Source organism: Colossoma macropomum, unplaced genomic scaffold (assembly GCF_904425465.1).
Source record: "Colossoma macropomum unplaced genomic scaffold, Colossoma_macropomum, whole genome shotgun sequence".
Classification (NCBI taxonomy): domain Eukaryota; kingdom Metazoa; phylum Chordata; class Actinopteri; order Characiformes; family Serrasalmidae; genus Colossoma; species Colossoma macropomum.
This window is the reverse complement of record NW_023494799.1, coordinates 39552262-39840619: the sequence shown is the minus strand read 5'-3', so window position 1 is coordinate 39840619 and position 288358 is coordinate 39552262. Positions and strand designations below refer to the sequence as shown.

Here is a 288358-nt window from a genome sequence, read left to right as displayed (position 1 = left end):
CTCTCTCTCTCTCTTACCATGGGTGCTAATTATGTCATAATCACAGCATGCAAAGCTAGGCAATCGCTCGCACGGAGCATTGGTTTCATACACATACAATAAAATCCTGCCTAAGAAACCTGCCTTAGGCCACTGGACGTGGTCTTGTAAATGCTTCTCTTCCATGAAGCGAAACTTTATAAACTCTCTCTTCCTTTGCCTGTGAGAGACAGGTGAGCATGCGTCTCCTACCACAGTGGCACACTTAGAGAACATGACACAAACAATCAATACGACGCCAGACCAGTCAAGTCCAGGCTTATCGTCTCAAATCCAATTCTTTATTCGTTTGTCTGCAGTACAGCTGGCATATTCCACCTGACATTATTACCAGATGTCTTGTGTTTTGTCTTTGGCAGCAGAGCAGAATGAGTGTCTACAGGCTCAATTACGGTAATGATGTGAGCTGATTGAAAGGGGCTGATTCCCGCAGACAATGGCAGGACATCTGCCTGAGCTTCCCATTAACCTCTACAGCGGCCGGCCGGCCGGCCTGCTGACAAATTTGAGCCTGGATTGCCATGGACACGCCGTTTACGATGGGAGTACACTGTTGGTCCTTAGCCACAGAGGAGGTTCACGTTAGCTAGAGGGAGCTTTAATGTAAAATGTTGATATTAATTTACTGCTAGATTTATTTGCCATGTCTCCTACATGTCTTGTTTACAAACAAAACACATTTCCTCGTACCACAAGTGTTTCAGGTACAATCAGGCTTTAATGTTGGCGATTCAACTCATTTAAAGTATATTTATGATATATATTATACTGTTTGGTATAACAAAGTCTCAGATCTCTCCCTCATTCTCTGCTGCTCGTACTTGTATTTGTGGAAGCGCTTCCGCTCCGTGCATACATTCCTGATATTATAACCGTGGCTTGTCATACATGAAGAACCTTGCCAGAAGCTTTGCGCCAGATGACTGCTTGTAATCCCTCATACATCTGTACTGCTCGCCTCCAGACACTGGGGCCCTCCAAATTGGTTGTTCTTAGAGGATGTCAGGTCATTTGCACGTTTTTTTTTTCCATTCTATGGCTTTTTTAAAGATGCTGTGGACTCTATATGAAGACTGGCAGTTAACAGAATCAAACATAACTGGATCGGTTGGTGTAAAGTTTGCAGCAACTAAGGTGGACAAATTTGTTAGTAGTAACTAGTTCAGTTCAAACTTTAAATGTGTCATCTTGTTATTGACCTCTTAATTGAAAATCTTCAGAGCGTTAAGTATATGATGGCCAGCAGAAAGGTCTGCTCAGCCACAGTGTCCCTTATCAGCCCTGTTTCTGTACCATGAACTTACCAAGGCCTCATCACATTGAGGCGTCAATCCACCTAATTGATCGAATCTATTTAATTATAGCCGGTGACCCCAAAAGGAGCAAGGACTGCAGCTTCATTCATTTGTGCTGTGCACTCATTTGAAAGATTAGCCCACAACATCACGCAGAGTGTGAGGGAAGGAAAAAAAAAGAAGGGCGCTAAGGAGGGGGACTGGAAAGCAAATCATCTTCTCTTGCTATGCTTTTTTTTCCTCCCCAAAGATACATTGGTCTGCCGTGAAGATGTGATAATTGCGCTGTAATGCTTTAAAACGATTGCTCGAGTGCGCGGAAACTGTTCTCTCTCTTTTTTTCGCCTCCTCTCTAAACCTTAAATACATCAAAAGGGTACCACGTTGATTTGATTTTTTGATAGCTGCAAAAATGGAACTTGAAATGGGGGCCTACATAGAAATCGGATCCTATCTCTATAATGGAAAGTACATGGTCTGACAGTTTCAAATGCAAAAAAAACCTAACTGTACATATTCGCAAGAGATAAGGTCTTTAAAGAGGAAGAGGGTGGAAAGGATGAGGATGGCAGACTGTGCACCAAGTATTAATGGCAAATGTTTTTTTCTCTTCTTCTTCTTTCTCTTTTTTTGTGTGCGAGAGATGTTTGGCAAGGCGAAAGCTCTCTCTTAAAAGAAAAAAAAAAAATGCATCTCCTGGTAGAATATGAATCATGGGCCGGATAGCAGGATATGCGTTTTCGCGACACGGAATGACACAGGAAGGTCAGCAGCACTTGTATCTGTTAAATGGATTGGATTAAGTGGGAGCTGCCTCTTCGGCTAGCGTCTCCTTTAATAATGTTGCTTTTTTGTTCTTCGCGAGGCGGAGACGGCTGGGTAGGGGAGGTGCTGTTGGACGACTAGCGTTTTCACGTGCTACAAAGTGTGGTGTGACAGGTGCACTCTTCTGCGAGGAGCTCCAGAAACAAAAGACTGTCTCTCGGTATCAGAGAAACAACACTATGTTGCCTTTTATATAATGATTTCTTCTGTCACCGTTTGTAGTTTTAGAATGTGCTGAAAATATATGGCTGTTTTTTTTTTTTTTTTTTTGTTGTTTCCAAAGCCGTATTTCCACAAGTTGTTTTGGAAGACAAATGTCGGGTTTCAAAGAGCCGCAGCAGCGAGATGATTAGCTGCATGGGAATCCGGCTCACCCAACGTTGACTTTGCAGGTTCTGAAAGCTCCACGCGCGAGCAGCTGAACGACAGAAGAGAGAGAGAGAGACAGAGAGAGAGACAGAGAGAGTGCAAGACTTGAATCTAGGTTAGCAAGAGACACATCAACGAGGCTTAGCATTCGTCTTGTTCCCCACAAACCTGAATTTGTCCAGGTAATTAAAGAGCAGGAGCACTCCAAGGTTACTTTTCCCAGGAATGTTGCGTCTATCCAGAAAGGGTTAAGCTCTGTATAGCTAACTTTGTGTAGAACACAAACGCATTGTTAAAGGGTGAGTGGATAGTATGTGCAGGAGGGTTGGGGGGGGGCATAAACCAATTACGCATGGTTCTCCTGAGGTGAGAACGACCTTTGTGTATAATTAGTTCTCTTATTTAAAGCAAAGATTTTGAATAGAATAACTAATTAGCTGTCATAAAAGGCAAATTAAAGATTTTTGTGCCATCCTTGGGGGAATTGAAAGGAGCCTGATTCCCTAGCTCACTCGCTTACACACACACACACACACACACACACACGCACACACACACATACACACACACGCACACACACTTTTTTTTCTTCTTTCTCACAGGCTGGCTCTCTCTCCCCTCATTAAGACTGTTTTTAGTTCTGTAGAAGGCTGACAGGAGAGCACTGTTGGCGTACCTGCAGAGCGCTCATCTAACAAGCCATGAAATGCAGGTAGAAAGAGACCGCCCTCAGCTAGCGTGGCTTCAATTTGAAGGCTTTTTAGCTTCATTTACACCGAACATTGGTATTTATAGTGAGTTTTGTGATCCTAATGCAACGGCTTCAAGGGGCCCGTTTTGGTGGAGGTGGGGGGATGGTGGTGGGGAGTGAGGTGTGGGAGCTGGAGGGGAAGGCACAGAACTAATTGATGGCTCCCATCAGCAGCGCTGGACCAATTAGCTTCTCCTTTCCCCTCTTCTGATAAAGGAACAGGATGGCTGAATACCACCTCGTATTCACATTCAAGCCATAAATTTAACTAACAAGCCCTTTCTATTCTCTCTCTCCCCCTCTCTCTCTCTCTCTCTCTCTCTCTCTCTCTCTCTCTTCTCCCCCTTCGTTTTTACAGGGGACCATGCTAATTATATTACATTCATAGCACCGCTGATGTGTGGATAGTTCAGAGTTACCGAACAAATCTGGATCCAATAAAAGCTCGGCAAGTGCGCGTGTTGAAAGTGAGGGTAGGAAAGAGAGAACGAGAGATTGAACGAGAAGGAGTTGAGTGTGTTTGTGAGTAAAATCTGCTTTGATATTCAGAAGAACAAAGTACAGCGTGTGAAGGTGCTTTGAGGTATTTTACGCTGCTGGTAAAGAGGTGAAAAGAGAGAGAGGGAGAGAGAGAGGGAGAGAGAGATGCCCACAGAAGAACTGCTGGGGAAACTATTGGGTAATGGAGTGCATGCCCACTGGCACACATTTGTTGATCATGTACAGTAGTGCCATTATAGTACATTAAAGGCAGAGAATGGCATAGCAGCCACTGCCTGTGAACCCAGCCATCCGTACAGGCACTCAGCTGTCACTGCCTCAGATACATCAACGAACTGATAATGCATTATTCAAATATTACAAAACCCCGCATTAGATCGTCAACAGTGGGAAAAAAGACCCTGTGTAAAGTCAGTTAAACATAACGTATTTCTTTGTCCACATACATTTCATATAAATTAGCATGTGGCTGAAAGCACTGATCAACATGTTTTATTTTCTCCCCCTCCTCATCTCTACGATGCGATTTAATTGTCTAATAGCTAATGTTTAAATCAAAAGCATAGTGTCCCCAGATGGGCCTGGGCCTGTTAATGGCCTGATGGTCGGAGGGCCGGTGACAGGGCTTTGGGCCGGGGCGGGGTGCTGCTTTTTCAGTCGAGTGGGGAGGGAAGGGGGGGAGAAGCGCGTGGGGCTTTTTGAGAGGAATGTGTTTTGAAAGCAGCGAGAGAGAGTGGCCAGCTTTGCCACGCATTCTATTAGCCGGATCAATAGCTCAGTGTGGGAGAGAGTGTCTTAAGAGCTGTTGTCTACGCTTTCAGCCGGACCGGACCTGTTAGCGCTGGCAGAGGGGTGCCGGGTGCCGCCGTTGGCCCGAGGGCGGCTTTTAGTCGCCACTCAAATGTCATGCGGCAGATAGACTATTAGCGTTTAGTGCAGTTATTAAATGGACTTTATTTGTTCTTTAGATGGCTAAAAGGCGCTCTTCAGGGCCGGAGTAGGGGGGCAGGCACGTGACAACAAGGCAATTTAGCAGGTTTGGTTTACTCTGCTGGACGCAACATAGAGGCAAGCACAGATAGCTGTAGAAGGAGTAAAGTGAGTGTGTGTGTGTGTGGATGTGTGTATGTGTGCGCAGTCAAGCACTTAGGCCGTGACGTATCTCACTTGGGGCTGAATGCAACCGTCTTGTGGTCAACAGCGCTTTAAAAGGTTAATGTTAATCCATACCAAACACAGCCCACGAGGAGCTTTTAGCATGGCCGGCAGCTCGCTCGCTGCAGAAGCTATTAAAATAGCCCGGTGACTAACCTAACACGCCACACAAATGCCTCAGTGAGCCATTGAAATGGAGATTGTTCTAAAGTGTCCCAACACGGGGGCTGCATTTGAACGGTGTGTGTGTGCGTGTATGTGTTGTGCCGGAGTTAACATCTGTTCTCCGCAAGAGGGGACAGCGAAGGGTGAATGTAGTCCAAAGTGACCCGTGTGCGTATCTGAGCGTGCGCGCAAGGGCCCTAATGCATATGAAACAGGAGCGGTCGCGGCCTCGGCATCAGGCCCGGAGCTCCGGAGGCACCCGCGCCTCCTTATCAAAAAAAAAAAGAAAAAAGTGCAGAACATGAAAAGTCACCGGCGTTACCTGGGCAGTAAATCATGCAGTTTGCTCCGTTTTGTCTCCTTATCGCTACAGGTGTGCCGATGCTCTCCGTCCAGCCCAAAGGGAAACAGAAGGGGTGCGCCGGCTGCAACCGCAAGATTAAAGACCGCTACTTGCTCAAGGCGCTGGACAAATACTGGCACGAGGACTGCCTGAAATGCGCGTGCTGCGACTGCCGCCTGGGGGAGGTGGGCTCCACCCTCTACACCAAAGCCAATCTCATCCTCTGTCGCAGGGACTACCTGAGGTAAGAGAGTGTTTCGGAGACACTGAGGGGGAAAAAAAGAGAGAGAAAAAGGAAAAAAGTAGTGCTACACCAGAAAGGGCTTGTTACACCTCAGGCTGCGTGACATTCAGAAAAATACATAGCTCATCTGACAAGCTAAACACTCGCCAGATTTTTTTTTCTTTTTTTATCTAGGTCCTCTTGCTCCTTTCCTCTCTCCTCTTGTGTTATCGTCTAGTCCGCTCCATTTGGACTGAGGAAGTTGCTCTGTCTCTGAGGCTGTGGTGGAGGATCAAGCGTTCTGCTCCTTTTCGAGCACAGTGTACTGACTCCTGTAGGAGTCGCGCCAATTAAGCTGCGATTCGTGAAAGTGAGCAGAGACGGCTGCGGGTGGTGTCACATAGAGATTGTTTAGGTTTAGCTAGTTAACGTTGCGCATGTTTACATGAATGTGATGCCGTGCTCTCTTACTTGAGGTCAGGAGAGGCTCAGTGAGAAAGACAAAGTGTCTTAAATCCCTCAGTATGTAGGAAAACTAGAGTAAAACCTTGTCGCGGTTAACAAAGCGGTCCTAACATTTTTACAAAAGCTGTATGTTTCTGTTTTGTTTGAACTAAAAAGACAAAAACATTTATTTTTGGTTACTGAGGTTAAAGTTTAGGCTAAGAACATTTTTAAACATATAGATAAAGTGTTCATGGAGCCATATCATGAAAAACTAAATTTTCCTCGGTTTTATAGAACAAAATAGTTCGATGCTGTACGTAAACATTGTTAAAGTTTCACTCCACAGTCCATGCAGACCTTACATGGGATATAAGCTACAAAAACAGCCGTTTTTTTTCTGATATCATGAAAAAGCAACACATTCACATATATCGTCCTATTCAGCTTAGCAGTTTAGTCCTGTCTATTCATGCTGAAGTGTTTTCAGACTGCTTTTTGAAAGAGGCACAATACAGGGCAGTCAGGTAAACCACAGGTTTACATATGTCTTAAGGGCAGAGTGACAAAAACATCCTGTTTATTGGATAAAGAGAGGTTGAAAATTGATTATGTAACAGTGAACTAGGACTGTTTTTGGTACATAAAACCACATAAACATAAGCTGTCATAACAATAGTGTGTATAACTTTATAGGAGAAGGAAAAAACATTCTTGTTTTTAGTAACAAGATGTAACAACTGAAGTAAATTTGTCAGGAAATGTTCACACATTTTAAAAAACGTATACAAAATAAAAACAACACAAATTATGTTTTCATATGATGATATAATACATATTTCATGTGCATAGAGCCCACATCTTGACATATAAGTATAAAACACACGTGTGTGTGTGTGTGTGCGTGCACACTGTAAGCTCACCCCAGGCAGCATGGTGTCAAACCTCTGGGTCTTAGACTCTGCTTTGCCTCCTGCTTCCGAGCCATCTGCTTGCTAAATTAAACATGATTATTTCCTGGGCGTTAAGTCCTAGTCCCCAGGGGTCTCCCAACCAGATCCAGCCATTTATCCCCCAAGCTGCTGCTCCCGGGGGAGCCCACTGCTGGGGCCCTATCCTGCATGCTGGGGCCTTAGCTCGGGTGAGGTTGCTGGAGGCCCCCTCTCCGCTATCACTATCCATCACTCCCCACTCCCCTTTTAATGCTGTTAAGATGCAGTGAAAGGAGACCTGACCCGGACCCCCAGAAGGGCCAGCTGGGGCAGATGAGGTAATGATTAGCGCAAAGCAGAATGATTAAAGATACAGTGCCTTGTATGACACAATTAAACACTGAGTCCACCCTGCACTTTAGGAGATTAATGGGGAGATGTAGAGAGGAAGTGGTTAGCCTGGACACATTATAGCGAGAATAACATGGGTGACATGATTGCTCCAAAAGCCGTGACACACTGAACCCAATGTGAATGAATACAATTTTTAAAAAATGGACAGAATGTCTTCAAGTAATAAAGACTTTATTTGCTCTTCACAAAAAGTGCCCACGCCAACGTGGGTTACATCCCATCCCCAAGGAGCACAAAGAGCTGGGGTCAACGTTGCCTTCTGCCCACTGACATTTCACATTTTGGCCGCTAAAAATGCAGAGCCACTGGCCCAAGCGGCCACCTCTTGGGGCAGTGAGTGTGTTTCCCCCTTTAAACAAATACCAGATCAATTAAATTTTTACACGTTCACAAATATCCGCCACAAAACCGACCACTAAAAAAAACACTTAAAAAAGTTCAGAAATAAACATTGGAAGAAAGAATTTGTGAGGCTGGAGTGATTTTGAGAAGGATGTGCTGTTCTGTTGTGCATGTCGTCAGTTTTCACTACAGACAGATGGTAGAAGTTCATTCTTTACTGGAAGTAACTTGTTTGGTAAACACAATATTCAAGGGGTGGCTGCAGCTTTCAACATGAGCACTGTTACAGCACAATGATCTCCAAGAACAAAGCTGCTTAGTCGGTTGATCAAAGCCTGATGAGTATGAAGGCTGGTCAGCAGGACTGAGTGATAATCTTCAGCCTGCCTAACTATATTGTGAAAAAGCAGGAGGTCCTTCAGTGGTTTAACTGGTATAAATGGAAAATACTGTTTTTTGGTGCTGAAACAGGCTCGTTTACTCTAAATACAATGTATATAAGATAAACATTTTCTTTTATTATGGCCAAAGGATTCATAGCCCGAGTGACCAGTGTAGAGTTTGTATCTGTCTGTCTAGTAGTAGCCAGCTGAGATTTTTCTTCTGGTTTTGTAGTAAATCCACATATAAGTGAAGATAGATAACGTAGATATGAATCATGCTAATGTTAGTCATTTACCTGTGTGCCTGAGTCAGAGTTGTTTCAGTCGCATTTTAAATGAAATGATAAACGCAGCAGGTCCTCCACCACCTCCTGCTGTCCAGTCCGTTGCTGAAGTAGTCCACTTTGTTTCCGAGGCATAAAGGAATGATTGGCCTTTTGGGGTTAGCATTAGGCTAACATGAACACCAGAGTGATTCTGTTTCCTCTCTTACTGCCTGTGACGCTGCCTGAATCGTCCAGCTGCCAATGCAACGGTCAGGGCTTTATGTGATAAACAATCCATGGACAATCCATACTCACAGGATGAATAACTGTAATATTTTCCAAATTCAGGCCATGTCTGGCGAGTGTTTGGGATGAGACAAGTGACTCAAGAAATTCAACGAAGCTGGCTTCTTGTACGAATTTCCCGATCCACCTTAAATGGAGCGGCAGCTGAATTCAGATGCAAGAACATTACTGCTGCTTTATTTAAGGTGGGATGGAGAAGTTAAACAAAAAGACAACTTCAGTGAAACAACATTTAGCACCATTTTTGCCAGGCCTGCTCGCGCAGTTGTCCACTGTTTTGCACAATAAAAATATTTCAGATTTACTTTGGTTGTTAAAAATGTATCTAATATATACAGGAACAGTCAGAGATTTAAATTATAGCGTGAAACAGATTTTGTCTGTGTCAAATACTTGAAAGAGAGAGTTTTATTCCCTCATTCAGGAGATGAAACGTGATAATTTGCAGTTTATTCCGTTGCATATCCTCAGATAATCCCCAAAATCCAGTTGCTTTTAGCGATGTTAGCCCCACACATCAGGACAAACCAATGCTTTTGTCAAAAGGTAGGGGCACTAGGACACAGTTGATCAGCCATCTTGTTTGTTGCTCTGTCAACAACACAGACAACAAACATTGGTTTTGATGATTCAGAAGCGTGCATCTGAAAAATCATGGTTGGTGTGCATCAGTGCTTGAGTAAATGCATTGACACACAGATAAATAGCACAAAGGTTTAAATGCGCTGCAGTTTAACTGTCTAGAAAGTGAATTGAAAGAAAGATAAGGGAAGAAACCAGGATGAAAAGAAGGGAAAGCAGAAAAAAAAGGAAAGAACGGTGAAGACAGAGAAGTGGGAAGCAGAGAGAGAATGAGATGGGCCCTGTGCGTGAGTCCTGATGGTCTAATGAAATCTAGCCCACTCATCTGCTCAGCCTGAGACAAATGTGTGCCACTTAATGGCTGGCCATGCTGGAGATGAATTCCATTATGGAACAAATTAAAAACTTTGCCACTCGGCGCTGGAAAAGAGGCAGCTTTGGAACTCAAGGTTTTAAAAAGTAGGTGAGGGAGACTCCACGCAGGCGGCCCCCTCAACACACACATACACACACAGAATCTGTCTGCTCACCTTCTGTAATGAAGTTGAATCCTTACCCAGAATTAGCCTCCCATACAGAGAGGCAGTTCATTAAAGACAGGCGGGTGGATCAAACACACTTGCTTTATTTTCGGCTGGGTTTTTTTGGAGCCCTGCCATGCGCACATTAATTATGAGCACAGCTCTGTCTGCATTTGTCCTTCAGGAGCACTGTAGAGCCATAATGAACGCTCTCCCTTCCCATCTCACACACACACACTCACACACTCCCCACCACCATGCGAACCACTCTGACGCCTGCCTGCGTCTACAGCCCAACTCGCAACTTTGCCACTACGCTTGACATTCACTTCACTCAGGCCGGAAATGCTGGTTCTGTTAAACGAATTGGCAGCAGTCATTCATTAGCATGCAGCACAATAGAATAATGAGCTGATTCATTCTATAGCTGCGGTGGAGTATCTGGTGACTTCACCAAAGCAGTGTGATAAAGCTCCCCTGGGTTTTGCTGCCTGAGACCCTTTCAGCTCTTTAACCATCACAACTATAAAGAGGAACATATCAGTCATCTGCTAATCAAAGAGGGGTGTTTTTTAATTGAAGTTTAAAAGTATTTTTTCAGGACAATCGAATACTGGCCCTCATCCTAATGAGGTATCATTAAAGGGCAGAGACCTCTCTGGGAAATATTTGAGAGAATGTGAAGGACTGAGCTTATCAAGTACTTCTGATCAAAGTCCCGTGAGCAGTAAAATCAAATCATTTTGTTTGAGAAGCATGCAAGAGGGCCGTTTTCATTTTTCCCCCATGTAAAGTGAATAGTACTAAAATCTAATTGGCCTTCAGATTCAAAGTTGTAAAATGCTCGGTATACATCCATATGACCGCATACATCAGTTAAATTCTGTATTATTATGCAGAGTTATTAAAAGCCATTGGGCTGTTTGTGGAATAATCATTGACCATTATCTATTATCTATCTTGGCAAGCATAGATTGACTACATTGCTCAGTGGAATAATTGTTTGTTGTGATTATTAGTGATAAATTATTTCATTTGCTGTTCTGCCATCACTTCCAGCATATTGCTTTGACGTATTTGTGTTTGGTATTAACTCGCTTTGAGGATAAACTCACTGTGTCTGAACACACAATTCCTCTTTTCCTCTGCTGTTTACGTTTACAGAACCTGACCAGTTCTACACCTACAGTAGTCAATGTAGAAGCATGAGCAGAAAACATGAAAACCTGGAACGCAATCGCAACGAAACATTAAAGGCCCAGGAGGCTGATACCAGCTTCAGAGGAGTTTGAAGCTCCTCAAAAATCTCTGTTCAAACAGCTCACGAGCAACACCTGTCTCCAAAGAGCCTCTGAAAATCACACCAACACTGATTAGCGGGACAATGAGCGAAGGCCTTCAGCTTTAATAGCAGGGGGTTTAGCTGAACACAAACAAGATTAGTCCGAATCTATTTTCCTCCCACCCCTCACTGTGAGAGGATTCTTCTTCTTTGAGTGGATTCTGCATGCAAATCAGATCTGAGCCTTTATTTTCATTGGCTATGCTTTAAGACCATTGAAGAGCTGACCACTTGTTGGCTATGTAAGAGTCTATAAATTCAACATTAATCATTATCTTTTTAAACAGACATTCGGTTTCGTCTCTGAATAAACAAGCGCTAAATAAGGCCACGGTGATGAGACATTGTTTAGTCAGCTCACAGCAAGTGTGGAGAAATATAGTGAGCTTAAAAAAATGTTTGACCCCATAAAAAGTCCTTCAGCGCAATGACTTAAAATGGCCTCACTGATAAAATGGTCGGTTTCACTTTATCTTAAGTTATACTGCCTCGGATTTCAAGCCATTGTATTTCACAGTTTGCAGGTGACCTTCCAAATGAGTGTCTGTAACCCACTAATCCACTTAAATTAACCGCTACAGTCGTGAGCTTGGCCATCACTGAGCCATAAAACCACAATTACAAATGCTGTATTTTTTTTCTGACTGCAGTTGTCGTTTTAGAGCATCTTGCTTATTTACATCTAGATCTGAACACTGAATTTCACACAAAAACAAAACTTTTCTACCTACTTTGCCCCTATTTGTAACTAAAAAGCATGACTTTTATTGAGATGGTTACGCCAGTCAGAAAGATGACATGTTAGTCATATGTTTAGCTGCTTGCTCTGGCAGTAGGTCCCCCGTCGCATGAGCTCGTCCTTTCTCAAACATAGTTTTCCACACAGGTACCTTAATCTGGTCTGCTACTGTCTCTGTGGATGCTTCTTTAGAATTACGCACAGTCCTGCCTTAATGTCCCTGTGGAAGCAGAGACAGTGAGCACAACACCTTGACTACAGTAGCACAGCAGTGCACAGTGCTATTCTGTCTAGTATTAAAGCAAATGCAATAGCTTTGCTTTTACAAAACTGTCCCAAAGCAGATTTACAGAAATCCAGGTCCAGAACTTTAACAAGCAAGTCAGCAGTGACAGCATCAGGAAAATTTCCTAAAAGGATAAGGAAGAAGTCAAGTCACGTCAAAGTTTATTTATATAGCACTTTTTACAAAAGGTGTTGTCACAAAGCAGCTTTACAGAAAAATCCGGGTCCGAGCCCCCATGAGCGTCGCCAGTGGAGACAGTGGCAAGGAAAAACTCCCTAAGAGCAAGAGGAAGAAACACTGAGAGGAACCAAGACTCAAAAGGGGAACCCATCCTCCTCTGGACCACACCGGATACCAAACAGTGTTAGTATAAAATATTAGAATGAAAAACGAGGAAAAACAGGTGGAGCAGTTGAGAGGAAGTCTCAGAACTATTGATGGCACCTATTCAGTTGTATTTATTCCAACTCAGATATCAGAGGCAAAAACGAACCAATTCTTCTGTAACATATCTGGCCTGAAATACTACATAATTGCTTGTAGAGCAACACAATGAAAACTGAAGTAAGTCAGGTGATAACAGTGGCCACATGTTAACATAAGAACTGCGAGTAGCTGCTTAATTACTATACTAGAAATTAAATAAATTGATGTATGGTTTTACATCATCATACAGTGCTACAGTTTAAAATAGCTTATTTTAAAGCTTAGTAGTTTTTAAAGAAAAGGAATAAACCAAAAAAGTCAGTGTCAAAAAAGAAAAAATGCCGCCAGTGTCACCTTCACTCAAAAGGCGAACCCCATCCTCCACCGAGCATCACTGGGCAGCAGCTTTATATTTCTCATAGCAGCCTTGCTGTGTTGTACGTCAGTGTCACACCTTTTCAGTGTGAAAAGAGAACTTCTGTGGTACAACTTTTGTGTGGAGGAAAACACAAACAGTGCTTTGTGCTTTCAAGGCTCCGAAATAAGATTTGGATACTGGCTGTGCCAAAGCAAGGCTATAACACCTAACTGAAAGAGACAAGTACGGAACATGGATAAAACATTTTAGATTCTGGGCTGAATCCGTGTTTGTGTCCCTTACAAAAGTAGACTGAACTAAACCGAACCAGAAATGTGAATGTTTGGGCAAGAAATCAACAAGCACAGCGGCGCACCTACAAAGCAGCAATAAATTTCGCAGCTTTGCAAAGATCGTGCTTATAAACGACGCTTTGTGACATGGTACCTCATTGGAACTGCATGGCCACCTCGGAGTGTCAGAGGCCTACACAAACACACTTTACTGGAACGGTAACCCAGTCTAACAAAGCCTCTTTTTAACACCTCGCCTATCTCTTCTAACAGCATGCTCTCTCGCTCACTCACTGACTCTCCCTCTCCTACTGTAAAGGCCGCGCTCCGCTGGGGCTTGCCGCTCTAATTAAAAGCAGGGTCTGCTGGATAGATGCTGTCTGTGACAAGGGGAGGGGGGGGGAGGCAGGCAGCAGAGAGAAACTAATATGGGAGTGCCGGAGCAACTTTCGTTCGGCTTTTCCCCTTCTCCGCATCCGAGCCCGCAACTTCGGAGGGGTGTTTAACATACCGTCAGAGCAGCAAACTCTCGTCCTCCCGTTTCCTACACCCCCCACTACCCCGCTTCCTTCTTTTTTGCATTGCATCGCAGGGTTGGCGGAATATGTAAGTCTATCTGTGCTTCTGGATCTCCAAATTAAACACGGGGACAGGGGCTTGGAAAATGAAAATGTAAATCTGGCAGAGTGGAGGCACGTTGGAAGAGAGAGAGAGATCTGCCTTTTCTGTTCTGTTTGTGACCTTGATCGTTTCTGCCTCCCATCTAATAAGCTTAAACAAACAGCGGAGAAATTTGAGTTGTCTCTTTCTGTGCACCATCGAACATCTAGTTACCGCTCCAAGGTTACGTTCTCCACCCCCCACAAGCCCGCTTCCCCATTTTGGAGCAAGTGAATGGAGATGTGGGGGAGAAAAACACGGATGGAGGCAGCGTGGAGGCAGTGTTCCTGCAGCAGGAATCGTTTGAACTTTGCCTATATTATAGAATTTGGCCTCTTGTGTAAAATCCGGCTGGCTTTGGTTGGAGCAAGTTCTCCCTCGTTGTTCTGGATTTAAGGACAGGGTTGGAGGGGGGGGGGGCTTTAAACAGTTCAATTGCTTGCCTCAGACCTGTTTTCATTGCTTTTGCAATGTGCTAGGCGCAAAAAAGTCTTTGAAGAAGGGGATTAAAACCATGTGATCGTTTTAATTAGATCATTAGCCAGGAATTAACATCTAGGTTTGTACCCTCATTAACAAAAAAATATCAAGCGTGTGCCAAGTCAGATTTGGGGGTTGCATGAGATGTTTGGAGATTTTTGGGTTTATTTTGTTGTGGTGATGTTGTTTTTTTGTGTGTATTTTTTTTTTACCCCTTTCGCACTTTGTTTGGTCCTTTCCTCGTCCGTCTTGGAGTGACTGCTCTGTTACATCAATGCTAAAGGAAGGCAGAAGTGTGTAAATCCACTCTGTGTTCTCTCTCTCTCTTTTTCTTACAGGCTCTTTGGTACGACGGGGAACTGTGCAGCCTGCAGTAAACTGATCCCTGCCTTTGAAATGGTGATGAGGGCCAGAGATAATGTTTACCATTTGGACTGTTTTGCCTGTCAGCTTTGTAACCAGAGGTAAGCAGTGAAAGAGATCACTCCTAAGTTTGCGAGATTGCCTTTCTTACAAATCTGTAGACGCTGAAGAAAAAGCTATTAGCTCAAACAGAAGCCCCCCCCCATACAGACACACACATGCAGGCACATGCATACCCACATACAATACATCCTAATCACTTGCCGCTTTCACACTACTCTTATAGATCTTCATCATTCTCAGTCACTGCCTAATTGATCGCTCTGTCATTACACACTAGTTTGTATTAAATCAGACATTCTGTATTAATGACTTTTTTGACCATGTGTGATGTATGTTTTTGGTCCTGTCTGTGACCAGAAGTAGGATTATCTGCTTGAGAGGAGCAAAATTAGCTAGCGCATCCAAGGTGATGCTCTTGCCAGACCAATACCAATACCAAGCCTGATCAAACCACAGGCGCCTTATAGAAGGCGGTCGGACCGAAAGCCCCCTGACGCAAAACGCATCCAGGCATCTTACAGCTATGAGCCTCGGCAGAATGAAGTTTTTCGAGGATCATCCCTTCGAACATTCCTGAGGTGCACAGGAGTGTGACAGTGCTTTAGATGCTGCAGACTGTGACCTCCTACTAAACACTGCCTTTATAGGGTTATTCCTAAAGCCCTGGACGCATGCACACAGCGGACGCAGCATACTAAACATAACAAGCCAGGGAAGAAGGCTGAGCTTTAGCATGTTTTCAAATCTTGAGAAGGCTGACTGATTTTAGTTGATCCTATCCCTGCTGTACCCACAGATGCCTCTTTTGTAGGAACTTTCAGGACAAGCTTTACAGAACATCGGCAAAAATCACATCCAACGTAATGAATGTAGGTCGGTGTTTAGATATGCTATAAAGCATTACTGGACTACGTTGCTGTAGCTAATCAAATCCAAGCAGGTTGGATATGACAAGGAATTTGCCGCTAACTATCGTTAGCCTGGTATTATCACCAAGAAACTCCATCCAGTCAATCCCAACAATGTGACCCTTCATACCCATAGGAAAGAAAAATAAAAATAGAGATCTTTATATGTCTATACGTTGTCTCTTGAGTCTCCTTCTGCTCCAAAATTTCTCCTGATGTTATTTCTCCTAAGGAATTTTGGGAGAATCACCTTCTTCAGAGCCATAAAAGAGCACTTTTAAGCAATAAAAACTTCGTCGCATGAAGACGGGCATTTAATTGATAACACAATTACTGTATTTTGACTGTAAGTGCACTATAGTATTTAATTAGGTTGAAGTAAATCTTTCCCAAACACCTCCAAACTCGCCGTTGTAACAAAAGAATGCATTTGTGGGCAGAACATGGACAGGTCAATTCGCAGCCCACAGGTACCTACTTTCACTTGACTGTCAGGTCTCAGACCTATGCCAGTCCATAGCACATGATAGGATTTAACGCAGCACTCAAAGCATTATAAGCATGAGTTACAGAAGCATCGATGGAGCCCGACTTGGGAGCCACCCGCGAGATAAACACAGAGCCACCCTTTGGGTAAAGCACCTGGTGTGAGTGAGCATTTGCTGACGGCAGCGCCCCAGCTCCAGGGCGTCAGGCTGGCACGGCGAGCGCAGCTCCCTCCTGCCACGCTGTGCCACACTCCTGGTGCCTCTGCCAGCCCAGCACATTAGTGTGTCACTGATTGATAAGCGCCGATGCCACAGGCCTGGCTCTTATCACGAACCCCTGCCACTGTCTGTTCAGCCTTCACACGCTTTCATATGCAAACACGTCAATGGGAAAAATGCAGTCCACGCATGGAGGGTTTTAGCTTTTTAATTGCCATAAAATTTGGAGACGAAAAAAAAAAGTTTAGAGGGACATTTTATACGTTGGCACGGAGCCACGCTGTGGAAAAAATAAAAAATAAACGCACCCAGTGGCATGGTTTCCTTGGAAACCGGCATGGTGCTTTTGCCAGTCAAAGAGAGGAAATGGTGGCATTACTTTCATTGGGTGCCAGTCCTGTCGTTGGCACTTTTTGTTTTGAAAATGCTGGGGTTTTTTTTTGTTTTTCTGCTTTCATTTGAAGCTGCACCTTCATGCCCACATCACAGGAGGACTTTGAATCGACCGCTGAAACAATAGCATTCCTGATGCAAGCAGCCCCGCAGAGCCAGACAGTTCACAGCTAAGGCGGAATGTGTCCAGCGCAGTGAGTCAGGAGTGAATAGGAACTGCTAGTGCCTGTAGAAAAAGCCACATTGCTCAGTGAGCCCTGCAAGAGTGGCTTCGCGAGAACTCTCTGCATAAAAATGTCAGAAGCAATCCTAAAGTCGTAATGCTGTTTTCTTGCCGCGTTTGGTTAACTGCTGTGCTGGTTTTTTTGTGCTGGCTTGCAGGTTTTGCGTGGGCGACAAGTTTTTCCTAAAGAACAACATGATTCTGTGTCAGATGGACTATGAGGAGGGCCAGCTCAACGGGAGCTTTGAGACGCAGGTTCAATAGCCGGGCCCGGCGGAGGCAGCAGCAGCCCTCGACCCACACACACGCACTTCCACACACTCCGACGCACACATACACGCGCATTTACACTCACGCACACGCACGATGGATGTTCTGCTGCGACCAGAGAGAGGAGCGTCAGTCTGCTTGCCTGCAATACTTTTTACAGTAAAAGCCCTGTTGGTCCCTAAGGACTCTGTTGTAAATGTACTACTTTTTGGCCCTTCCCACCCCTTCCCAACACTGAGCAGTTACAAGTTTCAATGTACAGTTGTGCCTGCTTTAGCTGAGCACTGTATTGCCTGTATGTTTTTTGTGATGTTTGTTTCAAGTTTACTTTTATTTTTATTTTCTTTTATTCCTCTCTCCTCCCTTTTGGGTGGTACTATGGCTCCTTGGAGGGTACTGTACAGTCTGTTTTTTCTGTATATATAAACTGGAACATTTATTTTATGAAATTGTAATGCAATTTTATTACTAGTGTGAATTAAAAACAAAAGATTCTTAAATGTTCATACTTGAGTTTGTTTTGGTTTTCTGCGCCCAGAGCCGAACGTTTACTCCAAGAGGCTGGGCCATGTGTCCGCATTTGTAATTATGGATCTCTCTTAAAAATGCCAAAAAGGCTGTGAAAGCATTTATGGGGTGGGTGGTGGGAGACAGCATTTTTAAAACAAAAACAGAATAAAAAAGCAGATTTCGAGTGCGGATGGGGGAAGGCGTGCTTTGAGATTAATTAAATAAGGTTTTATTTGGAATAAAGTAATGACTTTAAATCTCCAACTGTTGTTGTGGTAATAAGAGCAGCAGGTGCCACGAATGAAACGCAGTCTGGGCTTTCAGATGAGGCCGGAGCGCTGCTTTTGGTGAGTCACACATCATTCTAATTGCCATCTGATTATGAGCGTGATTTGGCTCGGAAATAAGCATGCCTGCGCATTAGAGATTTGATTCGAATCAAATCTCTGTATGCTTGAGTTTATTTAAGCCGCTGATGAATTTGCGACCACCATCTGCCTTTATGCAGCCAATAAGAATATAACTAGCATGTCAAGAATTGATAAATGACTGCTGGCAACAACACGATGAAGGACTAACGTCAAACAAAAGATGGGGTTTTTTTTTAGATTCGAACATAGTCCCACAGTCATTTTATTTATCTAAACACATGCCTCTTTACGGGCCCCTTTGAAAGCTGCTTTGACTGTTCCAGGGGGTAAAACGTTTCAAAGAACGTGCAGTTCTACTTTTGGCACAAGCGCAATGGTTTGAAATAACCGCTCTGTTTTAAAGTTCTGCTTGTGGAGTAAAAAGCATTTCCATATGGGAATTAAAAGAGTTAAACCTGTCTCTTCCAAAGCAGTGCCGTCTGAATAGCTTTCATGTACAAAGGAAGTGCAATTAAAGGATTGCGACTGAGGTGACACAATCTTTTGTCACATTACTTTTGATTTTCATCTGTTGGTGGTAATTCTTGTTTCTATGCGCCGGGAGCCACAGGAGAGCTGCTTTGCCAAGGCTCTGCCATTTAAAGCAATTAGTTTCATTCATTGTGAGGGAGGAATGGGGAGCGAATCAGTTGGGGTCTTTGAGCATATTGAAATTTCATTTACAGATGTCCAATACTTAGTTAACGAACACAATATAAAGCAAACTCCTCTCCATAGTTTTTGCTAAATGGAGGCTTTTCATGCTATTCATGGAGGAAACTTTTACCAGTCTCCCAAAGAGCTTTCAAAGCTACTTCAGACTTAAAAGGACATCGAGTAATTAGAAAGAACAAACACCAACTTCAAGCCGAAATGCTTTTTTTTTTTTTCTTTCCTTCCTTGAAAAAAGCCGCTCTTAAAGTTAGAGCTGAAAATGAAAGACAATCTGTTCGTTTTCTACTTTAGGTCCGCATTTATAGTTCCATTCAAAAGTTATTGTCGTCCAACTGCCACTGCTCTCTGTATCTGTGGTGTTTTGCCAGGAGCTGTCTAGGTGAAGTGACATCACATGGGGAAGTGCTGTCACACATTTAGCACAGATGGACCACTGCCCTGATTCACTAAAGTGAATGGTATGTGTGTGTATGTGTGCACAAGTGTTTGTTCATAGCTAACAATGTCCTCGTTTCATAGGAAAGCCAGAGAAAACCAATGCTAGGCCCCACTAATTCATCCTGACTCTGTTAAATTGCTTTTTTTACAACATGTACATGTTTTATTTTTTTAAAACTGAATTGCAAAAGCGTTTCTTTTTGGTTGCTGAGATTGGAAAATGATTATATTCAGTACTGTGCAGAAGTCAGAGACTGTTCATTTATTTCATTTCCAGTCAAAACGACCATTAAGTACAAGTTATTCATTATTCGGCATCAGGGGAAAAAGCAGAAAGCAGATTTAACAGAAAATTATACAGAGGCTTCAACAACTAAACGTAATATCAGTTTTTTCAGGGTTTAGTGTGTCCATCCTTTGCATTTATTACAGCTTCCATCCTTAACGGAAGACTTGTTTCTCCACTTCTCCAAAGTTCAGTCTTAGAAGTCGCATTTTCTTCTGGTCACAATCCAAGTGATCCCAAACACATTCAGTGATGTTGAGATCTGGACCCTGGGGTCAGTCCATTGTCCTGAGGACACCAGCAGATTCTTTGATTTTCAAATTTTCTTCTGTTTTGTCTATTTTCTTTTCTCAGTAACGGCTTATTGACAGATAAACGTCCTTTCAGACCCATAATGTTGATGCACAGAAACAGCTGTGCATTTATTTAGATCTGAAACAAGAGTACAGCTTGATTTTCTCCTTTCTATCAAAGATGACAGCTTTAAGTTCTGTTTGTCCTATAGTGACTGTTTGATGGCCTACTAGGTCTTGCTCGGTTATTAGAAATCCACTCTTTTTATATTTTAATATAATTTTTTAACTCCAGCTTCTTAGACTCCTGTTTTAAACTTATTAACCTCCTTTATGCAAATTATTTTCTATCTAATCTTCCCAGAAATATCTCCTAAAATTTGTACTCAAGGGCTGTTTTGAGTTGACGTTAAATAAATGAAGGGTGGTTGCTGACTTACTTTAGCACTTCATGCTAGTGTTCAAAAATTCGGAATCCCAACTAAAAAGTTTGGAATCACTGTTTTCAATCATATAAAAGCAACTTGTTGATGATACATACACAAAATGATTTTATTATGATGCAACTTAGTAACATGACAGGTTTAATTACTGATTAGTAGGATACTGTAAACAGTGAAGAAATTGTAGATGCTTCCAGAATGACGATCAGGGGTCGTATTACAGAAACCTCTTAAGTCCGAAATCTTATCAGTTTAGTCACCATGACGACTTCAGTACGGACTGAATTCAGGACAGTAGCTATTCCAGAATAACAGTTCCTACCTTCATAATCTCATCATTAACTCCAGATAAGAAAACAGCATCACACAAACATCCTAACTAGACTAAACCTCCATAAACTTAAAAACCTCCATAAGCATAAACTGAAAAGTCCAGCTGCTTCTTATTCACAATTGCCAGATCGACCAATAGAAATGGGCCTCTGGGCTTCATCCACCAACTGTTCTTAAAAGAACACGTCATGAATCTGACGTAGACTTTTTCTTAGGACCTGTCTCAAGAACTAATTTTATAAACAATTTAGGAAGACATGCTGAACGAGGCCCACTGTTGGTGTGTTTCCCCACTTAACACTTGCAGCTCTTGTAATTTGATAACTTCACTCTATCAGAATGAAATTTCAACATAAAAACAATATTCAGCCCGACTGTACACTACTATTCAAAAGTTTGGAATCACCTGCCATATTAATAATTGTTGTTGTTTGTATTTATTCAATAATTACTTATAAAGTGTACATGATAAGTGGTCAGTAGTCAGTTGCTAGGTAACAGACATGACAGCTGACTGTCATCTTCCATCACATAGGTTAAGATTTCCTAACTTGAGATAAGATGCTGTTAGATTGAGAATAAGATTCCTCAAATAGGATCAGATTTGCTTCTGTAATACGAATTTGTGAAAAATCTTATCTTGACCCGTCAGATCTTTAGACAAAAAGAAGGAACGTTTCTGTAATACGGCCCCAGAGCTGTAGATTAGGGGTGTAACGATACACTCGGCACACGATTCGATTTGGGATACTGGCTTCACGATTAAAATAATGACTGTAATCATGTTGTTGTACAATTTACTAACAACACTAGATGTGGGAGGCAGGAGGAGAACCGGTGTGAGGTGCTTTAAATGGCATAATTATGATGCACTGTCAAACTCCACAGTGCACCTTGTCACAGTTTTGCATTGCGATAACACCATGCAGTGTTACAGCCCTACTGAAGCTGATTCCATAATGACTGAGAACACTGTAGAACATTGAGGATGACCTGTTAAACGCCTCATATTCGAAAAGAGGCGATCAAATCTCGATGCAGATAACTAATATCAAAAAATGACTACATAGATAATTACAGTATGTTATGTATTATTTACTAACCTCTTGTTCCCAACAACCTTGAAATACTGAATAAAACATCTTGAAATATCTTCTGGTGTCCAGCTTAAAGTATTTCAATGTACACTGTATAAGTAATCATTGAATAAATACAAAAAACAACAATTATTAACATGGCGATATTATGGTGATTCCAAACTTTTGAATAGTAGTGTACAGTCGGGCTGAATATTGTTTTTGTATTGAAATTTCATTTTGATAGAGTGAAGTTCTCAAATTGCAAGAGCTGCAAACAAGTGTTAAGTGGGGAAACACACCAACAGTGGGCCTCGTTCAGCATGTCTTCCTAAATCTTTTATAAAACTTGTTCTTGAGACAGGTCCTAAGAAAAAGTCTACGTCAGATTCATGACATCTTAAGAACGGTTGGTGGATGAAGCCCAGAGGCCCATTTCTATTGGTCCATCTTGAATAAAAAGCAGCTGGACTTTCCAGTTTATGCGAAGAAGTACAAAACACCAAAAATAAAGGTTTTGTCGTGACAGTGACGACATCTAGTTACTGGATATTAACATATACTTAAAGATGGACCTACATGAAACATATGACCCCACATCCTGACAAGCTGTGTGTGGTGTGTGTTTGCATCCCCCCGCTCTCTTCATAAAACATAACCTTTCAGAGGCCACGCTGAGCTCTCAGAAAATACAAAAAAAAGAACTTTTCATACACACACACTAAACCGAGCACCGCCAATCAACACAAACTAAAGGCCTGGGCCTCTAATTGCAGCAATCAACGCAATGCTAATAAAAGTGTTGATTTTCACAGGTGCACATACTGAGCACTGAGTGCGACTGGAACAGGCTCTGAGGGTGGTAGGCTAAAGGAGCCGAGCAAACTGCAAATCACCATAAAACTTTTAATGTCCTTCCACACCTGCATCAGCCAGGCCCTTACAGGCGCACATGGCCAACACATGGAAGCTGACCTTTTGCTTTTCAGCACAGTTCACACACACACACACACACGTGCACACCCACACACGCCTTCTAATTTCCCCCCTAAAATTATAAGGAGCGCACCCGCACTGCGGGGCGAGGTGTGACATTCTGCGAGCGCTTTCCAGCAGAGAAGCGGACCGGCGACATCATTTGCTAACAAATAAATCAAGTGTACAATATGCATTAATTAGAAATTCATTAAAAATTCAGACTCACCAGCAGGTGTGCAAATAAAGGATTAGCGAGACAGCAATTACACTACATAAGAGTACATTTTAATTGCAGCTCCTGGATTGATTTACACAGGGAGACAATCAGGCTCTGTGCAAGACAGCTGATTGCTCATTTTCTGGAAAAATAATGAGGAAAAGACCTCACCAGGCAACACACACAATCACACTTCCCAGCTGCAGCCCTGCCTCATGCTCACACACACACGCGTACACGTACGCCACACTGTGACTGTGGCTCCATGTACAGCACCTAAGGGTGACATTAAAGTGCCCAAACCTGCAGTTACGGCTTTCCAGTCATGTGTTTTTTCTTCAGGTACCCTGGAGTCTAATGAACTCATGTGCCTTATATTATACTGTTAGATGGTACAGTCCAGCACTGTTGTAATGAATGCTGGCATAAGAAAACTCCCTCACACAAACCCATGAAGGCTTATTGAATGAACACTTCAGGCTTGATTCGCCTAACCTTGAAAAAATACTCTGGCATTTCTGTCCCTTTAACGTCTGTAGAAAACGGCTGATGGACAGCAAATTTGACGTTTCCCTTTACTTAGAAAGGACAGAAAGACCCATTGACTCCAAAGTAGAAGTCAGTTGATTGCAGCTCAGTAAAGTCACTTATTTCTGTATAAGAAAACACGACACATGGCCTGAAAACCATTTATGAAAGAGCTGCTTAATTCAGCCGCCCAGTGGCTTCTTTTCATGTTTCACGTGATGAGTTTCTCTGTATTTAGACTACAGGCTTCTAATAAACGTAAGTTTCAGGGTTTTTTTTTTTTGAGTATAGGAAAATGTTTTGAAATTATTACTTGTGGTGATCAGATGCAGCAAATCATCACTGTTCTAACAAAACCATGGATCTCCAGTGTAGTAACTTTAATGTTTCATGTAAATTTATGTAACAAAATTTTATCCCAAGTCACTCTGGACCATTTGCATTTGGCTAATTCATCACAGATTGTTCACACAACATTAACAGCTGCTTAAATGACGTAGAAAACAAAAACAGGGAAAAATCTACGTTTTTGATACGGCAGTGATGAAACAGGGATTAGTTTGAAAAATGCTGAGAGTATTAAAGTATTCCTTTGATTCTTCATTCTGACAGTTAGAGAAATATGACACTTTTCCTTCGCCACTTATCTTGCCCGCAATGTCAGACGTATGAGAATTTTGGTCCAACACTAATACAAAATGGTACTTTCAGTTTTTGGCAGAAGATTTTATCTGAAAAAAAAACAGATTTAATAGGCCTACAACAAAGTGTCAAGATCTAAGACTTTTATTTTACAAATAATTTTAGTAGTTATAGTGCCTTTTATTTTCCTGCTGTTTGAGCAGCAGATCAGCAGTGAAAATGTCGGCCATGTAGGGAATCTTTCAGTGACATCAGGAAAGCGATTTATAATCTCCGTTCATGCCAGCTATAAAGAGGGGGTACAAGACGTTCTCCACTACAGGTTTGATACCGGTTGACAACACGACATCCAGCTTGATACTCAGCATACAGCAAAAAAGGAGTCCTCCTTCACACCAGCACCATCTGTAGCCTGATGAAAACATTTCAAACAGTGCTAAAGTACAAGGTATAACTAAAAGAATAGGACTGTTACATTATTAATTACAGTTAGAATAAGGTTTATGTAAGAATTTTAATTTCAGTACCGCAGCAACAGTTAGGCCACACGTGGACATGCAGGCCATCAGGTCAAATGTAGCCTTAGTTACAACAGTTAGTGCAAAACTGACAAAGACTACATTACGGCAAAGGAAGTATAGGCAGTATAACCCCATTTGGATATAATACAAACACAATCTCATAAGATCTTTTGGCTAACAAGACATAATAGGGTGATTTGATTTGGACGCCAGCTTTAGGCAAAGTCATCAAAATAAGAAGGTGAAACGCACGTTCAAAGGGACGTACGCTAAGTGATCTTCGCCGGCTTCCATTTGCTTGAAAGCAGGCCGACCTGAGCAAAACGGTCCGTGTTCCACCGCTCCTAAGAGGCAGGCTGCAGGAGAGCTGAAAGAAATGTCTGCGGAAGCATAAACTTGCCCTAACAGCGTTTTGCTCATTCTGTGATCTCATTCTTAAATTAAACCAATTTGCCTAGAAATTGGTTTTAAGGTCTACACAGAGTGTTCTGTGCATTAGCCCCCACCACCACACACACTTATACTTTCATAGTCACATCCCTCCTTGCTGCCCCACCACCACCACCACACCCCCACCCCCTCCCTCTTCCCTCACTGCAAATCATGTTTGACTTTGAAGTGCTAATTTTGGAAGTTTAGCCAATTTTTATTTGCTGCTTTGAAATGTATCCTCTAAGCTGCTGCACCAGCAATGAAATATACAGAGCCTCTACAATGAGGGATAAGTGGCCAAAATGAGAAGCGCCTGCTTCTCTCCCTCCACATTATATAACTGTGAATAATCTGCACATTGCACTTTTCCTATGGCGTTTGCTGGCTCAATTTATTTTTTCGCTAACATTATGCAGGGCTCCCCCCTCCTTCTCGTTTTCCCAATCTGTCTGCCTTTCAAGCTCGGTGGGCACTATTTAGAATGCTGATGACAAACAAAAATGGGTTTTTACAAGGGGAACTACCCCCACCTCCAAAAAAACTTTGTCTTTTCAAAGCAAGAAGGGAAAAAATAGGCTACATGTAGTCAATTCACAGAGACAATGCAGCAAATTGTCAATCCCGTTGGACAAAGATCCTGCTCCAGCAGACGTCTCGAACCAAAATCCAATAATGAAATGCTTATGAATGGCGGGGCCCTATCAGTAGACCCACTAGACAAACAATGCAATGAAATTATCGTTTTTGTATTCCCGGCAAATGAGCTCAACAGAATAATATGATACAGCTGTAATTGGGAGACAATTTGTCTCAAAGACGGGAGTTGGGACCTTTGTGCTGCGGGGGGCAGGAGACAGGTGAGGCCTATTTATTTGCGGACACCGAGGTGTGCGCGTTTTCCAATGGGGGAAACATCAGTAGCATTGTGGCTAGAAAATGTCATTATTGCAATCAGCCTTGGGTTGAAGAGGACCTCGGAGCAGAACAATGAGGATAGGCCGCCGTAATGGAGAGGAGCCTTGAAATCTACCTCATATAGAGTTCTAATGAATGCAGGGATGACCTCAATCAAAAACCCTCTCTTTTATCCTTTCCCAGCAGAAGATGACACAATTATATGTTAAAATAAGTTGATCAGACTGGCTCTTCACAAAAGCCCCAACACACACACACACACAAATCCCCAACGTGCACAAACCAATAATAATGATACAGCAGGCAAAAAGCCTAGAGAAAAAAAAAAGATTTGGAATTTACCACCCCCCACCCCAGCCCCCCTCTATGATCCCAAACACACCCCCCCCCAGCCCCATCCCTGCTTTTGCCATGGCCCTGGACTTGGCAATAAATTGCTTTGGTAATCAGCTTTTTGAAAAGCTTATTTACTGCTTGTTCTCTGTTTATTGTGCTCCTCCGAATGAAATATAAAATTGGATTTCATTAGATGTGCAATTTTCTCTTCTCTCGTAAAGAAAAGGGAAAAGAGAGAGAGAGAGAGAGAGAGAGAAAATCACCTTGTTGGCTATAGAGAGTGGATTCAGGGTGCAGTGTATATATTACCGTTGATTGAGTTTCTCTCTGGGCTGATGCAGTTCCTCTCCCGCTCTAACTACTGATAGAATCCTGAGTGCAATGTGAGCCATTGCTCTGAAAGCGAGGCCTCAGCGAGACATTACATCCACTCATCCAATAATACACTCCCCGTGTAGCCGGCAAATGACTGTGTCGCAACGGTGACGTCAAACATGCTAGCTGTTCTTAAGAGGTAGTTAGAGGAGCCTAAACCCATTCTCAAGTGAAAGTATTGTTGAAATGACGGCTCAAGCGGAAGTAAAACTCGAGTACGAGTAAAAAGTGTCAGAGTGTCAAAAAACTACTCAAGAGTTGACTTTGGAGCTGCAGTGGAACGTCTTAGTACATCCAGTTCCTATCATGATAGGAACTCGAGTTTATAAGGTGTTGTTCTTCTTCTTTTGGCCTAAGATAAAATGCTTAAGCTTGAAAGTGAAGCATCTGAGCAACAGCAGGTCTAGATCTTTAACCAACAGAATGGAATCAAATGAATTCTTTAAAATCCCAGGCTTATTACACAGTTAGGCTTATTATACAGTAACTACAGGTACTTCGGTATAAACTGGCTGAGCTATTCTTAGGTTATAGGAGTGTGTAATAAAACTTTGGGCCTGCTAGTGGGCCCTGGCCATTTAGGGGTTAAACCCAAAAAGAAACCAGGAACTCAATGAAAGGCTGAAGTGGAACTGAGTAAAATGTAGTGTCTTCAAGTAAACTTCAAAATCATCATATAAGTAGTGTAAGTAGAGAAAGAGTACAAGGAAAGGTATTATTAATTGAAAATACTAGTTGAAGTACAAATAAAATTTCCATATGTTCTGTATGTCCATTCTCTGAGGTTCCCTGAGCGCATATCTTAGGACATTTTTGAATAGCTGAAACAATTTTTCTAAAAATTGAGTTTTTAATTTTAATTTATTCAGTTATATCTACACTAAAATGCAAAGAAATGTGTCAAGACCTAAAATATAATGGTTTTTACTGGCGGTTTTGGCCTGAGTCCAGATTTAAACCCTATAGAAAATATTTGGTCTCATATTAAATACAAACTAGCCTGACTATGTTTTTTGACTTTTTGATGCCATCAGTGCTGAGTGGAAAAATATTGACTTTTTACACGTTTACCCACAAGACTGTTAACATTTAAAGAAATCAAATGGAAAAACTATCCTATACAGAGTTACTATAACTCTCTGTTTTATGATTTGTTGTTATGTCATTAAAAGCTTATTGTTTTGCCATTTTGGGCTCGGCCCATTTTTTGCACGGGAGAGTATTATATGGGCATATGAGACTCCATTTTTAACAAAATTACAGAAAATCCAAATTTGATTCTGAATTAAAGTATAAATTACACACAAGCACACACATTTTCTAAGCCGCTTATCCTCCTGGGCCACAGGGGGTGCTGGAGCCTATCCTTTTGGGCGGGAGAGCAGGAATCACCTTGGACAGGTGTCCAGTCCATCACAGAGCAGAGTATGAATTACCTATAATAAATTATCTACAATTAAAACATTCCAATGGATACTGTTAGATGTTCATCCAAGGTATAACTATACAAAACAAGTCCTGTGTCTTTTTTTCCTTATGATACTAAAGCTGTTGGTCATGAATGGGTTAAGTACATGTAACTGAGTAGCACCCACCTCTGCTGTTCTTGGACTAGGCATCACATTGGTTCTTCAATGATGGGCGACAGCAAATTTCCACAAATCTGACTGCTGACCTGCTCATTCGCAGCCCAGGCCAAACGTTCCTGATCGCACTGACACCAAACCTTCTGAGTAACTTTGCCCCCCCCAGCCCTGCTAAAGTCTTTGTTGGTATCCCAGGGGTCTCTCTGGGCTGTTATGAAGATCGCAGCAGCACATAATTGTGTACTTGTTCTCACTGATTGAGCGCGAGCTTTGATGCAACATTCATTTAACCGCAGTCGCACTTCGCTAATGCACAAACAGTGTACTCAATCACTGCTGGCCTCCACCAGCTCCTCTCCCCCCATCCCGGGGGTCTTCAGTTTGCTGATGTTTTGGTCAAGATGCACACCTATTAAAAGAAGTAGCTGCAAACTGGCTTCAAACATACATTTGGAGGCCTCCAGGAAGATGCCACTTCATGGAAATAGGCTTTTGAGGATGTCGTCATTTAGTCGTCTGAAACGTGCCTCAATATGGACTCTCTATGATAAATGATTGCCCTATCGCATCACAGGTCCAAAATTTTGCGTTTTGTCCCATGTTTATTTTTCTCCCAAGCCTCACTAAGTACTGGGAATCATGGCCACTAGTTGGACAAAATCCAAATGCTGCTCTATACCATGGTGAGTCATGACGATCACAGCTAGGCCTTCAGTTTCAGCCATAAATGCCAAAACTCAGTCTGAGAGCAAAGAAAACTCTTCTGCAATAATGCTAATTTCTGCACTTCATGTAATATCAACACTAAGCTAATGAATTTTTTGTCCAACAATAAACACGGACATTTGAAGCTTGTAAAAGGCATTCCGTGTGTTATTTGAAGTGTGTAACAGACATGAAGGCCCAGTCCCATTTCACCCCTCACCCCTACCACTCAGCCCTAGCCCCTCTATTTTGTGCGTTCACGTCTAGGGGTAGGGTGTCCTGGTTCTTGTTGAGATAGAGGGGGAGGGTGAAGTGTTGGGGCTACATGACCCTCCAAACAGAGGTTTTTCAGAGACTCCAAACAGAGTGATATGAGGAAAAAAGAAAAACTGGCAAGATGGAGAACAAGAGACCAAAGAAACACACAAATGTGAGAATTTTCTCTGTTAAAAAATTACAATAACCATTATATTATCTTAGTTTAATGTCATTTCAGTGTATTATGGTCATTTTCTTTGTAACACGCATTAAAAAATTGCTAATAGCATGCTAATGTTTTCGGTAGCTAGCTAGCTAATTTTCCTGTTCCACCTTAAATGGTCCAGCAGTTCTGACGCCTGAAGCGCCAGAATGTAACTGCTGCATCATTTAATTAAGGTGGAACGGGAAAATTCAAACAAGAATCTGGTGAATTTCTGACTTCAGCTTCATATCACTGAAGAATCAGTGGTGGGTGATAATAAATAATTGCCCCCCTCTTTGAAGATCATATGATGCCCTAAATGTAACTAAAGCCCAGCAGTGAGGAGCTGAACTTTACCCTCCTCTGCTGTCACTGCAGACTGGCAGGGTCGCCTACAGAGCAGCGCTGGTAGCTGTTAATGAAGTGATGCTCTTTTTATTTGAGGGTCCCATTTCAGAGGGAAGATTCCAACCACTACCCTGTAACTCAGTTCCAAGGGGTTAGAGTGATACTCGAAAACAAGGGGTAGGGGTGAAAAGAAGAAATGGGACTGGGCCTTAGATTAATTTAACCTTTCTGCAGTGACTCTTTCAGTAAAAAGCCCTGCCATAGAGCTGCTGGCGCTGTTTTCCATTCCTAACAACTGACTGAAATCCAGTGATGAGGCTACAGCTCATATTTGAAATCAGGGACATATCTAGGACTTCCAGGAGGCCCCTAGTGATGCTTTGTTCTCAAAAAAATAGTCCCCCACCCATTGGAAATCAAAACATAATTGGTTAATTTCATGGTCATTTCCTAATTAGGTGGGAGTTAATCAGATGCATTAGGCCTTCTGTCCTCTATCCATGGCAGAGGCAGTTTGATCGTATGTACTTAGGCACCTCGGAGAAAGAAATTTAGATTGGACAATTTTCCATTCGAGATTGGTGAGGCTGCCTGACTTATGGCATCAATACAGTGTTGACTAACACTGAAACTGCATGTAGCATATACATGTAGCACTATGACTATTTCAGCTATTTGAAGGGGAATTCGACTCATTTCATATGTATTAATATGTAAATAAACACATACAGAGTAGTTTGATATGAAATGGGCCATTATAGCAAAATTTGCTGTGTCAGAGTTGTTCACAGTGGTGATGACAGGAACCAGACACCCATGTTTAATGCCTTTAAAAGTTACCTCACAGAAAGTTATTGCATGAATTAGTTACAAATATGTTGACATTGCTTTAAAGTAGTTTTGCTAGCAATGTATTTTTTAAAACATAACAATTTTTTTCAGATTTACCACTACTTTAACATTATTATCTAAAAACCCATTACATATAAAACTCAAAGGAGACGCATGCAGGTTCACTGGTCACTTTGTTTAGCAGAAAAGGTGGTAATTGAGTTGTAGCCACCAAAACACATGATATGTTTCTCCACAATGCACCATTTCACACCAAACCACTATGAATGTCTTTGTATAATGACTGAATTATGCAGAAATGTTAAAAATTTGATTGGATTAGATTAGGTTAGATTAGATTAGATTAGATTAGATTAGATTCAACTTTATTGCCATTGTGCAGAGTACAGGTACAGAGCCAATGAAATGCAGTGAGCATCTAACCAGAAGTACAAAATACAGTATTATTTACATATAAAGTGCAAAAGGAGCGTAGAGTGGGAAAAAAGTATAGATATGCAAGTATAAATACAGGGAGATTCACTCGAAAGAGGCCCCAAATATTCTGTAATAACTCTCTCTAGGACGAAGCAATCTGAACGAAACAATGTGCAATGTGTTCCTCAGTATATGGAGCTTCGAACAAGCCGGGAGGCCCCTGTGCCGGAGCGATGAGGGAGGCGCCGGACAACCCCCCCTACCTCTTCATGTGTCTGGCAGAAAACAGAGACCACTACCAGCATCACATGTAATGCAATCGATTACACATACGTCAAGGTGTGTAGTGCATTCTTTTGGTTCAGATTGCCTTGTCCTAACGGGAGTTACAACAGAATAATCGGGGCCTCTTTCGAGTGAACCTCCCTGTATAAAATACATATATACAGAGTGAGTAGAGAGCGTACAATGAGGTAGTATGTCCTGTGAGAGGAGCGTATGTAAAGGATAAGTAGGCAGAGTAAACTTGTACTGTAACTGTCAGTGCAAATATGAATAGTGCAGTAATAGACTGTGCAAAAATGAATAGTGCAATAATACTAGGAAAACATAAAATACAATAACAGTGCAGTGAGTGCAGTGATGCAGTTAAAGTGGCAGTGTGGAGTTCAGCAGAGTCACAGCCTCAGGGAAGAAGCTCTTCCTGAGCCTGCTGGTGCGGGAGCGGAGGCTCCTGTAACGCCTGCCAAATGGGAGGAGGGTAAAAAGTCCATGGTTAGGATGAGAAACATCCCAGGCAGCGCTTATGGAAGATGTTCTCAACGGATGGCAACTGGGCACCTGTGATGTGTTGGGCAGTTTTCACCACCCGCTGGAGCGCTTTGTGGTCAGATGCGGAGCAGTTGCCGAACCACGCTGAGATGCAGTTTGTGAGGATGCTCTCAATGGTACAGCGGTAAAAGTCCACCTGTATCCCCAGACACAGGTGAGCTTTCTTGAAGCTTTGTATGAAGTAAAGATGCTGTTGCACCTTTTTGACCATGATTGAGGAGTTTAGGGACCAGGTGAGATCATCAGAGATGTGGATACCAAGGAACCTCTTAGTACCACTGATGTAGATGGGGGAGTGTGTCTGGTTCCTACCCCTCCTAAAGTCCACTATCCTAAATCTGTGGGTTTCCACTTTAACAGTCTTGTATGTGTGTAGGATTGCTTTGCATACTCACTGTGTAAATAAATACATAATATGTAAACAACATTTGAATAGAATACAACAAAAGGAACAAGTTTCAACTTTAAGGGTTTAATATAGGCCTATTGCACATTATACCGCAATCGGAATCTGGAGCATCACAGCATGGAATTTTGTCCATATCGTGCAATCAAAGTACAGATTTAGAACATGCTGCATATTATCAGAGCTTCAAAGCCTGACTGCATGATTAGTTGACAAATGGAAACATTTGCTGGCTGTAAAATAGAACTGCATTATAAGTAGCAGAAGCACAACTGAACATGCACAGTCTCATGGTTCCACATGCAGTCATCCTTTTTAGAACAGCACCATCTGCAGGGTGTACGCAGCCTCCGGGCTCAACCGGAGTGGGGAAAGAGCGAGAGAGAGGAGAGGAAGTGCGATCTGGAGGCTGCTGGAGACGCACGAGGAGGATCAGCTCCATTTCTACTCCACATGTGTCCTTTCCAGAGCAGGAACGCAAGCACCTCAGAAACGCAATGGCCTCTGTAAATCTACTTTATTGAGTTCTGGGACAAGGAAAGGAAAAAATGAGGGATGTCAAGAAGCATGGCCCATCATGTGTGGACAGAGAGTGCATGGGGGGGTGGAGTGTGTGTTCATGTATGCATGTGTCTGAATGTATATGCAAATGATTGAAAACCTTATAACTACATTTTTTGCTTGTTTTTGTTTTTTTTTTTACATTATGTTTTACTTGTTACATTCATGCATACTAAAGATAAGATTTTTTTTCTTCTATAAAGCTACGATTTTGGAGATACAGAGGTTTCTGTATGACGGAGATGATATGTACGTGAATATGAATGCATGTCAGTGTATGCAAGCCCAGGCAAATGTGTACACTGTGCATGCATATGTAAAGTCCTCAGCAAAGTTAAATATGCATAAATATGTCATTCCTCCGTAAATGTAAGTGTACAATTTCTATTTATTTGCCTAATTTATCAATACACAAAAATAAAATGTGCCACAACTTTTGCACAGGCCACATTTTGTGTTTATTTTTTTTCCAAAATGATAAAATTCAGCATAAAAACAGTACATGTGCGTTAAAATGTGCAGAAGTGTGTCTCTGTAACGGATTTATTTAGAAAATAAAAAAGGTCATTTGACCAGGGGCGCCCAGACTTTGCATGCAACTAATGAGGTGAACTTTGAGTGGAGGTGTGTATTCATTTTTATGTATATGTGCTACGTGTATTTTACATATCTTTGCTGTCACAAGAAAACCTTGTAACTTCTTCCCTTTTGCATTTTTACACTGTTTCTAACACCAGCTGCCTTCTGCTATACCACCCAACATTTATTTATGTTCCAGTCAAAACAGCTGTTAAATAAGACTTCGTCTATTTTCAGGAGGTATTTCTGTGATTACATTGCATAAAGAAAAAGAAAGTAAAAAAACAGGAGTTTCCAAGAATTGGAATTTAAAAAGATAAAGAAAACACAGGATTAATAAAAAACACACAGGGCCTAGTAAACCACCAAAGCTGCCACCATCAGATAAAGAGTGCTTATAGCTTTCATCTTTAAGACAGAAGAAAATCCAGCTCTGTTCTTGCTTCAAATCTGAAAACATCCACAGGTGTTTCCATCCTTCCACTGTGAGAAGACGACTCAGCGCTATTGGCCTGAAAGGATGTGTAGCTGTCAAGAAGAACCTCACTGAGAAAAGGAAACAGACAAAGAAATAAAAAACATTTACAATCAAATAAATAAGCTGCCAGTGTTCTCAGAACAAGGTACTGACCACCCCAGAGTCCAGACCTCAGCACCACTGAATGTGTTTGGGATCACTTGGATCATGAAAAGCAGAAAATGCAATCAACTTCTAAGACTGAACTTTGGTGTTATGGAAAAATATCCCTGCATTTAAAAAGAAAAACTGAAAGAAAGTCTACAAATTAAAAATATGTATATATTTACTAAGACTTCTTACTTATACTACGTCTTTTTTATAAAGAGTAACTTTGAACATAATTGACTGAAACCTAAATTAAGGGTGGTCTCTGACTTTTGCACAGTACTGCTTAACATATGCTAAGAACGTTTTTCTGGTTTATGTACATCATCACAACATACAAGGTTTCCTCATGGCAGTGACTGCATACTGTACATGTGCACTCTGTATATGTGGGTTTATGTGGGTTTATGTGCTTTGTGTACGATCTGTGTGTACACGTGTGCGAGGCCAACCAAAGGCTGACAAGGCCACCCTCAGTGTGGCGTAGGGGCCCACCATCTCGGTGTCGCAGGCCCACACAGCTGTTCTTTTTACAACGTGCTTCCGTCTCTCGCACCCAGCCCGGGCCCCCTTCCCACATTCATTCCCTCTGTCTTTATAATCCTTTAAACACACTTCGCCACTTTCCTGGAAATTTAATTACCTTTACAAGGTGACAAAACTTTCCAAAGTTGTTTGATTACCTGCGCTGCAGTATGTTGCAATATCCTGGCCAGCTAGGCCTCACTCCGAGACCAGCAGCCATGCTGACAGATCAAGGATCCCATTGCACTGCTTGGTAACTACAGCATCCTACTGTCCACATGTAATGGTCATGGGTTTAGACTGATGGGCAAAAGAACACATATGCTCTTAAAAATAAAGGTTCCAGAACGGCACTTGGCTTGGACGTAGGGTTCTAGAAAAAATACTTTAACTGTTATAGCACCTATACACTCTGTGGAAGTTCTATGGGTTCTTCATATTCATACATACATACATCATCTAAACCGCTTATCTTCTGGGTCGCGGTGGGGTGCTGGAGCCTATCCCAGCTGTCATTGGGCGGAAGGCAGGATACACCCTGGACAGGTCGCCAGTCCGTCGCAGGGCAGACAGACAGACATACACAATCACACACACACACCTAGGGGCAATTCAGCACGTCCAATCAGCCTGACTGCATGTCTTTGGACCGTGGGAGGAAACCGGAGCAACCGGAGGAAACCCACGCAGACACGGGGAGAACAGGCAAACTCCACAATTCCCGGCCTGGTCGCCCGGCCGGGAATCAAACCCAGGCCATTCTTGCTGTGAGGCGACAGCGCTACCCACTGTGCCACCGTGCCGCCCTTCTTCATATTCATATCTCATTTTTAAAAAAAAATACTGTTTTTTGTGCCGTCTGGCCAAAAACTAGAGTTTAAAATGTTGTTTGTAGTTATGTAATATTCTGTAGTGCAGCCACATCGGTTTGACAGAGTGTAGTGATTCATCACTACAATACCCAGCATGCATGCTATAGGCTACAAATACGACTATTAGCATTATTGTAACTCCTACACAGGTTATAAAACAATTTTTCTAATGAAAACAGCGATTTTATCTTTATTCAGCACAAAATGGACACTTAACCTAACCCTAACCCTAACCTTTCCAGTGTAATAGTGATTTAATAGTGATTTAAAGACAGTTTCTACAGTTAAACGGATGCAATAAGATGTTCAGCTTCCTTGCTGAATATTTTTCGCATCAGCTAACAAAAAAATCCTCACCAATCAGTTGTAGCTTTGCAAAAGTTCTGCCCAACAATAACATACAACATCGGGGGGCAGGTGAGCAAACCTGTTTACAACAAATGAAGCTAAAGAACCATCTAATAAAAGGTTCTTTAGGGAACCACAGTAGTGGCATCACTTCAAAGACCCCTTTTCGGAACCTTTACTTTTCAGACTGTACAGAGAACTTGGTAGGTTTGTGACTTTTGAAGGACAGTTCTGGTAGCACAGCATCAGACTTTACTCAGCCTACACAGCATGCATGTGTCTAATAATGCCTCAAACATGTACTTCACTGCAGTTAGTGTTTTTGCTTAGCAAGCTGGCGTCCGCTAACATTGGGAAACATTGCCAGCAAGTAGGCCCCATTCATTTCTGAAGCACCCTCAGTGGTCTTGTTCTGGAACCGGCTCTGCCACCCAGGGAGGTCAAAGCTTGGTACATCTGGGTGGGACGTCTTCAAGGTCACAGGCCAAAACCTGCTAAAACTTTACAGCCCAACTAGAGGAATAAATGTGCCCCAATATGGCTTCACTTATCTCCTGAGCCAAGACGCCGACTCTCTTTCGTGCTCGTCTCATTATCGGGAAATGTGTAAAGAGCAAAAGCAGGTCAGTATAAACTGTTTGGAACATCTTTAGGGGAGCTGACATTCCTCAAGTCCTAATTTGCCATGTTGTTTTTCCTTCTTTCTCCACAGAAATGTAGCTCCTCAAAAAAGCTCGACAAACCTGCGACGCCAGAACTCTGCTGACAGGCGCCTTCGCATTGATGTTCTTGCCATCAGTAAAATTTAAAGGCTAATTATGAAATAATTTCACTTTGAAGCAGAGCGGGCCTTTCATTTCTGAGCTGAAAGACACACTCGTAATCTTGTATTTTATGTCCCTCAGGTACAGGACTTAGAGGCCTAAAACGAAACCCGAGCCATAGACCAAGAGTTAGCATCAGCAGAGTTATTCAGTGAGAGCAGAGTCGGTTGGGAAGCTGTCAGTCAGAGGGGAGGAGGGGAGGTTCAAAGGCTATGCAGTGCTGCAACTTTTACAATACCGTTTACGAAGCAGTAACTGTGCCTGGCACTTTTAGTGAAATGAAAGCCCCCCTTTCTTTTTTGGGGGGGGTAAGTGCTTGTTTATTTATTTATTTTTCCGGGGGTAGCAGAACTCAGGTACATTGAAATCCAAATTAGATCTCGGTAGCATTGACACACTTTCCTCGAGCAGGTAGCCGGGTGCTTCATATATGATTAATTAATTGAGGCAGGCTGCCATCTGTGTTTTAACTGATTAAATAGCACACAAAGTAGGATGCACCTTTTGATGTGAACCTTTGGGGAACGCGCTTGCCGGCTTTGTATTTCTACCTTGATTAAGCACAATACTCCGGCACTCCCTCCCCTACCCTCCCACACCACCCCCCAAGCCCCTCCAGTTCAAAGTCTCTTTAATTTGTGGGGAGAGGACACAAAGGCATTAGAGGTGCTTTATAATCCTGCCCATCTCCAACTGGCCTGCTGGATTCTTCTTATAAGTGAATGTTTCACACAGGCCCGGGCTCATTCGCTAGCTCGCTCGTTCGCTCGTTCCTTCGCCGGCCGCCGTTTTTTGCCGCCGGAGCCCTCCCCGCGCCGCCGGATAAAAAATTGATTCCAGTAAATTCTCACCTGAGATCCATCACGGTGAAAGGCTTTTAAAGGTCACACATGTAATAAGTTCCGATGGTCTCAGTCACTCAGATAATGGGCCTTTAGTCCACCCCGCAATGCTGCTATATAGAAATAATGGAGTAATCTGTGGACCATTCAATTCAATAGTGCCGGAGCACCACTGCCAGTCAGGCAGGCCTCTGTGTTGAGGAGAGAGCATGTTCTAATGTAAGAGAAGCTAGTCTTTCCTCTAGTCTCCATCTTTACCATGCAGCCCTGAGTCACTGACATTTCCAAAGGCTTCACACAGGGCCCAGTAAGCCTCGGCACTCCAACAGCGCGAGAGAGAGAAATTAAGAAGAGGGCAAAAAAAAAGAAATGCTAATGATGAGCTCTCTGATAATTGTCCTCACTAGCAAATTAATTAGCTGTTCAATAGGCGCCCAGTATGGTCACAAACCACGTTCATAATCAAACGGAAATTGTATGGTGATTGCTTTAAAATGGAATCATTGTGCGATGATATATTCCATTTTATGTTAATTATGAGAAATAAGCTCCCCATTTTTCGCCGAGGGTCCGTAATTGAAATGTTAGGCCCTAAATCCCTGTGTACGGCGATGTTGCGCCTCAAATCCGTCCCTCTATCGCCGTTGCGAGGCAAATGAAAGCCCAGTGAATGCGCTGAGCCTCCAAATGGCATTTGAATAATGTTTTCATAATTCAGTCCGATCTGACACAAGCCATGTGTTCTTTAAGGCAGAATCTCCACAACAATTTCCAGCGATCGCATTTCAGAGATAGCGGCCGAGCGCGGACAAGCCTCGGCCCCTCAAATTTATGGAATTTAATACTGCGCGATGAAAACATTGGAGATGTATAATTTATGTTACATTCCACAGGCGTCCATTCCGGCTTCTATTATTAACTTATGAAAATGGCCAGAACACTGCGGCCAACCCGAGCCAGGAATGAGCAGGGGCGAGTCAGACGTTTGGCAAGGCCTTCCACCGCTAGCCTTGAAAATTAGCAAAGGGAGAGTTCCGCTAAATGCTAGCCAACCAACAGAGACAACCACCATGAGCACTGGCTTATTTTTCCCTCTTTTCATGCTTCAGCCTAAAACTTTGACCTCACTTTGAGCACAGACCTCAGCACATCCAGGCCCGACCACAACAGATGTCTTTAAAAAGAAAAAACACAGTAACTCAATCTGTATAATGGGAGAAAACCACAAAAATGTCTCCATCCTCGTTCTCCCTGACTGCGAGAGAGCCTCAACTGAATTGCCATTACGGCTTTTGATGCTCACCCCCTTCCGCCGTAGTGTGTTTCTGTGTTTTGCCGTGCATATTATACGACGTTTAAAAGGAAAAGGGTGTATATTTACCAGACGGGCCTCACCGCGTGGGTTGCGAGAAGCGATTGGAGTGGCAGACAAAAGAGGGAAGCGCATTGTAATTGATTGTTACTAAAGATTACCTTTCCACGAGAAACGTCTGGTGATTGCCAAATCACGTTTGACTGCTGGAGGTGCCGCGCGCAAGAAAGTGTCGCTTTCAGCATCACACGTCCCTGCTGACACGCAGCTCGCCAAACAATTACTGCACTTTTGTTGCTTTGTCTCTAAACCCCTGCTAGCCTAGCTAGGGCTTCACTTCTCCCTCTTTGTGAGCGCAAGCTAAAAACGCACCTCTCCTCCGAGCTGAGGCAATTACGGCTGCATCTATTGACACCTCCTTCATGGGATCTCGCATCGCTAGCAGATGCATCGCTTCTCTTCTCCCTCCCTAAGAACTATGACAAACTGTCAAGAAGCGAGCAGCTTGCTACATGGAAATGAAGCAATTAAAATAATGCCACATTATGGTACCCGCTGAAGACTGGCATCTGTTGTTGAGCTTAGATCCCCCGCAATCAGTCACTTAAAACACGCGCAGTGTTGATTAGCTCAGGTGAGTCATGCTAAATTGTGGTCACTTGGCACCGTGAGACCAGGCAGGGTTGAGTCAGTGTAGAGATGACCTAAAAAATCCACCAAAATGCGCGAAAGCTGATCAGAAGACATTTAATTTAAAGTTATTAACCTTTTTTTTTCCCTTACATTGGTTAGCTTGGTCTGAATTTGGTTTCAAGTCAACCTGAAATTTAAAAAAGACCTTTTTTCACCAGTCAAAAATGACACAACTCTTATTTTTCCATAATATTTGTTTGAAGTGTCACTTTTATAAAACATTTTAATTATATCACTGTGCACTGGCAGGGAAAATAATGCTACACTATGTAGTTTTTGGGGATTTGGAGACCTCTCTGGTGGAAATGTGCAACTCCATTTAATGTGCAGAATCCAATGAATTTAGGGTGGAGTTTAGGTTTGCTGCATAATGTTGAGTTTCCAGTATAAAATGCTATGCTGGACTATGTTGTTGTAGCACTATTCAGGTTGGAAACAACGAGTTTGCCCCCATGCTAACAGCAGGCCGAATACAAGCCAAAAAAAATGCACCCAGTCTGTGACCTTTCACACATTTAAAAATAAATATAGTTTGAAATTTGAAACAGAGTGAAAATCATGTCTTATCAGTGCTCCAAACAGAGCTGTATGCTACAATTTCTCATTAGTTTAAATGGAATTTTTTACAAACATTAGCCAAGCTTGTCCAACTTTTAATTGTAGTTTGTATGTGTACAGATTTCCAAACAGAGACCACCAAAGTTGTCATTCTGTAGTCGGCATCTTGCCCATATTAGGAACTCTGGGTCTAAGCAGCGTTTTCAGCCTGTAGTAAATAAAAATGCTCCAAACCTAATACCTTTTGTCTTGTGTACTATTTACCTCTGATTGTCACTTGATCATCATTACAAGGTTGTTAATCAGTGAAAATACACATATAATGCTATACACATGCTACAAGTAAGCTAACGTTCCTGCACACTGAAATAAAGTTGTATGAAAGTTAGTGTACTAATAAACTACCAACACCAGCTACTCGGTCTGTAAATTTAACTACCACGTTTGTGAAAGTTTGCTGGTTTGCGTGGGATACTTTGATGAGGATGCCAGTCCTATGATGTCGGTCCAGCGCGCAGCTGTGTTAGCTTTCACGTAGCAGTAGTTTTGTTTCCACTACTTGTAATTCAAAGGATTCAACAACATCTAGAGGAAAAATAACTAAAATAGCTTTGGAACCTTTAAGTTTACCACGTAATGCGACAGCAGCAATTTTTGGAAACGCATCTAGGAAACCATCGTAGACTCTGCGTTCCTAATACGCTGATTCGCTAACTACAGAATGACGATACGACTTCAGACGTCTATTTCAAGATATCGTTTTGCTCACAGAGCTGAGAGAACTGAAGACCTAACAAGCGTTAAGCACCTCAGGAATTCTCTAACTGCCCAAAACAGCCTGACGGGCAAGAAGTCGAAATGGACAAAACCAAAATTGCTTCGAAACCCCGTAACCTCACAGAAAATTCATTTGTGTGGTGCGCTGCAATGTAGCTGATGCATTGCGGGCTTCTCTCTGGAGGAGATGTATTAACCCACAGGGCCGGGTGCTGAAAGTTTCCAACCTTTTTTTGGTGACAGGTTTTATAAGCCTAATGCAGTTTGTGATGTATAGCATAATAACCCACTCCATGACTGTAGGGCCTTGCTCTTAATATCGGGTGGCTTGTGTATCAGGCAAAATTATTGTAATGAGACCCAATTTCCATACAACAGCGAAATGAGTTCATTATTCTAAGCTATATTGGTGGAGTAACCAAAGGAAATTGATGCTTTTATTTGGGAGGAATTGGATTCTGGACATAAATAGAATTAAGTAAAGTTGCAGATAGTAAAAATGCAATAATAATTATATTGCAGTTATCAAAAGGTTATCACCAGCTCTCGCCTGACGATCCTTCGGGTCATTTGTCAGGCAGTGGTGGGCTTGTCTGAGCTTTGCTGATTATGCGACTAGTAGGACCGACTGTACCATGTCTAAACTGATCGATGAGGATTACCACACATTACACACACTGTATAAATGAGTTCCAGTGAAGAATACATAGAATAGAAGTTATTGACACGTCTAAATGATGTTTTTTTATCAAAATAGTTGATAGTTTAGCAAAACATTGCAACATATTTGACCTGTAAAGGGATGTTCTGTTATTTTTCAACATGTCTGCATAATTCACCGGTTGAGATGTAAACAAAGTCATTCAGAGTGTTTAATATAAAAATGTTTTGTTGTAGAGAAATGTACCGACAGTGGTGGTGATAGGAACCAGGGGTCGTGATGTGTACATCATAAACATAGCCGTTTTATTTACTATTCACTGTGATGGACTGGCGACCTGTCCAGGGTGTTTCCTGCCCAGTGAGTGCTGGGATAGGTTCCATGGGGATATGCAGGTTGGATGATGAATGAATGAATGAATATGTACTATTCAAAACAAACAGTGAACCTACATGTGTCTTCTGAGTTTCTATATGTAATATTTATGATGGTAAAACAGTGGAAAATCTGAAAAATACGTTTTCTTTGCTTTGCTTGACGACATCCTGCATGTATCTCTGCACTATGAATGGAGTATAACTATCGTAAATCAATGTCTCAGGCGTCAGGCAGAGAATTTATAACCATTTCATGTAATAACTACCTGTGAGGGAGCTTTTAGAGGCATTAAATGTTTCGGATGTCTGGTTCCTATCACAATCACTGTGGACAATTCTGACTCTAAGTTTCTGAAGAACAGTGCATTTCACATCAGCCCACTCTGAATGACTTTGTTTACACCATAACCATTTAATTATGCAGAAATTTTGAAAAATATGTGCATTTTTCCTTTAAGCAATATGATCAGGTTACCTGTTCCTGATGAAGTTGCAGTGCATCTTGTGACATATTTACAGGCAACTTCATCAGGAACCTGTAACCTGATCATAGTGCTTATAATAACTGTAATACTTCCACTCTAACACAAGTGGGATGTGGCAGATCTCACGGCGAGCTGCCTGTATCGCTAGTGTTTATCACTGCCGTTCCTAATTGCGTTTATCCCTTTCAAGGTAACCTTTATAACCACCTCCCCCGCCTGGTAGTCACAGCACTATTCAAACTGCCCATTGAGAGTTCTGCTTCAGTGTATCCTCTTCATCAGGTGATTATACTATCTATCAGCTGCAGCTGTCACTACTCATTTAAAGCCTCTGCCAGACCCTCCAAGTGATGCAGCCAACTGTAACCCTGCTGATTGCTGTTTTGTAATCCAACACCTCGGCCCGTTTAACGTCTTCCACGCCGAAAACCGCAGACCTTTACGTGTGAAAAATTCGCAGGGCTCGACTCTTGTCGATGAAGGCGAGATGGAGACAAAAAAATCCTAATTACGAACACATTGCAATTAAAAAAAGAAGAAGAAGAAAGAAAAATGAAACCCAACACATCGCTTTTGTTGTTGTGGGAGAGAGAAACACAAGGAGGAGAGGAGTAGAAGAAGAAGAAGAAGGGGGAGGAAAAAGAAAAAAAAAAGCACAGGCCAAATTCTTTTCCTTGTTGCCAAGGCACGCTCGGGATGCTGGCAGCTACAAAGATTCAATTATACAAAGTGCAAAAAATAATTAGAAAAAATAATAGCACTTGAGAAAAAAAAATAATAGTCCCCTCCAGAAATTGCATAGAACAATAAATCTGTTAATTAGCTCATTAATATTCAATTGGGGTCAGTGGACTTAATGGAACCTTTTTCATGGGCCAAGGAAATGTTTAACACCCGTTTTTTCCTCCGCCGACTCCGATTATCAACTATGCGCAGGCGAGCCTTATCAGCGCTCCAGATGGCGGAGAACAATGCCGCGCCATTATCGCCCTGCCGCAGCGTGGGTGCCTTGTAACCGGTGTGTGCCTGAGACAGTGAAGTATAGATACTGAGGCATTTAGTGTAATTGATATGTGGTATATATCGTATTGTTTAGGCCCTGTTTGTTTGCTCCGCCGGTATCCGAGGCGAGGAAGGAGAAGCAGAGATTGATTCTCGGCGCTGCCGTTTCGGGGGGCTCTCTCTCCACAGGTCACAGATAACTTGTCGGTGCTTGGGCCCCTTGACGTTGCCACAAAAAAAAATACTCTTTTGGCCCAGAGAGTGCGGGTGAGAGGGTTTCATTTGCGTAGATACAAGGGTCTGCTGACTGCAGCCTGTGCTGCTTAGCGACTCAGATTGATGTTTTATTCAACAAGTGCGGTGGGGAGCGTTGTCCAGGCGCAGACGGAGCTCCTTGGCTCTGGCTAACTGCTATGAAGGCCATTAGGAAAGAGCTGAGAGTCTTGCTTCCCTTCACCCAATCAAACTCCATACGGACAGTAAAAGGTCACTGGAAATATAATAATGGAGGCTCTTTGATACGGGGTAGGAGACTGATTTGGAGGGTGAAAGAGAAATATTGTCACTCCTGTGGCTTCCACCACTGATGAGCGGTGTGAAGGTGACAGGTATGCCAGCTAGCCAGGAGCACAGCTGGACTGGTCAGTAATGCACTGTAATGGGTTCACTTGAATAAAGGTGTGCTAGCAGCAGGACAACAGTAATAGGTAGTCCTGACAGGAGCTGTAGAACTATGCAATAATGTAGTTCATTTGAACTGCATGCACACTAGTAGTACTTGAAAGGTTCTATGTTCTATATTTTTTTTCTAGTACATTGATGATCACATGGGTTTACGTACCAAAATAGACATAATTCGTTTTTTACATGAACATTCTCTTTTAGAATTAAACAGGTTTTGTTGATGTGCTTTTAAAGGGGAATTCCACACAGTTTTCAAATTTTCTGTAAAATTCAGTGGTTGAGATGTAATCAGTCATTCAGAGTGGTTTGATGTGAAACGTTTCATTGAAGAGAAACTTACTGACTCAGATTTCTTTGCAGTGTTGGTGATAGGAGTTCGCAACGTCTACAACACAAATATTTCCGTTTTTTTCATTATCTAAATCCACCTTCTGGGTTTTTATTTGTAATGTTGATGATGGTAAAATAGTGTTAAATCTGAAAAAAATAAATGTTTTCCTTGTGGACAGTTTGGCCTTACAGTACCCTGCATGTATCTCTCCACCATATATGGCTTTTAAAAAATTGGTTTTAGGACAAAAATGTCTCAGCCATCAGCATTAGGCTCTTCAGATATCTGGTTCCCATCACCACCAATGTGAACAATTCGGACTCAGTAAGTTTCTCTAGAATGGAGCACTTCACACCACACCACCCTGACTGACTTTGCTTACATCCTAACTTAAATTTCGAAAAGTCGGTGGAGTTACCCTTTATAACTGATAAATGTATAAAAGTAAATTACATCTGTTCTTATTGTCTGCCCTCCTCCCTCCATGAACTACAACCGCCCTGCAATGGACTGGCAACCTGTCCAGGGTGTATCCTGCCTTCCACCCAATCACAGCTGGGATAGGCTCCAGCACCCCAGCGTGACCCAGAAGGATAAGCGGTTTAGATGATGTATGTATGAACTACAACCCCAATTCCAAAATGTTTTAATGTAAATAAAATGTAAATATAAACAGAATGCATTGATTTGTAAATCTCATAGACCCATATTTTACAATAGAACATAGAACACATATCAGATATTGAAAGTGAGACATTTTACCCTTGATGGCAGCAACTCATCTCAAAAAAGTTGGGACAGGGGCAACAAAAGGCTGGAAAGTAAGTGGTACCAATAAAAAACAGCTGGAGGAGCAATTTGTGACTAATTCACATGACTGAGTACAAAAAGAGCATTTTTGAGAGGCGGAGTCTAACAGAAGCAAAGATAGTCAGAGAGGTTCACCAATCAGCAAAAAACTGCATCTAAAATTGTGGAACATTTTTACATTTATAAAAATTACATTTATTTATATTTTACACAACATCCCAACTTTTTGGAATTGGGGTTGTAGTAAAAAAAATGCATTGTTTGAAGTCTGAGACAATGTTTTAATTATGAGGTAAGATTTTGGCTAAAAATGTATTTTTTTACACACATTCAGGGCAGAGAGGTAAATGCATGGCGTTATAAGGCAAAACAGTCCCCCAATTTTTTCTTTCTTTTTATTTATAACTATTTTACGATTATCACCATTACATATAAAAGTCAGAAGACGTGGAGGATCACTGGTCATTTAGGATAATAAATAAAATGACTAGATTTGCATTGTAGATGTCACGACCCCTAGTTCTTATCATCACCACTGTAAACAAATCTGAGCTGGTACGTTTCTCTACAATGCACCGCCTCACATCAAACCACTCTAAAGGTCTTTGTTTAGATGTCAATGATTGAATTATGCAATCATTTTGAAAAATAAATGTGGAATTCTCATTTAACAGTGTCGACTGTATTCTATCATTAAATATCTTCAAGCTGTGCTACAATATGTAATGACATCAGTGGTGCTCCTTTACGGGTTAACCCTTTAAATGGCCAGAGCCTAAAGGTTTACTACACACTTCTGTAACTTAAGAATAGCTCAGCCATGTAGTACTGAAGTCCCTGTAGTTACTGAATAATAAGCCTTAGTATGTCCTAAAACTCACCGCAACCCAGAAGGATAAGCGGTTTAGATGATGGATGGATGGATGGATGTCCTAAAACTGGGATTTTAAGGGCTTATGTTCGAGTAAACATCACTCTAAAGAAGCCTTTTTGTCTTAATTTCTTTAAAACAGTGCCTAATCAGTGAGTTCCCTGTAATAAAAATGAACAAACTACATAATCATGTTTTAACTTGTTAATATGCTCGTGGGTATATTTTAGTTTTTCCATCTGAATTTGCATGCCCAAATCATAAGGCAGATTATTCAGTAACTGCATGAAATAAATGTTTTTGGGGTGTTTTTTGTAAAAGTTCCCCTCAAATTAACAGAAAATGTGTTTTATGATACACATATTGCTATATGCTTACAATTTACTACTAAAAGCCAAAAATCTTAGATGCTCTTTGTATTTTTTTATAAAAATTATTTTTACAGTGCAGATCACTGAAGAGACGCCATCTTAATTCCAGTTTGTAGCTCAGATTTGTGGAAAAATGGGTCGACTTTCAGTAGAAAGAAATTAGTGAGTTCAGCTTCTTTTATTATAAGGGTAATTTTTATTTTTATTATAAGGGTAACAATACCTTATACTAACAATGTTTTGCTATCCAGCATCAACCAGAGGAGGATGGGTTCCCCTTCTGAGTCTTGGTTCCTCTCAAGGTTTCTTCCTCCTGCTCTTAGGGAGTTTCTCCTTGCCACTGTCGCCACTGGCGACGCTCATGGGGGCTCAGACCTGATTTTCTTTCGTTCTTTAATGCTGATTTTTCTGTAAAGCTGCTTTGTGACAACACCTGTTGTAAAAAGCGCTATATAAATAAACTTTGACTTGGGTTTAAAATTACATTACTCATCTATTTGACTGGAAAGAAGACAGTTACAGCTCTCATACGACCCCCACCTTTTGAATGAAGCTTACGAAATATGAAAGTTTTGAGGTAAAGAACATGACGAAGTGCGTTTTGGAACCACCGGTGGTTCCAAGGAGTTAAAACAGGCCTTCATAACACATCCTAAATGACGCTGCCCATAGATACATTTTCACATACGATTCCTCTTACGAGGGACACGGGGAGAGTGTGTTAGCTGACCTTGCTCTCACTGTGTATTTCATCAGCGTAGCTCATATAAGCATTTCATTTTCGGCGCACTCGCTCCTCATTGAGTGAAGAAGTCTCCCTGTCAGGGTAAGGCAAGTCATTTTTATGATGTGATCTCCAACTTAAGAGTAAAAAAGAGAACGAGGGAAAAAAGACTCAATCATGGAATCTTCAGTCACACCACAAGAAACTGGGGGCAGATAACCGATCTTTGATGAAGCTCCGCTCTGTGTCACTGAGGTGCTATGAACTCGTGGGGACCTTGACTCCTCTCACACTTATTAAGCTGCTCAGAGATTTGCAGCACTTGAAGAAACACAGCGCTGAGCTCTTGTGGGAATATATTGATAGAGACATGTCGAATGTGGGCAGAAGTGCTACGGAACTATGAAAAAAAATGGCTCTGAAATGATCAGACATGACTCTGCAGGAAAGGAAACAGAGGTAAGAGACGGAGATGTAGATCAATGCCCTGGCCCGGGCGCATCTGTGTGCATATCTGTGTTCTCTGCTCGGTTCTGTCTGCTGAGAACTTTATTATGTGCAGGCCCACTCAAAGGCCCATGATTATCTCAATGGCCCTTATTCATCAAAGTTACGTAGAAGCAAGCGCAGATTCGAGCGAACGGTGCTTCTCCAGGACTGATTCAAGAAACTGTTGTACAACATCGAAACAAGTGGTGATTCGAGCACAGTTGATGAATTTATTTCAGCTGAGTGGAGGCAAGCACACCCCCAGTAGTCTATTATTTACATATACTTTACTAATAACCCACCCACATTTACCCGTATATACATAAGAAAAACATTTTCATTCATGACAATGTGAGAAAACATTCAGAGGGCTCATGTGTAACTGGTTGTTCTCCATGAAGAAATCTGCCCAGTCAATGTTCTTCAGTGGTCAGGACCCCCATGGACCCTCACAGAGCAGGTACTATTTGGGTGGTGGATCATTCTCAGCACTGCAGTAACACTGACGTGGTGGTGGTGTGTTAGTGTGTGTTGTGCTGGTCTGAGTGGATCAGACACAGCAGTGCTGCTGGAGTTTTTAAACACCTCAGTGTCACTGCTGGACTGAGAATAGTCCACTGACCAAAAATATCCAGCCAACAGCATCCTGTGACCAATGATGAAGGACTAGAGGATGACCAACACAAACTGCGCAGCAGCAGATGAGCTATCGTTTCTGACTTTACATCTACAAGGTGGACTGACAAGGTAGGAGTGTCTAATAGAGTGGACAGTGAGTGGACACAGGGTTTAAAAACTCCAGCAGCACTGCTGTGTCTGATCCACTCGCACCAGCACAACACACACTAACACACCACCACCACGTCAGTGTTACTGCAGTGCTGAGAATGATCCACCACCCAAATAGTACCTGCTCTGTGAGGGTCCATGGGGGTCCTGACCACTGAAGAACAGGGTAAAAGGGGGCTAACAAAGTATCAGAGAAACAGATGGACTACAGTCTGTAACTGTAGAACTACAAAGTGCACCTATATAGTAAGTGGAGCTGATAAAATGGACAATGAGCGTAGAAACAAGGAGGTGGTCAGAATGTTATGACTGATCGGTCATCCAAAGTAGAAAGTTGAAAACCAGATAACCAAAACAGGACAAAAGGGAACAGCCAAAGAACACTCAGTAAACACATGGGTGATGACAGTAAGCCCAGCCTTATATACTAAACTAAATGATGATGTGATGTGGAACAGGTGTGAGTGCAAATCAAAAGGCAGGAGAAGAGGCATGCTGATAGGTGGATCGGTGAGAGTCTGTAGTCAGGTGAGTGTTTGATGTCATGTGAGAGTCCATGGTCATGTGATGCAGCAAGGAGTTCTGTGAATTGGAGTCCTGGGCGGCGCCGTTAGCAGAAATAACGACCAGGCCGGAGGGAGGCGTGACACACTGCTCAAATGAAAAACTATATAATTATAAATGTCCAAGTCACATTCACAAATGACATTTAGCAATATTCAAAGTGAATTACATACACTTTACTGCAGCTCCTGTGTTCACTACTTTCTATTTTTTCTTTCTGATATTATTGATTATTTTGATAAAGATTTTGACTATATATATATATATATATATATATATATATATATATATATATATGAATATAACAGCAAGCGATGTTCAGAATTATCTTCAAAGAGATGAAGTCGATGAACTGCAAATCTGTTGGTGAAATCTGCATATGCATTTTACAGATATGATTACATGCCACTGAATAAGGGCCACAGCTTTACACCTTACAGACGTATTTAGACGTAAAACTAGCTTATGACATGTTATTTGTTGTGTTATGCAGTATTCTGTAGCACAGCATTGCATCCCTCTGCCTTTGTTTGACAGAATTGACATCAAAGCTAAGATAGATAGCCAGGTCACTATGTCGTTAACTTCAGGTTTTAGCTGGTTGTCCTCCTCAACTCTCCATTGTAATCATGATTTGAAAATACTAATCACAGTTATACAGCGCAATAAGATATTCAGCTTTCTAGCAATAATGTTAGCTGTCTGGCTTCCTTCTACATTCACCAGCTACCAAAAAGAAACATTTCAAACAGCCCCACCCCTAAAAACGCACCCCAAAGCTAGTTTTTCAGAAATTTCTTCCACGCTCAAGATATATCATCAGAAAGAAGTTTTCTTAGTCTTTACACAGTAAAATCTCACTTTAGACACAGCTGCAGCACCACTGTAGGAGGTGAGTAGGGATGTTTACAACAGCTGCAGCGATGATTACAATGATTATGATTTTTCATTTTGGTCAGAGCATCTCTTTAAATAGTGGAGTCACATGTTTTGTCCAGCCATGATGGATGTGTGTATACATGGTTTCACACAAGATAGTCCCTGGTATAATGTTTTAGATTTCATTCATCAATGCCTTCCTAAGTTTGTTCTTAAATGTGTTTTTGAAAAAGGTCCTAAGAAAAATTCATGACGTGCTCTTAAAGCGCAGAACCGTTCACACCTTTGTGCTCTTGAGTGTGTCTAGATTCTGTTCTTACCTAAGAACAAATCCCACATAAGAGAACACTGGTGAGTCAGAGTCTTCATAAAAACTGTGAAAGAAGTTGAAGAAATCTCTTCTTAAGGATGATTGGTGAATGATTGTGAGGCCCAGTGTTTTAAGGTAGTACAGTAGAATGTGTTTTGTAATTACTTTCATGGCAGAAAAGTAAATACAGGGTGTTTAAAGGCAAAATAGGCTATTCTATTATCACTATTACATATAAAACTCAGAAGACACATGTAGGATCACTGGTCATTTTGCATAGTAAATACTGACTATTTGTATTGCAGATAACATGACCTCTTTGTTCCCATCACCACCACTGTAAAGAAGACTGAGCTGGTACATTTCTATACAATGAACCATTTCACATCAAACCACTCTGAATGATTTTGTTTGACTTCAATGTTTGAATTACTCAGTTGTGGAAAAATGGTGCAATCAAAATACAGATGGTCATACCCATTTCAATTTAAGTTTTTGTTGGAAACAAAAGGGTTAAATTCTTGAAACACTCAAGAGAAAATTATCCAATCAGAATTTTTTTCTCCAGCCAAGCGAGCTGAACTGAAGGCCTAACATGTCAGATAAACAACCAGCATAGTTCATAACTGACAGTGGAATCAACCAAATATGTTCTGATTTCCAATGAATGGAACCAACTCTGGGAGAAAAACGTCACTCTAGGCCTTCTGGAAGTCCTGCAGACATCACTGACTGCGATTATGATCGGCAGTCTGACCAATGCGCTTCAGTCAGTTGTTAGAAATGAAAAACAGCAGCAGCAGCAGCAGCTTTATGCCAGGATTACTGAACAGCAATGAGGTAAAATATAAGTTAATATGTCTGTTAGCTTCATAAAATATGAAACATGTCTTACAAACTGTCAAATGTCTGCCTTTAATATAGAACGTCCAAAAAATATTCAGGTAAATCGCTGTTAGCTTGGTGTTAGCATCCTAACAGAGGATCATAGAGATGCTAGCAGAAATTAGCATCATCCCTGAGGTGTATTTTTCCTCATTCTTGACCAGGTTTTGACATTTATTGCCTGAACTGAAGGCCTATCTTTAATAATCAGAGCTCATCACTGTCTCCTCAGTCTTCTAGTACAGATAAAGATGAAGAGAAATCAGTGATCTCTCCAACAGACACCTGCATGTCACCAATGACACTGACATGTGCACCACGTTAGTGTCCATTCTCACTGCGCCTTCACTTCCTTAATTTCCAAACATCCATATCAACCAATTAAGCTGAAGTCCTGCAGAACTGAAGAGAACTGCATCCTAAAGAGTTGGTGTACTTATTTATAACAGTAGACACCAGTCCAGATAGTCTAAAGGAGGACTGAACTGCAATAATATATCAGCTGCAGGAATGTAGTGCCTTTGGTGTTTCATATCTATATAAAGGAAAAAATAACTTGATTTAACATAATCAAATATACCTAGCGGTAGCTAGCTGTGGCTTTTTCCAGTAAATTAACACCAAGAAATAAGAGCTAATTAAGATAATTTCACAGTTTTCGTCCTCCAACCACAGCAGGCCAGCCTCACTGCTCTCAAATTATACATATTATGTAGTTCACATATTAGAAAAGTAATCTAACACCCTGTTAAATATACACCATATGTTCTCACAACATGTATGAGAATGAAACATCAGCTGATTAAAGGGAGAAATATTCAGCTGTGTTATAGTCAAAGTTGTCAGGCCAAGTAAATCGACCTTATTTTGCATCTCATAGACGTCTGATGTGGATCATTCAGAGGAGATACTGATGATCCAGAGCAATGGATGGATTATCAGTTATATCAAGTATCAGGTATGCAAGAATGGTGTTTTTGAGATTATAGATTCATAAAGCTTGTAAAAGTTAAGCTTTGAAAACTTATTTTTTGGCTGCATTTGCTTCGACAGTGTAATCACACATTCAGATCTCTCTGAGTAATAAATTAATCTACATCTATAGAAGAGCTGGTCGACCCCAAAACTGCCCCCATCAGATAAACAGCACTTAAAGCTTTCATCTCTGAGAGAGAGGAGAAAATCAAGCTGCATCAGATCTGAAAACATCCACAGGTGTTTCTGTCCATCCTTCCAGGTGATCACATGTGAAGTGTCTAAAAAACCTGTTTGCAAGTGAACATGTGACATGAAAATGTGGTACATGTGACACCATGAAATTAAAAAGTTAAAAAATGAATCACACATGCAAAATAGACTGAACAATGCCCAGAGTCCAGACCTCAACATCACTGAATGTGTTTGGGATTATTTGGATAGTGAGAAGCAGAAAATGCAACCAACTTCTAAGACTGAACTTTGTGGAAAAATATTCCTGCATATTTCTTTGAAAAACTGAAAGCAAGTCTTCCCAAAATGAATGGAAGCTGCAATAAAAGTAAAGGTTGAACAAATTAAATACAGAAAAATTTGATATTATGTTTAGTTGTTGAGGCTTCCGCATAATGTTTACTGTAATGTCATATCATACTATATTTATCATATATATATATATATATATATATATATATATATATTACAGGAGAAGATAAAACCTAAGTCAATGCAACCAGACTTTTTCCCAGTCAATATCTATATATATATAGATAGATAGATAGATAGATAGATAGATAGATAGATAGATATTCTGCTTTTTTTCCTGACACTAAAAAATGAATAACTTACATTTTTTGGCTGTTTTGACTGGAAATTAAATAAATGAATGATGGTCTCTGACTTTCGCACAGTACTGAACTGCAAACTTCCCTAATTACATTGTATGTTCAATCTGGTGGAATGACCATAAACTTGAATTTTGATAAACGTAAACATTCACAATTCATTCAATCAGTAATGTGAAGTATTTTACACCAACACTGACTTTAAGAGTTAAAAATAAAAAAAATATCAGGACTGAGTGAAAACATTGTGAAGGAAAAACAAGTCTATACACAAAAATGATGGAATATCTTTCCATCCAGAGAGATAACCTGCAGATTTTCGACCTTAGAGAAGAGAGGTCCTCTCCAAAGCTCTTATTTACCATCAATCCGAAAGAAAAAAAAAACAGATATGGATAAATAAGCAAGCGCTCGATATGTCTCCCCCCTGAGATTACCGTTGTCCTGCCGTGCAGATAAACAGTTTTCTCTGTAAGATTAAGCATGACACTCATTTTCTATTAAATCTGCCATCTTCTTTTATATCCTCTGAAAAAAATCTCCAAAATAAATATCAATCTTAAGAGGGAATGTCTTCCCACCTCGGGAAAAAAAAGAAAAGCTGAAACATGAAAGCAACAAAGACTCTGCCTTTTTTCTCTGCTTGAAGTAAAGACTTTATGGATTTTTTGCCAAGATAAAAGCGGCAGCATTTTGTTCTAAACATGCCTGTTTATTGACACCATTCGGTGTGCGAGGGGAGATTATTTCAAACTGCATTATCTTTTTTAGTCGCTTGTAAAAATTCAATTTTACCCCGCTTTATCGGGACAGGGAATATCTGTAACTGTTGCATGGAAGGTGAGGGACTTAGCGGAGATTTCCGTTCACCCTCTTGCCCAGGCAGCTTAGTGAAATGAAATAAGAAAACAACAACGGGGAGCCGCTTGGCACGGCAGTGACCAGTGAAGTTGGTGCCACTGTGAGTGTAATTGAAATGGCCTGCAATGGCTTTATAAATGAGATATGGTAGAAATAGGTCTATCCTGACCGCACAATGTGTTTATTTTTCTGTTAGCGACTGGAGAACAACAGATATTTATACAGCAGGTTCACACCAGGGAGGGAAGCCTGCAGATTCATGGCAGGACCTACACATAGAAGAAAAAGCTTCAGGTAGAAACGTTTTGGGGTTCGTCAGCTCTGTCCCTGTAACAGAAAGAAAAGAAGCATCAAGAAACATCAGGGGCAACATTGCGATAAATTCTAGCACACACCTGATATATACACTGATCAGGCATAACATTCTGACCACCTCCTTGTTTCTACGCTCATTGTCCATTTTATCAGCTCCACTTACTATATAGGTGCACTTTGTAGTTCTACAGTTACAGACTGTAGTCCATCTGTTTCTCTGCTACTTTGTTAGCCCCCTTTTACCCTGTTTTTCAGTGGTCAGGACCCCCATGGACCCTCACAGAGCAGGTACTATTTGGGTGGTGGATCATTCTCAGTGCTGCAGTAACACTGATGTGGTGGTGGTGTGTTAGTGTGTGTTGTGCTGGTACGAGTGGATCAGACACAGCAGTGCTGCTGGAGTTTTTAAACACCTCAGTGTCGCTGCTGGACTGAGAATAGTCCACCAAACAAAAATATCCAGCCAACAGCGTCCTGTGACCACTGATGAAGGACTAGAGGATGACCAACAAAAACAGCAGCAGATGAGCTATCGTCTCTGACTTTACATCTACAAGGTGGACTGACAAGGTAGGAGTGTCTAATAGAGTGGACAGTGAGTGGACACAGTGTTTAAAAACTCCACGAGGGTCCTGACCACTGAAGAACAGGGTAAAAGGGGGCTAACAAAGTATGCAGAGAAACAGATGGACTACAGTCTGTAACTGTAGAACTACAAAGTGCACCTATATAGTAAGTGGAGCTGATAAAATGGACAATGAGCGTAGAAACAAGGAGGTGGTCAGAATGTTATGCCTGATCGGTGTATATATAGTATAGCATATTCTCTTAAAAACAAAGGTGCCAGAGAGGGTTATATTGCCATAGAGGAACCACTTCTGGTTCAGTAAAGACCACATAATGTAAAGGTTCTACATCCATTAAAGGTTTTTCATAGAATTGTGTGTACCTTTAGATCCGTTATTTTGAAGAGTATGCATGCAGTTTAAATATATATAGTTCCACAACTGTTCTGGAGGGACGTAAGAATATATATGATTATTTTCCTACTGCTAACACACCTTTATTCAAGCCATCTGTGCAGAACAATGCCAAACCCATTACAGTGCATCACTGACTAATTCCGCTGTGCTCACTGGCTCCTGAAACCTTTGCATTAAAGAACATATAGTGTCCTGGAAAGGCTACATATACATAGAATACAAGAATCTTAATAATCCAAAGAAAGAGATCTGAACCAAGGGTGTAGCTACGGGTGGGCCTCTGTGGGCCTCGGCCTTCCAGATTTGTTCTACCCAATCAAATGAGTACAGGATATTTATTGAGCTACATTTTTTAAATAATGAAATTTGATTTGTTTTCTGTGAGTGCTGTCACTGTAGAACGGCCAATCAAAATCATTATGCTTTCTGCCAAGCTCCACTTACTTTCTTAGCCCTCCAATTACTGATTAGCAACTGTTGCTATCCACCGTCGCTATACGTGTTGCCTCAAGCCGTCTGTTCGGTATATGTGCCAGTGTTTGAAGCTCTAGCTGTGGTCAACAGTGAGGAGGGAAGTCAGCTGGGGGACTCAGGAAAGTGCCATTCTATGCCGGAGTTGTACAGTACAGTCGTTTTCTACACATTTATGAAGCTAAAAACAAATTTAAAAAACACTGTCAGTTTTCTGAGCACTTACAGTGCTCCTTTACTGCAAAAGCTGACAAGCGCTGCGTCAAAATGTCAAAGCAGTTGCCTACATCAATGCATCAAGTCGTCATAGGTAAGATGTAAACAGTGTTCATGCCTGCTGTGACAGTATGCTTTAGCCTACAATGATTTGGTTTAGGTTTATAAGTTTGCTGGGTTGCTTTCCTCGTACATCTCAGATGGCTGTTTTTTTAAGTGAAAATGCTTCTATTTATGTTCTTTTCTAATTTAATGCAATTTTTTGTCATTGCAAATAATACTGCCAGCTTTCCAGTTTGTGTAAAATGTAGATTCTTTGAAATTTTGGATTTTTAGTATTTGGTATTACCCCCTAGAAGTGCATATTCTTGAATATATCTAAATTCATTTGTACATTATATATATATATATTTAACAGTTTATAATTCTGAAAAAAAAATGTAAAAATTTTGTAAACATTTGTTGTTTGTTTTCAGGTTTAAATGACAAATATCCCAGATTTCCAATGTGGTCTCAGACTTTTGGGACCCTACTGCATTTTGTTTCCCATTTTTAAATTCCTGACCTCAACCATGTGTGCATTACTGCCAGTGTGGGTTTCCTCATGTTCAAGGTTATATATAAAATATATATATATAAAAAAAAGCTTCCTAAATGCTAATAGCACCCCCTTGTGTTAAATCTCAGTGATATATATATATATATATATATTATATATATATATATATATATATATATGTGTGTGTGTGTGTAATATATATGCGTGTGTTTGTGTGTGTGTCTGTATATTATTTATATAAATATATATGTATGTATGTGTGTGTGTGTGTGTGTGTGTGTGTGTGTGTGTGTGTGTGTGTGTGGTGTGTACTAGCTACTTTTATAGCACCATTGCTACATGCTCAAAAAATGTACGTGCAGTCCTGATATGTGAATTTTAGGAGGAAAAACTAAAATATTAAATGTTGAACATGGTTCATTTAAAGCTTTACTAGTGTTGTGACAAAGTCAAACTGCGAATGCGATTGTAGGTGTTTGTTGTAATTCAGTACCTCAGTAGTTAGATCTACAGACGGAGCGTATTGAGTAAACCGATCCTAACACAGACACGGCTCTGGAGGAGGCTGCGGAGTGGAGCTCAGCATTAAGAGGTCTAGAGTGGTGTTCTCAGTTACTCTCTCTTTGTCCTAGCTCACTTTCACCTCTGTCTGACTGCTGAGCTGCTATCCAATCAATCCCATTGCTCTCTAACCCTCCAAAACACACTCGCGCGCTCTCTCTCTCACATACACACGAGCCCCCGACACACAAGGGCAGGCTGAAGAGCTGTGGGCGAAAGAGAGGGGACCCCCTCCTGCTGAGTGCAATTGGGATTTGAGAAAGTTAAACACTTCTCAAGCACAAATTCCAGCCTGGGCAGCAGAGAGGGGATTCTGCTCGTCCTCGGAGCCCACTCTGGCCATCAGGAGGTCAGCTCCATCATCGGTGTTCCTCCCCAACACACACACACACACACACACACACCTACACATGCCTTCCCGCTGGTGTGGAGAGGCTGAGCTCTCTCATTTAGCCTCAAACGCTGCTGTCAACACTTTTGCAGCCGCCCTTGACTCTCGCGAGGCTCCTGGAGAAGACAAGGTTGAGGAGGAGGACAAAAGCTTCAAAGTGAAAAGGTGGATATCAGAAGAATGCCCTGTGATGAATGGGTTGAGCGGGAATACACAGAGATTTCACGTCACTCTTTCCACTTTTCTCCGTCCAGAGAGGCGAGGGCATTGAGTTTTTCTTTGATTCCCACCAGCATAAAGAATGGACACGACAATTAAATGATTAGCCCACAGTGTCTCGTCACACGATTCCAACACATCAGAAAAGAGAGAAGCGTAAGAGGACAGAGGGAAGGGTGGACACAGCTTCTGTGAACTTTTGAATAGCGCTCTGCAAAATACAATCAATATAGGGATTGGGAGAAAAAAAAAGAGGGTTAAACTCTCTCTCGCTAAAGGTCAGGCAGACATCCGCTTGCTTTTTGCCTCCCAGCCCAAAAGGCTGTCAGGATGAAGAGCTGTCGTCGTCCAGTCTCAGCTTTGATGTGTAAAGTGGACAGAAGATGTGGAAAATGGCACTAAAAATTCAAAAACGCTCCATGGAAAGAAAGAAAAAAAGAGACACTTGAAAATGGTGCCGCGGGTATTCCGCGGGATCCGCTAGCCGTCACTCTTGTATATTCCTGTCATTTCAGGGCTTAACGTCATCGTCAACGCTAAAACCTCTAAACATGATTATACCGCACGTCCAAACCTGTTAAGATACCCTGACGCAGTCTTTCAGTTCCTATCACATCCTCGCGACACCCTCCACCGAAGAGGGGGCACAGGGCCCGATATCCAGGATCCGCTGAATGGTCCATGCGGAGGTTTAAGGGCAAAAGCCGACAGGCCCTTAACGCCTAACGTAATCTAACTAAAGCCATTATTCAGCCTGTCACAACCTCTGCTCTTCACCTACGCTCCATTCATTCGGAGGGTGTACAGTGCTTAAACTGTCGCCCCATATTGAATGACACAGTTAAAGAATCCAGCTTAGTCTGTTAGACAGCACACAACTGCAACATGCTTTGGGTCCACTAGGGGCATTCTACCATTTTCAAATACTTAATACGAACACATGTCAACGTACAAACCACAAACCATTGAAGAAAGAAGAGCACATCTCCATGTATTCTACAGGAGTTGTGTTGATGATCTTCGTCATTTCAGTTCTTCAAAAGATGTAAACGACCTGCCCGTGTTCTGCTCACCAATGTGCTCTTTTACAGTAAATGTTACGAGGTTTGAAACAGAGGTCAGTCAGCCTGTAGTCGAAATTGACCTTTTGGTACCTTGTTAGTTCATGTACTTAATTTAAGCACAATTTGTCTTATCAGCAGTCTTATGTAAGCTTAACTAATGCCATAAAAGTAAACATCTTAACATGTTCACACGAACTATAAGTTCTTTAAACTTTTGCTAGTAGTGCAGATTAATCTTTATTTAGAGTCATTATATGATTTAAAATCAGCCTGTAATCAAAATGGTCCTTTTTGCCATGTTAGTTCATGTACTTGGTCACATTAGGCATATTAGGCATATTTCTCCCTGGTTTTTGTTTGACGCCCCTTAACGCTTTCTGTACGATTGACTGTAGACGAGGATCTGGGTCTGACTGCATGTTCATTTCAATCACATCCCAATGGATAAAATGTCCAGCCCACCATAACTTCCTGTTGGAATACTGTTTCACGGAAATATGTGGATTTCTGATTCACATTGACTTGAAAATGCCATGTTAACAAACTGGGACTATGTTGTTGCAGCTAAATGAAACTACTCAGGTTGGAGATGACAACAACAAATTTGCCAGCAGTCTAATATGAACTAAATTACATGACAGAAAAAATTACAGTAGTGCTGTCGAAGTTAACGTGCTAACAACATGTTGCTGTTAACACATGTTCCTAGTTGTTTTTTAAACCATTGCTAGTAGTGCAGGCTGAAAGCCCAGCTTCTTGTGTGCTGCTATGACAGAATCTGTGATTGTAACCCTCTCGTTAAAATATGGCTTTTAAGTGACTTTGAAACAAAGGCAGTGTTTGCAGCAGATCTATGTATAAATCAACGAGCAATGTCCCAAACGTCCTAAAATCCCTACCTTTTCAAACACATTCATATTAAGTAATGAATAACAAACTGGAAATTTTTGGGTGGAGCATGGAAAGCTCAAATACATCCACTTTAAAAAACTGCAAGAAGCCAAATGTGGGCCTCCAGTGGGACTTCAATTCCTTATTCTCATTATTATATAACATACACACTACATTCATAGATGTCACTGAATAATCAATGAACAAAAAGCCTTGAGTTAAAAGGTTAAAAATCTCTCTAACACAGACACACAGTAAGATTTTTGGTAGCAGATAATGAAGTGAACGCTGCAAAACGTTCTCAGTCAGAAATAGGCGGCAGAGGTTAGGCAGACTAAAATACACTCATTGTCTCTGAACATCAAGCGCTCCTTGATCCAGCTTTTCTGCCATATCGCAGTTGGCCCAGAAAGACACTGTCGACACAAACCTGCGCTACAGCGAAGTGTAGAACCTGCCAGGGAGGGGGTGGTATCAGCCAAACAAAGAGAAGCGTGTTTACAAGTGCAAAAACAAGCACATTACATTCAAACAATGGCACATCGGCTTCAATCCCCCCCTCTCAACCTTCACTCCCACCCCCCCGCTCTCATCCCTCAGGGGGCTCCAAGACCTTCCTTCATGTTCAAAGATTATCAGTTAATCCAAAATGTGCAGGAGAGGCAGAGGCAGAGAGAGAGAGGCAGAGAGAGAGAGAGCGGACGAGGGAGCCAGCATCCGAGGGGGTGTCAGAGCTTTTTATTTGTTTGTTGGCTTTCATATTAATCCATTGGAACACCACACCATTTTTCTTCTCCTCTCCCTCGTGCTCTTTTTTAAGGTGGGGTGGTTGCATGTGTAAATGTTTCAGAACCATTAAATGGGAGATGAAATTTTCAATGGATAGCATGCGCAAGTATTAATTGTAAAGGCCATTATTTGGTGTCCATGAGGCTGAATCAGCTTAGCCACTCCATTCCCCCATTTGCATACAAAATGCTTTATTTTGGCAATCAATGAAAGTGCTCCACTGTACGTGAGGCTTATCACATGCTTGCAGGGAATGGATTCCTTCGCCATCTCGTTAAATTCTGTTGATGCAGAACAATTTGAAACATGGCACAGGCTGCAATGACATTTAAAGATGCCTCGGCTTAATTATATTTCGCAAACATTTGGGTTGTTTGTCCTCGGGGATAAAGTGCCTCCACTACAAAGTTAACTTGTTAATAATTCAGAGAAGAAGCACACTCTCTCTCTCTCTCTCTCTCTCTCTCTCTCTTTCACTCCCCCTCTGTGTGTCTCTCGCTCTCTCTTTGTGGAGCACTAATCATTATCTCCTATTAGAGCAGGTTGAGGGCGTTCAAGGTGCCGGCTGTACACCAGGGAAAGCCTCTGCTGTGGCTGGCCCCTCTTCTCTCTGAGTCCAGTTCAAATGGAGGGCTCTGATGGCAGGGGTCCCATCAACGGCAGGACAACACAGAGGAAAAAGTGTCCTTCCTTCCTCCAGTGTGCAATTTAACCAGACCTTGTCCGCTCCTAACCTTCCAAAGCAGTCAGATGTTTCACAACTTATTAGGCACTTCGCCACCGCTTGAAAAGATCTGCTCTCTTCTCTGAAGACAAACACAGCGCTCTGCAATGTGACAACATATTCTATAAAAAAGGTATTAAAAACATAATGCGTTGAATTTACTTCCACTTAAAGGATTACATGAGGATTATTTTGTCTTTCAGTTTGCTTACTTTCAGCAGTTAGTGTGTTGTTGTTTTATTTATGTAAAAATGATGTACACAAACACTCGACCAGAGTCCTCTCTGAGTGGAGTTTCATGTTCTCCCCGTGTCTGCGTCGGTTTCCTCCGGGTGCCCCGGTTTCCTCCCACAGTCCAAACACATGCAGTCAGTCCAATTGAACATGCTAAATTGCCCCTAGGTGTGAATGTTTATTTGAATGTATGTGACTGTCTGTCTGCCCTGCAATGGACTGGTGACCTGTCCAGGGTGTATCCTGCCTTCCTCCCAATGACCGCTGGGATAGGCTCCAGCTTCTCCCGTGACCCAGAAGGATAAGTGGCTTAGAAAATGTGTGTGTAGTTACTATATGCATTTCCAGCTGTTCAATTTTAAGTCTGTTTTGCGTTTTTGTTTCATACTTTGCATGGCCAGCTCAAGCTGGTTAACCCCTTAAATGACCAGGGCCCGCTGGTGAGCCCAAAGTTTTATTACACCCTTCTATAAACTAAGAATAGCTCAGCAAGTTACTGAATAATAAGCCTTAGTATGTAATAAGCCTGGAATTTTAAGAGGTTACACTGGTTAAACTGATAGACTAGCTGAGCTGGTTAATCAACACAGTATATGTATTTGCTTGAGTTTGAAGGCCAAGCTGACCAGCTTAACCAGTCGACCACCATAGGGTGTGTTTTCATCTAGTCCAGCTTGATGACCAGCTGGTTAGCACCAGCAAAGTCCATCTGAAACCAGTCTTGGATGGATTTTTCAGTGGGGTGAATAATGATCTGAAGCAAAGCAAAGTCCTTTTGGCCAAAACAGCACTGTGGTTTGCGCTTGTACGGTGTGGTGTGCGCTGCATGCTAGACAGAACTCCTGATATCCATGTTGTTTGTTCTGAGACCTCCTTCTGACTGTGACTGGTTCTAATAATTGCATCATTTATTCTGGGACCTTTTCTATGGGGTGGCCAGGTTAGACTCTGCAATGTTATTGGGGTGGCTAACTGCTAGGAGGGAAACAAGGTGTGCGGTAACACTGTGAGGGAATGATATTCAGCAGGGTAACTGGTTAATCTACTGTAGCATACAGGAACTTCTACTCAGCACTGGATTCAGGGCCGATCTAATCTAGCCTGCATCATTAAAACGTAAAATGTTACTATTATAAATATTTACCTCTTCTTACAATCCTACTTCATATAATGTGATTGGTCCCAATCACTGTATTATTCATTCTGATACCTCCCCCCGACTGTGATTGGTCCTGATCACTGCATAGTTTGTTCTGAGACCTCTCCCTGATTGTGATTGGTCCACCGCAGTAAGCAGGCTTCTAGTGGTGCTGAGTTTACAAGGTATATTTACAAGGCCCGATTTATATATACTGCCAGCTTTATTCTGGAGTAAGATTTGATTCAAGAAAACTGAACACGTTTCACACCGAGTGGGATGTGGAGCCTTTCCTGCACAATCACCTCTCATTCATTGAGTGTTTTCCTCAAATTAATTAATTAATTTCAACACTGAAAACAGCTAACTGTCCCACTAGTTCATGTTGTTGCAGGTGAATGGCTAGACTTGTATTTCCTCCCCATCTACAGCAAGAAAAAAGTCATAATCAAATTGTAATCATAATCATATTGAAAAAATGTTGAATTGCATTAATAATTTTATCAGAAATGACTCGAACCATTTATCACTGATATTTAAATTAAACTAAATGGCTGATTCTGATAATCGTTTTATCATAAACTCTTCAAACATGTATCACTCATATTGAAATAATATTCATAATAATAAACATTAAATCAAAAATACACTAAATGTGTCTATTTTGATAAAATATTTGATTTTGATAATTATGTTTATCATTTTATTGTGCAGACGTATGCAGTTCTTTTTTACTGAACAGCGCAGTTAAGTGATTAAGGAAGCCATCCAAAAAGTATTCTTATTAAAAAATCCATATAATAAGATATGAGATGAAACATATGTACAGCAGGAAGAAATCCAGAGCACGCCTGGAGTACACTGGAACAAGTAAAGCCAAACAAGGCCAAACAAACAGAGTGCTGATATATACAGTATGGCAGATGAGTCAAAAAGCAGCGTTTGATGTATGTAAATACATATCCTGCGTGTCCCAGTGAACCATCTCGCCCACTGCCGCACCCTTGATGTACGCCATAAACTTTTAAAGCTAGCGAAATTAACACGTCTTCTCCAATTCATCAATACTCTGTAACATCAAACGGCAGGCGCACTGGGGGAGCGCTTTTATCTCAAAAAGCCATGGACGCTGCATCCATAGCTAAGTGACTTCCGCTCACTACTTTTATTTACATTACACATTAAATTTGCTGCTGCCTTCAGTTGCCGAAGGCCTTCACCATCGAGTAATCACACACACACGCAGCAGTGCACACGAACACACACTCGGCTTAGCGGCTCGGGCAACTCTTAGGAAAACGCCTGGCAGAGACTGTCAAACAAATCCATTTGGCTTGGGCCTAATTTGTTCATGGTGGCAGAGGATTCTTTTAAATGCACACACTGAAGTGAACAGTGAGATAAGTATCTCTATTTAAGACTCTGAAAAGACATACTGCACTGATTCTATAAGCTGAGTTTATGATGAAACCCTTTGATTTCTCTATGCAGCAGCTTTATAACTACATGAGACAAACACAAGACTTCTCCATTTAACCCGACCTTTGGTTCGTTTCTTGTAACCAGATGAGCCATTGTTGACAGTGCTGCACCAAAGTCTCTGTTCTCAGCAAATAAAATGAATAAAAGTATAACAGAATAAATTTCTTATTTACACTGTAAATTCAAACATTTAGGTTCTGAAAAAAACAAACTAAACTTTAACTCCAATTTAATTGTAGCACATTCCCACCTGCTAGTTAGGTCTCTCCCTATTACACGATGCTACAAAGCTAGGAGGCTAAGGGCTAGCACATGCGAGCGTCATTTTAAATTGCCACTAACACAAAATCTTTGGGCACCTCAATATGCTTGAAGGAGACTTGTAACTGCTAATTCGGTTACCTGGAATACCATAGTAACCACCTAGCAACACCCTAGCAACCACCTGGGAAACCAATGCAACCACCTAGCAACATCTTAGCAACTACTGGAAAAACAATAGCAACCACCAAGCAATACCTTAGCACCCACCTGGAATACAACAGCAACCTCTTTGCAACAATCTAGCAACCATTAGAGACACAACAGCAACCAGACAGCAGCCCCCCAGCAACCACCTAGTAACAGCATAGAAATCACCTGGGATACAATAGCAACACTTTAGCAGCCACTTAATAACCACCTTGAAACACACTAGCAACCACCTGGAATGCCATAGCAACCACCTGGCAACACCCTAGCAGCCACCTGGGTATTCCTCAAGCTCATTTTAAGCTGTCTCAGTTTTTGTTGGCTGTGGGAAGAATCCATTTAGAGTCAGACACGTTTGTTATATACCCAACTGGCCTGAAACACAATGGGAGGCAAAAGATCCGAGTCTTTGCCCCTCACACTCGATTTTCTCTCTAACTGTGAACTCCATCCGCCAAAATCTGCAGACTGCAGCCAGCCAGCACAGACTCAGCCAGATTGAGACTAAAACTCATGTAGCGCAGCCCCAGCTTTAGGAAACTGCAGCATTAGGCGTCTTGCCCAAGGACTCTTAACAGTAGGAGGCGAGGATTCCAACCACAGTCTGCCTTATGAAAGGAAGGCACTCCTACGCTATACCGACTCCCAGCCTCAGGTGTCTCTGGCATTGCTGGGGATCAAACTCTTAATCTCTCTTGAGTACCTCAGTTACATGAAAGCAGGTATTCAAAAGCAAAGTCAAACAAACACCAGTGTTAATTAAGACAACTCATTTTCAAAAAGAGTCATGTAGAGTTTAGGTTTTAAACACTGCTGTTTACATTGGGATTTTGTGGTCTATGAGTCCAAGTGATGAACACTAGCTAGTCACATTGATTTTAGACCCAGCCACTGAATATTCTATCAACCTGAAGAAAAGGGCCAGTGCTTATTTTGCTCAGCAGAAGATCACAGACAGAACTGTAGGTGCGGCTCTGTATATGAGAACCATTCAGTACCCTGAAGAACTAATGTTTGGATATTCACTGCTTACACCATTTATCGAAGCTGAAGCAGTCATTACTGTACTATGTTTATAGCTTCTAGTTGAGGATCAGCTTTGTAGTTTGAAGTCCCGCAAAAAGTAGCTAAGAAAGCACATTGACTCCAGGTCCCGCATTCATACGTCTCAGAGTAAGAACACTGATCTAAAATCAATTCTCATGCAGTTTTAGACAGGAGTGCCCAGCCCAGGTCCTGGAGATCTCCGACCCGGGAGAGTTCATATCCAACACACCAGGCTCTGATATTCAGATGCCTCTGAAGGTCTTAATTACCTGGATCAAGTGTTTTTGACTGGTTGGGAGCGAAACTCGGCGAGGTTGTAGATCTCCAGGACCAGGATTGGGCAACGGTATAAGCTCATCACAGGTCAGCACTCTTAATCTGAGAAGTTTAATAGATCTATCAATCTAGTAATTAGCACTTTTGTGTTTCCGTAAGTTCATCTTACTCTATGTTGTATAGATGTCTAGTGTATGTGTTCTTCTTTATACTCTTTTGGTTGTATATTTTAATTTCTAACCTAACAGTGACACTGCTGTGCTGAGAATGGGCCACCACCCAAATAATACTGGGTCAGGGTTGGGTTTTTTCTTGAAATTGCTGCGTATAAGTATTATTTATGTGAAATATGGAATTATATACACACACTTTAAGAGAGCGCTTCAGAAGCCAGGTCTCACCATGTGGTTTGTATGTGAAAAACGGAGAACAGACTGTAACAGGAGGGCATGTGAACATTAAAAAATATACATTTTTACACATAGAAAAGAAAAGGGACAGAAAAAAAGCATATTTTGTATTATAGGATAAAAAAAGTAAAAAAAAATGTTGCCATATAGCAAAACCATGAGGTAGGTGTCAAAAATATTTAATCACAATACTTTTCATGATATACAATATGTATGACTACATCACTGTTGTCGGAAGAAAACCTCGTATCTCCATTTTTGTCGTTTTTCAGTTTTTGACATAGTTTGAAAATGCCTGTTACCCTTTATATTGTGTGCAAATTTCATGAAGAATAGACTAAACAGCCCAAAATGACTTGGAAAAAAGTCTGGCTCCATTAACTTACATTAAAAGTAAAGTTTTTCCTTCTCCTGTAAAGTTACCATTTTGGAGATAAGAGGTTAGAGATAAGAGGTTTTGTTCTGACAACAGCGAAATGTTTTCTGAGTTTTGCAACAGTTGGAATAGATGAACTGCACCAGCAAATAAGCAGCATACATATAACATACAACAGTCTTAAAGGAAAAAAACAGAAACAGCGTTTAAATCTAAAGGATAAAGAGAGGTTGGAAAATGACTACGTAAAAAAGGACTACGATCATTTCTGATACACAATCCCATACAAACATAAGTGGAAAAAATTAAATCCAAGAAAATGTAGTATATGGATAATTCAGACTTTGCAAAACTGGATGAAAAATCAAACAACTCGTGAAAATGTTTGTAAAATCGTTTGGACATCATTTTTTTCACAACTATTATTGTCAGGAGTCTTTTAACTTCATATCTGCCTAGATTTTCTCCCTTAATTAATTCAAATATATCATTTAGATAGTAGAAAATAATTGATTTAGTGATCAGCAGGTAGGCGTGGTTGGTGCCATAAGAAGTAAAATCAGTGAAACTAGTTTACTGAACAATGTGAGTAAAACTTATAAACATACTTGGGTTAAATTCTGTTGCCACAGAAGCACATTACTGCATAAGCTAGAGTGAACCTTACACGTCACATATTCAAACAGCCAAATCTTTGCTAACAAAAACATTGGTTGGCTCGTGGTGTGGCCGCTAACAGCATTTATTCTTCATAGCTGCTACCTAAAGTTTCTCGGCAGTTTAAATTGAGCTCAGCCTTTATGTTCTTCAGCTTTAAGCTGGAGTAATGTGGCTCAGTGCACCAGATTCTATGGCTACGTTACAAATTCAGGTTACAAACTCACAAATGGGGTCTAATGTTTCACGTCATGTAGACATTAGAAAAGAAGATGGTGAAGGCATAAACACAGGACATCCTAAGTTCAATTTAGTTTTTTTTATGGGAGGTCTGGGAGCCCCCAACCCCAACCCCCTCATTTCATCACTGGGGTTTATGTAATTACTATACGCTGATTATTGTTTGCAGACTCAGAGGTCAACATTTGTCATTTTCATGATACATGAAGTTGTTCAGTGTTCTAGAAGTACTGATGATAAAATACAATAAACTCAGAAAAGCATATTGTGATGTAAAAGATCCTGATAATGATCACATCATCATACTGCTCACATACTGAATTTCAAAACTAGTTAGCTGGGAGATTTAAAGAATCAGCACACAGGCCAGTTTTGGGTTAACACAAGGTGCACAGGCAGCTGCTCATACGTGCATATCATAGTGTTTACCTTCAGCGTTTGTATGGATGTGTGTGTGTGTGTGTGTGTGTGTGTGTGTCCAGCATTTCACCCACGCGCAACTAAACCTGCAATTTCACTGCACATCTCACACTGTGCTGCAGCCCCATGCTACAGCGCCACCTTAAATAATGTAATTTCTCCCCCGCTGGCCCAGATCAAAGCCCCTATCTGCTGAACTCAAGCGCCTCCTCCACCTTCACGGTGAGCCCCCTGCCACTTCCCACACAAACACACACACACACACACACACACACACATACACACACACACTCCAAAACAAAGATGCAGCTCCACAGTCCAGCAACTCTATATGTCAAACAAAGCCAATCAATTGCTGGTCCTCAGAGTGCAGACACAATCGGCCGTGGCTTACCTTTGAAACGATAGGTCAGGTGGATGTAATTACCTCTCCGGGACGCTAACCGAATTTACGCACCCCGTTTAAAGCTGTGACACTCATGTGGCGTCTGTCATTAAGCGTCGCTGACCGAGCCCGTGTGATGTCGAATGCCCTGTGTCTAAGACACACCACATGCCCCCGGCCATGAAAACAGCAATCTACATGCAAACGCGATTTTCAAGCCATCTGCTTATTTGACTTCTTTTTACAGTTTCTTTTCACAATTTACATTCAAATTCAAAAAGGGCAACTTTGCTGGGTGAGAAATATGAATTCTATGAAGGCAGCGAGGAGTGCACTTTACACTCTGATTGGAGACGAGGATCGGGCCCACATGGCCTGTCCGAAGTTTGCAGACATCTTGCCTTCTTCTGAAAGTGTCAATTTTCTTGCTGTTACTTCTCAATTGATCTATTCATGCCCCGCCCACAAATGCATTGTTTCATAGCAACTGCCGTGAAGTTGAACAAGCTTTATAGAACACTGGCAAAAATTCAGTTCAACCAAATGAAATGAGATGTTACATAATGCAGAGTTTCCAGTTTAAAATGCTTGACAGGGTGAGGATCTCCAGTCCAGTAACTGCACCAATTAAATGCACCGTTACAACTTTCTCTCCTCTGATACCAATACCTGATCTGTCAATACCAAGTACTGAAACGGATTCTAACTCTATATATATAAAATAAAAGTCTGAGACCACTAGTGAAAATGTGTTTTGCTTTTTTTTAATTAAATGCAAAGTTTTTCATTACAAATGATGTCAACAATGTAATTTGAGTGAAAAATCAAGTCTTTGAAATTTTACCATGAACTTGAAGTTGAAATGCCCCCTTTTTGCTTTAATGACAGCATTCACAGGTTCGTGCACAAGTCTCTGATGAGTAGATCGTATCCACCTGAGCGCCGTCTAAACCCATATTTCAATAGTAGAGACCTTCAGTGGAGGAGAAGCTGATATTTTTGCACAAAGGCTTTAAATTGGTCAATGTCACAAATGAAAGAGTTGAATAGTGACCTAGAAAAAAAAACTAATTTTGAATGTGGTCTCAGGCTTTTGGGTCCTGCTGTGTGTGTGTGTGTACATATAAATATGTATATATATATATGAAAAAAAGTACTGTGATTTAATTCTACTCAAAAAAGTACCATACAGGGAAAAATGTACTCAAATACAGTAATGAGAGTAAATACAATTCATCACTTTCGCCCACTGGCTACAACTGGCTGTTTGTCTACATGTGATGTTGCTTCTGTTGAGCGTAGCCTTAAACTATAGCCTATAAATGTGTTTGTTAGCTAACAGTTAGCCTATATAGTTAAACTCATGACAAAAAAATTGAAAGCTATAAGCTGCTGACTTTATGTTGATTGTTGTTGAAACTTTTCACATGAACTTTAAGCTGGCCGCACTCAGGCCATCATCTTGGGCTCATAATATGTGTTAAAAGTAAGTAAATAGACTACATTACATTACTGCCACATCTGTTATGTTAGGCTGTTTTTCATTCAATAAAGCCTAAAGCCTTGTTTATATATAACACAGTACTGTGTTGGATGTTTTTATGGGTCATGTCTGTGGTTTCAGGTTCATTGGGTAACAACTAATCACGGACTAACCATAGCAGGTTATCAGTCAAAAGAATGTGCCGAAATTCGCATCCCTAGTGAGGGGGCCCCTTTACATAAATCAATCTTCTGGCAAAGGCCAATATCACAATAACAATCAAGGAGCGCCGTATCGTGCAGCCATAGTTTAAGGGGTTCATATGTGAAATTACTGCAAACTTACATACATCCTAGTTTGTATTAAAACATTCTAAAATGCCAGCTGTCCCCAAACTTTTGTCAATAGCGCAGACTCTTGCATGATTGATGTGGTTTGGAGATGGGACACGTCTGGCCGTGGCCCAGGCTGCTCCTGCACCTGCATGGCTGATCTGATTACTGTTTTACACACTGCTCTCCAATCTTAATCACACTCCACATCTGCTGCCCCACTCCACCACACGATACATCATCATCATCATCAACGCTCCAGCACTGTCCAGCCGTTTCCCTCTCACACACACACACACACACACACACAGACACACACACACACACACACACACCCCACTCATAGCCTTGCACTCTGATAATTCCAGGCCACTACCTGCTGCTCATAAAGTCTTCTGCTGTTCCTCCAAGTAGTTCCTCTAAAGTGCTTGGAAGCTGCAGTGCTGATTAGTCTCAGGCCACCTAGAAACATCATACTTACAGTTATTTATCTGGACAGGTTTATAATTCCTCAGGAAAAAACACACCAACATCAGAATAAACACAAAAACATACTCAGACAATACATTATGGTTTTATGTCTGTCAGTGTGGCAGGGCTAGACCACCAATTTTTCAAATGTTGTGATGTAAACAAAGTCATTTAGTGTGTTTTGATCTGAAATGGTTTAATGTACAGAAGCTTACAGACTCTGATTCTCTTTACAGTGGTGGTGACAGGAACCAGGGGTCACAGTATCTCTAACGTAAATGTAGCCATTTTATTTACTATCCAAAACCACCAGTGAACCTACACATCTTCTAAATGTTTCATATATAATGTTGAAAATGGTGAAAAAGTGTTCAATCAGAAAAAAATGCTTTCTTTTGGGGACTATTTTGCCATAGAACACCCTGCATGTACCCTATCCACCATCAATGGATTAATTTAATATGTTTAAGGTCAAAACTTCAGGCATCTAGTAATGAATTTGTAACAATTTTGTGTAATAGCTTTCTGTGATCTTTAAAGGCTTTGAACTTTTCAGATGTCTGGCTCCCTTCACCACCACTGTAAACAATTCTTACTCTTTATGTTTTTCAAAAACTGAGCATTTCACTTCAAAACATACTTTTCAATGGATGGACCACATTACAACCACTCAAAGGTGGTTCTTCTATAGCATCCCTCCAAAGAATCCTCTATGGCACCTATGGAAAGTATTTTAAAGCCATAACATGACCATGGACAGTACCAGCAGTTTGGCCAGTCGATCAAAGTGTGGCTCATGTCCTTCTCTTGCTCTGTGTTAATAACCCAGAGTGGAACGGGCGGCCGCTGCGGCGGCGAAGTCTCAAGGCCTGTCCCACACCGTCTCTCCCGCTGCTGGTGTTCCATTATTCCGATACTCCTCCCTCCGTACCGCCATCTCTCCTGTTACAAATGTAAAGGACAAGGATTTGTAACAGTATGTCCTTCAGCGCGCTCAAAGCCAGCTTCATCCCCCCATCAATACCAAGTAAAAATTAAACCCTACTCGATATATAAGAGTGAGCATTGATTTAATATTTGCACCCCGCCACTGAAAGGAGCCTTTGCTCCTGCACTCGACTCGCAATTTGGAAATAAATTGACTGATTTAGACAGAGGCAGAGGAGAGTGAAGGAGGGGGTGATAGAGAAAGAGAGAGAGAGAGAGAGAGAGAGAGAGAAAGAAAAGGGGGCCTGATGTAAACCTGCTCCAGCACCACTGAGTAAGGTGACATTGCACAACAAATCACTCGCATGAATATAGAGAAAGCAAACGATTGCTATTTCTGAAAGCAATTTTGTTTGCCGAAGGTGTGTTGATTGCCATGTATGTGAATCCATTGCTGGCGGAGACACGGAGGGGCGCCAACATTTCATAAGAGTCAATGCCATATTTTGCCGTTAGCATAACAATAAGAGGACCTAGACTGTCATAAAAGAAAGTAACAAAAAAAACCACTATTTTTTGGAGGTTGTATGTCTGTACAGTGCCTGATGGAGCAGAAAGGGCCTGACTTTTGCTGCAGTGAGTCCACTGTGTTTTAATAGAGCTTAATGAAGAATAATTAAGTAATTAAAGCATTGATAAGAGACAGGCTCTGTAAACAGATAAGGGCCGAACTGAAATAGCAGCACGGTTCTACTGCAGACCGCTCACACGCCGACACTGAGATAGATAGATAAACAATACAGAAATAAGACATTTCATAATAGGTTTTAATAAGTGCAAGATTAGTGGTCATTAAAGCGCTTTAGGAACCAATGAGTTGTCAGTCAGCATTTGAAGACAGCTGACCAAGTCCAGCCATAACATGGATTTTTATGTATTTAAACAGGTTCAATAGAAAGTGCTTTTAATCATGTTCTCTTTTCTTTTTTTACATTTTTCAGTTGCTGAATTGTGTAATAGAATTACATCTATATTATTTACTCTCACTCTTGGTGTCTGTAATATAGCACCATTCAAACAATATGAACCTCACAGTGAGAAAACAATGAGAAATTCATTTTTTTGGAAGTTTGATATTATAGATGATATGTAAATATAATATATTTCAATTTCCTTCAATTCTGCTGTTCGCTCTTCTATTAAATTTGCGACCTCTGACACTCTCTTTTCATGAATCACCTTTATTTGATGAACATATTTTTGTGTAAGTTGGAAAGTTGTCTAGATCTGAGTTAATTTTTAATTAATTTGCATTAATTTGCCACACTTTTCAGTGACTGCTACAACTAGTCCCTCAGTCTGTTACAACTAACATTACCTATGTTGTAACATCTGCACTCCAGCCGCTTCTGGCTGAACCTTTCATAAATGGTACATGCTGTAAACAATGTAAACAAGTTTACATTCTCTTTTGTCGCAGAGATGTGTCGGTAGTTTGTATAAAAATGTTATTCATGTTGTTCGAGTACTGTACAAATTGCTTAGCAAAAAAACCAAAATGAGCTTGTTGACATCTTGCATTGAAATGTGTTTTGCATCAGGATCATATCTGGATAAACTCCGCCCAGATTCTGTTTACACTTTTCACTAAAATGCGTCCCCGGTGTGGCCAGATGAGGTCTGATTTAACTTTCCCCGCATAAGAAACACATCAACACGTACGTAGTTTCTGTTTTTTTCCTTGTTATGATACGAGTTGACAAGCTTGGCTTGGACATGTTCAAGGCCCAAGAAAGCAAGAAATCTCTTGGTTTGGGGAACTCCAGCTTCACGGATTCCCCATCTGTTGTTTCCTTGTTTATTCTTTCACCTACTAGTCAGCACTCAGCAAACACCCTTCCGCTCACATTATTGTGAAATCAAATGTGAAATAAATTTATTGTGAAATTAAATATGGAAATCAGAAACACATTCTGTTTACATTTGTGTTAAATGTGGTCAAGATCCATCTCTGACCATCTCCAACAGTGGTTTGAGTGATCTGATCGTAATGTGATCATAATCTATCCCGGGCGTGTTTACACCTGACTTTTCATGCAATCAGCTGAAACCGGATCGTCAAAAACGCAGGTTGATGCAGGGTGTAAACAGGCCTAATGTGTTGCACCTCACTTTCCTCTGCCTGAAGCTCAAAGGGCTCTGGGTATTGTACAAGTTTTGACCGCTGCCTTCAGGAAAGGAGCAGCTGGTCCATTTTTTGTTTTGAAGTAAGTCCTCAGTGTTTTAAATCTGATGCAGGCAGCTACAGGAAGCTAGTGAAGGAAACTCAGCAGCAAAGAGACGGGCGAATTGAGGAAGACTGGATCTGCTGCATTCTGGATCAGCTGCAAAGGCCTGATAGCCAACATAAGAAGATCAGCTTGTATTAGTCAAGCCTTAAGATGACAAGAGACTGAACAAGCACCTGGGAGGCCTCCCAGTAGAGCAGTGGTCACCAACTCTCCTCCTGGAGATCAACTTCCCAGCAGAGTTTAGCTCCAACCTGTATCCAATAAGCTGCCCTGCCTCTTACCTAACACTAATACATCTGATCCAGCCAATCAGGGACTTGGTAAGAGGTTGAATTGCTGGAGCTGATGTGGCAAATTGTGGTTGGAACCAAGCTCTGCAGGAAGGTAGATCTCTGGGACCAGGGTGGGAGATATCAGATGCTGAAGAGGGTTGGGTTAGGTCTGTATCATTAGCAGAGAACAGTAACTGGTCATCCGCAATTACACCAAAGCTTTGTGCCTCTTAAGATGACCAAAAAAATGATCAAGGACATATCAAAAGAGATCAAGCAAGATCACAGCATGACTTGTTGTTCCAGGTATATATAGCAGCTCGGTCTTGCTGGGATTCGGTTTAAGGTGGTCTTCTGCCATCCATGATGAGATGTCAACCAGATATGATGACAAACCTGAGTGCCAGAAGGTGGGAAGGAAAGGATTAGCTGAGTGTCATCAGCATTGCAGTGGTGATAGAGACCAAGAGAGGACATTACATCCTCAAGAGAGTGAGTGTAAAGAGAGAAGAGAAATGGACCGAACACGGAGCCTTGTGGGACACCCACAATCACACTCCATAGCATCTCAAAATTAAGCCACATTACCGACACACAATACACACAAACACACAGACCTGCTGCATCTAGGCCAGGGGAGCAGTTTACTTTCCCAATCAGCAGGCTAGTTTCCATATGACAACGTTAAACCCTTTTTCCATATGGCCGTGAAGCATACATGTGGTCAACGTCAAAATGTAATACTTCCCTGCTGGATTTTCCTGTCTTCTACACACACAATGTGCTATTTTCGCCATTCCCCATTAGCAAGGTTTATTTTTTAAGCAAAGACATGATGTGTGCTTATAAGTTTCCATGAGAACCAAGAAGAGCTTATTTTAACAACGCTGCAATTACCCCGAATATGGAAATAGCAGTTCAACCAATTCACAGTCGAGCTGGCTAGAATAATAGGAAAATAAAACCTGAAATTGGGGTAGGGGTGACAGTTATAAAATTATATTTTCTCATCTTCAAAGCAGAAGAGAGAAAGAAACTTGAGGGCCTGAATAAAAATAAATGAAATCCTTAATACCCCCATATTTGAAAGTGCTTAAGAACTTCCACTTTGAAAAATGAGTGTGATGCCAAAAAAAAAGAAGAAAAGCAAACTATCACTAGCTGCAGTGTGACACATCTGTAGGTCTAGTATAATCTCCACTAAAATGATGCTGGTCTGGCCTGATAATCAATCCATAAGCCATTTCTCTGGTGAGGGTGCTCAAACGCAGAGTTGTTTCCAAGGATTAAGAGATTATAATTGGGTACATGGCCAATACAGTGTTTGGTGCCAGTGTTTTCTGCATTATTTTAACACACAGACTGCAGAGGGTGATGTGTGCGGCTGGGTTAACGTGTAATTGCAGACCTCAATGGAATTTAGCCATTTATGTCGTACATTTTAAAAATGCAAACAGTCAGGGAGGGAACGGCACTTCTTTTTTTAACTGCTCTTATTTTCAAAGCGCAAACAAAATGAGCTAATCTTAAAGCCAAAATGAAAAGCAGCAGCAGTACACAGTAGCCTGACTGCATTTCACAGAGAACTTTATGGAGCTCATTTTATTCTGCATTCGGATGCCCATGGGCAACTATTCATATTGGGAACGGCGTATTGTCAGGAATTAATCAGGGGGGCTTCATTTTTTATAACCCCATATACTGTATGTGCCTGTATGGATGACTTTGTGTATGTGTTTCCTTTCCAGGCAGGTGTGTTATAGTGTGTGTTATTGTGTTAGTAATACTGTGTCAGTGATTTGACAATCAGTGTCAGATTTCTGAACAGAACCGTCATGAACGTCTCTTATATATTTACCTCTTACAGCCATTATTGAACAGAATGTTTCAGCTTTGCATTACAGTTGTGGAGGAGAATGAAAGCAGGAGTACAGTGGGCTGCATATAAGCAGGTTCATCATGGGCCTTGAGCTTGATGATTACTCGAGTGCTGCAATATCAATGACAACACTGCCATCTCCTGGACAAAGAGTGTCTCTCCAGCTATTAATACCACTACAGCAGCAGCAACAACAACAACAACAACAACAACAACAACATAGTGGTAGTAATAATTTAGAAAATAGGGATAGATAGATAGATAGATAGATAGATAGATAGATAGATAGATAGATAGATAGATAGATAGATAGATAGATAGACAGACAGACTGTGTACTTACTCTGTACTTAAATATCAGTTATTTGATGGTAACTACAAATATTGTGTTGCCTTAAGGACAGGTTTGGAAATTATAAACTATTATTATTATTATTATTATTATTATTATTTATAACAATATTATTACTGTTACTAAGATGAAGATCATCCACAACAACAACAACAACAACAACAACAATAATAATAATAACAATAACTTTAAATCTTTGCATAAAAATCAGCAGCGCTAGTAGCGGCTGATGGATTACAGTGTAGGTCATTTCCGGCTGTAAAATGCCAGGATGAGGAGCTGTTCCGCTGTGTGTGTGTGTGTGGGGTGTACACTGCTGTGAGTGAGTGAGCGAGAGAGAGACTCAATCTCCACACTCACTCCATCGCCTCATGCTTTACAGAAATGTCGGTTTCAACCTTTCAGAAGATCACTTTCATCTCCTGCCTCGTCCTCTGCGTCTCTCTATTTCTACCCAAAATATTTCTGTCTAGAGGGAAGAAAGATGTCGTTCAGTCAGAGGGTAAGAAAAACTGCAGCAGCTCCCCCCTCAGATTCCCTCTCAGTGAAGTCAGTCCTCTCCACTCCTCGCCTCGCCTCCTTCCTCTCCCTGCAGCAGTGACAGTCCCTGTGCGTCCTGTGTGTTCCTGTTGTGCTGCTTCGTGATGTAAACTGAAACTCCTTCATTGTCCCACTTTCAAAATAAAGGTGTGTGAAGTTAATCAGCTGCCTGTTTATCACTCATGTCAGTTCTGTGATACAGACTGCGTAACATAGTCTATTTATATTATTCATTATTTTACACTTTATTTATTAAGACTAGGATATTATTTACAATGAACATATTATTCACATTAATATTTCTGTCTTCATTTTGCAATAAAACGTAAGATTAAGTAACTATTCAGAACCCACAGTTCCTGTTGACCTGTAATAAAAGAAGTAGTGGGCAGATTTTACCCCGGCCTACATATCAGAGTAAAGGATGCATTGTGAAAGAGCTTACATAACGTCTATGCAATTTTATCTCCCCAGATTATCGGCAAAAAGGCTGAAGGCATTCATGCTTTTAATGGAATGTTTTACCTGTTATGAGTTTAGACTTTCACACACACACATAACTCGGGGTGGTTTTGTTGATAGTTGGTCCTGGACACGTTCCTCCCTTGAGATACAGCCAGCCATTCTCAGAAGATCATGATCAGTGGCAGTTGGAACCACTCTATACCAAACCGTTCAATCCTGAGGCCATTTCCAGAACCAAAGGTGCTGGAAAACCCAACCTCCTCGGCCAGGTCATTCCTGTTTACGGCTTTGGAATCTTCCTCTATATCATCTACATATTCTTCAAGGTAGGAATTCTCTTCAGTACTTGCAGAAATCAGGTTTGTGAGCCATAAGTGTAACAAGATGGTGGAGATGGTGGGGTAGCGTGAGACCAATGATTTAAGGGCTTGAGGGCTGATTTAACAAATGATTTGACAATTATTTCATTTTGACTTTGTTTTCCCCACAGCTTACCTACAAAGACAGATCCCCCAGGCAAGAATGTAGATTCCCCATCCTGATAGCAGAAAGCACAATACAGGACATACGTAAGTTCAACTCTGTTGACATCCTGTTGACTGTAGTTCTGAAATGCTATTATGAAGATAAGCTTAACTGTACTTTGATTCAGTTTGAGCGCGCGTCATCCCTATAGTTCCCCTAGCACTTCTGTTTTGATCTCACCTCTTTGCTGAGCCCCTCCTCCGCTTATCAGTAGCTATACCACATGCAGCCCATGATGAGGTAGATTAAGATCCTGTCACAGGCTTGAGGGGGCTTTGTTCCCCCCTATTGTTCGACCTGGATTAGCAATCACAAGCAGTGTTGTATCAGCCCAGCGGCGTCTAATACCAATTAACTGCATGTCTTTCGGATCAGTACTAAGAGGTTTAGCTCCATTCATCAGATGGATGCCAAAGGGTGAGGGAAGTGAAAGTGACAGAGGAATCAGAAAAGTAGGCTCTATCTATGTATTAAGCAACACACGGTTCACCCTCACCTCCTCTGACGGCAGGAAGCATGAACAATGTCTTATTTTTAGATCTGTCTTCTTCGGCTAATTGGAATTTGTTAATAGTTTAGTCGTTGGCATAAATAGTTATCAAAGCCAAGATCTTAATAATAACTGCAACTTGTGACCCAGAAACAGAACTGAATGAGTAATTAGGTATAATTGGTCACATGAATTAGGCTTGACCTACTTGTTCTTTGCCTTTAACTGAGCTGAAGCTATTGCTGTGGGCTTTTCCCAGCTCAGTGTATACAGACTCTTACACAGTTTGCCTGTTTGCAGTTTTCCTCTGCTAAACCTCATGAATCTAATTTTGGACAGATTTCCTCAGACAGAGGGTGACAGATATGATGTTTGGGTGCTCATATGTCAGTATCGCATGTCTGCATGGACCCTCTAAACCCCTGTGTAATGCTCCTCCAGCTGATTATGAGATGGCTCAGCTACAGGCCAGACTGAGACAGATGGAGGGAGTGAGAGAGAGAAGAGCATCGAAAGCTATCCACCCGCCTGCCAGGTAAACGACCCACATTTCTCCCTCTTCACATCGCCTCTCACCTCACTGATCAAAGAGCTGACAGAGTAATGGCTCCGTCCCCACGGCCATCCCTCTGGAATTCGTTCAAAAGAAAAATGAAAAGGGCAAATTCCATGATGGGCCGCAGCTTCTCTGGGTCTGCCTCAGCTTGTGTCTACTGGATTGTGTTTGTGGTGCCAAAAACCACAAAAAGGTCTTTAGTTTTGAGGGCATTCGCCAGATCACCATGGCTAAGCTCAGCAGATGTTTGTAGAAAGTGAATTTATTAGTGAACAGATGTAAACAGTAGCGTTTACTATTGTAAACACTATTTCACTGTCACTAGTTTCACCTTTATGATCCTGCTCACTTCTGTGTCATGCAATAGTGGAAAATGCCTTGAGTATTCAGACATTTGAGAAAGACAAGAGAAATTCCTCTAAGATCCTTCGACATGTCTGTTGATTAACCCCTTAAATGACCAGGACCCCCTGGAAGGCCTGGCACACCTCTGTAACCTAACCTAAAGAATAGCTCAGCCAGTTTGAATGGAAGACCCTGTTTTTACTGAATAATAAGCCTCAGTATGTAAGTATGTAGTATGTACAACCCCATTTCCCAAAAAATTGGGACGATGTGAAAAATGTAAATTAAAACAAAATATAATGATGTGCAAATATTTTAAACCCTATATTTCGTTGAAAATGCTTCAAAGACAACAAATCAGATGTATATTCCCATTCTGAATTTGATGGCAGCAACACGTTCCAAAAAAGTTGGGACGGGGGAACGAAAGACTGGTAAAGTTGTGTAATGCTTCAAAAAACACCTGGTGGTTAATTGGCAAAAGGTCAGTAACATGACTGGATATAAAAGAGCATCTCAGAGAGGCGGAGTCTTTCAGAAGTAAAGATGAGGAGGGGTTCACCACTCTGTGAAAGAACAATTCAAGAATAACATTTCTCAACATAAAATAGCAAAAAACAACTTGTGGTTTTCATCATCTACGGTACATAATATCATTAAAAGATTCAGAGAATCTGGAGAAATCTCTGTATGTAAGGGACAAGGCCAAAAACCAGTATTTGCTGGCCATGATCTTCGGGCCTGCATTAAAACCTGAAAAAGCCTGAAAAACACTGTCTGTGAAAACAGTTCATCACTGCATCCAGAAATGCTAATTAAAACTCGCAAAGGAGAAACCAAACAAAACAGGATCCAGAAACACTACCACCTTCTCTGGGCCCAAGCTCATTTTAAATGGACTGAGGGGAAGTGGAAAAGTCTCCTGTGGTCCGATGAATCAACATTTGAAATTCTTTTTGGAAATCATGGACACTGTGTCCTCCGGGCTAAAGACCACTCAGCTTGTTATCAGTGCACAGTTCAAAAGCCAGTATTCATGATGGTATAGGGGGGCATTAGTGCACATGGCATGGGTGACGTGCACATCTGTGAGGGCACCATTAATGCTGAACGATATATACATGTTTTGGCAACATATGCTGCCATCCAGACAACGTCTTTTTCAGGGAAGGCCTTGATTATTTCAGCAATGTAAAACCACATTCTGCATGTATTACAGCAGCATTGCTCCGTATTAAAAGAGTCCGGGTGCTAAACTGACCTGCCTGCAGTCCAGACCTGTCACCTCTGAGAACATTTGGCATATTATAAAATGAAAAATATAACAAAGGAGACCGCGAACTGATGAGCAGAGAAATACTATATTAAACAAGAACAGGAAAACATTTCACTTTCAAATCTACAGCAGTGTCTCCTCAGCTCCCAAACACTTACAGAGTGTCGTTAAAAGAAGAGGTGAATGAAATTGTCATGAAATTCAAAATTGGCATATATTTTACAAAAAAACAGTAAAATTTCTCAATTTTAACATTTAATTTGTTGCCTTTGTACTATTTTCAATGAAATTCGCATATCATTGCATTTTGTTTTTATTTACATTTTGCACAGCATCCCAACTTTTTTGGAAATGGGGTTGTAGTACGTTGTATTAGAACTATTAGCCTACTGTGTTTGCACACAGAGGAATTAGACATCTGTATTTAACCCATCTGTGCAGTGAAACACCCACATATATGCACACTAGAGAACACACACACACCAGGGGGCAGTGAACACACTTGCCCGGAGCGGTGGTCAGCCCTATCATTATCAAGACCTGCTCTGGACTTCCTATTTTATCTACTACCACTTAGTGAATATACCTACAAAATAAAGCAGAAACGTGAACACATGCCTAGCTCCACTGTTAGCTTTAGTGTAAGCTCATCTGATGAAGTAGCTTCTATCACTAAAACCTCCTTCTTATTAGATACACATGTAAATATGTGGTTCCTTAAGGGTTCTTTAGTAAAGAAAATGGTTCCATATAGAATCAGGAACACTCAAAAAAAAACTTCTGCATGATTAAAGTGTTCTTTGCATTGTGAAATGGTTCTTCAGATTGATATAAAATATGCCTTTGAAATGGGTCCTATAATAACACCAAAAAGGGTTCTTCTAGTGTCACAAGCTTGACATCACAACAATAGAAGAGCCCTTTTTGGTGCCGTATAGAACCGTTTTGAGAGAGGTTCTATATACACGACACATCCTTGATCAATCCTGAAAAGCTTGTAAACCAGTTCATTTCCAAAGAAAATGGTTCAAATCAATTTACATCCTCTGTGTGATTCTTCATTTTTCTTTGTACTACTAAACCTTTCGGCCTGTTAGTACCAGTGTTACATGTGCTACCAGGTAGCCCTGTGCTGAAAGTTGGACAGGTAGTTCCTCAGAATTTTGCAAACGGTCAAAGGCTATTCGTCCAGTCTTTTTCCAAGAGACTCTCTAACAGTCTTTGACAGACTTCTATCATTAGTCATTATCTCGTGAATCTTCCCTCCGTCTGGGCCGACTGCCTCTGTGTAATCTCATTTCTCTGTTTAATCATATTTGGTTTATATTTCTCATTTGTTTATTGCAATTCTGCTATCCAGTAGCGCCCAGAGGAGAATAGCTTTCCCTTTGGGACATCTGATCTTAGAGCACTATATAAACAAAATTAAATATAATTGAATAATACAATTGATTGTGCATCGTTTTATCTCCTTTTGTGTGTTCTGGCCACAGGTCTCGGAGGAGCAGCCGCAGACAGGAGGAGAGGAAACTCCGGCAACTGAGGCAGATCACACGAGTGATGCTGGAGGGGCGTCCTCTAGAGGGCGTCTCCCCTGAGGTGGAAGCTGAGGAAACCCCCTATTCCGCAGACTGGGAGGGTAAACCTCATACTAACACTGCTTTTGTTTAAATGTGCACTATGTATGATTTTGAAAGTAGCGTTACTGAGTCAGGAGAAAAAAAACAGAAATATGGTGAGCGTTCGCTGCTGCAAGTCGCCCCGTAAAACCTGAAATGATCCTTTAAAGGTCAGAAGTCTGGGGCTGGATTTGTCAGTGTTTTTTGGCGTCACATGTACAGGCTCAAAAAAGAAGGTCCAACTTTTGGTTTAGGTCTCAAATACAAAATCAATATTATTTTGATGAAGATATGATGACAACTGTAGATACTTCACTTACATCCTTGAAAGACGTCAAGTTTTGACCGAAATCTCTTTATCTTTCAATAAACTCAATCGTCAGATTCATCAACTAAGGGAGGGTCCAAAGCACACCCGACATTACAAAATGTTCCTCTGCACATGCAGTTACACACGTCCACCAGAGAGGTCTCCAAATCCCAAAATCTTACATAGTGCTTTAAGGCACATACAGTGTGTCCCAATTCAGGGGCTGGATCCTTCGAAGGACACGGTTTATGAAGGTGTGCCCTTCAAAGGCTGCGTAGACCCACGAAGGCTGAGCCAAAATGAGACAGTCTGCTCTACGGCAGATTTCCTGTTTGTGTCACAGCACCGCTGTTCCCATCCTTACCGGAGCGTCACGAAATGCCGCTCCTGTCAAGTTCTTTTAAAGTTCTTTAAAGATGAAGACAGAAACTTTGATTTGATTTTTATTTTTTCATTTATTAGAGCTGGAGATGCTTCTCTCTGTCGGCTCCTTGCTCCCTAAAACAAAACGAAACATTAGCGTAAGTTTTGCTTCAGACCACATTTATTGGCTTTTTTTTAATATCTGTCTCGTCAGCTATTCGAATCAGTTAAAACCTGATACAGTCATTATAACTGAACTCCTCAGCCGCCGTTTGCTCCTCTCCTGACGACACCATGCTCATGAATCTTCGCCGGCATGTAATGAACCTCGGGATAGGTTGGCTGGCTGGCTGGGTGGATCCTTCGTTGACATGGAAATGAAGGACACATTTCTCGGCCACATATGAAGTAGTCCTCGAAATGGGTCTAGTCACACTGCTGTGACACAATCAGCCTCCAAATGCAGCCTCCGAAGGACGCAGCACTGAATTGGGACGTAGCTTTAGTGCTTTTAGCTGCTTAATCTTCCTGAAATGTGTGCATGATTTCGTCCGTTGTCTCCACAGGCTACTCCGAAGAGACCTTTCCCAAGTACGAAGTGGCATTTCGCGGACGGCGCTATCCAAGCGTCATACTTGAGGAGCCTGATATGGACATACCTACTGCTGAGCAAATCGCAGAGAGAATGGGGAGTGAAGAAGAGGAAGATGATGATGATGATGATGATGATGACGACGATGCAGACGATTATGATGAACAAGAGGAAGAGGTCAAGGATGAGACAGATGAAGACAAGGTAGACGCTGCTGAGAACAATCCTACAGAGTGGAAAGAAGAAGGGCCAACCAAACAGGAAGAAGATGAGGAAAGTGAAGAAGAAGAAGATGATGAAGAAGAAGAAGAGGAACAAGACATAACTGAAGAAGTACATGAAGCAGAGCTAATAAAAGAAGATGATGATGAAGATGAAGATGATACCCATCAAAAAGATCAAGAACAGGACGAGGAAGAGGAAGAGGAGGAGGAAGAAGTGGGAGAAGATCAGCCTTGTCTACCTCATGATACAGATGATGAAGATCAAGGACCAAAATCAAAAGGAGCAAGGAAGCACAGAGAGACACCCAGCAGCAGAAGACAAATAACGTTCAGTGAACACAGACACGTCTTCCGCTACCCGAAAGGAGACACTGTTGGCTGCACGTATGAGGATGAGGATGAGGAAGAAACCCACGAAGAAGACAATGGGGAAGATGATGATGATGATGACGACGATGATGATGATATGGAGGATGAGGATAAGCAAGATGAAGTTCAAAAGAAGGTGGTGGAGAGGGAAGAGGAAGACCCGCTGATGGAGGCCGAGAGGCTGGGCTTCCACACTGAGGTGGAGTGTGATCCGGAAGAACAGGAAGTCAACTTCCTCGATTTCCTCCTCACGTACCAACCAGAAGCCACCGTTAGCTCTAACCAACCAGTGACCCCCCGAACTCCAGCTTCTGGGACCCTGAGGATGCGCCACAAGAAACCCAAAAAGAAAAACTGACCCATCCGTCAAGAGACCGACAGTGCAATTAATGTCCTATTTGTGATGAATATCTACAGGGTCTAAAAAGCTCCCGGATCCTTGGAGGCATTTTCTTTAGATCAGCTTCTTTTAAAAGCTGTAATTTCTTTTTGGATACCTCAGGAGTTCTCAGCTTACTCATAAACCATTTTACAGGAAGATTCACTCGAAAGAGGCCCTGAATGTCCTGTTGTAACTCCCGTTAGGATGAAACAGTCTGAACCCAAAAAATACGCTATATACCTTGACATGTGTGTAATCGATTGCATTACATGCGATGCTGGAAGTGATCTCCATTTTCTGCCAGACACATGAAGGGGTACGAGGGGTCTGCACCCGGAAGTTGCGAGTGGAGGTTAAACGTCGCGACGGCTGTCCAGCGCCTACCTCATTGCTCCGGCGCAGGGGCATCCCAGCTTGTTCGAAGCTCCATATACTGAGGAGCAGATTGCACATTGTTTGGTTCAGATTGCTTCGTCCTAGAGAGAGTTATTACAGAATATTCGGGGCCTCTTTCGAGTGAATCTCCCTGCTTACAAAAATATATGAAAATTAAAACAAAAAAGTAAAGGTTTAAACAGCCAGTGAGATTCAGGTTATAAGCTGTAACTTTTGTGATAGAAATTGTGTGTCAGGGTCACTGCTGTCCTCTGAATGATTGTACATTTTGGGCATTTTTCCTCTGCACAAAGTACCGTAACATTCATCACCAGAACACTGGAAGTGGCTTTTTCCATCAGTTCCAGTTGTATGTTTTTTGGTACAGTGTGAGAGAAAAGGTACTAAACTGTCACTGTGGCAGGTCCCCTTATGTCACTGGGGTGGTCAGGGAACATAACTGAAGCATGATCCATTTCTGTTATGTTTTATATTGTGTTGACTCCACACACCCCGTCTCATTTCCAGGCTTTTTATTTGATGGTTCTGTTTTAAAACGTTGGATTATGGATATTTGTACCTTTTACCTGGGAAAAAAAAACATATTAAGGTGCACAATTATACCTTAAAACCATTGTTGTACCATTGAGCATACATTGTATGTATTCAGTGTACCTTGATGAACACGTACAAAAACGTACCTGCACAGAACCTTTTTCTGACAGTGTACCTGCTCAAAAGTGGAACCAACGGGACCCAATGGAACTCGAGAGTGCTCTCTTCTGACTTTGGTATCACTTGAAGCCAACTACAATGTTGCAAAGACCAGCAAAAGCTTGGACCAGGCAAAAACCGGTGAACCACCTGGTTAAGCTTAACTTGGTTACGCTTTTGTTTGAGTTTGATAGTTTAGCAAATTTACCAGCTTTACCAACTTGACCAAGCTGTTCATCCAGCATGATCAGTTTGGCCAAACCCACCATGCTTGGTCATGCTGGTCTTGCTGGTTGACCAGACTTACTATCCAAGCTTTTTTTTAGCAGCAAGCACGGTTACATGACCAACAAGTGCACGAGAATGTAAACTAGACAAGTGTATTGATTTTGTTATTAGCATTTATTTATTTAGCATTTACTCCATAAATGTTTCTGGTCTTCACACTCGGTGTGGACAAATATAAGCTTTGCTTGTTTCTACACACGACTCTGAGGGATTATAAGTGTAGAAAAGCGCACTTTCATGTCAGCACATGAAACGAGTAGTGTTAAGCAAGATAGCTAATTAGCCAAACGCTTTAGATTTGTGCTCATAAATGATTAAAAATTAATCACAATTATCACACTTGTTGTGGTGGGTCCAGCTGTCGCTTTCAACCAGCTAGAAGTAGACCTGTTCTTGGTTCCTGCTGGTCAGCTCCCATTTTTGAGCGTGCAGTAGAAAAACGCCCCCTAAGCCGAGATTGACAGTCATTTCTCAAGTGCTGTTATTTACTGTATGAACCATAGTTCACTGTAATCAAACAGGCATACATATTTAAGGCAGAGCAATTTCCTTAAGTTTACGTTTATTTTTTTCATAATGAGAGAACTGTATACAAACATTGTACATTGACCAGTGTACACATTTTACATTTACAGTGAAACATCACTAAAATACATAAGCGATGGTAAGACTTCAAACAAACCAGCAAAAACGTAAAAACACACATTAGTCTGTTCAGAGCAAACAGAAAACGAATCTGTTAATCACTAAGAGAGCGAATGAATGATCCAATCACACCAGTTAGAAAACAGTCACTTTTTTTTTTAAGAAGAAGTTGCAATAAATATTGTCACAGATTTCTTTGCAAGTTGCCTTTGAACTGGCTGTATTTTCATATTCTGTTTTTAAAAAAATTATCTTACAAAATATTTCGAATATATTTGGGGAAAAGATTTTGGAGTGGAACATGTAAAGCAAAAAAATAATATGACTGAATTATTGTTGAAAAATATACAGAATATATATATATATACATATTACAATGACCCAGGTGCCTGCAGTAAACCGTGTGGTGACATGTAAGATGGAAATGTAAGCCGTATACAGCACATGACCTGTACTCAGCAAGAGACTCACAGAGAATGTCAGCATATTTCAGTCATCGCCCAAAACCTGCTTCCTCCTTCTGGAATCGGAATTGTTGGGTAATGGAATGTGGACTGCTGACGATTGAGGGTAACCGAATTCCTCTTTGGTGGTTCCTCGTGTACAAACCCAATTCCAAAAAAGTTGGGACAGTATGTGAAATGTCAATAAAAACAAAGCAATTATTTAAAAAAGTTCTATTTGACCTGTATGAAATAAAAAAACAGCACAAAAACACAAAATTTGATGTTTTACCTTAAGAACTGCAATGTTTTTTGCAAACATATGCTCATATATGCACATTCCAATAAAGTTGGGACAGGAGTTTGTTTACCCCTGAATTGTTGGCCATTCTTCTGTTATATAAGCCTTCTATTACATAAGCTGCACAACTTTACGGGACCTTTGTTGTATTTTGCACTTTATAATGTGCCACATGTTTGTTTTCAACAGGAAACAGGCAGGTCAGCCTGGCACCCGCACTCCCTGATCACGCAGCCATCCTGTTGTAACATGTGCAGAATGTTTCTTGGTGTTGTCATGTTGAAATAAGCTTGGACGTCTCTGAAAAGGACGGCGTCTGAAAGGCAGAATATGTTGCTCCAAAATATCTACATATCTTTCAGCGTTAATGGTGCTTTCACAGATGCACAAGTTACCCACCACCCCTACCCCACACCCTGACAGACGCTGGCTACTGAACTGGCTTGTGCTGATAACTGGATCTGGATGGTCCATTTCTTCTTTGGCCCAGAGAACACATCTATTATTTCCATAAATAATATGAGGTCATACTTTATTTGGATGGTCCGCTATAGATGATCTACAGATACTTAAACTAATAAACTTTCTGGTGGTACTCAGTTGAGTCTAAACAACATCATGGTCAGGGTTAGGTTTAGGAGTAGGTTTAGATTTAGGGTTAGATTCATATAATCTTTCAGACTCAACTTCAAGTTCAACTGCATTTCATTGATATTTAGTTGAATTTTAGTTAAAGACAGACTGAGTAACTACAAAGCATCTACAGTGGACCATCCAAATAAAGTGTCACCTAATATGAAAGGTTGATTCATCCAACCACAGCCCATTTCTCCTGAGCTTAAGCCCAGAAAAGTTTTATTTCTGGACACTGTTGACGTATGACATCTGCTAGGCAGATTTGCATTTGTGGAAACAGCAACGAAGTGTTTACTGACCACAGTTTTTCAAAGTATCCATCACAGGAGCGTGTCTTGTTTTGAATGCAGAATCGAAGGTCACAGGCATTCATATGATTCACTGAATCGTTTGATGATGTTATGCACCCTAGAGAGTGAAACGCTCATTGTGGAGCGCCGTTCTTAAACAATTCGACTATTTCCTGATGCATTTTAGTGCTGACCTGCAACCCATGCTTGCTTATAAAGGTCAAGGCCTTTCCTACACTTCCTTTATACCCAAGTATGATTATATCACCTCTTTTAAAATGTTTTCTGAACATTTAACAGCATTCCTAGTCTTATATTAGTCCTGTCTCAACTTTTCTTGGAATGCATCAATTTCAGAATGAGATTTACATCGTTGACGTTTATAAAAACAATGAAGTTGATAAGATACAGCATTAAACCTCTTTTTTGTACTTTTTTTGCTGAAATTCTGGTCAAAGTGGGTTTTACGAATCACTGCTCTGTTTTTATTCGCGGATTAATAACTGTCCAACTTTTTTTGAATAGGGTTTCTACATAAAGGCCTCATGACTGCTGCTCTGGGACCTTTTTGTTTAACATTAGTTTTACCAAAAAACCTCTCTGAATTCTGTATGTCCATTTGTACCTGGTGAGATTTGGGCAGAGAGCTGGTGTTATGCCAGCAATTAAAGGCAACACGTTTCATGACTTGTGGAGGAAGTTAAGGAACATCTCACTCTTTCAAAAACACAGACCTTGGAGCTTTAGGAGAACTTCAAATTCTGAAAAGCAACAGTACATTGCACAGATGTACACGGCTGTTAACAAGCGCCAAGGACCATCCGTCTCCACTAGCAGGAGAACACAATGGAACCGACTCTCAAACCGTCTTTTTTTTTCCCCCCAAAGGCACAATATTTACAGCTTCCTACCATAAAACTCTGGATAAAGTGCACCATTCAGTACATTCCCCTACCCTACAGTAGTGGGTCAGTATGCTTGAGATGATAATGCACTCTACTAGATGATGCAGAGCATTATGTTTATGTGTAATTAAAAAAAACATTATTTCATTCTCTAAGTGAGATGGAATTGTCAGTTTTGTGCTTGGGGTGCTACAAGCTATATCCAATGGGCACTGAATAAAATTAAAGCAGCATGTGGTATGGTAATCCATAAATAGATAAATAAAAACATAAATACATAAAATTATTCACATTAAAAATCATGGAGCCCTCGTGAAGCATGTATAACTGATACATTACAGGTCTGAAATTAGTCATAAACGTATGGCTCACATACACATGATGCTATGCCAAATGTGACACTGTGTGACATTCAATATCACTTTACAAAATCAGTATAATAAGGAAAACATCAACATATAAATATTGGAAATTAAAGTAAGTACTGGTAGTTACTGTTAGGCTGCTGTGTGGAGTGACTTTAAAATATTGTTAAAAGTGAGGTTGTTAGACTTTGTTAGGAAGGAAGGTTACCGTTGTGAAAAGATTAAAGAAATTCCCAACGAACCTTTAACGTGGAACGTGTTAGTGTTAACGAGCAAGTCGCCGTACTTCAGATTAAGGCAATGGAAAGATGTCATTGCCAATACAAATGCAGGTGTACAACCTCATCGACACAGTAATCTGTTAAAAAGAAGCAACAGTGGTTTAGTCTTTGTGCTTTTTTCCCCCACTGTGGATGGTGTTCCCTTTATTTGGAGAGCAGACAGAACATCGCACATACATACAACACACTGTCTGGGCAGGTCATGAGCTCCCAGAAGGGGATTTGAGACAGGGAGTCACTACAGCCCTTATTGGGTGATTTTGGTTGTCCAGTGGTCTTCGCTGGGTCTTCTACCCGGGCTTCTGAGCGCACAGGCTGGCTGCTACTCACAGGCCAGCTTGCTGTCAAAGCTGGACAGAGCAATAGCAAAGGCCTGCAGAGCACACATGGGATAGTTGAAGTCCATAGTGAAGACGTCCTCAGCCACTCGACCAAACTGCATCACTATGTAATCCGCTAAAGACACAAAAAGAGGAGTTAATGTAGTGCAACGCAAACAGTGCAGTCAGTAGTATTGGTGATCATATTTTTAGGGCTATTTCACAATGACAGTATACACCGATCAGGCGTAACATTATGACCACCTCCTTGTTTCTGCACTCATTGTCCATTTTATCAGCTCCACTTACTATATAGGTGCACTTTGTAGTTCTACAGTTACAGACTGTAGTCCATCTGTTTCTCTGATACTTTGTTAGCCCCCTTTTACCCTGTTCTTCAGTGGTCAGGACCCCCATGGACCCTCACAGAGCAGGTACTATTTGGGTGGTGGATCATTCTCAGCGCTGCAGTAACACTGACGTGGTGGTGGTGTGTTAGTGTGTGTTGTGCTGGTCTGAGTGGATCAGACACAGCAGTGCTGCTGGAGTTTTTAAACACCTCAGTGTCACTGCTGGACTGAGAATAGTCCACCAACCTGTGACCACTGATGAAGGACTAGAGGATGACCAACAAAAACAGCAGCAGATGAGCTATCGTCTCTGACTTTACATCTACAAGGTGGACTGACAAGGTAGGAGTGTCTAATAGAGTGGACAGTGAGTGGACACAGTGTTTAAAAACTCCACGAGGGTCCTGACCACTGAAGAACAGGGTAAAAGGGGGCTAACAAAGTATGCAGAGAAACAGATGGACTACAGTCTGTAACTGTAGAACTACAAAGTGCACCTATATAGTAAGTGGAGCTGATAAAATGGACAATGAGCGCAGAAACGAGGAGGTGGTCATAATGTTATGCCTGATCGGTGTATCTGGCGCAGTTTCCATTTTTGTGCAATTACACATTTCCACCAGAGAGGTCTCCAAATCTCCAAAACTCACTTAAAAATATTGCAGTTTTAAGAATAATTAAAAAAATGAATAACACTAGTATTCTGTTGTAAATTCAGCAGTGTGACAGTGTGTCACTCACAGGGCAACTCAGTGCTGTGTGTGTAAATAAAGTAAAACTAAGACTGGAGTTCTTTATGACGAATCGTGCCACAGAATGCTCATTAATCCAAAATGGTAAAAAAGAGATGAATTCTATCAATCAATTTCATGTCCATTTCAATAAATTATTATTATTATTATTATTATCATTCCATCCATGTCATTTAATTTTAAGTATCTAAAACTTTCAATCTATACCACATTTGTTTACGTAAATAGACCAAAGACCAAAGAGCTCACAATCAATTTCAAGCCTTTGCAATGGATATTGAAAAATCTGAAGCATTTGTGGTGTTAATATCATTTTAATTGAATGTTCGAACTTATGCTCGCTCCACAATGATTTTTTTGCTATGATTCTCCTGGGAAATCAGTTCCTGCCTGTTAATAAAAAAGAAACTCAATACTTGTAAGGGTTCAGCTCCCAGTAGTCTCAACAGTCAAAATGGAATTTAGACAGACTGAATTTCACACTAATGTCTACAGTGATGAAAAACAAGTACTGGATAGTTTTACATTCTAGTGACAAGTTTTTTGATAAGTTCATCCCATCATAGACTCTCAAAGCTGTAACTGCCAACAACAGCTTTGCAACAGAATACTAAAGTTATGTTTCTGTGGTGTCTGCATACAGTTTTCCTATCAATCATGTCTTTTAAACACATCTTTGTTGATCCTTATATACATACTTTTTTGTTTATATTTATAAGTACAGAGTCAAAAGGCATTATGTGGGTGGATTTGGACCATTTGTCCTCAGTGTCACTGCTAGACTGAGAATAGTCCACCAATCAAAAATATCCGGCCAACAGCGTCCTGTGACCACTGATGAAGGACTAGAGGATGACCAACACAAACTGTGCAGCAGCAGATGAGCTATTGTCTCTGACTTTACATCTACAAGGTGGACTGACAAGGTAGGAGTGGACAGTGAGTGGACACAGTGTTTAAAAACTCCAGCAGCACTGCTGTGTCTGATCCACTTGTACCAGCACAACACACACTGGTCTCTTGAGACAAGCCCCCACCTTAATTTCAAAGGTCACACTCGCCACTCACATCCTGCATTGGTGTGGCCACTTGGCTGCAAAAGTTCCTTAAGTTGTTATTAGGTTAAATTCACCAGTAGCTGAGGTGTTTAAACTCCAGCAGCACTGCTGTGTCTGATCCACTCAGACCAGCACAACACACTAACACACCACCACCACCTCAGTGTTACTGCAGTGCTGAGAATGATCCACCACCCAAATAGTACCTGCTCTGTGAGGGTCCATGGGGGTCCTGACCACTGAAGAACAGGGTAAAAGGGGGCTAACAAAGTATCAGAGAAACAGATGGACTACAGTCTGTAACTGTAGAACTACAAAGTGCACCTATATAGTAAGTGGAGCTGATAAAATGGACAATGAGCGTAGAAACAAGGAGGTGGTCAGAATGTTATGCCTAATTGGTGTATATCAAATAACAAAAACAAAAGTATCTGAATACTTGTTTCATCTCATTATATGTATATGTATATCTTCAAGGCCCAGACTTCAGGACACAGGTTTCAGACTCCAGTCCTCGTGGGCCACAGCACTGCAGATTTCAGCGCACAGCTGATTAAACTCTTCAGCTAATTACATTCATGGCCAGTTCACAACAAACAAGCACTTTTTTAGTCGATGACGGAACAAATACGATTTCACTGTAATCAATGTTCCAATCCACACCAGCTGTGCTAAACGCATGGTTTACCGCAGGCTCCTCCAACGTGCCACATTTTTTTATGTGCAGAACCTATTTTTTATTTCATTTGCCTGCATTAGTAAAGCATGTAGTCTATAGGGATCTAGTCAAATCACACACTCACAGAACCTACAGTGTCTTCACTGCATTTAGAATAATCTGTTTTAAAAAAATAATTAAAAAACAGATCTGCTGTTTGTGCTAAACTATTTCAATTAGAAAAAGGAAAGGAGATAAAAGATCTGATATTCCCATCTGAGGTATTTACACGAAGGTTGAAGGTGAAGGGACGCGTGGCCACTTGCGCTTCACGTATGCTATGCTTAAGCTGACGTGTTGTCTAGAGCGAATCCTGTGTTTTAGAGCGGTAGTTGAGGGAAAGCGTTAATCTTCGCAGAGCTGTGGCCTGGAGGGAACCCATTTTTACTCAGGAACTCTGGTACCTGGTGGCATCTACTGAGTTTAATCCTTAATCCCTGCAGTGTTAGTTGAATTAACCCATTTTTCAGACAGAGACAGCTGAACTCACGGTCATTGTCATGAATGATCTGGAAATTCTTGACGGAGGCTTGGGTGACCCTGCCATGAAAGTTAAGGACGTATGACTGGGTATCGTCGTTCCACACGGGCGTCTTGTTGTGCAGCTCGATCACGCTCTCTGTGCTCTTGTTCTGCCAGCGGGCCAGCAGAGACTCGTGCTCCTGGGGAACAACAGTGGACAGATGTGAGAGGATTAGCTTTCCATTAGAACCCCTAGCTTCAGACACTAATGCTAATACCTCCTATCTGAAATGCTAAAAGGTTAACAGACTGCTCATAGCCTAATCCCCCAGCGGCAGTCTTCAGCTAACAGCAAACAGACACACAATAACAATGCCCGATATTCTCTGTGAACACGTTAATGCTCCACTTTCACCGGATTAGGTACTACAAAAATAGGGATGCACTCACATTTCGTGGTCTAATGCAGACCCTTTCGTGATCCATGTTCATTCCAGGAATGATGACGCTCATCTTACGAGGTCCTTTGAAGCCTAAAACATTGGTCTCCTGAGGACAGATACAAGCCATCTATCAATGCAATCACTGATGGTGTTTCTTTTTTAAAGCTTGCAATACCATCAGCAGCCAGCAGAGGTCTCACTGCTCCACTACACTATCCTTCTACAGAGCACAATACAGTCAAAACAGAGCTGGTCATGCCCACAGGGCTGGGTGCTGCCTCTTTGCCAGCGAGTGATCTCGAGAAATGTTCACTCACGTAGCAGATCGCCGCAAGCTCCTGACGCAGGTTGCTAGCCTCCAGGCTAGAGGTGGTCTTCACTGGGTTCGTCCCGTTGTCATACACTGTAAACTTGGTCCCCATGAGGTTCGATCTGTGGATCAGATATATGTCAGAAACATGGAGCTACAGCTAAACTCTTCAGCTACAGCATTAATGTCCTCCTTCAGTTAAAAATAATGAGTTTTCTAATTACACTTGAAAACAATACGCTCACCCTGGGCTGCGAGTAATTAGTGAGTGTTGTATGTGATGATTAATTGCTTTTCAGTCCCTCGGTTCCATTAACTTTGGGAAGCTAAGAACCAACTGGAGTTGTTCCATTCACTTAGAGACTCTTAGAAACAACTGAAAGCTTTTAATCTCGTAAAAAAAATTAAATAAATAAATAAACATGCATACTTAGTACAATTAAATACTTAAATAAGGCCAAATTTCTTCAATACTATCTAGTATCGAAAAAATCCACATCATTCAATACCAAATTTCGATCTTATTAGCGTCAGTTCACCAATAAGAATGTTATTAACGTCAGTGCTTTTTAATTAATCAGTAATCCATTGCGGTCAGTAAATATACCCACTTCCAGCATCTCACACTCATTTCTTGTCAGCTGATCATGAGTTTGACCAACAACAATGCTGCAGCCAACTGAGGCTGGGAGTCCCAGAGAGTGGGGATGGGCGATACTACTCATTTTCTTCTCAAACTGATAAAGTAATGCTAAGGCTAATATTCCAATACCGATACTCACACTTTCAAAAGAGGGAGCTCCTTTATGGCGCAGTGGTCTAAGCACTGGCCCAGTTATCGGGAGATTTTGAGTTTGATCCCTGATGATGATGCCGCCACCATCTGTGCTGGGAGGCCAAGAAATTATGATTGGCCTTGCTGTCTCTGGGTGGACAGTGTGGTCCTCCCTCTCCCCCCTTTACTCACTGCAATGCTAGCCAACATGGGCATCTGTTAGCTAATGTAACAGAACTGACAGTTAGTGTTCTGTCCAGTGACGTTCTGTTAACCACTTCAATGGCCGGACCCCGAGGTTTTATTACACACTTCTACCTAAGAATAGGTTAGCCAGTTTGCACTGTTGTCCACTGCATAATAATTCAGTGATAAGCCTGGGATTTTAACAGGCTAAAGTCTGAAAAGACGCTGCGGTGAAAGCACATGTTGGCTTTCACCCTCCCAGAGTTGGTCGTATTGCGTGATGGGGAGACCCAGCGGGTCGGAACCGGACATCACAAAACTGAGCAGCAAAAATGGGTAAAGATTCAAACAACAAAAAGCAGTGTTATGAACTATCTGTAGTCTGGAGACCTGACTTGGCTTGGCTCCTTCTACAAACTCATATTTTCAAATCAGGCTTCCTGCAGGTCAAATGTGTTAGCATAACTTCTTCCTCAGCACCGAATCTCCTGCATTCGTGCTCTCCTTCCCATCACTCAGCAATTGAGAAGCAAAGCTACTGATCACAATCACAAAAATAACATCCCTTCACAAAACTGCAGACAGTCTTCACTGAAGTCTAAATCCTGCAAGGTTATCCTGAGGAAAGTGTGAGACCGTGGATTTTGATTAAGTATAGACACATTTATTTATTCACTTATTTGATCTGAGATGGAGGCTGAATGCGATTGAGCAAGTCACTGAGTTATCAAGGCTCTCTGGAAATGGGACTTAAAAAGGGCACAGCAAAGGTCAGTAGCCCCTTTACAGTGATCTGTCTGTATGAGCACTGACATGTTGAAGGGACAAATGCCCATCTTCATCCACAGCCTCAATCAGTGGTCTGCCTCTGAGAGAAGCAAAGGAAGGACACAGAGTGACCAAGAGGTGAAGAGCAAAGGGCTAATGATCAATCTGATGCCTCTGATGGCCTGATAACAGCTAATAAAGGAAAAAGACACAAACACAGATCCTCCCAACAGATGAACTGCACACACACACACACACACACACACACACACACACACACACACACAAACTAGTGATGGGTGTGGTTATTCAAATATCATAGTGTTCGTTTACTTAACCAGGTATTTGAGTGAGTTATACGTTGCGCATAATAGAAAACGTTTCTGATTGAGCATAAAAGCAGAGAGAATGTCAAGCAGCTGATATCACATCTCACATTAAGCAAAACGGCCATGCAGTCATATGCAAAAGTTTGGCCTCCCCTGGTCAAATTACATGTTTGGTTGAAGTGAAAATAAGTTAAAACATCCTACAGAGAACACAGTTCTACACATTTTAATGCACGATTACTGTTCATGTGCTGAATTTAGCGTACTGGAAAAAACAATCACCTGCGAAAAAGATCTGGTGCATTTTGTATTTTATTTTATTAGCAAATATATAAAAATTATGCACTAAAACTTTGCTTTGCTTGCTTTGTGTGTTCTCAGTAGAGGATGTGTTAACTTAGAAAATCAACAAAACATGACTCACAAATGGCACAACTAAGCGCTGGCCCTGTCATCAGGGGATCGCAAGTTCTTTCCCTGGCAATGCCAAAGTAATCCCAGGATGGAGTCCAAGACAGCACAAATTGGGAAGACAAAAAAAAAACAAAAACAAAAACAAAGCATGTAATTTAACCAGGGATGTTTAAACTTTTGCATATGACTGTAACAATTTTTTTTTTCATTTAGACGTGAATATTACTCAAATTCCAATCAGTGGTAAGTGGTAGCAGACTTGCTGTTTCCTGTCAGTTCAAGGTAAATTCTTAGCTTTGCTTTTTAGCTTAAATGATGACAGAACTCTTGTCTTTTTGGTCATAAATTCTTGCATATTCTCTGGGTATTTTGTATCGGTTTGGCCTCCAGAGTTTGCACGTTTTATTAGATGCTCTGGATGAGATCATCTGCAAACAACTGTAAAAATGTGGACATCCGAATAGCAAAAGCGGCGCAAACGCCCAAACACACTGCCGCGCTCGAGACTGCAAGTCTAATTAGAACCAATCAAAAGAGCACCGAAGCCGGTCTGGGTTGAGGTCTGAGTTTACTAACAGAGAGAGCGATAAACTCTAGACGGCTGTTGCTCAGAAGTCTGTTACAGCAACAATAACCAGCTTGTCGGTCACAGGCAGAGATTTGTGATTGAGTCTGTGGGGAATTATACAGCAAACATGCACACCCCCACCCAGCCACACCTGCTGCAGCACTCTGAGATTCTCCCTCAGCACAGCGAGGCTGCTCTCCTGCTTTAATCTGCACTGGCTGCCAAGACACAGGTGCTGCCTCTATATCTGAATGAGGACAGATGAGCGCTCACACATCAGTAATGAAGCCAATTACAGTTTCTAATGAGCTCAGCCAGGTGAGGGAGCAGCACACTCACACACACACACACACACACACACACTCACACACACACACACACGCTAAGTTATGCTAAGCTAGATCTGAAAATCTCACTAGAAACCTGCCTCAGTTTCCCAATGAAGCTCTCGCCACCTCTAGACAGGTCAGTAGGATCGATGGAGATGAGGTAATTAGATGTTTTGCTCTTCTTTCTCTTTCTCCCGGCTAAAAGGAACACCTATGGCACAGGAGAATTTAATTAGCCACCGAGGAACATCAAAACATCAGCACCTAGACGCAGGAGATCAGAGGCCTTACACAAACAATGCTGGGAAAATGCTTTTTAGTCATGATGTTTCATTTTCATCATCACAGGAGATATGAGACTTCTGAAGCAGCTAAGGCTCTGACAAATACGGGCACAGTCAGACTAATGATAACTGAACAATAACAGATGCCAGACATTTACAATATTTAAAAAAAAAAATCATGAAAACAGATGTTTACATTCCTGTTTACATATACACTCGCTGTCTATTTTATTAGGTACAGCTTCCTTGTATTTACACTCATTGTACATTTTATCAGCTCTGCTTATCACATACCGTACTGTGCAGAAGTCAGAGATCACCAGTCATTTATTTAAAGTGGACATATTATGCTCGTTCTCAGTGTTCATGATTTTATTTTGGGGTCTATTAGATTTACAGCTTCAGTGTTCCAAAAACATTATTTTTCTCACACTGTACATCTCTATTCACCCTCTGCTGAAACGCTCTGTTAGAACTCCTGTGTCTTTAAGCCTCTCCTCAATTTAAGACCAGTGTGCTCTGATTGGTCAGCTCAACCACTCTTCTCTGATTGGTCAACTGCCAGAGCGGCATCGAGGTACTGTGGCAATTCTTATAATGGCATCGGTTCTTTGGTATCAGTTTGAAAGTCAAAACAAGTTGGCAGACCTGTTGCACCTTTGTAAGCTAGACTGGACTTTTCAGAGTAAGTTTTTACTTTATAGCTCTCTTGTGTGAGAGCATGCCAAGCTTGCCAAGCTCGCCGGTAGGTCGACAGTAAGGATTGAGATTGTGTTTGTAGTTTGGGCTTTGTGACTTTGCAGACTGTTAATATGCACAGAAAGCTACAGAACACAATAAAATAAAGGGAAAACACCCCTTTAATTTCCTGTTTAAATGGCCATTAAGTACAAGTTACTCATTTTTAGGAGACATTTCTGAGGAGATTAAACACAAAATAATCCTCTTGCCTAAGAAAGGGGAAAATTGAAAAAGGGTACTGAAAAATGTTATATTATATTTAGTTACTGAGGCTTCTATGTAATTTTCTGGTAAATATATGCTTTCTGGTCTTTCCTGACACTGATAAATGAATAACTTCTACTTAATGGCCAATTTGTCAGAAAATTCAATAAATGAAAGGGTGGTCTCTGACTTATCTACAACGCTGTGGGTGCACTTTGTCATTTTTTAATTACAGAGTGCGTCCGTCTGTTTCTCTGCATAATTTATTAGCCCCTCTTTTCCCCATTTACCCACAGGGCCAGTGAGCAGGTACTATTTGGGTGGTGGATCATTTTTAGAACTGCAGTGACACTGACAGTGTGTGTTTGTGCTGCACAGAGTGGATCAGACACAGCAGTGCTGCTGGAGTTTTTAAACACCTCAGTGTCACTGCTGGACTGAGAATAGTCCACCAACCAAAAATATCCAGCCAACAGTGTCCTGTGGGCAGCGTCCTGTGACCACTGATGAAGGACTAGAGGATGACCAACACAAACTGTGCAGCAGCAGATGAGCTGTCATCTCTGACTTTACATCTATAAAGTGGACCAACAACGCAGGAGTGTCTAATAGAGTGGACAGTGAGTGGACACAGTGTTTAAAAACTCCAGCAGCACTGCTGTGTCTGATCCACTCAGACCAGCGCATCACACACTAACACACCACCACCACGTCAGTGTTACTGCAGTGCTGAGAATGATCCACCACCCACATAGTACCTGCTCTGTGAGGGTCCATGGGGGTCCTGACCACTGAAGAACAGGGTAAAAGGGGGCTAACAAAGTATGCAGAGAAACAGATGGACTACAGTCTGTAGGTTTAGAAGTATGCACACCTATATGGTAAGTGGAGCTGATAAAATGGCAGTGAGTGTAGATACAAGGTACAGTCATAAGTGTGAATGGTCAATTTTAACATATTGAAAAGAAAACAAAATATAAAACATACTTTAACTTTTGCACAGGCCAAATTTTTGGTTTTACTTATTTTTATACAACATGTTAATAAATAAATAGCAAATAAACAGTAACTGTGCATTAAGAGGTGCAGAGGTGTGCCTCTGTAGAGGATGTGTACTTATTCTCACTTAGAAACTGAACCAAATATATAATTTCCCCAGAGGCGCCAAAACTTTTGCATACGATTATGTGTACCTAATAAAGTGGCCAGGTAGTGTGAAATAAATGCAATGTTCTTACAAAACCAGTTAAGGTTAAAGGTTGTAATTTCTCTCCACATAAGAATTCACATCCGGTTGCTACCAAAGGCTAAGATACCAAAAATAACCCTTTCTCGTTTTTTCAGCAGGGCTAAATTTGATGTTATTTATCATAATCATCTCTTGACTCTCCAACTGTTCAGCAAAAAATAAAAAAAAAGAGAAAAATGAAGTGTTTCTGATTAGGACCCTAAATTGAGCCTTGATTGTCGGAACATAATAACAGCCCCTTCAACTCTTCAGCCACAAGCAGCCTAATGAATTACGGCCGAGCTGAAGCCAAAGCACTCTGGTCAAATGTAGGATAATAATAAGTGCCTGACTTGACTGACCTTTTTACCGTCTTCCCTTTCGAGATGGAGGTAGTAGGTGGGGTACATGCCCCTGTCCATGCCCTTCTTATCCCGCGTGATCCTGCATTTGATTGTCACACCCTGCGGGGCTGGCCTCAGGGTGAACTCCTCCAGATCACCCACGTCAATGGGCGGCTCATTGGCCACAGGAGTAGAAGCGGAGGCAGCCTCCTGTAACAGGATGGACAGATGAAAGAGCGCTCCAGCATTTTTCAACCCAATCTCGATAATGTCAGTTATCACAATCATTTTAACACATTTCCCTGTACCTAGTAAAACAACTGAAACTCAAAAAACTCAAACACAAAAAATAAAAGCCAGTGCGCTCGGACTGTACATACTTTGAACATGAAGCAACTGTGTTATAAAAATTATTTTTTTAGCACAACGATTTTTTACATTTTATGTGAAAATTATATAAAGTGCTGTTTATTTGGCAATTTGAATATAAGTTACTTGTCTCTGACTTTTTTTTATTATACATTTTGGTATATTGGCGCAGTGGGTAGCGCTGTCGCCTCACAGTGGATGACCGGGGTCATTTCTGTGTGGAGTTTGCCTGTTTTCCCCGTGTCTGCGTGGGTTTCCTCCCACAGTCCAAAAACATGCAGTCAGGCTGATTGGACATGCTGAATTGCCCCTAGGTGTGAGTGTGTGTGTGAATGTGTATGTCTGTCTGTCTGCCCTGCGATGGACTGGTGACCTGTCCAGGGTGTATCCTGCCTTCCGCCCAATGACAGCTGGGATAGGCTCCAGCATTCCACCGCGACCCAGAAGGATAAGCGGTTTAGATGATGGATGGATGGATGGATTTTGGCATATTTCCCTTATATAAGTGCGCACCCACAGCAGCAGTAATTCATGTATGGTTGGAGTCATAAATTTCAAAATGGGAAGCAATTATTAATTATTAAAAGGTACACTATGTAATTTTGGGGGATTTGGAGACCTCTCTGGTGGAAATGTGTTATGGCACGCAACGTGTGAAAGAACATTTTGTAATGTTGGATGTGCTTCGGACGCTTCCCCGAGCGGATGAATCTGATGATTCCGAGCGCAATGAAAGAGTATTCAAGTAGAACTTGATGAACAACATGTCTCCCGAGGATGAAAGTGAATATTAGTATAAATGTTAATTTTGCATTTGAGACCGAAACACTAAGTGGGACCTTCTTTTTGAGCCTGTGCATGTGATGTTATAATATAAACTGTTTTTATGTTGTCCAAAAAACTCCCACAAAATCCAACCTGACATCTGTGACTCTTAAATGATTTGTGCTTGGCAAGATCAAAACATTTGGATTTGTTCTCGTGTGTCTGAATTACCTTGTGGACTACAACTACCATAAATATAAACTTCACCTGTTAGCAACTCATTCGACTAAGCTTGTGGAGATGCTTTGGGAAGAAGGGAAATGTAGTTCAATACTGCTCACAACACGTAGTGAGAATAGCTCAATAATTTACTATAAATAAAAGTTTCATGAGCACTTGGCTTGACAAGGCATTTAATGGAGATAAGTGTGTCACGCACACACACACACACACACACACACACACACACACACACACACACACACACACACACACACAAAGGGCCATCACCCACATGTGAGTGTGTTTTGAGTCTGTTTTTGAATAAAACCTCCTATCATGTGTCAATTGTGTCACATTGTACAGGTCTGCAATGGGCAAATGCAATAGTATCTGCATTGTTCTACAGTCAAATAACTGTCCATGGTAATCGACCACACAACACAGATGCAGCAAACAGAAATTAGGTTGAAAACCACTGGGGTATTCCTTTATAGGTTTCCCCAGTCCACAGCCAGTCAGGATGCAGATTTTACAGGCGAATGCATAGCAGAAATGCTCATTGTCATGTGCCATTTTTAGCCAGCAAGCTGAATCCAGGCCAGCTGAGTTTCAGCACTAGAGGGAGGGACAGCTCCCCGAGGACGGACATGTAAGCAGTTGTGACTAAAAGACAGGCCGGTGACGTCTACTGGCTGGACTCGGGGGACTGGAGCCGCAGTATCACACATACACGTACACACATTAGCCAGTTGTGATCATTAACTCCAGCAAATGCGAAAGCTGCGCTCGATGCAAAGTGCACTTCTGCCAATGACTCATGTGTGGCTAAAGAAAACGCCAAGGAGGACTAACCTTTCATTCTGAGCATGAACAAAACCCCCACGGAACTCAGCTCCAGACATGACCGATGACAAGTCTGGTTCGCCACAGACGTAAGAAAACCCATTCATTCTACAGTATAGCAAAGATACAAACTCGGTAGTTATTTCACTGTTGCCATAGGCGACCACTGACTGAGATATTCTCTTTCAAGCAGTGTTGACTATGTGCCTTGGCTGGACCCACGAACGAAAGCACTGAAACATAACACACTGTCCGAACTGGACCCTTGTCAAAACTGCAGAGAGCATGTTTCGCGTATACAGACACATGCGCTGCAGAAACGGCAGGGGACTGTCATTTAAGCCCCTTAAGGGTAGACAGAAAATGTGTGACTTTCAGCAAAACTAGGCGCAGCTCACAGCGGACATGAAATGAACAATCCGTCATGGCAACGAAACCAAGACAGACTAGAGCCGGACTGATCTCAGTTTAACAATATATCAGGACTGATATTCGGGACTGAGTGATATATGTTGGCAGCTGCTCACAGAAGGGTTTTCCTCTTTTTTACTATTCTCCACACTGTGAAGGCATCAACTCTTTGATTCCTAATTCCATCTGAGTTATTGCATTCATCTATTTTAGATTCTTTAAAAAAAAAAAAGCCCCCTTCCCTTTGATGTAGATTTACACTCTTGGTGTTCGTTCAAAACAGCTTCATGAAGATGCTGAGTTGCTTTTTGAAAAGGACTGAAGAAGAAACACATATATTAAGATCTTGCTGTTGCTGGAAACCACTTGGTGGGGGGGGTTTCAATTAATATATGCTATATTTTTACAGGGCGGCACGGTGGGGCAGTGGGTAGCGCTGTCGCCTCACAGCAAGAATGGCTTGGGTTCGATTCCCAGCCGGTCGGCCAGGGTCATTTCTGTGTGGAGTTTGCCTGTTCTCCCCGTGTCTGCGTGGGTTTCCTCCGGGTACTCCGGTTTCCTCCCACAGTCCAAAAACATGCAGTCAGGCTGACTGGACATGCTGAATTGCCCCTAGGTGTGAGTGTGTGTGACTGTGTATGTCTGTCTGCCCTGCGATGGACTGGCGACCTGTCCAGGGTGTATCCTGCCTTCCGCCCAATGACAGCTGGGATAGGCTCCAGCACCCCACTGCGACCCAGAAGGATAAGCGGTTTAGACAATGTATGTATGTATATTTTTACATGTTTTTTTACTTCAAAAGTTTTATAAATATGTTCATCAGAACAAAACCTTCTGCGTGCAGAGTGGCACATCCAAACCACTGGCATTAGTCTGTTCTTCATGAATGTTCACACAGTGTGAAGACCAGTGGCAAATTTTTAACACTGCAATGTTTGGGTGACTTGCACTGCAATGCACAATAGCACCACCAGTAGTGCAGGTGGGGAGGGGAGGTGTTAGGATAGCATACCTTCGAAAATGTAATGTCATTCAATGTTTAAAAAAACTAATTAGGGTAAATTTGCATTTTGTGGTTGTGTCTGTTATATGTTGGTACTGCACGGTACAAACTAGACTAATGCAAGCTTGTTTTATAGCAGGAGCAGCAGGAATGGAACATTTTCGTTATGCTTTTGTTTTTACTACAGTCGCAAGTGAAAAATATTGCAGATTTCTTCTAGATTGCTTCTCGTTTCTAGTGACTTACAACAAGAGGCAAAAACTTAATTTGAGCAACCATCAAAGCAATGGTACTTTCATCCAAGAGTCATCCAAGGCTGAGAATCAGAGAGAGCTTAACTGGCCCTCAGTATGATGCTAGCGCCTATTAGCTGACATAACCAAACTGGCAGTTAACGTTCTCTTCCAAGCTCACTGATCTGATCAATGACACTGCATTAGCGGCAGTTCAAATCGATGTGGTGCCTTAACCCTCCCAGCTTGGTGGCATCATGTGATAGCAAGGGACCTAGCAAGCAGGTGAGAACTGGACACTCCTGGGCAAATAAACTGGCCAAGCCCAAAATGGGAAAAGATCATGCCTTGAATGGTCTTAACAACAAACTACTAAACAAATAGTTTAAGTAACTTAATAACTGGAGAGCTTTTCCCTTTAATTTCTTTCAATGTAAGAGTCTTTTACAGAAAGAAGAGTCAGTATTTTTCCATTGATGGCTTCAAATGGTTGAGAAACACTGCTGAGCTAGTTTGTGTTTAATATGAGAGCAAATATTCCCTGTCGGGTTTAAATCTAGACTCTGACCAGCCAAATCCTAAGCTTAAAACTCCTCTCAGTGTGCATTTGCCTGCTGCTGTGCTTTGCCAAGCATTACCGGTATAAAGGGCTTCACTGATTAACACAGAAGCACACTGCTCTTGTGTAAATGAACCCATACCTTACTGGACTTCTTGCTGGTGGCAGAGCCTGGTCTGGTGTTGCTGTTGAGTTGAGAGGAACTCGAGCTGACTTCATCTTCATCATCCTCTTCTTCATCAAAATTCATGCTACTGGAGATTCCTAAAGAAAGTACAAGACTGAGAATCAACACAGTGATCGGTGAATACTGAGCTATAAAGAGGAGCGGATCTACAGCTGTGAACAAACCCCTCAGAAAACAAACCCACTGTACAGCCAACCAAGCATATGGCTGGATAATCTGACATTAGAAAGAACAATCTGTTTAGTGAGGTCCATGAGGCTTCATGTCTTAGCTTCATCAAATTAGCTTAGTGTAGATCCAAGGATAAGATGACAGCAGTCATCGGCAAAATAGTGACAACTCTCTGAACAATGGAACAAGACTATCAAGATTACTGAGATGCTTCAGAGAATGAGAAAGAGGGAAAGGGTCAGCAGTTGCATCCGAAAAACTGATTCCATTTCCATTCATCTGATTAGTGGTTAGGTGTTCTATGACTATGGTGTTAATGCTTATTAACAGTGTTAGAAAAGCCAAAATACACCACAATCATAGCCAAAATAAATGGCTGGTTATGTTCAGCTGAATCTCCATCTCTTGATCCAAGGGATCCTTGTCTCTCTCTCTCATCCTTTCCTTCTCTTTATGTTCTAGGGATGGGCGTGGTTATCCGAGTATACAAAAAAAATGCAAATTCATCTCAGTATTTATTTACTTAACCAGGTATTCGGTACATTATTTATAAAATGTATACGCTGGAATAACATCTACCTGGAAAAGCATTACAAAGAAATTTAACATCTATTTCTATAGTTACAAATAGAGTAAAAGGAACGAAGTGCAGACATTTTAGTATTTATAGTTTTCAATATTTTTTTCAAACGTGACATAGAATTGCAAAGAATGCAAGCAGCTGGAACTGCACCTCTGGTTAAGCAAAATGTTAACACAGCAAAAGCTGTATAAAAATATTTCAAACAAAACGACTGGTCGAAGAAAGAAATTTGTATAGTCTTTGTGCAAAGTTATTGTTCTTTATTCCAACTATATCTAGAACACAAAGATAAATCACTAAACCAACCTGAAAATTCAGGTAGAAAAGCTTTGTGCAGTTAATGAATGTTAAAACTTCCATGTTATCATGTTATAATATAATATAATATTGTAAATATTTTCTCGTTGCCATATTCAAATATTATTTGCTTAAAAATGTGGCTAAAGATAGTCCAAATGCCCATCCGTACTGCCAATCACTGCGGCTATGGTACCTTTCTTCAGCATGGTGACCCGGAGGTCCTGCTTGCCCTGGGCCTGCGAGCTGCTGACCGCCTCACCCTGGCCCTGCCCCTGGCCCTCAGCCTCGCCCTCCTGGGCAGGAGAGTGGCCCACCGTTAGGATCTGAATCTGGCTGCCCAGGTCCTGGCTCTCATCCTGGAAGGCAGCTGGGCCATCAATCCCTGCAGCACCACCACAACAACAACAAGCCAACACTGACCACCTGGCCAACAGCCGTTGTTAGGTTTCACTCTCATTTTCTACATACAATACACACATGCTGATGCAAATGCACACATGCTTACGTTGTACTTTAAGCATGCACATTTGATACTGAAATGCTGTTATCAACATGCAAAATACAAATGCATATATATTTATGGCATATGCATGAAGCCAAAAGCCAAAACAAGTGTGATCAGTCACTGCTCTGCACTGCGTTAAATTGCACAAGCCAGCATGATGGTCCACTGAAAGCCCTTTAAATGGCACCTCACAATCTATGACCTTCATGGTCACCTTTCCAACAGCATTCTAGTGCTTTCAAATGCTAATGGATTCACAAGTAATAGCTTATCGTGTTCTTTAGAGAAGCTCTAGTGTCACCCTGGGTTTTGTGTTCCCTCGATTTGTCTGCGGAACATGGGAGGAGCGTGCTGTCCTTAATGTTCTCACTGAGCAGTTACCCAAGCACTTCAGGCCTAGATTACTACTCCCGTCCATGCCGGTTCAATCAAGTTATTATATCTTCAAAGGCCATGCCTAGTGGCACTCTCCAAAAACGAGGCAATGGTGCACGGCTACATCCAGGCAGCTGGAGAACACCCTTATTTGGAACTAGTGATTGCAGAATAATGGGTGCAGCGTTTAGAGCGTAATTGCTGTTTTAGTTAATGCGAGCATCAACATGGTGTTCCAGTGAGAAGCATGACAGGGAGGGTAATCAGGGACTGAAAAACCACATTCAGTTCAAGGAGATAAGGAGAGTGATGGCAGGAGTCTGGAGGCCAGGTTGATTATAGAGAGGGATTAGAGAGAACCGTTGAGAAGGAGAAGGAAGATTTAAATGCACTGGTGAATAAAAAATGTGACAGTGTTAAAGACTGGCCTGCATTATTTTAACCAAAATAGTTTGGTTTCTGTTGTTGCTGGGACAAAACCTTCTAAAATCTCCCTCTCTCTTTACAGAAAAAGGAAAAACATCCCTAACTTTTAATTTAACTGAACATAAATATTTTATTTCAAGTAATTTTGGACCATTTCTACTGGTCCATTCTAGGGATGCACAGAGGTACTTGGTTAACCATTTGAAGTGCCAGCGTTCAAATGCTGAACTAACTATTCTAGTTCTTGTTTTGTTTTATTGTGAAAGCACAGGGAAAATATACAAACAGTTCAGTGAAACACTGAGTTTATGCTTTAACAAGACTGGTGAGTTGGTAAGTTCACTGGTATTTGCAAGTAAGAATGTGTATTACACTTACATTACAAGTTAGCTACTCTAGCTGATGTTAGCTAGGTCTAAAAACAATAAAAGTATATTTCTCTAACAAACTAACACGTTGGCACATTGTCCACCTGTAAGAAGACGATGTATCCATCCTCATCGGCATCTGGTGTTGTGCCAGTTAGCTCTGTTTGTTCAGCTCACCTGAAGAGGCTCTTTTAAAGTTACTTACCCAACACAAAAAACCTACTCATTTCCTTCAGCTATTTCTGAATAGTAAAGCATTTTGCCAAATGTATTCTTCTGCGTGCTGCTAAATGTTTGTGCAACACCAGTGCTGTCACCTTAACAGGTTAGCCTGCACCCCTGCATTTATCCATTTAATAATCCTTACTGATACTCGAATATCAAATTCACTCTCAATGCAAATCCCCAGTCCATTCCAAATATTTTGACATTTACAAGTCTGACATTTGGCAGACGTTCTTATTCAACACGGCTTACAGTTTAATCAGGTTACAAAGGGTGAACTTAAAATCTTGCGCAAGGACTCTGCCCTGTGGAGGACGATGGTGTTATTCACTACACTAATCAACCACTACAGTATACAGGGTGGCTGGTTTTGTCAAACTGTGTAAAACATTTTTTTGTCAAACTGTGTAAAAAAAAAATGACAAAAATGGAGATACAAGTTTTTGTCCCACCAGCAACAGTCATAAAAACAATAATAAGACATTTATTTATTTATTTAGGTCAAGATAGTCAAGATGGTCACTGCCGAATATTATATCTTGGCAAGAGAAAATCAAAATAGCTAATATTTCTCATTGACTTTGTTGTTAGAGCATAAGATTTAGTTTATTTCTAGACGTCTTTTGCTTGTGTAAAGTAGTTTTATTCAGATGGTACTCTTCAGATGCTTTGTAGATACTTAATTTACCTTTAACTTATATTCAACCAAAATTCACCTTCATTTTCTTTAATGCTAAACCTCGCTAATCCTAACCTCAACCTCAACCCTAAACCTGAACCCAACCCTCACCCTGGTCCAAATCCTAACCCTAATCCTGAGTTTCAACAGATAGTTTGTTAACAACTGGAACATCTGTATATAATATATAGGGGACTATAGTGGACTATCCAAATAAAGTGAGAACCGATCATTTTGTTTGTTTCAAGACATGATGTTTGAAACAGTGCCAACATAATGAGATCATTTCATTAGGTAAAATTACTGAAATGAGTAAAAGACATTTAGAAATGAGTTAAATAATCTCACAGTATTCTTACAGAAATCACAACGTGAGAAATATTTGATATACTAACTACATTTAAGAGGTTTTCTTGTGCCAAGATATCATTGTTTTGCAGTGCTTACAGTAAAGAGCATTGTAGCCTTCAACAATGAGTATCGCATAAGTCGATGTCGTAATAGCAGGTGTCATTATGCAGGCCTGACAGACAGACAGACAGAGTGACTGAGATAGAGAGAGAGAGAGAAAGAGAGAGAGAGAGATATTGATTAGGACATGTGGAGAGCAGTAGCGCTGATGACACACAGTTCACGCTGGAGTGTGTGTTCGTCTCCCGGACAAGCTGTTCTTATCAACGTGTGGCAAAAGAACAGATTCACATAATCAGTTATGGGGATAACTGCTATCATTTCATAGCCTCACAACTGTGACACAAGCTGTCATCTGTTTGTTTTGGATAACCGCATCACATAATGTCATTCCAGTGCCTTCTTACCGAAGAGAAATCTCGCTTTCACCAGGAGCATCCAGGAGCTCCAGGAGCCCAGTACGCGCAACGAATATAAAAACCAAATAAATCAAAGTCAGAGAGCAAGAGATCATTCCTCTTATTCATGAGTGTTTACAGCCCGCACTGATGAAGTCTGCATTCAGCCTGAGGAGCAGCTCTGCTCTGTTTTGTTAAGCAGACGCTGTAAACTCCTGTCCGCAGCAGTGTGTGTGTGTGTGTGTGTGTGTGTGTGTGTGTGTGTGTGTGTGTGTATTGGGGGTGTTCTTCTCAGATAGACTTTGGCAGCAGGGGCAGCAGTGTCTTTCTGCTGTAAGGGCATGCTCATTAGCACTGCCACTGACCAGAGAAAAGGCGCGAAAACCTCCAGCAGGCTCCTGTCTCACGGAGAGGGCTTTCGGTGATGGAAGATGAAAGACAAGAACACGGTGTGGATAATGGTGTGAAGACATGCTGAGAGGGGGCTTTCTGTATAGCAGCGAGCGTGAAGGCCAAAGCAGCGATGCGCCTAAACAGAACTGCAACCACTGATGAGCTTTTGACAGCCCATTTCATGTCATTAAAACAGGAAATTAGCACAAAAGATTCTCTTTACAGAACATTCGGTCACCTGCGTAAGTACTGGGACAGCGAAGTCAGAACTGTTGTTTTTGCTGTATATTCGCAAGCATTGAATTTTAAGATCTAAAGAGATGTTTGGTGAGAAAAAATCCCCTTAACCCAAATGTAGTCAAACATACTTGGTGTCCAAAGCTGTTTCTATAAATATCTATAAAAAAGGACAAAAGTATGAAATCTGAATTTTGACCATACTTTTGCTGATGTTTATAGCTAACAGTATGTCACACAGTGTCAGAAAACAAGTCTATCTGGCATCGCTTAACATAATTTGAGGCCAGACACGTGATAGAGGCACCTATTAGCAGGCCTTAACTAGTACCTACATCAGCATCATAACTCCAGTGCTTAACAAAAGAGACAAACTCTGGAGCTCAAACATGTTTAGGCTGATTTGGGGCAAAATTATGTAACTATTCCATATACAGCCGTATATTAAAGTTCGAATGCTCTCAGTCAAATTACATGTATTGTTGATTTTCTAAGAGACTATTTGTGTTGTTTATTGTCGTTGTTTCGTTAGTTTAAGTCATGTCATGTTGTTAGTGTTATTATGTCTCAGGGTTTGGGGTTGGTTGAGTGGGTTGAGTGTCCACTATGGATGGGAGCAGTGTGGTTAGAAGCGACCTCCCCTCTATTACAGTGCTCTGTATGTGCTTTTCTGCCTGTGTGTTCAATAAAGAGCACTTCTCACAGCAGAAGCTTGGCTTCCCCTGTGTTTCTCCTGCTGCCAGCACAACAATATGTCCATAAAACATGACACTCGGTACCATCTTGGACCTGGAATTCTTTGTTTTGGTGCTAATCAGAGGTCTGCAGCTTGTAATGTAGTCTTCATAATTCTGAGATAAGTTAGACAGACAAGCAGGTGATTTCAAGGGTCTCTGCTGATTTTCTGTTAATCAGCCACAGTTAACATGGCCGTAGCAATTTTAAATGTACACCGGTGCTTTCTTCCTCCCTTCCTACAAATGGCTGCGTTTCAGATTTCCATGTAAAGACAGGAGCAACAGCTAAATCAAAGACAAATCATACCTTTGCTATATTTTCTCAATTGAGGAAAATAGACAAATTTAAAACACCAGTTCAGGCAACAGTCCCAGTACATAAGCTTACCTGCTGTACTTCTGTTAATAAGACCAATAAATTATATACTTAAAAAAGAGGTAAAAGAAATAAGGCAATGTATATCTAATAAACATACATACATACATACATACATACATACATACATACCATAAAAAAACAAAGATTGGTGCAAAATCATAAACGTACTGTTGAAAAGTATGGGGGAAAAAATAATTGATACATACAATAATATGCAAAAGTTTGGCTACCCCTGGTCGAACTGAGTTTTTTTTTATTTACCAAGTGAAAATAAGTACAAAACCTCTACTGGGACCAAATTTCTGCACATTTTAATTTATGCTTTATTGATTCCAGTATGTTAAACAGAACGAAACAGAACTGTGAACTAAATTGAGAAAAACGCCAAATAGAAAGGAATATAAAAATGTTCTGCATAATTAAATTGTTAATATGTAAACAAAGTCATTCAGAGTGGTCTGACAAGAAATGCTCCATTCTAGAGAAACTTACCGGACCGGAATTGTTCACAGTGGTGGTGATAGGAACCAGACGTCCACCTCTAAAAGCTCCCTCACAGAAAGTTCCTACATGAAATGGTTATGAATTCACTGCCTGATGACTGAGACACTGTTTTATGATAGTTCCGAGATAAGATGCATAAAATGCGTTTTTTAAATATTTTACCAACATATAAAAAACACCAGTAGGTTAGCTGGTCATTATGGATAGCAAATAAATGGATACATTTGTGCTTTAGACACTGTAACCCCTGGTTCCTTTCACCACCACTGTAAAGAAATCTGCATTGGTAGTTTCTCTGCAATGAACCATTTTACATCAAAGCACTCTGAATGACTGCTTGCATTTCAATGATTGAATTATGCTGAAAAAATTTGAAGTAGGTGGAATTCCAACCTTTAGGTTTGTCATCTGTACGGGAAGTGTACGTCTCTTTCACTTAGAAAATCAAGAATAAAATCATAGCAGACACGTCTAAAAGCATCCTCTGGTTCTTCTTCCTCTACAGTAAAATTTACCCTGACCAAGAAACAGAACTGATCAGACAAACCTCACTATGACTATGTACTAACATAGTCGTTACACACACAGACACACACACACACACACACACACACACACACACACACACACACAGAGTCATGCACATGCTGGGTTTGTCTGTGGCCAGGTTCTGGAGGAACAGGCATGGTCGAGCAGCTGACCTTTGTGCTTGCCCTTTTTCTCCTTCTTGGCGCTGCCCGTCTGCGGGGTAGATGTGGGAGGCTTGGTTTTTTTAGCCGAGCGAGGAGCCTGAACCTCAGCTACAGCCTTGACCTCCTCCTGCTCGGCTTCTTGTACTACACGAGGAGGCACGGGAGGACGTGCAGGAGGAGCCGGTGGAGGAAAGATGCAAAGGGGAGATTGTGACAGAGCATGAAATGGAGAAAGAGAGGAAAGGGAAAAGGCAGAATGCAGTCAGTGTTAAAATGAACTGAAGAGTTAGCAAAGACAAAGTCTTACAAGGCAGATACAGGTTAATTGAGGGATGGGGGAAGACTATCAAACAGCCAGACAGCCATTAGCACTGGCTGACTGACCATATACACTGTACACCAATCGCCCACTGCATTAAGAACACCTCCATGTATCCACACTCACTGTCCAATTTATCAGCTCTCAGTTCTGCAGTTACAGACTGCAGTCCATCTGCTTCTCTGCAGCCCCATTTCACCCTGGTCTTCAATGATCAGGACCACCACAGAGCAGGTATCATTTGGGTGGTGGATCATTCTCAGCACTGCAGTGACACTGATGTGGTGGTGTGTTAGCATGTGTTGCACTGGTACGAGTGGATCAGACAAAGCAGTGCTGCTGGAGTTTTTAAACACCTCTGAGAATAGTCCACTAACCAAAAACATCCAGCTAGTATGAGCACTGATGAAGGATGACCAACACAAACTGTGCAGCAACAGATTAGCCATCACCTCTGACTTGACATCTACAAGATGGACCAAGAAGGTAGTGTCTAATTGAGTGGACAGTGAGTGGACACAGTGTTTTAAAAATTCAGGTGGCACTGCTGTCCACCAAAGTGCATCTATATGGTAAGTGGAGCTGATAAAATGGACAAAGAGTGTAGACACAAAAACGTATATGTACTCAATGAAGTGGCCTGTCAGTGTATTTAATTATCAACACTCTTGATTACTTCAAACTATTAAAGGAATCCTCCAGCGTTTATCATAATCTGGCATATTTGAGGCAACATGATTATGACAGAGAGTCAGGTTAACATTACAGTAAGCCATGTTAAATCTTCCCTGACCTACAGAAAAGAGCAGAAAACATGTTGACACACAACACATGTAATAGAAGCCAATGGGCAGCTGCTTTAGCACTGAGTGTTTCTTTAAAACCCATTAAACTGTAAGGGCCTAGGGGACCCCTTCCCCTAGCTGATGACACAATCCGACTGTGAGCACATTAAAAGGGTTTATAAGGAGAAGGACGTGTGTTTCGAATATGTGAGTTATCTACTATTGTCATCATATCTTCATCAGTACAATGTTGATTTTGCATTTGAGACTTAAACATCTTCTGTGTGTGAGACAGTAATGCATAAAGACACGTTGGGATCCAATAAATAAATAAATAAACAAACACCTCAGACTTTTAAAGTATTATTTCAGACGTTACGTGGTGACTTGTAGCAGCGCAAACATGCATATTTTAGAATGTTTTTTTTCTCTTGGCATAAATGCGCTTCAATTTTAATCAGTGTTATAGTACACAGGCAAACCACAAACTGTCACTTTCTATATTTAAAATAATAAATTCCTGAAATGTGATGATCTTGTTGGTGTAGTAGTTGCAGAGCAGCTCCTGCTCTGTACTAACTATGTGTGGAGGTGACTCTTCTCTGATTTACAGTAGTGAAAACCTGCAATTTTGTTGTTATACACAGATCTGCTGTTTGGGCTATAAAGTAAGTACTAAACCTGCTATAGAACAGTTTAATTCAAGATATGGAGAAGAAAAAAAAATCTTTTCTAAACTAACATTCTCTCCTGAAATGTTTATGTGATGGAGATATGGATTGGATGCATGGTGGTGCTCGGATAAGGACTTACATATTTAACAAATTTGTTGTGCCTCTTTGGTGCATCAACCTGTTACTGCAAGTTTTGCACTGAGCATTTTTCTTATCGTGCGGTAGTTTAAAATGCTCCCACACAGGTGATTTCTTTCCGAGGTATCTTAGCTCTTTTAGCTTCAATGGTCATGTAGAAAGCAGTGGAGACCTCTGTGCTCTGACATGAGGTTACATGGATGCCAGCTACAATAAAACCAGCTATAATTGATTTATTTATTTTAGCATTTTCCATATACTAGTGATATCTTTTCTATCTAAAAGGCCTTTGCTGATGAAATGCTACAAATAAAAAGACGTTGAGCTTCTTGAGCTTCTAAATACTTAAAAGAGACCCAATTACCAATGTAATGAATGAGTATTTGAGTATTCAAATGATTTGAGTTACTTACAGCAGTTACTGAATAATGAGTTTTACAGTTCATGTGAATAAGCCTGCAGTTTCAGGAGTCATAAAACATCTAAATGTTGTGTTCAGAGGATTGAATGGTTCCACAGTTAATAATAAAACAGATACAAGGTCATAATTCACACTCCATTGTAGGGGTGGGCAATATGACAAATGTTAACACTATTGTGATTAATTATATCAAAATATGCTTTCCTGTGCATATTGTAAACATCGTTACATGACCAAATCGATCATAAAAATCATTGTAAGTTTATTAGTATTTTTTTAATGTACAGGCTCTACAGGTCCTTTTTTGTCTGTTCCAACATAAACATTAAACTAAATATTAGGGGTGTATCGGTATGTGTATTCGTCCCGAGCTGTCAGGGTACGAATGTCACGATTCGGACATGCAGTCATATGGAGAACACACACTATGTGCAAACACTGATGAACATAATCCAGAACCACACCCTTTCTCTGCAGGTAACATTAGCTCTAAAATGATTCAGCCCTATCGAGGGTTCATAACTGCACCAGCGTCCTAATCCTGACCCACAATCAGCTGTGACGCTGAGGCTGTCAAAAGATTCAGCGAAAAGCCGTATAAATTTTCCTGCGTTTTCTCTGCTCCTGATTACAAAATCACCACACAAATGACTTTAAAGTGCAAAGGACACACACTGTAGACGGCAGCAACTACCTCAGGGAGGACTATACAACACTAGGCGGAACAAACTGTAACTTGCACTAAAGTCTGTTTAAAATAAATAAAAGAAATCTAGACTCATGCATTTGGGTGTTTTTGTTGCTTTTATCTGCTGTACCAAACTAAACCATGATGTCCAGACCGCGGTGTGAACCGAACGGTGACTTCTGTGTACCGTTACACCCATATTAAATATCATGATGCATGTTTTCTTGAAAATGTCTTGAAGTTTCAGGATATAATATCTTTGCCATATCACCCACCCCCACGTCCTTTGTGCGCTAAAACTCACACTCGGATACAGTATCAACCAGCAAAGAATTCTCAGGCATTTGTCCTTGAAGTAAGGTCTAATAGGAAACTCACTTTAGCGCTGCGGTGTAGCTCCGTGCGCCGTCTCTTACGTAAGGCTGTGGTCTACTGTGCTGCCTTTAAGACCAGATCTGACACACAATTCTCAGTTTTTGTTTTCCAATAAAACTCAACACAGTTCAACAGAACTTCAGCGCATCTGCTCTAGTCGGAGCCCACACACACTCTCAGCGCCTAAGTTGTGTAACCAACTTCAAACTGTCAGTCAAACAGCACAAAGGGATCAATGGATTAGTCATGGAGCAAAAAGCAAAGAGAGATAAGGGCTTGAATTTTGGAACAATGTAAGCGAGTGAAAGAAAGTTCTACAAATACTCATGTTTTGGAGAAGAAAAAATGTTTAAATTTAAACAGCTTGCATAATTCAGCAGATGGAAATGATATGTGCTGTGTAACTGTGAATAGCTCTACAACAATGCCTCGCTCTCACTCGGGTTCAGCCTGGCTGATCCTGCTCTATGAAACTTCAAATACTGAGGATAATGTGGGGGTTCATAGTGTTCATTGTTCACCACACGCTGCAACATTGCTTCAGGATATATCGCTCAAAGACAAAGACCTGTCAGGATAACTATGATGGACAAGCAATAGCTGGCTTGACTTGACTAGCTGGAGGGGAAGTGTCTCAGATACATAACACCATCAAATGTTCAGACGTAATGGTCAGCGTTGGGGGTGGCACAAGGTAACAGGTTATACAGTAATGTGATCACTTTTTGCTGTAGTAAGGTAGTGTAATGCATTACAGCGTAAAGTCTTGTTTTCTTGTCATTATAAAATGTTATAATATAAATGCCAAAGATGTCCAACTAGAATTAAGTGTGTAATATACACCGATCAGGCATAACATTCTGACCACCTCCTTGTACGCTCATTGTCCATTTTATCAGCTCCACTTACTATATAGGTGCACTAGTGTGTGTTGCGCTGGTCTGAGTGGATCAGACACAGCAGTGCTGCTGGAGTTTTTAAACACCTCAGTGTCACTGCTGGACTGAGAATAGTCCACCAAACCAAAAATATCCAGCCAACAGTGTCCTGTGGGCAGCGTCCTGTGACCACTGATGAAGGACTAGAGAATGACCAACACAAACTGTGCAGCAGCAGATGAGCTACCGTCTCTGACTTTACATCTACAAGGTGGACTGACAAGGTAGGAGTGTCTAATAGAGTGGACAGTGAGTGGACACAGTGTCTGATCCACTCGTACCAGCACAACACACACACTAACACACCACCACCACCACATCAGTGTTACTGCAGTGCTGAGAATGATCCACCACCCAAATAGTACCTGCTCTGTGAGGGTCCATGGGGGTCCTGACCACTGAAGAACAGGGTAAAAGGGGGCTAACAAAGTATCAGAGAAACAGATGGACTACAGTCTGTAACTGTAGAACTACAAAGTGCACCTATATAGTAAGTGGAGCTGATAAAATGGACAATGAGCGTAGAAACAAGGAGGCGGTCATAATGTTACGCCTGATTGGTGTATGCATGTGACAGTGTCATTGTGCACCCAAGTAGTTTGTATGGTCTGTGTCTTTATTCATTCATAAAAGGCAAAAAAAAAATGCAGCAAAACCTTCAATTCCTGACCGTTATTAAACAAAATACTAGTTTAATGTTTTGTGCTGCGTGCACATTCTTTCTGGTAGTCTACCAGGCTTGAAATGGGTGAAGAATATATCATTCTCTTTTACAAATGATCATTTTTAGTGACAGGCCGTTTTAATCATGTCTACTGTAATTGGCAGTTCACGCTAATTTCTTTCTAAATAAATTGCAGAAAAGGTCTTTCAGCTTTTCTCTTTCTAGTTTCCAGATCCAGACAGTAAAGTAACTCCATTACAGTTTGACAGATGTAATTAGTAATTTGTTATAGATTACTTTAAGTAACCACCCCAACACTGTCCATAGTTTTAAAGAAATATCAATTCTAATTAACATGGAAATAAAGCTACATGAAAGTGGAAATATGAGGTAATCTGAAATTGGATTGAGGAGAAAATATTTCCCCAAACAGATGTACTCTGTCCTGGAGACTGCAGTAAAGGTCTTTAGCGAGGAAATGAGATCAACACACTAATTCCGCTATTGGGTCACCATATTTTGGACAGGCACTTTTATTTTTATTTATTGCTGGGTCGATATCCAGCCAGATCACTGACGGAGAACAAAGCAGTGTTCCCACTAAAGCTCTGAAATCCTGCCATTGGCTTGGCTTAATTTAGGCAGGTCAAGAATGAAATGGCACTGTGAAGACAGCTTGTTTAACTGTGAGTGGGCCAGGCTGGAAATCAATAGGATAACTCAAGCGACTATCCCCTGCTGTGTGGAGAATCAGAGCTTTGTTTGTTGAAATGTTCATGCTGCATTTCCATTTTCAATCACCAGCCTTCCCAAGGCACCGCTCCGGCAGCTAGAATCGATACTGCTGTGTCAACACAAAGACCATTTGGAATAATGTCTCTGTGCCTTTGGTACAAGATGTCCCTTCCTACTGACATAAGAAGAGGTTTACAGTCTGTCTTAGACTACCATTCAACTCACTTCATGTCATAATCATTTGTTTTATCACATGCATTAATATTTTTTTACAATGTAGGTTTATTATTACAAATGCCAAAAGGTATTTTTAGATGCTTTATCATATTTCTAGTAGTTTGGAGACAACAGTAAGAGGCACATGTAAATGTCATATTCTGAGGACAATTTTTTTTTCCACCACAGTGCATGACAAAAATAAAGAACCCCTAAGGGGTTGTGGTAAAAAAAACAAAAAAAACAAAACACCATTGCATTCCCTCGCAAATGGTTTGCATTCGCTTGCAAAAGCTGTGTTTTGCTTAAGCTCAGACACAAAGCAGCTCATTGAATATCCGTTGATCTTGGATTGAAATATAAAGACGTGTCGCTTCTCAAAATCAAACATGATTCTGCTGTTAGTGACTCAAACTGAAACTGAGACTGAGATCGAGTTTCCTCGTACAGTAAAAGCTACATTTACAGAGACTGCAGAGAACAATAGCTGAATAAACTCAGCACAGACTGGCCAAACTGAGCAAACAGCTTTTTAGTTATGCTAAAAACAAAGCTCTAATGTAAGCAATGTCGTTGGGCACCTCTGGTCCTACGTTTGCTTGCTGTCTGACAAGCATATATTTTGCAAGGGAACGCAACGTCATTAACTTTAAACCAAGGCCCCTTAGGGGCTCCCCTGGGGGGAGGGGCTGTTTATTCAGTATTTTTATTCAGTATATTTGTTATTGTAGTGTGTAGAATACTTAGTAGTAGGAGTTGTTAAAGAGAGACTGTAGGAAAATAGGTGGAAAAACTGCTATGCTAGGTGGTGGGAAAATAAATGCCGGGAACGGCAAACAAAGGAGGCACCTACGACTACTGTGCTCAACAAAGGAAAACTAAAAAAAGAACACAAACCACCCTCAAGCTCGAGAGGGCATACAGGTGAGTTCAGCTCACCAACCTCCCTTGAAATTGTCTTTTCCTTTGGATCTCGCTCTTTTCTTCTCTGTTGCCTGTTTCAGTGCTCTTTCCTTTATCTTTGCTTTTATTACTTTTTGTCTTTTGCTTTCGTTCCTTCTTTCTCTCTTTATACTCACCTGAAGTACTGTACCGGTTACCCCTCTACACAGGTGTAACACTGAGCTGCCATTTGTGCGAGCTTTTATGCAGCACTCCCCAGGTGCAACTGGTCAGCCCTGATTATCACTAGGGCTTCTGGGAGTTGGAGTTCTGGGAGCTGCGCCTAGCAGCTCTCCTGGCACGATGCCTAGGCCCCCTAGTGGCAGCTGGCGTCATGGCCTGACCCCTTACAGTAGTAATACTGTAGACCATTGGCTTGGTGCTAATGTGACATTATAGCGTTTTTCATAAAGGTACTAGAAGAAATTAGCATTATTGAGACAGATTAAGGTTACTTACGCACGATTTTCCTAAAAACCCACTGGGGCTACAGTGACGCCTCAGTGTTTGCACTAGAATTCCTGTACTGCTAATCAGAAAATTTCTGGTGAGAAAAATTGAACTGTCTCTGGTACAGACTACATGATTCAAACATGAGTTCGGGCTCGACGTCTGCTGTTGTGCCTCAACGACTCAAAAAATTCAAACAGTTATTGGAAAGTATGCCAGCAGATCTGTGAACATCGTCTGTGCCCTGCACCCTGTGCATTCCAGGCCAAAGAAGAAGGAAACTTGATTTACTTACAGCTTTAAAACTGAAATATACCCCAAAGGGATAAATGTTTGCTCATAAAAATGGAACGTATAGCAAATAGGATATATCTAAGCTTATCGCTTTCACAAGACAGCTGCTGTGTGGCTGCACGTCTTCCCCAACCCTGCAACCCACAGCCTCAACCACTCCACACTTCTTCAGCCTTAGTCCTGCCTGATGTTTACCATGGCTGATGCACTGATTTGGCTCCATCTCAGCTTTTTAAAAAATGAAGCTGCTGTGTAACTGTTACCTCTGTGTGGGGTTCTGCAGACCCGCCAGACCCACCACAATATCCTGAGGCGTGGGGCTAATTTTCAGTGTCGTGTGCAGGAGCGGGCGGTTAGTCAGCCCAGTACGGGCAGGAACGGGGCAACACATACGTGTAGAGAAATATATGATATATGAAATATATGAAAAATAAATGATAATCACTTGATGATTAGCACATTTCAATATTATCTAATAGTAAAACAACAAAAAGTAATAAACTCAGGCTAAGTAACTCTACGGCATCCAATCTCGTGAACAACACACAAACTGCGTTCTTGTAAGCTATGGAAACCGCTGAGCTTTCAGACAGTCAGAGCTGTGGAAAGTGCTGTAACACTAAAGCTAACCTCAGGCCACGATTTCACATTATACCCCACACTGGTAGAAATAAAGGTTCTGTGCAGGTATATTTTGTATTCATTAAGGTACAAACAGTGTAAATGTTCCCTCAAAGGTACAACAGGGGTTTTAAGGTCTGATTGTGAACCTTAAATAAGTTTTTCCAGGTGAAAATTCGTATTTGTACTTTTTCATAACCGAATGTTTTAAACAGAACAGTAAAATAAAAGCCTGGAGACGAGACGGGGTGTGTGGAGTCAGTACAGCTTAGAACATATCATTTCAGTGGATTATGGTTCAGTTATGTTCCCTGACTATAGGTACTGAGATGGACCCTTGAGGGTCCCACCCCAGTGACAAGAGGGGCTCCACTCCATTGACAGTGTATCACCTTTTTTTTCTGAGAGTGTATTCTGTAAGTGTCGAGGGGTGGGGCATTGTCCAAGTGAAGCTTTTTAAAATGTTGTTACTAAAGCAACCTCTTTTTTTGGTCATTTTCTTTAAAAAAAAAAAAAATATCTACTCACTTCCATTTTTTTCCACTCATTTAGAACATAAACACCAATCACAAACCAAAAATCCACTTCGGCTACAAATCACAGGAAAGGTTAACGTTCAGAAGAAATTGTGGATAACATGAAAGAATGTACCTCTCATCACATCCGGCATTTGCTTTTTAATGTTGTGACTGTATTTGGTTGCTAAATTTGACTAAAATGTGTGTATTTTTAAATCATATTGCTTTAAAAAAATGATGGCCTAAACTGAGAGGATCTTTAATTTAAAGGTCTTTATGTCCCTTCACACAGACTCAGATACAGTCAGCATCTTTCAGGTTGCTCTACTGTAGCAGACTGAGCCAGCGCCGCGTTTCTAATGTTCGAAACTGTTAAGAATGTTGAAATGTGAGGTAAACAAAGCAGGATACGAGTGATACGGCAAGATATTGTCAGCTTGTTATCTACCGCCAGTTGATTATATTTTATTTATAGAGCAATTTTCATACCGGTGGCAGCGCAAAGTGCTTTACAGACAGGTGATAATGTTTTACAGCTATTGACAAGTCAACGACAGATCAAGTTTAAAAGAAATAGCAAACAGACACAGAACTTCAACTGAACATTAAGTTAGAGAGATACGTTTAATAAATAATAAAAGCTGAACTGAGCTCCACAGTTTGGAAGCAGAATAACTGAAAGAGTCTCTCCACGTTTTCTGTGTTTTACTGAAGGTGTTTGTAGGTCAGTATCTGCAGATCTAAGATCATAAACAGACACTCTGTGATGTAAGCTGTGCTTTAGGGTCATTTAGAGCCTTAAAAACCAGCAGCAGAGCTTTAAAGTCTATCCTGAACGATCCAGGCAGTGCAGCTCTTTTAAAGCAGGACTGATCTGATCTCTCTGTTTAGTTTAATTTAGGATGCTGCTGCATTTTGTACGAGTGGTAAAGGATGTATTGTTTTCTTAGGGAGTCCAGTAAGAAGATCACTAAAGTGATCAACTCTGCTGTAACAAATGCATTAATATTAACATCACTTTGAGATAGTCTGATAGTTTGATAGTGATAGCTAGCTAGTTTAGTAGCAGATTTATTTCCTTTGCTAAAGCTAGAAAAAAGCTTTTACATCAAAGGTGTACTTCTGCGTGACAGCTACATATGTCTAACCCGGTTTACTCAGTGTCCAGTTTTAAATAATCACATAGCAACACATTCAATGTAACAACAAATGTAGCTTATCCTTAATACTAATAATTTGGATAAACCACTTATCGTAGATCAGGTGGTATGAGCAGGGCGTCCCACCAAAGTTAGAGTGAAACCTATACCACTGTAACTCTCAAACAATTCAACATTACCAAAAAAATCTTATTGTACCAATGCAGCAGTGGTGGACAGTAACGAAGTAAATGTAATTCATTACTGTACTTAAGTAGTTTTTTTCATGTATCTGTACTTTACTGACTTTTTACTTTCACTCCACTACATTTCAAAGTCAAATATCTGACTTTTTACTCCACTACATTTAGCAAAATCTGTCCTTCCTTTTGGTTTATGTGTGCATAAAAATGTAACGTCAAAACGAAAGAAGAGCGAAGCAAAAACACCAATCAGGGCACATCACACTTTGTTTTGAGCTTGTTTTGACCTGTTGGTCATACCGACCCAGTGCAGCACACGGTTCAACATCAGTGCAGCAGCATAAAACTTTGGGAGAGTCTATTCAACATAAATGATGAACTAACCTAACTTTGTGTAAACAGACCACAATATAGAAATATGTACTCATATGCAGTTGTGACTGACGTGTCTTTTTCTGAATTTATACAAACACATTTCATTTTATAGTAAATTAGTTTTGGCTAGTTTATGTTTATAAACAGAGACCTACAGATGCAGTTTAGTAAAGGAAACTCATTTGTGAATCTGAGTTTAAAGTTTTTATTAAACTTAAACTTGCAAATAAATCTTAAACTGAAACTTTGCTTGTTTGTAAAAAGTGATTTCAGAGCCACTCAGTTCTACCTGATGGAAACTGTTTGCCTTCAGTGTTTTGTGCTTTTGATCATTTTAATAGACATCAGCGTCACTAATTAATGACATTCCATTAAAAGACTGGTGTTATGAGAGGGACACTAGAATATTTTCACCTAAAATGAGTTAATGAAGCGAGTCTTGTTATAAATATTATAATAGGACATCAGAGCCATAATTAATCTTTTAGTACTTTCACTTTTGATACTTAAGTACATTTGAAGGCAAATACTTTAGTACTTTTACTCAAGTGGAGGTCTGAAGGGAGGAACTTCTACTTTTACTGGAGTAATATTTAACCTGGGTATCTCTACTTTAACTGCAGTACAGGATTTGTGCATTTCGTCCACCACTGCAGTGCAGTATTACCAGTACTGTCAACCCGGACTTAAGTTCTTTTACTGTTGTGACACAATGCTGATGTGTCCTATCAGGAATCCTTGATTCCAACCTTTAGAACAGTAGTGTACAATGGCTGACAGGAGCTGTGCTTAAGGTGTGGGAAGGACAGACTGCTCCTAAATGTGCCATGTCAGGGCCTGCTGATGTACCATTGTGTAGAGTTCTGTTTCAGCCCTAATCTAAACACGTCTGATCCAATTAATCCATCATCAGGTGTTTTGGAGCTCTCACCAAACCAGGACGTGGGCACCTCTCCACTAATGGGGCTCTGGTAGCTAAGTGTGGGTCAGGCAGATGTTCGTACCATGGTAGATGGTGCTGCTGTTGCTGCTTAGGTAGGACTCTACAAGCGGAGCCTGCTCCTCAGACTGCCTGGTCCTCCGGGTCCGTGAGCGCCCCTCCAGATTTGACTGCACCATCAGTGGCTCCTGTCGTTTCTTCTTCTGCTTCTGCTCCAAGAGAGCTCGCTGCAACACACGCACACAATATTACATAAGCTTACATTTCTGTAGAAAACATAAATGGCTGCTTAAAATACCATCTGGGCTTCCAAGCTTTCTTACAACACTGCACCTACAAAACAGCACCATTTATAAACCAGCAAGTCTCATTATTTTCAGCCGATGCAATAAATAGACAAGGATTTGCATGAAAGGAGACTAAAGTGACCTCTGAGTGGACCATGGAAAAGTCTCAGTCAATCTTGCTAATAGGCATCAAGCAAAGAAAAACAACCTCATAGGCGGAGTTTGGGAGGGAGTAAGGGGTGCGCTGAGCAGGGGGTGCACTCTGTCATTATGGGGAAATAATGTAAAGCGATTATTTTCCTATAACACTGGCAGCTTGGATTGTATTACTGCTTTGACAAATGCATCTGTTCTTCTTTCAAGCCCCCCCATATTTCAGTTCCGTTTTCACTCTGTATTCATTCATCTAGCCTACAATTCCTAGCTAAATACAATGAATGAAATACAATGGATATGTAATTTCTTTGCTAAAGGTAAAACCTCAGATACAGAAGAAACTGTCATCTCTGTTCTAGAGAGATACCCTGTATGTCCAAAATTGTGTTTCTGGGTCATCCTACAGAAACGTCCACTTTTCTGTCCCTAGCGTTTACAGATATATTACACTTAAAAACCATGTTAGGGTTACAATTTATTTATATTTTATAATAAAGCAATAAGTTATTTTAACAATGACACCTTCTTGAGCCTCAATTTAGCAACATTGGTTTTAAATCTATTATCTAGAATTCCAAGCACCACAGAAGAGCTCGTCCCCACAGTCATGTGTGAAGGCTGAGGCCATATTTTGAGGTAAAAAACATGTTTTTCTGCCATTTTAACTACAATAATCTATACATGACTATGGAATATATAAATTAAAACAATTAAAACAAATGGCAAAAAAATATTATAAAATATATAATTAGAGTTGTTGTCCCCAGGAGTCGTGTCACTAGTGTTACTGCGTAACAAAAAATCTCTTATTTTGAAATAAAAGTCACACTGATGACATCACTTGACTTCCTTTTACCTGTTTTCTGAGGATCTATGAAGAAAAGCTCATGGTGAGTCCACTGTGTCTTTCAGTTATCAGAGATTTTCTCATTTCAGCTCATGATTTCATATGAAGCTTTTAGCTGAAGTCACTGGTGTGACCGACTTTATTCTGAGGTAACTGTGAAAAAATAGAATACAAATTAAATTAAATTTAGATTAAATTCCATATTTTAGTGGATATTCCATGATTGACAACATGTGGTTTGATGCTCTGTGGCAGTTATTTTGTAAAATTCGTTAAAATGTCTCTGGTGTTCCTTTATTATGTGTAACACCAATGAGGATCAGTAACACCAGTGACTCCTATGGACAGATAGAAAAGTGGACGTTTCTGTAGAATGACCCAGATACCTCCTTATCTAACATTGTCCAAAATCAAGGGTTTTAAAAGGGCTTTTGTCCCATTTTGGTGCCGTTACAGGTTCTACTCTTCTCAGAAGGCTTTACACTGTAAACCCTGACAAGTACAGTTTACTCAAACCATATGTTGCATCACCATATTGCTGGACGATTTGATGATGTTTATAAAAATGGAAGTGGACGCTTCGACAGAAGTGTGTTGGTACTGGTACAGTAATCTTGATGAGGCTAACAAACACAGCACAGGTATACATGACACAAACTCTACTGTTGCAGAAACCTGAGCTTTTAAGTTAAAATAAGTAACTACTACATTGTTTAATTCGTTCATTTTCACATCACTGACGTAATTATAATGATTAGAAGCTGAAATGTACCAAAAAAAAAAAAGTTACATACTCTTCTGCCAACCTTGAGAAAAACTACTGATTAGCAGTGATTAAAGCTTCATTGTTATAACCAAACTGAACACACTCATGGTTAGAATACCTAAAACCTGTAAAATGCATTCAAAGTTATATTTATAGATATGAATGTGTTGTTTGTTTGAAAACAACATCAAGGAAAAATAAGAGCTAATAAACAGAAATCAACTAGCTGGCTAGGAATTCTGGGTGACTCAGCTCCGAACTCTCTCATTACTCATGAGTTTGTTCTTCTCACAAAAATAGTACACCTGAATTATTAATCAGACGGTACGAACAACTGGCCTGGATTGAGTGATAACAAATTGCAAGAAAGAAAGTAATTATAACTTGATTATTTAAGGACAAATAATGTCAGGGCTTTCAGTGCAGTTTATACAAAACGTGGGCCAAAGCTGGACCCACTTTACACTCTTTATGCAGCGGAATTCTGTAACTTTTCCATGAAATTTCAAGACCAAACATTTACCATTGTGCTGGGTGACACATCCACCTACACTGTTGAAAACGAAGGTCAGCTCAACTTGAAATGTTAAGACTGTTTACCCCATTTTACCCTGTTCTTCCATGGTGAGGACCCCCACAGGACCACTGCAACGCAGGTATTATTTGAGTAGTAGATCATTCTCAGCACTGCAGTGACACTGACATGCTGGAGACATGTTAGTGTGTGTTGTGCTGGTGCAAGTGGATCAGACACAACAGTGCTGCTGGATTTTTAAACACTGTGTCCCCAGGACGCTGTTGGCTGCATATTTTTGGTTGGTGGACTATTCTCAGTCCAGCAGCAACACTGAGGTGTTTAAAGACTCCAGCAGCACTGCTGTGTCTGATCCACTCACACCAGCACAACACAAACTAACACACCACTGTCACATCGGTGTCACTGCAGTGCTGAGAATGAAATAATACCCGCTCTGTGGTGGTCCAGTGGGGGTAAAAGGGGGCTAGCAAAGCATGAAGGTAGACTTTTGTGTATGTATATTATATATATATATATATATATATATATATATATATATATATATATATATATATATATATATAGTAGAGATCTACACACAAGCAGTCAAGTGTGTATCAGTGCAGGATTTTGACTATTGTGTTACTGCTTCCTCATACACGGCACATAAGCTCCCACTTTATCCATGAGCATTGTAATAATCGCAAGCTGTAATTAACCTCACAGCGGCTGCATAGGAATCACTTCAGGGAACAGAACAGAAACCCATTGTAAAGTACGTTGCTAAGAAATATTATATAAGGACTCTCATTAAATTTCCCTTTGACAGTGTAATTTGCGCAGTCTCCACTGCAGGTCCCCTCAAAACATCTACTAGTCTCTAACTTGTGCGTGTGCTTCATCAAAGTCCATGTCCCAGTCCCTGTGCTCATCCAAGTCATTTCAAGTCATCCGTTATCCCACTTTCTGCTAATTACTTTTGCTCCCTGACGAAGAATTCCAGTTCTGCAGCCACACGAGCTTGAAGTGAAACATAAAAAAGGTCTCTAATTTCCTGTGTAAGACTCTCCGGGGGGAGTTAAAGTGTGAGTGGGGCAACATGCACAACAACATGACTTTGAAACAGGCTACCTTTGAACATGTGCATCACTAAGGCTGAGGCAAAATCAGCTTTGCACTGAGAGATGCTGCAGCCTTTGCTTCCTTGATAAAACATTCAGAGCCCCAGAAGGCAAAGCACACCACCACAGCAACTCTCCATTTTGGGTCGCTCCCACTCAGCCTGCTTTGCCTTTGCAGTGCCATACATTACGTAAGCTTTCAGAAATGGAGGGACATCCCAGCACACAAGTCTATAAAATATTGAGGGAGTCCCTGGCAGCGCTGGAGAGTGAACTATGTGCATATTCTGCTAAGGTAAATGCTAAAGCAGTCAAGCAGAAAGGCTTCACCCAAACTGCCCTCTAACTAAACCCTGCCAGAGTGTGCACAGGGGAAATCTTCCTACTCTTACACCAGGACTGCAGCCAGCCGTGCAGCAGCCTGAGGAATTATACATGATGTGACAAACAAGACTCCTCATGTGTGTTTCAACAGGCACCTGCATGTGCTACGCAAGCGAATACCAGAACTTCCATGGGCTTACTATGTGGTATTATATGCAAAGGGCATAAAAGCCAAGCCGTATAAAGGATAAACAGAGATGGTTATACCAAAAATCAAATGTAGACAATTATCCAACACATTTGGTATCTAAAGTTGGCTGCTTTATTTTTGCATTGCAGCTACAAGGCTAATTCTATAGTCTCTGGGGTCGGCATCATATTAGAAACTCAGAAGGGGAAAAAATGAATGCAATTTTCAAAAATCGCACTAATCACACCCAGTGGTAGACCATGCAAACTCAGAGTGGGACCACCGAGTGCTGAAGCGTATGGTGGTAAAAATATATCCTATAAAAAAGCCTATCCTATAAAATAAATCATGCTGCCACTGGACTGGAGCAGTAGATACGTGTTCTCCGAAGTAATGAATCACATAGTTTCACTATCTGGCAGGCCAATGGATGAATTTGGGTTTGACGGATGTCAGAAGAACGCTACCTACCAGAATACATATTGCCAATAGTAAAGTTTGGCTGAGGAGGGATTATGGTCTGGGCTGTTTTACAGGGCCTTAGTTCCAGTTAAATGTTAATGCTACTGCATACAAAGACATGTTATACAACTATACGCTTCCAACATTGTGGCAACAGTCCGGGGAATGACCTTCCTGTTCCAGCACGACTGTGCCTCAGCGCACAAATCGAGGTCCATAAAGACACAGTTTGACGAGTCTGGTGTGGAGGAACTCTTGTGGCCTCTTGTAGTTCCCTGACCTCAACTCCACTCAACACCTTGGGGATTAATTGGAATGTTGATTCCAAGACAGGCCTTCTCAACCAACCTCAGTGCCTGAACTCACACAATGCTCTTTTGACTGAGCACAAATTCAAAATTCACTCCAAAATGTTGTGTTAAAGGCTGTTATCGCCTCCAATGATGGGGGGTTGGGGGAGTAGGGGGGTTGGGACAACTCTGTATTGCATGGTTTTTAATGAGATGTCCAACAAGGTAATTTAGGTGATGGGTCAGCTGTCCTCATACCTTTCCCATGCAATGCCCATATTAGAAACTCCAGGTCTGGTTAACTCTACTAAAGGCATTTTTGAAAATTTCCCTTCCTTGCACAGACGCACTTCACCCACACACAGCATACACACACTGAGCTGTATACTAGTGAGCTTTCTCTGTCCTAAGTGCCTCTTACTGAACACCTTCTCCAACTGAACTAATTGTGAAGTACTAACACCGTGCACTATTAGCTGGGAAAGTGCACTTGTGCTGCTTATTGAAATGCAAAGGTGGAAGACTCTTAAGGATGGAGACACATAGGCTGGTTGAGGTGATGCATCCCAACCACTGCCTTGAGAGTCATTCCACAAAAGCAGACAGACAATCAACATGGTAATATGGCTTTATGCTCCTCTGAGGTTCTTCAGAGGGAGGCGAGGGCTGTGGGCTGTATTGACTGCTTTGGCCTGAAATATGGAGCAACATGTGCTCATCTCTCCCACCGCCCACTTCATCCATGAGTGTTTGCAGCCTTGTTTCGGCTAGAACTCAGTGCAGTAGAGAAGACTGTTTTGAGCTGATGTCCTCCAGACTCCCCCACAGCAGCTGATGTCCTCCAGACTCCCCCACAGAAAGCCTGATGGATTCTCTTGTTCTCCACCACCTGCAGTTTGACTAATCTTTTGGAGCTGCAGTGCTACAACAAAAATAGTAGGAATACACAGATACAGAATCTCAGCTGACAACGATAAACAATAACTTTATCAAAAAAATGACAATGTAACTGGATTGTTTACTCAGCCAAATTCGTGCTCCAAAACAGGTTAAAGGCCAAAGTACCTTATTAAAACAGATCAGGCGTTACATTCTGACCACCTCCTTGTTTCTACGCTCATTGTCCATTTTATCAGCTCCACTTACTGTATAGGTGCACTTTGTAGTTCTACAGTTACAGACTGTAGTCCATCTGTTTCTCTGATACTTTGTTAGCCCCCTTTTACCCTGTTCTTCAGTGGTCAGGACCCCCATGGACCCTCACAGAGCAGGTACTATTTGGGTGGTGGATCATTCTCAGCACTGCAGTAACACTGATGTGGTGGTGGTGTTAGTGTGTGTAGTGCTGGTATGAGTGGATCAGACACAGCAGTGCTGCTGGAGTTTTTACACACTGTGTCCACTCACTGTCCACTCTATTAGACACTCCTACCTTGTTAGTCCATCTTGTAGATGTAAAGTCCGAGACGATAGCTCATCTGCTGCTGCACAGTTTGTGTTGGTCATCCTCTAGTCCTTCATCAGTGGTCACAAGACCCTGTTGGCTGGATATTTTTGGTTGGTGGACTATTCCCAGTCCAGCAGTGACATTGAGGTGTTTAAAAACCTCAGCAGTACTGCTGTGTCTGTGTCTGCATTAGTAGTGAAGCAAATAAAGTAGGCAAATGAAAGACAGTAGAAGGTCTATTCACGCCTAAACTACTGGCCGCAGAGGAACTGCCTGACCTGCACTTTGGGTAGTCGCTTCACTGATCTTCTGTTTGTGGGGTTGTAGTGTTGTCCACTATGCTATCCACATCTGTGGTTTAAGAAAAAGATTAAGAAAAACAAAACTGCCCACCAGTGACACAACGCACACGATGAACATATTGAAATAGCCTCTCCGAATCACCACCGTCTGTACAATGACGCTTCTCTCTGTAGAAGTATGTAGATCTGAAGCACTGTAGAAAAAAAATGCATCTATTCTGTTCTTCTGAAAAAAAGGCTCCTTACAGCTGTTTACGATGCCAGCATATGTGACTGAGGATCTTACCAGCTCCAACAGCTAAAATAATTCATTCATAGAGTTTGTCTAGTCAATAACTGCCAACACTTTGAGAGCGCACTGAAAGATTTTAATTGTAGCGCATCTTCAAAAGGAGGAATCCCTGTCAAGGTCTTCTGGGTTTTGGGGCAGCCTTCACAAACAAAGGAGCACAGTATTAGTGCTGTTATTATTACGCCGTCTCCTACACGGCTTCGCAACAAAAAGGCTCTTCAAAGGAGTCTTCCAAAAACTCAAGCGTGCAGAACCCTACCAATGAAAGAACCCTTAAGGCACTTTCATATCCGTCCATTTGATCTGTTTCTGTATGTTTGGGGCTGCTGACACGAGTGTGGGTTTACAGCATGTGTTGCAATTGTTGCAGCTATGCGGAACACTATTCCTCACTAACAACTGACTGAAGCTAACGTTATTTGGAATGTGCTTCTTGCAAATCCAGCCCTCACATCGTTTATTACGAAAGCAAACTGACACCATTCTTTGAAATATTCTCCAGTGCACATCCTGGGAACACCTTTAGACTGTCTTTTCACAGAGTGTTCAGTTTTCTCCTGGGAAATAAAGCCTGGAAATAATCAATGGTTTGTTAAAGGCAACTTATCCTTGGCATGCAGTGCACCATTCCACATAACTACAACTACAAACTACTCTATGCCACCATTTAACCATTTATAATGGAAGTAAAGTGACCAGATGGCAGGGTCCACTGCTGCAATGCAGTGACTAGTCTTTAGTAGCTTTTTTACCCACCTTGTATTCCACTTTCAATGCTCGCAGCAGCTTTAATTAATAATTTATTATCATTGTGCTGCTCTCAACAATATGACACTATAGAAGCAACCAAGGAAATATAACACCAGGCTGATAATATGAGCTATTCAGTCTCCATCAAACAACACACCCACCAACAGTGCCGGTGACTGAAGGGTGACTTGAGAGCCGAACACCTGTTGCAGGCCATTAGCGCGCCGCTTCTTTTCAGATCCTATTCGGAGACGTTTTTGTAGAACTGACAGATCATTCTGAGAAGAGCAAACAGCCACAGTAACTCATCAGAGGCATGTAATTAATTAACTGGTGGTGCCTTCAAGCTGGTGATTAAGTGTGAAGTGACTGGATAGTGAATGTATAGTAATGTCTGTCTAACAGCTGCAGCTGAAAGTGCAACCATCTTTTTTTGCAAGCTTTCTTTGATTCTCACAAACAGACACATCAATCTTTTTTTAAGTGGTGATTCTGTGTTGCTTTGGAACGTTAGAATTAATTCTAATAATATACAATACACTTTATGACCAAAATAAAATGTCTCAAATGAGAAAATCCAAAACAATAATATAATGTGGTGCACAGTTTTACCGTGTATATTCCACTAGTGGGTAAATAGTTCTAGTCAAATCTGTGAATTTAGTGAATTTTTGAAAAAAACAAGACTAGTTAAGCCTAGCTTTGCTTTACACAAGTCAGTCTTCCGCCTATCAGCAGAGAGTCTGGTGCTTTTCACTGCAAAATATGACCAAAACCCACCTTACCTTGTCAGATGCCACTTTACTGACATGCAAAAGCGTAGTGTAGAGGGAGGTGACTGTGACAGATATATTAGCTATACAGATATATACAGGTATATACAGATATATACAGTGGGGTCCAAAAGTATAATACCACTAGTAAAAACACCTCTATTTAACATTCTTTGCTAGCTTAATACAGTGTTTTTCATTACAAATTATATATATATATATATATATATATGTATATATATATATATATATATATATATATATATATAATATATATTTTTTTTTTTTTTTTTTTGTTTTTTTTTACACTGATCGGGCACAACTTCCTGGTTATACATCTATATACATATTATATATAATATAATACTTATAAAATCTCCAAATGGAGAAGGAAAAAACTGTAATATACTGTTTACATTCATGTAAAGTTAGTCTAAACTAACAACAAAGGAATAACCTAGAAAGGTATACAGAGATCAACACTAAATAGAATTTAACTAGAGGACATTCCTGCTGACAGGACTAGAAGTTACAGAGTGATATGAAAATCTTCTTTAAAAAATTTGCTTGAATAAATAGATTAAATAATAGACAACATTTATATATAAAACCTACTGTTAATGCCACATTTCAGGAGTGAAAACAGGACAGCAGATGCAAAAGACAGGAGTAACAAAAAACTGCCACCGACTTAAAAATAAACAATCCAATGTATGACTAAACCTAAACAGTGAAAGGATGCTTGGAACATAGAATCCAATGACTAGAACTGTAGTTTCTTTAAATTCCCATAACAAGAGCTTTCGCTCGTGAGACCCTATGACGTGTTTCAGTGAACGCATTTTCTTCAACGTATAGTGTCTATAATTGGTCCAGTGCGGATGTGTGTTTCAACGAAGGGTATCGGGGACAGGAGATGTCAGCCAGGGACTCACTAAGAGACAGCAACTCACTAAAATTCCAAACCACACCAAAAAGGTTGAATCTGAGATTTCATGTCGCACTGAATTGTATCCTATAGAACTGTGGGGTTTACAGAGCTTGACTCACACTGCCGTCTCTCACGCTCACAGAAACTAATGTATAATTCTCTCCTTCAGCCGCTGAGTGCACAGTCAACAGTTTATGGCCACCAGAACAGCAGGTCGTGTCCCCAGATAGGGGTAAGCTGGGAAACAGCTCAGCAGTTAAAAGCAGGCAGCACTCACCTGCCTATCCAGCTTCTGCTGCCGCAGGTTACTGCCCTCATCATCCAAGGTGCTGCAGAGAGAGAGAGAAGAAAAAAAAACAAGAACAGTTCATTTAAGTACACGACAGAACACAGGCACAGGCAGTCGAGACGGATCAAATACTTTAGAAAAACGAGACAGCCTTGCTTTCAATGTTAAACGTGATCATAAAAATCATACCGATCATTTGTAAGCTTTGTAATCCTGTAACAGACCTACAGTAAAACATAATGCAGCACACAGAGATGGCAGGAGCATCATCCCTTCAACAAATGTGCTGGAGGGGTCGTCTCCGGAGAGCCTAAATTTCTACCAACAGGAAAACGACTCGGGGCTGTTTTGCTGCGTTCTCTGGGGAGTGATCTAAAGCTCTTTAGATGAAGTAGTAGGTGCGAAAATAACACTCCACTTTGCCTTGAAGGAGTGATGGGGCTACTGCACCAGGCACTGAAAGGCAAGAGACATACTGACAGCACAAGAAATCGATGTCCGTGGGTATACGTGACTTCCTAGCTTCAAAAAGCACTGTCGCTTTTCTATGGTAAAAATGCCTCAACCTGAAGGTGGTGATTCTGCACTGTTTTAGAACGTTATGATCAATCTAATAATATTCTGATAATACTGAATATATTATGTGCTCATTTTTGACCAAAGGAAATTACTTTTAAACGTAAAAAAAGTGTATATTCTATTATTGTGTAAATTCTATGTTAAAATCGTTCATCAGTCACATCTGTTTATTGAGTTATCCACTATGCTAAGCAACCAGCTCCCAGTTGGTAAAGGAGAGCCGATAAATCTGCCTTTATGAAAGATTTGTTTGATAATTCAATTTGTTTTATAATTCTGACGTGCTGTTATTGCGATGTCATGAATGCATATACAAAGATAGATTTAGCTAGCTCTCTAGTTAGGTATGAATTAGCATGACATCAGACTCTCTAAACATTACTAGCACAATAACTGACTCGAAGATGATTTCTACACAGGCGCTCACAAACATATCTACAGTTACACATCATAACATCATAAAAATTGTGTAAAAATATGAGCAAAAACCACTCATTCTGTAGCTGATAGCATACATGCTAATATTGCTAGTGTTATAATTTCTAAGCTAGTTAATGTTATATTGGTGAACTTAGTCATTCTAGATGATTTAAAGTGATTAAGTGATGAAAATGGCAACTTTATAGGAGATGAGAGGGATATATGTAAACTTAATATGCATTGATGTAACAAGAGTAGTCCATCTGAAGTGTTTACACAGTGTAAGGAGTAACTAAGTTAAAGTTTTCATATGATGACAATTAGAGCGTCTATGAGCACATATTCAGGAGTGAAAGTGACACCACATTAAGTCAGAGTGCAATATTTACACTTCCATTCAAGAGTTTATAATCACTTACTGTATTATCAGATTGTTATTAGAATATTTAATACAACATAGACTTAGTATTATATATATATATATATATATATATATATATATATTTTTTTTTATTTTTTTTATGTATTTATTTATTTATTTATTATTTTTTCCACACACACACACACACACACACACACACACACACACACACACACACACACACTTTCTAAGCCATGAGAGCTGGGGATCCTATCCCAGGATCATTGGGTAGAACACAGGAAACACCCCGGACAGGTCATATATATATATATATATATATATATATATATATATATATATATATATATAGCAAGAAATATTTGGACAGAGAAGTTATTACATGAACACTGTAATTATCAATTTATATTGATTGCAAACTTCTGAATAGTAGTGCATAACATCCAGAATGTGGTGAACCTGTGCTCTGATACTAAGGGTCAAGGAGAAACTGAGCACAGAGCGAAGGTAATTAGTTCCTTAATGAAGTGAGTGTCCTTTATTAACTGTTGAAGAGGCCTGGACACTCCTCGTTAGTTGTGTAATGGAGTTAGTTTCAGTTTGACAGAGTTTACTTGCCGTCTGCAGCGGGTTATTAGTAGTCTCCTGTGATTAGCATGTAGCTATTAGCATTTTGTATGGCTAAGTAATGCTGTGAACTTTTTGTTGGCTGCTTTTGATTTTATAATAGGTTATGTTCTTACAATGACCACAGCGTGTGCTGCCTTTGTGTTCACAAATGAAGAAAGTTCACTCCTCTGCCACACCTCTGCGCTTTGAACAGCAGCCCAGAATGGACCACAACTGTAATACAGTCCTTCGAAACTTTCATTTTTATTGATTATTTTATTCATGATTATAAAAAAAAACTTAAGGCAAGTTTTCCTGCCGTTGTTTATTTTCAGAAGAATTAGTTATTTTAAAAACAAATTTTAAGGTAAATATTGCCAAAATAACTGCTGTACACCTGGTGTTTGGTAAAGCTGCTACCAATGTCCAGCCCCAGTGATGATTTAGGGCACCTTCACACCTTTGGTACGGACCTATCAAACTTTTTCTATACATCAATCCATTTTAACTGGTGTTTAACATTTAACAGGCTCGGATCTGCACCAAACAACAGAACCATGGTTTAGTCCGCTGCTGTTGGGAACACATTTTTATGATCGTCCACACCAAAAAAGGGAATTTAACACTTAAAGGCATCCTTTTCTCAGGGCACATCAGCACTGTATTGTCTGCATAAACTGCCTTTTTGGAGATTTGACTCATCAGACTCTCATAATCTTTTGCAGCACAAACTGCCGCTGATAACAGCAGATGAGCCACAGCAAAACGTGATTTTGTCACGTGGACTATGGAAATCATTTTTTGATAGGTTGGCCTGATTGGTTGAATTCAAACTGATGCATAATGTAACCAATCGATCATAAAGTCGTTGTGATTAAGGTTTATTTTTATTACTCTTATTACAAATGAATTAGACGTTAAGCATCTTTACTTTCATGCAACATAACAGGTATGATAAAACATCTTATCAAGCATATAAGCTAGTGAAAGTTAAGAGAAACAAAAGCCTGTTTAGTGGGGTAAATGTGAAAGTAACAGAGCGCTCGTATCCCGGTCGCATTTATGACCAATCAAAAAACGCCAAGAACACCCACGAGTACAATTTGGTGCACTTCATCCATTGCAGTGTGAAACCAACCGAAACAAATGTAAAAGATTTGTCAGAAAAGCCAAAACACTGACTTCAGCACATTAGCTAGCTGTGAAAACAGTGTACAAGTCCTTGATACTGTGTTTCAAAGACATAGTGATTAAAGTGCTAAACATGTGCTTCTGTACTACTAAATATGTAAACTAATATGCAAAATCAATAGGTAAAGTCTACAACATAGACTTCACAAGTAAGGATAAAAAGCTTCTATAGGCCCCTCAGGGATACAGCGGGGTCTTTCATTAGAACTACAAACACAAAAAGCATGCCTGTTACATAATTCTGCTGTGGGTATAGCAGCTCGAACATTAACATGTAAATCCTTCTGAAGGGCCTCCATCACTCCTTTATTCCCTGAAAGCACATTGTGCACAGAGCAGTGAACAATGTACCATGGATAAATATCAAAGTCCTGGAGAGGGATGGAAGCAGTGGCTGTGGAGATGGAGAGGAGGTGCTACTGTGTTAATGATGTGAGTCACTGAGCTACTGCGTGTTCTCTTTCAGGTCCTGTGAGAGCTGATGACCTTTGTGAGGCCTTTGAGCTGTCGCTAGTCCCCCTTCGCCTCTTTCTAATCAGCGCTGACACTCACTCACTGCAGCCCCACGCTCGCTCCGCACTAAGACTAAAGATATAGCAGCAGGAAAATCCCTAATTAAAAAGTCATTCAGGGCTTGTTTCGTGAGTGTGAGAGACGGTAGGAGGGGGCAGGAGCAGGAGAGAAAGGTGTCAAAATGGTATTGCGATTAGGTGTGTTGGTGTGTAAGAAGGGCCGCATTCAAGTACTCTGTGTGGCCAAAAGTATGTGGACACCTAACCATTACAGAGCTTGATGGAGATCTCACTCCAAAACCATGGGCGTTGCTATGGAGTTGCTTCTCTTTGCAGCTGTAACAGCCTCTACACGTCTGAGAAGGTTTTCCACAAGATTTTGGAGCGAGTTTGTGGGAATTTGTGCCCATTCAGTCGGAGAAGCGTTTGTAAGGTCAGGCACTGATGTTTGACAAGAAGGCCTGGCATGCAATCAGCTTTCTAATTCATCATTAATGGTGTGCAGTGAGGTTGAGGTCAGGTCTCTGTGCAGGCCAATGGAGTTCCTCCACACCACTTTTGTGCACAGAGGCACAGTTGAGCTGGAACAGGAAAAGCTCTTCCCCAAACTGCTGCCAAAGTTGGAAGCATATAATTGTCTGAAAATGTTGTATGTATGCTCCACTTCACTGGAACTACGTGGCCAATGCCAAAATTTGAAAAACAGCTCCAGCCCCTCATACCTCCTCCACCAAACTTTACTATTGGCACTATGCATGTTGGCATGTAACGTTCTCCTGGCATCCACCAAACCCTGATTCCCCATCACACTGCCACATAGTGTGATTCATCACTCCAGAGAACACGTTTCCACTGCTCCAGAGTCCAGCGGCGGCGGTTCACACTACTCCAGGCGGCGCTTGGCATTGCACATAGTGGTCTGATCTTAGACTTGTGTGCAACTGCTAGGCCACCAAAACCCATTTCATGAAGGCCCCAATGCACAGTGGTAGAGGCAGTTTGGAACTCTGTAGTGAGTGAGGCAACAAAGGATAAATGATTTTTACCGCTCCACACTTCAGCACTAGCTCTGTGATTCTGCGTGATCTAGGGGTGACCATATTGTATTGATAATAAAATGATGTCACAATATGCTTTTTTGGGTATATTGTGGATATCGTCAGTAAAGAGCCCTGACTAACTACATGTTTCTTTACAAAGTGAGCATAATTAGGCCTGTTTAACTGAATTTAGTGGAATGCAGTTTGTAAAACATTAAATAAAAATCACTGTAGTTATTATTATTATTATTATTATTATTATTAGTAGTAGTAGTAGTAGTAGTAGTAGTAGTAGAGTCATTTTTATATATGGCACTACAGGTTCTATTTTGTCTGTTCTAACTTAAAGTAAAAATATCGTGATGCATATCGCGTATTGTGTAAACGTCTTGAAGTATTGAGATAATATTTTTGCCATATTGCCCACCCCTAGCATGATCTACCTCTTCATGGCTTGTTGTTGCTGATAGTCACTTGATTTTCACAATAATAGCAATTTTAGACAGCTGTTAGCAAAAGGTGTGGCTGAAACACCTGAACTCCATAATTTAATAATTCAGCTCTGCAGCTTTTTTCCCTTTTCTAAGACACTGAGTTCAACTCATGAAGGCCTTGCTAACTAGCTGTTTGAGTTGAACTAGGTAATTGTGCAGAGCCGTGTTCTGAAGGAAGCCGAGTTTGACACCTCTGATGATGATTTTACAATGATTCCATTCGTTCATGGGGCCACTTGCTTGCTCAGCCCCTGAGCTACAGCTCTTTAAGGCGATTCTGGCTTAAAACTAGTTCAGTACGTTATATGCCATGTTATGTGAAGTTTTGCAGCACAGCAGTGCAGCCCTCAACCTGACTGTTTTGACAGAATTCATGATTTTGTATCTTTGTGTTTTAATTTATCAGTATTCTCTCACTACAATAACCAGCATGCACTCTGCAAATGTATCATATAGCTATTAAGAATCTCCCCATATCTTTAATGACAAAGAAATCCTGACTGCCAGCACAGCCACTGATGTAGAGGCTAATAAACACAGACATGACATTTGGCTTCCTAGCAGAAATGTTAGGATTCTACTGCATTAGAAGGAGAGAGTGGAGAAAAAAATCCAACAAAGCAATTATGTTTTTTTCAAATGTTCCTCCCATCTTCAAGACGCATCATCTGCAGGGAGTTTTTAGTTAAATGGGAAAATCTTGCTCTGGTACAGTGGCACAGTGGCACCACTGTAGGACAGAAATAGGCACTAAACACATAGAACTCACAATAAACTCTCTCCTCTTACTCTCTGGATAAACTTCATGCAAAAGTGCTGCAACCAATCAGATTACTTATATGTAGCATAGTTACTGATTGTGCACACAGTCACACTGTCAATACTCAAATGTAGATCAAGTGAGAGATAAGTAAAGATAAATAAAAAAAAAATAGAAAAAACAAATTTAAAATGCAAAACATCACGTCTGATGAATTTATGACATTTAAAAAACAATATCAGGCTGCTTTGGGGCTCAGTCCCAATAGCTTTCAGCTCCGTATACACTTTTCCTCTGGGCAACACAATCTGCTAGTGTTTTAGCGGCACACCCCCAGAGAGGCCAACAGTCGGTGAGGGAACTGATTTGGCTCACCGCAATGAAAATGCAGCGCTAACTTATACAGTGAAAGGATACAGCAGATTTTAAAAAAAAATACATGAATAAAACATAAAATAAAAATACAAACTCACTTTTCAACAAGTTATTTTCACATTTTCTTAGCAGTTGCAATCAAACAATCCTGAATTCTGGATTGTTTCTCCCCTTTCTCCCCTCAGCACCCACACTTACCACATTCCTGGTTACATTTTTCATTTTGGTTGGAGTGTCACTTTAAAGACCACTGGATTAATACGGCAATGAGAGTAACTGTGAGGAAAACTGCAGTACTGAGCTGGTAGTGTAACACTGTAGTGGCTTTAAGGTCTCTCTCTCCCCCATCCTCCCTCCTTCTCCTTCATGTCACAGAGACGTTCATGGCCCCATCTGCAGTGGGCTCAACCCATCTCCTCTCCTAATTAAACCGGAGCCATCTCACTTCATTCTGGACAAGCAACACTGACACTCGTCTCCATCATGCGTGCGCTCGCGCACACATGCTCGAATCCCAGAGTCAGCAGAGTAAGCAGGCAGGGGTGTTGCTTCCCATTAAACTAGCAGATAATGACATAAACAGCGCTGCTCTAATGAGGGTCAACCATCTCATTATATTAGGGATGAAAGATAAATCGACGGATGCACTCTGGCAGACACATGCAACGCTCGTCACACTCCCTCTCTCCTTGCACTCAGCTCCACTCGTCACAGTGACAGTTCACTCCGTTTGGGAGTGTTTGAGAGTGCTAGTGTGGGTGGATTTGTGAGGGTGTGCTTCTGTATGGTAGAATTGGTGATGTAGTTAATGCTCCATAGCTAGATCCCCCATTTCAACTGAAGCCTTTTATCAAATGCGCTGTGTCCTGTAGCTCTTCTTTTTTTTCTTGCTTGATTTTTTTCTCATGTTATTTGCCTGCGGTGAGATGTAGCTTTTCTTATTTTGATGCCATCTCTGAACACAACACGAAACATTGTGACAGAACAGGCCGAAAACAACAAAATATTTTTTAAAAGTCAAAATATCATGAATTCTCTGCAATAAGGTCAGAGATGGCACAATATGACTTACACCAATCAGTAACATTATGACCACCTCCTTGTTTCTACGCTCATTGTCCATTTTATCAGCTCCACTTACTATATAGGTGAACTTTGTAGTTCTACAGTTACAGACTGTAGTCCATCTGTTTCTCTGCATACTTTGTGAGCCCCCTTTAAATTGGTTAAGAGCCGAGAGAGGTAGCGTGAGGGCAGCACCTGACCTGCAAGCACTGATAAGAGCTGTGACCTTACTTGTGAAGCCAGTGTGCAAACCGCAAGCACCAAGAAGAGACGTGAGAAGTAGCAGGTGGCCAATGTCCACGCTTTGATCACCAATGAGAGGTACGAGAGGTGGTGTGAGGCCTGAAGCACTGATGAGAGCCGCAGGAGACCGATGTTGAAGTCCCAAGCGCTGAGGAGTCCCCGAGTCCCATGCACCAACAAGAGCCTCGAGAGAAGAACTACACCTGCTATTTGACCCTGGTGCCCGTGCTGCAGAACGGGGAAGGTGAAGGAGCAACACTGGCCCTCCAGCTTGCGCTCTTAATGAGAGCTGATGTTGCTCTGGCATCAGTGGAGAAGGAAAAGAGAAGGAGAGACAGATGGCCAGCAGATATAAGAAGGGTTCAGATGTAAAGCTGACTGAAAAGTTTTCACCCTGAGTAAAAGGGCACTGAAAAGGAGCATTTGTTGGTTTGGTTGAGTGTTTTTATTAAAAAAGGAAATAAAAGTATGCCTGCCTCATGCGTCCCTCCTCCTCTCGAGGTAGCAAGGTAGGTAGACAGTGTTCTATATCTCCAAATCTGAAAAACCTACGTATTGTAGCTTTAAAGGCCTTTGCTGATGAAATTTATTTTAAGCTACAATTTTTGAGGCTTAAAAGAAGACTAAGCTCCTAAATACTAATTAGAGAAATGAATACTAATGCAGCGGATGAATACTGGAGATCAGTGCTATCTTTATCCAAGGGCATTTTCACTTGGACAAAAACAGAGCTTCTGAGTTCCAGGAGAAGCTACTGTAAAGATATCACTCTTTCCGTTTCCATGGCACTGACTCAATCTCCTCTTCCCTGGAACCCCCACCCACAGTATTTTGGCAAGTGTGTCACTCTCACATCTTCATTTTGAGGTTAGAGGTATTGATTCTGTCTCATACGCTAGACGTCTGACCCTGGGCAGAGCAGAAAGCAGAAGGAACATGGGCACTACGTTCGTAAGTCAATCTGAGTAATCAAACTATACACTAAAAGGTTTTGGTAGACAGTCCAAAAGGCACAGGAACACAAACAAGGTCTACAAATGACATAACACTCAGTACAGTGGCCCCAGAGCAGTACCCTTTAACCATTTCACCAGTGGTGAACTTTTAATAAAGTTCTTATAAAATGTTTAATAAGACGATATTTGTTTCAGAGAAACACTCAGCACAAAATCAGAATAATTGCAGACTCTCTGAGCCAGATGTACGAGCGCACTTTAAATTAACCAAATCCAAACCAATTAACCAAATGCAAAAACAGTGGCATAGTTATCAGAAACCAATCATTTTCTTAGACAAATACTTTTAAATACACACGTTTTTGGGTGCAGCACCGGGACATTTTTTCCCCCTCATTTGGGGAAATTATAGTGTTTTTACTGAACAATGGAAAGCACTTCAGTTTATGTCAGTATGTCTGATTTTTTACATTTTTAGACCATAAAAAAGAACTATATTTAGTGCACACCACACTGTCTCACAACCCCTGTATCAAAAACATTAAAATGCATATTGTTTCCCGTTGTTTCTAGCCTCAGTGTTCAAATGAGCATTTAAAAGGGCAAAAGGAATGACATTAGTGACTGTGAGCATCACTAATGTTGACACTAAGTGTATTGGTCCCAACAGCTCCTAAACCACTGTCATGCATGCATAACTGCTTCAAATGCTGAAGCGCAGTGCAAAAGGCAAAATTTAACATTCCATTTACTACGACTGCAGCTTATCATGCAGGGTTTAAGAGAGGCAGTGAAATCAGTCAACAACACCCTGGAGACAAAACAGAAAATGGAAGTTCAGTGATGGAGATAGTGGTGTTATATATGTGAACAGATGAAGTTTTTCCCACTAAACCTTCGCCAGGGGCGTCATTTTACACCAGAAAACAGAGCTTGTGAATCTATAACACGGATATTGTGGCTGCCACACTGCATATTTTGTGCCACGTCTTCTCACACGTACATCTGGTCCCGAGTTTAAACAGTGTTATTCTGATGGTTAACATTCTTTCATCACACGTGTGAGACTCAATCCTCACTCAATCTCACTGCTGTGTCTGCTGCAGTTGTTCGAGGAAATCTTTCAGCAGCCCTTCTTTTGAGACCGTAACGCAAATTTGTGCCTGGTTTCAAAAGGTCAGAGGAAAATTGATGCAAAACTGCCCACTGCAGGCTGCTCAAATGTTAGTAAATTGAGCAGAACAATATCTCCACCCACTTTTTGTGCGATCATCCCACGTTGTGCATCACCCACCATCAAAGGCATACGCATGAGGGAAAGAAGCGCATTGTGTGTTGTACCATGCACACGGCTCAGATACTGCGTTTAGGCTTGAATGCATCCGTGGGCAGAATGCATCCGATTTGCGCCTGAAACTGGAGAAAAACTGGTGCAAAAGGCTCATTACATCAGGATCCAGGGAGAAAGTCTGGAGAAGAATTCCAATCACACTGCACTAAAGCTGCTGTAAAGCACAGCGGTGAAAACGTCAAAGTCTGGGTCTGGTTTTCTCACAGTGGTGCTGGTGAGCCTGGGGTCATTCAGGGAACCATGAACTCATAAGTTTACATGAGCATCTTGGATGTAAGACATTTCTCAAATGATAATGATCTGAAACACATCAGCTGCCTTAGAGATGATCTATTTAAAATAAATGTTAGTTATTTTGACATTTTGTTTCATAACACAATGAACTAAACACATTTTTAACTTAAACATGAAAAAAATGTATTCAGATCGCATCTCTTCTGTCAGCTGATCCTCAAACTCTTCCATTTGATGTGTGTTAGTTCTGTTTAGTGCTGTAGTACTTGAATACTATTTGGGTCTTGTCCAGCCCCCAACACTACCGCAGAGCTAATCAGCACTGGCGTAATTGGGATTTTTGGAAGCGTGCACGTCATGGCCTCAACAAGCTACGCTAGAGGAACCCACTACCCACAAACCCCTTCTCTGCATCTCGACACAGATAGGGTTCCATGCACCTTTACAATGTATAAATCAGCCTGTAACCAAATCAAATTTATTTAATGAATTTATTCTGCAATTTGATGCAGAAATGCCAACATTCATTTTGCTTTAAATTAACCAAATCCAAACCAAATACAAAAACAGTGGCATAGTTTTCATCAGAAACCAATCATTTTCTTAGACAAATACTTTTAAATACACACGTTTTTGGGTGCAGCACCGGGACATTTTTTCCCCCTCATTTGGGGAAATTATAGTGTTTTTACTGAACAATGGAAAGCACTTCAGTTTATGTCAGTATGTCTGATTTTTGACATTTTTAGGCCATAAAAAATAACTATATTCAGTGCACACCACACTGTCTCACAACCCCTGTATCAAAAACATTAAAATGCATATTGTTTCCCGTTGTTTCTAGCCTCAGTGTTCAAATGAGCATTTAAAAGGGCAAAAGGAATGACATTAGTGACTGTGAGCATCACTAATGTTGACACTAAGTGTATTGGTTCCAACAGCTCCTAAACCACTGTCATGCATGCATAACTGCTTCAAATGTTTACCAAGACCAGAGCGAAAAGCAAAAAAACTACCACTGATCAGATTTTATGGACAAAAGCACAGGGATTACAAGGGTTAAAAAGGAACAGTAAGAATCATGCAAGCAAACAGATGTTCCACAAACAGGTGGATCACAATCACATCTGAATTCAACAGTGGTGCTCAGAACGGCGCCTCGGAATGCTCAACAACAGCCAAAGTCAGGTGCTGATATTACCAGCAGAGAATGATAAAGCTCATCCCCAGCATACACAGGAGCATTAACACCTGGAGATAAGTTGTCTGGTCAAACACATGCAGATTCCTTTTGCATTGTGCTGCTGGGAGAACTAGAATTTGGTCCATGGAGCTGTCCTGGACTGGATTTTCCCAAAAGCAAAAAGATTTAGAAATGGTAGAGCGAGCATTACAGTGAAAACTCTCTCTACCAGTTATGATGATCTTAACACTTTGCTTTTGGAAAATTGGCCTGTGTTTAGTGTGCAACAGTACAGGCCAGTGGTGGCAGTGTGACCGTGTGGAGGACATTTTCTGGCGCACATTAGGACCCCTGATTGGCAGTGAAGAATGTCGGAAAGGCCTGGCATGTCTGAACATTGTTTCTAACCAAGTTCATCTCTTCATGGCAACACTTTATGCACACTTGGATGGACACATCCAACATGATAATGCACCGTGTCACACTAAGCACATTTAGTGACTGAATGGTTACAGGAAAATGGCAGCTTATTGCTTCAGTGGTCTGCACGTCGCAGCCCTATACGCTATCTGGCCCAAACCTGACAAAACGGGTTTTCATGTATAAAGCTAGGGTTCATTTTCTAATTAAGCGATTTTTAATGCAGTAGATTAGTTTTTATTTAAAATATGCCACTGCGAAACATGCATACCCACACAAGGCCAGTGCATGTACAACAAAACCAGCCTCACAAATGAGTCAGGCAAACATTATGAACCGGTCATTATATCAGATAATCACACTGGTCACATACAGTGTTGAGCTAGCAATAGAATTTTGAGCGATGATAGCAGGAGGAATGAGCGTCATTAGGGCTGGGCCTTTCGGGCTTACAGCCCAAATGTTTTGATGCTACCCCTGAATATTGTTTTTTATCTGAGAGATATTAAAACAATGCGCTTTCCTTTACCACTACTGTCACTTTAAGTTTATGCCATAGCACCCGCAGAATACATCAGCGCCCCCTGTAAAACTCGCCACTCTAATCATGAAGGCAGTAAAGAAAGACTACATTACACATGGATACTGCTTATTTCCAAAAGCAGATTAAAAAGGAGGCCAAAGTTGTAGATGAATTTTACAGGGCAGGTTAATGAAGGGCACGGCAGGGGCAAGCCAGGACTGATAATATAATCGTTCAGATAAATTGTAATGAAAACTTTTTGCCCACTTCTAATTAAAATTTTCCGTTCCACCTTCAACGATGCAGCAGTTACTGTTAATGGTGTGCAGAATGTAACTGCAGCACCATTTAAGATGGAGAGGGAAATTTTAATAAGAAGCCAACTTCAGGTTAGAGTGTAGTCAAGTTAAAATACAAACCCGATTCCAAAGAAGTTGGAAGAAACAGAAAGTAGTGATTTATAACCCTACTTTGACATGTATGTGAACAAAAACTCAATGTTTTAACGTATCAACCTCATTGTTTTTTCTAATAACTATATATGCTCATTCTGAAACTGATGCCTGCAACATGCTCCAAAAAAGTTGGGACGGGGCAATTTAAGACTAGGAACATTGTGAAATGTCCAAACATCTTAAACTGGTAAAGCAATTACGCTTGGATTAAAAGAAGCATCCAGGAAAGGTCTAGTCCTTTAAGAGCAAGAACGGGTCGAGGTTCACATCAGCAAAATATCCAACAGTTGAACAACGTTCCTCAGCCAGGGATTGTAAGAATTTTAGGCATTTTACACTTTACAATGCATAATAAGAGATTCAGGGAATCTGGTGAAATCTCCATGAGTAAATGGCAAAGCTGAAAATTACAATGGAATACCCCTGACCTTGGACCCCTCAGACAGCACTGCATTGAAAACAGGCATGTTTCTGTGAAGGATATCACATGGCCTTGAGAATACTTCAAAAAAACGTTGTCAATACACTCGGCCTGTCGCTGCATCAACAAATGCAAGTCATATGTCAACAATGTCCAGAAATGCTGCTGACTCATCTGATTCATCTGAAATGGACTTATGATCAGTGGAAATGTCCATTGTGGTCTGACGAGTTAATTAATAGAACAGATGGAAAAAAAAATGCAGTGTTCACTGGGCAAAATAAATAAAGGACCATCCAGATTGTTACCAGCATGAAAGTTCAAAAGCCAGGTTCTGTCATAGTTTTTGGGAGGTATTATTGGGTAACTTGCACATCTGTGAAAGCACCACTAACGTCCGCGCTTATGTCAACACGACAAAACCAATCCACATTCTAGACGTATTACAACAGCATGGCTTCATAATCAGAGAGGTGCATGCTAGACTGGCCTTCTTGCAGTCCAGTGCCGCCTCCCATTGAAAACATGTTTTATTACGCTCAGAATACAACAAAGACCCTGTACAGCTGCACAAGTGAAGACATGTATAACAGAAAAATGGCAAAAAAAATTATGCTTTTAAAACCAAATCAATGTGTCGTCAGACCCCAAATGATTAAGTGTTGTGAAAAGGAAAGGTGATGTAACATAGTGGTAAACATGCACCCAGCCCAACCTTTTTTGGAATGTGTTAAAGACATCAAAATTAAAAATAGCATATATGCATACAATATTGTGGTTTTGTACAATTTTCAATTCCACGCAACAGAATTTACTAAATCACTGCTTTCCGTTTTTATCAGCATTTCACACACTGTCCCAACTATTTTGGACTGGGGTTGTATTTTGACATTAAGTGTACCTTGGATTAATCTTAATCTTACATAGTCCTCATCATTTCACCCTCAGTGGTCCTACTAACATTGGGCCTCATTCACCAATATCTTCCTAAGTTTTTTTTATTAAATGTGTTCTTGAGAAAGGTGCTAAGAAAAAGTCTTGACGTGTTCTTAAAGCACAGAACTGTTCTTGACTTTGTGCTCGAGTGTGTGTAGATTCTGTTCCTACCCAAGAACAAACCCCACATAAGAGAACATTTGTGAATGACAGTCTTCATCAGAACTGCATAAGTGGGTTTTAAGAAGAAATTTCTTAAGAATGGTTGGTAAATGAGGCCCATCAATCTTGGCAAGATTAGCTGCCTACTACTGCACAAAGCTATAGCTCGGTAACTTTGCTTAAAAGGTTTATTTGCTAGATGAGAAAGGTCATAATGTTTCCAAGCCAGCTAAGGCTAAAGACAAAATCAGTCATCTATTGTTGCCTGTTTGAATCTGATTCAGTTTGTACCTAACCTAAAATAACTTAGTTAAGGATTAAAGCAAACTAGCAAAATGTATAATAATTAATATAACATTAGGCCTCTTCTTATGAGCTGTGTTTCAAATTAGGGTTTTAAGCACCATAAGAATGGATACTCACTTGTACATGCAACATTTTAAACTCTCACTTCAGTTTCCTAAAAATCTCACTCCAGTCTAAGCAAGAGACTTTTTGCATGCACGGTAGACAAGTCTTCCCTGATGCTTCTATGGGTAGTCATTGGGGATTCTACAGGAGTCAGTGGACCATCGCGGGCTGAGCATGTGTGTGCCTGATAAGCGCATGTAGTGGGCCATGACCCTGCGGTGCTGAGTGTCTCTCTAATAAACTAGCCACGGCTCATGGGATTAATGGAAAAGGAGCAGGAAGCACAGCTGAGCCAGCTTCTGCCCCATCACTCAGCCCCATACATTTTTCATAGCAGACCCCATCTGCCAGGACAGAGCTGCTCATCTTGCTGGGAGACCAAGCGTGAGAGCCCCGGGAGCCAGGTTTGGGAGGACGTAGAGGCAGAAGCCCCGCCAGGCCTCAGTGCCCCATGCTGGGCTTACCTGGGCAGGGGTTCCTTCCTGATTACTTTTCAGGACTCCTGGAGCTCCAGGTTTTCCTCTCCTGCCTGAGCTTAGAGCATTTCACTCCTCTCTACACTCTGCACCACCGCTCCCTGAGGGCTCCAGAGCACAAGGCAGGACATGTGGATGGTAATATCCGATCTAAGACAGTGCTGTCCCAAATTCTAACCTTCCAGAAGACGGCGCAGATAGTCCTGAATTAGCATCTAAACCTGGATGATTTACAACCAGGTAAGCAAATTACATTAAAGTGACAGTAAATAAAAGTATTTTTATTTAAGCGAGTAGGTCACTCAACCAGAGTGAGCTAATAACTCAGTAACATAGCGTAGTTACAGTAAAGTAGCCTATAAATTCAACACTCTTAATTTAGTCAAACAAGAGGAGGGCGAACACATGAAAAGTCACTTCTCCCAGCTTCATCCATGCAATCCATAACATGCTATTTTGCAGACTAGAATTTTTGTCTATTTTCAGTTTGAACTGCATGTCTGGTGTGGCTCACCTAGAGTTGTAGGAATATTTTGGAGATCACTAATGTTATGTTTTAACGTCAGGTATTTCACCAGTAAACCTGCTGCAAAACTGATCAATTATAGCCACACTGGACACAACGGGCACAGTGCAGCGTCTTTTAGGAGTCTTTTAAGTCTGCGGTATTTTCACCAGTGTCATAAGCAAGAGCCAATCAGAATTGACATGCAAATTAGCTCATGCATATTAAAAGACCCTCTTCAAGTAAAACTGAAACATGTTCAAACATAATTATAACAATATTTTAAATTTAACTTTTAATTGTAGGAATTATTTAACAGCATATAAGATTTTATTTTTCAGCTAAATAATTAGATAATAATAATATAATAATAATAATAATAATATAATAATATTATTATTATTATTATTATTATTATTATTATAATATAATAATAATATGTTCTTTAAGTTAAGATTTCAATCACTATCATCTAAACTTTTGTTGATGAAGACAAAGAAAATTAAATGTTAACTGTTGGAGAATACATGATAGGCTAGCACAGTCACTACATATCTCATCATGTGATAACACATAAAACCATTAAAACCATATGACCAAATGATCTGGTCTGGTTAGCAGGATAGAGATCAGACTATCAGAGAAAAGAACTGACGAGTAACAGATGCAGCCAGAGTTTGCGGAGTGTCTTGCGATTGCAAGCGTTTTCCTACAGATCAAAACTGCACCGTTTTAAAAAAGAACTCTATTAGTATCTTTATTCATATCTACTTAAACATTTTGTTGATTCCAAATAAATGTTACATCCCTGTATTAGATGCCAGTGTTACACCTGCCCTGCAAGTGGCTATGAACATGTGAGCTCTTTATTTTATAACTCTGCCTTTATTTTGTCTGTTTTTTTGGCCATTCCTAGAGCTGAACACCTTGGGGATTACACGGGCTACTTGAAACCTGCGCAACAGCTCCAAATATAGATTTCACTGAGAAAACGGATGAGTGGAGGGAAGCTCAAAATAGACACCCCAAGAGCTCCTTAGTTTGCCATAGACATTTATAGACAGCATCTAGCGGCACCTCCATTGTTCTGTATTAGGAGGCAAGCGCTCCCTCTGTCCTTCAATGAACGAGCAATGGCAAATGGACTGTGTAACTTATAGCAACCAGGAGCCAATGGGAGCAGAGGAAGCAGTGCAGCCATGGCAATGGGGTTTCTCCTAGAATCATCAGCAGATGCAGCAGCGGCAGCGGCGTTTTTCAAGCTGCCACAGAGAGCAGACTTAGTATCTGTGCTTCATCCGTGGAGAGGCAAACTGCTAATTAACACAGACATCATTGACCATTCCCAGCCGATTCCAAACTGGAAGGCATAAATTAGGAGTCTTTGAAGGAGCATGAAGCGAGAGATAAAGAGTGCAGTCATCTTAAGAGAGATTCCCAGAGGTTCATCAGCTGAAAAACTGAGCTCAAAGGCTTAGAATTTGAACTACATGCTACGTATTAATAAATAACGCAAAGGCAGTCACTGCTCAAAAACCTGTCTGTTGAAATCCTTAATGCCACAGAGAAGCATGTGGAGTAAGTTCCGAAAACATGTAATAAATTTTAGGAACAAATTCATGAAAAAAGCAGCAGTTGAGATGCATTAAAGTACTATGTAAAAATCTCAGTAGCACGGAAGTCTGGAAAGCAGGCTTAAATGCAGTCTGTGCATTTGAATTGAACATTAAGAGGAACTCCACTGACTTTTTTGCTTGCTTTCATCTAATTAAGTGGTTTATGTAAACGTGAAACGCTCCATTCTAGATAAACCTACCAAATCAGAATTGTTCACACTGGTGGTGATAGGAACCAGACGTCTGTGGTTCCAAAAGTTATTACATGAAGTGGCGATTAATACAGTGCCTGCTGCCTGCGACAGTGTTTTACAATACTTGTGAGAGAAGCTTTTGGCTTCAAACATATATTTTTGAGACCCATTCATGGTGGAGGGATCCATTATAAGCATTATAAGGCAATATAGCACCCCTCCTCGCCAAAAATTATTATTTTTTAGATTTTCCAAATATTTTATCATCATCATCATCATCATCATCATCTCATCATCATCATCATCATCATCGTTATATGTGAAACGCTGAAGACTTGTGTAGGTTGGTGGTCATTTTGGATAGTAAATAAAATGGCCATACTGGTGTTGTAGATGTCACCCCTGGTTCCTATCACCACCATTATGAAGAAATCTGTGTTAAGTTTCTCAACTAAGCACCGTTTCACATCAAACACCTCTGAATGACCGTTTACATCAATGATTAGATAATGCACATTTTTTAAAAAATCTGTATAGAGTACAAAACACACAAACTAAACCATCCATGTCAAAAAAACAAAACTTATCCTGAGTCCACACGTGCTAAAATTGGATTGGAATGTCCATCCGAAATCAAGTACATTACCTACAAACAGTAAATACAACAAACTAACAGAAGCGTGGTTCTTCAGGTTCCTCCAGCCAGTCACACACTGACTCTTCACATCTCAAACATCACACAGTGCCCTTGACCTTAGGGCTAGTGCCATTCAGCCCGAGGGGCCATGTACTCATGTACCTGTAAGGGATCCAGTCCGAAGAGTGTTTGGAGCTCATATCTCCCGGTGCTGAGAGGCCTCACTGTGCTGGGGAGGGCTGAGGCAGAACGTAGGACGACAGCGGCGATCCATCCATCCATCCATCCATCGTCTGAACGCACAGCCGGCTCAGTCTGCTAGCTCCAGCCTCTCCGAGAATGTGTGACTGGCAGCCCAATCCTGGCTGTCAGCTCAACTGCTGCTTGTCCCGGTGCCTTCACTCAGGCATCGTGGAATCTAGGCGGCTGCTTCTATAAAACGGCTGCTCCCTCACTTCTCTACATCTGCTGCTCGTTCGCCCGCTCTTTTTGCTTCTCTTGCTCCGTGTCCCTTTTCTGTCTGTCGCTCTCCCGCTCTTTCTGCCTCAGACCCTCCTCCGTGCGGCTGCTTTCTATGCTCACCCTCCCTCTCTCTCTCTCTCTCTCGTGTGCTCGTTCTCCTGTTTGTGTGCTCTCTCTGACTGGCTGCCTTGTATTCCCTCCATCTGTATCTCTAACCCACGCACCTCTCTATCTCAGTCTGCTTAAGGTACCATAACCTTACAGAGCCCTCAAGGAGGAGGAAATAGGTAACACAGAGAATCTCTATTGTCTGTCTGCTTTGATGTCGGCTGCCCTGCCGATCTAGTCTTGTCATTTCTTCCAAACATAAACAGAAACACACACAGGGCTCTGTAAAGACACTGGCAGCACGCTCAAGCCTCAAACGTGTTTCCCGGGCCATGTTTTATTCATCCATTTATTCAGCGCGGGCTTCATTAGCATGGGACAGAGCGGCATGGTTGTAATTGTCTTTGATTTCGCCCGAATCCAAACAAAGGCGCACCATCAGCGCATTGTTTAAACTCTCCCTGTGTGATCTTTCCGATTCCTCAGTCCATTTAATGAGATGCTGAGTTCATCGTCTTTCAGATACATCAGAATATACTGCCTCTGGGGCAGATGGTAGAAACTCTGATTTCATGCGTAGAATCACTCACACATGACAACGACACAAATTAGAGGCAATATTTTCCAAGACTGCATCAGTAGTAGGAGGCTTGCATGGAATAGACAGCATATTGCAAATAATTTCTACACATTGAAAGGCATCACAATTGCAATGTTATTCAGATTTTTTCTATGACATGCCATTCTAGAGAAGAATTTAATGGCTTTTAAAGCTACCACACTGGGAGCCATTATGTGAAATGGTTATGAATACGCTGCCTGATGCCTGAGACGATAGTTCTGTTACAAGGATTATATAAATTATTTTAAAATTAATGGTGAAGAGGTACATGCAGGGTGTTATAAATAAGACAAAATAGCTCCTACAGATTTTACCATCATCAAATGTTACAAAACATTTTACAAGACATATAGATTCACTGGTCATATTGGATAATAAATGTAATGGCTGTATTTGCATTGTAGACATGCTGTTTATGTACATTCAGGCACTATGCACTATATTCATACACTATATACTGTATACTTTCCTCTAGTGCCTAGATTTTTGTAGGGTAATATCAAACACTAACATTTTGCACAAAACACAAATGCCAGCAAGCTAAACTTAGTTATGATATAACACACCTAGTTACCTTCAAACAATTTTGAAAACACAGCACAAAGAGCCTAACAGAAATGATCCGCAAAAATGCTGTTGTTGAAAAAGACACCTAATGCTGCATTTACAATGGTGCTGACAGACGAACACATTCTCCCTCTTCAGTTAGCTGCATGTAGGTGTTAAGAGGGCATTCCTTGTGGAATCCAATGGAAATGTAGTCTTGCTAAGTCAATACTTGTGTAATCAATGCTTTAAAAAAAAATCAGAAAGTCAATGTTGTTTCCCGGAAAATATGTCTGGCTGGCTTAACAGCAGCATTGGCTACCCCCTCACAACCAGTCCATACATTATTGGCTCCATACCTTACTGGATATCCTATATCTGGAACTGTCATCTGCAAGAATCAGCAATGCTGGTCCTAGAACTCTTAATACATGGATTCACGCAACTCAATTCTCATGTGTCTCATGCTGTAACCATGTTTTTTTTCTCTTCTTTTGTAAGTCCTATGTGTGTGTGTGTGTGTGTCAGGGCTGGAATGGGGGGGGCGGTATTCTTTAAATGGAAAATAAAAAATGAATCACAAAAGAAAGTCAGTGTTGTAAGCATCGTTACACTTATATTTTCAAAATGTTGAAATGCTGATTACCATTTGGAGTCAGTCATTTCAGTTTATTGACATGCACATTGTTTTCCTGCTCAAAGTTTGCTGTGGTTACCCAGTTGTGTTTAAAGTACGGAAATTGGAATGAATGTTTCACACAATGAGCCGCAGACAGGAATCACGCCAACACCATCTGCCTTCTGATCAGTAAACACATCGCATTGGCTGCATAAAGTTAAATCCAACACACTGGAACCATCACGCTCTGTGTGGCTGTATCAAACAGATCTGACGCTCCCCACTGAAAAAGAATGCTTCAGTAATGCAGTGAAACTAGTGTGAATGCAGCAAAAGCCTCTCCTGGCCCCTCCCCTTTTGCTACGTAAACAGTGTGCATCTTTCCAAACTTCACTTTTTAGTGGTTCTAGTATACTATATCCAGGTATTACAGTACATACTACATTCCTCTGTTGATTCCAGTATGAACACATTACTTGCACTAAATGTGGCTAATATGAATTACGCTAGTAATAAATCCACTAGCTGGCGCCGTGGGCAGCAGCACGAATAACTTACTTTTAAAAGTGATATGATGAATGTTTCCTGGTTCAGCAACTAGAGCCTTGGTAGACACTACTGCTTGCTTCTAGCATTTAGATGGATAAACAGTCGTTTATTTTGAGTCAGGCAGTGCCTGGACCAGCGCCAGTTTAATTTCACTGTGAGAAGAGAAATTCTGAGACCCTTGGTGATTTTAGCCTGCAGTTTACATTATACAGTCTGTGACCAGAATGTCTGAGGCTGAACTTTACTGAAATACAACAAAAGAACAAAAATGCATGAATAAATAAATAAATAAATAAATAAATAAATAAATAAACACACACACACACCTCAGACCACAGTGTCTGCTTGTAGTCATACCAGCACTACACACTTACACACCACCACCACCACCACGTCAGTGTTACTGCAGTGCTGAGAATGACCCACCACCCAAATAGTACCTGCTCTGTGAGGGTCCATGGATGTCCTGACCACTGAAGAACAGGGTAAAAGGGGGCTAACAAAGTATCGGAGAAACAGATGGACTACAGTCTGTAACTGTAGAACTACAAAGTGCACCTATATAGTAAGTGGAGCTGATAAAATGGACAATGAGCGTAGAAACAAGGAGGTGGTCAGAATGTTATGACTGATCGGTGTATGTCTCCTTTAATAAGGTACTTTGGCCTTTAACCTGTAAAGCATTTCTAAAGATGCAATGAAGATGCAATGCTCTCCGCTGCCACCAGAGTTAGATGGGACTAAGCTTAATATTTGCCACGTAAATAAATACTGTGTGGTGGGACAGAGCGCTGCATGGAGAACACTGAGGTGGTTATCTGTAATCAGCAATACACAATTAGCCAGTTATAAATGTAAATAATTTAGCTTGTGGTGGTCTTTGTTGTTAGTTAGCCTCTAAGATAGAGATAGAGGCCCCCAAAGACATCATAAAATGCATTTATGGACCCTTTATTGTAGAGTTAATATTGACCTGGAAACAATTATATTTTTTACCAACACTTACCAAAAAATATAATAATAATAATAATAATAATAATAATAATAATAATAATAATAATACAATAAAATAAAACCCACATAAATCCTTGGTTTCTGACAGATTTGGTCAGGATGCTCAGAGCACACAGTTTTTCATGATTAGTAGAGCAGATATGACCATTATTAAAACAGTAAAAGGCAAACAGTGCAATAACAATAAAAACTATATACTGTGCAGCGCTTTGCAGTACAAATGACGTGGCCTCCATTTGTTGTAAGCACACTCCTGTGAAGCAGCACGTTCCACTGAGATCTCCAGAGCAGCCTGGGGTGCTCGCTGCCTTACTGTGTATCAGCATATTCATCTTCCTCAGGACCTGCTCATCTTTCTTACTGTCACACTTAGTCACGTTGATTTACTGCATGGTTTAGGCGCACATACACTACCCTGACCATGCACTGCTCTCAGCAGTCTGCTGAATGCGTGAGTGCGTGTGCACGTTTCTGTCCTTGTCCTTTGGGGACCTGGTGATGACACATGCATGTAGCTTTGGGGAACAGGCACTGTTTTGTTTGTTTTTTTAATCAAAAGCTAAACAAAAAAGTACTCACTGAAAACCAGGAATACATTAACATCTTCCTGCTTTCTCAATAAATAAACAAAAACAAATAGAAAAACAACTATCATAATTTCACTGTTACATAAATATTTCAAAAAGCAAATCTTTCAAGTTTTTGTAAGATTCATAACACTGAGTCGAGAATACAGCACTGTACAAAGATCAGAGACTGCCTTTCATATACCTCACCAAAATGGCCAAAACAAGCACGTTATATATTTTTCAGGAGATGTTTGAGGAGGTCAGATATAAAATAAATCCACTTGCACAAGGAAGGAGAAAGTCAACGGAAAAAAGTGAAAAATTTACCAAAACTAGACCTCAAAAATTGATTAAAACACAGTATAGGAAAATGGGACTAACAACCATGCAGATCTGGGAGACACCACAACTGTCCCCATCAGATAAACAGTCCTTAAAGCTTTCATTCTCCACTGTTGCTTCAGTCAAAGTTGACCCTAAATACATTAAATACTGAACAAAATTGATATTAGTTGTTGAGGCTTCTGCGCAATTTATGTTTTTATCTTTTTCCTGATCCAAACAATGAAAAACTTGCACTTAATGGCTATTTTGACTGGAAATAACAAATGACAGGTGGTCTTTTGACTTTCACGCAGTACTGTATTTGTCCTTCTCCTCTAAAGTTACTGATTTTATGTTTCTTACGTCAGTGACAATATCTTGAATAACTAAAAGTCAAATGTGAGCTTGTCGACTTCAGCTCAGGTGCTACTGAGAACACTGACATATACGGCAAATTACTGATGCTGGGCCTCAGACTGCTTGGGTTGATTTCAGTGCTGTAGAAGGTTAAAGCATTGAAAAACAGCAAACAATCCACAGCAAAATAAAATTATTATTCTTAAAAACAAATGGTTTAAATATGACCAGAAGATCTGGCAAATACAGGCTTGTCATTGTCCTGAGCAGAGAAATCATTTAATCCTGTAGGCCGCGACAGAGAACATCGGCCTGTGTTCTTTCTTCTGTTAGATTCATTTCATTTTATGGCTCAAACTAATGGGCAGGTCACATTTCAGAGGTTTTATAGATATTAGATTCAGCTGGACGTAGGATTTTACCTGTTCGATCATTTCTATTACATTACTTTTACATATTTATCAGATTCTCCTGTCTGAAAACCCTCTAGTTCATCGTGACGCAACCACTGCAGGTGGCGATTCAACTGCATGAATTCTGAAAATGTTGATGTTATATTTGATTATTAATACTATTCAATAAAGTATGCACTCATTTCTTATTTAATAAAGTATGCACACATTTTCAAATGTAACACACTATTTCTAGTTCCTAGTCCTGACCAAGGCTGTTGGACATTTCAGACTGTGCGATAATCAACACTGGTGTAGCCACAGCAACGTAAACAACTCCACAGCAGCAGGAAGTGCAGTTTAAGCTTTTATTTTCTGGCAGGAGTCAGATTTTGAATGTGTCATGACAGAGACAATGTTAAGATCAACCAGGAGTGACTACAGTAACCTCAGTGGTGAGTGTTGGTGGCTAATGCAAGCAGGAATTTGGCCAACAAAGAATGCAAACACTTAGCATTTATAATAGCATGTATAATACCATGAGTAGCTGGACAAATAATTCAATAATTTGTCACATGTGTGAGTATTTTCCAGCAGCACCTAAGCTGAAGTCAACCTGCTCATATTTGAATTTTTTTCTTTTTTATTCAGGATATTGTCTGATGTAAGAAAACGTGAAAACAGTGACTTTATAGGAGAAAGAGAAACGCAGACCACCTGTTATTTGTTTCTTTCTGGTCAAAACAGCCATTAAGTACAAGTTACTAATTTTCAGTATCAGGAAAAGAAAAAAAAAAAAAAGAAATTTCAATTATTAATTTCATTAATTCCAACAATGTAAGAATTTGTAATTATATTAGCTAATAAATTACACAGAAATTGATGAAATGTTTAACTTTGAATAACTTTAGGGAGTAAATAAAAGCTACATTCACATTACAAGCCTCATTGCTCAAATCCGATCTCTCTGACACGATGGTTCACACTCGTTTAGGTAAGTGACTCAAATCTGTCATTAATGTGACGAACCGGCGTCCCGAAAATGACCCACATGAGCTCATCCTACTCAGTAACGTCACGTGAATGAATCACGAGCATCATCAGCACAAGCTAACGAGCAGCACGAGCTTTGCTGATTAGATCATTAACTCTGATCAGCTCTCAGCTTCATTATTAGAGCGAGACGAAGGAGAAAAAGGTGAGATGAGCTGCTTTTCCACCGTTTACAGGCTTTAACTTCTGTTCGACGCTGCTGCCATGGTAACGCTGAATGACGGCGCAGCGCAGCGGGAAAAAAAAGCACATGAATTCTGATCTGAGCGTCACATTAAGGTCTAAATGGCCACGAATCAGACACGTATCTGATCTAGGACCACATATGAAATTGCATAATTCAGCTGTTGAGGTATAAACAGTCATTCAGGAGTGCTCATGTTTTGAGTCGAGAATACAGCACTGTACTAAGATCAGAGACTGCCTTTCATGTACCTCATCAAAATGGCCAAAACAAGAAAGTGATTTGAAATATCAGATTTGCGTGTCCACACAGCCCTGAGAAAAATCAGATCTGAGTCACATTTGGGCAAAAACCAAAAAATAAGTAAATAAATAAATAAATAAATAAATACATAAAATAAATACAAATAATAATCGGCTTTGTGCCACTTCAGCCTGGTAATGTGAACGTAGCCTTACTTGCACTCTGACCCAATAAAATATCCAGTGGCAGCAGAGGGAACAGCTCAGTCAAACTGCTCACTGTGTGAAATTTTGGAACTAATGTTTGTAAGGTAGGCACTGCATGGGTTCATTTATTAAATCTAAGAGTTGCACTCCGTCATGATAAACACATGGAGGATGCTTTGAAATTTCCTAAAGAATTGTGATCAAACTGAATCGAGAGGTTTGGATTTGGAGTCTGGTTAGGAGTCTTGCCCATGGACTCTAATTGGTACAGCAGTAGCATTCCTGCCTGAACCATCTGCTGTGCTACCAAACCACTAATCCTGGTGCTAATTAACAGGCAGAATGACTTTTCACGAGTATGTCTGCATGTCTTGTGCCTAAAAGAGGCTTTGTAGCTGAATCTACCTCGCTCTGCTGGGTGTAGGTCAATACTGTCTCAGTGGCTGCCATCAAAGACTGGAGTCTGTGGTAATACAGATCACAGTCTGGGATCAGAAGCGCTGCGCTACGCTCCAGAAGTAAGAGAGCAGGTGTACAAGCCACTCTGCTGGTGAATATTTGATGGTGAAGGACGCCTTTTGAAGTCACGCTACACTGCGCTAGGCTTTGGGAGCTGGTGGGCAGATCAGCTCAACAGCCAGCATCCAGTAAGCATAAAAGTTTTCACTTCCATCAATTCATGCTGTTGTAATTCCATAAGCTAAGCTAACCTAAACAGCTCCTTCCTAGAAAAAGTCGATAAAACGTGGCCAGAGGGCGGCGACGGGTAGATGATGGCAGTTAGCGGTAACACTAATGCACTGTGGAGTCTGTGTGCTGAGATGAGCGGTGATAAGGAAAGCTCTGTGGAGTGTCCAAAGCCATCACTGCCACGGCTGACACACTGGCAGCAGCAGGGCTGGAGCAGAAAGAGAGTGAGGCCTGTTAATAATGCAGCGGCTCCATCAGCCATGCAGGCCACGAAGTGCCAGCGGCCGGTGATGAATGAACATAACGTCTACTTTAGGCTGCGTGTGTGTATGTGCTTAGTCATGTATTTAGCTCCTTGTGGGGACCAAATGTCCTCAGAGTGATGGAAAACGTGAAGGTTTTGATAGCAGGGGCACAAATGCCTAGATTTTTTAACCAAAATGATCTGAAAATGGGGAAAAAAAACAAGAAAAATATTTCCTTTTGATTACTGAGGTTGACGTTACGATGGGGGTACAGCACTACTTGGCTACAATAATGCAGAAGTCTTTCCACAAGGATAGGAAAACCAACGTGTGTGTGAGAGAGATTTTCATTGTATTTATTCATTGTTTCCATTACCAATTGTTCAATACAGCTATTCAATGTTTATTTGATCACTGCCCTTTTACACCATGTTTATTAAAATGAGGGCCAGATTTTCAATGTGCTTCAATGCATGAGTCCTAAATAAAAGAGACAAAACTGTCTTTGTAGCTGCAAGAAGCCTTACTGAGAAAAGAAAAATAAATAAATAAATTAAAAAAACTGTGTCCGGCTGTGTTCCATCACAGACGGAGTTCAACAGAACTGTCAACAATTGAATTTTTCAAAATATCTGCATAATTCAGCTGTTGAGGTGTAAACAGTCATTCAGGAGCGCTCATGTTTTGAGGTGAGAATACAGCACTGTACAAAGATCAGAGACTGCCTTTCATATACCTCATCAAAATGGCCAAAACAAGCACAAGTTATATATTTTTCTAGGAGATGTTTGAGGTCAGATATAAAACAATCCACTTGCACAAGAAAGGAGAAAGTCAAAGGGAAAAAAAATTAGGTCACCAAAACTATTAAAAATTTATTAAAAACACAATACAGGAAAATGGGACTAACAACCACGCAAGACCTGGGAGACACCACAACTGTCCCCATCAGATAAACAGTCCTTGAAGCTTTCAAGCTCCACTGTTGCTTCAGAACTGAAACAGTCCAACTTTCCTCTGTGAGAAAAGACAACAATATGACACTGAAAGGATTTGTAGCTGCAAGAAGCCTTACTGAGAAAAGAAAAATAAATAAATAAATAAATTTAAAAAAACTGTGTCCGGCTGTCTTCCATCACAGAGAGAATTCAACTGAATTGTCAACAATTCCATTTTTGTAAATTTATCTGCATAATTCAGTTGTTGGTGTAAACAGTCATTCAGGAGTGCTCATGTTTTGCAGTGATGCATTGTAGAGTCTCTGATTAGGATAGAAAACAGGTTTAAAAAAAACAAACAGCCATTTCATTTGCTGTCCAGTAAAACAACCACTGAACCGACACACGTTTTCTGCTTCAGTTTTTATGTGTTGATAATGGTAAAATTAGTAAATTTGAAAATAAGCGTTTAGGTATATTTAGCCTTAAAAACATCCTGCATGCACCCTTTCACCATGAATGAATTGGGGAAAAAAAAAATAAATCCTAAACATCACAAAACTATTGTGAAACATGGTCTCAGATATAAGGCAATGCATTTGGAACCTTTTCTTCATGTGATAGCTTTTTGTTAGGTAGCTTTTTAGAGGTTTTACATGTTTTCATCATCGTGTTCATCACCACGGTTGGGAATAATTCCAGCTCGGTACGTTTTGACAGCACGTTTCACATCAATCCACTATGAGCAACTTACATCTTAACAATTGAATTATGCGGAAATGTCCTGCATCATTTTGGCAAACTTTTAGAGTAAGAGGGTGAAACAGGCTCCAAAGATTTGATGTCCTGAGATAAGCAGATTATTTTCTGATATGTCAAAAATCAAGTCTCCTCATGCTGAACAGCTAAGCAGGACAAATGGCCTCTTACAGCTGGGCTGGGGGAGTCTAGCCTCAGGCCTCTCTGATGCCAATGAAAATACAAAATGTGTTTTGTCTTCCTCCTTATAATACAGGAAGACCAGAATAAAAACACTGAGTTCTTGCATCCTTGTGTCTTTTTTCCTCCCCACCTCTAGCAAAGAAAAGTGCCCGCCAAAGCTCCTCCTAGGTCGTCACCAATTTTCGGTGACTGCTATCACCATGGCAACGCTTGCAAGGCTGCATGTCACTATTAGTCACACTGTTTCACACCAACTCTGCAATCACCCCAACATGTAAAGACTGCTCCATGGATTGTGTGTTGCGATTAAAATTTCACCCCCCCTCCTCCCCCCCTCCCTCTCTCTGGTTATGGTAGCTACAGTGAAGTAAAATAGTTGGTGTCATCCTCACTACAGCAATTTCTGAGACATAATGCTTCCCCCAAAAAATTAAACTCTGCCACTGGTCCAGACTACAGCTTCCAGGATGCAGCTAGTGAAAGTAAAGTCAGAGACGTAAAAACACATTTTGGTACTTTGGGAAATTTGAGCGAAACACAGTATCAGGGAGGGTCTCGGAGTTAGCTCTATGTTTTCTCTCAATGATGGGTGAGCAGGTGGGAGGGGAAGTTGTAATATGTAGTTCATATTTTTCCCTTACCACCGCTGCACTGCATGGGAAAAAAAAAAACCCACACACACACACACACACACACACACACACACACACACACACACACACTTTGGAGGTGGAAAAGTTGTTCTGATGGGAGATTAGGATAAAACAAGAATTTTGTCTTTTAAATGCTTTGATATATAATGAATCGTGATATGACCAGCGATATGAACTAAAGTTAAAAAGTCCATTATAGGACCCTACTTAAAATAATTAAAATGACAAACTTAGTCCCCCCCCCCACACACACTCCATTTGCCTTTTGGATATATAGACTGCGGAGCTTGTTAAATAACTAAAAAATAATCCCAAATGATTTAATTTATTAAAAATGATTTTAGTAACATTCTAATTTAAGTGGGTTTTTTTTAATACCACAATGTTGTAAGATAGGAAGATAAATGGGTAAATAATGTTTTTCATACATTCTCTTTTCTCCATAATCTGTGTCCTGTGGTCAGACTAAGAATTTTAGAGCCAATTATTTAAACATATTTACAAAGTATAGTATTTAATCTCATTATTGCCAGATATTGGCAACACCCGAGTTCTTCTTTTTACTTCTGTCACATTTTGCTGTTTTGGTCCACTTCTTTAAAATATAAGGAAAACATTATAGCAGAGAGATTCAACAGTTCAATGTACTGAAAGTCATCCTAATTAAATAAATACTGGTAATGAGAAACAAAGGCAGTAATGAGGATTAGGGTAAAAATGCCTGAGATTGAAAAACTTTGCTGCTCCTTATAGAGCTCCAACTGATCCACTGATCTGTATGAATTGTTTATCTGCACCATGATTATGACTTTCACATATGAATGGAAATGGTTTGAGTCTGTTTTGTGAGGAAGACCCAGCTGGTGATCGGTACAGGTCTGTATTATTTCAGCTGAAGGAAATCACAAGAATAGAAATGTGCTTTTTAAACAGGGTCACTCTGATATGTCGGTGTGCGAGTTACATCAGAACTATATCTCAGTCTCTGCTTGGAATAACTATAAAAGCGAGATAAATGAAGCCTGACGCTTCTTGGTGCAGAGGAGGAGATGGGGTGGTGCACCTCTGGGAAGCCCCTTTGAGTCCGCCTGCTCAAAGTGAAAACTCAGAGAGGCTCAATCACACAAAGCCTCGGCCGTCCCTTTTGATTGCATTACGCATTCCACGTCCAGCTCTCGCTCAGCCTTGAGACGTAATCGCACAATTTTCACTTTCAATCAGGTATTAAGTTGATTTCCAGGTCTACTTGGACTACGTGGACGAGGCCGTTTTCTGAGGTTAGACCCGGAAGTTCCTGAAATTCTGTGCTAACTGACAAAAGCACAGCCCATGCTCAAGGCCACACAGCTTGACCACTTGCTTGTAAAGCTGAGACCAGATCAGAAAGAAATACATTATACTCACCTCTCACCTGGGAGACTCTGATAAGCAGCTAATTAGAATCCAATCAGGCTGAGATCTCTTAAGAGGTACAGGCCATTCACTGTGCAATGATTGGCAAATGCAAATATTAACTGTTGCCTAATTGGCAGCACTACAGTAGCAGGATATGCTGAAAGATGAAAGGAAGAGTGCTATGCAAACCAATAAGACTTTATTCTTGGCTAAAGAGTAAATGAGAGAGAGAGAGAGAGAGAGAGAGAGAGAGAGAGAGAGAGAGAGAGAGAGAGAGAGAGAGACACACACTTACATCTGTCTTAAAGGGTAATTCTGATGATTTTTCTAAACTTCTGCATAATTCAATGGTTTAGATATGAACAAAGTCATTCAGAGTGGTTTGATGAAAAAAGGTTCATTGTAGAGAAATTTACTGACTTATTTTCTTTACAGTGGAGGTGATAGGAACCAGGGGTCGCAACATCTCTAATGGAAATAAAGCCCTTTTATTTGCTATCCAAAGTGACCAATGAACCTACATAATGGTACACTTTCTTTGGGACTAGTTTTTTTGGGACAGCAGGGAGGCGGACCCAAGTGCAGAGAGGAAAACCCAGAATGAGGTGATTCTGCACGTTGGGGTTGAGCCAGGCTTGAACAGCAGATCTACTAAATGGCAGTCCGAGGCAGATCGCAGAACACAGGCAGAAACGGGGCAAAAAAAAACAATGAATGGGAATGAAAAAAATGGCGGGAAAGGGCAAACAAAGGAGACGCTGAAAACAATGTGCTCAAACAAAGGCTGAGATAGAAACGTAAAATAACAATCAGAAAACAAAAACAGCTTTATGTTTCACCTGTTTGTTCTTTGAGGAACAAACACTTTGTTTGAATTAGAACCGTTTCTTGTTTAAGCCTTCTTTTTGTCTTTTAAGTAGTTTTGGGGCAATTTATTCTTTTCCAGCCCTCTTTTTCTTCTTTCTGTTCTTTTAGGGCAATTTTTCTTTTTTCAGCCCTCTTTTCGTCTCTTTTCCTTTCCTTTTTGTCTAAATACCCACCTGGGCTAAGTACCGTACTGGTCACCCCTCTACAAAGGTGTGACAAAGGGCTTCTGTTTGCCACGGCCTTAAATAGAGGAGTCCACAGGTGTGCCAGGTTGGGCCTAATCAGCCTGAGGACTTTTGGGAATTGGAGTTCCCTGAACTTGTGGCGCCTCGCTGCCGTCGCCCTCTGCTGGCGACCAGTGACACAGACTGGACCCTTACAAAATTTTGCCTTAGAACGTCCTGCACGTACCACTTCACCATGAATCGATGCTTTAAAAAAAGTTTTAGGTAAACCTTTTCTCAAAACTACTGTCTCAGTCAGCAGGCAATGTATTTTTAACAATTTTGTGTAAAAGCTTTCTGTAATGTAGCTTTTAGAGGCATTAAACTTTTTAGACATCTGGTCCAACACCACCACAACAATTCCAACTCCAGAAGTTTCTCTAGAGTGGAGCTTTTTACGTATAACCACTCAGAATGACTTTGTTTACATCTCTACCATTAAATTAATGTGAAACACCAAAAATGTAATTCCCCTTCATGACGTTTATCTTCAGTACACAAAGGAGAGCTCTTTAATCACATTTAATATGTTGCCATGTTATGGAATATTCTGTAGAACAGCACTGCATCCCTCAGCCTCATCAGTTTGACAGAATTCATGATTTCTTACCCTATTTGTGTTGTGCCCTCACTACATTACCCAGCATGCAACTGGAATCCCCCCACAGTGATAAAGAACTCCTGACTGCTACCATAACCACTGATGTGGAGGCTAATTTATATAGACATGGCATTAGCTGTCTGTCTTCTTTCTGCATTCGCCAGCTAGCAGGAAAGAATCAAAGAGCCTGCCCTCAAGTCTCCACCCTAAAGCACATGTAGTTTATAAAGTTCATTCCACCTTCAAAATACATCACCAAAGAGGGATTTCCCACTCTTTAAACCAGAAAACCGCCCTCTAGAGAATATTGTGTCACCACTGTAGGAGGCAAGTAGGCATGTTGACACATGTAGCTATGGATACATTCTTCATTTTGGCTAGAGAGCCGCTTTAAATTTCCCTCTGAATCACAAATCTCATTTGTTTTTAGAAAAAAAAAATATTTAATACATGCTCAGTCGGTACTTTGGGACATTGAGTGAAACACGGTATCAGGGAGGGTCTCAGAGTTAGCTCTGTTTCTTCTCTCAATGATAAGGGAAGCTGTAACATGACATTTTTAGTTCACATTATTTTCCCCTCCCACTGGTGCATGATGAAAACTCAAACGTGGAAAAGTTATGTACATATATGTTCATTTTAACCACATTTAAGTGAAATTACAGTGTTGCCTTCAGGTCCCTGCAGCACATTGTCCAGAAGGACACCAAAGGACACTCTCACTAACCAAATAACCCTTAAAGTCACCTCTCATTCAAAACAAGCAGCTAAAAAAAGGAAAAACAGATTTAAGATCATTGTGGAAGTCACCACCAAACAAAGAGCCAGCTTCATAAAACACACTGCCAGATTTAAAGAGCCGCATCAAAGAAAACCAAGATTCCCTCACTTTTTTGAATAATAAGAGCTGTATGCAGCACGTAAACACTAGTTTCATCCTGTAGTCTATGCAGTACACGTATGGAAACTGACAGGGGCATATCCAGAACACTGACAATGGGGTGGCCAGGTTAGACCTAGTGGTGCTAGAAGAGTAGCAAACTACTATAAAAAATGAAATAAAACCACAGTTAATAAAGCTCCTGTGAGCTTATATTAGGCCTGTGTTATTAAAATTACTTTTCTATTAACTGATTAACCCCAGCTAAAACTGTTTTTTGTAAGATTCAGTTTAAAATATTGTCCCTTGTATCACTTCTACTGCTGAAGACTGTCACTGGTTAAAATCATGTGACATCATGATGCATAACAAAACAAAAATGACACTATATCAATATACAAATTTATTTAGGTGCATTTAAATAACATAGAAGTCCACTGTGCTCTGAAAGGTACTGCGTAATGTTTCTGTACCCCCTCCAGTGCCATCTTGCATCAAGCTTTTTGGAAATTCTTTAAGTGTTACGGGAGCAGGCTTCAATCAGATGTCAGAGAATTAACCCCTAAACATCCCAGGTTTATTACATACTAAGGCTTATTATTCAGCAACTACAGGGACTTCAATGCAAACTGGTAGAGCTGTTCTTAGATTATAGAAGTGTGTAATAGAACTTTGGGCCCGTCGGCCGGCCCTGGCCATGCGAGGGGTTAAGCTGCGTTAGCCTTTGGCTTCCCCTCTTTGTAATGTGTGAATGAGATCTGAATGTTCTCCTGCAGGCAGGGCTGAGCTGGAAGCACCTGCAGGTTCCACCTAAAAAAAACGATGCTAATGCTTCCAACCACTTTCTCTGTGAGATATAGAGATATTTAACCCTTTTTCATAGGCATAAAATGTAATCTTTGCCTGTTTTTGAAGGTTCTTACACTGAACTGTGTGTTTTTGCATTGATGAAATATATTTTAATGGGAATATGTATGATTTGAAGAACTAAACGTGAGCAAGCAGGTTACAAAGTTACCAAAAAACCTGGGCCCATCAGACCATAACACTTTTTTGGGGGGGAAATGGCTTCGTTGCACCACCCTACCACTTATCTGGATGTGTTTTTCACTTTTTGTTGGTTGCAATGCGAATGGAAAAGATCACACATGGTTCATTTTAGGTTTTACATCAGACAGAAAAATACTGCTATCTCAAGCATGTAAAAACTTTACATTTGCTGTATATAAAACTATTATTTAGGTTAAAAGTGCTAACATTTCAGAGCTTTGAGACAAGTTGAATACAAAACGCTGTAAAGTGTACAGGAGCCGCGAGAGTCAATCTTATTTACATACATCTGTATTAGACCAGTAACAAAATGTTAAACAGAATGCAAACCCATTTGGGGTGAAATGCAAATTATATGTAAATTAGATGGTGAACGTCCGCCATCAGGGCAGTTACCAATACAGTCCAAGAGTCGGAAGATGCTACACGCAAAAGTCAGCTTGTCATGACTGCTTTGCTGAGCAAATAGATGAGTGAACTCTGGGCAAAACCATAAAAATATAGCATTGCTTATTTTGCTTAAGTGCATGTTTTATATTTTAAAAAAAATATCAGAAGATGTGCTGAGATAAAAACAAACAGCATAACTATCCTGACATCAAAAAAGTGTGTTCATCTGCCACAAAAAACAATACATTTTTAAATTCAACAAAAACATTTTAATAAATGTTGACACATGCTCACTTCAAATCCAGTTCGCTTCAAGTTTTGCAAATCATAAACATTCCCATCAAAATATACTCCATCAATGTGGGTCCTCCTCCAAAACACACACACACACACACACACACACACACACACACATCTTCTTAGCCGCTTATCCTTCTGGGTCGCGGGGGGAGCTGGAGCCTATCCCAGCGGCCATTGTGTGGAAGGCAGGATACACCTCGGACAGGTTCCTCCAAAACAGGTGGAATTTATTTTATGGCTACTATGAAAAAGGGTTAAATGTCTCTACACCTCTCTCTCTCACAGAGAAGGTGGATAGAAGCATTTTCATTGGGTTCTTTAGATGGAACCTGCAGTCAACATTCAGATCTCATTCACAGAAGTGGGGAAGCCATACGATGATACAGCTTAATTATCTGTCATCTGATTTAAGTCTGCTCCTATAGCACTTAGAGACTTTCCGAAAATCTTGATGCAAGATTGCGTTGGAGGAAGTACAGAATCCTTACACGGTTCCTTTCAGAGCACCTGCATCTCACTGCAAACCACAGTCATCATCTTGATTGTGGTGATGAACTGCAAAATGGCAATCATTTAAGGCTCTTATTCTACATGCATTTTCCACTGAAGTTCACAAATTAGTTTTTTCCCAATTATGATTACAGTGTTTGTGAGGTTAACAGTCATAATTAATTTTCAAACCTCTCTTCATCACTGAGAATTAAGGCTTTTTAAGTTTGTGTGTCTTTAAAGGGGAATTATACTGATTTTTCAAATTGTCTGCATAATTCAGTGGCTGAGATGTAAACAGGTGGTTAGATGTGAAATTGAAGTGCATTGCAGAGAAACTCACTGTAGAGAAACTTATACCTGACTTTCTTTAAAGTGGTGGTGATAAGAATCCGGGGTGTCTACAACTGAAATATAGCCATTTTATCTACTATTCAAAATGGCCAGTAAAACAGTGGATCTGGAAAAGTATGTCTCTCTCTGCCAAGGATGGATTTTAAATGCATTCTAAACAGATTTTAGGCCATGTTTTGTTTCAGTACTATTGTAAAACAGCATCTCAGGAATCAGACACTGTATTCATGAGCATTTCACGTAATAATTTTCTGTGATGTAGCTTTATCGAAAAATTCTGATGTCTGGTTCCTATTATCACCATAAAGAAAGTCTGACTTTCACAACTTCGCAGTTTAATTCAAAAATTGAGTTGAATCAGTGGAATTCCCTTTTCATGTCCCAAGGAACACTGTTTAAAAATGCTTGTATGACACTAAAATTGAGTAGTAAGCATTGTAGTGAACAATGAGGAAAGTTTGCATGCATAAAAACCAAGACAGAAATATCAAAAACATGGCTTAAAAAACACTTTTCAGACACACGTGAGAACTATCTAGGCGTGGCCTAATATTCTGATGAGCATGTGACAGCCCTCAGTTCAACATTCTCATCCTGCTATTTCACTGCAGCAGAACTAAACACAACAGCACAAGGCTTACAGGTGATATTATAGAACCCTGCAGTAACCACAGCTCACTAAAAACATTATCCAGCGTTTGTACTGCTGGAGGTGCATCCAGGGAATGCTGGAGTGGCTGGTTGACCAAACATCAACGGATGAATGGGCACTCTTGCTAGCTCAGTTATGCTCGCCAGGTTAGCTTTTGTTCGTCATTAGTTTTCTCATGGTAAGTTTCCCTAACATGATGGAGAGAAAGAGACCGCAGGGGATCACAGGTTTGTTAAAGCTGCATGGTGGGACAAACTCCATCAGCCTCGTGATCAGTGAGGATACTGCTTAAGTGTGCTCTACCCTTGATTAAGGACTGCCCAGTTTACATCAAGAGGGGCGAATGTTGGCTGAATACATCGGCCATTTAGTGGACAATGGAAAGTTATTCACAGGACATGTTTACTGTGTGACCCCAAGAGCAAGGTTCCCTTTAGCACACCATGTTCAAAAAGCAGTCTGGGCTCAGATACATTAGAAAAAAATGAACTTTAGCCACTAATCTTGGATGTCTGGATGCTTTGAAGTGTTGCAATGATACATTTGCTTCCCGACAGCCAAGAACAGCACAACATTTACTTGTTTTCCCCCCATCTTCCTCTTCATTTACAGTGCTACAGACTGGACATCGCTGTAACAACACTCTTTATCACTTCAGAGTGAATGTCATATGGAAATGTTGTAATGGTTGTGACATCAAAACCATGATGAATTCAAAAAGAGCTATTAGTGCAGCTTAGTTTACATATACAGACTGTGTGGACTAATGAGTAAACAGTATGATTTGAAGCAAGGTAAGGCTTTAAATGAGTGAAAGCAAACCTTCTGTTCCTCACCCTATAGAGTATACACCGATCAGGCATAACATTCTGACCACCTCCTTGTTTCTGCGCTCATTGTCCATTTTATCAGCTCCACTTACTATATAGGTGCACTTTGTAGTTCTACAGTTACAGACTGTAGTCCATCTGTTTCTCTGATACTTTGTTAGCCCCCTTTTACCCTGTTCTTCAGTGGTCAGGACCCCCATGGACCCTCAGAGCAGGACCCTCAGAGCGTGGTGGATCATTCTCAGCACTGCAGTAACACTGACGTGGTGGTGGTGTGTTAGTGTGTGTTGTGCTGGTACGAGTGGATCAGACACAGCAGTGCTGCTGGAGTTTCTAAACACTGTGTCCACTCACTGTCCACTCTATTAGACACTCCTACCTTGTCAGTTCACCTTGTAGATGTAAAGTCACAGACGATAGCTCATCGGCTGCTGCACAGTTTGTGTTGGTCATCCTCTAGTCCTTCATCAGTGGTCACAGGATGCTGTTGGCTGGATATTTTTGGATGGTGGACTATTCTCAGTCCAGCAGTGACACTGAGGTGTTTGAAAACTCCAGCAGCACTGCTGTGTTTGATCCACTCAGACCAGCACAACACACACTAACACACCACCACCACGTCAGTGTTACTGCAGTGCTGAGAATGATCCACCACCCAAACAGTACCTGCTCTGTGAGGGTCCATGGGGGTCCTGACCACTGAAGAACAGGGTAAAAGGGGGCTAACAAAGTATCAGAGAAACAGATGGACTACAGTCTGTAACTGTAGAACTACAAAGTGCACCTATATAGTAAGTGGAGCTGATAAAATGGACAATGAGCGTAGAAACAAGGAGGTGGTCATAATGTTATGCCTGATCGGTGTACAGATCTAATCTCAGTTGAAACCGTCTCACATGAGCTCTGCTTCTTTGTCTCTCCTCGATCAAGGCCAAGGCTTTAACCCAAATCCTCTCGCATGCCCCATCAATTCATCTAGTGGAACAGTGCTTCAGGTTAATACGCCCAGAATAGAAATATGTTCCAACCCCTTGGAGAGTGACTGAGCTTTAGACTATGTGACTGTTACACCAGGTCTGCTCCCACAGGCCATGAGCAATAATGAGTGCAATGCTGGAAAGGGCCTGAACCTGGCTTTGTCTGTCTCTTCCTCTCTTCTACACACTGTTGGTTTTGTTTCAGTTGCATGACTGTATGAGTGATAATCCTGTCAGAAGAAATATGGTATTATGCAATTGATTTAATTTGTAGAAAACAAGATCTAACAAAGCTGACAATTCTTATTTTATGTGTCACAAACTACCTTTTTGAAAACACAGATATCTGCTTCACACGCCAGTTGTGTTTACTGTTATTCTGATGAAAAAAATCAATATTAAGTCAAATATTAAACATTAAGTGCTTACTAATCTAAACTGCCTTGTGGATGTGCTTGCAAGCTCGCCTCGGGAAACACTAGTGCATGAAAGACGGCCTTGTGTTTCTTTTATACAGTAATAGAAAACATGGTAACACACAGAAAGCTCTAACTGCACAGGGTGGTCCATTTTACTATGGCCAACATGGACATGCATGTGTTGTGACCACTCTCGTGGCAGATTTAAAGAAGTTTACATTATATTATATTGCAAAAGTGACTGAATGTACAGCGCTGGGAAAAAATCAGGGGCCATGCTTTCACTTATTTAATTAATTTGGCCATTAAGTACAAGTTATTCATTTTTCAGTGTTAAGCAGAAAACGTATATTTAACATAGAATTACCCAGAAGCCTCAACCTCTAAACAGAATATCAACAATTTCAGTATTTAGTATGTCTACCCTTTGCCTTTATTATAGCTTTAAATATTTGAGAGACTTGATTTCAGTTTTTAAAGACTTGATTTCAGTTTTAAACTACGTTCCTACATACACTACCTGCCGTCTGGTCTTAGGGAAGATTTCCATTCTAAAGAGTGCTCACCTTTTAAGATGGTATCTATGAGTTCGGGAGGCAGATGCTCTATGAATAGTTTCCAAATTTTTATAAGTAACAGCACTGCAGCTAATCGTTCAAGAGGAAGTATCCTAAATATTTCCCAAATATATATCACTGATACAGTAACATTCTCTACCACTTTAATCATTTTTTGAACTCCAGTTTTGGAAGCTTCTGGTTTTTCACTTATTTTCCTTTGACTTTTCCCCTCCTTATGCAAATGGATCATTTTACGTCTAATCTCCTCGGAAACATCTCCCAAAAATGAACAATTTAAGCTTCATGGCTGTTTTGACTGCAACTGAACAAAATGAAGAGCGGCGTCTGGCTTTTGCGCAGTGCCGTCACTCAGGTGAAGCATTAGGTATGGCATGGTTACATGATTTACAGTGCGATGTACGTGTTGTGTGTGAAGGGTGTTAAGACTGTCAGTCAGTGGATTTTGAGCAGTGAGATTTTCTCCCATATTTCATAGTGGGATTACTTTAATCCTTGATATCCAGAAAAATGTGTAATTTTCCCCTGATTCTGTCATACCAGCACAGTTTTTCACAGCATCTCTCTCTCTCACTGTGCTCCTCTCTTAAGGTCATGGGGATCCCAGCAATAGTGCTGCCCGCAGAGTCAATGTAGTGGACCCGGGCCAGACTGGACAGGTGCCCGGGTACTCCTAGCAACACACACACACACTGTCTCATGGGACGGCTGAAAGATCTTAGCATCAGGGTGGTGTAAAAACTCGTGCACCTGGTGGTTGAAGCTGCACACTTATTTTGTCTGTTGCCCAGCAAACGTTTGGAGACACCTAGCCTTTCCAAAAACATCTTATAAATGTTTTCTTTATCTGTTTGCAGCAACTTAACATATCAAAGACCAACCAGGTTTATTCTGAGTGAAACAAACCAAAAACGAAAAACAAAAAAGCACATCGGTCAGTTCATCTGGAACCTTAGCAGCTTAGCAGCAACTGTTTCACAGACTGTCAGGGCTCGACGATGCCCTATTCTAGGGTGACCATATTTGGTTTTCAAAAAAGAGGACACAGCACTGGACAGAGTACTGAAATCAAATGTCAACATGAAAGCAAAGCCAAATCCTGGACATTTTAGGCAATTCAGAAATACCAACTGGACACATTTGTTAGGTCCCAAAAAGAGGACATGTTCTGGAAGTAAAAGGACATATGGTCACCCAGCCTATACCTGTACTCATGGCCACAACAACTGCAGAGCTGTTGCCTATAGTTTTGTCCTTTTTTTTCCTTTTAATAAACCATCACGCTCAGTTGAGTTTCCACACATTCACAAATATCTACCATAAAAGGTTAAAGTTTAAAAATAGCGCTCTCTCCTCAGTTCACACAGTCCACATATGGAAACTAAGCTGCAAATACATCCTGTTTTGGACTTGTTGTTTCTGTGATGTCACAATAACTAAACTATTTCATATAAGTGTGGCTAAACTGCTGTCCACTGCTGTCCATACATTCACAAAGCTATAAGGAGTGTTTCAGCCTGGACTGCTCTTTATGAGACACAATACAAAGCAGCCAATCAGAACAGAGCTTATTTACATATATCAGTCTTAAAGGCACAGCAACAAAAACAGCCTGTTTAGTTCTGGAAGATAAAGACAAGTTTTAAAAATGATCATGTAAAAATAAACGGTGACTGGTTTTGGGACATAAAACCACATAAACACAGTATAAGTGGACGTCTGGGGTGAGAAATAAATGTAAGAACACATGTAGGATACGGGCCATTTAATAGCAAAACAACTACTCTTCACTAGGCCTGGGCGATATCTAAAAATAATTAAATTGTTAAACACACAGTTTGATGCATTATGCGCTTTTTAAGCATGAACTGATTTAATACAAATATTTAAATTACACCTTAAGTAATATAACTCAACATCTATTGTCAATGAACTAATCAACATCTCCTTTTGATGGCCATGACTGCAAACACTTGTCAATCACAAAAGCGACTTGTCATGCTACTAGCTCCCCCTTGTGGAGAAACTTCAGATGGCTGAATGTGTGAGAGTGCGTATGTTCTTTATAATTTAAAGTTTGTAACAAATATTTCCTTAACACTTCATTATTTTTTCCTTAACACTTCATTATTTTTGGGACTGAAACATGCTTGTTAATTACAAGTCTGATGTATATACAACAAATATGTTCCTATAATTCTGACCTTAAGATTCACTGGCTTGGTTGCCTGAGAGGCCAGTGCAAATTTTTATACCTGCCTACTTGTTCATTTTTTAAAGAAGTTTGAACGTTTGGAGTTACCTGTCAATAATATTTGCATTTATTTTATTGTTTTCCCTAAAATCTTCAGCATGTTAACCTTTTACAATATGACACAGAAAACATGCTCATTTGTATGTTCTTATAGCAGTGACCGAGAAGCTCTAGTCAGCAAGATCAGCCTGTCATCTGTCCTGATTCTTCTTGACCTCTCGGCAGCTTTTGACACGGTCAATCACACGGTCCTTCTGGATGTCCTCACCAAACTTGGAATCACTGGCTCTGCGTGGAAGTGGTTCAAGTCCTATCTGGAAGATCGCTCATACCAAGTAACATGGAGAGGGTCCACATCCTCTCCATGCAGGCTCTCCACTGGTGTCCCACAAGGCTCGGTGCTGGGTCCTCTTCTCTTTTCTCTTTACACTAGCTCTCTTGGCAAAGTAAAATCATCTCATGGCTTCTCTTATCACTGTTATGCTGATGACACTCAACTAATGCTTTCTTTCTCACCATCTGACACACAGGTTTCCAGTCGGATCTCGGCATGTCTGTCTGACATCTCTTCATGGATGGCAGCTCAGCACCTGAAGCTCAATCCTAGCAAGACTGAGCTGCTGTTCATCCCTGCAACTTCAGGTCCTCATCATGATCTTGCCATCTCATTCGAGAACTCTCTGATTGTCCCATCTGTAGAGGCAAGAAGTCTTCGTGTGGTTCTGGATGGCCAGTTATCGTTCTCGACTCACATGCAGATTTCTCCTGTACAACATCCGGAGGATCCGACCCTTTCTCACTCGAGAGGCCAACCAGGTGCTAGTGCAGTCTCTTGTCATCTCAAGGCTTGACTACTGCAACTCGCTCTTGGCTGGTCTTCCAATGCAGCCATCAAGCCCCTGCAACTCATCCAGAATGCAGCAGCACGGCTCTTCTTCAATCTCCCCAAGTTCAGCCACGTCACCCCACTGCTGCGCTCCCTTCACTGGCTTCCTGTAGCTGCACCAGATTTAAAACCCTTATGCTGGCCTACAGAGCCAAAAATGCACCAGCCCCTCCCTACTTGATGGCAATGGTGAAATCTCGAACTGTACCACGAGCCCTTCGAGCTTCGAGCACAGCTTGGCTTGACCCACCATCCTTCAAGGCGCGCGGAAGGCAAGCATCAAGACTGTTCTCTGTGCTGGCACCCAGGTGGTGGAACGAACTCCCACTGGGTGTCCGTACAGCAGAGTCTCTCGCTGTCTTCAAACGCAGACTGAAGACCGTCTCTTTATACAGCACTTAAATGAGCACTGAATTAAGTATTGATTGGAATGTATTGTACAGCACTTATGTATTGTGTTGTATTGTATTGCACTGCTCTGTGTTTAACTCTATTCCTTTTTATCTAGGTGTCAATAATGACTGTCTGATTCTAGCAGTATCTGAGCTCAGGACCGGCTTTCTCTCTAACCTGTCGGTAACTAGCAAAGATACTTTCTCTGGATAGACAAAGCACTTTTTGTAAGTCGCTCTGGATAAGAGCATCTGCTAAATGATGTAAATGTAAATGTAAATGTATTAAAACACTACACTACAAGGCCAAAAGTATATAGACACTTAAACATCTTATTCCAGATTCATCAGCATTCATATAGAATTTTCTTTCCTTCCTCTATATTTTGAAACATGGATTCACTTTCATTCAGCCACCAGAGCATTAATGATGTTGGAAACTGATGCTGGGCGATGAGGCCTGGCTCACAGTCACTATTTCACTTCGTCTCAAAGATGCTGAACAGGTTCGTGGTCAGAACTCAGTGTAGTCCAGTGAAGTTCTTCCACCCCAAACTCGACAAACCACTTCTTTATGGACCCCTCTTAGTACATGGAGGGGTTATCATGATGAAATAGGAATGTGTCTTCCCAGAACTGTTGCCACAAACAAAGCACACAACTCTCAAGAATGTCACTGGATGCAGTTGCATTAAGATTTCTCTTAAACTAACCAGTGCTGAAAAATAGCCCCAGACCATTATTCCACCTCCACCAAACTTTACAGTTCCACCACCAAACCCAGATTTGTCCATCAGCCTGCCAGATGATGAAGTGTGATTCATCACTTCACAGAGCACATTTTCACGGCTCTAGAGTTTAATGGCAAAGCTTGGTAGTGCCCACGGTAATCGTAGGCTTGTGTGCAGCTGCTTAGCCATGGAAACACACTCTATAAATCCCCCTAAGGACAATTCTTGTGTTGATGTTGCTTCCAGAGGCAGTTTGGAACTCTCTCGTAATTGTTGCAACCGAGGATAGACAACCCGACAATTTTTATGGCACTCAACAGTCCCAGTTCGGTGAGCTAGCGTGACCTTCGACTTTAACGGCACTTGTTGGTCAGGGCTGAAATCTCAAAAACTGTCTTGATGGAAAGTTCGCTTCTTATTTTAGTGCCACATTAAAAGCCACTGAGCTTTCTTAGTACCATTCTACTGTCAGTGTTTGTCTATGGAAAATGCAGGACCATGTCCATATACTTCTGAGCATGTAGTGTAGCCACCAAACATGCATATAGTAGTGCAGAGGACATCTGTCAAAGGGTGAGCCCATCCATGATCATTCACTGTTCTAAATATGGATGACTGGATGTGTCACGCTGTACACTGTGAATGAAGATGACCATATGGCCTTACTCACCCGTCCACCCACTCGCCAACCAACCAGCCAGCCCAAGTTGATGGTACTGCATTCAGTTATTCAGTTAAATCTGCAGCCGTGTCCTCAGTTACTACCCAGTCTTGTAGGGACAGAACACTCAACACTATTCACTGAGAATTTATAACAATCTGCCTTCTTACACATCAGAGAAGAATCAGCCCAGATAATTAGTCTAATTTTGAAAATGCCTTTAAAGTAACAGTATGTGCACTCACAGGCTTAAAAAGAAGGTCCAGCTCAATGTTTAGGCCTCAAATGCCAAATCAACATTATACTGATGAAGATATGATGACAACAGTAGATTATTCACCTTCATCCTCCGAAGGCAGCAAATGTTGACTTTTTAAAGTAGAAGTCTGCACTCCCGCAGGAACCACCACAATATCTTGCGTGATGAGGCTAATTTTCAGATTCACACACAGGAGCTGGTGGTTAACCAGCCCAGTGTGGGAGGGAGCAGGCCAACATAAATATGTAGAGAAATGCCACAAATTAACGAACAGCCTAAATAAAATGATAATAATCACTTAATAATCAGCATCTAAAATAATATCTAACAGAAAAATACCAAAAATCGATAAACGTATTTAAAATAAAACTTCTAAACTAGTTCTAGACAGAAGCAACCAATCACAACACATGAACAACATATGGATTGCTTTTTGTAGGCTACAGAAATGGTGGAAACTTTGGACAGTTAGGAAGCCACAACAATAAATCAGACTAAAGGCAAGTGGCAGTCATTTTCAGTCATGACTAACACAGATGGAAACCAGCTATACGCGACTGCGGGTGGGAGCAGGACAAACAGCGCAGAGTGGTCTCACACAGACCTCTAGCACAAAATGTTTTACCGCATGTTATTTGCAATTACACATTTCCACCAGAGAGGTCTCCAAATCCCCAAAATGTTACATAGTGTAGCTTTAAATATGTAACTGGTGAATGTGAACACATTTTAAAATGACAAAAACATGTAAAATGTATCCAAACTAAACCTTTAGCATGAAAATATTGCATACACAAATTCTAAAAAAACAACAGGCAATTAAAGTAAACATTATTAGAAAAGAAACAGCAATGAATTATGGGTAGCTCTAGTGCTACAATATTATTTAAGACTGTAAGTTTCTGCTGTTGAGATTAATTAATATGACAGTTGAAAACTGACAATCATACATGTCAATTTCCATATTGGTTGGCCATCAAAAATAAATGTATAATAATCCAATATGAACAGTCTGTGGATGTTGTTTATGCTCCCTACTGTCTCTGCAACTTTAAATTACAGAGGCAGCAAGGAGCATAAATATCTTGAGCCTACTGAGGAAGGCTGGGCTCAACATTACACTGCAAAAAACTTCATCAAAATCCAAAGCACCACTTCAAATTCGACTCATTGCCGCAGCTCCCAAATCATCAGCCTGAAAACTCAGCTCCATTTAGCTACTGCGGCCGAGTCGGCACATGCATTAAACATGGTTTGCGTTTGGAAATGTCAGTTTGGATGAGATGCTGGCACAAAGCCCCAGATGGACTCGGCTCAGCTCCCCTGTGCCTTCCTCTCATTCCGCTAGTATTAACTGCGCTAGTCTAAATAAAGTGGATCTTAAGGGAGATTTGGAGCTCCTCTATGTCCGAGCCAAGAGAAGATCTTAGATTTAAAATATGTGCAGGAGTTGAAGGTCGTGGTGGGGGTTTTTTTTCTAGCTTTTTTCTGACAGCTGAGGAGAGACGCATGTGGAGAGTGCAGTTACTCCAACATCTCAATTAATTAAAGCAGAGAATAGCAGCACAGAAGTGTGGGCGATGAACATTCTGCCATTTCTAGCCGTCATATTTCTCGTTGGTCAGGGTGACACGCTTGGCTCAGAGAACGTATTCCATGATTTTTGACTGCGTTAAATTACATACATACATCATCTAAACCGCTTATCCTTCTGGGTCACTGGAGCCTATCCCAGCTATCATTGGGCGGAAGGCAGGATACACCCTGGACAGGTCGCCAGTCCATCGCAGGGCAGACAGACAGACAGACATACACAGTCACACACTCACTCACACCTAGGGGCAATTTAGCATGTCCAATCAGCCTGACTGCATGTCTTTGGACTGTGGGAGGAAACCGGAGTACCCGGAGGAAACCCACGCAGACACGGGGAGAACAGGCAAACTCCACACAGAAATGACCCTGGTCACCCGGCCGAGAATCGAACCCAGGCCATTTTTGCTGTGAGGCGACAGCGCCACCCACTGCGCCACCGTGCCGTGCCATTAAATTAATTAAACACAATCAACGATATTGGTTAGCTTACCTAAAGTTGGTTAAAGGGGAAAATTTTCTCTATAATGCAACTATTGAGATGTAAACAAAGTCACGCAGAGTGCTTTGATGTGAAAAACTTGACGTAGGTGTCTTTACAGCGGTGGTGATAGGAACCTGGGGTCACAGTGTCTACAACACAAATACAGCTGTTTTATGTACCATCTAAAACCAGCAGTGAACCTAAAACGTAACTTCTGAGTTTTTATATGTAATGTTAATGTTAAAATAGTGATAAATCCAAAAAAAAGTTTTCTTTAGGGAGGATTTGGCCTTACGATGCCTTGTATGTACCTCTCCACCATGAATGGGGTTTAAAAATGTGTCTTAGGACAAACTTTATCTCAAAACTATCATAAAGCAATGTCTCAGGCTTCAATCAGTGCATTCATAACCACTGTATTTAATAGCGTTCTGTGAGCTTTCGACTCGTCTGCTTCGTATCACCATGAGTGTGAACAATTCGGACTCTGTGAGCTTCTGCAGAATGGAGCGTTTCACATCAAACCACTTTGAATGACTTTTTTTTTTCATCTTAACGATGTTATTAGGCAGGAATTTTGAAAAATTGGTGAATTATCCTTCCCAGGATATTGTTCCAACTTCCAGGACACCTCAGCTGCTAGGTGGAGTAGCCAGGAAGCATCCAGGCAATCCTGAGCAGTTTCTGGACCTGAACTAGCCTCTGCTAATTAGCTAATGTTAGAGATCAACTCTGGTGCATTAAATCATATCATGTTGATAAGCTTTTGTTTCTGGCAAAAAAAACCTGTGATCATAATGTAATTACCTTTTCTATCCAAGCATAAATCCTCTCTATTTGGGTCGCATATGTGGTGGCTTATTTACTTATTTACTTTGAATATACTTTTGTTTATACTTACCTTTCAAAAGATGCACTCATATATTGTAACTTAACTAAGAGCCAGTCTTATTCTGACCCAAGGATTTACACGCTTGAAAGGATTTATGGAGCCTTCAAGCTTTCCTCAGAAGTTCCTACCCACGACTTCGGAATATGACAAGATGTGATAAAGTGGTTTTGGTCAGAAACACGACAAGAACGTGCTGGGAATAATGCTTTTTTGCGAGGGCGTCATGGAAACGATTCGCTTTGTGAACAGTGCTGCGATGCTTCTTGAGAGGTATGTAGAAGGTAAGGCAGCAGTTTACACTCATCGGCCACCTTATTAGGTGTCTTTGTGTAATAAATAACTGTAATAAATCGTCATGATATCATATCGTTATACTGATTAAAATAATCATGGTTAGCATGTTGTCTATTCTCATGCAACCCTGGTTAGTAAAGCCATGTCAACTTTAACACCTGAAAAAACACAAGTTTACAGGCTCAAATCATGGAAAACCAAATTCTCCCCAATTTCTTTTCAAAGTAACAGTCAATGTAGTTTGTAAACATTGCTTAGGTTTCAAAATGTCCCATTCGCTCCCCAGTCAAGGGAAAGTCAGCTGCAAAAAGAGTTTTAAATAATTATTTTTGTGATGTTGTGCAACCCAACACTTTCACAAATATCCATCTATTCAGCTGACAGCTGAACCATCCAGGCTGAGGTTGAATGGAGTGTTTCGGCCTGGATGGCTTTCTGAATGAGGCACAGTACAAGACAGCCAATCAGAACAGAGATCATTTACATATATCAGTCTTAAAGACATAGAAAAAAAAAATCATGTTTAATTCTAAGGCTGAAAAATGGCCATGTAGAAATGAATTATGACACACGGGCTTCACACTAAAAACAGCATAAGGTGGACAGCAATCGTCTTTTTTTACTGACCATTCAAAGTCTGTAAAAATCAGTATGGCAGTACAGTGCTGTGCAAATAATGTGAAGTGATGTTTAGATGTGTTTCATCTACGAACATGAAACACAGAGCTAAGAATTTCCTGTCAATCTCGAACTCCATCCTCTTTACGAAGACCAGCTGCGAGTCAGTTTTACATTTGAATCACTTTTGTGAAGAGGTCTGTTTGTTTTTTCTTTTAGTGAGCAAATAAAATAGTAAACACATATTTAAATCAGCATGGCCTTAGCATATGACCAACCCTTTTATTTTCTCTTTATTTCACACGCTGATGGTGATAATCTAGCAAAGAACATCGCAGTGGCTGAAGGGTTTAACAGACACCAGCTGCAGAGGTAGCCCTGCTACTGAAACGGGTTTGTACAGGATCCTCAGAATTATGCAAAACAATGATCATAAGGCATACAGTTGGGACTACTACTGGGACAATTATGAAAAGTTGATAACTGACAAAACTTTCAATAATTACACATTTCATTCATCACTTAAAATTACAGGTATTTTGCAGTTATGTGTTCGGTATATGTAGAGTTTCCGTTTGCGTCAGAGGGGCACCAAAGCTGCCAGGCCTTTTCATACCAACTACAGACAAAAAATTATTTAAAAAATGCACGTTGAGTTTTAATAACATACATATCAACAATAATGGCACCTTTCATATCAGAGCAAACAATTTCTCTTGTAGTTTATTTACTATATTCCAATCTGATGTCCCTCAAGCTCTACACATACAGTACAGCTTCAGCTTTTGAGCTGGAGGAACTCCTCATGCTGTTTGCTGAACATTTTTAGCAGCCTGGGCTGTTACTCAGCATCTGTGTCTTCAAGTCGCACTGGCTGAAAGAAAAACAATAACTTTATTGCTGTTATTATTTGATGAATCCATTTCTTCCTCCTTCATAAAGTTGTAGAAATAGATATTATATCCAGACAGATTCCATTACAGAGAAATGTAACATTAATTTGTGTAGGGTTAAATGCAGTAAAATGAATAAAATGCAGATGTTTAAACTTTAAGCCCAGTGTTGATTAAACATTTTGTTGTTCCACAATACAATAAATACATCACCAAATATTGGTGTGAAATATTGGTCCAAACTGTGCATCTGTCCAGTGCCAGTAGACATTGTTAAGCAATTGTCTGCCAGTATCATATGATTCTGATATCATTGCCCAAATGGAAAAATGTGGAAAAAATCCTACTTATTGTTATTGATAATTACTGATATATGGATTAGTGATCCCAGGCCTAATAAAAATAAATTTCGTCAGTGAGGCTGAAGGCTTCTCTCACCTTACGGGTACAAAAATGCATGCTTTTAAAATGAGAAGTTTAGACTTAACAACACTGATAATCTTTGAAAATCAACATACAGTTCATGCTTTTTTATACTTTCAGATCACAAAGTTGTTGCTTGTATGAAATAACTGACTATGTAAAATACACAAACGTGAAGTTCCACATTTCTGTTCTGCCCAGCACAATAAACCAGAAAGAAGAGGCGGAAAGGAGTTTCATGTGGTTACGGGAAGAGCATTTTCAGAGCCAGAGGCTTCCTTGTATTCCAATAATCTCCCTCGAGATACCATCAAAGCACCACGAATTCAATAAGGCTGACAATTGGTATCTATGGAAACATATGCTTTTCCGACATCCTTCCTCTGCTTTCTTTCCCACTATCTCCCTCTCTCTCCTTCTCTCTCTCTCTGTGTCACTCTCTCGATATCTCTCTCTTTCTCTTTTTTTTTTGTTCTGTGCTTTTTTTTTTCTTGACTTGGCCAAGGAGAGGCACTCCAAGGTGCTGCTAATTTTTGTTGCCATAGAAACACCTATGGGTGCACTGTTGTCAAGGTAATGTTACTGCATCAAACTTGATGGAGCAGGTGATGAAGAAACAGAAATAAACGTCCGGTCTTAAAATACACCGACTGATTTCAGGGATCTCATTAATGAAACTGCAGCTCATTTTTTTGAATAATGATATAAATAGAGCTTTTTTTTTCCTTTTTTCATCTGTAATATCTCCATAATAAGCATTGCTGGTGCTGCATGCCAATTAGAAAGCTAATGTACATATTTAACATTGTACAAACAAGGTTTTATGAATGTATTTATGAAAAGCAAACAAAAGAGTTTCTCTGAAGGGCCATTTGTCTTTGACGTGTTTGAGTCTCACAGTAACATCCGTAAAATTAATTAATCTCGTGAGAGTCGCTCATCTGAGCGAAATACATTCGGAATGGCTCACATGACCTATGACATCACCCTCTCCTTAATTTCTTTCCTGATAGAAGAGGCATACGCCATGTTTGCAGCGACCTCTAGTGGACAGCGTGCACATTTACAGCTAATCACCAGGACTGGCTTTCCTGATCCACTTGTCCCAAATTACTCTCTGTTAAAATTTACATTAAAGTGTAATGAAGCATAAACTCTGTATTTTAATATAGAACAACCAACCAAACAGCTTCTCAAGTGACTAATCTCTTACTTTAACATGTGCAAAGATGCAAGTGGGGCTCCAGAGAGCTGGGCAAGGATGTGTGTGAATGTGCATATTTTCCAGTCTCGCTGACTGGTGTTAACGAGCTGACGTCTTCGCCACGTCTGGCCACCTCCTCTGACACAGGCGCCGCGGCACTGCAGCCCATAACCATGGCAACAGGGGACTAATTACCACCCAAAACGGCTATGGAACAAAACGACACTCTGTCTGCCTCAATCAGGGACACCACGTGCCTGGCCTATTGTATTTTAATATGCATTTACAACAGACACTAACACAAAGCAGATTCACAGAAACGCAGGCCCAGAAAAATCCTACAAAATCCTTCTAACTGATGTTGAAAACGCAAGAGATTCCACACATCATGACAGACTGCACTGATATTTTTGTCCTTCTGCCATCAAAGCCCCCCACACTACAAGACATTCACATTACGCTGAATACCAACCTGGAATTCTGCAGAATTTCTTGTGAATAAAGACGACTTGAGAACAAAACTATGGAGTTGGCTTCGTGCCATTAGATGTTTAAATTTAAAAGTAAAAATATGAATGTGAATATTATTCATACTAGAATTCGAGTTCTGAACTGAAGTTGAATTTTAAGCTTTGTAAGAGAGTAATATAAAATCTGAATTTTATGATTGATGATGTACAACTGAATGTCTGAAAATCAATTTCTAAAAAGCATTCCGGTTTTTATTAAATCACATTTTCAGATTCACTTTTGAAATAACATCCAGGTGTCTTGAAGGCAAAAGTGGTCAAACATTGATTCTAAATAAACACATTTTAAAAACTGATACCTTTAATCTACACATATGATCTGCATACATTTAAATGTAGTCACACGTCGATATTTTGGTATATATATAAATTCTATAAAATAACACAAGGTTCTATCTACATATATCTGTATACATTTGAATATATTAATATAAATGTCAATATGCTGGCATATATTTAATTGTTATTAAACCTCACAAGGTCCTGTCTGAGGTGGGCATTGAACCCTGCTCTCCCACATTGTTAACCACTACTAATAATAATGATTAATAAAATGATTTTTGTAGCCTGATCTTTACTTGATAGCTCCATTAAAACTTCTGATTAATCTTGATTGCCAAGTTGGAAACAGATAACATTAAAAACTTTGATGATGTCTCTGATAACATAATTACTGTTTCACTGTCACTTACACAGAGTTGATCCACAATGCAGTGCATATTTTCAAGATATGAGGAAAAACTTCTCAATATACTACAAATACATTTCTTTGTCTGTAATTATTTTGGTGCTAAGCTGTTACATATAATGAAATATATTTTATTTTAAATGTAAAGATGTATATATACATGTATTTTTCTACATTTGGCATTTTGGTGCTACATATTGCTCAAATATTTTGGATGTGAAGAAACAAATGTCGATATGTTTTTTGTTCTGTATGGGAAACCAAACATTTTATTTGTTTTTTATCCTTCTGTTCAGCTCGGCTCTCTTTGGTTAAGGGTCTTTCATGCTCCCCCAACACTACAGGATGCTGAGTCGTAAATACCGAACCTGAGTGAATCGAAATTGAGTGACCAACATTGGATTGTGAGGGGTCTCACAACATTCAAGAGGGCCTCAAAATCAGCCCCCTATTATACTGTAGGGTGAGCCAGGCATAAGAGTGTGAAGAAGAAGCATGGAGAGAAACTGGATGGTGGACTTTTGAGATATACAAAAGTATAATTTCCAAGATTACATAAGAGAAGGTCTGAGAGACCACAGCCTCCTCCTACTACAGCAGATCTGTATCACTACACTGCTAACAACATGAGATAAAATGGACAAATCATTTACTGGAGAACTGAAATGATTCAAACTTCTATAATAAGGAATCAGTAACAAACACACATACACGCTTACGATGAAGATAATCCAAAGCTAAATTACTGCACCTTTTATGTTTTTAGTTTATTTTTTGCTATAAGAATGATTTAGAACACTGTACACTGCATAAACGTTTGTCAAATGTGTAAACAATATAGTTAGGTGTAGACAGGGAATGCCAGCGAGTCAGTTAGTCTGGAAAAAATGCTAAATTCATGCTGGCAGGAGTGGAATCAGCTTCTGCTCGAGTCATGTGGGTGGAAAAAGTGCTGTGCATGACGTCAGCGATGCTGGAGAGAGCGAGACAAGAGAGCGAGAGCAATTCTGTTTTACATTTTCCTCCAGCAAAGAATAAAATGCTCATCCTTCCGAACCCAGGATGTAAAAACATGCCTGAGTTAACCTAGTTCATACACCCTGATCTTGATCTTTCATAAAAAAAGAGGTTAACTTATCTCTGAGAACCTGGGTGGAGCATCAGCACATGTTCAAGAGAACTACCGCCGTTAAATGGGGTGGTCTGTGGCCTCCATGACTCATTCACAGAATGCACCCCACTGATGCACAAGAAACAACATTCTGGGAAGCATGTGAGCCAATATTCAGTCTAGCTCATTTGTGGCATTAGGCTGCCCCCTGGTGAAAGAGAGGTTAAATCATTGCTTAGAAGATCTGAAGGCCCTTAAAGTGAAACTTATGCTGCTGTGTTCTTTTTAAAGGACAGGGTGACTCAACTTGTGCTAAGTAGCAACTTTTGCACACCATTAAGTCTGTCAAGTTTAGATACATGAAGATGTATCTATAAATGTTCCAGCCTGGAAATGTTTCCCAGGACAGGGTTATGTGTGAGTGTGCTCAGGGGACAAAACAGGGAAAAAATTCCCAGGTCCCACAGCTTGTATAATCCCCATACAAAAGCACATCCAATGGAATGGGTTGCTCTGGAGCAGCCGCACATGAGCTTGAGGTCATCATGCCTAATGCCAAGCATCGGCTAGATGGTATAAAGCCCCCCAACACTGGGTTGTGGAGCAGTGGAACTGTGTTCTCTAGATGTGGCTCCATCCAATATCTTTGGGAGGAGCAGAAGTGGCATTTGGGATCAAGAACTAATCACCCAACATCAGTTCTGGACCTCACTAATGCTCCTGTGGCTGAATGCAATCAAATCTTCACTGCAACATTCCGACAGCTAGTGTAACACCTTCCCAGAAGAGCAGAGGCTGTTACTGCAGCAATGGTGGCATAAATTCCTAAATAATACCACTGATTTTAGAATAAACCTTGGATGAGCAAGTGAATCCAGCAAGTCAGAATGCTCCACAAAACGTGATGTAAATTAATATGTTACTACTATATTGATTGCATTCTGATTGTGATGACAACAGTAAGTAATTTGCAGTATATGGACAACATGAATTTCCCCAGACCGCCAAAGATACCCAGAGATGTACTACTCCAAATATTCCAGTAGGCAGGCAAAGCCATCTTCGTGACCCCCTGCGCCTCAAAACGTAAAGGCAAGGTTTCAGGCATGACCACCTGGTTTGATCCAAACAGTTTTAACCCTGGATTCAACCATATATATATATATATATATATATATATATATATATGTATTTACTTTGTCTATTTAATGAAGTAAACTTACTGCATAGATAAACAGGAGCTTAATAAAGTTGGTCTCAATCAATCCACTCAGCTTCTTCACTCAGTCCAACTAACTCATATTACCAACTACGACAGTGATGAAAATGAAATAACCGACCTTTTAGCAAAGGTAGGAACACACAGGTGCCTCTGCAACCCACACAGGGTTACCACACAGACCAATACAAAGGTGATGTTTTTACATTTATTTTTGGTTTTAGTGATGAGAAGAAAACAAACCCTTCACTCTGTCATGGTATCTTTCAAAACTCAGCAGATACATCACTTGAGCAAAACATATCCACACACGTTGCTGAAGACCTGACCCGAAAAGAGCTGAAAAGCGGCTAGCAACGGTTGCTAAGCAGTGATTGGAGGGCTAAGGAAAATGGGGCGGGTCTTGAGCTGGGTCTGATTGGCTCAGTCCCTGATGTTGGCAGTCTAGTCGTGCCTCTTTCCTTTAATACGACACACGGCTTTTGGCTTTCGTCTACTGTACTGTATACTATAAAGAGTGGCATGCAGTATACAGTGTTTACTAGTGCGGTATGTAGTATGTAGTATAGCATTTTGAATGCATCTATTATCAAATCAACATATGACCTGTGGATCTACCTTTGCTCTAAAACAAAAAGTCTTTTGCTGCATAAATTAGACTTAACATCCTGCGTTTCGTGTATTTTCCTGATATGTCTGAACACAATGAACCTGGCAGTGTTGTGGCAACAGGCCCTTTTTCTGAACGGGGCCTTAGCCTGCTCACATTGTTTGAATCAGTGGCCTCCTTCCCAGAACTCAGCGTTCTTTATCAGTAGAAGCACCGTGCCTTGCAGGTGCACTGCCTAGGTTTTACATAAGGTGAGTGTTAATTTCCAGCACATTATAAGCACGTATTGCAGCTGAATCAAGTCACATTCATGTGGCCCTTGTTGCAAATCCAAATAGCAGACTAGAAAGAAGATGACACAAACGCTGAAGAAGTGACCTCCATCTGTCTGTCGTGCGAGTGAGCCTGGCTTTAGCATGCTCTTTGTCCAGAAAACTATGCACACAGCATGTGGCTTTCATCCAGAGGTACATGCCGAGCTTTTCATTACAGCAAGCCATCCGTTTCAGTGATCCTCCACTGGGATGGTTTCTGTGCTGCCTTTGACTAGTTTTTTAGTCGGTTCTGTCACAAAGCCAGACGTTTTTGTAGAATGAAGCAGGCCAGATTAATGTAACACTGTAATTTATATCACGACTCTGTTAATTGGCCTGACATTACATCCAAACACATTAAATTAACATTACACCTCGTTTACTGAAAGCTGTGAATTCTGAATGTGGAACTTGTAAAAACATCAACATTCTAAGCTTTGCAATCAGGGCCCAGACTAAGATCCTGTGGTGCCCCTGGACATTAGAGCTATCATGCTCTGGGCCCACAAACCCACTGATAATAACTTAAGACCGTTTGCCGAAGAGGTCTTGGTTTTGCTGAAGACTTGTTCTATTGATTCTTCACACAATATCTAAACAGATCCAGTCTTAATTAATCAGTTAACACCTTGTCAAGAGGGGACAGGTATGTCAGTGAGAGGGTAAGAAGGTCAATATAAGATGCCAAAATGAACCTGTCTATGTTTTACCCACACAAGAGCCACTGCCACGTGATGCTTCTTGGATATTTGTGGCTGGATTATCAGGCTGACTCTTGAGCCGTGTTAATAGATGTAATGCAACAGTTTACATTAAATCCATTCACACAGCACAAGAGTCATGCCTCGAAAAGTGTTATGTTAATATATTAAAACCATTTATAACTGCACAATTTTTTGATCAGCCCTTCGGTTTGGCATTGGATGCCCCTGGACAGTCACCCATATGGTAGATCCGGCCATGAATTAGCTGATTAGCAACACTGTGATAAAATGTACTAATCTGAAAATCAAATTTGGTCACATTGTTTACAAACTGCAGGCAGATTTTTACATATTGGAGTTACAGGAGATGCCCAGTGGCAAAATGTGAAAGGCATCTCCAATTTGCACTACTCTGGGCATTCCAGCCTAAAACTAGAGTTTAATGTTGTTTGTCACGTTAGGAAGTAGCACAGCATTACATCCTTTAGCCTCAACGGTTTGACAACTTTAATCTTTATTAAATTTTCGATTTTCATTTTTTCATCCAGGGCGGCACGGTGGCGCAGTGGGTAGCACTGTCACCTCACAGCAAGAAGGGCCTGGGTTCGATTCCTTTCTGTGTGGGAGTTTGCCTGTTCTCCCCGTGTCTGCGTGGGTTTCCTCCGGGTACTCCGGTTTCCTCCCACAGTCCAAAAACATGCAGTCAGGCTGATTGGACATGCTGAATTGCCCCTAGGTGTGAGTGTGTGTGACTGTGTATGTCTGTCTGCCCTGCGATGGACTGGCGACCTGTCCAGGGTGTATCCTGCCTTCCGCCCAATGACAGCTGGGATAGGCTCCAGCACCCCACCGCGACCCAGAAGGATAAGCGGTTTAGATGATGGATGGATGTATTTTTTCATTCATCAATCATTTTCTTTCAAAATGAGATACACCATGCTTTACACAAATACCTCACACAACCACTGGGAAGCCCAGTGGTGCCAACCAATCCTGGGGGCCCAGCCGATCTACAGGCAAATAAATAAAACTAAAGTGGCATTAGTGTAATTCTTACCTTGGTCGTTGAACAATATCATAATAAAATAGTGATTTTATCTGTATTTAGCAGTTTTTTGTACTCTTTCAGTCAAACTGAGGTAAGGTAACTAGATAGCTAGGTAGCTACTTTTAGCTTTTAACTTTTTTAGCTTTTAAATTTCTAACTTTTTTTCTGGTGACATATTTATTTCACTTTGGAAGAGCAGAATGTTGAGGTGACGCCAGGTTACTGTGCTGAAATGTCTATATTTTATACAAAGTACTGCATTTGTAACCCTACAGAAAGAAGAGTTATATTTCCCTGTAGTGCTAATCCAGGTGGAATAAGTCCCAATTTCTACATTTTATAGACGTTTATGTATTGATACTGACATCAACTGGTGTGCACATGAAAAATTCCCATCTCCCATACCCCCAAATTCCCATACTGAGGCATCCCTTATGCTCTCGACTAATATCAACACTGGCTTCAAACACGAAATAAATAATGCCATAATGTCATGTAGGACTCCATTCTGCCAACCACAGCACACAGTAAAATTACAATCTACAGGACACAACACCCTTCAGTCTGTCTATCCTCAAAGGCATCCGCACATATTTAGCATTTAGGCTAGACGTAAATACTGAATCCAGCCAAAGTCGTTATAAGAAAGCCTGTCCACTCAACAGCCACCTTGCCAACGCTGCCTGGCAGCTATTCCTGGTCATACACTGTTGGAAAAAATGGTACTGTGCTGGAACATTTTCCATTCTTCAAGGTACAAGAAATGTAACTGCACCCTTAAAAGTACAACAATCCTTCTGAGCTCCAACTGTGTACCAGGGAAAAGATACATATTTGTACCCGTTCATAATCTAATTCATTAAAACAGAACAATAAAATCAAATGCCTGGACACAAGACAAAGTGTCCGGAGTCAATACAGTTTAAAAAATATCACTCCAAAAGATTATGATGCAGTTATTTTCCCTAAATAGAGGTACAGAAGATGTTCCCTTGAGGGTACCACATCACCTTTTTTCTAAGAAGGTACAAGACCAGGCTCCTAAGTCTTTGAATGGAGAGAGACCTAAAAACGTGAAACTGAGGTCCACATTAATGCTTCAAAAACATGCTTGAATCCTGCCTTCCGCCCAATGACAGCTGGGATAGGCTCCAGCACCCCACCCGACCCAGAAGCATAAGCGGTTTAGATGATGTATGTATGTATGCTAGAAATCACCTGACAAAAAATCTCATAAATAGTTTGTAGTGTTTGGAAGGCGTTTCCCACTCACAGCTGTACCAGCAAGCTCATTGGCTGTTTTGATTGAAGGGTGGGACTTTTTCCATAAACAGATGACATGTTGAGCGTTACAAGCTTTCCCATTCATATTTCAACGAGTAACCTGCCTCCTCCTTTATAATATCTCAGCGTTCAGCGATTACAAAAGACCTCTGAAGCCGTGTCATGGTTGCATAGTCAACGTCATGCGTATATTAGGAACTCCAGTCCTAACCTCGGATGCTGTTTTCGAAAAACGCCCCAATCATGTCCTGTGGTAAACTAAAGTGTTCCAAAGCCGATACGTGTTCCTCCGAACGTCACTGGACCCTCTGAATTTCAAGGACCCAAAATACAAACATTGCTACATGCAAGCTAACACTGCTGTTCACTGAATTGACAATGTAGGACTTTAAACCTCACCAAAATAGACCAAACAATCCAGCAAGCTTTGTAAATGTGGTGATTAATCAGCTTTTGCAGTAGTAGTATACAGTATGAGGAGCTGGTGCTGGTACAGTGTTGAACACTATTAGCAGACTTACTTTAATGTGGCTTCAATGTACAGGAGTGTTAGCTTGATTGATGTACGCAGCCGTATTCCTATTTTGTCTGCTAAACGACCTAATAATTCAGATGATCCAGTGGAAAAATGTATACAGGACTAAACGTATCAGGTTTGGAATTTTTTATCACAGGGTGCAACAGATATGATTCTCAAAATATCACATTTATTTTTGTTATGGAGAAATCCAGCGAGTTTCTAATACGGGTGATGCCAACTACAGAATGACACACGACTTCCGAGGACAATTCTCCTGAAGACAAACACCATTTATAAAGATACATAATCAAGCAAATCATCTCACAGCTTGTAACAAAAACATCTGAACCGATGTACAGTACTTTAATTAGCATGACCATAACCATCGAATAAACTGTACTCATAAGAATCAGTTTAGACCTATTTTGTAATATTCATAAGGATGTGCACTTCTATGACTTGGCCACATGATGGAGCATCAACATCACTGAGCACAGACAAGCAGTTGTTTGTTATCCAGTAAGCCAGCTCGCTTGTTGGATCGCACAACTTGACATTTTAATCCTGATAAACTGCAACAGAGATGATGATGATAATCAATGTGGCAGTAAACTGAAAAAATCACTTGACATTCACAATCTGTTCCCTCATTTGCTGCTTCTGACTTCCACAGACACACACCAGCCACGTTCTGGTGACATAATGACACGTCAGATTCACACCGTCGCTCTGCGCGGTCTCGTTCACAAGTGCGATGAATGATCACTTGATTCTAGCACTGAAATGCAGGACAGGTCACAGCTAACAGTGACAGATTCTTTCAGCTGCAGATTCAGCAGTAGATTCTTTATTGCAGTGATGAGTGAAAAGAAGTACCGGCTGCTTAGTTTAGAGTCTCTTGCTCTCCCCCTCCTTACATTGTGCCGTCTGATGCCACCTACACATCATTCAGTGCAACCGCCTTCATTCAGACCTCTTCATGGCATCATCCAGATCCTGACATATGAGCTCACAGCCCTCTAGAGCCATGTCTGCACTTCACTCATTCCCTCATTTGTATTCATGGACACAGTTGCTTCTCTGGACATAATTTCCCACCCCTGTGTGAATATGTAGCATACACATGATCAGGAGATCAATGGATACAACGCCATTGGCTATTTTATTTATTATTTCCTAAGTATCCAGGGGTCAGTCACACCGGCTGTACGTATGTTCAGACGTAGGCTAGTTATAACCAAAGGGGTTAGTTAGGTCAGATTTACTCCTTACTAAATCCAAACGAGTTGCATCTCAAAAACATAATAAAACATAGCAAAAATAATTGCCAAATATTTACACCCTACCTAAGCATCTGGCAGCATATTGCAGACTTTAATTCAAATACAAACTCAAAAAAAGAAATGTCAATAAAAAAAGTCTAATTCATTTGTTTTTCCAGTTTCATTTCAATGTGAGTTTGCATGATTTCAGACATAACTCTAAACCAAATGTAAAATGTCTACTTGCATTTGCATTCCTGCGTATAACAGCTGTTAACATGGAAAAACAGTGCTTTTGACATTTGATTTTCACTGTCTTAGCGCACTGACTCTGACTCTGACTCTGACTCAAAAGTAAAACAGTCGCTCATTTGCAATTGTGCTTCCTCATTGTGGCGCTTCAGCCCTGCCAAAATAAAACCGCAATTGCAATCCTGTCTGCAAATGCATTTTCACTGCCAACGAGGCTTCCTGTCAATCAAATGCTGTGGGTGGGACGTTGGGGACTTTTAAAAGCGTGGTGTGTTTTGGAAGGAATTTATCAGGCAGTGATAAAAAAAACTTTGGCACAGAGATAGTTGCTTGTTTACGATACAATGCCAGCAACAGCACCTGCTGTTAGTGACATTCTAACACTCGCTGACCAGGCCAAGGATAATTCTTTCCAAAGTGATTTCCTGTTGTTTCATGTGGAAGTGATTTTTGACCGAGCAGGAGAGCTCGTGGCTGCACATGCACCAATATTACTGACATCGTGACCGGCTTCAGGGAGAGGTTCGCAGGACTGTTGGAGGACCTGGACGGCCAAAGATGGATATTCTTATTAAGGAGATGCAGGGCCGCTGTGGGTTAGCGCAGTGTTTCCTAATCCTGCTCCTGGAGGAACTTAACTATAAGACGATTTTGGAAAACCAGGACGCCCAGCTCGTTAACAGCCTCTGACTATTTGTAATGGGTGTGTTAAAGCAGTGAAAGCACTAATGTGCAGGGCCTGTGAGCCACAAGCTCTCCTACTGGGTCAAGAATCACTTACACACAAAACAACAGCTCGTTAACAACGGCTTACTATTTGTAACGGGTGTTAAAGCAGGGAGCAAACGTGCAGGGCAGCGTTCCTTCAGGACCAGTGTTCCTCCCACAGTCCTGCGAGCCTCTGCCCAAAGCAGTGACCATGTCACTTGGTGTTTGTACAGCCACAAGCTCTCCCAGTCTGTCAATAATCACTTCCACAATCACTTGAAAATCACATTGGACAAAATTATCATCATCCTGGTTTGCGAGTGTTAAAATGTCACTAGCAGCAATTGCTATTGCAAGCTCAGGCTGTCTGACTGACAGCAGTGCTCGCTGACAGTGAAAATGCAATTGCAAACTGGCAACTGTATTTCCATTTTGGCAGAGCTAAATTGCCAGGAAATGCAGTTACAAATGGGTAACTGATATTCCTTTTTTAATATGTCAGCGTCGGACCATTAAGACAATGAGAATGAAATGTCAACAGCACTTTTCTACATTAACTTTAACAGCCATTATACACAGAAATGCAAATGTAAATACACATTTTTCATTTGAATTTGAATTAGGTCTTAAATAATGCACACTCACAATGCAGTTGTACACACACCAGTAAATTAGCATTTTCAAATTTGCATTTGCATTTGAATAAAGTCCTGAATACGCTGCCATATTAGCAGGTGTAAGTGTTGGAGAAACCAACAGAAAATGACAGCACAAAAAAAAACAGGACTTTTTAAAGTTACCCAAGCTGGAAGCTAAATGCAATATGCTGTGACTTTACTTACAGCATAATCACGACTCTGGTTTTAACTCGAAATGTGAAGCTAACAGCAACACCTCCTGTTCAGTGAGAAGCTGCCAAAATGTATAAAGGGATGATGCTGTCATGTAAGACGGGCAGAAACCTTTGTTTAAAAAACTGCAGAATAAACAGACGACGGCTGTATGACGTGATCAGTTTTATTCCATTTAACTACATACTGTTCTCTTCTATACTGGATATTTTTTCTGTAATGCAAAACATTAGTGCAAACTGCCGGGTCGTTTCCATGGCACTGGTTGTGAACATGCCATCGTCATGCTAAAGCGGCATGCACATTAGATAGCAGTTACTAACTAAGGCATGACTTACGGATTGGTGGTGCGACTGGATTTAGTAAATGTGTAGTGTGAAACTAACTAGTGTTAACTAAAGTCTAAGTGGTGAAGACTTTATGCACAAAATGAAATACAAACTTACGCATAATCAGTGCAACCCAGTCCAGATGTGTTCACTGTGAAATGTACTACCTACACTAGTTATTAGATTCTCCTCTGCTATTGACCAGCACTGCAAACAATTAAGCCTAATCACGCTCTTTCACACATCTGTGTATTGAAAGGGAAATGAAATCAGACCGCATTATCCAACAGATCACCTTATCTCTAACAAAGATAATAAGTAATGCAAAAGGAATAGATCTCAGAAGGTTTTATCTCCCCCCGCACTGTCATTTCACAAACAGCTTAGGACTGTGACCTAAATAAAGCGTGGATTCTACTTCATTGCATTCATTAAGCGATGGGTATAATTGAACAAATCCTTCCAAGGGAATTACCACTTCCATCCAATTTGATTCAGGGTCTTGCTGCAGAACATGTACACTGAGCCGCCAGTTTATAAGGTACTACCTTGTACTTATGCTCACTCGCCATTTTATGACATACACTAACCAGGCATAACATTATGACCACCTCCTTGTTGCTACGCTCATTGTCCATTTTGTCAGCTCCACTTACTATATAGATGCACTTTGTAGTTCTACAGTTACAGACTGTAGTCCATCTGTTTCTCTGATACTTTGTTAGCCCCCTTTTACCCTGTTCTTCAGTGGTCAGGACCCCCATGGACCCTCACAGAGCAGGTACTATTTGGGTGGTGGATCATTCTCAGCACTGCAGTAACACTGACGTGGTGGTGGTGTGTTAGTGTGTGTTGCGCTGGTACGAGTGGATCAGACACAGCAGTGCTGCTGGAGTTTCTAAACACTGTGTCCACTCACTGTCCACTCTATTAGACACTCCTACCTTGTCGGTCCACCTTGTAGATGTGAAGTCAGAGACGATAGCTCATCTGCTGCTGCACAGTTTGTGTTGGTCATCCTCTAGTCCTTCATCAGTGGTCACAGGACGCTGCCCACAGGACACTGTTGGCTGGATATTTTTGTTTGGTGGACTATTCTCAGTCCAGCAGTGACACTGAGGTGTTTAAAAACTCCAGCAGCACTGCTGTGTCTGATCCACTCAGACCAGCGCAACACACACTAACACACCACCACATCAGTGTTTAGCGTTCCCAATTAACTGTAAGAATGCAACATACAACGTACAGAATGTCACCTACATCCAAGTTCAGAAGTCCACACTAAAGTATAAGTAGCCTAAGTAGTATTAAGCTCCAATTAGTATTCAACCAATGCAAGCCTGGTACTAACAAAAAACTAAAAATCCCATAGAATCCACTTACAGTAGCATTATAAAAACAGCAGCATGCAGGCTACTTATAAAGGGAAGATTCTGTAGTAAACGCATGTAATTAATGTAATAATATGTATGGCTGTGAGTAGCTCATGAAATGAATAGGTCAAAGCAGCATTAAGAAAACGGCATTAAAAATTACTTCAAATTAATTACATTGAATTTGCTGATATGTATAATGTATATTTGTATATATGTACAAATATCCTGATACTCCATATCTGAAAGTGTCTTACTGCTCTCTCTTACAGAAAGAAACAGAGCCTGGACACATATTGGAGGCCTTTTATTCACAGTGTTTTATTAATATATGAAGTATTCTCCAAGGCTTCTTTTCTCTCTGTTCAATGCAGTATTCTGGAAGGAAAGACTCTGCAAAGTAAGTTATTCTTACATTAAGCCCATTTTTATTGTGTGGCCTGAAAAACAAAACACTGCTGTCTAGTTATTATTTGGTGGAATGGTGGACATTCTCAGCACCAACAAGTTGTAACCAATAGCAGCCAACCAGCTACCGTAAGTAGCTGTGCATCTAAAACTGTAATGGAATACATAGAAATATTCAATGATATCAGAATACAATTGTGTGTGTGTGTGTGTGTGTGTGTGTGTGTGTCTTCTGGTGTACAGTGGCACAATATGGCTACCCCTCTACATCCGTTTTGTTTAGTGTGTGATTGTTTGTATTGTTTTTTAGGGTATCCGACCCATAACTCCCCCCATGGTTTGGAGGCTTTTTGTCTGGCGTCACTACATCGCAGCTATGAGGCTACCTGGACTGGACGCTGGAGTGGCGCTCCATAGCAGCTATGTGGCTGCTTGAGATGGCCGCTCGAACAGTGCTACATCACTGCTTTGCGGCTACTTGAGTTGACCATCTGAATGACGCTACACTGCATAATGTATCTGCTTGGGCTGGTCATGTTCTGCTGCGTGAGCAATGCTACACCACAGCTACGAAGCTGCTCAGGCTGGCCGTTTAAGCAACGCTACCCCACTTTTTTAAAATTCAGGCCAGCCGCCTATGTGGCACTGCATCGTGGCTGCATTTGATAAATACGTTATTTGAACTGAGCTTATTATTATTATGCTGCAATGAGCAAATAATGGCTTAAATTTGGAACTGGACCAATGATTAGTTTTGACAGATATGTCAAACCAATATTTGATGACTTTTATTGGACTTCATAAGAGGAGACTGTGTTTAGGCTATGCGAGGTTACTGTTACTGCTTACAGAAATAAATGTTATGCGAATTCAGGTGGATCTATCGATATATTGGTGCATCCTTACTACAAATTGTAACTATATGGGAAGGTGTGGCTGGTAAAATGGGCAATGTTTACCTGATAAACTGGTATCTCAGTGTATTTACATTTATCTGTATCCACAGAATAATACTGTGTACACTATATACTACACATGGACATGAATTATTGACATCTCACTGCAGCATGGAGGTCATACATCAAACACGCATCTGTTTCATACTTCAGACTGCTGATCGCGTGGCTGTGGGCAAGTGGCAGGGGAGCAGATGTGGAGCGTTTCTTCAACCTTGTCTGCTCGCCAAAGAGAGGAGTAATTACTGAGACCATCTTATTGCCCACAGCCGTGAATCCTCCTGTCAGCTCCTATCTCAACCATGATTGTTCTCCATAGCAACAAGCTCCACGGGTTCCCCACGTGCGCCATAGCTGGGCAGAGCGCATTTCGCTGCTCTCTTTAAACGCTGGAGTGCTTATTTACCGCTGCTTCATCACCAGAACTGGATTTTTACAGGCACAGTGGGAGACATACCACCCACACCTGTCTCACTTCGTTTCAGGGTGCCTGTTAAGCATGGCAGAGCCATACAAAGAGTCTACAAAAGGGGGCTGACAGCTCTGCTGTAGCTTCCTCCGCAGAAGAAAGACATCTAATCAAAGATCTCTAGGCCAGAAGAGCCATGCCGGCCGGACAAACTGACCTTTGAAATACAAGCCTTCTCATTTAATCAGCACAAGCCTTCATGTACGTGTCAGGCTACAAACAATGGAATCATTTCATGTTAGCTCTGACAAACTGACAGAGCTAAGAATGCCAAACGCTGTACTGCAGGCTACAGGAGATGAGCACAATCGGCCTTGATCACAGTTGAAAGCTGTTCACCAAGGCACAATATGTGTTACACCACGTGGCACCTTTCATTCACAAATATGTGTGCCATCTTCTCTCGACGATGAGCTGCGAAAACAGAGAGGGAGAGATAATGAGGGAGGGATCGGCTACAGAGCGGAAGAGGGTGGAGGGCAACCTTTAAACCAGCCTCTAGGATGAGCACTAACAACCACCAGCACTTGTACACACACTCATAATCAAAACCAGGCTGAGAAGCATGAGGTGGTATGGCTGAGGCCATCAGAGAAGCAGGAGACTTAAGACCTTAAATGTGTTCCTTAAATGTCCTCATCGACAAAAGTGATGCCACAATTGCCTCGGCTGCCATGTTCCTCGAAATGCAGTTTAACTGAGACTGTCTTGAGTGACAGACGACACAGAGGGGAAACGAGTCCACTGGGAAATATGAGATTTTGAGACCACTTAAAGCCTCCCTTCAGATAGCTCCATTACAAAGCAGCAGGTAAGATCCAGCTCTTGCTGCCAGCAGTACCCATAAACTGTTTTATATATTACCACAATAAATAAAACAGTAATGGTACATTTTCACATTATTATTGCAAGCCTGTCTTTAATATTGAAGAGCTGAACAAATGGTTTTAGGTTTCAAGAGCTGAAATAATCCTTTTATTTCTTGAGGCCTTTAAACTTTTTATTGTTTCACTTCACTTAAAAACACCAGCTGCCCTTTACCTCACCTGAAAATCTCCTTAATAATGGACCGATAGAAACGGTCCAAACCTAGAAAAAAATAGTGGTGGGTCATTCTCAGCACTGCGGTAACACTGACGTGGTGGTGGTGTGTTAGTGTGTGTTGTGCTGGTCTGAGTGGATCAGACACAGCAGTGCTGCTGGAATTTTTAAACACTGTGTCCACTTACTGTCCACTCTATTACCTTGTTGGTCCACCTTGTAGATGTAAAGTCACAGACAGCAGCTCATGTATGTCAGCATAGTTTGTGTTGGTCATCCTCTAGTCCTTCATCAGTGGTCAGAGGACGCTGTTGGCTGGATATTTTTGGTTGGTGGACTATTCTCAGTCCAGCAGTGACACTGAGGTGTTTAAAAACTGGTGGTCTGATCCACTCAGACCAGCACAACACACACTAACACACCACCACCACGTCAGTGTTACTGCAGTGCTGAGACTGATCCACCACCCAAATAGTACCTGCTCTGTGAGGGTCCATGGGGGTCCTGACCACTGAAGAACAGGGTAAAAGGGGGCTAACAAAGTATCAGAGAAACAGATGGACTACAGTCTGTAACTGTAGAACTACAAAGTGCACCTATATAGTAAGTGGAGCTGATAAAATGGACAATGAGCGCAGAAACAAGGAGGTGGTCAGAATGTTATGCCTGGTAGGTGTACTTCAGAATTCATCCTACTGCTTTCCTCAGCAGTCACATCATCAATGAACAAACTTTACTTACAAATAATATAAAGTAGTCCAAACAGGTAGTTCAACAAACATGTAACATCAGATGCTAGTTGGGGGAGTTGCATGCTTTGAAAGCATTATCTCATTTAAGACATAACAACAGAATTAACATTCATATTACATTGTCATTTTTATTAATTGAAATTAATTTTCATATGGGGGAGCCTTTGCACTGGAGCCAGTAAGATCCTAGTTACACCACTGACCCTCTGTATTTACTCTAGTGAAGTCCTCTCTTGATTGACTTTGACACAGATATGCCTCCTGCAGGGTGTTCGTGCTATTCTAGATATGACTGTTGTTAAGAGGAATCTCTTCACCAGGGAAATAAATCTGTCAGCTGCTGTCCACAGTCATTTGGGCCTCTTGGTGTTTCTGAGTGTTCTCATTTTAAGAAGGTACCAAATAGTTGATTTGGCAACACCTAATGTTTTTGCTGTCTCTCTGATGGGTTTGCTTTGATTTTCAGCCTAATGATGTTTTGCTTCACTGGCAGTGTAAGCTCTTCAGACGTCATATTGAGAGTTAGCAACAGATTTCAAATGCAAGTAGCACATTTGAAATTAACACTAGAGCCTGTATCTGTTTACTTGTAAGTAAAACAATGAGGCAGTAACACACCTGGCCATGGAACAGCCGAGCAGCCAAGTGTCCAATTACTTTTGAGCCTCTAAATGGGGCACTATGTGTGAAAATGGTTGTAATTCCTACATCATTCACTCGGTTTGGATGTAAGTACTCTCAAACTAAAGCTGTGCATTTTGAATTTAGATTTAATTTATTCATTATTTGATTATCAAACTCCAACATGCTGTGGGAGACAGATGAAATAATGACTTAGCATTTATGGACCTGACTGTACCTCTATGTAAAGAGCACGGTAATCACATGGCACTAATATATTCATACTCTGTAAGCTTCAAAAGGAGACAGACATGGGCTTTTATCATTTTACCATTAGACAAGGTTTCAAGTCAAGCCAATGGTGACGGTGGCAAGAACAAACTCCCTAAGAGCAAGAGGAAGAAACCTTGAGAGGAACCAAGACTCAAAAGGGGAACCCGTCCTCCTCTGGTCGCTACCAGACAGCAAAACAATAAGACAAGAGCAAAATGAACAGAGAATAAGGTTTTAACATTAGAATAAAATATTAAGATACAGAAAAGGAGGGTCAGTGGCATGCGGATGAGGTTTGCCCAGCCCATTAAACATCTGGCTCATCCAGAGAGGACCTGAATGCCCACTATCTGCAACCAGATGTCTCGTCGGGAATAGCCAACAGGTCCTTTAAGACCAACCAGGCTCTGTAATTATGAGGTGTGAGAAAGTATTTTACAGGACCACAGAAACCTGAGCTCCATCACTGACTGGCATTTAACGTTAACACACCGGTTAATGCTTCCAATTCAGTTAACACCATAGTGAGACATAACACTTACGTGCACTAATGCTGAATTTGTAGTGTTGTACAAAATACTGTGTATTATATTCCATAAGAAAAGTGTTATACAAAAACAACAGCAGTATATTACAAAGTATACGAAAGTATCATATACAGAGAAGTTATTGTTACATAATTCCACCGTGTTGTCGTTAATGCTTCGGGAATATCACAAGATTCAAACTGTAGCATGCTCAAGGTTAGTCAAGGTATTTTTAGGGAGCTGACGCTTTATTTGAGAGAGAGAGGGGAAATACCAGGCCTGGCCGCAATAAACAGACATAGTGATGTATGTGGTCTAATATTCTTGACCCAATAACATGAAATCATCTAACCATCCTATAAACAGAACACACGTTTAAAACATATAGGACGTGAAGGGAGGATTCAAGCTAGAGGGCCCAGCTAGAACATCCAAACCAGACAGAGGCTACATGTTCAGTTGCTCTGACTGTGTTTTCAGCATGTATTGATTAAGCAAATTATTTCACCCGTGCAGGTTTTCAAGTGTCAGTGTGTGAGATCATGTTTGGGTTTTCATTTCGTGTCAGGGTGATCCAGCCCACCCAGAGCCTCAGCACAGTCTGTTTATACAGCATTCACATTTCTTTTAGAGATGCCTGATATATATATATATATATATATATATATATATATATATGCTAAACCATCAAGCATTCCTCATATTCCATTTTAAAATGTTATTCCAGAAAAACTTGCTCACATCACACAAAATCTTTGGTCTTTTTTTTCTAAACAAAGCCAAATGTCTATATTTTTGGCACCCCAAGACATCCTTATAAATAAAATGTGACTGAAGCATATTCAGGAACTCTTCTGTGGTCATCCATGCCTCCTGTTTCACTGGGGTATAAATATTAGGCGATACAGAGGATAAATTACCTTAGTCATTCATGAACATGTGAAAGATTGGAGAATACACAAATGAAAGAAGATAAAAGTCCGCTCACATTCACTCTAAATCAGGCAAAAAATATATTTGAAAATACCCATATCCACTGTTAGGGTAGTACTTAAGAAGTTTAAAACAATCAAAGCTGATCAAAGCTGTAATGAACCTGCCTGGAAATGAACTCAAGTTTATTAGATAGGCAAAATTTCTCCAAGGACCATGGCTGAAGTTTGCAGAAAATTTTGGGAGTCATCAAATCCCCAAAACTGCTAGTCAGTGTTATCTCCATGCCAACAAACTAACTGGAAGGTGCCAAAAGAAAGCCCTTTTTTGTTTCATTTAACCACAAACACTGGTGCCTGGAGTTCTCTAGGCGCTACTGGAAATCTGAACTTTGAAATTTGAACCATTTTTAATGGTTAGACGAGACAAAAATCAAGTTAATTGGCAACAAACACTTCTGGTGGATTTGACATAAAATGCAGAATAGTCATACAGAAAAGAACCTCATCCCCAGCTGTTAAGTACGGTGATGATCTGTAATGATTTGGGTATTTTTCCTCCCAAAGGCCCTGGGAAGCTTGTAAGGATACATGGCATCATGGACTCAATGAAGTACCAGGATGTTTGAAATTTGGCTGCCTCTGCCAAAAAGTTAAAACTGGGTCATGGTTGGATCTTCCAGCAGGACGATGGTGCATATGTCCAAATCCACACAAAAATGGTTAAATGATCACAGAATCTGGATTTTGGCATGGTCATCCCTGACCTAGACCACCGCCTCTAACAAGGAGATTCCAAAAGAGAGGACCTAGGACATTAGAGGATCCGGAGAGATTCTATATTGCAGAGTATTATAAAAGAACACTCATTGCTGTTATAATGGGAAAGGAAGGTTGCTCAGTTAAAGAGCTTTTGAATTCATAGACTAAATTTACTTCAGTGAAAGTTCTGATTTTTTCTCATATTTTCAATACAAGAGTGAAAACAAAGACATTTTTCACGACCTGTTTTACCCATATTTAACACGGGTGCCAATAATTATGGAGCTGACTGAAATAGTGCCTTTAGTGGTATTGTCCATAAATACCTTCATATTGATGTGAGTGACCGCTTTGATTATTTTGATGTTTTTAGAACTTACAAAGTTATCTCACTATCTAGAACTCACAAAACACTGCAGTTTTCTTGCCACATGGCAGAAATAATATCAGCTCTCTGATTTCTTTACCTGTATTGCTTTTTTACTGTCAAAGTAAGCTGAAGTCCAGCAGAACTCAATAAAGTACATTATTAGAAATAATGAAATATCACTATCCGACATCTTTCATCACAGTGCAATATACAGTTAAAATACAGACAAAAAGACAACACAGACACCAGCAGAAGGAAAGTAGCCCCTCAATACATATAGTAGGCACATAATGCACACTGGACAAAGGGTCAGGATAAAAGACAGCAAGCCTTGCTTAGTTCCTCTAACCAACCTCTCCTATAGCAAGTGAAACAGTGAAATACGATGACTTTTTTCTGTTCCTTTTATTAGTTGAGTCCTCTGTGACCCTTTCCACTCCTGATTGCCAGCTGGCATTGATGGAAGAGTTGAAATCAGCCTTTACAACACAAAAGTGTATACATTGGACCTTATGCTAGCACCAGTTATTTGAACAGATTTGTTCTTAGTGGGATTTATTTTGATTCATGAACTCCCACGATTTCACTGTTTGACAGAAAGCTTGAGTTTCATTATACAAAAGAAATTTATGATGTGCAATAATGTTGAAAGTATCCTGTATGAGAATGGCATTGACTTTTGTATTATAAGGTAAACCAGATGTTACATATAAAAATATAATATATTAATATAACAGAAAACATTGCACAGATTTTTAAAAAAAATCTGTATAATTCAGTCATTAAGATATGAATACGGTTTCATAGTAGATTGAAGTGAAATGCTATGTCCTAGAGAAACTGAACTGACCAAACTGTTTACAGTGGTGGTGATAGGAACCAGATGTCCAAAGCGTTTAACGCCTCTAAAACCTCTCTTTTCCATTGTTATATTGTGTTATGTTTGTTTGGAAAGACGGTTTTGGCCTAAAATGTAATCTTTAAAATCCAACCGTGGTGGAATGGTATGATATAAATTAGTATAGAGCTCACTAATCTTTATAGATGATGTAACTCATGATGATAGTAGCAGACTGAATTCTGAAGTCTACAGAAACATTATGTCTGCCAATTTACAGAGAAATGTATCCAGTTTAATTGGGAGGAACTTCATTATGCAGCAAGACAATGACCCAAAACACACTGCCAACACAACAAAGGACTTCATCAAGTGGAAAAAGTGGACTGGCCTAGACTGGCCTAGTCAGCCATCAGACCTTAACCCAACTAAACATGCATTTCTCCTCCTGAAGAGAATGCAGAAGGGAGAAACCCCCCAAACAACAACTGAAGGAAGCTGTGGTAAAAGCCTGGATCACTAGCTTGATGCGATTACGGTATTACCTGTTCCCATACTGTAGCTCACCTAAAGTTTAATCTGGGTGGTCTGCCACCAACAGTGTCACGACACATCTAGATGCAAATGTCAAGAAAATAAAGCTAGAACTCTGATATATCATGTCATGTTTTTTTAATCTTTTGATCTCAAATCCAAATGTCTTCAGTGTACCGCAAAAACAAAAGAATTGGCCTTGCCGTTCTAAAACTGATAAGATAAGACTGTAGATCTTCAAATTAGGCAGTATACGTGATGAGGCCGCGCCTGCTACATAAATGTCACCCATGGTTTTATTTGATTCTTTGTGGCCTATTTCTTCTTTTTACTCTAGGATTCCTTCTTTATGAATGACACTTCCTCGCAAATGGGGAAGCGAGAAATGAAATGCTTCCTGAGTCTTAATGACAAGCTGTTTATCTCCATAACCGAGACTGTAAATTGGGTCCTCTGCTGCTTTCTGAGGCCAGGCGTAGCTGGTTTCCCTGCTCCCCAGCCTGCTTTGTAATTCATAGAGTGGAGTTCTGCAGGCATGGTTCTTAACTAGCAGAATAATAGCTTTTGTATTCAGTGCTGCATCCGTGCCGTGGCCACGCTTTGATTTTAATCTGCCGTTGTCTTCCAGCGGTGATTCACCATATTCACACTTATGTCATCCAGTGTCTAAAAATGTTAGCATTTCCAGAGTCATTTCCTTAAGCCTATCATTAAGGCTGACTGAAGGGAAGGCTCCTGCATTTCAATATGAGTTGTTAAGGGCAGGAGAGGGCGGATGGCTTAATCTTCTGTTAGGAATTTGCCTCTGCCTTTTCATGTCTTACTGCCTGTTTCACTGTCATATAAACATACATGTCCACAGAGGGTTACAGCAGTGAAGCACATCTAGCTGAGAATGTAAGATCACTTGCATTATACAGCAATGAAGGAGATGATGGCCTAAAAATACCAATTAAAAACATCAGATCACATGAAACATTGACAAAGAAATCTTGTCAAGTGCCCAAAATCTGTTGGAGAAGAATGCTAAAAATTTGTCACTGTATGTTTGTCAACAGATTTGTGTTCACACAGCCCTGAGAACATCAGATCTGAGTCACATTAAGGCAAAAAATCTGATTTGTGCCACTTCTGCCTGGAAATGTGAACGTAGCCAAAGATACACTTTGCACATGTATCCGATTACCAGACCATAGTGGCATGAATTTGATTTTTCCTTTATTTTGACACAGATCTGATGTTTTCAAAGCTGCATACACACAAATCTAATATTCTAAATAAGACCAGAGCCCCTTTCACACGTGGTCACAGATTGGATACGTATCCAATTTGTGGCCATGCAACTTTAATGAGAATAGTCAGATCAGAGTTAATGTGTTTTTTCCATTATGCACGCGTGTACCGTCACGGCAGTATGGCAGGAAAGCGTGAAGTTTATGCCAGCAAACACTTCAGAAGCATTAAAGCATTTGGCCTCTTTTTCAGGTTGACCCCTAATTATGAACAGCTGAGAGCTGATCAGAGCTAATGGTCTTTTCGGTGAAGGCCCAAGCTGCTAGTTTAGTCATTTGTTGTTCTCGTTCATGACGCATATGGGTCATTCAGTGACGCTACTGATTAAGATGCACATATGCAGGTTGTTCCAGAGTGCAGGTTCGTTCACACCAAAGACAGATACGGGAAACCTACAAACGTTAATGTGAGCCATCGATGCAAAAAGATATGATCTGAGGAACGAATCGGAAGTGAGCCATAATGACTGCAATGTCAACACAGCCAAAGTGGCTCAAATTTGATTTGAAAAGATCAGATTTGTGTGTCAACACAGCTTAATCTCAAAACACTGTGCACTGTTTTGCTTTTTTGCTATTGTTCCTGGGTTGAACGACATGTTTCGTCGAAACGCTCGAGGTACGTTTCCTTTTGTTTAATGGGTGTGTCAGAGGTGTTACCTACCCAACAAGCAGTGATGTGTATATAAACCCTGCTGTATTAAAAAGTTCTCTACAATTGCGGCCGTTGCAGCTGAGTGTATGCAATAACCACAGACGTCAGAAGATATGTATCATAAGTATTTCATTGTAAAGTGTTTTTTAATAGGAAAGCAAGGACACCAAGACTGGCCTTCTCAGCTGCCACAGCTAAACACTTGCGTAACACAATAGAGTCTTCAGCGGACGTTGAAACGTTTTGCTACGTTTTGTGTATGACAGTAAGGCACATCTTGCCAGGGATGGAGCCACATCTCCAAAAAAAGGTGGGGCAAAATGCATCGGCGTAACGATGTAGATGCAGATCCAGCTTTAGCCATTGCCTATATCTAATGTTACCAGCCAACATCTCTGCAGATTCTTATTTTAGAATGTAGAAGGCAGTAACAATGAATGCAAATAAAACTTGATAAATGTGGTAAAATAAACTGCGACCACTTGCATAAATATAAAAACACTCACTGGAAAGGCGAGCGGCCGCAGTCCTTTCACGGAGCACAAATTCGTGCAGGTTTCACTGTTTGACCCCCAGCTAAAAGGCAGATTTTAATCAGTTCTGCCAGTGAGTTTGACCACCTGTCTGATTTTGCCTGTAGATCAGTGATCAGTGCAGTCAAGGAGTTTTTATCAGCTCAGTCAAAAAGTGCTAGGGCATCACCCCAAATGCCTGCTCGCACCCCCCCACACCTCCCTTGATCCAATGGCTGTTCAACATGCAGTACCAAGCAGTGCATTGATTGGATAAATATCCAGAGAGAACATGATCCTAATCTGATGAGATTAACACAAAGAAAGCATGAGACCACTAATCATAGTGCATCTGTTTTCTAGGTAACTGTTTTTTGTCTCAGAGGAGGGAAGACTATCCATCCTTAGCTGATACTGTGGTGTCATAGTACGAATTCAGGACTATCTACGGCTTATAAGACCATCTGATAGAGGCCTTGGGATGTCAGATAAGAGCTGGCTTTGCAGAATGGAGGTCAAATGAACCATATTATTACTCTACTCTCTAATGCGATCCATCTTAGTGAAGGTTGCGAGCTGTCACTCTGATTTATAGCGGCCTTAACAAATAGAAGCATATCTAACCTGCACTAATAAACAGTGAGAAACACTAAAGGGTTGACTTGGAGTTTCGTGTATGATAAGGCTGATACAGAATGAGATCACAGCTGCCGAGCGCAGGCCAGACGACGTGCCCAGTATGCTGAGTGAACCAGAGATGCTAAGTAATTTACTGTCCACGCTGAAGATGCCGTGTCTCCGGAGTGAATAACCCCTCTCCTCTTAGACGAGCTTGCTCCAGCGCATCTGTCAAGAGCTGAACGCTGACAGGACATGCTTAGAGGTTCATAAAGGTATGATTGATTGCTTTTTCCATGTTTAACTGATCCTCCGGCTGACCACAGGGACCTGGGTCAGGTAATGCTGCATACTGGGGGACGGTATTGATTAACCATTAACCAACAAATACATAAATGTTCGACCAATGCTTTAGGGTACAAAGGTTATTTTATTTCCAATGAACAACTGATTGCTGAATAGGCGGGTTTTTCATTTTTTTCATTTAACAGGTTTTCTGGTGTCGACTTCACGAACATTATGACCACCTCCTTGTTTCTGCGCTCATTGTCCATTTTATCAGCTCCACTTACTATATAGGTGCACTTTGTAGTTCTACAGTTATAGACTGTAGTCCATCTGTTTCTCTGATACTTTGTTAGCCCCCTTTTACCCTGTTCTTCAGTGGTCAGCACCCCCATGGACCCTCACAGAGCAGGTACTATTTGAGTGGTGGGTCATTCTCAGCACTGCAGTAACACTGACGTGGTGGTGGTGTGTTAGTGTGTGTTGTGCTGGTCTGAGTGGATCAGACACAGCAGTGCTGCTGGAGTTTTTAAACACCTCAGTGTCACTGCTGGACTGAGAATAGTCCACCAACCAAACAAATCCAGCCAACAGTTTCCTGTGAGCAGCGTCCTGTGACCACTGATGAAGGACTAGAGAATGACCAACACAAACTGTTCAGCAGCAGATGAGCTATCGTCTCTGACTTCACATCTACAAGGTGGACCGACAAGGTAGGAGTGTCTAATAGAGTGGACAGTGAGTGGACACAGTGTTTTAAAAGCTTCAGCAGCACTGCTGTGTCTGATCCACTCACACCAGCACAACACGCACTAACACACCACCACCACGTCAGTGTTACTGCAGTGCGGAGAATGATCCACCACCCAAATAGTACCTGCTCTGTGAGGGTCCATGGGGGTCCTGACCACTGAAGAACAGGGTAAAAGGGGGCTAACAAAGTATCAGAGAAACAAATGGTTTATGATGATGAAATCTGGACAAAATCTGACTCAGATTTGGGTGTAAAACCATCGGGATGCTATTGAAAAAACTTCAGGTCTTCTACGTTAACTGATATTACTGTTCAGATTATCTTCATCCTTGAGCTCTGCATGGCGGCTTTTCACGTCCACCGTGCCGGCCACTACATCTTTTTGAACTGCCACAAAACCATTATTGGGCAGCACAGTAAATTTGGATGAGAATGCCAACTTCAAATTTTGTTGAATTAGCTAACAGAGCCGCACACTGGCCAGTGCCGTGCTGAGTGATAGGGGCTGTGGCATAGCCAGGAACAAACTTGCAACATTCTGACTGTGGGCCAAATGCTTAGACAGCTGCACCACTCAGGAACCTCAGAGTTAACAATGAAATGATCATTTCACACCACAATATCACTGTGATCTGTAACATGATGTAACAAAACGTGAACAAAATGTGAGATATCGTGTCCAGTACGAAGACTAAAATATGAATACTTAAGTAACTTTGGATCCCCCAGTGAACTAAACGAGTGAACGCCTTTCCTCCGTGTCTCCACATATGAATGTCTCAATCAAGGGGTGAGAGCAGACCCAGAAATGAAGTCTCTTATTAATGACCTTCAGCAGAGTCCTCTTTCACTGAGACGAAATTAGACTTCCTTGAAATGCAGCGATCAGACCAATAAACCCTGACTGTTGATGAAAAGACACAATAAAAGGCACTGAAGTATGTTTTGAAGAAATTAGAGATGGGATACAAATATCAATACAGCGTAGTATTACAATATTTAGGGTTATTTTTAAAGAGTACTGATATTTGATACTATATTGTACTGATGTATTGATATTGATACTTTATAATGTATTTTTTTATATTTTTGATAGATATTACGCAGAGATGAGTTTGAATTTTCGAATAGTCATGAAAGTCAAAAAATCTACTTAATACAGTAAATCAAGATTTATGATAAGCATATTAGCTCTTACATTGTGTTCTCATATTTAAGAATTACAAGATGTCTAAACTCCAGCATAGGCCATTCTGCATTTTATGTTTTGGGCCAAGGAAACATAGAAAGACTACTGCAGCTGCCTAAAGGCTATCACACATTAGACAAAGCACCGTTCTGCATAGCGACTAGTAAAAAGAGCATCTATACACAGGAATTTAGTTAACTAAGTCTTCACAAACTCACTGTTTTTATTAAAAAATTCAAATATTAAAATTTTACACAAATACAATACCATACCTAATATTATGCCCATTTTTTAGGCTAATAAAATAGATATAAAACACAGTTTATGGTGAGTAAGAACTGGTTTAATGTAATCTATGTCGAATTCATAGTAAAGACATCACAAAGACTATAAATAATAGAAGAAAATTTTGAAAATGAGTCGACAGGGGCTTTAAAGTGTATGTTCACATGTGTGTCTGATCACAGCAGTAAGAGCGGTAGGAGCCGTCCGCCACTGTGAAGCTACACTGTGTGAACTGTCTCAACCCCCACAGCTGAAGACGACATGTCAGTGCTGAACCACAGGTGGGCTAGTGTCCCCCTAGGGGTTCTGACATTTCCCTCACTGCATGCACCCCACGCCAATCACACACCATATACTTTCTCTGAAACTAGAACGCGTTCAGCAGAACCCTCCACCACACTTAACATTCATATGGAAATCACACTCTTAATTTCAAAGCAGGCTAGTCTTCTCACTGCAGAATAATTGCAAGGGTCTGAGTGATTGCTCATGATTGCACTCTGTCTGTATAATAAAGGATTCACAAAAACTAGGGATGCTCTGATCACTGATTTTTTTTTTACTCGAACTTCACACTGTGTGGGCTAAAGAAACACATAAAAGACATTAGCATTAACCAAGATGTCATTATACAGGCATATGCAAAAGTCTGAATACCTGGGAATGTGGTTACGGCCCCTTAAACTCGTTGCACATTTCTCATTGGCCAGAGAGACACACATTAGGAAAAGAGTCTAAACTTTCTGTGTGCTACCGTGTTTTCTATCACAGTATAAAAGATGCATGAGGCTTCTTTTATTGCTGGGTGCACTGATTTTTGAGTGAGTATGCAAGTTAATTCAGCTCGCATTTCAGATTAATAAGCACTTATTATTTTGTTCATTCATCATCCATACATCATCTAAACCGCTTATCCTTCTGGGTCGTGGTGGGGTGCTGGAGCCTATCCCAGCTGTCACTGGGCAGAAGGCAGGATACACCCTGGACAGGTCGCCAGTCCATCGCAGGGCAGACAGACAGACATACGCATTCACACACTCACTCACACCTAGGGGCAATTTAGCACGTCCAATCAGCCTGACTGCATGTCTTTGGACTGTGGGAGGAAACCGGAGTACCCGGAGGAAACCCCACGCAGACACGGGGAGAACAGGCAAACTCCACACAGAAATGACCCTGGTCACCCGGCTGGGAATCGAACCCAGGCCCTTCTTGCTGTGAGGCGACAGCGCTACCCACTGCCAGAAATAGCTGCGTTTTTTTGCGTCTGCCATAGGCGGTTAAGGGGTGACCTAACTGGCGCCCTTTAATCAGCGACTTGAAACAAAAACTCAGTAGCTTATTTAGGTAACATGGATCAAATGAGACAACTGGCAACTTAGCACAATTATTCATGTATAATTATGCTACAACATAATTATTTGATATAGGTCTACCAGCATTAAAATGCAGTGTGAGAACAGTTACCTGCCTCACGTTATTTACATCGTAATATTGCTTCACAGATATGCAAAAGTCAAAATAATAAACCTGGTGGATTACCGATCATGTGTTTGAGGCAAAAAATCTGCATCCATAACAAATACCCATCACCCTGAACTGTAGGAGAGCACAGTCTTAAAGGGATACTTTGGCCAGTAGTGCTAACATATATACTATATGGCCGAAAGTATGTGGACATCCTAATTATTGAGTTCAGGTGTTCCAGTCACGCCATTGCTGACAACTGTATGAAATCAAGCAGATAGCCATGCAATCACCATAAACAAACAGTGGCAGTAGACTTGGTCGTACTGAATAGTTCGGTGACTTTAAACGTGGGACTGTCGTAGGATGCCACCTTTGCCACAAGTCAGTTCGTGAAATATCTGCCCTGCTAGATCTGCCCTAGTCAACTGTAAGTGCTATTATGGTGAAACAAAATGTCTATGAAGCGTAAAAATCATAGTGCATAAAAATTGCCTGTTCTATGTTGCATCACTCACTACTGAGTTGCAAACTGCCTTTGGAAGCAACATCAGTACAAGAACGCTGCACAGAAGGCTAAGATCACAATGCCAAGCATCAACTGGAGTGTAAAGCACCCCGGCACTGGACTCTGGAACAGTAGGAACATTATCTCTGGAAAGATGAATCACATTTTACCATCTGCAAGTTTTATGGGCAAATTTGGGTTTGACAGATGCCAGGAGAACAGTACCTACTGGAATGCACAGTGCCAGAAGTAAAGTTTGGTGGAGGAGGAGTTTGGGCTAGCCTTAGTTCTAGTGAAGGATAATGTTAATGCTACAGCATGCAAAGACGTTCTAGACACGTATGCTTCCGAGTTTGTTGAAACAGTTTACCATAAAGACATGGTTTGAGTTTGGTGTGGAGGAACTCTACTGGCCTGCACAGAGCCCTGACCTCAACCTCACTGAACATCTTTGCTATGAACTGGAACGTCGACTGCAAGCCAGGCCTTATCGTCCAACAACAGTGCCTGACCTCATAAGTGCACCTTTAAACAGGCACAACTTCCCACAGACACTGTCCAAAATTCTGTGAAAAATCTTGCCAGAAGAAAGGAGGAGTGGAGGCTGTTGAAGCCAGAAACGGAGGATGGGGTGGGGGGGGGCAACTTATTTAGCATGCTAAGAGCTAACTAGTGATCAGTTAGCCTTCATTCATTATTAATGAATAATAAACATTAGCAATAATCAACATTCGCAATGGCATCAAAACTAGTTCTTTAATAAGGACACAGAAATGTATCATGAAGCTTTAGTATCATGAGAATTTTCTTTCAGAACAATCTGCTTAGCCAACAGTTCTGCAGAGGTTCCTGATGGTAGACGGTCTCTCAGTACCAGACACTATTACACGAGTACCAATCAATCGAAAGCTAATTAATAAAGCAGTCACCTGGCATTCCCCCTGGTAAATCATCAAGCACAGTGTATAATAAATCTCTGAAAGGAATAGTTACACAAACTCAATGAATCCAACAGATGGATACCGGCAGCCTACAGCTGTCATAAGGAGTGATAGCTGTGAAAGCTTAAAAGATTTGTCAGAAGTTCTAATTAAATTGCCATTGGTGACAAACGAAGGGAACGGTTAGCTGAGGTAAACACCTCCAAGGCTTTATTAACAAGGTCTTCATGCGTATAAGCAAAGGATTGTTACTATTAGTATCCATGCACAGATATGGATATAATTCACCCTGTGAAGCCTAATTTGTTTACCCTCTGTATTCTCCACAGGCAAATGACTAGGCAGCTATTACAACTGCCAACTCCTCTTAAAACTGAATCACACATATATCCTCCTGAAAAATGGTAAAGGGTGGATATGCAGAGGTTCAAAGCAGAAGCATTAAAGGTCAACAGAAGATGTTCAAGATCCATTTCTATTTCTTTAATTTAGGAAAAAACATCAATTTTTCCAGTTTTTAATGATTTTGGTGTGTGGTGGAGTTCTTTTTGTATAAAATCCATGCTTCAAATGTAAAACACAGCATAATTACCTCCAAAACACAATCTAAGTTACAAACCGTTCTTCTGTATGTTGGCTGTATTTCCACATTTCCACCAGAGAGTCTCCAAATCTCCAAATCTTACATAGCGCAGCATTAAACTGGCCTGAGACTGTTTTACTGCTCTGTTAGAATGTCACAGGTAGGGATGTTTGGGTAAGGATACATCACTTTCCTCCCTTTCAGGCAGAGCACAGGTAGATGGCTGATGGAGGCAGAGCACTTAGCCAGAATACTAGCTATCAACCTAATACCAAAGTAAAGATTAAATGCTAATAACTTAAGTATGTGATGTGAAAACTGTTTTTTTCTTAGGGATGCACTGATATATGGACTGTGGGCTGATGCTGATATGTGATATGTTTCTAGTTCATGTCTGAGCACAGTTCACCAGAATAGATGCCGAATAGCTAAGCGTGAACCCTGTATTGTGAATCTTGTGCATCATTCCACGCCTACTGAATGGCTCAAGTACAATAACCTTGAACGGTCTTTTTAGGTATGGTGGAAAATTATATATCCCTTGCGCTTCAATAGTCAGATACATTCTTTGGCAAGTGAGAGCAAGCAAGCAGGTGCACCTGTGTTCAGTCACCCTGTGTTCAGGTGCACAGATTGTCCATCTAATCGGAACATCAATATGTCACTGAAGTGCTCCTATTGTAATAGCTCAAAAGTAGGGATTCACTGAAATTTCGGCCAACAAGAGAAAAAAGTCGAAAATTTTGGCACAATGAAATATCAAATTAACACTGAACCAATCATCTGAATAGTAATGACACTGTCCTCTGTAGCTGCGTTCAGTACGCTCCTTAGCTTACATGCTTCTTTAGCACTACCTGATTCAATGAAAATTTACTAGAAATCACATAAATAATACTGAGTAACTCAAAGTCTTTCAGCAATTAACTTTTTTACCTCTGGTTCAGCCATTCAATAGTCACCCAAACAGTCTGTGTAAAAATACACCACGATAACTTCTCTCAACCCACTCAAACCACATTCAGGTCCTCATTAAGTCGTACTTTGCCATTACGAGCAGCCATTTCAGGCTGGTATTCACAAAGCAGGGCTGATGTTGGATCAGATTTCTCCATATTTATGCAGTTACTATCACAAACGTAGATTCTAGATCACCACTCCTGCTCCTGAGGTGGTTTGTGAATACAGATCCTGTTGTCTTGATCCTAAGACCTAGGATTATGTGCTTTAAACCACATCGACAAGTCTGTCCAACCTTAATAAAGACCTGGATGCAGTTTGGGCAGTTTTGGTGATGCATTTTTACCGAAACAATTTGGGCTATTTGGGTGACAACTGCGTTCTAGAGGTTTTTTAGCAATCTTAGCCTCACCAGCCCAGTCCTAAACTAAAGAAGCAAAATCTGGACTCCAAACATGCTGATCTACTACATCTAGAAAGACTGCAAAATAGTGCAAATCTGATTTTTAACCATTTATTTAACTGAACAGTTTTCTCTGTGAAGAGGTCATGTGTATTTGTGATGTGTGTAATGTGTTCTCTGCACACTTGAAACACATTACAGACTACACTGTCTCATTTGCAGACTTTTCAGCCAAGCTACATCCGTGGCACTAACGACAGGCGTGTTAAAAATTGTTCCTACATTGAAGGCTTTGCTTCAAAAGGTGTTGGACTGGTTTAGCAATTTCGAACTCAGTTAGTTCCCACCATATTCAGTCTACATTCCCATCCACACTTCCCTCACAGCTGTCTTCAGATGTGTATTCTCATTACAGGATCATATACGGCACTACAAGACTGACAGTGCTTGGTGTCAGGGCGCTGAGATCTGTAGAAAGAGACAGGCAGTTTGTTAATGTAACAAGAAACTCTCTGTCTAACCTAAATTTTGCATTCACTCTTTCTGCTATAAAATTCTCAGCTATAATATTCTCTTTTCACATGTGCCAGTTCCCAGAAGAGGCTCTATATAGCCAAGACGTTAATTAGCGCAGTGCAGCGGCCTCCTCTGCCCATCCCATGTGTCCTTCAGGGAAAAGCCTTTTGCTCACAACACCTTCCATGTAACTGTCGACCATGAATGGCTTTAAAAAAAATTCAAAGGTGATCCAAGATTTGCTATTTGGAGAGAAAAGGTCCTGCAAAGAATCTGAACTGCCACCCTTTAGATTAAATCAGCATGAGATCCAATTAGGCTTAGAGACACCCCGCTTGGCCAAACAATCGACGGTGCTCATGTTGCATTCTGACATGAAAGAGCTCTGAGATCACAGCTAAATATTAGTGTATGCGTCCTAATGTAGTGAACACTGTGATCCCAAAAAGACTTCAGGATAACCAGCACGAAAACACAATTCCTGCATTTAGAGGGGAGAACAGGATAAAACGGGAGACGTAAAAAAGTCATTCGGAGTGGTTTGATGTGAAATAACTGCAGAAAAACTGACTGACTCAGATTTCTTCACATCCATCCATCCATCCATCATCTAAACCGCTTATCCTTCTGGGTCGCGGTGGGGTGCTGGAGCCTATCCCAGCTGTCATTGGGCGGAAGGCAGGATACACCCTGGACAGGTCACCAGTCCATCGCAGGGCAGACAGACAGACATACACATTCACACACACACTCACACCTAGGGGCAATTCAGCACGTCCAATCAGCCTGACTGCATGTTTTTGGACTGTGGGAGGAAACCGGAGTACCCGGAGGAAACCCACACAGACACGGGGAGAACAGGCAAACTCCACACACAAAAAAAAAAGATCTTCGAGGGTTCCTTAGTAAAGAAAATGGTTCTATATAAAACCATGAACACTTAAAGAACCCTTTGCATGATTAAAGGGATGAAAAGGGTTCTATACGGCACCAAAAGGGTCTATTGTTACAAGCTTGACATTATAAATGTAGAAGAACCCTTTTGAGTGCTACATAGAACCCTTTTCAAAAAGGTTCTAAATAAAACCAACTACAGCACATTCTGAAGAACGCTTTCATGATGCAAAGAACGCTTTAATCATGCAAAGTGTTCTTTAAGTGTTCATGGTTTTATATAGAACCATTTTCTTTACTAATGAACCCTTGAAGAACCATCTGTTTTCAGAGTGTAGTAATCAGGTGAAACTTTCTAAAGTTAAACTTTTTTCTAAGTTAAAGTCAACCCAAAGCAGCTGTGCATTAATATCTGCAGAAAGGTGTTATTTTTAAAATACTTCTTATCATTACAAATATATGTGATTTGGCTAGAGGTGCCCAAACGTTTGCATATAACTGTATGTAATGGTGGTAACAGTAACTGTCAGCCATGATTTAAAAAAAGAGCTCAAAAATAGCCCAAAGCTGTCGTAAAACAACATTTTAGGCATCAGACAGTGTATTCATAATAATTTCAACTTTCTGTGAGGTAGCATTTTGAGGCATTAACCATTTAATACATGTAATACAACTAAAAAAAAAAAAAAACTGAGAGACTGACTGTAGACATGCACTCTCAACAAGATGGCCTCAGTGACCTCATATACACATGCAAAACCGGCCCAGCGGCACATTACTATTTGGCTACTTCCAGTATCATCATCATAGAAGAAATTATTTACTAAAACACATTTTCATGTGCTTGCTGCTACATTTTTGTGCTACAGTTTTTAGTTTTTTTTTTACTCTGAAACTAACACCTAAAGGGTAACTCTCTGGCCATACAATAACTTCTGACAAAGTACTTTTCCCTTAATAATCAGATAATCAGATGTCCATTCATTAAACCCTTAAATGCCTAGGGCCCACCGGGACCCAAAAGTTTAATTGCACACTTCAATAACCTACAATAATAAGTCTTAGTGTGTAACACGCCTGGGATTTTGAGGGGTTGACTCTTGCGTATACTCCAATATCAAAATTACTGGTAAGGCACATCCATACATCCAGTACACGTCCACCTGCAGTTTTTCTTGCCGCATTCCACTGCACTGGATATCTCTGCTCGCCACATTTTCAGAATGCATGTGTCCTCCACACAAACTAGAACGTTCATTTGCTCAACCTCACTAGCGAGTTAGCTAGCTACCTATGAGCTCTGTATGGTTTTGGACACTCGAACCACATAAACTTCATCTAAACAAATGTCTTCTCGCCAAATCTTCACTGTCAACAGCTCTGTGAAAAACAGATATTTTCATTATTATGTTAACTATCAGGGATCGAGAGAAGAGAAAGAGAGCTTTTCCTCTGTGAACTCACTTTGTGATGAAGACCAGTTTACCGTTGCCTGACTGGCTAAACGCAGCGCAGCAGCCGCATTCATTTACATAAAGTTGAAACCTGCTGAGCTTTTTCACCACAGGCCGAAGCAGATTTGACTACACCACAAACCAGCATGAAGTACATACAGCAGAAATGCCTCTGAGCCATAAGTTCTATTCACTGATCTTATGCGAAAACAAAGACTGACCACTCTCAACACTTTCTCTTCCATAAGGAAAAATGCTTGGAGGCCATCATCTTGATGCGCAGCGCTCTCACTGGTCTGGTACTGCATGTTAGCGGAACGGAGGAGGTTTACTTTAGCCCTGCATATCTGTGCGGTTACCACAGAAACAAGTTGAAAGTGATTCAACTGCAGGCTGACATGGTGTCAGGGGCCGAAGCAGAGGGACACGTCTTGGCACATGCATAAATACAGGTCACTCTCACACACACAGGTCAGTGCGGCTCTTGTGGTGCACCAGTATCGGCTTCATGAGCTTAAGTGTTATAAATCCTCTCCGTTCTGTCATACTGAGGCCTCTGTGCTCCCAAAAGTCAATAGAAGAGGGCGACTGTTGTTTGCTTAGCCACACATTAATTACACCACTGGACAGCGTGTAGGCGGAGGTCAGTTTTACTTTGCTGGACTAAGGCTAATTGGTTTGATGAACAGGGCTAATCAAAAGCTCAGCGTACAGCCTATTTAGGGTGTAATGAGATGCACCCTTGAGGGAACCACCCCAGTGACAAGATGGGCACTGCCCCAGTGACAGCTTAGTACCCTTCCCTCAAGGCTCCATCTCTGTACCTTTAGTCAGGGATCATAACTGTACAAAAATCCACTGAAACCATATTTTCTAAGTTGTATTGACTCAACACACCCCGTCTCATCTCCAGGCTTTATATTTCATTATTGTTGGTTATGAAAAAGTAAAAATACATACTTTTCCACTGGGAAGAACTTATTTAAGGTGCACAATTGGACCTTAAAACCACTGCTGTACCTTTAAGGTTATATTTACATTGTTTGTACATTGATGAATGAAAATTGTACCTGCAAAGTGCCTCTATTTCTAACAGTGACAATTTCAAGGAGTGCACTTTTCAAACTGCAATAGCTGCAATTTTAATTTTATCATACATTATTCAAAGTTGTCTTAAGATTTAAGTAGGGAAATTTAGCAAAAAAAAAAACACCTGGAGTTTCACTTAGAAAAGAATCACATTTAAATCCCAATCGCAATACTGGGAATGTTAATATTACCTGCCTGTCCAACAGGAGCGACCTCCTCATCCCTTTCCATGCATTTCAACTCTCAATTAAGCTGAAGTCAACTTCTTTTTCACCAGCTTCTTGTTCAAATTTTCCCGTTCCACCTTAAAAGGTGCAGCAGCTAGACTACATTCCTGCACCTCAGCTTCTTATTCGAATTTCATTCTGCCTAAAATTGCGCATGCATGCTGCGTCAAGTCAAGTCAAAGTTTATTTATGTAGTGCTTTTACAAAAGGCAGCTTTTTCACAAAGCAGCTTTACAGAAAAATCCAGGTCCAAGCCCCCATGAGCAAACCACTGGCAAGAAAAAACTCCCTAAGAGCAAGAGGAAGAAACCATGAGAGGAACCAAGACTCAAAAGGGGAATCCATCCTCCTCTGGACAACACTGGACAGCACACAATAACAGCAGAGAATGAGACTGGATCATTAGTATAAGATACGGAAAAAGGGGAAAAGCAGGAGTAGCAATGTCTATATTTACAAAAAATACAGCAGAATCATCAGGTGGTCACTGTCTGGAGAGGGCAAAACAAAACATGGGGAGGGCCAACGTTTTCACAGGGCGGCCGGACCGGTTACAAAAACAAAAAAAAACCAGAGAAGCTTGGATTACAGCACATGCAGAGGCAGCGTGACTTCATTCTGTACTCAGGTCGCCATTACACCACTATTTATGTACACAGAAAATGGTTGTTTGCTGCTATATTAATGTCTAAAATGTCATATATATCACCTTTAAAAGCTCATTTCCATATCAAAGCCAGTCGGCCAACATTGTTTAACAATTACGTTTGTCCTAATACACACTGTCCCAAGCAATATTTTTGAAGGGAAGGGTTTAACAGTAACGCTGCGAGATTGGAGGTAACTGCACAGCTAAGGATTACAGTGTGGGCTTCATTGTTCCTAAAGCGAAGATGACGTCCTCTGCTGGAGACCTCTTACCTCAGCATCCGTACCTGTGACGCATTGTCTGTACTCATCTGACCCCTAAAGACATTAACCCCACAAATGCCTTGTTCTGACTGTATGAGTCATAGGATGATCGCTAGGCACAGATTAGCTTCTGCTTGATCTTAGAAAAGGCGTTCATCACTTTGATCTGTGGATCTAATGAGAATTTTGTGTTATTTATTTGCCAGTGATATCTCTAGGGAATCTGTAGTCTGTTTACCAGCCACATCTACTGGGAATCTGCCAAAGGAACTCCAGTAAAGGAGGTCTTTGATGTATTTCTCCCATTGTTTTTTTTTTCTCCGATGCAATTAATTTTATCTTTATGTCTTGCTCTTCTCAGAGATCACAAGTTGCTTTGTTGTATGAGAACCATATTGGGTTAAGAACCATGTTGGCTTGTTTTGTGGCTTAATCATTGCATCAATTAATTGCTCCTCAACGATTTTTAGCTCTTGAGTGGAAAAAAACAAAACAAAAAAAAATACTAATGGCCAGTGTACAGCAGGTCTGAAAAGAGGCTGTGTGGCTATGAGGCTTTTTCAGCATCCCAATCAGAACACTAATTAGATCACTTGACATTTATTTGGATAATTGGAGCAGACTCACATGTCTTTTAGCAGAAATGTGAAACACTTATCCAGGCCCACTGGAGCACGCTTAGTTAGAATGGTATCTCTGGTAAACACCTTGGCTCGTGATCCGGGGTATTCAGCGTTGTTGATCCCACACAATGCAGGCACGCTACAGACCTGCCGGGCACGGCTGCGAATTACCAAGCATTTGCAGAAGGCCACCGCCTTCGTGCACACATTCTAATCAGTGCTCATATCTTTGATTCCAAGCAGACACCTCAGAAACACTCTGTAACAAACCAGGCAGAAGCCAGAAGGCCCATCTAATTGGAACGTGTTGAGCCACGGCTGAAACAAACTATTCTGGCACTGTTGCGATTGAAAAGAGATTCAAGGCGTTTTAAATAAAACGCTCTACGCTTTTCCCTTCGCTGTACTTACGTCAGTGTATGGGCTCGTATTCCCTCAAGGTACTCGTTTAGTGAACGTTCAAGAGAGCCAAGCTCAAATTGCCTTTTAAGACTTTAGGTGCTGCTGTACGTACAGTGTATTATTATGTGGGCTCAGGGATTATGGGTTTTCACAGCAGCGCTCAGTGATGGATAAACGTCCCACTGCGAAGACAAGAGACTTTGGATGTTCTCTGAAGCATTGCCTTCACCATAGGAACACTCTCCATTTACCTTCATGCCTGATCTCTCACCAGTGCACACCTGACAACAGCCACAAGCAGAATGTGACGCTTCTTAGCATAAAAGGTGACAGCGAGGAAGAGAGGAAGAGCCAGAGTGAGTGAGAGCGAGGACGGCAGCTCCAGTGCTGTCCTCGCTCCGCTGTAGATCAGGCCCAGAGAGAAACGCAGTGAAGCAGCAGACCAGTGGATGTTTCTCTCTCGCTCGCTCTGCAGTCTCTCTGGACCAGCAGCAAACACAGAATACCAATCACAGCCTGGGTTTCGACCGATTCTTCAAGCATGTCACCCACAGTACAAACAATCCAGTCTTGGGTTTCTAAGCGGATGAGGCGAAGCAGATAAGGCAAGAGCATGGGCTGAAGATCCTGGAGGAGGTGACCGCAGTTAACCTGAGGGTGCCTAGTGAATACACATGAGATGTATTTCAAGGACATATATATGATAACAACACAGTGAGCAGTGTGCAAGCACCTTTGTCTCTCCTCAAGACATGATGGGTCCTCCTTGAGGCTAACCATTCGCATCAGCGAAGTATTGGTAATACTGTACATACATTTTAGGCCTTCCAATCAGAAATCCTATCATTTCAACACTGGTCTGATAAGGTAAACCCTAGTCCAACGAATAGATAGCTTCTCTCCAAATACATCACATGCTGAGTCTGTGTTAACTGGCCAGAATTTAATGCACGCAATATTGTTATAGTGGATGTTTTGAAATACAGTCACTGCACGTTATGCTTGGCCCCATACTACAGGATAACTGGGCCCATTTTGAGGCCTATATGCTCCTCCGAACAATCACAAAAGGTCTCTCGATATCAGGGTGATCTTAAGCAATGATTATCCCAGATTATCCTATGGTGTGGGGTGTCTATATGTATATATCTATATATCCAGTCTTCCTCAGATCCTGTAGTGTGGGGTAAACGCTAATTCTCTGGTGTAAAACATAATGTTGATGAGAGCCGAGCTGAACTGAACTTGTCAGTGTGAACAGACATAGTTATGTATGTATTCACCTCATGCGTCTATGTATATACGTATGTATATATGTATGAATTTACCTCAAGCCTGCGTGGCAGTATGTATCAGCCCTGCTGAGTCTTTCATTCACATTTTTTTTCTTCTGCTTGGCTTTTTGTTTACAGAAAGCGCACACCACCAGCACAGCCACAGCCTCACTGTCATCTGCTGTGTTTGTTTAGGTATAAAGTCACGTCAGTTTGTGAGAAATTCTGAAATGTAGCGTTTCGTGAGAAACTCACGCGAGGTTTTGAGAATCGGAACTGTTGCTCGGGACTTTTGTTCGCGTGCATAATCTGAAAGTGTGTGCGGTTTCATTCAGGACAGATCGTGTATTGTGGGGACTCTAATGACTAAGGACAAAAAAATCGGTGAAAAATGTCAAAATGAGGCGTCGAGTCTCACGTTTTCACATCTCACAAGCTGCGGCTTCACCACAGATTTTTAGATGCACATTTACAGTTGTGTGTGAGGCTGTCATGCATAGCCTATCCTTTATCTGATGTCTGTACAGCTGTTTTAGTCTCTTATTGATCGGAGCACCTTCATAGGACATGGAAGGCAGCGCTAACCTATCAAACTCGATGTGCTAGATCAGGGGTGTCAAACTCAAACACTAAAGTGGCCATATAAAAAATCCCATCAAATCTGTGGGCCAGAGGAAAAAAACGTTTTTATTTCATTGTTAATTAATGTTGTGCTGTAACCCAAACTGACCATTGTTTATCGAAAAATACGCAAAAACTCCAGCAGTAAAATACCTGCATTTGTAGTAGACCTTGAAATATTACATGAATACCTGAAATATTCAAAATCTCCTGCCCATTTGCTTGAATTAGATACCTGCCATCCTTTCTTTGCTGCAAGTTCTTTAATCCTTGGGCTCAGTTTCTGAGCTGCTGAGCCGATGTTGGGTGTTTATATTGGTTGAACTGCAGCTGAAATGCAGCTAGTGAGTTTAGTGATATGACTGGTGTGGAATTGCATAGAATTGCATAGAATAGTCAGAGCGTACATTGCGTTGCCGTGCATGCTGGGCCGGATAGGATTGTGTCCAATATAGACCACTAGTTTCCTGTTGAACACCTTTAGATCCCATCAGGAAACCATCAAATGCATTGGTCACCTGTAAATCCATTAGGATCCTTTATATTGTGATATCAACCCCTTAAAAAGCCAAAACACAACACAAAACCATGAGGAATCTACAGAAACACTTCATGGTTTCTATGCAGAACCATGAGCTTTCTGTGTAGAACCATGAGTTCTATATAGAGCCATTTCATGATGGAGAAGGTGCTGCATATGGTTCTACATAGAAGCTTTTTGAAAATAGTTCTATACGGCACCAAAAAGGGTTCTTCTATTGTTACGATGTCAAGAATATAACAATAGCAGAACCCTTTTTGGTGCTACACAGAACCATTTTCAAAAAGGTTCTATGTAGAACCATATGCAACACATTTTCCATCAATATAAAGAACCATTTCACCATGCAAAGCCTGAAATGGATCTATGTAGAACTCAGAACTCCTGTATATCCCAACAGTGTCGTGGTAAAATGTTATTATTATAATTATTATTATTATTGTTATTATTAACGGCAATTGCTGTGTTATTACATGTCATATCGTCACACGCCTAGTGTTAACACAAAGGAAATAACACATTAATAACAGATTTGAAAAATGAAGCTATGGCCAGCCCATTTATCACTGACCAAGCAGTTCATTTGTTATTCGATGCACAGTCTGCACCTCTGAAAAACGCTGTGTAACCTGATAACTTCAAACACACTTCACAACTTGGCGTCGCCTGAATCGGTTCCTCCAGTAGCCGAGCTGAGATGAACGATTCTGACTCGCATCTCATTTAATCGGCCACTCTGAGGAAAATGAACCGAAAGTAATACACGTAGCCCGTCAAACGCAACGCAGCCTCCTTACCTGTCGTAACTCCATCGACTGTAAGACATGCTCTTGTTGCTGCTCACTCCGTCCATGTTCTTCAGAGAACCGCAGTTCAGCTCACACTGACAGCAACACGGCGACTTTCATTGACAACAAGCCCGACGTGAGATGCGCGACCGCCGCTGTGTTTTCCGCTCCCACCGTCGTAGTTTCGCTGTGAGAGCCGAGGTGAGCTACACAGCGCCTGGATGAAGGGGGTTCGGTGTATGGACTGTACCACCGGCGCAGGGGACATTACACATTTCGCCACATCCCCCCAGCTGAACTTCCACAGTGCCTTTTTTATTCATTCCGTTTTCCTCGTATCTTTTCAGGCAAACACGGTTTCAGTAGATTTTATCAGCCCTAGTGCTGATAGCTTTCCCGGGTTAGCATAGCGCAGTGAGGTGGACTGACTGACAGACATTTCTCCACAGATGCCACCGTTGAAGTGGTAGAGTGTTTCCAGAAGCCTGGAAAACACAGAAGCAGGAATATGACAGGATATTATCTCAGAGAAGACCAACTTCAGTCACAAACTGTACCATGAACACCTATAAACTGGCTAAATTGGGGTTCCTAAGTCTACCAATTCAGATTCATTCATTTCCACTTTCCATTGTGCCTTTACTTAGTGCTGTAGCTCAAAATGCCCCTTTGTGGAAACTCTTATAATGACTGTTTTTAGGGATAAAAAGATTGTTAACATGTTTCATAACGTGTTTCTAGGATTATCCTTATCAGCCTTAGGTACTGTAATGCAGGTAATGGTGAGGCCTGCTGTAACACTTAAATCCCTGCTGAAAAGGACCATTAAAACCAGGATTAAACCCTGGTGCTTTTTGCTTTCTAATGGGAATTGGCTTAATGGTTCCCATATGAGACCACTCATTTTCTGTAGGACACATTTGGATCCGATCCACCAGATGTATCTGGAATCAGATCCTGTTAAGCCATTAAGGTCCTTTACACTGTGATCAACCCATCAGAAAAAAACACAAATTACCATTAGTGACCAATGGACACCACCAGGAACCAGCAGAAACCTTTAATGATTTTAATGATTTTTCAGCAGGGAGGTGTTTCTAATCTATTGCGAAGGTAAGATCATATTTAGTTTGGTCATTAACAAGACATATGACTATTATCTATTATGAGGAAAAGGGCATTCAGCTATACTGAAAATGCTGACTTAATCAGGCACTTCTATCTGAGCTCCAAATCCAGCACCTTTCAGTGCCTTTCCGGACCAGTAGCAAGTGCCAAAATGCAAATTGACATCTATCAATGGTGAGAGAGTGGGAGTGAGAGCGGGGGGCGGGGGAGGAGTGAAGGGTTCGCCTCAGTAGGCTCCTGCTTGACCAGACCACAGCATAAATGGAGGAAGTGACAGGGAGCTCAGAGGCGGAGGCGGGAGGGTCTTGGCATTATGACCACTAGTCCTCAGAGGCCTGGGGAGTCCAACTGGAGCTCAATTAACAAAGGGACTGACTCAGTGGCAAGCACAAAGGGCATGAGGGGTATGAGATTGAGTATGACAGAGAAACCGTAAATGCATTAAACTGCTTTCGTTCTAGCAAAAAAAAAGAAGAAGAGAACAAAAGGAATTCTTACAGGTTAAGAAAGTGACCCCCTCTGAATGCTAAAATGGCATGTTTTTCACTGTGACATTAATGGTGGGCCTGCATATTTCCTCCTCTCTGGTACAGACACAAAAGAGCCTCTGTTGCTTGTTGTCGACATCCTGAAAAGCTGCCACCGACGTGTTCTTAAATCATGGCTTAAGAGAACGAAAATGAACGTGAAATTCATTTCTGGTTGCCAGTGGGCGTATTGGTTATGCTAACTGTCTTAATGCAATAATGTCCGTACAAAATCAATTAATCAATCAATTAGAACTCGACTGCGGTCAGATTATGCAGTAAGAAAGAAGCCAGAACTTTACTGATTCAGATAAAGCAATGAATCCCAGTACACAAAGCCAAAAGAAGAGATTTGGAAAATGTTATTTCCTTTTCGTTATGTCCTGTGATATTTCTTGCAGCAATTATATCTGACCTATTGGTGCATATGGTGCAGCATGTCAAGAGTCGTGAAGTATATTGTGACCAATCAATATCTGATGTCGTAGGTCATGCTTTTATTCTTCTACTTTGATCCACCGTCTTGTTTAATCTTCTACTAGTGTCCATATAAGATGCAGTTAATGGTTGCACCATTTGTCAAAAAACTGTTTTGGTCCATTAGCTGTCAGTACATAAATCAAAACATGAATTAAAGATGCAGACCTTGACTAGGACCTCAGTGTAGAGATGTGTCAAGATACTCATATCTTGAAAAATAATGCTAACAGTCATTCTTGCTGAGTAGATTCATGAAAACATATGTACTAATGATCGGGCCGTGTCTGTTTTGTAGCACTCAGAGCCCAAACAGTGCTACAATGCTCTTTCTGCTCGTGTGCTGAGTGAACATGCATTCATGTGCATATGTTGCGGTGTCCATCCGCGTGTGTATTGTAGAACACTAGAGGACAATAGCTGTTGTCCAGGCCATGGCAATTCATCCCCTGAGTCACAGTATCAAAGCAACATTATGATTCAATAGATATGTCCTTAAAGCTCCATTGTAAACTAATGGATTTGGGATTTTGTCTCATAAAACAAATCAAACACAGATAATGAGTTCAGCCAAATTAGGCCTGTATCACCATGGCCGGTCGTGAGGGTACTAGTGCATTGTGTCCTTACGTCATTAATAATGTATTATTATTATCGTATTATAAAATGTATATTAAGGTGCATAGATTTTTTTAGAGTCTAAATATCTTACATATGCATCATGGCAATATACACACGAGACAGCGAGGAGGTACACGGTAGGACATTTAATGTTTAAAGGAGGAAAGGAAGTATGGGACGGTAAAAGGTTTGGGAACCACTGTTTAATTATTAATTTGTCTTTGACTGGCTCAAATGTATTAGTGTAAGATAAGGAGGGGCAGCATGTTAGATGCAGATTGGAACTGCAGGAATGTAGGATGGCGTGTGACCACTTTCCTGGACTAAGATTCCTGCACCGTTCACTGTCCATTTCCTTCTGCACATTAGCACAATTCAGGAAAAGCATCTTTTCAGGAAAATAAGTGTTGCAGCACCAAAACAATGTGCCATAGCTAACAAGACATGCCAGCGTTTCTAACGTAGTAAACATTCACCGTTCAATCATAACATTATGACCACCTCCTTGTTTCTACGCTCATTGTCCATTTTATCAGCTCCACTTACTATATAGGTGCACTTTGTAGTTCTACAGTTACAGACTGTAGTCCATCTGTTTCTCTGATACTTTGTTAGCCCCCTTTTACCCTGTTCTTCAGTGGTAAGGACCCCCATGGACCCTCACAGAGCAGGTACTATTTGGGTGGTGGATCGTTCTCAGCACTGCAGTAACACTGACGTGGTGGTGGTGTGTTAGTGTGTGTTGTGCTGGTCTGAGTGGATCAGACAGCAGTGATGCTGGAGATTTTTAAACATTATGTCCACTCACTGTCTACTCTGTTAGACACTCCTACCTTGTCAGTCCACCTTGTAGATGTAAAGTCAGAGACGATAGCTCATCTGCTGCTGCACAGTTTGTGTAGGTCATCCTCTAGTCCTTCATCAGTGGTCACAGAATGCTGCCCACAGGACGCTGTTGGCTGGATATTTTTGTTTGGTGGACTATTCTCAGTCCAGCAGTGACACTGAGGTGTTTAAAAACAAAGTATGCAGAGAAACAGATGGACTACAGTCTGTAACTGTAGAACTACAAAGTGCACCTATATAGTAAGTGGAGCTGATAAAATGGACAATGAGCGTAGAAACAAGGATGCCTGATCGGTGTGTACTAGTCGGGGGGATACCACGGCAACCATTCAGTGACGTCTTATTTTGGATATTTCCCTCACGTAATAATAGCTGTACTGAAATGGGACTGAAATGATAAACTAGCATCCAGTGTTTCACTCTAAAGTCTTTCACTGTAGCTTTTGGTTGCATGTGAATACAAACCCTTTTGGAAGTACACTGGCAGCCTCAATACAGCACCAAATTGTGAGCGTAGTTACTGTACCAATCAAAATGTCTGGCAGAAAAATAACAATTTGTTGTGAGAAGGTCAGTCAGCGCAATCACAAACTCAGCAGTCACTAAAATCCCCCAGGGAAGGTAACACAGAGGCCGTTTTAGGCCTGACTGAGCCTTTGTGAGGGACTGCGTGTTCAGATCTGCCTGCCACCTCCAAGCAGTCATCCCCTTTTGCACAGCTACACAAATTGCAGCAACGTATTTCATTAAGTGTGTTATTACCCATTGCTTTTCAGGGTGGCTTATTATTGTTCATTGAATCGATTGTGCTTCCCAACATCGCAATGGGTTTATTTTCAGTTATTTAACAAGGATGACTCATTTGATTGCAAGGGCACAGATCACAGAGCGAAAGAGAACAAGAGGGTTTTTCTCTCTTTTTTTCCTCTTGTAGAAGAAATCTGCAGTTGATCTTGAGTTGATTTATGAGAGCCTTCTGCAGGGCGCTATGGTAACATGCTCCTTCACAGCCTCTTCAGAGAGCTAGTCCCTCGTACAGATAGATTCATGCTCAACCAGGACGGCTGTCATCAATATGAACTCATCGTTACTGGAAATGAAACATCTTCCACGGACAAAGGATCCGTAATTGCGTACTGGACTTCTCTTGGAAGATGAAAAAATGAAAATCCTGTTCAAAAGCAAGTTCAGAAGGGAGGACCACTGATGTTAAGGCAAAGCATCGTCTATCACAGTTGGTTTAATCATAGACTTTATTATAGCACCAGAAGCTATACAAGGGGTACGGACAGATGTGAGCAAGAAAACACAATATGGATTAGATGTACACAAACTCTGCTAGAAAAGAATGGAGGATCATGCACTGGTTTCATCCTTCATTGCTGAGCTGAGTGTTTGTACTCCTGTCAGCTTAAACATGACCAGAATTACGCAACACCTACAACAGCAGGCCAGACCAATCCGAGCTGGTGGGCACTGTCCAGTTTTTGTTTGCGGTTTCTCTGCTGACTGTTGAGTGGTTCTCAATCCTGGCCAAGTGCCTTGCACAGTTTAGTATTTTGCCCACTTCAACATGTTCAGTCAAACTCATTTAGCAAGCTGGATAAGCCCAAAGTGAGGATGACCAATAAGAATGCCCCTGACCTCTTCTCCTATTGGACAGGCCTACCTTTGGGCTAAAAATGACAAATCTTTCTTGGGTGAAAAACATTCCAGGTTTCTAGAGCAAAGAAAACTGAGGTGCAGGGCAGCACCAGAATTGAGAAACACTGGTTTGTTATGGGACCAGAACATGACGAACTGGTCCAAGGTCAGCAGAAAAAAGGGACAGCTCTACCTCCAGCTGACCCACCCTGACAGGATCGTGCTCGTCCAGCGCTCGCTGGCCAACGCAGTGGAGGACCAACGCAAGGGTTCCCAGCTCTAGACCTCTAGTTGGCCTTTAGTCTGTTCTATTTTTCTTTTTTTTCAGTTAAAAAAACAAACTGAGAGAATTAAATACTCCTCTTTACATATACACACAGTTGTGCCATGAGAGCATTTGCACTTACAAACATATAAAAATACTTGTTAACTAGTCCGATAAGAAAATAATGTATAAAAGTATATAGTAAAAACATTTAATCATGTCCATTCAAAGGATCACTTCCATCTTTTTATCTTATATTACATGATGATAAAACACAAAGCTAAAATAGTTTATTTGTATCCCTCATACAGAAATACATACATGGAAAAAACAAAACAAAAGGAAGACCAAAAAACAAAAACAAACAAAAAAAATTATACGGAGCAATAGTGATGTGAACCCTCGGGGCACGGAGTCAGGAGAAAAATGGTTACCTGTCCGATTATGTAGCCAGTGATAAATGTTACAGAACAAGGTCCGAGAGAAGATCCCAGACATCTCGTGTTCTCCTCAGTGCCTGACCACAACGCAGACTGTCCACGCTAAAAGGAGTCCGCCTCAGATGCACCTGCCAGAAAACACCTCCCATGTTTGATCTAAGTGAACGAAAGTGATGACTTCAATACATACAGTATGACGTTCCCCTTGAAACCGTTTCCAAGCAGTGTATATATATGTGTGTGTGTGTGTGTGTGTGTGTGTGTGAACGTGTGTGTGTGTGTGTGTTGTGTATCACACAAACACAAAACAGAATACTATCAGTGTAAAATTAACAAAAAAAAATTAATCCAGAAGTAAGGCCAGAAAAAACAATACAATTGTTTCAGAGATGACGTCTCTGGGTCGCTATATGGCCACGGCGCAAATTGGTGATGGTCCATGAGGAGGTACCTGGTTCAGTGCTGAAGGTCTATTGTGAACTGTTGGCGAAGCACGAACACGGAGAGAACACGGTAAGAACACGGTGTACAGAGCAACCTGAGTGTGAGAACAGTCTGTAGAAGTCTGAGCAAAGACACTTGGAACAATCCGCCGACAACAGGTAGTAAAATACACCAGACGATTTCACACCAACCCAACTGAAAGAAATCAAACCGGAATTTCAACAGAAGCGCGAATGTGCCGTCATGACTCGAGCCGGTCAAACGCAGCACAGGTTTCGTTGCTGACAAAGGGGAACAGATGGCATAAGGTTAAGGGCTATTTATGTACATTACATACTCAAACACATTTCACTTTAATGCATGTCAGCCGAGCTCATCAACTTCACACCGTAGCAACTGAGTTATGGCATCATAAAGGCGTTTCAAACTCACACAGATTTTCACTTTATGTACAGTAGCTGATTAGCACATGAGAGAAAAAGAGATGTGGCACAACACGCACAAAGCTTCAGAAGATCATCTCACTCTATCGCTCTCCAGAAGAAAAAGAAAATGGTGACTAAAAGCCTTTGAAATTCCCAAGTTGGTTCGATATTTTTAGTCACTTCATCACCTCAAAACAACGTCACTATAAGGCAACGAAATAAAATCCTTCAAAATACAAAACAAAATAAAAATGAAAACATTTTAGCGCACCTTCAAGAAGCGGTGTTTAGTGTTGGGACACGGTTATACTCTATCAGCGTTTAAGGTCATGATGATGTCAGTACACTATCTGAAGGTAGAATGGTGAGTTCAATCTTGTTTTTGTTTTTTTTTTTTCAGTTTGGTTCTTCTAGTAGTGAAGTCCCAGAGATCCAGGAGATCCCTGATAAGGCTATGAGAAGGACTGCTGTTTTTTTTTTTTCTTCTTTTTTTTTTCTTTTTTGAAGACATGCACGTGTAGAAAGGCAGCGATTCATCCACGCAGGATGTGATGTCAGAAGGCAGGGTGGAGGGGCGGGGACTGGTGACAGCAGCTGGGTGAGTGGCGGCGGTGAAAGGCCAATCAGACGATGACGCAGTGGCAGCCGCTCTTGTCCTTCTCTTTGCGTGTTGGCTCCGGTGAAGGTGGGCACTCCTGCTCCTGGAACTTCCTGCACAGAGGCAAAGTTGATCATACATGTTACCGACACGCATTTACAAAACACATCTGTTTGGTCTCCACACAGCTGTTGGATTAAATTCGAGCAAGTAACTTAAATGGTGCAGCATTAATTAGGCGGTTTCCTTCAGCTCTGTACAGGAGAATAAAACTCTCCACTGGCAAACATACGGGTTCAGATGATGTCCATTAATCAGCTTCAGGCACCTTAAGGCTGTTTGGCATCTAATATCACCGTTATCAGTTTTTTTTCTTTGAAAAGATAAAGTTAGTTTTAATTTATTCATCAGTTCACTGGTTCCCGCTGCCTTCTGTCATGTTTCATAGCTGCAAAAAGGAAAAAACAGAAGCACCTAAACGGTCAAACGACTGTTGAATTCTTATTTATTTAGTAAAAGCACCTCTATTATAATTTATCCAACAAAAAAAAAGTATCCACCTCAAGCTAGTGTTACAAACTTCTATAAAAATATTAAATATAGATTTTATTCAATAGTTGTAATTTCCATGAAGTATTTTTATCTGCTATGCCAAAATATGCATAAAATATGTGTATTGAAAACTGCATTTCAAAAAAATGGCTTTTCAATGGTTCGATATAGAACCATAAACAGTCAAAGAACTACTTGAATGCACATGTTCAAATCATTCAATTTGGTTCTTTAAAGAACTCTTTTAAAATGGTTCTATGTAATACCCTTTTTAGTACTATATAGAACCCTTTTTGCTGAGAGTGTACTGACTCACACTGTATATGCCATAAGGTATGAAATATGGCCCAGCTGCTATATGATTTGGCCAATATTAAGTTTCCACCACTCTACTGTCATTAGCAGAAATCCTCCTAATGTCCCTTTTAAATGTCCTTCATTTAATACAATCAGAAATGTGATGCTGTTTTAAATAACAACCAAAAATACTATCAGGTGCTACAGAAACTCAGCCTTGTGAGAGATCATTGGTTGTTAACTTATATGAATATTTACAAGCAGAAGTGGACACTGCCTGGCGTCCCTGGCCACAACATTTCAAATTCTGGCCACTAAACATGAAGAGCCAGTGGCCCAAGTGACCACATACTTTTTTTGCAAAATTGTTTGGTTGGACACTGATCTAATCAGACAAATCAGATTTTGCAACTGTAACAACCACAATAGTTAAAGTGGTGGTGCGGTGAACATGGTGCTCCCCCCATGCTGAACTGGCCCGCCTGGCATCATAGATGCTGTTCTATTGCCTGTTTGCTGAACACATAAGGCCTTAAATAAGCAGGCGTTACCAGAGGCTTTCAATGCAGTAGCTAAATAGTGCCTAACGATACGACCTAGATCAAATCAGATCGGCAGGCGGGACCACCACTGTCACCACAATGACGATGTTCTTAACGCCGCTTTTAATAAACATTTCCTTTTTCAAACCAACACCTGACAGTTTTGTGGTACTGAAGCTCATTGTTTCTGTTATTCTGCCCACAATTTTTTTATTTTTGGCCAGAAGATTAATTGGTTTACTGGCCAGTGCAATTATATCTGTTTAACCCTGTATTTATATTATTATATTTATACTATTTAATATTTTCTGAGTTTCTGCTGTTTAAGTTTTAAAAATGGCCGATTGAGAATGAAAAAAATAACATCTGGTGAGTAGCGTTCATATCAGTAAAGCAAACTATTAAGAGTCTCATTTCTGATCACATGAAAAATATCTCGGCCAAGATTACAGGTTGTCTAAATTGTAACTTCCTAAAATCACCACTGACAATGGTCACATTACCTGGGCCTCAATAGGAACTTGTTTCTATGCATTTCCCCACAGGCACTGTTTTGGAAGGCTAAACTGACTGACACATTTTGTCCTAATTAAAAGACACTTCCCTCGAAGTTTTAACCACTGACGACAGACCCGTATCACTCTCCCCTACAGCACAGGTTCTCGATATCACCTCACTAATAACACGCCTAGAAGCCCCTCCGGCCTGCGAGTGGGGTTAAGGAAGATGAAGCGTGAAACTGAGTTGGCTGTGAAGTAGGTCAGGATATCGCTGCAAACCAATGACTCTGGCTTTGCTGCCACCTTGTGTCAACATTAGAGAATAGCTTGAAGTGACTGCTTGGAAGGATCAAACCCACCTAATGACTCGAACCAGTTCGTGGAAAGCTTGGTCTACATTCATGCGGATCTTGGCTGAAGCCTCCATGTACGTGACTTTGAGCTGCCGAGCCAGCTGCTGACCCTCCTCTTGAGTCACCTGAGAGAGACAGAGGCACAAGCACGCATTCACAGTTAGTGCTAGTGATGCTGAGACACTAACACTACATCTGATCCATGTGTTAGTATTGATTTGGGTAACGAGGACAGACATTAAAGCTGCACAATATATTGTCTATTCATCATATCATTAATAATCTTTATAGGCATCAACCCATGACGTTTACCATATAATTTCATTTTTTACACAATTTTGGAGACGTACAACCAGACTATGGGACACTCCAAAGAGGAGAGGTGAGCCAGCAACTCGAAGGTCACAGGCTCAAATCCCAGGCACTTAACCTCCCTACTGCCACAAGGGTCATTGCTCTGCTGGTGAGGCTAGGCTGCTCCCAGTCTGGACACAGCTGGGTAGCAAAATGACACATTTCTCTTGTAGTATAAATGAATAATACAACACAACACAACACAACACAAGGACATAATAAGGACAGGATACAGGAAATGTAGTCATACGGTCTTCCCCATAAACTTTGACCAATCAACATCAAGAGTTCTTTCACGATCAGATTCTCACTTTCTGATTATCTTATCAGCCTAAGCATCATGTACTTAACTGTGGACGAGAAACTGCCTGGTTAAAAAAAACATTTCTGATTCTGCATGAAGAAACTGAGTTTCCCAACTCTGATCCTGGACTTTCCCCCACCCTGCATGTTTCAGAGACCCCTCAGCTCCCAACACACCTGATCCAACGAATCAGCTGATTAAGGACATATGTTCACATTTGCCATGCCTTGTTTAAAGTAAAACAAACCCTGGTAAGATTTCTCTGTTAGCGTGGTTCACTAGAGTAAGGTTAAACGCTGCCATTCAAACTCAAAAATGCATGTTAAAATAATAACCAAATAAGCAGCCTGAGACCCCCAAGGAGGTCAGTCTCGGGCTACTTTCACACAGAAAGAAACTATAACAAGACTAAACACATATATAAGCACCAAACACAGGAGCGATTTCAAAATGTGAAGCAATCACAATATGTAGCAATATAATCATATTAGTATTGTGGCCACGTCATCTCTTTCTCAAGAGAAGATCAAATAATAAAAAGATGAACTGTATTATGAATGTGTTTTAAAACTAAACAGATATTCTTCCTTTTTTCAAGTCATATCTCAACTATATTATGTATCAAGGTGCCAAGCTGTCACTGCAAAAGCCACTCCAGGGTGTGTTTCCGTGACTTTGCTACCCAAACCATGAAAAACCAGTACTGCACTACCTTTTGCAGCTTATTACTTCAGAACACAACAAGGCAAAGATAAAAACAAGATATACATAAAATCCATGAGCTCAGTTAGGCTGTAGTACAGCTCTGAAAAATCACTAAATATACGTCGTTAAATCTGCCCAATCAGGTGTTACTTATTATCTGCACAACTTCTGTTTGTCTTGGTTTGATGTCAAATATGTCAACCTGAACTCAAAGCAAAGCAAATTTAAAATACAGCAATGTGACTGTGTATGTCTGTCTGTCTGCCCTGCTATGGACTGGCGACCTGTCCAGGGTGTATCCTGCCTTCCGCCCAATGACAGCTGGGATAGGCTCCAGCACCCCACCGCGACCCAGAAGGATAAGCGGTTTAGACGATGGATGGATGGATATATATATATATATTATATATATATATATGTATCAATAACACACAGTCCTACTCTTCAAGCTTTCTGGAGAATATATCAAGTAATGAAATGATGAACTGTAAGAGCGACCCCTTTTTTAAACTGTATAGTCCCATAATTCACTGCAACTGCTGGAGAGAGCCCCACAGTCGTGGCCGTATGGAGCTATCCGCTGAGAGTAGCTAACAATAGTGAGCCACCATCCTGATTCAGTACAGCTCAGAGCTTCACACAATCTACCACAAGAACATACAAGAAGATACATGATCCAGAGCCCTCTGTATAACAGAGCGTTTACTGAGACTGAGCTCGCTTGCAGTTTAGAAGAGAAACACCCTCATTTTAGCTGTCCAGGGTTTATAGCTCCAGATCCAAGGCTGAAAACTCTTAAGGTCTAAAAAAAGAATCATTTAGAGGCTCACTGGCAGAGATCAATTTAAACAGGGGTCTCTTTCAGAGCACTCAATAAAGACAATCGAGGGAGAGATGGGCGCAATCAATGCAATTAACTCCCGTTCCTCTATTTCAGTCCTCCAGGTGGCAGTATAACATCAACTGAATGCGTGAGCACTGCAGATTGCACTCAGTGACCCTCAAATCTCTCTCTCATTTCCTCTGTTTCTGGCTGATATAACCCTGCATACATAAAAATATATACACTGTACATAAAAAATCAAAGAGCAGACATATACATAGTACAGAATACATATTTATGTATTTAAAATATAGTCCATTTTATAATATACTATAATATATACGCACAGCAAATATGTGATTAGTTGAAAAAAAACTATCTATTTATATTCACTTGTTATGTCAGGTTATCTGCCTTTAAATTTAATCTCCACTTTTGAAATATGAAGGATTCTGGATATTAACTTTATTATAACGCTGCTGTCGGAACAAAACCTGGTTTCTCTGAAATGAAAACTTCATAGCTGAAGGAAAAATCATAGTTTACTTTCAATGTAAGTCAACGGAACCAGACTTTTTTCCAAGTCATTTTAGGCCGTTTCATTTGGTTCATTCATCAGAAAATTCACACACTATGTAAAAGACAACAGGCCTTTTCAAACTGTGCAAAAACTGTAAAATGACGAAAATGAAGTTTTGTTCTGACTGCAGCGATAATGCAACACAGCTTTCGAAGTCATTTAGAACCTTCTAGCTCCGTTTGTCATTCTGAACACATCGAACATTCCCATTTTTATTTTTTTGCCTCTTCCTAAAGCCTCTTGTTTTGCAGATGTTAAAGATTCAATTAATTAAATTGTTAAGATGAAAATCAAGTCACTCAGAGTTTTTGATGTTTGATGTAAAATTTTCCACTCTGGAGAAAATCACAGAACTGCTCACAGTGGCAGTGATGGGAACCGGACGCCTGAAGCATTTAATGCCTCTAAAAGCCCCCTGGTTAGTAATATTTTGTGTGATGCCTGAGACATTGTTCCACGACAGTTTTGAGAAAGTTTTGGCTTAAAATGTATTTTTTAAATTACATTCATGCAGCGTGTTCAGATTCGCCTCAATTTTACCATCATCAACACTGTGTACAAAAGAACAGAAGATGTACACCCCCACCAAGATGGACACCCCCACCAAGATGGACACCCCCACCATCATTAATTTTTTTAAGAATTATTTCCTTGGTTAATGTATTGTGGAAATTGTGCTTCACTGTATCCAAGAGTCCATAATTCCAGCTATATTATTTTCAGCTGTACTATACTTATCAATCAATATCACTTAATACTGTAATACTCTGGGTCCACCTGTCAAACCGAATTCTACTTTAACACAAATGTTGGAACACTATTCCAAACACATTCAAACCAGAGGTCTCCAAAGCTACTCCTGAAATGCCACCATCAAAACCTGACTTAATTTCACATTTAACGTTCTGAAAGATTTTGCTTTGGAAAACTTAAATATTGAGTTGAATTCTCGAATATCTGAATCTTTAAAAACATTGTCTTTTCCTTACAAACTGTCTGTGAGAAACAGTACAGATACATTATAAATTCTAAAATCAAGCTTAAAATGTACTGGAACCTGGGAAAGCGCTGCTCCGTTCTGGCCAATCAAGAAGCCTCCCTGACCATCAGTTGTGCAAACCCAAGCAGAAATAAGGAATATGCAACAAAATACTCACCTAAATAAAATGCTAAATACTGACCTTTATAAAGGAAAGAGACACTAATCTTTATCCACTATCACCTGCCTTACTTGAGTCTTCAACTCATTTCTGGGCTCATTTTGAGTTTCAGTCAGTAAATCTGGTCATTATAACTTTTCTGACAGATACAAATAAGTATAAATAACAAATTCAGCTTCAAAAGTGATGAACAAGACACAAATTGTATTTATAGTGTCCCAAGATTACTTTTGAGCAGTGCAGGTTCACTGTTGGTTTGGACAGTAAATTAAATGGTTATATTTGTGTTGTAGACACTGCAACCCTTGGTTCATATCACTACCACCACCACTAAAGAAGTGAGTCGTTAGGTTTCTCTACAATGCACCATTTCACAGTAAACACTCTGAATGACTTTGTTTATATCTCGATGGTTGAATTACTCAGACAGAAAAATCGGTGGAATTCCCCTTTAATTTGAGAATGTCAGGCGCATAAAGGGGAGACAGACAGAAAATTCTTCTCATATCTTCAGAGTTGCTTATTGACTAAGGTGTGTCTCTGTGGTCACCCCCCCCCCTCCCCCAGAACAGTTTTACACTGACCACAGATTTGCTGTAAACATGCCATTCAGTCACTTTCAGTTCAAAACACACATCTAAAATGTTCAAGACACCCAATTTCATTCTGCATCGCCCAACCAAGACACATACTGACGCTGGAAATGTCTGAAACCTGAAAGGCTTCATTTAAATAACCTTTTGTCTAAAAACTCTCCATCTTGAAACCTGCTCTGAAACTGACTCTGCATTTTGAAAGTGGGTGGGTGAGCTTAACTGGGGTTAAGAGGTCAAAAAAAAACAACTATGTTATGGCTGGAAAATCAATGCTTGATTGACAGCTGGTGAGACTAAACATTTGGCCTTCGGTGTATTTTCATTATTGAAAAATATTTTGGACTGAAATGGAGTGAACGGAATGTTTTATGACCATATTTTGAGGCAAAAGAGCTACGCTTGTTTGATGGCTGAGGAACATATTAATTACATCCAAAAAAAAAGCATACAATTTTCCTCACACGCCAAATGTAGTTGATTTACACTGAAGCTAAATCAGTAGTAATGGAATTTTTATTTCCTCAAATAGCATCATGGAAACCGCGTGTCTATGTCATCGCATAACTTTAAATGACCTACCGTAATCTATATAAATGGACAAAACGATGGTCATCTTAGACTGTAAGGTGCCGGTTTTAGCTATGCAACCATTTTGTCCATCATTATATATAAATGCCAAAGTGTCATTAACTGCAAACTCAATTCTAAAAAAGTTGTGATCGTAGGTAAGACCGACAGCAGTGGTGTGCAAATCTTTCTAGACCTGTATTCAACTGAAAACAGTACAATGACAATATATTTAATGTTTCAACTAATTAACTTTATTGTTTTTCTGATATATATATATATATATATATGCTTATTCTAAATTTAATGTTTGCAACATGTTTCAAAAGCGTTGGGACAGGGATATGTTTACCACATATGGTACATGTGTGATGTACCATTTGTTACATCACTTTTCCTTTCAACAACATTCAGTATTGCGTTTCATAATGCACCTCACATTTTCAATAGGAGACGGGTCTGTACTGCAGACGGACCAGTCTAGCACCTGCACTCCCTTACTACGAAGCCATGCTGTTGTAACACATGCAGAATGTGGCTTGGCAGTGTCTTGCTGAAACAGCCATGGACAGTCCTGAAGAAGACGTTGTCTGGAAGGCAGCATATCTTGCTCCATAATGCTGCTGCATCAACTCAGACTATTTAATTAACCATTGCTCCACCTGTTTTCCCCATTTTGTATTATAATACTTTATGCTAACGCTGTTGGCTATCTGGTGTCGACCAGGGGAGGACGGGTTCCCCTTCTGAGTCTTGGTTCCTCTCAGTGTTTCTTCCTCTTGCTCTTAGGGAGTTTTCCTTGCCACTGTCGCCACTGGCGACGCTCATGGGGGCTCGGACCCAGGTTATTCTGTAAAGCTGCTTTGTGACAACACCTGTTGTAAAAAGCGCTACATAAATAAACTTTGACTTGACTTGAATGTACCCCTCAACATTAATGGCGCCTTCACACATGTGCAAGTTACCCATGCCTACTAACACGCCGTCTCACCAGAAACACTGGCTTTTGAACTTTGCACTGCTGACAGTTGGGATGGTCTTCTCTCTCTTTGGCCCAGAGAACATGATTATCCCATTGTTTCATAAGACCAGTATTTTCTGTAACTATGAACGGTGGACTCGTCAGACCACAGCACTTGTTTCCATTTTGCGTCAGTCCACCTCAGGTGAACTCTAGCCCACAGAGGTTGGTAGCTGTGTGTGCACTGTATGTTGTCAATATATGGGTTCTGCAATGCATAGTAGGGTCTTAACACACATTTGTAGATGCAGTGATGAACTCTGTTTACTGACGAGGTTTTCCAAAGTATTCCTGAGTCCAAGTGGTTATACTAATTACAGAAGCACGTCAGTTTTTAAACTAGTGCCGTCTGAGGGTTTGAAGATAACGGGCATTGTGTACTGCTTTTCGGCCAACAAACAAATTTTTTCAGACTCTCTGAATTTTTTTAAATAACGTTATTGACTGTATATAGTGAAACTGCGCATTGAGGAATGTTGTTCTTAAACTGTGGGGCTATTGCTCACGCAGTTTTTCATAAAGTGGCGAACCTCAACCCATCCTTGCTCGACTGAGCCTTTTGTGAGTGCTCCCTTTTCATTCAACTGTTTTTGAACATGCCACAAGCTTCCTAGTCATACGTTGCCCTTGTCTCAGCTAGGACAACATGGCAAAAATGTAATATTACACAATATACAATTTGTTACGATATATATTTTCTTACATCTGATAAACTGAAATGGACAAAGTAGTGCTACATATGAACAAAATAATTAAAAACTAAAAATAAAAGGTTTATGTTCAACATTGCACATATTGCGCTACACTGAATATAATTAAACAGGACTAATTTTGCTCTCGTTGTAATCAAACATGCAGTTTTGTATGATATGCCCACAAAAGTATACTGTGACATATTGTGAGATAATTTATTACCATAACTATAAATATTGTTATACTGCCCAGCCCCAGTCCCAACTTGAGGAATGTGTTGGAATGTGTTGGCATCAAATTCAGAAATAGTGCAAATTTAAAAAAATAATAATAATAAATTTGATGAGGTGAAATATTTTTTAAATACATTTTGAATTAATACCTGTAAAAGATTACAAATCTGTGCTTTCTGTTTTATTTGCACTTTATCTACTGTACCAACTTTTATGGAATTGGATTTGTGTGAACACAAGTCTACCTACTGAGCTTAGATCACGTTTTACTTTATTTGAGATGCAGTCAAGGTAAGTATGATCATTATTCAGGCAAGCAATTTGGGACAGAACTGAGGTTCGTCTGGCTTACCTGTCTCTGGAGCTCTAGATCAGCCTTGTTCCCCACGAGGATCATGGGAAATTCATCTCGGTCCTTCACCCTCAGAATCTGTCTTTGGAATTTGTAGATCTCCTCGAAGCTAAAAGAGACATCAAACTCTTCAGACTGACTGTAAACCTGTCTAAAGCACATACAATACAAAGCACATACACACATGCAATAAGACATGTACACATACACACATACACATTCAAAGGGGGCAGGCAGATGTGTTTCCGGCTGTGTTTGGGAGTTCCCCATCTCCTCCGAACCCCAGAGGAATGCAGCCATGTGACCACATGAATAAAGCCCACTCCTCCAGCTGCAGTCCATCTCCTTTGCCCTAACTCTCTTTCTCTCTCTCTCAGCCCACAAGTACTATCCAGCACCCAAGATAGCAAAGGGGTCACTTGGTTCTCATAATGTTACAACTTTCCTGAAACAAATCCGAATGCTAGTTAACTAACATACGAGGAAGAACGCATGCATGTGTGTTTGACTCAAATCCCTGCTAACAGTTAGGAAGAAGCAGAGAAGGTTAATATGGTCACGTGGTGTTATCAGGGCTTTTCCGGACAGGATTACTCCTAGTCTTGGACTAAACTGCAGGGCCTAAAATTAGGATTAATCTGGGTGTGAGAAGCTGCCCCATAACGTTGGGAGGTCGCGAGTTTGATCCCTGGTCATGCTACAGCCGTCCGTGGCCGAGAGTCCAAGAGAGCCCAATTGGCCCCGCTCTCTGGGTGGGTAGGATGTACCCCCTTCTTCCTCCCTCTCCCCCCATCACCCAAACACACTGCTAGTCAGCGCAGGTGTCTGTAAGCTGACGTAACAGATCTGGCAGTTGGTGTTTTCCTCTAAATGTGTTCGGCTGTCCAGTGACGTTGCATGAGCGGCAGTTCGAAAAGATGCGGTGGTGCTTCACAGGTCTCGGAGGAAGCCTGTGTTAGCCTTCGCCCTCCTAGCGCCTGTGGTATCGTGTGACTGGGGGAGTCCTAACTACTGGGTGGAATTGGAAATGACTAAACTGGGGACTAAATTGGGGAACCCCTACCCAAAAAAGGAAGAATGCAGAGTAACCAAACTCTGCTACATCAAACTATCATATTTAACGTGTGTGTGTGTGTGTGTGTGTGTGTTTGTGTGTGTGTGTGTATACAGTAACACTATTACACTGTTGGACAACTTATGACAGTATATGACGTCTACCATGACATGTTTATGGCATGGTTAAATCAATGCTATGCAGCAAGGTTCAAGTTGTACCTAATGTAAGTTAATCAGTGTATGGGGACCCGCATGTGTGACGCACGGACGCACATGCACACGTGTGAATCTGATGGAGCTTTTCTCAAGTGCCTGCAAACACTTAGATAGGAACACTGGGGTTTACAAAATTCACTCTTTTCATAGCTACAGCTTCAGACTACACCTTTTCGGTCAGTACTTGTTTTTGTATCAGTTATGTCCATTAATTTTGTACCTATAATTTTCCCTTTTATTTTTGTGTTACCTATTATTATTATTTTTTTTCTCTTCTATTTTCATGGGTGTAAACACCTTGATAAACCAAAATAAACGTATTAATAATAATAATTATAATAAATAAAAAAAACTTATAATCTTCCTGAAAGATATAAGAGCATAAGAACACTACTTAACGAATACAAAACTGCTGTCTGACATTTTTTACACATCATTTAAGAACGGCAGCTGCCCATTACACTGTGAAAATGGTATGACAAATGGACCGACAGACATGGTCCACTTCCATTATTTGGTGGAATTCCAAAGGGAAACCAACATTTCTGCATAATTCAATCACTGAGATGTAAACGAAGTCAGTCAGAGTGGTTTGATGTGAAATGGTGCATTGCTGAGAAACTTAACAACCTGGATGCTCTTTACAGTGGTGCTGATGGGAACCAGGGGTTACAATGTCTACAGCACAACTGTAGCCATTTTATTTACAATCCAAAACGACCAGTAAACGTACAAACAGGGGTCTTCTGAGTGTTTAAATGCAAAGCTGATGATGGTAAAAGTGTGGTAAATCTGTGTGGGTGGTACTTTGCCTCAAAACACCCAGCATGTATTTCCCTCAGCATGGATAGACAGTGGTTTCCAGCATGTCAACAAATTCTCACAAGTCGAGGCTGCTAGAATTCATCAGAGCAGATTTGGAAAGTCATATTATATTATCTTGCTGGCTACTTTTGATAAACGTGGTGAATCGTGTACCATACCTGCCACAAAACCACAGTCCAGTGCTTCTTTTTTCTTTCTATAAGCCGCTGGAAAACAAACCAAACTCACTTTGTTGATCTGGCCGTGATGTTCTTTAAGTTTCCATCACCTCTTCCGATTTTAGGCTGATAAGAGAAAAATATATTTTAAGACTGCAGGGCTGTTAATGTTTGTGGTGCACGCTGCAGTCATTTTCTCACCTCTCGAGTTAATAATAAGTGGCATTATGTATTACCAGTCAAGGTAACACAGATATTCAATTTCAGGACATTTTCTTCACCTAAACCAGAGATTTTCATCTGTGTAAGTACTACTGCGTAAGCTGTGTTTACTGGCTGTAGCTACAGGCTAAAGAACCAAACAGAGGAGAAAGTAGAGGATGAGAGTTAATATTGAGAAAATAAGATTTTGGGCCAAAACCATCATAAAACAAAGTAGGCAACATATTTGTAACCTTCTTGAATGACTTTTGTGATGTGCTTTTTACAAACATTAACCACATGAAGCTGCTCTCACGTAGAACTGAAGATTTCTGCACGCTGCCATGTTTTCTCTCACTCTCTAAAACATGCGTGTGGCTTCTGTTCTTTCTGAATGCACCGTGTTCGTGTCTGAGCGAATGCGTGAGCTCATTCAGAACAGAACTGAAGCGCTTACTGATTCAATCAGGGCAGTAATAAAGTTCGACTGACGAGTGACGTTTTATGATTCATGTGTTTTCTTGTTCTGAATGGGAGTTCGTGACAAAAGTCTCAGAACGTTAGACCTTATAAATATTTACATATCAAATAAACGCAACACCAGCAGTCAGAAATGTCATTATTAAAGGAAAAAGAGCAGATTAAATTAACAGTAGTCGCTTTTTTGTGTCAACCTAAAAGGGTTAAATGCTTTGAGTGTGTAGTTCTTTTCAACCTCGCTGTAAACAGACCTGATCGGTGTGCTTCTCTAGAATGGAGCATTTCACATCAAACCACTTTTTAAAAGGAAAAAAACAAACACTGTAATAACTGATTTAATGCAGACATTTTGCAAATTGGATGGAATTCCCCTTCAACGTACACTTAAAGCTGAATGTTTTTCCTTTTTCTGAAAAGTTACCATTTCAGAGATGCAAGGTTTTGTTATGACACTGACATTACAGGGACTGGTGTGGGAGTGTGTATGTGTGTGTGTGTGTGTGTGTGTGTGTGTGTGTGTGTATTCAAAGGCACTTTTCTCAGGTCCCTGCTGACTGTAGTGCAAACAGTTCGAGGGGAGCGGCGGGGTTTAAAATGTCACTCTTTGGTAGGACGAGCCGCCATGAACTCCGCAGTGACTGCCAGCGAGTCTCAGGCAGCGTGTCGAGAGCGGGCGAGAGAGGAGGTAATGTAAACGAAGGAAGGAAGGACTGTTTACAGCATAAACATGGGGAGGAAAGGACCCCGAGGGGGGCATGGGCACACATAAAACACAAACACCAGTGCTCAAAATCTCACACACACACACACAGTGAAGCATCCAGAAGCGCCTGATTTGAAACGCTGTGTGGAGAGTGTGAGAGGTAAGCAGACGCAGAGCCTGCAGGCCGGCTAATAATACTGCTTGTGTGCGAGACAACTGCCTAACGGGTAAACAAGTCAAACTGAAAGTCAAAAGAACCCCAGCGATAAGAGGAGAGGAGAGGGGGTGGGGGAATGGGAGGGGAATGAGAAAGAACGAAAGTGAGAACAAGAAAAAAAAAGTAAATGTGAGTTAAAGAGAGAGAGAGAGAGAGAGAGAGAGAGAGAGAGAGAGAGAGAGAGAGAGAGAGAGAAAGGAGGTGTTGCTCACCTTCCCCGGTCGGTGACAGAGAAGACGAGTAGGAAGCCCTCCCCTGTTCTCATGTATTGTTCTCTCATGGCCCCAAACTCTTCCTGCCCAGCCGTGTCCAGAACTGACACACAAATACACACACAGGACAGCCATGTTACACACAGCAGGGTTTCAACTTCTGCTTTTGCTGTAAGCTCTGCAGCAAACAGCAGCTCTGCTTTACCTGAACACATATGGATAAATATGCATGTTAAACACGCTAATTGTTTTTATAAATACACAGTGCTGTAAAAATGTCTTGGGCATCTGAGTAAATGATATGTAAACCCTTCCTCTTTATTACAAAATAAAAAAACACCCACATTACAATAAACTTAAAAAACATTATAAAGAATACATCTCCACAGCTCTTCTCGAGGAAGCCCAGTAGTCACCATCCAATATTTTATCTAATCAATCCTTCAGTGAATTAATATTAATGTGCTGCTAATGTTATTTAACAAGTTCATGCGAAAGCTGAAGTGCACCGAAAAGTCAGGAATCAAACCTGTGATCTTCTAACCATCAAATAGCAAAGCAAAAAATATCAAAACAAAAAATGTCACATTATATATTATGTTTATTTGTATTTATTCCAATGTTAAATATTGTTTTATGGGCAAAAACAAACTTACATTTCAGATAATCAGAGTCATTTTTCATGGCTGTCTATTGTACTATGTTGGTAAAGAAGCCGTTTATTGGGGTCCTCTTTAGAGTTCGTCTAATGGGCATGTTCGCTACACACTGTGACTGATTTTAAAATAGTTATAATAATTATAATAATAATTTTAATAAATGAGCATTAATGGTGTTTCTTTTAAAGGTAGTATATATATATATATATATATATATATATATATAATTTTTTTTTTTTTTTTTTTAATTTTGATGGGTAAATATTCTGAAAGTATTCTAAAAATGTATTCTGAATGCTGCCTTTACAAAATGTACGTTGGGCTGAATACAGATACATAATCCCTGTATTCTGAATATGTATTCCTGATACTTGTACTCCGTTACATCCTAATATTGGTTACAGACTTCTATGTTTTAAAGTTTGGAGTCGTACACTGGACGCAGTTCAGCACATCTGAGCTTAATTTTGAAAAATAAATGTTTCTTTGAAAGCCTTCATTCCACATTACAATACATCACAGCATTTTTACTGTCGCATCGATTCGCACAAGATTAATATGACCTGGAGTTGCTTCTACGGCTCGTTTTATAGATGGTAAAAGTGAATTGTTTCACAATTTGTAAGCACGTGGTGTGTAAAAATGACTGATACGGCACACTCAGACAGGTCTAAAATCACTGAAAAAAACAGAAGTAACAACTTTATCATTACCTTCCCATGTAAAACTAACCCCATCCAAATAGCACTTGAGAATTTTGCACAGAACTGTACAGTCATACACCGATCAGGCATAACATTACGACCACCTCCTGCTGGACTGAGAGTAGTCCACCAACCTAAAATATCCAGCCAGCAGCGTCCTGTGACCACTGATGAAAGACTAGAGGATGACTTTACATCTACAAGGTGGACTGACAAGTTGGGAGTGTCTAATAGAGTGGACAGTGAGTGGACACTGAGGTGTTTAAAAACTCCAGCAGCACTGCTGTGTCTGATCCACTCATACCAGCACAACACACACTAACACACCACCACCACGTCAGTGTTACTGCAGTGCTGAGAATGATTCACCACCCAAATAGTACCTGCTCTGTGAGGGTCCATGGGGGTCCTGACCACTGAAGAACAGGGTAAAAGGGGGCTAATAAAGTATCAGAGAAACAGATGGACTACAGTCTGTAACTGCAGAACTACAAAGTGCACCTATATAGTAAGTGGAGCTGATAAAATGGACAATGAGCGCAGAAACAAGGAGGTGGTCAGAATGTTATGCCTGGTCAGTGTATGTATAAATGTAACCTGTGATCAGGTCAGGGACGGCCAATGAGACAATATTTTATCATTATCGCCAAAAATTATGCTTTTCTGAGGATACTGTGAATATCATCAGTACTTGAAGACCACTAGCCAATGTAATGTACTAGTGATGATTTCACTAATCATTACAAAGAGAGCACAATTACCTAATTATTAAATTTAGTGCAGCGCAGCACGTTTCGTACTTTCATTGTATTATTTCATCGTACTTTTTTATTGTTTATGCCAATCTTGATATTGGCAAAAAATTTATTATGAAGACATCACTAAAATTTTTTAAAATAATTTTCTTCTGAAAAATTTTAAGCCTATTACATACGGTTCACAGATAAAGCCTAATTTAAAGACAGTGATGAACAATATATCACTGCTCAATATGTTATTCATATAAAAATGAGGAAACCTGATCGGCCTTATAGTTAAATTTTGTCGCCTAATTTTGTTTACGCACACTGATGCATACAGTCACTGGTGATGCATGTAGTCACTAGTGAAAGGGTGTTTCCATTCTTCTTCTTTCACGAATGAATCACTTACTGAAATGGAGAAAACAGCGCATAATACCACAGCCCCACACAGGGGGACCAGAGGCTGGATTCCCCAGTCCAGGCATGAATGGCAAAATAAATAATTGGGCAAAAATGCAAATTTACATTCTTCTATCATTATAAGTTGCTCTGATTGGGAGGAAATTCATCAATGTTTATAATAACTGTCGTCTGATTTAGCTGTATAAAATGAATCAACACTCCATCTTCATGCTCACTGTATTTTATATGTGGCTTACAGCATTAACTTGTATTAAAATACAAAATAAGTAAATTTTTTTGAATATTGATATTGGTAATAGGCACACTGGTCATAGATATCTCAGACATCCACAGATGTTTATCAGATGCCACACCCCCCCAACTCACTGTCCAGCCGCGCAGGCCTCTCGTCGATCACACACTGCTTTGTGTACGAGTCTTCGATCGTGGGGTCATAGTCAGTGACGAAGTACGACTAGGGAACAAGAGAAGAGACAACCATTACAGTGGATGTGTCAGAAAGACAGCTGAGAACATACAGTCACAGTCAAACCTTTGGATGACCTGATTGAATATTTTACATCATATCAAAGACACTTTGTTCTTAAAAGCTTGAAATCTATTTAAAGCAAATGTAGAAGTATGAAAGTTAACACCTATGTATGCATTTCCAACAGAAAATCTTGAAATTCAATGAAATCATTTGATGGAAAAGCATCTCACGCAGTTCCTCATGAAGATGCATGAAAGAATGATGAAATGAAAGTGTGCAAAACTATCAAGGTTTCAAGAATCTAAAATATGACTCACTACATAACTCTGTATAACTTTCACAGTTCTGATGTTATTCTAAAATGTGGAAAATCGTAAAGAACAAGGAAAATCTGTTCTAGTCTGTCAGGGTAAATTTATCCATTTCTTACATAACTCATACAATGCATTACTTAAAGCGATAGATTTTTCTTTTATTAAAAGTTAACATAATTTCCTTTTCATCCAAAATACAGACACTGTCAGAACAGAACCCAGTACCTTCAAAATAATGACTTTACAGGAGAAAAAAAACATTTTTAACTTATAATGAAAGTTAATGTAACAAATCATTTTGGACCATTTCTACTGATGCGGTCATCATTAAATTTTAACACAAATGCAAAGGTTAACTTGAGGTTCCAAATAGTGCAAAATAAGTAAACTAAATAATTAAACAAAAATGGAAATGTTTGCATTTTTGGGTGCCAGCAACGAGATAGTCGATCCACCAAGACTCGTCTGGTGCCTAAAGTTGGCTACTGTAGTTTTGTACGGGAGCTACAGCGCTAATGTAGTTAACAAATAATAGAAGCCTAAACGCCACCAGCTGGAGTTATTCCAAAGGCATGTCTAATTCATCACCGCTTGTCTAAAAAAAGTGTTAAGTCTCAAACAGACTTGCTTATGTAGTTTCTGACAGTATGACTTACTTCTACGTTTACACTGACAAAAGTAATATGCAAGTCTAAATACAGCAGCAGCAGCCCTCTCGATTTTTTTGTCAGTAGTTTTTAGACAGAAGTAGATCAGAGAGCGCCACAAACCACACTGTCCTAATGGTCTGAGCCAAACACGTCTGGGGGGTCAGTGATCTGGGGCAAAGAGAAAATTGTGTAAACTTGATTTTAAGCCTAACTATCGCTGTAAGTCTCAACAACAACAGTTTTCCTGGAAATTCCAGCGAGGAACAATCACGAGCCGAACCCAAGCTTAGGTGTCCCCGGACTCTCAGTGACCTCTGATTCATTAAACGCAGGCTTACAGTGACAACACAGACCCGACAGATGGAGGTGAGCTCTCGTATTTACGGTCAAAACAGTGCGACGGGTCAACAAAGTAGCAACAAAGATCAACTGTAGCCCTCCGCTTGCTTTTCAGCAGTATACACTGATTGCCCATAAGCGCTTCGGCGTTTGGCCCCCCGTCCCAACAGGCGAGAAGATTTCCTGCTAATCTAAACACAAGTGGGCAGCTCACCAGGGGGTGGGGTGTGCATTTTTCACATTTTTCTCATGTTTTGTAGGCTTCCGGTCCTGAGGGGCAGGTAGCTAATGTAGCAACAAGTTAACTCTATGTACTAAAAGCACAGGTCTGTGTCAAATAGACACACAGACACACAAACCCTGATGCTGGTGCCAGAACTGTGATCGTCAGGGTTGGTGGATTTAGGCCAAATCCTAATACATTTAACTTCTAAATCAATGGACTTCAGCCATAAAAAATGAAAGCACTGCGATTTGGCTCTCCTCTTATTCTGCCCTTGAAACATTCTTACCATTTCCAGTATTTTTGGAGGATTACATGAGGCGGCTTTGACAGAGAATTAATACCACCCCTGCGCCACGTTTAAAATGGGGTCTAAGTGGATTAGTTTGCATTACTTTGAAACCTTCCAGAATGAACAATGCAGTGTTTCTGTTAGCCTCAGAGCGGTCAGACAGAGAGGTGAGAATTTTGCCACATTTCATTTCTCCTTCTTTATCACTGTCTTGCTGTCTGGAACACACTCACTCTCGCACACACGCAGAGCTTCTCTGTATGCGGCGCGTGTAAGCCCCCCGTCACGTTCACTCGCCGGTGTTCAATAATTCATCAGCAGCGCTGCTTATGCAGTCTTCCTCTGCTCACTAGTGTGATAGTAAAGTGGGAGAATCTACCTGCAGCTAACAAGCCAGTATGATAACACCTACTGTTGGAACACACACACACACACACACACACACACACACAGTGCAGACGTTACTCTTCATTCATTTATTTTAAAGTCAAATCAGCCACTTATTGCAAGTTATTCATTTTTAGGACCAGGAAAAAAGCAGAAAATATGCATTTAACAGAAAATGATACAAAAACCTCAACAACTTAACGTTATATCTACATCTTCAGTGGTGTGTCCACACTTTGCCTTTATTACAGCTTCCATTCTCTTCAGGAGACTTTCAAAGAAATCTGAAGGGATATTTTTCCACACCTTTAAAGTTCAGTCTCAGAAGTTGGTTGCATTTTCTGCTCTGGGGTGGCCAATCTACTGTACAAGGAACACTATTAGTTTCTTTGTCTGAACTGCTTTTGCTCTTTCCTTTTCTCAGAAACAGCTTCCTCACAGCTACACGTCCTTTCAGACTCAGCGCTGAGTCGTCTTCTCACAGTGGAACGATGGACAGAAATGGATGTTTTCAGAAGATGAAAGCTTTAAGTGCTGTTTATCTGACAGGGACGGTTTTGCTGGTCTATCGGCTTTTGCGCAATTTCACATTTTCTTTACATCTTTTAATATGTTTTTGCTTTTTTCTCCACTTACTCTCCTTTGACTGCCCCCTGTTCTACTTAAAATACAGACAGACATACAGGTTTGTTTTTTTACAATATTAAGACTTGGGTCATATGCCTGTCCCACATGTGTATCATGTAACAAAGACTGGGTATCATTCAAAATATTTAGATACCATTACCAATACTGATACCTCGACATTGGTACTGATTCTGGAGTGACTTTTGCGAAACCTTCTAATTGTTTTATGAGGGACATACCTTTTATTACCAAAACAGGTTCCAATAGTTACGTTTTTCTTTTTTAAACCCAATTTTTAACCCAAATGCCATCACTAGTTAGGTCTCCTCACAATTACTCAATGCTACCAAGCTGGGAGGGTGAGGGCTAGTGCACGCCTCCTCACTAACATAACGCCCCTGGACACTCCATGAGCTTGGAGGAGAAAGCTAAAAGGCCTAATTGCTTCTGTGAAATAAAAAAACACAAGTCTGTAATAGTTAAATTTTAATTAATATAATCATTTTTGAACTTTGCAAGTATTGTAGTATTTCTCTTTTACTGCTAAGATTTGGTGGGAAACACCCAACAGAAAGTTACCCAGTCAGAGTTTATTCCTCTGTGATATCTCTGTAGATACAGCCAAACAAGCTCCTTTCAGGAGGCCTAATGTGTCACGTGTTTTGATTTCCACTGAGCGTGACCATTTTCATAAAAAAAACAAACAAACAAATAAACAACAACAAAAAAAGACACCACTCTTGGCCTTCCGGAAGTCCACTGACTATGAGTACGAATGGTAGCCTGACCGTCGTTTCAGTGTATTTTGGTCGTTTTCTTCATAACAAGCATAAAAAAATCGCTAATAGCATGCTAATGTTTCGGTAGCTAGCTAGCTAACTTTCCCGTTCCACCTTAAATAGTCCAGCAGTTCTGACGCCTGAAGCGCCAGAATGTAACTGCTGCACCATTTAAGGCGGAACGGGAAAATTCGAACAAGAAGCTGGTGAATATCTGACTTCAGCTTCATATCACTGAAGAATTAGGGGTGGGTGATAATAAATAATTGCCCCCCTCTTTAAAAGCATATGATGCCCTAAATGTAACTAAAGCCCAGCAGTGAGGAGCTGAACTTTACCCTCCTCTGCTGTCACTGCAGACTGGCAGGGTCGCCTACAGAGCAGCGCTAGTAGCTGTTAATGAAGTGATGTTGTTTTTATTTTTGTTCCATTTCGCAGGGCAAGAGTTCAACTCGAAAACAAGGGGTAGGGGTAAAAAGAAGAAATGGGATTGGGCCTTAGTCTGTTCTGGACATTTATCCCCTCAACTGAAGGCCTCGCTCTTATAGTCATGGTTCACCACTGCAAAAATGGAAATGCTTTTGCTCCATCGATTAAAAAAAAATCACACGTATGCATCACAGCAACTCCGCAAGTGTGACACATCAGATCGGTGAGTAAGTGCGAAAGAGATTTCCGGAACACGATGACATCACTCATCAGTCAGAGCTGATCAGGACAAGATGCCTCCCTGGGTCGGCGCTCTCCACTCACGGCCATTTAAATGCACTCCCTGTCAAGATGCCGCTCTGCTGAACTGAACGAGAGAATCTACTGCATATATAATAACAGCACAGAGTGATACTACTCTGACTGCTTCAGGGATGAATTCACGTCATGCTAAAAAGCTGGATGAAAGAATCTAAAACAGACAGAAATGAAACTGTCTGTGGCTGCTTGACACGACCACAAGCCCAGCCCAGCCCAGCGCACACCTGTCTTCCCTTCTCTGCGATGACACTGCTTAGTTGCCCTTGACCAGTCACATGCTGGAATCCACACTAATAATTAACTAGCACTGGAGGGGGTCTATCTCTTTTGGCCCGACGCTGTTTCTCCACTGAGCGTCACTACGTCATCACACTCGCACACACACACAGGAACACACACAGACAGAGTTCCGAGAAACAACTCCCTTGCACAGAGTGCAAACCACACTCTCCCCTTTATGAATAGACCAGCTATTCAAACTGTTGCATTCAACCGTCGTTTTCCTTCACTCTGAAACAGAGCTTCGCTCCAAACGTGCCAAAGCCGGCCTTGCTGTAATTCAATTCAATGGTACTCCCTTGCCCTCATTCAAACGCCTCAGTAAGTCACTGGGTGCTTTTTGTGTTTTGTGTGGCGCTTGGTACTTGCAGAAGCCTATAAAAGCTCTCTGTACCAGGGTGTACCAATTAAAGAGCGTTAGCCAGAGTTTCCATGCCAGCGGTGTCGTGTAACTCCCGGCAGCCACGGAGAGCGAAGCGGAGCGAGCCGCGAGGCCTTCTGGAAGAGGAAAAGGCTGGCTGGCTAGGGGGCAGACAGGCCACCTCCCACCCTCTCATTCCACTCCACTCCAGAGGAAGGAAGCTCCACCTACGCCGCATGGCAGCCGGCCAGCAAAGCACAGCATTCTGGCTAGCAATGATGTCACACGGGAGCCATTCCCATCCCACCCAGCCTCCCACCACTCTGCACTTCACTCATTTCCACTTCGATCATCTCTTCAAGCATTTCATTCGGCCCTTCATCCACTCCATCCATCCATCCACTCAACAGGTTCATACCTTTGCACAGTAAAGGATTGTTTGCACAGACAAAAGTGGGTCAGAGAGGACCGGCTTGAACCGGGGAGCATAACAGCAAGCTGCAAGTTTACTGCAGCACAGATAGCGAGGCCTTCAGCTGCGTACGAAGCAATAAAGGGAGCTCTGTGTTCGCGGGCCTGGCTCACAGCACACACTCTGAGGCAGGCTAAATGAGGATACGTGTGGGCGTGCAATGAACCCCACACACTTGCACCATCACACGCCCACTTCCTCACCAGAGACGGAACGCTGCAGCTCCACAGGTGGAGCTCAGTGTCACTTATTCTCATCATGTTCAGCTGAGGCCTACATAAGGTCGGCCTTATCAGATCTCAGCAGTGGTTGCCTTATGACAACGTTACGGTTATTGTGATACATGAAGTCATGATGTGCTATTCTGAGTACATTGTGGGTACAGTCAGTGCCTCTGAAACGCTGAACAACCGCAAGTATCACAGATGCAGATTAGAGATGCACCGATTTGATACCAGGTGTAGCTACCAGGATGATATTGACAGAAAAAAGCTGAATCGGATGTCAGAGGGGGAAGAAGAATGAATCTGATCCGACCTTGTAAGAAGTCTAGCTTGAAATAGCTCCTCACCCTGTGTGATGTGGTTAGCTGTGCACGTTTTCCTGTGGGGCAGCTGAGTGTCTGAGTGGTTTGAGTATGAATGTCTACTGCTAGATGCTCACCTCAGTGAAGTGCTCCAAATAAAGAGCTCAGTGTGTCTGTTTAACGAGTTTTCTTTTACTGTGTATTGTTAGAGCTCATTCTGAAGCTTAGTAGCTTTTAAAGAAAAAAAAAACACTGGATCAATATCAGCCAATACTCAAGGTTTCTCCTCCATGTAAACACCCCACCAGTTACGCTTGAGCTGACTGACAACTGTATCATCAGTTCCCAATAGTGTCCATCTATCACGGTTGTCGAACAAGATGGACAGTTTAAATGCCCAAAGCCACGAACTCGATGGCTTTAAGGTGCACAAATGTTATTATATTTGTCTGTTTAATGAGTTTTCTGTAAATATGTATTGTTAGTCCTGAATCAGCCCTGATAATGGCTTTAGAACGTTCTGGTACACCTCCCCCACCCCCCACCACCTACCTTGCACAATGCATCTTATTCACCAGCTTCTTACCCCAATTTTCCATTCCACCTTAAATGGTGCAGCAGTTAAGGCCCATTTCACCCCTCGCCCCTAACACTCAGCCCTTAGCCCTCTGTTTTGCATGTTCATGTCTAGGGGTAGGGTGTCCCGATTCTTGTTGAAATAGAGGGGGAGGGTGAAGTGTTGGGGCTACATGACCGGAGGTTTTTCAGAGACTCCAAACAGAGAGTTATGAGAAAAAAAACAAAAAAAACAGCAAGATGGAGAACAAGAGACCAAAGAAACCCACAAATGTGAGAATTTTCTCTGTTAAAAAATTATGATAATCACTGTATTGTCTTAGTTTAATGTCTTTTCAGTGTATTTTGGTCATTTTCTTCATAACAAGCATAAAAAAATCGATAATAGTCCAGCAGTTCTGACGCCTGAAGCGCCAGAATGTAAGTGCTGCTCCATTTAAGGTGGAACTGGAAAATTCGAACAAGAATCTGGTGAATATCTGACTTCAGCTTCATATCACTGAAGAATTAGGGGTGGTGATAATAAATAATTGCCCCCCTCTTTGAAGTCATATGATGCCCTAAATGTAACTAAAGCCCAGCAGTGAGGAGCTGAACTTTACCCTCCTCTGCTGTCACTGCAGACTGGCAGGGTCGCCTACAGAGCAGCGCTAGTAGCTGTTAATGAAGTGATGCTCTTTTTATTTGAGGGTCCCATTTCAGAGGGAGGATTTCAACCACTACTCCTTTTAACTCGGTTCCAAGGGGCAAGGAGACCCTCAAAAACATGGGTAGGGATTAAAATGAGAAATGGAATTGGGCTTTAGACTCTGACACCTGAGGAGAATTCAAATAAGAAGCTAACTTCAGCAGTCTGTACCTTGGACAGTTGATTAGCCAAGCTGTTTGAAGCTGAGAAAACTTAAGCCGGAAGAAGCGACGTGAACTCACCCCCATCTCCCGTTTGGGAACACTTTGTTTTCCAGTCAAAGTACAACAGTGAAGGGCAACAAGTGGTAGGCTGGACGATGACGGTGCCGGTGTTGCACAAGTATCAAATTTCTGTGCTAATAGGTTAAATATAAGTCATTTGTGAAAACTCAGACCCAAATGTCTCAGGTACCAGAGCGAGGAGTTGCACATTCAGAACTGGCCCTCGGGGGCCGTATTCACCAAGGGCCAATTCTGAATGTGCAACACAATTTACTCTGTACACAGACGCCTATAGCTTCTAATAACCAACAGGTTGTAGAGTTCAGCCCTATTCAAACTGTGGATTCCACAGTTTGCTGGGAATGAATAGTTACAGTATTATTCAACAAGCACTGTTTTCCTTTTGGGGAACAGAATTACCAAAAAATTAAATAAATAAATTATTGCTAAAGTTATGTTAGCAGTTTTGTCTGAATCTGTATTGAAAATGTATCGTATCATGATGCAAAAATGGCAATACATATTATATCATGAAATTTCACTGCACCTCTACATCAGACGAAGTGCAGTAGCTTTCCACGCATGGGGGGCTAAAAAGACTTTTATGTTGTAATTATATTAGTTATTAAAAATAAAACTGACAACACACAGCTATAGTAACAGTAGCCACAGATAAGTTTCAGCCATATTTTTAGTAAATCTTTCATTTTTTCAGCGCTGTGTGCATATGGTCGAACACAAGATGTTGAATAAGCTTTTACCAAAGGCATTACAGGTCTCTGTCTGGATTATGGCTCAGTTTTATACAAAGATAATCAAGACTTTTTAGCACAAAAATCAAATATCTAATTTAACTTAACTTCAAACTTGAAAACATCATGCTGGATTTAAAAAAATGTTCATTGTTAGAGTCCCAATGTCAGTCCTTTATGCTATTATTCATTTATTTTTTATTCTACTCTTAACAGTTTATTATTACGTGTTTAACTGAAAAGAATTCTAGGCTGTTTGACATTTTCACTGCTCAGTGAAAAGTGTTGATTTTGACAGTTTGCTACTGCTTCTTGTCCATTACAACTAGTTTAAAAATCCTCAGAGAAGCTAAATATTGTGACAGATCTGTGTCACGTATCATTAAAATGTCTTGAAGTATCATAATGTTACCCTCAAATACCAGAACGCCAAAGTCATGGCTAGGGCTACAACGTTATGCCAAAATAGGCAACGGATGACGCCATGATTGGCAGCATCAAGTACGATTAACAGAGAGCATTTAAGTACATAGGCACAAAGTTCCTAACAGGAATCTCTCTGATAGGCTGGACGATTCACAGGACACTCAGTGACACGAGACTAGTCAGTGCACTCATTCATATGCATGATTCACCATTCCTTTTAAAATTAGCATCATAAAAGATGTAAAGAACCTGATAACTAATTTAACCGAACGTGTACAACGTTATACCTGCAAGGCTTCTTTAGGATGACTACAGTTAACCCAGACACACATCCTGCAGTCAGTCATGAAGGGAAAAATCTGAAATGATGCTTCAGCTCTTTTAGATCAAATCTTACGAAACTACTTACGAATACTTATGATGAATACTTATATTTAAGATGAAATTCCAACATACTGTGCGAAAATAATGAGTTTTCATAGCATTTAATTGAATTGCTAGAAAGTAAATCATTATTTTGAGAAAATAATTCATTATGACATTAAAAATTTGTACATTATTTCAAGAAAACTAATCATCAAAGTAAGTCATTATTTCAACATATCAAGTCATTTTTCTGACATGTCAAACATCTGAGAAAATAAATCATAATTCTGACATACATCATTTAAAAAAAGTCAATATTTTGACACAGCAAGTCATATTTCAACACCATTATTGTTTGATAAAATAAGCCCTTATTCCAGCTAATAAGTCAAAACTACAGCAGTCATGAAAGGAGAAATCAGAAATGATGCTTCAGCTCTTTTAGATCAAATCAACTATTTATACAGTCCAGAACACTGTATGCAGCCCTCAACACTATCTAAGCTAATTGCCTCAGCTGCACATCCCTAATGCTCTTTAGAGATTCAGAGACCTTGGCTTTCAAATTAAGGGAGCTCAAGCTTTGCTAATAAGCGAAATGCAGATTAAAGACTGGAAAAATTCTATTATTCCCCAAAAAAATTCTGCCAACAGCTGCAACTTTCTAATACGCACGTGCCTAATCTCATGAACACACAGACACACACAGCCCTGAAGCCTGATCTGATCAGCGTCCAGTCTGTTTAAAGCAGTTATATCCCCACCAAATGTAGTCGGTCAGCACAGACAAGGGATGTGTCCAGGTGCAGGAGCACTCAGTTAACTGTTCCAGGGGCCAGTATTCAAACACTGAAATCTCTAATTGGGCATTTGGTTCTTGCATCGTCAGCAAAGTCAGGGACGAAATATACAGGCCAACAATTCAGTGAAACACAGAGCTGTGAAGTTTCAGCATATTTAAATGAACTAAGTGTGTTAGTTACAATGAAGGGGCCTTAAAGTGAGCCGAGCACATGATTACAGACATGATTCAGAGACGCAGCTGTAACTAGACATCAGCTAAATCCAGAAACTGGAGGTGCTGTTGTTGTTTATGTTACCTCGACAAACTAGTATGTTGGACATCAGCCACCAAGAAGGACAAAAGCCCACTGGTCATTTAAAATCTAAGGCTGCACTGGTTAGTTCTGGTATTCGCTCATTTGCACATCTGAAGGCTCCAATAATCAAAACATGTTATCAAATGTGAACATCTGTGTGCTGTGGGAGCTCATTCCTCAAAGGCAGAGCAGGAAACAAACAAACCAAAACACTGCCTTTTTTTCTCTTTTACTGCTTTTGGCAGCACTATGTCAACATTCTGACTTAAAATGTTTTTAGACTTTTAAAATTACTTATTTTCTCAAATGTTTGACTTAGTATTGACTTATTTCCTCAAAATAGATGAAATTCCAACATACTATGTCAAAATAATGAGTTTTAATAGCATTTAATTGAATTGCTAGAAAGTATTAGTTTGAGAAAATAATTCATTATTACGTCAAAAATTTGTATCAAGAAAAAATCAAGAAAACTAATCATCAAAGTAAGTCATTATTTCAACATATCAAGTCATTTTTCTGATATGATATGTCTGTCATGTTTGGAAAAATAAGTCATAATTCTGACATCATTTAAAAAGGCAGCAAGTCATATTTCGACGCCATTATTTTTGAGAAAATAAGCCCTTATGTCGGCAAAATAAGCCAAAATTGATTATGCTGCCAGAATCAGAGAATGAGCTTCCATAGTGTGAACTTTTTAGCCTGCTAGCACCAGTGCAGCCGTCTACCATGGCTGACCTGACCAATATGAGTGAGAAGTATGTTAATATTTATTTTTTCTTCTCTGGTTAATCAAATATCTATTCTTTAATTCTTACAAATACTAAAAAATCAAAATGATCTGAAAGCACATCCCTAGAAATATTCGGCATCCAAAGTTGGTTTCTTTAGTTTGCCACTGGAGCTGCGCGGCTAATGTAGCTAAAAAGTAATAGCAGCTCACACTGACCTGTCAGCACCATGCGAAGTGCATGCATAAATCATAACAAATCGCATTCAGTTAAATAATCTCCAGTAGACTTGCTTATGTGCTTCGCTGACACTGTATGACACACTGGCACCTTTAAAATGGCCTAAAGAAGCAAACGACAAACGACAAACATCTTGGCTGATCAAGTATATTTGGTATAAGAGAAGACCGTGTAAATTCGCTTCACACAAAGAAGGAGCACGGACTGCTCTGAGCTACGCAGCTTGTTGCTTGTCGTTTTCCGTGTGATTGTTTGTGTGTGTTTGCAGAGGGAGTCTGTATTTAGGTGACAGGTGTGCGGCTCTGAGTCAGGTCCCATCAGAGGCGCCGGTCCAAGCATTTCTACTTTAATTACAGCCAAGCAATCGCCGCTCAGTCAGGTCACATCCGCCCTGTGGGCCGTGTTCCAGTCATGAAACTGAACCACCCACCCTGTATCTCCACAAGCAGCACTACCACATTCCTCCAAATACACATTTGGAGAAACGCGTACATGTCAGAACATTTAAACGAGTGGGAACTGTAGTGGTGAGCGTTGTGAGACAGAAAGGACACGGCTGGAGTTTATATCTTCTATTTCATTTGTACTACAAGTGAACGTCTTGAGGTGCTTCCACAGCCATGTGTCTCAAGCTGCCAATTACGCAGCTAATATACAGAGGGTACCATCAGTGTCATATGTACCTACATCCAAGAGGAGGTGCTGGTTTTGGGAAAGGGAGAGCATGTCTACAGATACAGAAACAGAAATGATGGATATTGTTCTCAGCTGACTCTAGAACACTGTGATGACTGTGCAGTGAGAAGGAGGTGAACAGACTCATTCTGGCATCACTGTGCTGCCCACTGCTTTAGATGCCGTCCCTCCAGTCTTCCAGGCAGCTTATGAGCTAAGGCATGAGCTCACTTACCACAGAGAAGGCAAAAACACTCCTGCAGAGCACAGGACACTTTGGTCATTAGTTACGATCATCTGATGACGCAGCTACTGGCTTCACAGAGAGCCTCATCAAGCCACGTCTAAACCTCCAGAGAGACACTAAAGGGATACGTCACACCAGGCCTGTGCCGATAACCAGATAATTGGTCATTCTGAGTGAGACCGGCGCAAAAGCGAAACACTTGCAAGTTGAAGCTTCATCTTAAACAAAGAAAAGGACCTAAGCGCAGTTCAGCAGAAGTTCGGGGTTGCAGTGCATTCCCAACCTTAATTTGGCCAAAAACATGTAATTAACTGGTAAGAAAGAGTGGAATTTCAAAGGTTATGGTGTCGGTGGACGCTTAGGTTGACGCCTTTTGTCCTAAATTGATTTGCCTGATGTCCAATTGTACGAGAGCTGAGACATGAGAGTTTTTCCCACGACCCGAAGTCTTTTGTTTGAAACCTGACGCTGTCATCTGAGGATGTCATAAAATCTACATTGTACCACACGTGTCTCTCTGTACCAGCCATAATATCTGTCTGACGTACAAATAAGCACAAATAATGCAACATTTAAAACAGCACAAAAGCTACCGTTGCCCATTTACCTGAGTCAGGGGTGTTTCAGACCCTCAATCACCTGCCACTGTCTAGTCCGTTGCATATGAAGCAGTCTACTTTGTTTACGAGGCAGCAGACATAAAGGAAGAGCGACTGCTGCGCTTCCTCTAGGATCGCTTAAGAAGCCGCATCAGACGAGGTACGAATGAAGCAGGAATGACTAATATTTTCCAAATTTCCCATCGTCAGAAACAGCCGCTGACAAAAAAGTCTATGGGACACAAAAGACTTTCAGTGCAGCTGAAACTGGCTTCTTATTTGAAATTCCTGTTTCATCTTAAATGATGCAGCACTTGCCTCCAGTTGTCTATGCAGGTGCTGCTACATTTAAGGTGGAGCAGAAAATTCCAGCAAAAAGCTGCTGAATAAGATGCACCATGTAGGAATTAAGATGAGAAACAATATTTAGCACTGTTTTTGTCAGGCCTGTGGCGCTGGTGTTAGCATCACAGGAGCCATCATGAAGCTCCACTGACAGACAGCTGGGCTCATCACCCAGAGCGTGTTCAGCTCACCGTAAAACGGGCGCAGTCACTTCTTTGGTTCGTGTTCTCAGATTCTTTAAACATCACCCCAAATGTTTGAGTCTCAGCAGCGCGAAATTATGACGAATGTTGAGTTGGATTGACGTAAAAGTCGCATTAAGTCCAATCTGGCTGTTGAGAAGATTGACATTAAGATATGTAGGACATATTTACAGTACAAACCTTGTCAGTGAACTATGAGGGCAAAAATATAAATAAATAGGGTAAAACATTCAATTAATCATGATACTGATTTGAGGTCATATCGCCCAGCACTAGTGGTTTTGTTTAATTGTGTGTGTGTAGCTGTATGTATCACATTTTTTTCATTTTTAAGATAATTAGAAAATGCCTGTTGCCTTTTACGTTGTGTGCAAATTTCATGAAGAATGGACCAAAGGAAACAGCCCAAAATGACTCAGACAATGTCTGGTTAATGTCTGGCTTACATTAAAAGTGAAACAGGTTTTTTTCCTTTTCCTGTAAAGTTCCCTTTTTTGAGGGTTTTCTTCCGACAGCAGCAAAATACAGGGTCTTCAAAAAGATTCATCTGATTTCAAAGCGTCATATTTTTCCAACCGTGAGGTGCCTAGGAACCAATCACATACCAACTGAAAGAGGGGGTCACAGAGTTTCTGACTGTCAGTGGAAGATGGCTCCCTTCAGTCTGAGAGGAGATGAGACCCCTGAGCGGAAAGCGTTCTGCGTTCTCCACTTCAGTAAGAGTGAATCCGTCATAACTGTGCCGCGTGATTATCGTGGGCAGTGAAGCTCCAACAGCTCAGAGCGTTCGTCGTTGGTTCCACAACACTGGATGATCTCCGAAATCACACCGAAAGAGCCGTGAGTGCAGCGACACCCGACATGCTCAATCCAGTATGGGATGAGTTTGACTATGGCGTTGATGTTGTCTGTACAGCTGGAGGAGGTTCATACTGAGACTTTGTACAATTACATAATAAACTTTATGCTCATTTAAACCATTTACAGTTCACTGCATTGATCTGTAATGATTTACAAGTGAAATAAATCATTTTGAAATCGGATTAATCTTTTTGAATCACCTGTATATGAAATAAATAGATAGCTTATGGTTAGATAGATATAACTATGTACAAAATCATGTTTAAAACTCAAAAGTCATCAATAAATTAACTTTTTTTTTGTACACTGTAAGTAAGTTTTTACTGTCACAGGGTGCTGTTACTACAGTAACTCCACCAATCGTTGACCATCAAGTTAATCGTCAACAGGCACAGGATTACATCACACTTTCCTTGCAGTCTTTAACTGATCACTCAGCATATTTGTCATCAGGCTCAAAAGGCTAACTTTGCAGTCTGGAAGATTCTATGGAAAAATCCAGTGACTTAATTTAACTGCACCCTTAAACCTTAGAGTTGCTGGTTCTGGTAGAGATTTTTAGACCTTGTCTTCACTCTGCTTGTTCACCACATAGATCACCCTTGCCCAGTGTATACCCACAGCTTCCCCCCACTTATTTCCTGTTCCTCAACGAAGTGACCTCTGGGGTGGGGGGATGTTCCAGTTCTGTGGCAGCTGTCAGTAATCATGCACAAATAGCTATGATGAAGAAGTTAACTTGAAGCAGATGGTCTGCATGGATGGTGGTGAGGCCCTTACTAAAGGGACGGTGACTGCAGCTTCAACATGAGCCTGGAGAGCGACCCAGCCCTGCACAGACTTAAGAGTCCAGGCTCAGTGCACAAAAGGGCCTCCGTTTCCTGGGGAAACGCCCACTTTTCCCATGAGCTCATGGAGAAGCCAGAAAGGTCAATGATTCAATAATAACAATATGAGCAAGGAGAGGCAGCAAGGAGAGGCAAGAGTCTCTTGAAAGGGCACAGGAGATCGCTTTGTTTTCAGGCAATCGTTTCGAAGGTTGATTTATCGCAGGGCAGAGGTCTACCTCTCCGGTGGGTGCCAAACGCGAGACGCACCTGGGGAAATGAACCATCTTCAACATCTCCAACCTTTCTCATCATCCTCCTTCGGAGCAAATCGATGCTCTGGCCGATACCCAGAAGCGGAGGATCTCGGCCAACTTCATGCTGAAAGACTCTGTGATGTGCTGCAGACAACCCAGTCCATTACACACACCGTTCACTCGGAGTAGAAGCTCAGAACAGTGTATCTGCGCACTAAGTGGACGACATACGACTCTCTCTATTTCTTTATTTAATGCATTGTTTCTACCGAGCTCATTGATCATTCCCAGCAGTGTTCTGACAGCACGTACGGTCCAAATGGGAACCGATTCCCTCAAGGGCTGCACACGTCCAGCTGTAATCTGAGCGCGGTGTCCGTAAAAGTCATTTGCAATTGCAAAAGATACTTCAATTATTATACATGCATAGAACGCCAAAAATATCCCGTACTTACAGATAAGAGTGCTTATAAAGTGGGCAGCTGAGTGAGATTTCAAAGAGAAGTTACATGCCCCAAAGAGCTTGGTTCATGACCCTCCACAACAAGGGAAGGGCCCCTGCCGAGCTGAAAGGCACGGTGACTGGGGCCGAGACAGATGACCGAGCCCTCCCCACTGCCTCTGTGGCATTAGGGTTCAATCGTTCCGCTCAAAAGATCAGTTTGAACCAAACGCTATCCCTGTTTGAACTCACTCAGGGGTTCTATAAAAGCTTCTCCTCAACACCGCCAACCAATCCAATCAAAGAGCCAGCTATGTGAGACCACCTTTCACTGCCTTATCACCCGACAGCGCAGCAGCTTTCATTTTGCGAAATTCAAAGAACTGTTTTCTGCTTGCGAAGAAACTTCCTTGTCGCTTGCCTAGTCTGTTCGCCCTTGTTCTTTACTCACAGAGTGGGTAAAAAGTTCACTGAAAATAGTCCAGCTCTTCTTGTTTCTCATGTGATGTTCTGAGAAGCCCCTCCCCTGCTCTCTCCCCCGACAGAGCCCCTGTTATGCCCAGCCATTGTAGAGGTGTTGATGTTGCTAAGCTGCTGCTCAGGCCTTCTGTAGTTCTGCTCCAAGGGGCAGAAAAGGTTTTTTTTTGTTTGTTTTGTTTGGCGCTCACCACTGAACGCACCGACCGTGGTTTTGCTTCACGCACCAGTTTCAATAACAACGCTTATCTCCGCTAGTGAGGTCTGGCTGTAGTGACCACTAGGTCCAAAACAAAAACCTGCTCTTCAGAAATCTTGTTAAATGAATCCAACAAAAACTGTAATATTTCTGCCCATTTACAGTAAAACATTGTTCTGAAGGTTGCACATCACTATTCCTGGACTTCCCCTTTTCTGTGGTGGCTTTGGGGAAGGTGAAGAAAAAAAATGTGTAACCTCCTTTTAAACGAAAACAAGAACCTGAGTGGTGGCTTTTGGTGGAGGATGTAAATATGGGGCACACCTGAGTTCCTCTTCATAGAAAACAGAGACATCACTGATAAGTTCCTATAAACACAACTCCAACATGACCTGGCTGCTTTAAACGGCAGGAAGAACATGAGGACGTATAGGGGAAATTGGATGAGGTCATGTGTTAGCATACTGCGGTCATTCAGTGCCTGGAATGTGTAACGAGTCAGCCTTGTGGCAAATGACTATCAACAGAAAAGGGAGCACAGATAGCCGAGACCCTCTTGACCCTTGTCTAATCTAATGGCCCTTTTTTATGGTCGGTCTCTGGCTCCAAGTCAGCCACCCATGTGGACTAAATTCCACCAGCACTGACGCCGTCTCACGATGAATGCAGGCAGGTATTTGACATTCATCCTACAGCGTCTCACGATGCATTCAGACCACTTCATAATTCAATATTTTTGCACTTCAATGAGTTTCTGCTTTGTTCTCCACTGTGGACTAAACCGATAGCAAGACATCAGGCGAATGAGGTCTGCGCTTGGCACTCTGACAGAAATGCAGCACCATTACCGTTTTAGGCCAGCAGTCTCCCGGCTCACAGGCAGCAGAAATGCTATTACAGCGGCAGACTGCTCCTCATAAATAAGAGGTAATGGCCAGCCCTCCGAGGCAATGCAGACTGGCTGTCCTCATAAGCCCTCACATGTGGCACAGAGGGAAGAGAAGGTGGTACTATCTGAATTTAGACTGCGTTTTACACCCCAGGAGGTAGATGTGGCTCACATTAAATCCAGTGCTGCACCCATACCATATCAGCGCCGGCACTGGCCTTTAAACACCGTATCGATACAGGCAACAGAGGATACTGACAACACGAGGCAATTTCTGATGCAGACCTGCCCTGCTAAGTGCATGCCCACCAGCAGATGGACCTTGTCTGAAGCAAACACGTTGGAGATGTGGGGTTATTTAAGATTTAAGAGTAGTAAAAAATAAACTGGTTTCTTCGTAAGATAGTAATTACATTGGTTTGCCACAAATGAGACAGATAATGCAGCGGAAATACAGGGCAGTATTATTCCCCTTTAGCTGCCTCGCTGAGTCAGGCATGTTTCAGCAATCAGTTACAGTTAACTTAATTAGTTACAGTTTGAGTTAATAACCTTTAGCCTAAGGTTAGACTTTAGCATTGTAGCCCATTAGCCGGGTTAGCGTATCCTCTTGCACCTCCATTGGTCTGCTGCATCAGACAATGCTGTGGTCTGGGGACTTGGCCTCGCATCAAGCCGAGAAATCCGCAGCTCAACAACTGTGTGAATGACTAATATTTACCAAATTCCAGCAATGACTGCTGCTCGCAGTTGTAAGGGCAAGTGTACGGGGTGCACTATGAAACAAATGACTTGAGTAGGTTTTCCTTCAGGTTCTATTAAGAAAAAAAGTAAACGCCATTCATTCAAGTTTGAGATGTTTTATTTATGAGACATAACGCTGCTCACAGTTAGGCCTAGAGTTAGGCCTACTATTGGTACCAGTGCTCTGCAGATGCGTGAAAATCAGGTATCAGTCTCTAAGGGATAAAGCGGTATCGGTGCATCCTCAACGAACAGCAGGCCTGTTCTAACAAACGCTGCTGAACTCAGACAGCGAAAAAAGAATTAGCTCGAATTACCTCAGCCAATGTTTTTGTTACTAAAGCTTTTTGGTTCTCCGTGAGTGGAGTTCTATAATTGGAGTCTGGATGGAGCTGGGCTCCACAACACTGAAATCAACTGTTTTGGTTGGACATGCCAAACATTTATCAGGCCCACTTGTACGAGGCTGACAGCACTTGCTCCTGCCAAAGAACAAAATTCCCCACGGACTCTTGTGGCCAAGTGGTACTAAAGGGCCGTATGCTGGAAGGCGGCAGCCGCCAAGCTGCGGCCTCCCTTGGGTCGCAGAGCAGGCGGCCAGACACACTTCTATCACCTGTTAGAAAGGCGGCTCTCTACCCCCTGCAAGCCGTACAGCCCTGACACAGCTGCTCCACTTTAATGAACAGCCATCAGATCAGCTGTCCCAGCCGAACCTGTCTCCTCGCTCGACAACTGGGCAACTGGACTCAGAGACTCCTGGACAGTAACGCACACAGGAGATCAAACCCTTGAGCTTGAGGCCAGAATGTAAAGATAATGACCATTCCTCAATGACTAACATGAGAAAAGATTTGTTTTTATCACATACAGGCGCACATGAACTTGGCTTGAACTCCACATCCCGTATTCATTTTAAGTGCGATCTTAAAGCCAAAAATAAGGTGCTGTTGCCCAGTTTATAAAGCCTTTGAATAATAACTTGGTGAAATGGAATGAAACGAGATTGGAACAGAGCAGAAACCCAGTTAAGACGATTTTGGAGAAATAAGACGGATTAAACAAAGTGGAGAACTGAAAATATAATTTTAAATGCACTGTGGGTTTTAATCGGGGGAGATTAATTTTTCACCTGCATTAGTTCTAAATCAAGGCACAACTCTTCTGTTGCAGAAGGTGTGCAGAGAAATTCTGGGCTTTGCTGGACCGAACAATCATCTCCAGCTGCCTGCATGAAATAGGATTATCAGAAGCATTGAGCTTGGCTTCCAAAAATCCTCCCTCCCTGCCCGCTCAGCACAGCTGACCAGCTGCAGGAAGCATCAGACCTGTAGTTCAGCCAGTCTGTAAAGCTCACTGAACGTTCCTTGCCTTTCCCTGCCTGAGCAACTGCACCTACCTCATCGCTCTGACGCAGGGGCATCCCGGCTTGTTCGAAGCTCCATATACTGAGGAGCTCATTGCATGTCGTTTCGTTCAGATTGCTTCGTCCTAGAAAGAGTTATTACAGAATATTCGGGGCCTCTTTCGAGTGAATCTCCCTGTATTTATTTATCTATTGTGTTTATATTGTTTGGCCTGTAAATAAATGATTCATAAATACATGATTACCTGATTTATCCCAGATTATCTGATTTACAATCAAAATAATATCGATACTGACAGCCCCTACTGTTTTGCTCTGGCTGCTATGGACTGAGACTAGTTCTTCCACGCCCAAATAAATGATCGCACTGTTTGAACATTTTTCCATGAGTATCTGAAGTATCTGATTAAAAATATCACTGACTACCAGTTTTGGGTGAAAAAAAAACGTTTGTGGTGTTTTGGTCATTGAACAAGCACAGAAAAACCAAGATACCCCACTGCTGGGTAACTCTTAATCTTCCCCTCTAAAGAGGAGGACAGGTGAAGGGTGAGGAGATAACAAGAAACCAAACACAAGCAGAGTAGTGTTTGGGCTCCGGGTGGGTCTCCACTGTGAGGGCCTGGCTGTTTGTTGTTAGAGCTCGACTGTAACGGATATTGCTGGGTCACTGTTGTCTCAGACACACTCATCCTCACGATCAGTGAGCATCACTGTTTCTTTATGCACAGCCGCAGCCAAAATAAGGCCCAGCCAAAGCCACTGCACTCTGACTCTGTACTCTGGCACTGAGGAGCTACTGGGTGTTTCAGACGCAACTTGAACCACTTAGGTTGTCAGACGACCAGCATGAGTGAGAAAAGAGATTTAGTTTGGGGACTGATCGATATATCGTTTAGCTGATAAAAATCAATCAATATAATGGTTTCACATTTTATTAAGGTTCTAAGATTCTGACGAAAGAGATGAAAATGTTTGTCCTCTTTAAATGTTACTTGATAAAGTCTTTAATGTTAAGCTGTTTTGAATATTACTCAATCAGACATGTAGTTGTTAGTTTGGTAATACTGGGATATTAAGCACTCTGTAATTCAGTTGTGGACATTTTAAAATATAATAATTTAGTCAAACAAGCTGCAGTTTCACCAGAGATGCGCAGAGCAGAGGGCCTTTATTATAGAAAACTAAACACCCCTCATGTTTAAAATGAAGCAGTTCACTCTGCAGTGCATACAGTCCAGATATAGAAACTAAGCTGCAAAACATTTTTAATTTGAATTCATGTGAAGTGAATGTGACGTCATGGGAACCAACACATTTACATATATACACCCACTCAGCCAACAGCAGTTTAGTCCCGCCCATTCACGCTGAAGTTATGAGGAGTGTTCAGCTCTAAGGGCTTTTTGAATGAGGCGCAATACAAGACACAACAGCCAATCACAACAGCGATCATTTACACATGTCAGTCTTAAGAGGACAGTAAAAAAAAGGCTTTTTAATTCTGGGGACAGAAAATGAATAAAAAAATAATCATGTAAACATGATTATAATAGTAAATAAATAATAAATAATAGAAAAACAATTTGGCTATGAGACCTGTTTTAAGAGAAAAATGCTGGGGTTGGTTTTATTTTTGACCAAATAAAATTATATCAGCTTTCAGTTCCTTAAAACTGCTACTGAGACAAAAAGACCCTCATACAGATTAAATGACTCGACTGCTAAACTGTACTTCTTGTTCTGTGATTTATTGAGTTATGGTTATTGAATATATAAAACTAATCAGCATTTGACTGACCGCTGTGCTGTGATGCAACCACACAGAAAGATAAAAGGCCTGTATAACTGTTCGTCAGTGTTTTTTTTTTCATTTACAACATGCACGGTTCACTGGACGATGATTAAGCCTTGGTTTTTTGAGAGAAAACTACCATCAACAGTGTGATTTACCCAGGAGCAGTCATTTGTGACCTGGAAACCACCTCACGGTCTGAAAATTCAAAATTCTACAGAGTTTTCTGTGTATCTCATTGGTGGTCTGCTGGTGGCTGCCTGAGTGGGGGTGGAGGGGGTGTGGTGACCGGGTTGGTGAGGTTGTGAATAGTGGGAGAGGGGCTCTGAGGAATGCGGGCCGGGGGCGGGTAGGGTGGGGTGGAGGCCGATCCTCCGGCTGAGCTTCCGGGGGAAAGGCGCCATGAGCTCGCTGACTCGGAGAACAGCTGACCTGCAGCTTTTGACAAAGGCCAGGGTCTAAGGCCGCTGTCCCCGTGGCACGCGTCTGAAAACCATCAGAGCCAGCACCACCCCCACAGCCAGCAGCGCACAGAAAGAGAAAGAGCAGGGGCAACTGCATGGGTGGGTGTCAGTATTGGGTCGGTGCTTTCATAACGCCTCTCTGTATGTGTGACTGTTCAACACTTGTGGCAAACTTGGCCTCATAAAAGCTTGCATTGTGTCCATCCCTGCTTTTAGCATCAAAGAACCTTTTCTCCATTTTGGTAGAAGAAAGAGAAATAACTTCATGGACCATGGACTACGAAACTGTGACACTCGTTTACCCGTCAGATTCACGGGAAACATATTTTGTACAGAAAGACACAACATTCCTTTGACACGCGTCTCTTTTCTGCTTAGAAAGAATATACAACCATAACCAAATTCCACAGCAGATGTCATGACTGGTTGTTTGGAGATGCTCAGCATATGTTTCCCTCTGAACAGGCCACTCGGTGTGACACGGCCTCAGGCGGGCAAAGCGGCTCTAATCTGGTCCTCTTCACATGAAAGTAGCTGTTATCTGAACAGACACATGCATAATTTGGATACCCTCTTTTGGAGAATGCAAAAAAAATGCTGTTGTTTACATTACTGCAACATAAGCCCTGATTACTCAAATTAAAAACAGTCTACTAAAATGTAGAATCTCAATAAATCGGCTTGATTCATGTGTTCAGATATGACGTCTGTTAGTTATGGAGACAGAGAAATAAGTTCAAAATGTAAATGTTTTAAATCTGTTTAGTGATGTGTTTCCATTGGCAGTGTAGCTAGCTGAACCCATAACCAAGCTCATGTTCGATCATGAGTGAAATAATATCCAGCGAACATAAATTTCATTCAATATTGATGACTTGATGAGTTATTTCAGTATTTAATCATTTTGGCCGACTGTAAGAACATTTCCTAGCTTACATGAACCAGCTAAACGTGTTAGGTAGCCTGTTATCTATGTGTTTTCCACTGTCCAGCCAGGCACAGCCCCTCAGCTGCACTGACCAAGCAAGGGACAGAGGATTCACTCAGCTTCCTCAGGCTGAGCATCATTCAGTAGTCACTAGAGGCAAACAAATGAGCCAAACAAACAAAAGTGTTTTGTCCGTTTCTCTTTATGTAAACGTTTCTCTGTAGCTCAAAATGATCTCCTCCTTCTGTCTTTCAGAAAAATTGGCAAGCGCATGAAATTGTAGCTGGGGCTGATTCTCAGGCTGAGTGTGGAACCTCTAGCCAATGGGCATGATAAGGTGTCATAGTTGGCCATCATGCTGATCGCCAGGAAATGATGCTGAATATCGTCAGCTGTTGTAGTCGGTTTGTTTCATTTCTCTCTGTTCTTTATTTCTGGGAATTATATTAGCAACGCATTTTCACCATCACAATTACACGGCCTATTACAATTTCAACGCCCATTTCACTTCAGTCCTGAGTTGATTTACAGCCCTCGTTTCGTTTTTATATTAAAGAGGCTTAAAGGACGAATATCCTACATTTTTGTTGTATTTGATTTTTTTCCTAGAGGCCCAAATGGTGATGTCTGTGTTGATTTATGCACCAAAAAAGCCAAAATTAATCTTCCAACCTCTCTTAGTCACAGAAGACAAATAAGTCTGATCTATGTAAATGATTTGCTCCATTCTGACTGGCTGCCCGGTTTTGTGCCACATACCAAAAGCAGTCTGGGCTGAAACACCCCTTATAACTTCCACACAAATGGGTGGGGCAAAACTTCTGTGGGATAAAATGGTGAATATGTAAACGTGTTGGTTTCTTTGATATCAATGAACTCAAAACAGTTGTTTTTGAACCTTTCATGTATGGACTCGACAGACTGGAGACTGAACCATAAACTTTAATACTGTTTATATACTATATCAAACTCTTCTTTCCAAAAAGCGGACAAAATTTAGTTTTCCATGATGCGGTCCTTCGGAAATAAATCAGCTTCATTTTTCTCTGGTTTTACGATAAAACATTGTTTAAAACAGTGATCAAAAGCGTGATACTAGAATTCTGTTGGGGCTAAAAACACAACAACCTTAAAACCATTACTCGATTATTTATCAAAATAACTGCTACAGTACTTGATTACTAATATAAGCGATAGTGACAGGAAAAAAAGAGTATTTAAAGAATCAGTTACAGTGAAAGCTGAACGCAGAAAGCTCACCCAGTGTCAAAACATTTCTGATGTATGTCTCTGGAAGTGACTTTCTTTCCATAACAGCGTAGAAAAGGTATTGTTTTAGTCTTTGCTTAAGACTGTGAAGGTGCGAGTTTAAACTTGGCTCATTGGCTCATCCTGCAGTTCTAGCACAAGTAAACAGGATACCTCAAAAGAAGGCAAGCCATTCGTACCAAAGCCACAAAGGGTAACGCAAGGAGCTGAACACGAGGCACGCGTGGGTGCAGCTCAACAAACATCAGACAAACACGCCTGGTGTGAAGAGCGTTCGCTCCTCTCTAAACACTCCTTTCTCTTACACACACATGCACACTGAACACAGTGTAGCCCAGCCTTGCACATCTGCAAATGGCTCATCCAGCCAGTTGAAAGACTTGTTTGCAGTAGCACAGAAAAAAAAAGTCCCCATAAAAAGGTCTTTATGCTGCAGCGCACTGTGAAATCTACCCCAGACAAACAAATGACAAATGAACGAAGAGTGCAGAGCGTCCCATTTCCAGCAATGAGCCATAACCTCCGGAGACAGCGGCCGTCTGATGTAAACGAATTGGCCAATCTGTGTCCTCCACACGTGGCTGGGTGGGCTGTAGGAACTGATCTGAGGCCCAGCTGAGATGAAGCGAGTACCTGTGGAAGGTGGGGAGTTTGCGCAGGCTGAAGTATTTTTAAAAACGTGGGATGAGATCCTTTTTCACCATCACAATTAAGGACGTTGCCCTGTTTCCATCGTGACTCAAATGCTGGGACTGCCCCCGACAATGAGACTACATAGGAATCATCTTAGGTATGCAGTTAGGGGGGGGCAATATGACAACACGTATACACAGTGAGAAAAAAGGGTACAGTACAGGTACATTATTGCCAAGATACAAACAATATAAATGTACCCTCAAAAAATACAACAATGGTCTTAACGTCCAACTGTGGACCTTCGGTGGGTTTTAAAGATAAATTACATTCACTTTCCAGGGCAAAGGGGCATAACTGTACCTGCTCACAACCTTTTAAAATAGAAAAGTCTACCAAGTGTGTTGAACCCTATTTATATAGAAATTAGTCTATGGAATAACTTCCCAATAATGTAATAACAGCCATAAGATTTTGCACTTATCTTGGTCTTTTACTGAAGATGTAACATGATTTTTACTGATAACATACACTTCATTACATTATTGAGAAGAACAGAAGGGTCACTGTTAGCCTTCTGGTTGTGTTCTGGTCAAATTTGACTGATTTACTATTTTTCTCCATTACAAATATCATAGAATTTCTACTGACCAAGCTAAGTGCACATTTTTATCACATTGCTGCAGTTATTACATTATTGAGAAATTACTGCAATGTAACAATACAGGATGTATGAAGGCAATGTGACTTAAATAAAATATTTAAAAATATATAACTGCAGTGGAACAAGACAAAATGTTCCCTTGCAGGAACCAAGAAATAGTTTAGCACCTTCTGTATATTTACTGTGACATAATTTATGTCTGAGTATGCTTTATGGGGCACATGATGGATATTGCCATTATCTGAAGAATATTAACTGAACATTTATTACAAAGAGAGGATAATCAGGCCTGTTTAATTGCATTTAATGCAGTAAATTATGTGAAACACTGAATACAGATCACTGTACTCATTGTATATCACTGTATACAGGTTAGTATTTTTCACATGTGGTTGTACCATTTAGAGATATAACAACACAGTGTATCTTGTTGTGTGTAAAGCACTACAAAACAGAGCTTTTGTTTAAAAATTGTATTTTTACAAAGCCAAATGCTCTAATAAACTCAAAAAGGAAACATTAAGAAGATACACTTGTGCATTTATTTTTAGCCACTCCTTAGACCTGCAGTATAGAGAAGCGCATTGAACTGAAACCCCACTGTATCACATAGAATCAAACTCTGAATTTTGTGAATCGTTACACCCCTAGTACTTACACAACCTTAGAAAAAACTCAAAAAATGCTAATAATATTTTAAGGTTTACTATTTTTATCACCCACCACTATATGGAAAAATCAAAATATTCAGAGACGCCCACAGGAATGCAGTTTTCCAAGCTCTCTTGACCTCATTTGGCCTGCTGCCATCAGCTGCCTCCCAGCCTGCACTTTCAAAGCTGTCCTTATTGTGTTCCTGATGTGCTGAAAAGCACAGACCTACTATCATACTATAGGAAGAAACATGACTCCACAGCGAACATCAGTCAATACAGCGCACAGAAAACAACACGGTCTTGAGACGGTGGTTCAGACGTAGGACAGCAAGTTCCTGTAAGGCTTCTTATTATGAGCGGATGCAAAAAAAAAAAAAATACCCCTTTTAATGTCCAAGATCATCAATACAAATATCTTCTTACACTTAAGTGGTACTATCTGGACCCAAATAGGGAGATGTTCCAACAGCTCCTCAGGTACAACTGTAGTGTCAGAAAGCTACAGTATGAAATCAATTCAAAATGATGTGCATATTTACCACAGAAAACAAACGGCTACATTACAGATGCCACAATACCACTTTCTCCTTCTGATACCAACACCGAAACTTTGAGTATCGGCTAATAAACATCAAAAACAACTAAGCTTTATAATGAGTTATTTTTAATTGAATTCCCTTCAATCTGAAAGCATCTAAATAGCAGGCTGTCATGCTTCAACTACCCAACTCTACTACCACACAGGACGAAATACAGAGGGATTTGGTCAGATTCCCCTCAGACATCCAATCCATCGTTCTCTGCTGATATCGGCCCGATACCAATATGTACAGTACTGTCCTAAAGTCGGAGACCACCCTTCATTTATTTACTTTACAGTAAAAACAATTAAGTACACTATTAAGATTTTCATTTTTCAGAGGAGATTAGATACAAAGATCCACTTGTGTAAGGAAGGGACAGCTCAAAGGGAAATACATGAAAAACAGGCATTTCCGGAAGAGTTAATATTATAAACTTTATTAAAAATATTATTAAGTTCCAGAATAAACGGGTCTCTTAACAACTCTGTAAGACCTGGCAGAGCATCGAAACTGTAGGAAACAGGGGAGAAAATCAAGCTTCACTCTTGTTTACGTCTGGAAAAGAAATCTACAGGTGTTTCCGTCCATCCTTTCGCTGGGAGAAGATGACCCAACACTGTGGGTCTGAAAGGACGTGTAGCTCTCAAGAAGCCATTACTGAGAAAAGGAAATAGGAAAATTTGCAAATCAAACAAAGAAGCTGCTGGTGTTCACAGAACAACGAACTGGCCACCCCAGAGTCCAGACCTCAACACTACTGAATGTGTTTGGGAATACCTGGATTGTGAGAGGAACCAGAGAATGCAACCAACTTCTAAGACTGAACTTTGGAGGTGGGGAAAATCTCTCTGCGGGTTTCTTCAAAAATCTGAAAGCAAGTCTCTCGGAAAGAATGGAAGCTGTAATACAGGCGAAGGGAGGACAAGCTGCTGTAAATACTGTACATGTTTTCTGCTGAAAAAAGAGTAACTTAAACACATGATCCATGCATCTATACAAGATGATCACATGTATGGACATACTAATGGCCTACTACTAATACAGACTTCAACTGAGCGAATTCCACTGCGGACCACTTGTTGTTGTTGTGCAAAGATGTAGCCTTTAGGAGGATAAGAGGAAGAAGGGGGAGCGAACTGTTCAAACAAGAGCACAAAGTTAAAAGGGCCTCACTTTTCTATCAGGGAGGGTAACGGAACAGCAACGCTCAAACAGTGAGCCAACAGTGTGAGAAATCAACAGGTGAGGAAAAACCAACAATGCTCCCTCATCGCCCGCCTCAGCGGCCCCTCCGAACACACGCATTCTCACGCTCCATGCCTGGAACCATCCGCTCAAACAGAGCTAGCACTTAAGGCACAGACCGCGTCCTTTAAATCACAGCCCCCCCCCACCACCCCAACCCCCCCTCCCTCCCCCGACACACAGGAAATGGAGCATCCCTGGCTCAGATAGTAATAGAGCTGTTCGCCCTCGCTATCAGTAGTACGCAATGTGATGCATCATCAGGCCAGATTAGAAGAGCTGTTGCCGTCTCTGTCTAAATACAGGCGCTGTGAAGAGCGCAGACATCACAGGCTGCATTTAGCCACCCGACCCGTGGACATGATAACCTTCTGAAAAGGAATTTCTTTTCAACCACCACAGATCCACACCTCAGGTCTCTGAGCACACATTCGACCACCGTAAACAGTCTAAAACACACACGCGCAAACCCCCCAAGACACACACAGCTCGGTCAATACTGCACCTTGGCTCTACATGCCAAAAGGAACTGCCCCACATCCTTTATCTGTATTTATTTAATAACGGCCCAGTACAGCATTCCTTCGATATGACCTCACATTTCAGTAATCAAAACCATGCACCATGAGCCCCTCACGCTGGAGGGAGTAAAAGCACTCCTGCTCTCCCTCAGAGTGCTCTGGAGGCTAATCCACTCACGTACACGACTCCCCGGGTCTGGCCGGGGTGCGTTCACACGGAAACAGTACTGCGGGGAGTCACCTCGTCCAGAAAAAGATTAAAAAAACAAAAAAATACAGAGCACTAGAGATAACTACTAATATTAGCTAGCATGTGATCATCCCCCCAACCGCACCATGCCATGGAATGGTCAGCAGAAAAACAGGCCTGAAATCATTCTGTCAGATGAGAAAACGCGCTAAAGGAGAAGATCCTGAAAAAGAGAATAGATCAGCCTATAATTGCGCTGCCTAGCAGGAGGCCTGTGCCATTTCAGAGAAGTTGCGCATGAGGATATAAAAGTTTGCCCTTTAGAATCAAGATTTATTTCATACACCATAGGAACCACAAACTGTATCACAAGATATTTCTTTCTTACGTTTCAGCCCCAAAAGTTTAAAACTGGCCACGTTGCTGAATCAGCGTGGATGTGCCTTTTTCCCCCCGGGGCCTGGAAATATCACTCTGATGTGACATTTAAAGCAGGGTCAAAAAAAGTGACCTGACGTTGAGTCACAGATCCTATTTTCTCACTTACGGATGCCAGGCTGAAGGCTACACAGCTCTTCCGTCTGGATTGCATCACTGTGATGTCACCATGCAATCGTTCGGCATTGAGTCACCCACTCGGCTGCTGTCTGGCCGCTGCTTATAGCTTACCTATCAGTGCAAATCTGCTTTTTGGTTGAAGTCATTCAAGTGACCCATATAGAAAGGAATGAATGTGTGTGACAAATGAGAGTGTGGGCCACTCAAGTACAGTCAGTCAAGTACAATGGGTGAAATAATGAGTCATTGGTTATCTGTCTTACAGTGTGGATTTGTCCACTTAAGGGGCATTTTCTGGCCATCTGTGATGGAGGGGACAAATATGCAGCATACTCTGTTATCTGACTGTTCGCAAATGCCAAAGTTTCTTGGTAACATCAACCACAGAAATCCCAGCATTTTGAGACAGCGTGTGAGTTTGTTGCTTATTAAAAGAAAATTCCACAGATTTGTCATAATGACTGCATAATAAATGATTAATATGTAAACAAAATTATTCAGAGTTTTCTTTAAGTGAAATGTGCCATTCTAAAGAAACGTACCGAGTCAGAATTTGTGGCAGTGCTGGTGATAGGAACCAGACATCCAAAGCATTTAATGCCTCTTAGAGCTTCATCACAGGACGCTATTACATGAAATGTTTACGATTGTTTTCAGATCACATTTTTCATCTAAAACTTTATAACTTTCATCTAAAAGTATGAACAACCCTGCTTAAACAACATTTTGTTGATTATTTAAGAGAAAATAAATGAAAACATTCTCTACAGAGAACAAACTTGCATACAGCAGAGTTTAACATACTGGAAGTAAAATAAAAGATGAAATATTAAATGTATTTTATGTTTTTTTCCAACATGTTAAATTCAGCAAATAAACAGTAATCACCCAAACTTTTGCATTCGGCTGTACTTGCAGGGCATGGTACAGCTAAATAATACCCAAAGAAGACACGTGCAGGTTCACTAGTTATTTTCGATAGTGAACAGAACGATGCTGTAGACATCGAGATCCCAGGTTGATATCAGCGCCGGTGTAAAGAAACCCGGGTCAGTGAGTTTCTCTACAATGCACCATTTCAAATGAAACCACTCTGAATGGTTCTGCTTACATCTCAAAGCTATAAAGCAACTTACAGTCAATGTACATTATCTAAGCATCCATCACGTCTGAAAGCAGCACTGAACTCTGAACCAAATGATCTAATAAGGCAGTCATGTACATCTCACTATGTTCCCCTGCCTGTGCAGTTCATAGGCTCCCAGTTTCCCAAACACATCCAGGAGGCCCTTGGAGAATAAGCAGGAGTGGAGGGACTTCCTCTTCCAGAGATTCCGGTTTCTCCACGGCCATTAACCCAACATGACTCAGATGGAGCCTCCCCCGTAAAGCGCAGCTGAATGGGAAAGCCTGGAGTCAAAAGCCAGCTGGGTGGCTTTCTCTCTGGCAGAGACTTCTAGAAACACTGGAACAGGATGAAGGCTCTTTCCATGGACTCACAGGTTGTTCAGAGGCTACTCTCGTTTTCACACGTGCCCTGATCCGCCAGCGTGGTTCCACAAAACACAGCCCACAAACGGATTTCTTTTTCCCTCTGCTTGAGGTGTTTCGCGGCATAATGCGTTCCTGTAGTTCATCCCTGCAGTGGTAAATGTAATTTGTTCCTGTACTTAGTTTTTTCCTCTATCTGTACTTTACTGAAGTTTTTCCATTTTGGGCGACTTTTTCCTTTCACTCCACTACATTTCAAAGTCAGATATCTGACTTTTTACTCCACTACATTATGAGAAATCTGTCGTTCCTTTTGGTTTATGTGTGTATAAAAACGTAACATGTCAAAACAAAAGAAACACAAAGCAAGACCACCAATCAGGGCACAGCGCACTTAGTTTTGAGCTTGTTTTGGACATACCGACCCAGTGCAGCACACGGTTCAACATCAGTGCAGCAGCGTAAAATTTTGGGAGAGTCTATTCAACATAAATGATGAACTAACCTAACTTTGTGTAAACAGACCACAATATAGAAATATGTACTCATATGCAGTTGTGACTGACGTGTCTTTTTCTGAATTTATACAAACACATTTCATTTTATAGTAAATTAGTTTTGTCTAGTTTATGTTTATGAACAGAGACCTACAGACGCAGTTTAGTAAAGGAAACTCATTTGTGAATCTGAGTTTAAAGTTTTTATTCAACTTAAACTTGCAAATAAATCTTAAACTGAAACTTTGCTTGTTTGTAAAAAGTGATTTCAGAGCCACTCAGTTCTACCTGATGGAAACTGTTTGCCTTCAGTGTTTCGTGCTTATGATAATTATAATAGACATCAGCGTCACTAATTAATGACATTCTATTAAAAGACTGGTTTACCAAGAGAGACACTGGAGTATTTTCACCTAAAATGAGTTAATGAAGCGAGTCTTGTTATAAAAATGATAATAGGACATCAGTCATAATTAATCTTTTAGTACTTTTACTTTTGATACTTAAGTACATTTGAAGGCAAATACTTTAGTACTTTTACTCAAGTGGAGGTCTAAAGGAAGGAACTTCTACTTTTACTGGAGTAATATTGTACCTTGGGTGTCTCTACTTTGACTCCAGTACCTGGTCTGTGTGCTTCGTCCACCACCGATCTCCAGTAACCGATTACAGTGCCAGCAAATGTCATTTTTAAGCTCATTTTTATTTTTTTCTGCAGCCGTAGTTATGTACTGACAAAGGACATGCAGGGTTGAGGAGATGAAAACAGAATGAAGGCAATGCGGCAGTGTCGAAAAATATGACTTTAACAACTCGAAACCGTTCAGCAGTTCACAGATTATGGCTCAGTCATAATTTGCGTCTGGTTAAAGAGCTCAGGCTATCATTTCAGCAAATTAGGAAAACATGAATCTGCACAGCTGCACAGCCGTGATATACTTGGGCCAAGCAAAAGTTAGATTTTTGTTTAGAATATCAGAGCTTAGCATTTGATCGTCTCTCTTAATCCACATTTAGACATAAAATCGAACGAGCGTAAATGATTATCTACTTACACACGATCACCTCGGAACCTGTACCCTGCTTGGTCATCTCTATGCCATGTATTTAATTAGCTCTCTCAAAATCCTCCAACTACAGCGAGTCGTAGCTCCTCAAAGAGCCCCAGCTCGTTCTCATCAGACAACGAGGCTAGTAGAACCTCGAGGTTCAGCTTTAAAAAGTACAGGCACAGTTTAGGTCAGACAGCAGCTCCCATTAAAGGGGAATTCCACCAATGTCAAGAAAATTCTGCAAAATTACATGGTTAAGACGTAAATAAAGCCACTCAGAGTGGTTTGGTGTGAAACGCTCCGTTCCAGAGAAATCTAATGAGTCAGAACTGTTCACAGCGGTAACTACAGGAACCAGACTTTGGAAGAGTTCAATGCCTCTAAAAGCTGCCTCACAGTAAGATACTGCGTGAATGTGGTTATTTATGAATATGGGTCATTTTTCAGAAACGTCCATTTTTGTGTCCCTAGAGTTTACAGATATATTACACTTAAAAAACATGTTAGGGTTACAATTTATTTATATTTTAAGATAAAACAATAAGTTATTTTAATAATTACACCTTCTTGAGCCTCAATTTAGCAATATTGGTTTTTAAATCAATCATATAGAATTCCAAGCACCACAGAAGAGCTCATCCCCCAGTGATGTGTGAAGGCTGAGGCCATATTTTGAAGAAAAAAACATGTTTTTTTTGCAATTTTAACTACAATAATCTATACATGACTATGGAATATATGATTTAAATGACATAAAGAAAACAAATGACAAATAAATATTATAAAATATATAATGAAGTTGTGGTCCCCAGGAGTTGTGTCACTGGTGTTACCGCGTAACAAAAAATCTATTTTGAAATAAAAGTCACACCGATGACATCACTCGACTTCCTTTTACCTGTTTTCTGAGGATCTATGAAGAAAAGCACATGGTGAGTCCACTGTGTCTTTCAGTTATCAGAGATTTTCTCATTCAGCTCATGATTTCATATGAAGCTTTTAGCTGAAGTCACTGGTGTGACTTTATTCTGAGGTAATTGTGAAAAAATAGAATACAAATGGATTAAGTTCCATATTTTAGTGGATATTCCATGATTGACAACATGTGGTTTGATGCTCTGTAGCAGTTATTTTGTAAAATGCATTTTTATTCAAATGTCTCTGGTGTTCCTTTATTATGTGTAACACCAATGAGGATCGGTGACACCAGTGACTCCTATGGAGTCCTATGGAAAGTGGACGTTTCTGTAGAATGGCCCAAATGCTGCCTAAAGCCCAAGGTGATTTTACAATAGTTCTGAGACAGCAATATGACTCAGAACACATATTTTGATGTCCTGGGACGCACAAGCAAGATATAAAGGCAAATTATTTACCAAAGAAAACTTTTTTTCACAGATTTAACACTGATTTTTCATTATTAACACTGCATACAAAGTGTTTAACCCCTATTCTATCATGACTAAGATTAATACGAAAACTCAGAAGACACGTACATTCACTGTGGACATCACAAGCCCTGGTTCTCCACCACTGTAAAGAAATCAAGAGATGGTAAGTCTGTCTTCAGTGGTTTCAAATCAAACCACTCTGAATGGTTTCACTTACATCCCAACCACTGAATAACCTAGAAACTGGGTGAGAAATCATAATTCCCGTTTAACCTTGATGTCAGATATTTCAGAGGCTAAAATCCGGCCTAAGGACCAAATGGGTCCCATTTGGCTGCGACCACTCCAAAAACACGTTTATTCTTCCTAACACAATTTCATAGAACTACACACTAAAAACTGAACGTGTAAAGGTTGCATTCAGCCTGGCTGTGACGAAGGACGCCCCATATTATCCGCTTTAACGGTCTGTCAGCTTTTTGTGCAACCGGATTTTCTCACGTGAGCTTTTCCCGTTTCTCAGCAGCCGTTTGTTTCACTGTAAGTCGTAACAGTGTAAGAAGCCGCGTTTCACGCTGGAGCAGCTGAAACTGACTGCAGACCGTCCATATCTCGTGTGGAACTGACCCGCGGACACAGGGCGAACTGGTGATCCGCGTCGCCTGAGTGAAGTTTACAGTGGTGATGAGTCGCCTCGGGCTAAAAACATAAGGAGAGACACGAGATTCTCGGAATGCTCTTTTTGTGGTCCTGAGATCAGCTGTTAAAAACACAGACTGACCACAGAGGGAGGCACTGCTGCAACTTCTGCGAGCTACATTTTGAACACTCCGCTTTGCTCTGCTTCATTTTTGCTAGATGTTTCGTTGTGGCTGTCTACAACCTCAACAGTGTGTGTGTGTGTGTGTGTGTACGACTGTCGTAGCTGGGTCTTGTGTGATTCTTGAGCCACAGACCATCACAAACCATTAGGTAACCGAGAAGCCTAATTTCTGAAACTCAGCCCGGCGGTGGTCGCCACTTTCCGAGCTGCCCACCCCAGACAGGCAACTCTGAGCTCCCCAGTTCACATTCACAGCTATGAAGTTCGCCCCACTTCAAACTTACGATGAACGGCTCTCGGGTTTGTGGGGAGGCAGAAACAACGTTACACTGACGGCAGGCCTCGGCCGAATTCCCGAACCCCCCTCCCTTTCTTTTTTAAGCTCGTGGGGTCCCCCATTTCTCCCCTTCACCTCCAGCTCCAGCTCCTGCCCCTACCACCCGCATTCCCTCACACCGCCGCCGGAGAGAACGACGCCTGACCGTCCGCTTACCTGAATGAACTGGATCGTCAGCGCCGACTTGCCGACGCCGCCGCCTCCGACCACCACCAGGCGATACTTCTCCTGCACGGAGCCGTCCTTCCAGCCAGCCATGGGGGGAGAAAAACACACTCACACACACACGCACGCCGCCGTGTGAACCGCCAGTGAGCGCACACCCGCTCCTCCGCGCGTGACAGGCCTTCGGACGAAGAGAGCGCGGCGCGGAAGGAGAAACGGAGGACGGAGTCGACGAATAATCCGCGGAGGGAGAGTGGCGACGATCACACGGAGTGCGTTCAGCGCTGGTGCCGCCTCGGTCCGTCCGCCCTCCTCTGCTCTTACGCTGCCAGCCACTGTGAGCTCTGAGTGCTGCAAGATGGGGAAAAGATAGGAGAGAGAGGTCCGGCCGATACAGATGGCCGACGCTAGAGGCCGCCCTCGGGCACTCAGCCACAAAACGGCGTTTTGGGGTAAAACCCGTACAGAGAGAGCGACCCTCTCTCATCTCTCACTGAGCCCGCTGTCGCATCAGCCTGGCAGCAACAGCTCAGACCCTAACAGTGGAAAATACACAGCACAGGGTCAGTGAACAGGGTCAGTGAACAGAGTCCGTTTAGGCCTCGAATGTCTTTAAAAAAGTCCTTCTTTTCTTTTTGTTTTTGGATAAAGTAAATAAAGTGATGAACCTTCAAAAGATGTTATTTTCCAATCCCAGGCTGTCAAATCAGATACTATAAAATCTGCCCTGTTACCAATTTTTAGGGAGACATAAAAGGTTTATATATTTATGAACTTTTTAAATAAATATTACAAATCTCTCTCTCTCTATATATATATATAGACTTATACTTATATATGACTTATACTTATATATGACTTATACTTATATATGACTATTTTCACTAAAAAATAACTAAATAACAAGGATAAAGTGATAGCAGGGTTGAACACATATTCACAGAGATTATATTCCAGATTAAGCTGACATTAGTACAGTAAAATATATATGTGTGTGTGTGTCTGATCCACTCAGACCAGCACAACACACACTAACACACCACCACCATGTCAGTGTCACTGCAGTGCTGAGAATGATCCACCACCCAAATAGTACCTGCTCTGTGAGGGTCCATGGGGGTCCTGACCACTGAAGAACAGGGTAAAAGGGGGCTAACAAAGTATCAGAGAAACAGATGGACTACAGTCTGTAACTGTAGAACTACAAAGTGCACCTATATAGTAAGTGGAGCTGATAAAATGGACAATGAGTGTAGAAACAAGGAGGTGGTCAGAATGTTATGACTGATTGGTGTATATATATATATATATACAAAATAGAGGAGAAGTGAAGCTAATTTAAATTTGTTTTAATCAAAATATTTTCATTAAAATCTTTAAAGCATTTTCATTTCATTTTCGTTTAAAGTAAATTGGGTAACAAGGTTGTGATTTTAGGCAGAAGTGGTTAGTTTGACAGCTACTAATAACCATGTAGTATACATAAATAAAAAAATATAAATATATAATCTTTTTTCTAACAACAATTTTGGTCACAGGGTTGAACGGTCAGGCTTTACACATGCAGCCAAATCAATGTTTTGTGAGTAAATCGAGGAAGTAGAATGAGAATAAGTATTTGTTTCATGGTCTTTCTGCAGAAAACAATAAGATGATGAAAATTCCTGTAATTATCATAATAAATGGAATGTTCCGTTTTCACGAGGGGGAACAGGATGTGCATAAAAAGTGGGACCCAAGTACTTTTGCTATGTAATTAAGTAAATGAATAAAGAAAACATTTTTAAAATTGTATTGGAAATTAATAAAATAGCGTTGTAATCATGGTGGCATTGGAAGATTTTTATAAATGTATTTCATAGGGAAGTTCAATGTCAGTGAGGTGGACCAGCTCAAAATCACCATATTAAAGGTGAATATAGACATTGTATTTTCATGATCATTTAAATGCTAATTTTAATCATTTTATTTTAAGTTATAATACAGATCCCTTCAATTTTCACAGAAAGAAAAAAACAAAAACAGTCACTTTATAAATATGCCTTTAAAAAAGTAATGGGACAGAAATATTTATAAACATAACAACAACAATCACTTCATTTCTTTTAAAAAAGGCAATGGGACAGATATTGAACTCATGGAAACTCCTAGAGGCTGGTAGCAGCAGTTACATTTGCCCGTTTACATTTACTTGTACTTAAAAAGACATTCCATAAATTTTTCAAATATCCTGCATAATTAAAACATTAAGATGTAAACAAAGTAATTTAAAGTGGTTTGGTGTGAAATACAGAAACTTACTGCCTCAGAATAGTTCACAGTGGTGGTGATAGGAACCAGACGTCTGAAGACTTTGACATGAAATAGATACAAATATGCTGCCTGATGTCTGAAATTGTTTCACTGTTTTTGTTTGTTTTATTGTTTTGTTTGGCCTAAAATGTGATTAATTGCATCATATTACTCCGCAGTATGCTGAGTATATTGTACATATGATCAGTAGTGCATGTATCATTGTAAAGAAAGCACAATTACGCAAATGTGAAACGTTAAATCATTAAAATTCATTATATTCAAAACTTTTTTTGACAGTAGTTTTTAAATGTTGCACTGTTTTCTGTTCCAACTTATCAAACCTCAGAAAAACAGATTATATCCTGAAACATGTCGTGTGTTGTGAGCGTGTTTGATGACCACAATGTCGTCCACTCCTAGATTTGTACCTTTCTGACTGTTTTCAAAGGCTACCTTCACTTATACTCCAGTATGTGAGGGAAGGACTTTTTGTGAGTTCCATTTTAGATCTTCACGTTTAGTTCCCAATTTCTTTTTTGGGTTTATTTTCACTCTGTTCTCATGGTTCAGCACCTGGGCTGCTTTCCTGCTGCTCACACCTCTCAGTTTCGAGCCTGAGCTTTTTATTTTAGACCAGAAGGAGCCCAAAAAGAGAAGAAAAGTGCCAAACAAACTACATTCCCATGCTGATAGATGCAGGATTTATAAAGAAAATCCACTGCACTTCTGCAGGTTTCTCAGTATTTGATGGTAATTTTTTAATATGATTTTTTTTTTCTATTAAAAGTTTTAATAGCTACTTTTACTTGTACTGAAGTCATTATTTCATTGAAATAAATTTATTTGACTTTTGACCCATCTCTGTAAATACAGTACAATGAAGCTGATATGAACTGTATTCATGATTTCAGGCTCATTTAGAAATAAAAGAATAGGATGCGTTTTGATGTTGTGCTGCACTCTTTATTTGTCACTCAGCTATTAAAGGGGCACTCCAACCAAAATAAAAGAATGTAACCATTGCCGCATCTGTGGTAAGCATGCGTACTCACCTCTTACAGCAGTGCAGCAGGAGTCTCTGAAGTGAGATTTCCTGGTTTAAAGAATAGGAAACCCCCTTCTGCAGATGTTGAAGGTGGAAGTAAATTTTGAAAGGCTACAGGTGCTTTGGGGGAGTTTTGGTTTGATTTTATTTTCGCTGCCTAGCAGAAAAACATAATGACCAATTGTGGTTAGTGCTACATCACTAGTGCTAGCTAGCACCACAAGTATTTATTAGGCTCTAGATCAGTTAATAGCGGTCAGGATTTGTTAGGGATTCTTAATGATTATGTGATGTGATGATCTTCACCACTGGCCAGTTTCCTGGCTGTATGTTTTTGGGGGGTAGGCCACTCTCAACCTAGCAGTGATGGCGATGTATGTACAAAACCTCTTTTGTGGCCTGATACACTAATACCAGCATCCCACGCACTTCTCTGCAGCTACCATGTCAGCGTCACTGCTGGGCTGAAAATGGTCAACCACCTAAATAATATCTTGTTAGCAGTGGTGCTGTGGTCAGAAACTGCTCACTGATGAATGAGGTATGAACCACAGTGTTCCTTCCACCAATGCTAAGCAACATCCTAGCCAGTCAGGCACCTGAATGTTTGCAAGGCAAAGTAGATCCCCTCAGTGTTCTTCTAACACTCATGGTGAGCCACTCTGTAATGCTGCATGGATAATTATGGTGCTAGGGTTCATGCAAAATGTATTCATAGACACGTCTTCAGCAAGTTAGTCAGTTTGTTCATGTGTTTGCAGATCTGTGATGGTTACTATGGTGTAACAACATACATATCTTTTAGGCTCTATATGATTCAACCCAATTTTAGATAAAAAATAAGACAAAATAAGCCCCAAAAATCTCAACTCCTAAATTTTAGTAATGCACAATTTTTAAAATCAAATTCAGTTTTTTGAACACCGTTTACAGAGTTCAACAAATGAAAAATAACACAATTTCCACTGCACAGCAATGCACACAACCTGAAATATAAATAAAATAAATAAAAATAAAACCTCTATTAATATTGTCTTGAATAGTTTAATTCATGGAGATACACTTCTAGATTGCACAATCTTTCCACCATCCATCATTTTTTAGTCCTTTATCAGTGGTCAGTTTCTCACCACAGCTTTATGAGTCTGGTGGGCCACCTTTTCAGAATTAGTTAAAAAAGTAAAAATAAGACATTTTCAGACATTTTATCACCACAATGCACCTGTGTTTCAGTAGGGAAAGCACTACAGGTACTTGTGGATCTGCCATCGGAACAACATGATGACCTAGTGTTGTTGACCACAGTCATCCAGTGACGTTTCGGGTAAGTGCCAGTGGCACTGTCGGTCAGGCGACTGCTCCCAGAGAGGCAGAGGCTAAAGGGAGAGCGGTTAAGCATGCTGGTGACGGAGCTGAGCACGATGGTTCGACAGGCATACCTGGTGTTCAAGGGGCTGCACAGGAAGATTAGCACTGGAACACTTCCTGAATATGCTGCTGCCGGAAGGGCTGAGATGGCACATGCAGCTTGCCACACCGGCCAGCCTTCAAGCAGCTGCTGCCTAGGCAGAGAGGGTGGAACTCATCCTCGGTGTAAAGACGCCATGGCGAGCAACACAGTGCTACATAGCAGAGGAGCACAAGTAGATCACATGCCATATAGCCCCTGAGTAAGTGGTGGGGCGACTGATGTGCTGG

At 41.0% G+C, this 288358-nt stretch overlaps 4 protein-coding genes across 4 annotated transcripts in view; 2 read left to right on the top strand and 2 right to left on the bottom strand.

Moving 5' to 3' along the window:
• The window catches only part of lmo1 (LIM domain only 1), a 27935-nt gene extending 10062 nt beyond the window's left edge, over positions 1-17873 (top strand). Inside the window, exons 2-4 of the mRNA XM_036587238.1 lie at positions 5474-5687; positions 14779-14904; positions 17256-17873. Coding sequence (XP_036443131.1) covers positions 5474-5687; positions 14779-14904; positions 17256-17361 — 446 coding nt within the window. The 3' untranslated portion in view covers positions 17362-17873. The remainder of the gene's footprint in view (positions 1-5473; positions 5688-14778; positions 14905-17255) is intronic.
• Positions 17874-76503: 58630 nt separating this feature from the next.
• On the top strand, positions 76504-84290 carry ric3a (RIC3 acetylcholine receptor chaperone a). Its single transcript, XM_036586965.1, has 7 exons — positions 76504-76639; positions 77260-77468; positions 77633-77711; positions 78599-78692; positions 81828-81973; positions 83193-83318; positions 83505-84290. Exons 1-7 carry the CDS (start codon positions 76522-76524, stop codon positions 84167-84169), a joined length of 1437 nt encoding a protein of 478 aa, XP_036442858.1. The 5' UTR covers positions 76504-76521; the 3' UTR covers positions 84170-84290.
• A 1825-nt stretch (positions 84291-86115) lies between these two features.
• Positions 86116-224877, bottom strand: tub (TUB bipartite transcription factor). The gene is made up of 12 exons (XM_036586166.1): positions 224715-224877; positions 133162-133213; positions 123494-123656; positions 112004-112138; positions 105859-106047; positions 104567-104688; positions 100038-100229; positions 97317-97429; positions 93857-93971; positions 93547-93645; positions 93125-93296; positions 86116-89892 (listed from the first exon to the last, which is right to left on the bottom strand). Exons 1-12 carry the CDS (start codon positions 224768-224770, stop codon positions 89759-89761), a joined length of 1542 nt encoding a protein of 513 aa, XP_036442059.1. The 5' UTR covers positions 224771-224877; the 3' UTR covers positions 86116-89758.
• A 4666-nt stretch (positions 224878-229543) lies between these two features.
• On the bottom strand, positions 229544-283675 carry rras2 (RAS related 2). The gene is made up of 6 exons (XM_036586165.1): positions 283312-283675; positions 248716-248803; positions 245821-245923; positions 241753-241861; positions 234371-234489; positions 229544-232233 (listed from the first exon to the last, which is right to left on the bottom strand). Exons 1-6 carry the CDS (start codon positions 283411-283413, stop codon positions 232146-232148), a joined length of 609 nt encoding a protein of 202 aa, XP_036442058.1. The 5' UTR covers positions 283414-283675; the 3' UTR covers positions 229544-232145.
• Positions 283676-288358: the final 4683 nt, after the last annotated feature.

What these genes read in the sequence shown, in the direction of transcription:
- ric3a (XM_036586965.1), top strand. Translation starts at nt 76,522, where the DNA reads ATGTCGGTTTCAACCTTTCAGAAGATCACTTTCATCTCCTGCCTCGTC. An exon ending in AAGCACAATACAGGACATAC is followed by an intron (nt 77,712 to 78,598) that starts GTAAGTTCAACT and finishes ATGCTCCTCCAG; the next exon opens with CTGATTATGAGATGGCTCAG. An exon ending in CTATTCCGCAGACTGGGAGG is followed by an intron (nt 81,974 to 83,192) that starts GTAAACCTCATA and finishes TTGTCTCCACAG; the next exon opens with GCTACTCCGAAGAGACCTTT.
- tub (XM_036586166.1), bottom strand. Translation starts at nt 224,770, where the DNA reads ATGGACGGAGTGAGCAGCAACAAGAGCATGTCTTACAGTCGATGGAGT. An exon ending in GGTCACCATGCTGAAGAAAG is followed by an intron (nt 104,689 to 105,858) that starts GTACCATAGCCG and finishes TACTTTCTTTAG; the next exon opens with GAATCTCCAGTAGCATGAAT. An exon ending in AAAGGGAAGACGGTAAAAAG is followed by an intron (nt 97,430 to 100,037) that starts GTCAGTCAAGTC and finishes CCTGTGCCATAG; the next exon opens with GTGTTCCTTTTAGCCGGGAG.
- rras2 (XM_036586165.1), bottom strand. Translation starts at nt 283,413, where the DNA reads ATGGCTGGCTGGAAGGACGGCTCCGTGCAGGAGAAGTATCGCCTGGTG. An exon ending in TCTGTCACCGACCGGGGAAG is followed by an intron (nt 241,862 to 245,820) that starts GTGAGCAACACC and finishes TGTCTCTTTTAG; the next exon opens with CTTCGAGGAGATCTACAAAT. An exon ending in GAACTGGTTCGAGTCATTAG is followed by an intron (nt 232,234 to 234,370) that starts GTGGGTTTGATC and finishes GCCTCTGTGCAG; the next exon opens with GAAGTTCCAGGAGCAGGAGT.